At 45.1% G+C, this 288,358-nt stretch overlaps 1 protein-coding gene across 11 annotated transcripts; it reads left to right on the forward strand.

Annotated features, from left to right (window-relative positions):
• The first annotated feature begins 90,080 nt into the window (after window positions 1-90,080).
• On the forward strand, window positions 90,081-234,510 carry qkia (QKI, KH domain containing, RNA binding a). 11 transcript variants are annotated; one of them, XR_011670740.1, is made up of 10 exons: window positions 90,081-90,544; window positions 142,978-143,120; window positions 171,012-171,128; window positions 177,210-177,353; window positions 219,119-219,206; window positions 220,749-221,168; window positions 224,318-224,392; window positions 227,459-231,811; window positions 231,850-231,901; window positions 231,940-234,510. XR_011670740.1 is itself a non-coding variant. In XM_071366614.1 (8 exons), exons 1-8 carry the CDS (start codon window positions 90,400-90,402, stop codon window positions 227,473-227,475), a joined length of 1,149 nt encoding a protein of 382 aa, XP_071222715.1. In that variant the 5' UTR covers window positions 90,081-90,399; the 3' UTR covers window positions 227,476-234,510. The 11 variants fall into 11 exon arrangements, 4 of the variants coding, with proteins under 4 accessions (XP_071222715.1, XP_071222717.1, XP_071222716.1 ...); XR_011670741.1 differs by having other exon boundaries at window positions 231,876-231,901; XR_011670742.1 differs by having other exon boundaries at window positions 227,459-231,721; window positions 231,760-231,811; window positions 231,850-234,510.
• Window positions 234,511-288,358: the final 53,848 nt, after the last annotated feature.

Raw genomic sequence — 288,358 nt, forward strand, 5'->3', positions numbered from 1 at the left:
TTTCCAACAATTGTTTACAAACAGATTATTTAACTAATTCACTGTATCACAATTCCAGTGAGTCAGAAGTTTACATACACGAAATTGACTGTGCCTTTAAACAGCTTGTAACATTCCAGAAAAGGATGTCATGGCTTTAGAAGCTTCTGATAGGCTAATTGACATCATTTGAGTCATTTGGAGGTGTACCTGTGGATGTATTTCAAGGCCTACCTTCAAACTCAGTGCCTTTCTGCTTGACATCATGGGAAAATCAAAATAGAACAGCCAAGACCTCAGGAAAGAAATGTAGACCTCCACAAGTCTGGTTCATCCTTGGCAGCAATTTCCAAATGCCTGAAGGTACCACGTTCATCTATACAAACAATAGTACGCAAGTATAAACACCATGGGACCATGCAGCCGTCATACCGCTCAGGAAGGAGACGCATTCTGTCTCCTAGAGATGAACGTACTTTGGTGTGAAAAGTGCAAATCAATCCCAGAACAACAGCAACGGACCTTGTGAAGATGCTGGAGGAAACAGGTACAAAAGTATCTATAGCCACAGTAAAACGAGTCCTATATCAACATAACATGAAAGGCCGCTCAGCAAGGAAGAAGCCACTGCTACAAAACCGCCATAACAAAGCCAGACTATGGTTTGCAACTGCAAATGGGGACAAAGATTGTACTTCTTGGAGAAATGGCATCTGGTCTGATGAAACAAAAATAGAACTGTTTGGCCATAATGACCATTGTTATGTTTGGAGGAAAAAGGGGGAGGCTTGCAAGCCGAAGAACACCATCCCAACTGTGAAGCACGCTGGTGGCAGCATCATGTTGTTGGGGTGCTTTGCTGCAGGAGGGACTGGTGCACGTCACAAAATAGATGGCATCATGAGGTAGGAAAAATAGTGTATATATTGAAGCAACATCTCAAGACATCAGTCAGGAAGTTAAAGCTTGGTCTTCCAAATGGACAATGACCCCAAGCATACTTCCAAAGTTGTGGCAAAATGGCTTAAGGACAACAAAGTCAAGGTATTGGAGTGGCCATCACAAAGCCCTGACCTCAATCCTATAGAAAATTTGTGGGCAGAACTGAAAAAGCGTGTGCGAGCAAGGAGGCCTATAAACCTGACTCAGTTACACCAGCTCTGTCAGGAGGAATGGGCCGAAATTCACCTAATTTATTGTGGGAAGCTTGTGGAAGGCTACCCGAAAGTTTGACCCAAGATACACAATTTAAAGGCAGTGCTACCAAATACAAATTGACACCCGATCAGTCCCATGCTTTTCTATTGGTGAAGCTACCGGCCGGCAAGTACGACTAGTTCCCTAGCTCCTCCCCCCTCCACCTCCTCTGGTCTTATATACCAGACAGGGTTCAAATACTATTTTAAATATCTCAATTACCTTACTTTCACATACATTATGAAAATAGAAGTGTTTGAATACTGGAATGTGTTTGGAAATCCACTTGGAAAGTATTGGCATGGATTTGAAAATACTCAAATACACTCCCATACATTTCACCCAGGTATTTGAAAATTGTATTTGAAATAAGTATTTGAAGATACTTTCAAATAATAAGCTAAGTAGTTAATTCAGGCCACATTATTTGAAAAAACTGAAATACACTGAAAATAAGTTTTGGTTTGCACAACTAATAATTATACATTTCATGGAAAATCCTCTGATTGTCTGCTCTTATTTATTTTTCATCCTTTTATGTTTATATTTTTAAGTCTCCCCTGAAAATGCTGAATCGCCCCAAGGAACTTTGTTTGGAATTAACAAGGGTCCACGGCGAGAAGTGATCTGTTAAATAGCCATCGCCGAATACGTACCAAAATCATTAAGGGCCCCGGGATTGCGAGGAGTGCCATGCACTCCTAACCAGACAGTTATGGAAGGGCCCAATTACAGTGCAGGAGGTTTCATCCTCAATTATATGGAAAATATATACAATGCATTCGGAAAGTATTCAATTTTTCCACATTTTGTATATTTTTGCAAATTTATAAGAAATAAAAACAGAAATACCTTATTTACATAAGTATTCAGACCCTTTGCTATGAGACTCGAAATTGATCTCCAGGGCATCCTTAGGATGTTTCTAGAACTTAATTGGACTCCACCTGTGGTAAATTCAATTGATTGGACATGATTTGGAAAGGCACACATCTGTCTATATAAGGTCCCACAGTTGATAGTGCATGTCAGAACAAAAATCAAGCCATGAGGTCGAAGGAATTGTCCGTAGAGCTCCTCGACAGGATTGTGTCGAGGCACAGATCTTGGGAAGGGTAAGGAACTCTGGAGCTCTGTCAGATTGACCATCGGGTTCTTGGTCACCTCCCTGACCAGGGCCCTTCTCCCCTGATTACTGAATTTGGCCTGGCGGCCAGCTCTAGAAGGAGTCTTGGTGGTTCCAAACTTCTTCCATTTAAGAATGATGGAGGCCACTGTGTTCTTGGGGACCTTCAATGCTGCAGAAATGTGTTGGTACCCTTCCCCAGATCTGTGCCTCGACACAATCCTGTCCAAGGACCGCCCTCAAATGCATGTCTCTCCAGAGGCTGGTGCGGTCTGACCAACGCGTCACTGGGGGCACACATCTACAGCACCTAGTTTCACAGGAAGGCCAAGAAGATCATCAAGGACCTCAGCCACCCAAGCCATGGCCTGTTCAACCCCACTGTCATCCAGAAGGAGAGGTCAGTATAGGTGCATCAAAGCTGCAGTCTTAGAAAAAAGGGTTCCAAAAGGGTTATTCGGCTGTCCCCATAGGAGAACCCTTTTTAGTTCCAGGTGGAACCCTCTGTGGAAAGGGTTCTACATTGAAGAACATTCTACCCATTGAATAACTTTTTTGTTCCAGTTAGAACCCTTTTGGTTCCAGGCAGAACCCTTTTGGGTTCACTGTAGAACCTTTTCCACAGGGGGTTCTACCTGGAACCAAAAAAATACGTTTTGGTTCTTGATAGCAGTGTGGGGCCGAGAGACTGAAAAACAGCTTCAAATCTCAAGGCCATCAGACTGTTGAATAGTCATCACTAGCCGGCCTCCACCCAGTACCCTGCCCTGAACTTATTTACTGTCACCAGCCAGCTACCACCCGGTTCCTCAACCCTGCACCTTAGAGGCTGCTGCCCTGCGTACATAGACATGGAATCACTGGTCTCTTAAATAATGTTTACATACTGGTTTACCCACTTCATCTGTTTATACTGTATTCTAGTCAAGGCCATCCTGTTTAATTATTGCTGTACATATACTATTCTATCCTATGTATTCTACAGATATACTATAAATTCTATCTATATATCCCATCACGTATACAGATACATTAATAATCCGGACTCTGACATTGCTTGCTCTAATATTTCAACTTTTTTTTTTAGATTTGTGTGTTTTGTTGTGTATTGTTAGATTTTACTGTATTGTTGGAGCTAGGATCGCAAGCATTTGTCTACACCTGCAATAACATCTGCTAAATATGTGTATGGGACCAATCAGATTTGATTTGATTTTAACACACACACACACACACACAGGAAGGACCCGCTGGGCTGTTTTTGAACTTTAATTATCCACATCTCAGCGGCCGCCTCAACCTCAGAACATCGATTCCTCTCCTCTCCCTTAGGGCCAGGCCAGGCAGAAGACACACACACACACACACCTGTGGGGGGTTCACCGCTCTGCTCTCTCTCCCCAAAAGTCAGACAGATCCTTTCCACATGGATTGGCTTTACACACGATTGACTAAAAACTGAATGGACTGTCAAAACAATCCTTCCAGCTTCCCTTGAACAGAGTGGTGTAGGCAATATGTGACCCACCACCTGGATTTTGTCCTAGGTAGCAATGTTATTAATAGTTTTTTTTATTTATACATTGGCTAAAAGTAGAGACTCAGAGCTAGAAAACTGTATATCATAAACTGCAGTTGAGGAACAATGGGAAAGTAATTCTGCTTTGAAAGTTGATAAACTTTTAACACCACTTTTGAGAAAATGGCCCTTGAATGTGTTGGTACACCTACTGGAGAGCTCCTCTTTGAGTTTGAGTTTATTTTCTTTTTACAGGGACAGTGCACATTAATCAACGTTTAAGTAAAAGTGCCGGTTTTAGCGAGCCGGCTAATTTTCAACCGCAGTCCCTGGGCAGGTTATTAAAAACAATTCCAATATAGACAATCATTGAGCAGTGAGCACACGCAGAGCAACATAGGACAAGCAAGACATAGCATACAGACAGAGCAACATAGGACAAGCACCCATTCAAGCACCCATTGTCTACCCCCATTCAACATCGTTCACACACTTTTAAGCCTTAGCCCCACCCATCTCTTTAAGGATTCACATGTGAGTCCATGTGATAAACAGAGTGAGTATTGTAGTACACAACCAAAGATTTCAAGACTAAAATGGTATAAGTAGTAGGCTATAATAAGGAAAAACTGGCCTACGGTACATCCTAATCTGATTTTTGTGCAGGTCATGTTGTTCTTCACATTATCGTCTCTGGTAAACACACACTATATCAAATAAAATCAAAGTTTATTTGTCACATGCACAGGATACAGAAGGTGTAAACGGTACAGTGAAGTGGTTACTTTCATAGTAGCAATATCAAAAACAGGAAGTGTACAGATAAATATTTCATAATTATTAGATGACGCTTACTCAGACAGACTTGTAAATTGATGGGTCATGTGAAAGAAATGCTGTTATAATGGCACATGAAAGTTCACATGTTCCAGAAGGCACATGAAAGTTCACATGTTCCAGAAGGCACATGAAAGTTCACATGTTCCAGAAGGCACATGAAAGTTCACATGTTCTAGGTGCGACATACACCTAGCTTTCTGAAACGGGTCACATATGGAACTACTGTAGGCAGTATGGTGTCTGTACATGAGGATAAACTGGATGTTTGATGATTGTGTTTATTATACTGACCAGTCTGAAAATGCAATGAATAGGCCTATCTGGACTAGCTGGTTGGTGATGGTGCACGGGAATAAAAACAGAGGGCGAATCGAAAAGATGCGAGGAAAGCCAGTGAACAAACAACAGTCTGTAGCGTCTCCTCCCCGGATATCTCTCCACATCTGAACTTTTCAAGGGGGCCAGTCAAAAGCTATCGGACACTCTTTAAATGTCAGTGGCTCAGAGCGCCCAAAGTCTACAGTCTTCCTCCTGCCACGTAAACCCTCCCTGACTCTTTGCTGTTTCTATTATTTTTCCCTCCCACTCGCTCTATCTTTTTCCCCTCCCCCTCCTTTTTTATTTGTATTTTGTGTTGCCTTGGCCCTGTGCCGTAGCCTGCAGGGTAATAGCAAAAGGGAGAGCCTATTATAGAGCTTGGCTGGGCCAAGCACCACCAAGGCATTGCCTACCTCTCCACTGATTGTCCTTGATATATCCAATCCGAGCACAATAACACTTACCCTCCCCTGGTCATATTACTTAGCTTCATAAGCCGTTACTGCTTGGGCTAACTAGCATCACCTTTTAATTGATTCTTTTGGGCCGCACAGGTACACTCTTAGAAAAAAGAACAAAAATATACTCTTAGAAAAGAAAAGTGCTTTCTAGAACCTGAAAGGGTTCTTCGGCTGTCCCCATAGGAGAACCCTTATGTCCCCATAGGGGTTCTCTGTTCCCATGAGGGTTCTCCTATGATGTCAGCCGAAGAACCCTTTTAGGTTCTAGATAGCACCTTTTTTTTCTAAGAGTGTAATTTCAACTTTTTGTTATTTTTTTCCTTCTTTCTTCGCAACAGTCTTTCCATTCCCCAAGGAATGATCATCAAGGGAGGAATGATTTATTTTACTTGACATGATGAAATGAATTCAAAAGACGAGTGGGATATGAAAGCAAGAATAAAATGCAGCTAATCTGAATGATGTTTTTTGTTGGCTTTTTTTTTGAGAGAGAGACGGACAAACAGACATGAATGCAGGCAGACCTGATAGACATAAACGGCAGAGAGAAGGAGAGTGGCAGCTGTTATAGAGCTGTAGAGAGAGGAGTGAGAGTATTAAAAAACAAACTGCCCAGAGGTGAGGTCATAAAATGTCCGCTTTATTGAACAGGGCACAACAGGCCACTTCTCACAGCAGGCAAGCCTTCCCTTCCTTCCAATAAGACTCTGGCTTTATCGCTTTTTATTTTTTCCTGCCTTGTTTTCCAGTCCACACACAGGAATGTTGAGAAATGGACTCTGTCACTCACCACCCCTCCAACACATTCCTACCTCTCCTCTCCTACTCCCTCCTTCGCTTGTTGAACAAATTGATTTGGCTGTTGATTATTCACAGGGCATATTTCACACACTTCATCCACCCCTTCCTCCCCCTGTTCTCTCTGTCCTCAGTCCACCCTCATCTACTCTGATCAAGGGGCATATTTTAGCTCATTGACTTCCCCAGCTCCGCCTTGCGGAGTGGAATGTGATTTATGGCAGGCACCACTGTCTCACCGTCTCACACAGATCCTGTACAATTTGACTGAAAGGTGAGAAATGGGAGGGGAGGGAGGGAGGGAGGGAGGGAGGGAGGGAGGGGGAGGGAGGGAGGGAGGGAGGGAGGGACAGAGAATATAGACAAGAGGAGAGACAGAGAAAGATGTAACGTTTTGTTAATTATCTACTTCACTTGCTTTGGCAATGTTAACATATGTTTCCCATGCCAATAAAGCCCTTAAATTGAAATTGAATTGACAGACGGAGAAACAAGGGGAGAGAAATTAAAGCAATAGTGGGAGAGATGGAGAGAGAAAGCATGAATTAAAGAGTAGTCTGGGCCCTGTGAGTTGAGTGTGTAGGGTTCTGTGAGTGTGTAGGGTTCTGTGAGTGTGTAGGGTTCTGTGAGTGTATAGGGCCCTGTGAGTGTGTAGGGTTCTGTGCGTGTGTAGGGTTCTGTGCGTGTATAGGGCCCTGTGAGTGTGTAGGGCCCTGTGAGTGTGTAGGGTTCTGTGCGTGTTTAGGGTTCTGTGCGTGTATAGGGCCCTGTGAGTGTGTCGGGCTCTGTGAGTGTGTAGGGCCCTGTGAGGGTGTAGGGTCCTGTGAGGGTGTCTCTCCTCTCCTTGTCACAAGGCCACAGTAGTAGGATGGCTCATTCTGCATATCCCTCTGTCCTGCCTGGACCTCTGACAGACACCTGTCAGAAAATATAGATGTGGGAGGCAATGTTTATCACAGGGACTTTAATTCTGCCAGGCTGGATTGAGACCAGAACGGGCGTGGGACAAATTGTTTTAATGAACACTATTATAGAGTGCATCCCTTGTCACACACAAATGAGAACACAGACGTGCACTCGCACGTGCACACACACACAGGCATGTATATATATGCACTTCCGCGCACTTTCTCCACAACACAGAACCACGCCAACTAAAGTCAAGGGGGAGTTAGCCTGGCTAGTGAGAGTGTGTTTTGTTCATTACGCCCAAGCATGTAAATCACACCCAGTACAACAGGCTGTAGTGTAGCGCTGTAGCTTCCATCAAGCCCTGAGGGTGTGGAAGCAGGAGAGCTAGCTCTGTGCGCTAATCAGGTTAGCACTGCAGCAGTGGAATTCACTGTCGTATCACTTTCACGGAGCATCAGTGCTAACATTGCTACTTCCAGGCTCTAATTGCTGCTCCCAGGTTTCCCCCCACTCTCTTGTCCTCCATCAGGGCTACTTGTTGATTGGGTTTGGGTGGAACCGGAGATCACCCGTGTGTAAGTCTCTCTCTCGCACGCACGCACGCACGCACGCACGCACGCACACACACACACACACACACTCTCTTTCTCTCTCTCCCTTTCTTTCTTTCTCTCTCTCTCCCACACAGACACACTCTCTCATTGCCAGCGAGCAGATTGAATGTGCTGCAGGTTAGAGTAGAACTGAATAGAGAGAGAGAGAGAGAGGTGTGGTGAGTCAGTCAGTCTGTCCGCCCTCAGGGCAATACAGAGGTACTTCTTCCACCAGTAAGACCGCCACTGATCTCATTCCTCCACAGATGGAGTCCCTAACGCACTGGGATGAAGAGCCAAATTCACCCTCTGTCTCATCTGATGAGAACATCTGGGGGAATCAGGCTTCTTTTAGCTCTCCCTCTCCCCCCCCTCCCTCCCTCCCTCTCCCTCGCTCCCTCCCTCCCTCATTCTCTCTCTTTCCCTCTCTCCTTCTCTCTCTCCCTCTTTCCCTCCCTCTCTCCCTCCCTCCCTCGCTCTCTCTCTCTCTCCCTCCCTCTCCCTTTCCTTCTCTCTCTCTCCTCCTTCTCTGTCTGTCTAGTCGCATCTCGCTTTGCCAATGTCTCATTTTCAATTTCAATTCAAGGGGCTTTATTTGCATGGTAAACATATGTTTACATTGCCAAAGCAAGTGAAATAGATAATAAACAAAAGTAAAATAAAATAAACAATAAATAATGAACAGTTCCTCTCTCGCTCTCTCTCTCTCTCCGTATCACGCGCTCCATCTTTCTCTCTCTCTGTATCTCTTGTATTAATCCCAATCCCCTCCTCCCTTCCATCCCTCTATCCAGTCAGTGTTAGACCACACAGTATTACCCCTCTCCTTTTCCTTTGATAAATCACATCCAACAGGTGCTGTAAATTGTGTCCTCTGGCGATGGTCGCATCTTCAACACCTCCCTCCATCCCTCCAGCTCTTAACCCAGTTTGTCAGCCAAGCAAAACCGTCCCTGTCTCCAGCCCCATCACTCATCTTCATTCCCCCCATCCCCAACCCACCGCGGGTACAGACAAATAGAATCACGGCTGATAATACACAGCACGAGCTAAACATATCACAATAAATAGCCCTACCTGAGCCAAGGGCTGATAGCCGCAATGTATATGGTCCCTCCGGGGGAGGGGAGAGGAGAGCAGAGTAGAGAGAGAGGGGAGGGGGGTAGAGAGGGGGAGGGGAATAGAGAGGAGGGGAGTAGAGAGAGAGTGGTTGAGAGGGGAGCAGAGAGAGGGGAGGGGAGCAGAGAGAGGGGAGGGGAGAAATGGGAGAGGAGAGAGAGAGGGGTGGGAAAGAGAGAGAGAGAGAGAGAGGAGAATAGAGAGAGAGGTGGGGAGGGGAGGGTAGAGGAGAGAGGAGGGGCGAGGGTAGAAGAGAGTAGAGGGGAGGGAAGAAGAGAATGAGGGGAAGGGAGGAGGGAGGGACAGTGAGTATAGGGAGGGGAGAGTAGGGTAGAGAGAGGGGATGGAAGAGGAGAGGAGTGAGAGGGGAGGGGAGAGAAAGGGGAAAGGAGAGGAGAGAAAGGAGGGACAGGGACGTGTTTGGACAGATCCCAAGGACGCCATGTGTAGAGAGGGCCACTAATGAGGAAAGCATAGGCAACGCTGACAGCCACCAGCCACATCCTCAGCACCCACACTAAGCAGTGTGTGTGTGTGTGTGTGTGTGTGTGTGTGTGTGTGTGTGTGTGTGTGTGTGTGTGTGTGTGTGTGTGTGTGTGTGTGTGTGTGCGCAGGGAGCTATCTTTACTGATGTGACTCATTGTCCCTGTTGCTCTTCTCGTTTACCTCACTTTCTTCCCTCTAGTTTTAGTGTTTCTTTTAGAGTCGTCTGTCGTTGTTTTCCTTTGATCAAAGACACCGTTATGCTGTATTTTACTTTAAAGAGTCAGTATTAGTTATTATTATTATTAGCTGCCGCCCCCCCCCCCCCCACACACACACACACACACACACACACACACACACACACACACACACACACACACACACACACACACACACACACAAACACACACAAACACACACAAACACATACACACGCACCATCAGTATTATCCCTACCGTCCCTGGTGGATAAGGGCATCTACTTAGAATAATGAAATATTAAATGAACAACTAAATAAGAACTAGACATATGTGAGTGGCATCAAGGTGGGCACACAGACACAGGCGTGCAGGCTGGGCAGGAGGGAGTCTACTGTTTGTTTTCTACACACCGTTTGGTGTGTTCGCCCATCGCTCATCCTCGGCTCTCTGTGGAGTAGAGAGATGAGAGAGAGGGGTAGAAAAGGGAGGAAGAGAGAGATACTGGAAGCAGAAAATAGTTCCTGGCTGAGGTACAGCGGACAGGAACCGTTAATGAGTCAAGAAAGAGCGTGTGGGTGTGTGCATGAGTGAATTTGTGTGAGAGAGATTGTAGGGGTCGTAATAGCACCGTCGTTGTCTGCTACCACCTACCTGCAGTGACATTTCATGTATTAATTACATTTACACTTACCTGGCAAGAAAAGACCCCTTAAAACCGCAGCCTGCGGACACAGTTCTCCATGCTCTTACATGTAACCGATGTATAATGTACTCTCCATGCGTTGTGTTTTCACAAAATAAATCACTTCGGCCAGTGGTCCCAGTTGAGCATAATTTATTTCTGTTGTTAAATGTGAAACAGCATGTTAGTTGTGCAGGGCTTAACGGTATTGATGGCTGTCGATGGCAAAATCCCTTGCATCACATTTTCATACTGGGCCAACAAAATACAAAAATACAATACAAAATATAACATGTGTAAATACCTGTTGTTAAATGGGAAACAGCACGTTAGTTGTGCAGGGCTCAACAGTGTTGATGGCTGTCGATGGCAAAATCTGTAGCATGAAGACAACTGTGTTAGCCGTGGCTTATGTGACCATGACATCGGTGTATGCTAGCTAACACAATTATTTACAGCAATCATATGCCAAAGCACATCCCAGAAAGCCCCTCAATCCCTAACAGGTACCATATACCCACACATGTATAAATCAGTAACGTACAGCAAACTTGTACACATTGTAAAATAGAAAATAGAAAACAGTATTCAGAACGTGACCTACCCCTTGCATCACATTTTCATACTGGGAAGACCTGACGTTCGCGATCTCCCCCTATCTGCAAGCGGGGCCAATCACAACACCCCTTATTGTCATCAGAGTTGAACTAACCAATAAGAATGCTTGAACATCAAATACACATTTCTTTAGAGGGAAGTGGAAACATAACCAACCCTGTTACACACAACCAGGCGCACAAATCACAAATAACCACATTTTCAAAAATACAATTATCTCATGGAAAAATAAACAAAACATTGCCACTTTAATCATCAACAACAGAGTGGCCGTGGCACAGAGAAAGGACGATTGTCTCTTTGTGCTGCTAATCCATAATTAACGGACAACATGCTGGGCTACACACACACCTTTTAATTTAACCTTTAACTACGCAAGTCAGTTAAGAACAAATTCTTATTTACAATGATGGCTTTCCCCGGCCAAACCCGGTCGACACTGGGCCAATTTTACACTGCTTTATTGGACTCCCAATCATGGCTGGATGTGATACAGCCTGGATTTGAACAAGGGACTGTAGTGACACCTCTAGCACTGAGATGCAGTGCCTTAGACTGCTGCGCCACTCGGGAGCCCAGTCACACACGTAACCAGCTCCAAGGTGCCACTCTCAGCCAATGACAATGCTTGGCTAATTAACCCAAGGGAGATATTAACAAAGACTAGTCTCCCTCCTCCCTGCCTCCGGCCTTTATGTAAATACCACACTTAAACACTTGCCATTTAAAAATCTCCCGAGCTCATAAATCTGTCTGGAGAGAGTGAGCCGCTCCCTGTTAAACTGGCCTGTTAAGAGCTCCTCCGTCCTCCTAAGAGCCCTTCACTGACTAGTGGTACAAAATAATCGTAACCGTCCACTTGTTGTGGCCCATTTTAGCTCCTCAAAATAGGTGTTTAGTGTTTGACCACCTAATAGTTATGGTTCGGGTCCGGGAGAAGAGCTGACCCTAGATCTGTGCCTTCAGGCAACTTCAGAACGATTCTGGACATTTTTAGTTTGAACCTCCACCCTCCAGAGTGCTATTGCTAGGGAGTGGGCTAGCTACTGTTAGCCTAGCTACTGTTAGCCTAGCTACTGTTAGCCTAGCTACTGTTAGCCTAGCTACTGTTAGCCTAGCCACGCTGCCGGGAGCTGTTCAGAATGCGGGATGCGGCACAATGGTCCAGCTGCCATTGTTAGGCCAATGTTATTTTAACGACGGGCTGAACTTCCTGATTTGGCCTTGTTTTTCATATTGCTCTTTAAGAAAGGTTAGCGACCGATTAAAAACAAATTGGTACAATTTAAGGCCATGTGGCAAACAGTAATGCAGGCACTAGGGATGGAGGGGTGAGCATGTTGGTAGGGCTGGGCGATATGTCCTAAAAACCTACTTATGGGCGATTCAAGATATACAGTACCCGTCAGAAGTTTGGACACACCTACTCATTCAAGGGTTTTTCTTTATTTTTACTATTTTCTACATTGTAGAACAATAGTGAAGACATCAAAACTATGAAATAACACATATATGGAATCATGTAGTAACCAAAAAAGTGCTAAACAAATCAAAATCTATTTATATTTGAGTTTCTTCAAGGTAGCCCCTGCCTTGATGACAGCTTTGCACACTCTTGACATTCTATCAACCAGCTTCATGAGGTAGTCACCTGGAATGTATTTCAGTTAACTTTTACAGCCTCAGAAACCCGGATCCGGGAGCACCCCCCACCCCCCACACACTGATTAGCATAGATAGCATAGCTTCAGAAGTAGATAGTAGCATCTAAATATCATTAAATCACAAGTCCAAGACACCAGATGAAAGATACAGATCTTGTGAATAAAGCCACCATTTCAGATTTTTAAAATGTTTTACAGGGAAGACAAAATATGTAAATCTATTAGCTAAACACGTTAGCAAAATACACCACTATTCTAACTCCATCAGTTTCTTACTCCTTCAGGTGCTATCACCAATTCGGCTCAACTAAGATATTGATAGCCAATAACCTATAAAAAAAACCATCAGATGACAGTCTGATAACATATTCATGGTATAGGATAGTTTTTGTTAGAAAAAAGTGCATATTTCAGGTAGAAATCACAGTTTACAATTGCACCGACCATCACAAATCCACTAGAATTACTAGATAGAGCAACGTGTATGACCAATTTACTCATCATAAAACATTTCATAAGAATAGACAAAGCATAGCAATGGAAAGACCCAGATCTTGTGATTCCAGACAATATTTCAGATTTTCTAAGCGTTTTACAGCGAAAACACAATAAATCGATAAGTTAGCATACCACATGTGAAAACGTTACCAGAGCATCGATTCCAGGCAAAGAGCGCTATAACGTAATCACCGCCAAAAGATATTAATTTTTTCACTAACCTTCTCAGAATTCTTCCGATGACACTCCTGTAACATCATTTTACAACATACATATACAGTTTGTTCGAAAAGGTGCATATTTAGCCATACAAAACCGTGGTTACACAATGAAAATACTAGGAAATCAAGCCTCAATATGTCTGACGTCATCTATCAGAGTGATCTAGTTTAATTAAAAGCTAATCATATACTTGACTAAAAAATACAGGGTTGACAGGAATCGAAAGACAAATTAGTTCTTAATGCAACCGCTGATTTACATTTTTAAAATTATCCTTACTTTTCAATACAGGGTTGGCCAAGTGAAGCTATACCAAACAAAATGGCGATGTATGCGTTTAAAATATTTCGACAGAAACACGGTTTATCATATTAAATATTGCTTACTTTGAGCTGATCTTCCATCATATTCTTGGGCAATGTATCCTTTCTATGTTATAAACGTCTTTTGGTCGATAGATGTCCTCTGTCCTTCGAAATGTCCATCACCAACGACCGACACCCTAAAGCGTGTCCAAACTTTCAGAGTGCACGACAAAGAAATTCCTCAAAATCGCACTAAACGGATATAAATTGATATAAAACGGTTAAAATTCACTACATTATGATGTTTTTAACAACTATAACGACTGAAAACATGACCGGAGAAATACTGCTGGTTAGAAAACGATTTGGAACGAGGCAGGTCCGATGGCCTTCACGCTTGAGGCGCACGTTGAGAAAGAGGGGTCTCTGTACATTTTTGTCATTTATAATGGCTGTGAACGTCCCATAGACTTCATTGAAAACGTGATGACGTACAGACACCCAGAGGAAGACGTAGGTAGTGTCGGTTTCTTCATAGCATTCACTGTGGCCTTATAAACAGACCCCAGATCAGAGGTAAAAATTTCTGAAATCTGAACCCTGTCATGAAAAGTGCTGTAGAAATTGTTCTGTACCACTCAGAGACAAAATTTCAACTCCTATAGAAACTATAGACTGTTTTCTATCCAATAATAACAATAATATGCATATTGTACGATCAAGAATTGAGTACGAGGCAGTTTAATTTGGAAATGTAAAAAAAAAAATAATGCTAACAGCTCCCCCTATTGACAAAAGGTTAACAGGTGTGCCTTGTTAACTTCTCTAGGGTATGTGGGATGGTAGCGTCACACCTCGTCAACAGCCAATGAAACTGCAGGGCGCCAAATTCAAAACAACAGAAATCCCATAATTTAAATTCCTCAAACATACAAGTATTTTACACCATTTTAAAGCTACACTTGTTGTAAATCCAGCCAAAGTGTCCCATTTCAAAAAGGTTTTACGACGAAAGCACACCAAACGATTATGTTAGTTATGAGCCAAGTCACAGAAAAAGACAGCCATTTTTCCAGCCAAAGAGAGCAGTAACAAAAAGCAGAAATAGAGATAAAATTAATCACTAACCTTTGATGATCTTCATCAGATGACACTCATAGGACTTCATGTTACACAATACATGTATGTTTTGTTCGGTAAAGTTCATATTTATATCTACAAATCTGAGTTTAGGCGGGACACTACTGTCTCACTTGGCAAAAAGCCTGAGAAAATGCAGAGCGCCATATTCAAATTAATTACTATGAAAATTACTATAAAATCAAACCTTCATTAAATCACACATGAAAGATACCAAATTAAAGCTACACTGGTTGTGAATCCAGCCAACATGTCAGAATTCAAACAGAATTCAAATAGGCTTTTCGGCAAAAGCATACGATGCAATTATCTGAGTATAGCAACATTGTAAACAAAGAGAGATACGCATATTTCAACCCTGCAGGCGCGACACAAAACGCAGAAATAAAAATATAATTCATGCCTTACCTTTGACGAGCTTCTGTTTTTGGCACTCCAATATGTCCCATAAACATCACAAATGTTCCTTTTGTTCGATTAATTCCGTCGATATATATCCAAAATGTCCATTTATTTGGCGCGTTTGATCCAGAAAAACACAGGTTCCAACTTGCTCAAACGTGACGACAAAATATCTCAAAGGTTACCTGTAAACTTTGCCAAAAAATTTCAAACTACTTTTGTAATACAACCTTAGGGATTTTTTTACATTAATAATCGATAAACTTGAAGACGGGATGATCTGTGTTCAATACAGGATTAAAACCAAATGTAGCATGCCTTCTGGTCATGAGCTTCAATCTAACAGGACACCTAGAGTGACTCGACTTCAAGATGGCCATATTTCTTCATTACACAAAGGAATAACCTCAACCAATTTCTCAGGACTGTTGACATCTAGTGGAAGCCGTAGGAACTGCAAGCAAGTCGCTTAGAAATCTGGTTTCCCAATGAAAATTTCATTGAAAAGAGTGTGACCTCAAAAAAAAAAAATCTGAATGGTTTGTCCTCGGGGTTTCGCCTGCTAAATAAGTTCTGTTATACTCACAGACATGATTCAAACAGTTTTAGAAATTCCAGAGTGTTTTCTATCCAAATCTACTAATAATATGCATATCTTATCTTCTGGGGATGAGTACCTGGTAGTTGAATTTGGGTATGCTTTTCATCCAAACGTGAAAATGCTGAAATGTTAATTTGTGGAATTGATTTCCTTCTTAATGCGTTTGAGCCAATCAGTTGTGTTGTGACAAGGTAGGGTTGGCATACAGAATATAGCACTATTTGGTAAAAGACCAAGTCCATATTATGGCAAGAACAGATCAAATAAGAAAAGAGAAATGACAGTCCATCATTATTTTAAGAGATGAAGGTCAGTCAATCCAGTTTCTTCAAGTGCAGTCGCAAAAACCATCAAGCACTTTGATGAAACTAGATTTCATGAGGACCGCCACAGGAAAGGAAGACGCAGAGTTATAAGTTCATTGGAGTTACCAGCCTCAGGAATTGCAGCCCAAATAAAAGTAACAGACACCATCTCAACATCAACTGTTCAGAGGAGACTGCGTGAATCAGACCGTCATGGCCGAATTACTGCACAGAAACCACTACTAAACGACACCAATAATAAGAAGAGACTTGCTTGGGCCAAGAAACACGAGCAATGGACATTAGACCGGTGGAAATCTGTCCTTTGGTCTGATGAGTCCAACTTTGAGATTTTTGGTTATAACCGTTGTGTCTTTGTGAGACGCAGAGTAGGTGAACGGATGATCTCTGCATGTGTGGTTCCCACCGTGAAGCATGGAGGAGGAGGTATGGGGATGCTTTGCTGATGATTTATTTAGAATTAAAGGCACAATTAACCAGCATGGCTACCACAAAATCCTGCAGCGATAAGCCGTCCCATCTGGTTTGCACTTAGTGGGACTATGATTTGTTACAGGACAATGACCCAACACACCTCCAGGCTGTGCAAGGGCTATTTGAATAAGAAGGAGAGTAATGGAATAACATGCATAATGCACATTCACGAATAATGACTAACTTCTTGTTACAGGCATTAGGCTATAGAAAATGAACACAGGTCTCATCAACAATCTCTCAAGCCCACATGCTAGTAATTAGCCAGCTAATCTTTATATTTCAAGTTTAGCCACGTTTTGGATCTATTTGCTAGCTTAAAAGGTTGAACAGTTGAATTGTTATGAACACACCTTTCTGTCTGTCTCCATCTATTTGAAAATCATGTTAGCCTGTTCACTTTGTTACGATGTTGAAATCAAGTGGCCTACCTTATCTCTCAGAATGAGAACGAGTTGCCAATTCCTTATATAATTGTGTTTCATGCTTATTGAACATTTATAAAACACAGACTAGACTGCTGGTATAACAGCCTTTGGCTAAAATGCTGCTAGCGGTATGTGGTACCCCAATGTCTCGCCCGATAAACTGAGCATTCACTTTGCATAATCAATGTTATTTGATACTTCCATTTCAGAAGTGTCTGTAATCTGAGTAGTTGAGACATAAACAGGGTTGTTGGACTTCTCCTCTATTACAGTAAAATAATGTCTCCATTTTAGAAAAAGCAACTCACTGCCTTCCTGAACACAAACAATGTATACGAAATGCTTCAGTCTGGTTTTAGACCCCATCATAACACTGAGACTGCACTTGTGAAGGTGGTAAATTACCTTTTAATGGCGTCTAACCGAGGCTCTGCATCTGTCCTCGTGCTCCTAGACCTTAGTGCTGCTTTTGATACCATCGATCACCACATTCTTTTGGAGAGATTAGAAACCCAAATTGGTCTACACGGACAAGTTCTGGCCTGGTTTAAAGATCTTATCTGTCGGAAAGATATCAGTTTGTCTCCGTGAATGGTTTGTCCTCTGACCAATCAACTGTAAATTTCGGTGTTCCTCAAGGTTCCGTTTTAGGACCGCTATTGTTTTCACTATATATTTTAACTCTTGGGGATGTCCTTCGAAAACATAATGTTAACTTTCACTGCTATGCGGATGACACACAGCTGTACATTTCAATGAAACATGGTGAAGCCCCAAAATTGCCCTCGCTAGAAGCCTGTGTTTCAGACATAAGGAAGTGGATGGCTGCAAACTTTCTACTTTTAAACTCGTACAAAACAGAGATGCTTGTTCTAGGTCCCAAGAAACAAAGAGATCTTCTGTTGAATCTGACAATTAATCTTGATGGTTGTACAGTCGTCTCAAATAAAACTCTGAAGGACCTCGGCGTTACTCTGGACCCTGATCTCTCTTTTGACGAACATATCAAGACTGTTTCAAAGACAGCTTTTTTCCATCTACGTAACATTGCAAAAATCAGAAACTTTCTGTCCAAAAATGATGCAGAAAAATTAATCCATGCTTTTGTTACTTCTAGGTTAGACTACTGCAATGCTCTACTTTCTGGCTACCTGGATAAAGCACTATATAAAGAACAAAAATATTGATGTGCTTATAAAGACAGTATGCCTACACTTACTGTACCTAGCAAATTGTGTTTAGAGGTCAACTTCTGCTGTTTACCCAGAACTATAATGGTAGTCTATTTGTCTATTTGTCAAAATCTAAGGATTTGATCATTGACCAGATCAAATGTGACCAACCTGATTCAAGTGTCTTCCATTACTCTGAAGCGGGCCTGGTGTCTGGCCACTGGCTCAGCCTTCTGTAACAGCTCCTGATATGGTAAGGAGGGTTCCGACGGGCCATAACGCTTCTGAACAACAAAAACAGCGGGTCGGAAACAAATACACAGGTAGCCTATGAATGAAATAAACATAGCTATATTTGAAGTAGACAAGTACAATCCTTCATTTATTTTTGCACAAGAAAATACACTATGAACTTTTATGAGAACATGAATATTGTTTTGGGTTAGCAGACAAAGCCCCCTAACACTAGCTAGCTAGCAAACTAGCTACCTAACTCACAAATCTGGGTTGAATTTCAATATCTTTGTCCGAGTTTAAATGAGTTTGCTGGCTAGCTAGCTAACGTTAGCTAGCCAGTTTGAGTTGAAATCATACTGAAAGCAAGCTGGCTGCTAGCTAGCAAGCTAGTATCCAAATGCATGCCTTGTAGTTTTAAGCTACAAGTATTATTTGTCACAAGAACAGTGAAATGCTTAACTTGCAAGCCTTGCCCGGCAGTGCAGTATTCAATATCAAAATAGTATAACTAATAAATAAATAAATAAAAAACACAAGAAATAAGAGAAGAAGCTATTTACACAGTCAGTGCCAGTAGCAAATGTACAATGTGAAGGGATACTGGAGTATTGAGGTAGATATGTACTGTACATGTAGGCAGGGAGTAGGAGAAAGTGACTGATTGGTAGCAGGATAAATAATAATAATAGTAAACAGTATGGCAGCAGTGTAAATGATGGGTGTGTGTGGTGAGTGTGTATCTACGTGTACATGTGTTAGTGTGAGTGTAAGAGTGTCAGTGTAGGAGTGATAGGTGAATATACATGTAAACAGGGCTGACAAGTGACTGGTAGTAGGAATATATAAATACTGATGGTAATATACTAGTAGTAAAATATACAATACACATGTAAACAAGGCTGACAAGTGACTGGTAGTAGGAATATATAAATACTGATGGTAATATACTAGTAGTAAAATATACAGTACACATGTAAACAGGGCAGACAAGTGACTGGTAGCAGGAATATATAAATACTGATGGTAATATACTAGTTGTAAAATATACAGTACACATGTAAACAGGGCAGACAAGTGACTGGTAGCAGGAATATATAAATACTGATGGTAATATACTAGTAGTAAAATATACACTATATACACAAACCCACAAATGCTGATGCTCCAGATACTCAACTAGTCTAAAGGCCAGTTTTATTTCTCCTTTAATCAAAACAGTTTTCAGCTGTGCTAACATAATTGCAAAAGGGTTTTCTAAAGGATCAATTAGCCTTTTAAAATGATAAACTTGGATTAGCTAACACAACGTGCCATTGGAACACAGGAGTGATGGTTGCTGATAATGGGCCTCTGTTCGACTATGTAAATATTCTATAAAAAGACAGCTGTTTCCAGCTACAATAGTCATTTACAACATACCCCGGGTCCGGGATCACCCCCCACCCCCCCCACACACTGATTAGCATAGCTAGCATAGCTTCACAAGTAGATAGTAGCATCTAAATATCATTAAATCACAAGTCCAAGACACCAGATGAAAGATACAGATCTTGTGAATAAAGCCACCATTTCAGATTTTTAAAATGTTTTACAGGGAAGACAAAATATGTAAATCTATTAGCTAAACACGTTAGCAAAATACACCACTATTCTAACTCCATCAGTTTCTTACTCCTTCAGGTGCTATCACCAATTCGGCTCAACTAAGATATTGATAGCCAATAACCTATAAAAAAAACCATCAGATGACAGTCTGATAACATATTCATGGTATAGGATAGTTTTTGTTAGAAAAAAGTGCATATTTCAGGTAGAAATCACAGTTTACAATTGCACCGACCATCACAAATCGACTAGAATTACTAGATAGAGCAACGTGTATGACCAATTTACTCATCATAAAACATTTCATAAAAATAGACAAAGCATAGCAATGGAAAGACCCAGTTCTTGTGATTTCAGACCATATTTCAGATTTTCTAAGCGTTTTTCAGCGAAAACACAATAAATCGATAAGTTAGCATACCACATGTGCAAACGTTACCAGAGCATCGATTCCAGCCAAAGAGCGCTATAACGTAATCACCGCCAAAATATATTAATTTTTTCACTAACCTTCTCAGAATTCTTCCGATGACACTCCTGTAACATCATTTTACAACATACATATACAGTTTGTTCGAAAAGGTGCATATTTAGCCATACAAAACCGTGGTTATACAATGGAAATAGTCACAACTCAAGCCTCAAAATGAGGAACGTCAGCTTTCAGAGTGATCTAGTTTAATCGAAAGCTAATCATATACTTGACTAAAAAATACAGGGTTGACAGGAATCGAAAGACAAATTAGTTCTTAATGCAACCGCTGATTTACATTTTTAAAATTATCCTTACTTTTCAATACAGGGTTCGCCAAGTGAAGCTATACCAAACAAAATGGCGAAATATGCGTTTAAAATATTTCGACAGAACAACGATTTATCATATTAAATATTGCTTACTTTGAGCTGTTCTTCCATCATATTCTTGGGCAATGTATCCTTTCTATGTTATAAACGTCTTTTGGTCGATAGATGTCCTCTGTCCTTCGAAATATCCACTAACGATCGAACGGGACCCCAAAACGTGTCCAAAGTTTCAGAGTGCACAACAAAGAAATTCCTCAAAATCGCACTAAACGGATATAAATTGCTATAAAACGGTTCAAATTAACTACATTATGATGTTTTTAACAACTATAACGACTGAAAACATGACCGGAGAAATATTGCTGGTTAGACAAGGATTTGGAATGAGGCAAGTCCGATGTCCTTCACGCTTCAGGCGCGCGACGAGAAAGGGCGGTCCCTATACATTTTGTGGTTTTATAATGGCTGGGATTGTGCAATAGACTCCATTCAAAACGTGATGACGTACAGACACCCAGAGGAAGACGTAGGCAGTGTCGGTTTCTTCATAGCATTCACTGTCGCCTTAAAAACAGACTCCAGATCAGGGGTAAAAATTTCTGAAATCTGACCCCTGTCATGAAAAGTGCTGTAGATATTGTTCTGTACCACTCAGAGACAAAATTCCAACTTCTATAGAAACTAGAAGGTGTTTTCTATCCAATAATAACAATAATATGCATATTGTACGATCAAGAATTTAGCACGAGGCAGTTTAATTTGGAGACCCAAATATGCTAATGCGGAACAGCACCCCCTATAGTTGCAAGAAGTTAACAATGTCTACACTGTATTTCCGATCCATTTCATGTTATTTTAATTGACCAAAAATGAGCTTTTCTTTCAAAAACAAGGACATTTCTAAGTGACCCCAAACTTTTCAACGGTAGTGTATCTGTTAACAGGAGTAATAGTGACCAGTAGGAGAATCAATATATATATACTTATGGTAATGGCAATCAATAAATCTAATCAATAATAATTTTAGCTGCAGCGTAGGTGTGAGAGTTGTGTGCATGTGGGTGTAAGTGTGGGTCGTCAGTAATGAGTGTGTGAGTGAAGGTGTGTTAGCTATTTAGTTAGCTACAGTAACATTCCCCGTTCAGCTGTGGTATCATAGCTAGCTAGCCTGACTTGCTAGCATTATCAAATAATGTTGTATAACCAAAATTATAAACTGGGTGGTTCGAGCCCTGAATGCTGATTGGCTGACAGCCGTGGTATACCAGACCGTATACCACGGGTATGACAAAACATTTATTTTTACTGTTCTAATTATGTTGGTAACCAGTTTATAATAGCAATAAGGCACCTCAGGGGTTTGTGATATATGGCCAATATACCACAGCTAAGGGCTGTATCCATGCACTCGTGCCTCGTATATAAGAACAGCCCTTAGCCGTGGTATATTGGCCATATACCACACCAGCTTTCTTTTTAGCTTTCTCACCAACACCAGTCACGGAAGCGAACGTGTCAGATGTAATATATTCCTGGTCATCTGGCAATGTTGTTGAAATGCATTGGCAGTTTGCAGCAACTTTATGGAAGCCCATTTTTCACTCTTATTTGCCGATGCATCCTGTTTTCAGGGGAAATGGAAAGAGAGACTGACTTCCGCTTGGTATTTATTCTAGTATCGTCTCACAAATCTCAGTTTGGACGAGACTGACTTTATTAACCAAGTTATCCTGTTTACACTTTGTAGTCAATTTTGACACTAGAATCAATGTTTCTGACTCATATTGATGACACATAGGCTGTTTTCAAAAGGAGAAGTTGGTTTTTAGGGGCAAATGCTCTTTAATCACACTGATGACCAGCTAGTGATTTACAACTCTCCGCCTCCCCAGGTCCAATTCAGCCAATCATATTAAAGAGATAAAAAGCCAGACCAATAAAAGTGCTTGGGGGAATGGGCTGGAATGCTAATGACAGGGGGCAGGGGATGGGTAGGTGGAACTTGGAGCTTTTAGAGGGGGTTCTGCTAGAGTGATGTTATTGGCGGCGTAGATGCCACCTTGTTCATCTCCGGGCACTTCATTACGCTAATGGAATGGCTGGAGCGCGTGTGTCTCTATGTATGGATGGGAGCCGAGCACCTTTATGAAGGCTGAAGTGGTTTCATTCTGGAATTCATTAGCTGGGCACGCCGCCCCCCACTTCTGTACAGCCACCACACCGCAGTGCACCAAGCCACCAGCTTGTTGTGGTGAAACAGTCTGGACTCGCTAACTCAGGCCAATAGCACCAACAATGACACAGCAACAACCAGCCCCCTTTCAACCAAATAGGCTAGGCGGTCTAAAGTTGGTAAAGCTTCTGAGGTTTAGTGTGGCAGACATAATGAAACCTTTATTTAATTAGGCAAGTCAAGAACAAACTCTTATTTTCAATGACGGCCTACACCGGCCAAACCGGACGACGCTGGGCCAATTGTGCGCCGCCCTATGGGACTCTACGGCCGGTTGTGGTACAGCCTGGATTCGAACCAGGGTGTCTGTAGTGACACCTCTAGCCACTCGGGAGTCCCACAGTGTAGCTTACTACTCTTTGCCTCTCTAATCCTTTTTAGTTTTAAAATTGTAAGTGTGCTGTAGATTGTTAATGGGTTTTTGTTATCTCAGAATAGAATTTTGGTTAGAATGACTGGTGTTTTTCTATGCAGCCATTGCATTGTCTGTCTCTGTCTGTCTGTCTGTCTGTCTGTCTGTCTGTCTGTCTGTCTGTCTGTCTGTCTGTCTGTCTGTCTGTCTGTCTGTCTGTCTGTCTGTCTGTCTGTCTGTCTGTCTGTCTGTCTGTCTGCCTGCCTGCCTGCCTGCCTGCCTGTCTGTCTGTCTGTCTGTCTGTCTGTCTGTCTGTCTCTTTCTCTCTCTTCCCCTCTCTTTCTTTCTCTCTACCTGGAGCCCACATTTTGTCTCAACATGTGTTGCTTTACGAGAGCAATTCCACTGATTCCATTCCTACTTTTATTGTCCAACTCTCTCTCTCTCTCTGACTGCCTTCTTCCTTTCTACGCCCCTCCTCAGCCCCATCTTTCCTTCCACTTGTCCCACTATTGTCAATGGTGCTTGACCTGCAAGTCTGTGAGGCTGCCATTCATGACCGCCCTACTAATAGGCATAGTCCTAGAAATATATCCTAGGCTAGGTTAGCTAAAATGCCCACCTATATGTTCGGAGAGGAAAGATTCACTGGCACTAAAGTGAAGATACTTCCTCCTGCATGGACAATTATACCTCTAAATCCCTGCTCCCTAATGTATTATTCAACGGATTCCGTGGCTCAACGTGCACTATAAACAAATAACAAACATTATGATTTTCTTGTACCAACTTCAACATATGCTCGCTATCCCATTAAGAAGTGTACATTTGGTTTTCCGCGAGCAAGGCGCCACGGTCTTCACATACAAGACACCTGGTCGGAGTGCAAAGGTACATTCGCCCAAGCTGTTCGCCATGCATATTAATTCCTTCACCATTAGCAGTCCCTATCAAGGTTTCCGTCCGGGAGGGGTGTTCAGTGTGAATTAAAGTTGTTTTTGTTTATTATTTATGACAGCTGGTAATTTGATGTCTTTATAGCAGGGCAACCATTATGTCAGATGAATAGTGATTTCTCTTACGGAGTAGGATTGAAACGAACATACACACACACACACACACACACTCTTGTGATGTCTTTATGGTATTGTGTAGAGGGGGTGTCAATGAGTCAGGGTGACGCTGCAGTCAAATGTACACTGAGTGGACAAAACATTAGGAACATTCTTTCCATGACAGACTGACCAGGTGAATCCCTTGTTGATGTCACTTGTTAAACCCACTTCAATCAGTGTAGATAAAGGGGAGGGGTTAAAGAAGGATTTTAGTGCCTTTGAACGGGGTATGGTAGTAGGTGCCAGGCGCATCAGTTGGTGTCAAGAACTACAACGCTACTGGGTTTTTCACGTTCAACAGTTTCCCATGTGTATCAAGAATGGACCACCCCCCAAAGTACATCCAGCCAACTTGACATAACTGTGGTAAGCATTGTAGTCAACATGGGCCAGCATCCATGCGGAACGCTTTCGACACTTTGTAGAGTCCATGCCCCGACGAACTGAGGCTGTTCTGAGTGCAAAAGTGGGCTGCAACTCAATTTTAGGAAGGTCAAATCAAAGCAAATTTTATTAGTCACATGCGCCGAAAACAACAGTGAAATATTTACTTACAAGCCCCTTACAAGGTGTCCCTAATGTTTAGTATACTCATCAAACACTGGCTAAAACTGTTGTCACCCCTGGGCTCTTATAGTACATATCTCTTCTATATAATAGCGATGACTGATGATGAATATAGTGATTGACTGTGGTATTGTGGTGATGAACATGGGTTATATATATATATATTTTTTTTTTTGGGGGGGGTGGATCAGCTTAATATTGCGGAAAGAATGTTGTTTCCAATGTAATTGTCTGCATCATTTCCAATCCCCCATATTTTTTGGGGTAAATATATATATCCATTCACGTATGCATACATATACACATATATACATACACATACCTACATAGACATACATACTTTTTTTTAAAGAGTATACCTTTATTATTATTCCCTGCAAACCCTACCACCGATCCCCCAATTGGAGTAAACTGATAAACATTTCTGTTTTTATCTTCAATTTATACATCTTATACACATTTACAGACACAGTCTACTTTATAATAGTTCTCTCTTGTTTGTTCTTAGTCCTTCCTCTATTTCTGTTGTCCATCCAGTTTGATTTCCACTTGTAACTGTGCTATTTCACAATAGCTCCGCACCTATACACATTTCACAGATCCCGTATGCCCTACATTGTTTATCTTGTTATTAGTCCCACCCTTCAGCTCCACTCAACCTTTCCCATCTATCTTCCAACATCATCCATTTCGGATTTTTATTTGCCATATATTTTTCAGCTGTGCTGTGATGCTTCACAAAAGATTTGAATCTTCCTATTCTCATAGCTTCCACGGATTGTAAATTAAAAATAAACATTTTTGCTAAAATAATTATTATATTATTGATTGATTGACTATGGCTTTTCAAATCCCCCAGTATTGCTATCTGTAGCGTTAGTTCTACGCAAATGTTGCAATTCTTCAACCATTCCTGGACCTGTGACCAAAAACGAGCTACATGCGGACAATACCAAAATAAATGGTCTAATGACTCTGCCTCCTCACAGCAGAATCTACAGAGCTGAGAAGATTGTATCCCCCATATATATAACATTCTATTAGTTGCAAGAATTTTGTACAATAATTTAAATTGAAAAATTTGAAGTTTTGAATCCGGCGTTGTTTTGCGTATCAATTCATAAACCATGTGCCATGGAATGGGTACATCGAAAATCTCTTCCCAACTATTTTGCAATTTATATGGCACAGCTGTAAGTTTTTTGGTCCTTAAATGAAATTGGTATATGTTTTTATTTATCACACTTTTCTTTAACCATTTATGTTCTTTAATATAAGGCCGACATACAAGTTCCTTACTTTTATCCCCTTCCACCTGCCTCTTCCATTTTTGTGGTAATGCTGCAATTAATTGGTTGTAATTTTGGGTAGAGCAGACATTTCCATATGTCTGTGTTAGCTGCATGTGTGACATTACTCCACCAGTCCTATTTATGATATCATTCACAAAAATTATACCTTTTTTAAACATTTCTTCGATAAATACAGTTTTTTTATCAATTACTATATTTGAATTTAACCACAAGATTTGTTGTACTATTTGTTCCGTCCTTTCAGGTGGATTAAACTGAAATTGCAACCAACTTTCTAAGGCTTGTTTAAAAAATAAAGATATTTTGGAGATTATTTCCTTTTCAAGCAACCGAAAGTGAGCAGGTGTAATCTGAATAAAGGGAAAAAGGCCCTTCTTGAACATAGGATGAGACATTCGTACCAATCTACTAGAGAACCAGTTTGGATTTAAGTAGAACTTTTGTATGACTGATGCCTTTAGTGAGAGGTCTAATGCTTTAATATTTAATAATTTCTGCCCTCCGAATTCATATTCGTTATATAAATAGGCCCTTTTAATTTTATCTGGCTTGCCGTTCCAAATAAAATTGAATATTTTTTGTTCATATAATTTAAAAAGCAGGTCACTAGGTGTAGGCAAAACCATAAGCAAATAGGTAAACTGTGATATGATTAAAGAGTTAATCAGGGTGATTTTCCCACAAATAGACAGGTATTTTCCTTTCCATGGTAGCAAGATCTTATCTATTTTTGCTAACTTTCTATAAAAATGTATTGGAGTGAGATCATTTCTTTCTTTTGGGATTTGTATACCGAGTATGTCCACATCACCGTCAGACCATTTAATTGGTAAACTACATGGCAATGTAAAATGTGTATTTTTTAGTGATCCAATACGTAATATGGTACATTTATCATAATTTGGTTTTAATCCAGAGAGGATAGCAAATGTATCTAGATCCTCTAAGAGGCCATGGAGAGATTCTAGTTGTGGTTTTAAAAGAAAACATGAATCATCAGCGTACACCTTAGTTTTTAGGCCCTGGATTTCTAATCCCTTAATATTAATGTTTGATCTAATTTTAACAGCTAACATTTCGATGGCAATAATAAATAGATATGCCGATAGTGGACAACCTTGTTTTACTCCTCTAGATAGTTTAAAACTTTCTGAGATGTAGCCATTATTTACTATTTTACACCTAGGGTTACTATACATAATTTTTACCCATTTTATAAGAGATTCCCCAAAATTGAAATATTCTAGGCATTTATATATAAACTCCAGTCGTACTTTATCAAAAGCCTTTTCAAAATCAGCTATGAAAACCAGGCCTGGTGTCCCCGATATTTCATAGTGTTCTATTGTTTCCAGTACTTGCCTTATATTATCTCCAATGTATCGTCCATGTAAAAAACCTGTCTGATTAGGATGAATAATATCTGACAAGACTTTTTTTATTCTATGCGCCAAGCATTTTGCTAGGATTTTTGCATCACAACACTGAAGTGTAAGAGGTCTCCAATTTTTTAAATGGACTGGATCTTTATATATACCACTTGGGTCCTGTTTCAGTAATAATGATATCACACCTTCTTGTTGCGTGTCTGATAATCTATCATTTATATAGGAGTGGTTAAAACAAGCTAATAGTGGTCCTTTGAGTATATACATTTTTTTTTGTATACTTCCACTGGTATGCCATCCAGTCCTGGAGTTTTCCCATCCTTAAAGGCCCCAATTGCATCAAGTAGTTCCTCCTCTGTAATTAGGCCTTCACATGAGTCTTTCTGTACAGATGTTAATTTTACATTATTATTAGGGAAAAAATCCATACAATTAGTTTCAGTTAGTGGAGATGGAGGAGCCTGAAACGAAAATATATTCTTAAAGTACTTTACTTCCTCTTTCAAAATATAATTTGGTGAATCATGCGTGACTCCATCATTTGTAACAAGTTTTAATAAGTTTTTTTTGGTAGCATTTCTATATTGAAGATTGAAAAAGAATTTGGTGCATTTTTCCCCATATTCCATCCAGTTAGCTTTATTTTTGTAATATATTACACTGGATCTTTCTTGAATAAGTTCCTCCATTTCTTTTTGTTTTTCCTCTAACTTATTCTGTGCCTCTATGGTACCGTTTTTATTGTTATCTAACTGTACTGTTAGTCCTTCAATTTCCTTTGTTAATATGGACTCTTTTGATCGAAATTGCTTTTGTTTTATAGATGAGTACTGAATTGCATGGCCTCTAAAGGCACACTTAAAAGTGTCCCATACAATATGGGGATCTGCTGTACCTATGTTATGTCTAAAAAAGTCAGTTATAAATTCTTCTGTCCTAGTTCTAAACAATTTATCATCTAGTAGGCTTTGATTAAATTTCCAATATCCTCGCCCACGTGGAAATTCTGTAAGAGTAATATATATGCCAATTATGTGATGGTCCGACCGCATTCTGTCCCCTATCAAACACTTTTTAACTTTTGGTGCCAGAGAGAATGATATAAGAAAGTAGTCAAGGCGACTAGCTTGATTAAGCCTCCGCCATGTATATCTCACTAGGTCAGGGTATTTAAGTCTCCATATATCCACTAATTCCAATATATCCATGACATTCCTGATTTCCTTAAGTGCCTGAGGGTGATAGTTTGTAGTGTGATTTCCTTTCCGGTCCATAGAGGTATTTAAGACCGTATTAAAATCTCCCACTATAATAATAGAGTCTAGTGTTGCTTGTAGAGTTGATACATTCTTATATATATTGTCAAAGAAGCTTGGATCATCATTATTCGGACCGTATAGGTTAATAAGCCATATATGTTTATTGTCCAATAACATATTTAAAATAATCCATCTACCTTGAGGATCTGTTTGGACAAGTTGCACATTTGGATCAAAGTTATTATTATTTAAAACCATCACCCCTTTTGAATTTCTTTGCCCATGGGAGAAATATATTTCGCCCCCCCAGTTCTTTTTCCACAAAACTTCATCTAAAACTGTTGAATGGGTTTCCTGTAAACAGTAGATATTATAATCCTTCTCTTTTAGCCAGGTAAATACTGATCGTCTTTTCTTATTATCTACTAAGCCATTACAATTGTAACTGGCTATACTTATTTCACCACTTACCATAATGAGACACACCTTTCAATTATTTTTATCAAAATATATGTTTGTAAACGTCCTATTAAAAAGTAACATAATGATTGAGTGTCTATATAGTTGTACCATGACATTTGCATCTCCACTAAGCAAACCTCCAATTGGTCCCCACTATTCCACCCGCCAAAAGCCCCCATCTCGAGTTGGGTTGTCATCCCAATGCCCGGCAGACCACCCCCGACCCCCCGCATCGCACAGCCCCGGACCGACTGGGATCCATCCTTCGAAAAGTGCACACAGCACCATCCACCGAACCGAAGCAGATCCATTGCCAAATGCATTTCCATCGCCCTCACCTCGATTTTTATTCCATATTGCTGTGAATCATCCTCTATAGTCCCTAACATCTTTTACTTCCTTCGCAACAGTTGTGGGATACACACATACACCCACACACATTCAGCCCTTACCCCCACACAACCATAAGCTCACCCTCTCAACAATTGCACCATCCCAGAGCCCAACTCAAGATGGGTCATGATTTACAAATGTACTTGCAGTTGCAGCTGCATGAGAAGGCCTGCAAGACCGCGCAAAAAATGAGCATAAATGTAGAGATTTATTTACCATTGTCACATCCTAGATGATGGAGGTCAAATGTACACCTTCTTCCTGAAACACCCACAATACGGTCATCCATTTTGACCATGTTCCCAAGCCTCTCCATGCAGTCCGATTGGTTTCGTGCCACCAGGGCCACAATAATATACCCCCTCTCTGAATGTCCGAGTGTGACCCCCTCCCCATGGGTTACTGCAGCTAGTGTTGCCAGCACTGCCACTGCCTGGGTGGGGGCACCCCACCGGAATCCCCACCGGCTAGGTACAAGGTCATCAAGGTTCTCATTAGCAGCTTTGAGAATTTCCTTGTTTATTATGCTCTCCCTTTAGGGGGCTTTGGCTTTGCAGGACCAACCCTGCCAAGCAGGCTCAGAATCTTGAGGGGGCAGTGCTGCTCTTGGTCCCTGACCTCATTTTGGCTGCATACAGACCGCATACAGCATGCACATAAAACAGTTAGGGACTTCTCCTTAGTATCTGGGCTATTCATGTGGGAGTCTAGGGTATAGGGCCATGGACCGTACCATTAAAATAGGATAATAAATAATTAGATATAATTTATTTTAAAAATGTAGTTCCCCATGATAGGACAATAAATAAATAAGACGTGTAATTCATTATAAAAGTATATCCATCATCTGAACAACATTGAAAGCCCTCTCATACCCGGCCCACAGCAATACACTGGCTCTGGGATATGCAACTTCATTACAATTTCATTACTCACTCACTCAACTTTTCAAACATAACAAATAAAAATAAACACACACCACACCATCCACACATACTGTGCCTTCTGTTTACTTAGTTTTTATCTTCACTATATAGAAATAGTGCTTGTGTTCAATTAGTTATATGTGAAGATTTATAGAAAAGCTATATTTTGTATTGTATTGTTACAATCAGTAACCAGGCTTGAACTGTGTTTATTTTCCTCATCTATGAGAACTTTGTAATTTTTAAAATAACCATGGAGTAATCTTTGTGTCTCTGAACAACTGGTTATCAATATATAGTTTATCAACGACGAGAGCTACTCGTTTCACTTTTAATCTATTTTCTTTGAAAATTGGATACAGAACTTTGCGCCGTTCTGCAATTTCTTTCGGAAACTGATCATTCATGCCAATTTTGGTCCCAGCAAGTCTTTTACCCAGGCTTTTAACCATTATTTTATCTTTAAATGAAGCAAATTTGGCAACGATTGGGCGTTCGTACCTCTGCCCTCTCTGTCCGAGGCGGTGTACACGTTCAAGTTGGATCTTATCGATAACTTCGCGCGGTATCTGAAGCGCTGCAAAAAGGAACTCTCTAACTACAGATTCAGGAACCTCTCCTTCTTTCTCTTGGATACCTGTAAGTACCAAATTCTCTCTCATGGATCTAGTTTGTATGTCCAGTAAGCATTCCTTCAGAACGTTGTTCTCCTTTTTAAATTCATTCATTTCGGTTTCAATCTTATTGACCGTCCCTTTTAGCGCGTGTGTTTCCTTCTCCAAAGCCGCAGCTTTTTCATCACTCATCTCTAGGCTTGCCTTCAACTCTTTTATATCTTTACTAACTAATTCAAGTATACCCAGTTTGTCATTTATTGATTTTAACAGATCGGTTTCGACCTTTACCATTGCCGGTGTTGAGAATATTAGATCATCCGTGTCGGTTGAGGAGTCACGTTTTCGTTTTTGATTCGGTTCCCCTGTCTTATTCTCCGTCATGTTTGGGTGTTGCTTGTTTTCGTAATATTTGTCGATAAATGTCTCTAGTCTTAGGATTTGTTTTGTGTTATTATCCAGGTTGAAGGTTATCACCCACCAGATTATTTAGTGCTAATATTTTAGTCTAATTTAGCAGATATTTCGAATATTATGTTTTATCTTGAGGTGCTCTACATAACTTCGTTCAGTCCGCCATTACCTTTACGTTACCTTTACGTCCGCCGTCTACGTCCTACGTCCTACCTCCTTGGGTGAACATGGGTTTACTTTAGCCACCGTTGTAGAAATAATAGCCAAAAGCCTAGACTCCCACACGATTTTACCGTTTCGATACCTTTTTTTCATAGCATCACCCATCCACCACCTTATAGCAAGGCAGTGGTTTCTGGTTGAAGAATAGTTGGGCTACTGACAACGTCTGAAAGATGGTTGTAACATTCTGCCCCCCCCCCTAGCTCTGACTCCACTGATAGCTACTTTGAGGAAAAATGTACTTTCTATGCCTCTGATTTGTGGTTGTCCCACCTAGCTATCTTAAGATGAATGCACTAGCTGTAAGTCGCTCTGGATAAGAGTGTATGCTAAATGACTAAAATGTCAAATGCATTGAGTTTGGAAATGGCTCCCATTCTCACAGTCATTTAGACAATGCACATGGACTCGCTCATGAATCTCACACTCAAAAACGATTTTGTCTGCTTCTCTTTTTGCCTCTGTGCACTTCCATGGTGTCCTGGCATCTGCAGTGTTCATGGTGTTCATTGTTGTATTCTGTAGAGAAGACGACTTTTAAAACGTCAGGGCTTTTGAATCGTATTTAACATAGGTCTATAGGCCTACACTGGATCAGTCAAGTGTCATTTCAGTTTTGTCCTAGCAGCAGTGATAATAGTACAGGCTTACCTAAAATTACATATACATTTAACAATCATGTTTCGAGTCACAACCAAGGGAGACAATTATTCTCCTGCTCATGCGAACAATTGGAAAAACAGAGTATTTCATCTTTCAATAGAACAACAGTGAGTGATTAAGATGCCGTCACACTCACAGCAGCAACATGCATATCAGTTCCTGGCTGCTGTGAATGTCTGCTTCCCAAATGGCACCCTATGTAGTGCACTACTTATAGGGAATAAGGTGTATATAGGGTACTATATAGGGAATGCGATGCCATTCAGGATGCAGACGTAAATGTCTCAGTCCATTAGTCACGTAGGGTGTAAACAATGCAACGTGATACACTCCTTCTAGATTGGATTTCTCCTACTGCAATACAGAAACATTCTCACTTCTGCTTGGTGTGAAATTGCAATTTACCTTTTTCCCATTTTCAATCTACACCGTTGTTGTATGAAGGGCTCAGCCATTTGAGGATGGTGGAATCGAAGAAATATATTTTTTTCTGATTTGTGTTGCATTAATGCAAAAAGAGTTCCACTTTGAAAACTACCTTTGTTATCGCATTGTTGTAAAGATTCTAGATAAAGACAGATAGTATGTATGAATGCAACAATGCCGATTAGCTTTGCATTACGACTACCAACTTAACATGGAATGTACCCCGGTTCCTGTCACTCACTCACTCACTCACTCACTCACTCACTCACTCACTCACTCACTCACTCACTCACTCACTCACTCACTCACTCACTCACTCACTCACTCACTCACGACACACACACACACACACACACACACACACACACACACACACACACACACACACACACACACACACACACACACACACACACACACACACACACACACACACATACACACACTGTGTTCTCCCGCCTCTCCCCTGGATCTCTCGCCTCTCCCCTGATTCTCTCGCCTCTCCCCTGGATCTCTCGCCTCTCCCCTGGATCTCCCGCCTCTCCCCTGGATCTCCCGCCCCTCCCCTGGTTCTCCCGCCTCTCCCCTGGATCTCCTGCCTCTCCCCTGGATCTCCTGCCTCTCCCCTGGATCTCTCGCCTCTCCCCTGGTTCTCTCGCCTCTCCCCTGGATCTCCCGCCCCTCCCCTGGTTCTCCCGCCTCTCCCCTGGATCTTGCCTCTCCCCATGATCTCTCAGCTCTATCCCCACTCTCTTGCTTCACTAGTGCCATTTCTTCATTAATATCTTTCACAGCCAGCAAGCCTTCCTCATCTATCCAGTGTATGTGACAATAACACATCTAAAGACTGATTATACGAAACATTAAGAATCCAGGTGTAAGCTATGACCCCTTATTGATGTCACCTGTTAAATCCACTTCAATCAGTGGAGATGAAGTGGAGGAGACAGGTAAAAAAAAATATTTTTAAGCCATGAGACAATTGAGACATGGATTGTGTATGTGTGTCATTCAGAGGGTGAATGGGAAAGACAAAAGATTAAAGGGCTTTTGAACGGGGTATGGTAGTAGGTGCCAAGTGCACCGGTTTGAGTGTGTCAAGAACCGCAACGCTGCTGGGTTTTTCACGCACAACAGTTTCCCGTATGTATCAAGAATGGTCCACCACCCAAAGGACATCAAGCCAACTTAACACAACTGTGGGAAACATTGGAGTCAACATGGGCCAACATCCCTGTGGAACGCTTTCGACACCTTGCAGAGTCCATGCCCCGACAAATTGAGGCTGTTCTGAGTTTCGAATACTGTGTATATATGTGTGTATATATATATATATACAGTGGGGAGAACAAGTATTTGATACACTGCCGATTTTGCAGGTTTTCCTACTTACAAAGCATGTAGAGGTCTGTCATTTTTATCATAGGTACACTTCAACTGTGAGAGACGGAATCTAAAACAAAAATCCAGAAAATCACATTGTATGATTTTTAAGTAATTAATTTGCATTTTATTGCATGACATAAGTATTTGATCACCTACCAACCAGTAAGAATTCCGGCTCTCACAGACCTGTTAGTTTTTCTTTAAGAAGCCCTCCTGTTCTCCACTCATTACCTGTATTAACTGCACCTGTTTGAACTCGTTACCTGTATAAAAGACACCTGTCCACACACTCAATCAAACAGACTCCAACCTCTCCACAATGGCCAAGACCAGAGAGCTGTGTAAGGACATCAGGGATAAATTGTAGACCTGTACAAGGCTGGGATGGGCTACAGGACAATAGCCAAGCAGCTTGGTGAGAAGGCAACAACTGTTGGCACAATTATTAGAAAATGGAAGAAGTTCAAGATGACGGTCAATCACCCTCGGTCTGGGGCTCCATGCAAGATCTCACCTCGTGGGGCATCAATGATCATGAGGAATGTGAGGGATCAGCCCAGAACTACACGGCAGGACCTGGTCAATGACCTGAAGAGAGCTGGGACCACAGTCTCAAAGAAAACCATTAGTAACACACTACGCCGTCATGGATTAAAATCCTGCAGCGCACGCAAGGTCCCCCTGCTCAAGCCAGCGCATGTCCAGGCCCGTCTGAAGTTTGCCAATGACCATCTGGATGATCCAGAGGAGGAATGGGAGAAGGTCATGTGGTCTGATGAGACAAAAATAGAGCTTTTTGCTCTAAACTCCACTCGCCGTGTTTGGAGGAATAGAAGGATGAGTACAACCCCAAGAACACCATCCCAACCGTGAAGCATGGAGGTGGAAACATCATTCTTTGGGGATGCTTTTCTGCAAAGGGGACAGGACGACTGCACCGTATTGAGGGGAGGATGGATGGGGCCATGTATCGCGAGATCTTGACCAACAACCTCCTTCCCTCAGTAAGAGCATTGAAGATGGGTCGTGGCTGGGTCTTCCAGCATGACAACGACCCGAAACACACAGCCAGGGCAACTAAGGAGTGGCTCCGTAAGAAGCATCTCAAGGTCCTGGAGTGGCCTAGCCAGTCTCCAGACCTGAACCCAATAGAAAATCTTTGGAGGGAGCCGAAAGTCCGTATTGCCCAGCGACAGCCCCGAAACCTGAAGGATCTGGAGAAGGTCTGTATGGAGGAGTGGGCCAAAATCCCTGCTGCAGTGTGTGCAAACCTGGTCAAGAACTACAGGAAACGTATGATCTCTGGAATTGCAAACTAAGGTTTCTGTACCAAATATTCAGTTCTGCTTTTCTGATGTATCAAATACTTATGTCATGCAATAAAATGCAAATTAATTACTTAAAAATCATACAATGTGATTTTCCGGATTTTTTTCTCACAGTTGAAGTTTTTCTCACAGTTGAAGTGTACCTATGATAAAAATTACAGACCTCTACATGCTTTGTAAGTAGGAAAACCTGCAAAATTGTCAGTGTATCAAATACTTGTTCTCCCCACTGTATATATACAGTTGTGGCCAAAAGTTTTGAGAATGACACAAATATACATTTTCACAAAGTCTGCTGCCTCAGTTTGTATGATAGCAATTTGCATATACTCCAGAATATTATGAAGAGTGATTGCAAAGTCACTCTTTGCCATGCAAATGAACTGAATCCCCCAAAAACATTTCCACTGCATTTCAGCCTGCCACAAAAGGACCAGCTGACATTATGTCAGTGATTCTCTCGTTAACACAGGTGTGATTGTTGACGAGGACAAGGCTGGAGATCACTCTGTCATGCTGATTGAGTTTGAATAACATACTGGAAGCTTCAAAAGGAGGGTGGTGCTTGGAATCATTGTTCTTCCTCTGTCAACCATGGTTACCTGCAAGGAAACATGTGCCGTCATCATTGCTTTGCACAAAAAGGGCTTCACAGGCAAGGATATTGCTGCCAGTAAGATTGCACCTAAATCAATCATTTATCGGATCATCAAGAACTTCAAGGAGAGCGGTTCAATTATTGTGAAGAAGGCTTCAGGGCGCCCAAGAAAGTCCAGCAAGTGCCAGGACTGTCTCCTAAAGTCGATTCAGCTGTGGGATCGGGGCACCACCAGTACAGAGCTTGCTCAGGAATGGCAGCAGGCAGGTGTGAGTGCATCTGCACGCACAGGGAGGCGAAGACTTTTGGAGGATGGCCTGGTGTCAAGAAAGGCAGCAAAGAAGCCACTTCTCTTCAGGAAAAACATCAGGGTTGACTGATATTCTGCAAAATGTACAGGGACTGGACTGTTGAGGACTGGGGTAAAGTCATTTTCTCTGATGAATCCCCTTTCCGATTGTTTGGGTCATCCGGAAAAAAGTTTGTCCGGAGAAGACAAGGTGAGCGTTACCATCAGTCCTGTGTCATGCCAACAGTAAAGCATCCTGAGACCATTCATGTGTGGGGTTGCTTCTCAGCCAAGGGAGTGGGCTCACTCACAATTTTGCCTAAGAACACAGCCATGAATAAAGAATGGTACCAACACATCCTCCGAGAGCAACTTCTCCCAACCATCCAGGAACAGTTTGGTGACGAACAATGCCTTTTCCAGCATGATGGAGCACCTTGCCATAAGGCAAAAGTGATAACTAAGTGGCTTGGGGAACAAAACATTGATATTTTGGCCAGGAAATTCACCAGACCTTAATCCCATTGAGAACTTGTGGTCAATCCTCAAGAGGCGGGTGGACAAACAAAAACCCACAAATTCTGACAAACTCCAAGCATTGATTATGCAAGAATGGGCTGCCATCAGTCAGGATGTGGCCCAGAAGTTAATTGACAGCATGCCAAGGCGGATTGCAGAAGTCTTGAAAAAGAAGGGTCAACACTGCAAATATTGACACTTTGCATGAACTTCATGTAATTGTCAATAAAATCCTTTGACACTTATGAAAGGCTTGTAATTATACTTCAGTATTCCATAGTAACATCTGACAAAAATATCTGAAGACACTTTGTGGAATTAATAGTAATATTAATATTACTATATTAATATTACTATATTAATATTACTATCAAAACTTTTGTGTTTTGAGACTGTATATATATATATATATATGTGTGTGTGTGTGTATATATGTCTGTATATACACTACCGGTCAAAATATTTAGAACACCTACTCATTCAAGGGTTTTTCTTAATTTGTACTATTTTCTACATTGTAGAATAATAGTGAAGACATCAAAACTATGAAATAACACATACGGAATCATGTAGTGACCAAAAAAGTGTTCAACAAATCAAAATATGTTTTATATTTGAGGTTCTTCAAAGTAGGAACCCTTTGCCTTTGTGACAGCTTTGCACACTCTTGGCATTTTCTCAACCAGCTTCATGAGGTAGTCACCTGGAATGCATTTCAATTAACAGGTGTGCCTTCTTAAAGTTAATTTGTGGAATGTATTTCCTTCTGTCAGGCCAAAACCAATGGAAAATGAAAAGTGGATCGGCGATGGCTAGTAGACCGGCGGCGTTGACCGCCGAGCGCCGCCCGAACAAGGAGAGGAACCGACTTCGGCGGAAGTCGTGACAGTACCCTCCTCCCTGACGTGCGGCTCCAGCAGCGCGCAGACGCCGGACTCGGGGACGAACCGGAGGGCGAGAAGCAGGGCGATCCGGACGGAGACGGTGGAACTCCCGCAGCATTGAAGGGTCCAACACGTCCTCCACCGGAACCCAGCATCTCTCCTCCGGACCGTACCCCTCCCACTCCACGAGGTACTGAAGGCCCCTTGCCTGATGCCTCGAGTCCAGTATAACTCGAACTGAATACGCCGGGGCCCCCTCGATGTCCAGAGGGGGCGGAGGAACCTCCCGGACCTCACACTCCTGGAGCGGACCAGCCACCACCGGCCTGAGGAGAGACACATGGAACAAGGGGTTACTACGGTAATCAGGGGGAAGCTGAAACCTGTAACATACCTCGTTCCGTCTCCTCAGGACTTTAAATGGCCCCACAAACCACGGACCCAGCTTCCGGCAGGGCAGGCGGAAGGGCAGGTTTCTGGTCGAGAGCCAGACCCGGTCCTCACTGCGGTGACGGTCTGCGCTGGATTTCTGGTGCAGCACGGCCAGAAAGCACTGAAGGTGAACATGAGTGGCGTGCCATCAATCAATCAATTTTATTTTATATAGCCCTTCGTACATCAGCTAATATCTCGAAGTGCTGTACAGACACCCAGCCTAAAACCCCAAACAGCTAGTAATGCAGGTGTAGAAGCACCATGTGTGCCATGTCTCCTCCGCGTGCCTGAACCAGTCGTCCACCGCAGGAGCCTCGATCTGGCTCTGATGCCAAGGCGCCAGAACCGGCTGGTACCCCAGTACGCACTGGAAGGGGGAGAGGTTAGCGGAGGAGTGGCGGAGTGGCGGAGCGAGTTCTGGGCCATCTCTGCCCAGGGCTCGAACGCCGCCCACTAACCCCGGCCGGTCCTGGCAATAAGACCTCAGAAACCTACCCACATCCTGGTTCACTCTCTCCCCCTGCCCGTTACTCTCGAGGTGAAAAGGTAAGGCTGACCGAGACCCTCAGACGTTCCATGAACGCCCTCCAGACCCTCGACGTGAACTGGAGACCCCGATCAGACACTATATCCTCAGGCACCCCGTAGTGCCGGAAGACGTGTGTAAACAAGGCCTCCGCAGTCTGTAGGGTCGTAGGGAGGAGACAACAGGACTTAGAAAAACAATCCACAACAACCAGGATCGTGGTGTTACCCTGTGAGGGAGGAAGATCGGTCAGGAAATCTACCGACAGGTGCGACCACGGCCGTTGTAAGGGTTGTAACTGTGCCTAGGAGCCTTGCACTGGGCGCACACCGAGCAGGAGGAAACATAAACCCTCACGTCCTTAGCCAAAGTGGGCCACCAGTACTTCCCACTAAGACAGCGCACTGTCCGACCTATACCAGGATGACCAGAGGAGGGTGACGTGTGGGCCCAATAGATCAGCCGGTCGCGGACAGCAGACGGAACGTACAGACGCCCAGCTGGACACTGGAGGGGAGCGGGCTCTGTACATAACGCCTGTTCAATGTCCGCCTCCGGCTCCAACACGACCGGCGCTACCAGGCAGGAGGACGGGAGTATGGGAGTATGATCCATGAGCCGCTCCTCTGTGTCATACAGCCGGGACAGTGCGTCTGCCTTCACATTTTGAGAACCTGGTCTGTAGGACAGGGTAAACACAAAACGGGTAAAAAACATGACCCACCTTGCCTGACGGGGAGCACAGGGGCGGAGCTTCGGTGGCGTGCCCGAGCGCTGAAAGAGCACGGCTCCTATCCCAGCCTCGGACGCGTCCACCTCCACTATGAACGCCAAAGAAGGATCCGGATGGGCCAGCACGGGAGCCGAGGTAAACAGAGCCCTTAGGTGACCAAAAGCCCTGTCCGCCTCAGCCGACCACTGCAAACGTACAGGACACCCCTTCAGCAGTGAGGTAATGGGAGCCGCCACCTGGCCAAAACCTCGGCAAACCCTAAAAACCTCCTTTACCGTGGTGGGAGTCGGCCAATTACGCACGGCTGAAATGCAGTCACTCTCCATCTCCACCCCTGAGGTGGAAAAGCGGTACCCTAGGAAGGAGACGGTCTGCTGGAAGAACAGGCATTTCTCAGCCTTGACGTACAGGTCATGCTCCAACAATCGTCCAAGCACCCTGCGCACCAGGGACACATGCTCGGCACGTGTAGCGGAGTATATCAGAATGTCATCAATATACACCACTACACCCTGCCCGTGCAGATCCCTGAAAATCTTGTCTACAAAGGCTTGGAAAACTGATGGAGCATTCATCAACCCGTACGGCATGACATGGTACTCATAATGTCCTGAGGTGGTACTGAACTCCGTCTTCCACTCGTCTCTATCCCGGATAGGCACCAGGTTGTACGCGCTCCTGAGATCTAGTTTCGTGAAGAAGCGCGCCCCGTGCATTGACTCAATCGCCGGGGCGATGAGAGGTAGCGGGTAACTGTACCTCACCGTGATTTGATTTAGACCTCGATAGTCAATACATGGGCGCAGACCATGATGAAACTGGCTCTCTGGAGGACCACCACACGAATGGAAGACCCAGAGTTACCTCCGCTGCAGAAGATAAGTTCATTAGAGTAAAAATAAAGAAAAACCCTTGGACTGATACTGTATGTATGATCTGCACACCCCAAACTGTAGGACTATTTCATTACTACACTGTTATTTTCTCAAGCTACTCCCTCTGTATTTTGCCGGTGTGTGTGTGTGTGTGTGCCTTGCATGCATGTGTCTGTGTGTGTGTGAACGTTTGTCCCCCATGTACACGTGTGTGTGTGCTACGCATCTGTGTTTGTGCATGTGTGCTCGCACATGCGTGCGTGCGTGCTTGCATGTACCTATGTGTGTGTTTAAAAGTGCAGCTAGGCCTGATTTGTTTTCAGTCGTCCTGTGCTGTGCGGGGCGGTGGTTTGCCTGTGTGTCCCTGGTAGGGATCGATCCCCTCCCAGCTCAGTTCTAACCTTGAGGTAAGCTGGCGTAATGAGTCCACATCTGAGGGCATTGACAGCACTGCCACTCTCCCGCCAGCTACCAGAGAGAGAGAGGGAGAGGGGGGGGGGGGGGTCAGAGAGAGAGAGACACGGACAGAGAGAGAGAGAGAGCTGGAGAGAGACATGGAGCTCAGAGAGCTAGTGCACATAATCCAGACAGAACAAACCCACAAAACAGACCAGCACAACAACCCCCCCCCCCCCCCCCACTATCAGGACCCGGAGGGAAGAGGGTGGAGATGGACGGCTGTCTGAGAGAATTGGCTGCTCTACGGACTGAGGTGAGAGAACTTAAAGAGGCACACACGGCACTGAAGGACGAGGTCAGACAGCTGAGGTGTGACAGAGAGCAGGACACTCCCCCAGACAAGCCAGCAGAACAGCCCAGCTCAGATCCAGACCACAACCTCAACACCACAATGGGACAGACAACACAGGACCCACCAACCCAACAGACCCGACCATCTCTTAACAGCCCCCCTGTCAGCTCCCCTGATAGCCCTCCTGACAACCCCCCCACATCTGCTAAGTACACACAAAAGCCAGAGATTGTGCTCCTCATTGACTCAAATGGCAAATACATTCAAGAGGATCAACTTTTTCCTAAACACAAAGCGGTTAAACTCTGGTGCCCAAACACTAGGCATGTCCTGGAGCTGTTGTCAGAGGACAGACAGTACCCCAGCCACATCATAATTCACACGGGCACAAATGACCTGAGGGCCCAGCAGGAAAGGGTGGCAACAGTACTCAAGGGAGTGATTGAAAAAGCTTCTTCCACTTTCCCCCAACGCACAAGTGGTTCCACCCTGCTACCACGAGAAGACTTTCCTTCATCCACCATACAGCGGGTGAAAACCCAATGTATACCTTGCCCCGCCACTCCACCCTGGACCTGAACAGCCTTCACAACCTGGTCCACCACTCCACCCTGGACCTGAACAGCCTTCACAGCCTGGTCCACCACTCCACCCTGGACCTGAACAGCCTTCACAGCTTGGTCCACCACTCCACCCTGGACCTGAACAGCCTTCACAGCCTGGCCCACCACTCCACCCTGGACCTGAACAGCCTTCACAGCCTGGTCCACCACTCCACCCTGGACCTGAACAGCCTTCACAGCCTGGTCCACCACTCCACCCTGGACCTGAACAGCCTTCACAGCCTGGCCCACCACTCCACCCTGGACCTGAACAGCCTTCACAGCCTGGTCCACCACTCCACCCTGGACCTGAACAGCCTTCACAGCCTGGCCCACCACTCCACCCGGGACCTGAACAGCCTTCACAGCCTGGTCCACCACTCCACCCTGGACCTGAACAGCCTTCACAGCCTGGCCCACCACTCCACCCTGGACCTGAACAGCCTTCACAGCCTGGTCCACCACTCCACCCTGGACCTGAACAGCCTTCACAGCCTGGTCCACCACTCCACCCTGGACCTGAACAGCCTTCACAGCCTGGCCCACCACTCCACCCTGGACCTGAACAGCCTTCACAGCCTGGCCAACCACTCCACCCTGGACCTGAACAGCCTTCACAGCCTGGTCCACCACTCCACCCTGGACCTGAACAGCCTTCACAGCCTGGCCCACCACTCCACCCTGGACCTGAACAGCCTTCACAGCCTGGCCCACCACTCCACCCTGGACCTGAACAGCCTTCACAGCCTGGCCCACCACTCCACCCTGGACCTGAACAGCCTTCACAGCCTGGCCCACAACTCCACCCTGGACCTGAACAGCCTTCACAGCCTGGTCCACCACTCCACCCTGGACCTGAACAGCCTTCACAGCCTGGTCCACCACTCCACCCTGGACCTGAACAGCCTTCACAGCCTGGCCCACCACTCCACCCTGGACCTGAACAGCCTTCACAGCCTGGCCAACCACTCCACCCTGGACCTGAACAGCCTTCACAGCCTGGTCCACCACTCCACCCTGGACCTGAACAGCCTTCACAGCCTGGCCCACCACTCCACCCTGGACCTGAACAGCCTTCACAGCCTGGCCCACCACTCCACCCTGGACCTGAACAGCCTTCACAGCCTGGCCCACCACTCCACCCTGGACCTGAACAGCCTTCACAGCCTGGCCCACAACTCCACCCTGGACCTGAACAGCCTTCACAGCCTGGCCCACCACTCCACCCTGGACCTGAACAGCCTTCACAACCTGGTCCACCACTCCACCCTGGACCTGAACAGCCTTCACAGCCTGGCCCACCACTCCACCCTGGACCTGAACAGCCTTCACAACCTGGTCCACCACTCCACCCTGGACCTGAACAGCCTTCACAGCCTGGCCCACCACTCCACCCTGGACCTGAACAGCCTTCACAGCCTGGCCCACCACTCCACCCTGGACCTGAACAGCCTTCACAGCCTGGTCCACCACTCCACCCTGGACCTGAACAGCCTTCACAGCCTGGCCCACCACTCCACCCTGGACCTGAACAGCCTTCACAGCCTGGCCCACCACTCCACCCTGGACCTGAACAGCCTTCACAGCCTGGCCCACCACTCCACCCTGGACCTGAACAGCCTTCACAGCCTGGTCCACCTCTACATGGCAGCAATCCCAACTTTTGCCAGGACCCTGAAGGACGTCACCGTCAACCGTAGCCCCAGCACCTCACTGACACAGGAGCAACAGAGCAACGAACACCCCGCCCAGACCAGCAAGACACCCTACCAGACCTGCAAGACTCCCTCCAAAAGGACCTGCACAGAGAAAACCCACGCCAAGAGTACCTACACCCAGACCACAGCATCACCAGCCACACCCCAACCAGCTAAGACCACCCCAAGCAAACCCTGGCCACACCCTATATAGACCCCCCCATATCAGACCTATGCCCCTTCTGCCCACCCCATGCCCCCCGCCCCTACGGCAAGGACCTCAACATGACAGCAGGACATACAGTTGAAGTTGGAAGTTTACATAAACTTAGGTTGGAGTCATTAAAACTCCACCCTGGACCTGAACAGCCTTCACAGCTTGGCCCACCACTCCACCGTGGACCTGAACAGCCTTCACAGCCTGGCCCACCACTCCACCCTGGACCTGAACAGCCTTCACAGCCTGGCCCACCACTCCACCCTGGACCTGAACAGCCTTCACAACCTGGTCCACCACTCCACCCTGGACCTGAACAGCCTTCACAGCCTGGTCCACCACTCCACCCTGGACCTGAACAGCCTTCACAACCTGGTCCACCACTCCACCCTGGACCTGAACAGCCTTCACAGCCTGGCCCACCACTCCACCCTGGACCTGAACAGCAATCCCAACTTTTGCCAGGACCCTGAAGGACGTCACCGTCAACCGTAGCCCCAGCACCTCACTGACACAGGAGCAACAGAGCAACGAACACCCCGCCCAGACCAGCAAGACACCCTCCCAGACCTGCAAGACTCCCTCCAGAAGGACCTGCACAGAGAAAACCCACGCCAAGAGTACCTACACCCAGACCACAGCATCACCAGCCACACCCCAACCAGCTAAGACCACCCCAAGCAAACCCTGGCCACACCCTATATAGACCCCCCCATATCAGACCTATGCCCCTTCTGCCCACCCCATGCCCCCCGCCCCTACGGCAAGGACCTCAACATGACAGCAGGACATACAGTTGAAGTTGGAAGTTTACATAAACTTAGGTTGGAGTCATTAAAACTTTTTTTCAACCACTCCACAAATTTCTTGTTAACAAACTATAGTTTTGGCAAGCTGGTTAGGACATCTACTTTGTGCATGACACAAGTAAGTTGTACAACAATTGTTTACAGACAGATTATTTCACTTATAATTCACTGTATCACAATTCCAGTGAGTCAGAAGTTTACATACACTAAGTTGACTGTGCCTTTAATAATCTTGACACTACAGGGGGTGCTGTTTCAACTTCGACATTTAGCGTTCCCAAATTAAACTGCCTCGTACTCAATTCTTGCTCGTACAATATGCATATTATTATTACTAATGGATAGAAAACAATCTCTAGTTTCTAAAACCGTTTGAATTATGTCTGTGGGTGAACCAGAACTCTTTCTGCAGCGAAATCCATGACAGGAACTGCGAAGGTCTGAAAACGAGGCTCTGTTCTCAGATCAGTTTAAAGCTCTGTATGTGTCCTATGGGTCGACATGAACTGCACCCGCCTTCCCCTGGATGTCAGTAACCAATGAGAAGTGGAATGGAGTGTCTACGTAGCTCTCAGAGCTTATAAAAGGCCATAACATGCAGTGTCCGCTCTTTTCGACGCTCGTCAAGACGCAGAAGAGGACATCAGGATGGCATGCTCAAACGCTCTCGTTTTAGGCCTTATATATGTCCGTCTGTAATTTAATTCGATATAGGTGTTAGACACATCATAACGAAGTTATTTTAAACCGAGTTATATCAGTTTATGCGAGTATATTGCTATTTTCGGTATTTCCTTAGTATTGCGCTTTGACGTTTGGGCATGTCTGTGCGACATAGCTATTGTTAGCTGCTAATTCCAAAGGTGAAGAGGACGTTTTAGGACCGTGCAACGATTCTTTTGGACAAAGGACATCTTGCCCAAGATTCTGATGGAAGCTCGTCCAAAAGTAAGAGCTATTTATGATGTTATTCCGTATTTATGTGGAAAAATGTAAAAGTGTTTGGTCGCCATTTTTGCAGGCACTGGTCTGGCTGTAACGCACACTGTATGTCTAGTAACGTTAATTTTAAAAATCTAACACAGCGATTGCATTAAGAACTAATTTATCTTTCATTTGTTGTCCAACTTGTATTTTTTAGTCAAGTTTATGAATAGTTTTCGATTAGAATAGGTTTTTCTCCACGATGGCGCCGGACAGATTGCTCTAAGTTTTGGCCACTATTCTCATTGTATAACCACGATTTGTGCCGCTAAATATGCAACTTTTCGAACAAACTCTATATGCATTGTGTAATATGATGTTATAGGACTGTCATCTGAAGAATTCTGAGAAGGTTAGTGAAAAAATTAATATCTTTTGGTGACTTATACTAATCGCTATGTTTTTGCTTGAATCAATGCTGTTGTGATGTTTGCTATTGTGGTAAGCTAATATAACGTTATATTGTGTTTTCGCTGTAAAACACTTAGAAAATCTGAAATATTGTCTGGATTCACAAGATCTGTGTCTTTCAATTGCTGTACGCTGTGTATTTTTAAGAAATGTTTTATGATGAGTAATTAGGTAATACACGTTGCTCTCTGTAGTTATTCTAGTCGCTTTGGTGAGTTTTGTGATAGTGGCTGCAATGGTAAACTATGATTTATACCTGAAATATGCACATTTTTCTAACAAAACATATGCTATACAATAAATATGTTATCAGACTGTCATCTGATGAAGTTTTTTCTTGGTTAGTGGCTATTTATATCTTTATTTGGTCGAATTTGTGATAGCTACTGATGGAGTAAAAAACTGGTGGAGTAAAAAAATTGTGTCTTTTGCTAACGTGGTTAGCTAATAGATTTACATATTGTGTCTTCCCTGTAAAACATTTTAAAAATCAGAAATGATGGCTGGATTCACAAGATGTGTATCTTTCATCTGGTGTCTTGGACTTGTGATTTAATGATATTTAGATGCTAGTATTTACTTGTGACGCTATGCTAGGCTATGCTAGTCAGCTTTTTTACTGTGGGGGGTGCTCCCGGATCCGGGTTTGGGAGGAATTAGAGGTTAAACAGCTTGGAAAATTCCAGAAAATGATGTCATGGCTTTAGAAGCTTCTGATAGGCAAATTGACATCATTTGAGTCAATTGGAGGTGTACCTGTGGATGTATTTCAAGGCCTACCTTCAAACTCAGTGCCTCTTTGCTTGAAATCATGGGAAAATCAAAACAAATCAGACAACACATCCGAAAAAAAATTGTAGACCTCCACAAGTCTGGTTCATCCTTGGGAGTCATTTCCAAACGCCTGAGGATACCACGTTCATCTGTACAAACAATAGTACGCAAGTATAAACACCATGGGACCACGCAGCCATCGTACCGCTCAGGAAGGAGACGCTTTCTGTCTCCTAGAGATGGACGTACTTTGGTGTGAAAAGTGCAAATCAATCCCAGAACTGTCATGTTTTGTCTTTGATCTTCATGTCTTGTCCCTGTGCTTCCCTCTGCTGGTCTTATTAGGTTCTTTCCCTCTTTCTCTCTCTCTCTCTCCTCCTCCCTCTCTCCCTCTCCCGCTCTCTCTCTCTATCGTTCCGTTCCTGCTCCCAGCTGTTTCTCATTCTCCTAACGACCTCATTTACTCTTTCACACCTGTCCCCTATTTTGCCCTCTGATTAGAGTCCCTATTTCTCCCTCTGTTTTCCGCTTCTGTCCTGGTCGGATTCTTGTTTGATGTTTGCTGTTCCTGTGTCCTTGTTCCGCCCTGTCGTGTTCTTTGCCTTCTTCAGATGCTGCGTGTGAGCAGGTGTCTATGTCAGCTACGGCCAGTGCCTTCCTGAAGCGACCTGCAGTCTGTGGTCGCGTCTCCAGTCGTTCCTCTCTATTGACGAGAGGATTTCAGTTCCTGTTTTGGATTGACCATTGATAATATCCAGGAGAATCATTATTTGTTTAATACTGGAATAAAGACTCTGTTACTATTACGTCGCTTTTGGGTCCTCATTCATCAGCATAACAAGAACAACAGCAAAGGACCTTGTAAAGATGCTGGAGGAAACAGGTACAAAAGTATTTATATCCACAGTAAAATGAGTCCTATATCGGCATAACCTGAAAGGCCGCTCAGCAAGGAAGAAGCCACTGCTCCAAAACCGCCATAAAAAAGCCAGACTATGGTTTGCAACTGCACATGGGGACAAAGATCATACTTTTTGGAGAAATGTCCTGTGGTCTGATGAAACAAAAATAGAACTGTTTGGCATAATGACCATCTACTTTGAGCATGACAAGTCATTTTTCCAACAATTGTTTACAGACAGATTATTTCACTTATAATTCACTGTATCACAATTCCAGTGGGTCAGCAAAGGACCTTGTGAAGATGCTGGAGGAAACAGGTACAAAAGTATCTATATCCACAGTAAAATGAGTCCTATATCGACATAACCTGAAAGGCCGTTCAGCAAGGAAGAAGCTACTGCTCCAAAACTGACATAAAAAAGCCAGACTACGGTTTGCAACTGCACATGGGGACAAAGATCGTACTTTTTGGAGAAATGTCCTCTGGTCTGAGAACTGTTTGGCCATAATGACCATCGTTATGTTTGGAGGAAAAAGGGGGAGGCTTGCAAGCTGAAGAACACCATCCCAACCGTGAAGCACAGGAGTGGCAGCATTATGTTGTGGGGATGATTTGCTGCAGGAGGGACTGGTGCACTTCACAAAATAGATGGCATCATGAGAAAATAAAATTATGTGGATATATTGAAGCAACATTTCGAGATATCAGTCAGGAAGTTAAAGCTTGGTCACAAGTGGGTCTTCCAAATGGACAATGACCCCAAGCATACTTCCAAAGTTGTGGCAAAATGGCTTAAAACTTCTTTGGGGTAGGGCCAGTATTTTCACGTCCAGATGAATAGCATGCCCAGAGTAAACGGCCTGCTACAAAGCCATAAAAGCTAGAATATGCATAGTATTAGTAGATGTGGATAGAAAACACTCTGAAGTTTCTAAAACTGTTTGAATGATGTCAGAACTCATATGGCAGGCACAAACCTGAGAAGAAATCCAACCAGGAAGTGGGAAATCTGAGGTTGATCGATTTTCAACTCAGCTCCTATTGAAGATACAGTGGGATATTGGTAATGTTGCACTTCCTAAGGCTTCCACTCGATGTCAACAGTCTTTAGAACCTTGTCTGATGCTTCTACTGTGAGGTGGGGCCGAAGGAGAAGGGAATGAGTAAGGTCTGCCATGAGCTGACCATGCTCTGACCATGCGCGTTCACATGAGAGGGAGCTCTGTTCCATCGCACTTCTGAAGACAATGGAATTCTCCGGTAGGAACATTATTGAAGATTTATGTTAAAAACATCCTAAAGATTGATTCAATACATCGTTTGACATGTTTCTACTGACTGTTACGGAACTTTTTGACATTTCGTCTGCTTTTAGTGAACGCGCTTCGTGACTTTGGATTTGTTTACCAAACGCGCTAACAAAAGTAACTATTTGGACATAAATGATGGACATTACCAAACAAAACAAAAATTTCTTGTTGAATTGGGAGTCCTGGGAGTGCATGCCGACGAAGAGGTAAGTGAAGATTTATATTTATTTATGACTTTTGTTGACTGCATAATATGGCGGATATATTTGTGTCTTGATTGGGCTCTGAGCGCCGACTCAGATTATTGCATGGTTTGCTTTTTCAGTAAAGCTTTTTTGAATTCTGACACAGCGGTTACATTAAGGAGAAGTCCATCTAAAATGCCATGCATAACAGTTGTATCTTTTAGCAATGTTTATTATGAGTATTCCTGTAAATTGATGTGGCTCTCTGCAAAATCAAAGGATGTTTTGGAACTTCTGAACGTAAGGCGCCAATGTAAACTCAGATTTTTGGATATAAATATGAACTTTACCGAACAAAACATACATGTATTGTGTAACATGAAGTCCTATGAGTGTCATCTGATGAAGATCATCAAAGGTTAGTGATTCATTTGATCTATATTCCTGCTTTTTGTGAATCCTCTCTTTGGCTGGAAAAATGACTGTGTTATTCTGTGAATAGGCACTCACCTAACATAATCGTTTGGTTTGCTTTTGTCGTAAAGCCTTTTTAAAATCGGACACTGTGGCTGGATTTACAACAAGTGTATCTTTAAAATGGTGTAAAATACATGTATGCTTGAGGAATTTTAATTATGCGATTTCTGTTGTTTTGAATTTGGCGCCCTGCAGTTTCACTGGCTGTTGAAGAGGTGGGACGCTACCGTATCACGTACCCTAGAGAGGTTTTTAAGGACAACAAGGTCAAGGTATTGGAGTGGCCATCACAAAGCCCTGACCTCAATCCTATAGAAAAGTTGTGGGCAGAACTGAAAAAGCGTGTGTGAGCAAGGAGGCCTACAACCCTGACTCAGTTACACCAGCTCTGTCGTGGTGTGGGAAGCTTGTGGAAGGCTACCCGAAACGTTTGACCCAAGTTAAACAATTTAAAGGCAATGCTACCAAATACTAATTGAGTATATGTAAACTTCTGACCCACCGGGAATGTGATGAAAAAAATTCAAGCTGAAATAAATAATTCTCTCTTGTCACGCCCTGACCTTAGAGATCCTTTTTATGTCTCTTTTTGGTTTGGTCAGGGTGTGATTTGGGGTGGGTATTCTTTGTTCTGTTATTTGTATTTCTATGTTTTGGCCGGGTAGGGTTCTCAATCAGGGACAGCTGTCTATCGTTGTCTCTGAGTGCCATACTTTGGTAGCCCTTTTTCCCACCTGTCTTTGTGGGAAGTTGACTTTGTTTGGGGCACATAGCCTTAAGCTTCACGGTTTGTTTTGTAGTGTTTATTGTTTTGTTCGGCGTCTTTTCTAATAAAAAGAAAATGTACGCTCACCACGCTGCGCTTTGGTCCTCTTCTTTCAACGGCCGTGACATCTCTACTATTATTCTGACATTTCACATTCTTACAATAAAGTGGTGAGCCTAACTGACCTAAGACAGGGAATTTAACAACTGGCAGTAATTAATAAGGAAACTGTCTCAGAGAAAAATGTCCTCATGTGTGCTACCTATATCCCACAATAGAATCCTCATACTTTAACGACGACAGCCTCTCCATCCTAGAGGGGGAGATCAACAATTTCCAGGCTCAGGGACATGTACTAACCTGTGGCGAGCTAAATGCCAGAACTGGACAAGAAACCGACACCCAGGGGGACAAACACCTGGAAGTGACAGCATATTTGACCTCTCATTTTCCCTGTCAAATCGAAAATGTCAAGCAGACAACCTAAGAATATTAACAACAATGACAAATGGTTTGATGAAGAATGCAAAAACCTAAGAAATAAATTGAGAAACCTATCCAACCAAAAACATAGACACCCACAAAAACCTAAGCCTTCACTATGGTGAATCACTAAAACAATAGAGAAATACATTACGGAAAAAGAAGGAACAGCACGTCAGAAATCAGTTCAATGTAATTGAAAAATTTAACCACTTCTGAGAAAATTGGAAAACTCTAAACAAACAACAACACGAAGAGTTATCTATCCAAAATGGAGATGTATGGATAAACCACTACTCCAATCTTTTTGGCCCTGTAACAAAGAACAAACAGCAAAAACATATACATGATCAAATACAAATCTTAGTATTAACTATTAACGACTACCAGAACCAATTGGGTTCTCCAATTACACTGAATAACCTACAGGACACAATACAAACCCTCCAACCCAAAAAGGCCTGTGGGGTTGATGGTATCCTAAATGAAATGATAAAATATACAGACCACAAATTCAAATTGGCTATACTTCAACTCTTTAACATCATCTTCAGCACTAGCATCTTCCCCAATATTTTGAACCAAGGACTGATCACCCCAATACACAAAAGTGGAAATAAATTTGACCCCAATAACAACCGGGGGATGTGCATCAACAGCAACCTTGGGAAAATCCTCTGCATTAACAGCAGACTCATACATTTCCTCAGTAAAAACAATGTACTGAGCAAATATCAAATTATTTTTTTGGCCAAATTACCATACAACAGACCATGTATTCACCCTGCACACCATAATTGACAAACAAACAAACCAAAACAAAGGCAGTATTTTCCTGCTTTGTTGATTTCAAAAAAGCTTTTGACTCAATTTTGCATGCGGGTCTGCTATACAAATTGATGGAATGTGGTGTTGGGGGGAAAACATACGACATTATAAAATCCATGTACACAAACAACAAGTGTGCAGTTAAAATTGGCAAAAAAAACACACAATTCTTTCCACAGGATCAGGGGGTGACAACAGGGATGCAGCTTAAGCCCCTACCTCTTCAAAATATATATCAACAAATTGGTGAGGGCACTGGAACAGTCTGCAGCACCCGGCCTCACCCTACTAGAATCTGAAGTAAAATTTATACTGTTGCTGATGATCTGGTGCTTCTGTCACCAACCAAGGAGGGCCTACAGCAGCACCTAGATCTTCTGCACAGATTCAGTCAGACCTGGGCCCTGACAGTGAATCCAAGTAAGACAAAAACAATGGTGTTACAAAAAAGGTCCAGTTGCCAGGACCACGAATACAAATTCCATCTAGACACCGTTGCCCTAGAGCATACAAAAAACTAGACATACCTCTGCCTAAACATCAGCACCACAGGTAACTTCCACAAAGCTGTGAACGATCTGAGAGACAAGGCAAGAAGTGCCTACTATGCCATCAAAAGGAACAAAAAATTAGACATACCAATTAGGATCTGGCTAAAAATACTTGATTCAGTTATAGCACACATTGTCCGTTATGGTTGTGAGGTCTGGGGTCCGCTCACCAACCAAGAATTCACAAAATGGGACAAACACCAAATTGAGACTGCATGCCATGTACAACGTAAAACACCAAACAATTCTACAAGCACCTAAAAGTAAGCGATTCCCAAACCGTCCATAACAAAGTCATCACCTACAGAGAGATGAACCTGGAGAAGAGTCCCTTAAGCAAGCTGGTCCTGGGGCTCTGTTCACAAACACAAACACACCCCACAGAGCCCCAGGACAGCAACACAATTAGACCCAACCAAATCATGAGAAAACAAAAAGATAATTACTTGACACATTGGAAAGAATTGACAAAAAAACTGAGCAAAGTCAAATGCTATTTGGCCTAAACAGAGAGTACACAGTGGCAGAATACCTGACCACTGTGAAAGACGCAAAATTAAGGGAATTTTTGACTATGTGAGCATTTTTTTTATTTTTTTATTTCACCTTTATTTAACCAGGTAGGCTAGTTGAGAACAAGTTCTCATTTGCAACTGCGACCTGGCCAAGATAAAGCATAGCAGTGTGAACAGACAACACAGAGTTACACATGGAGTAAACAATAAACAAGTCAATAACATGGTAGAAAAGAAAAAAAAAGGCATAGCCTTGCTATTGAGAAAGGCCTCCAAAGGCAGACTTGGCTCTCAAGAGAAGACAGGCTATGTGCACACTGACCACAAAATGAGGTGGAAACTGAGTTGCACTTCCTAACCTCCTGCCAAATGTATGACCATATACGAGATACATATTTCCCTCAGATTACACAGAACCACAAAGAATTTGAAAACTAATCCAATTTTTGATAAACTCCCATATCTACTGGGTGAAATACCATAGTGTGCAATCACATCAGCAAGATGTGTGACCTGTTGCAACAAGAAAAGGGCAAGCAGTGAAGAACAAACACCATTGTAAATACAACCCATATGTATGTTTATTTGTTTTCCCTTTTGTAATTTAACTTCTTGAGAATACAGGGGGTGCTATTTTCCCATTAGCATAATTTGCTCTACAGATTAAACTGCCTCTTATTTAATTATTGCTCTTACTATATGCATATAAATAATACCATTGGAAAGAAAACAATCTCTAGTTTCTAAAACCGTTTCAATTTTGTCTCTGAGTGATACACAAGTCATTTGACAGCACTTTCCCTGACCAAGAAGTAGAATGCAAGAAGTCTATGCTCGCTTCAACGCTCTGCCTATATATGGTCATGACCCCTATGACCAGAAACACACTTCATTCGCCTTCCTCTGGGTGTCAAGAGGACGTCAGAGGAGAAATTCTTTGTTTATCTGGTACTGACGTGAAATAAGACCTATTTCTTTGGCGTGACCGACAACTTCCGGTTTTCTGATTCGCACGAGTTGGAGCTGCGATTGTGTACTGTTTTGCTGGCGTTATGGATGAAAACTATCTCCGTGTCGAATTTTGTTTGATACATGTGACCATATCATCGTAATGTATGTTTTTTCAATATAGTTTAATCAGATTATTTGAATTTTTTCGGGAGTTTTGTGGTGTTCCGTTGTCTGATTTTATTTACGTTTGAGAGATCCGTGCCACTCGACCAGTACCTGTGCTAAATGGAGTGGGAAAGGAACAATTCTGAACAGAACCAACGACTCATCTTGACAAAGGACACTTTGATCAACATTCTGATGAAAGATCAGCCATAGTAAGACCCAATTTACGATGTTATATCATATCTGTTGTGCATGTGAACTGGCCGTGGGCGCCTAGCCGAATCTGCCTGGTATAGCTATGCTAATTTAGCGCTACATTTTGTTTTCGTTATAAAACATTTAATAAATCTGAAATATTGTTTGGATTCACCAGATGTTGGGCTTTCAATATCTGTACGCTGTGTATTTTTCTGAAATGTGTTAAGATGAGTAATTAGTTATATGACGTTGGTCTCTGTAATTGTTCTGGCTGGGTAAGCACTATTTCAGATTGCAGCTGCAATGTAGAACTGTGATTTATACCTGAAAAATGCACATTTTTCAAAAAAAAAACTATGCTATACCATAAATATGTTATCAGACTGTCATCTTATGAAGTTGTTTCTTGGTTAGTGGCTATATATATTTTTATTTAGTCGAATTAGTGATAGCTACTGACGCAGGAAAAAACTATTGGGAGTAAAAAAATCGTGTCCTTTGCTAACGTGGTTAGCTAATAGATTTACATATTGTGTCTTCCCTGTAAAACATTTTAAAAATCTGAAATGGTGGCTTTATTCACAAGACCTGTATCTTTCATCTGGTGTCTTGGACTTGTGATTTAATGATATTTAGATGCTACAAGTTACTTGTGACGCTATGCTAGCTATGCTACTCAGTGGGGGGGGGGGTGGGGGGTGCTACCGGATCAGGGTTGGTGACTCGTGAGAAGTTAACTATTTGCACGTCGTTAGCAGAGGCTCCAGGCTGCAGTAAGAGGCTGGGGGGATGTATTTGTATTTGAATTTATTATGGATCCCCATTAGCTGCTGCCAAGGCAGTAGCCACTCTTCCTGGGGTCCGGCAAAATTGCTTAATATATATTTATATATAATAAGTTATGTATATTTTTTAAACATTACAATACATTCATTACAGAATTCACAACATACTAAGTGTGTGCCCTCAGGCCCCTACTCTACTACCACATGTCTACAACTCAAAATCCATGTGTACGTGTGTGTATAGTGCGTATGTTATCATCAGTGGCGTGGCGTGCCGTGGGCCTGGGGCCTGGGCCGTCAGTGAGGTCCTACACAGTCCCACCCGAATTAATCCACCTCTTATTACCATCATTATGATGCCATGGCTCTAGACACTATACATTTAGACAGAAACGCAGTATAACCAGGCGTTGCGTCACCTTGAAATTGACAAAAACATGACACAATCAATGAGTCTTTTCAATATTTCCCTATTTTTCTTCACCTTTTCATTGTGCAGCTCCGTTGCCCTGCGCGCTTGTTCGTTGAGCTGTAGATCCACTCGGATGTCTCGTTGCTGCCTTGGTTAGACAACTCAAGTTTGCAAAGCCAGTGTGGCTCCAAACACCAAATCGATCACTTGCAAATAATACAAGAATAATATATTCTTGTAGGGACCAGAAGTCCCTACAAGAATAGTAAACAAAGTAAAAATTGACCAACTGGGGACATTTTGTTAGTCCCCACAAGGTCAAATGCTATTTCTAGGGGGTTTAGGGTTAAGGTTAGAATTAGTGTTAGGGTTAGAATTAAGTTAAATATTAAGGTTAGGAGCTAGGGTTAGTTGTAGGGTTAGGGTTAGGAGCTCGGGTTAGGTTTAGGGTTAGGATAAAGTTTAGGTTTTTGGGTTAGGGTTAGGGTTAGGGTTAAGGTTAGGGTTAGGGTTAGGGTAAGAGTACGGGTTAGGATTAGGGTTAGGTTTAGGGTTAGGGGTTAGGGAGAATAGGATTTTGAATGGGACTGAAATGTATGTCCCCACAAGGTTAGCTGTACAAGACTGTGTGTGTGTGTGTGTGTGTGCATGTGTGCGTGTGTTTGGCCACTGGTGTGCGAAAGCCCCTCAGCCCTCCAATGAGGCTGTCTGGGTGTGTGTGTGTGTGTGTGTGTGTGTGTGTGTGTGTGTGTGTGTGTGTGTGTGTGTGTGTGTGTGTGTGTGTGTGTGTGTGTGTGTGTGTGTGTGTGTGTGTGTGTGTGTGTGTGTGTGTGTGTGTGTGTGTGTGTGTGTGTGTGTGTGTGTGTGTGTGTGTGTGTGTGTGTGTGTGTGTGTGTATGGCCACTGGTGTGCGAAAGCCCCTCAGCCCTCCAATGAGGCTGTCTGTGTGTGTGTGTGTGTGTGTGTGTGTGTGTGTGTGTGTGTGTGTGTGTGTGTGTGTGTGTGTGTGTGTGTGTGTGTGTGTGTGTGTGTGTGTGTGTGTGTGTGTGTGTGTGTGTGTGTGTGTGTGTGTGTGTGTGGCCACTGGTGTGCGAAAGCCCCTCAGCCCTCCAATGAGGCTGTGTGTGTGTGTGTGTGTGTGTGTGTGTGTGTGTGTGTGTGTGTGTGTGTGTGTGTGTGTGTGTGTGTGTGTGTGTGTGTGTGTGTGTGTGTGTGTGTGTGTGTGGCCACTGGTGTGCGAAAGCCCCTCAGCCCTCCAATGAGGCTGTGTGTGTGTGTGTGTGTGTGTGTGTGTGTGTGTGTGTGTGTGTGTGTGTGTGTGTGTGTGTGTGTGTGTGTGTGTGTGTGTGTGTGTGTGTGTGTGTGTGTGTGTGTGTATGGCCACTGGTGTGCGAAAGCCCCTCAGCCCTCCAATGAGGCTGTGTGTGTGTGTGTGTGTGTGTGTGTGTGTGTGTGTGTGTGTGTGTGTGTGTGTGTGTGTGTGTGTGTGTGTGGCCACTGGTGTGCGAAAGCCCCTCAGCCCTCCTATGAGGCTGTGTGTGTGTGTTTGGCTGGAATGAGTGTGTACTGTTATTGATCGATCATACACAAAGGCTGAGGTGGAGAAGCAACACACCAGGGTGTGAGTTCCTGTGAGAGGGAAAGGAAGGGAGAGAGAGACACACAGCTGTGTCATCAGTCTCTTAGCAAACCACAATGGAGGAATTGGATTCAGCCGCATCAATGGGATGGCCAAATATTTGTTGTTTTAGGAATGTCACAAAGTAAATCTCTCTCTCTCCCTCCCTCTCTCCCTCCCTCCTTTCTCTCTCTCTCTCTCTCTTTCACTCTCTCTCTCTCTCTCAATTCAATTCAAAGGGTATTATTGGCATGGGAAACATGTTTACGTTGCCAAAGCAAGTGAAATACTGAAGTATGGGGACAATGACACATTTGTTTTTGTTTTGGCTCTTTGGCATACAGAGCAAACCAGATGGGATGGCGTATCTCTGCAGAATGCTGTGGTAGCCATGCTGGCCTTGAAGTCTAAATGAATCACAGACAGTAAAGCACCCTTTACACCATCACACCTCCTCCTCCATGCTTCACGGTGTGATCCACACATGCGGAGATCATATGTTCACCTACTCTGTGTCTCACAAAGACAGCGGTTTGAAACAAAAATCTATAATTTGGACTCATCAGACCAAAAGACAGATTTCCACTGGTCTAATTGCTCGTGTTTCTTTGCCCAAGCAAGTCTCTTCTTATTGGTGTCCTTTAGTAGTGGTTTCTTCGCAGCAATTCGACCATGAAGGCCTGATTCACGTAGTCTCCTCTGAACAGTTAATGTTGAGATGTGTCTGTTACTTGAACTCTGTGAAGGATTTATTTGGGCTGCAATTTCTGAGGCTGGTAACTCTAATGAACTTATTCTCTGCAGCAGAGGTAACTCTGGGTCTTCCTTTCCTGTGGCGGTCCTCATGAGAGCTAGTTTCATCATAGCACTTGATGGTTTTTGAGGCTGTAGTTCTTGAAGTTTTCCTGATTGACTGACCTTCATGTCTTTAAGTAATGATGGACTGTCGTTTCTCTTTGCTTATTTGAGCTGTTCTTGCCGTAATATGGACTTGGTCTTTCACCAAATAGGGCTATCTTCTGTATACCACCCCTAACCTTGTCACAACACAACTGATTGGCTCAAACGCATTAAGAAGGAAAGAAATTCCACAAATTAACTTTTAACAAGCTACACCTGTTAATTGAAATGCATTCCAGGTGACTACCTAATGAAGCTGGTTGAGAAAATGTCAAGAGTGTGCAAAACTGTCATCAAGGAAAAGGGTGGCTACTTTGAAGAATCTCAAATATAAAACATATTTTGATTTGTTTAACACTTTGTTATTTCATAGTTTTGACATCTTCTACATTGTTGAAAATAGTAAAAATAAAGAAAAACCCTTGAATGAGTAGGTGTGTCCAAACTTTTGACTGGTGCTGCATATACAAAAGTATGTGGACACACCTTCAAAGTAGTGGATTCGGCTATTTCAGCCACACCTGTTGCTGACAGGTGTATAAAATTGAGCACACACCCATGCAATCTCCATAGACAAACATTGGCAGTAGAATGGCCTTACTGAGGAGCTTAGTGGCTTTCAATGTGGCACCGTCATAGGATGCCACCTTTCCAACAAGTCAGTTTGCTGTTATTGTGAAGTGGAAATGTATAGGAGCAACAGTGGCTTAGTCATGAAGTGGTAGGCCACACAAGCTCATAGAACGGGACCACCGAGTACTGAAATGCATAGCGCGTAAAAATCATCAGTCCTTGGTTGTAACACTCACTATCGAGTTCCAAACTGCCTCTGGAAACAAGGTCATCACAAGAACTGTTCGTGGGGAGCTTGGGTTTCCATGGCTGAGCAGCCGCACACAAGCCTAAGTTCACCATGCGCAATGCCAAACGACGGTTGGAGTGGTGTAAAGCTCGCCGCCATTGGACTCTGGAGCAGTGGAAACGCGTTCTCTGGAGTGATGAATCACGCTTCCCCATCTGGCATTCTGACGGATGAATCTGGGTTTGGCGGATGCCAGGAGAGAGCTACCTGCCCCAATTTATAGTGCCAACTGTAAGTTTGGTGAAAGAGAAATAATGGTCTGGGATTGTTTTTCATGGCTCGGGCCCCTTAGTTCCAGTGAAGGGAAATCTTAACGCTACAGCACACAATGTGGCAACAGTTTTGGGAATGCCCTTTCCTGTTTCTGCATGTCAATGCCCCCATGCACAAAGCAAGGTCCATATAGAAATGGTCTGTTGAGATTGGTGTGGAAGAACTTGACTGGCCTGCACAGAGCTCTGACCTCAACCTCAACGAACACCCTTGGGATGAATTGGATCGCAGACTGTGAGCCAGGCCTAATCGCACAACATCAGTGCCCGACCTCACTAATGCTCTTGTGGCTGAATGGAAGCAAGTCCCTGCAGCAATGTTCCAACATCTAGTGGAAAGCCTTCCCAGAAGAGTGGAGGCTGTTATAGCAGCAAAGGGGGGAGCAACTCCATTTTAATACCCATGATTTTGGAATAAGATATTGGACGAGCTTGTGTCCACATACTTTTGGTCATGTAGTGTATTTTCTCGGAGTGTGTTGAGTGAGTGTTGAGGTTGTAGGAGAAGATGTACTGTAAATTGTTAATAACACGGGCCAAGGCTGTTCGTCTTATCCTGTTTGTAATTTGCACAATTTGTTCTTGCTCTGATCAGTGTCAGAAATGTCTTTACATACACACAAACAAACACAAACACACATTTACTTCCTTTACCACTCTGATGGCCTTTGGGGGCAGATTTAACTACAGTGCTTCACTCCCACTTCTGTAATCCAGTTTTGGATCCTATTAAGGTTTTATGGTCCTCCGGCCCAGCTTGAGCCCTTAGAATGATTTTATAAAGATGGAAAGAGGGGACAGGCTGTTAGCCAAGGTACCAGACATACACATGCATAGAGATTATGGAGGGATCTTTTGGCTCCATACTCTGCCTTTACATCTTCTGTTTGCCTGTAGTATAGCCCTGTCTGGTACTATATGCCGTCAGTCAGTTGCAAAAGCATCTCCGGACTTTGACAAGAGCCAAGATTTCCTCCCTAGAAATGTTGTTCCATCATCTTTAGAAAGCTGAATGGTTGGACTCAGAACGGCAGCCATTTTGTTCCATCATCTTTAGAGAGCTGAATGGTTGGACTCAGAATGGCAGCCATTTTGTTCCATCATCTTTAGAAAGCTGAATGGTTGGACTCAGAACGGCAGCCATTTTGTTCCATCATCTTTAGAGAGCTGAATGGTTGGACTCAGAATGCCAGCCATTTTGTTCCATCATCTTTAGAAAGCTGAATGGTTGGACTCAGAACGGCAGCCATTTTGTTCCATCATCTTTAGAAAGCTGAAAGAGGACAAACCGAAGTGGGAGGTTTTAATCTGTCCATGAAAATTAAGTGAGGAAATGTTTGTATGGAGGTCAATGAGTGTCGAATTTGGTCAACAAAAAATGTAATTGGTCATTTGCTACGTGAGGCTTATTTGATTGAATAGAAGTTTCGTAATGGTTAGGTTTTTACGAATGCACTGATCAAATAAAATCAAATAAAATTGTATTAGTCACATGCGCCGAATACAACAGGTGTAGACCTTACAGTGAAATGCTTACTTACAAGCCTCTAACCAACAATGCAGTTGAACAAATATGAATAAGAAATAAAAGTAACAAGTATTTAAATAGCAGCAGTAAAATAACAATAGCGAGACTATATAAGGGGGTACTGGTACAGAGTCAATGTGCGGGGGCACCGGTTAGTCGAGGTAATTGAGGTAATATGTACATGTAGGTAGAGTTATTAAAGTGACTATGCATAGTGTCGTGTCTTTGGCATCATTAAAGGTGAAGACTGTTATTTTATCAAATCAATTCTCTGTAATTATTATTACGTGATTAAACTAATCATGTAAATGTAATTAACTAGGAAGACGGGGCACCACGGAAAATGTTCAGATTACAAAGTTAGAATTTTCAGAATATAACTCTTCAGATATTTTAATATCTAATCAATTAGTCTTCTATTAATGAATTATTATTATTACCTTTGTCAGAATCTGAACATCTGAACGTTGTAAATTGTTGGTTATCTGCTTCAACCCAGCCTTTACTATAAATAATCCATAGACCAATTGGCTCAATTATTTATTAACTAACTAATTAAACAATTAGTTGTAAAACTGCCCTCCCTCCCCCTTCCCCTCCTAACAGGAGAGGGGGTTGTTCACATCTCTGCCAGCCAATTCACTGAAAGGGCTAGCGTCATGACAATAGAATAGATAATAACAGAGAGTAGCAGCGGCGTAAAATAGGGGGGGTGGGACAATGCAAATAGTCTTGGTAGTCATTTGATTAGATGTTCAGGAGTCTTAAGGCTTGGGGGTAGAAGCTGTTTAGAAGCTTCTTGGACCTAGACTTGGTGCTCTGGTACCGCTTGCCGTGCGGTAGCAGAGAGAACAGTCTATGACTAGGGTGGCTGGAGTCTTTGACAATTTTTTAGGGCCTTCCTCTGATACCGCATGGTATAGAGGTCCTGGATGGCAGTTAGCTTGGCCCCATTGATGTACTGGGCCGTACGCACTACCCTCTGTAGTGCCTTGCGGTCGGAGGCCGAGCAGTTGCCATACCAGGTAGTGATGCAACCAGTCAGGATGCTCTCGATGGTGCAGCTGTACAACCTTTTGAAGATCTGAGTGGACGCACGTGGCATTTTGGCAACTATATCAGAGTTTCGCCTGATGTCATAGAGATAGATAGAGGACTTCTTAGGGCTATAACCCGTTTTAGCAAGGACGTTGCCAGTGAGGGCTTCCACAAATTTAACTTGGATGGAATTCCTATGAGTTGGGAGCAATCAGCCAACAAAGAAAATATACCACTTTAAAATGGAGATAGCCTCAATGGTGCTGCCCATGCTGTCACATACGTTATAATGGCAGAGATACAAAGATGAGTCCTCTATCTATCTCTGTGGCCTGTTTTTCATTAACATGTATATTTTTGTCATTTAGTGGACGCTCTTATCCACAGAGACTTGCAGTAGTGAGTGCATAATTGTTCATATTTTGTTTGTACTCGTTCACGCGCGTATCTGCCCTCTCATTGGCTAGAATGGTCCCACCTGATCTCACCTCCTCCCGTCTATCTTCCATCTTTGAGGACGTGTCACCTTTTTTTTGTGGATTTGAAATTATACAATGACTATGAAGTTAATGTGCAGAATGTCAGCATTCATTTTAATGTATTTTCATCCATATTGGGTGAACCGTTTAAAAATTACAGAACTTTTTATGCATAGACACTCCATTTTAGGGGACCAAAGGCATTGGGACAAATTCACTTATGTGTATTAAAGTAGTCAAAAGTTCACTATTTTGTCCCGTATTCATACCACGCAATGACTACATCAAGCTTGTGACTCTACAAACATGTTGGATGCATTTGCTGTTTGTTTTGGCTGTGTTTCAGGTTATTTTGTGCCCAGTATAAATTAATGGTAAATAACGTATTGTGTCATTTTGGAGTCACTTTTATTGTAACTCTGAATATAATATGTGTTTAAACACTTATACATTAATGTGGATGCTACCATGATTATGGATAATCCTAAATGAATCGTGAATAGTGATGAGTGAGAAAGTTACAGATGCACAAATATCATACCCCCAAGACATGCTAACCTCTCACCTTTACAAGTTTGCATTTTTTAGGGGGCGTATGATATTTGTGGGTCTAACTTTCTCACCCATTATTATTAAAGAATTAAAGTGCTTGAGTACAGAGCCCAAATAAATGAAGAATTGTCACTGTCCCAATACTTTTGAAGCTCACTGTATTTCCATTGTTAGAGCGGTCACTTGACTATCTTGTCAATATAATAGACACAGTTTGACGGATATAATGGCCGCCATTTTGTTCCATCATCTTTGTAAAGCTGCATGGGTGGACTCGGATAGAACGACAGCCATTTTTCATAGCTAGACTGGGAAACCTTCTCTACTCAAACCTCTGAAGCAAGAGACCACAGTGGCTTGTGAAAGTATTCACTCCCTTAGCATTTATCCTATTTTGTTGCCCTACAACCTGGAATTCAACTGGATTTTTGGGCGGTTTGTATCATTTGTTTTACACAACATGCCTACCACTTTGAAGATGCAAAATGTTTTTTATTGTGAAACAAACAAGAAATATGACAAAAAAACTGAAAACTTGAGCGTGCATAACTATTCACCCCCCCAAGGTCAATACTTTGTAGAGCCACCTTTTGCAGCAATTACAGCTGCAAGTCTCTTGGGCTGTCTCTATAACCTCAGCACATCTAGCCACTAGGATTTTTGTCCATTCTTCAAGGCAAAACTGCTCCAGCTCCTTCAAGTTGGATGGGTTCCGCTGGTATACAGCAATCTTTAAGTCAAACCACAGATTTTCAATTGGATTGATGTCTGGGCTTTGACTAGGCCATTCCAAGACATTGAAATGTTTCCCCTTAATCAACTCATGTGTTGCTTTAGCAGTATGCTTAGGGTCATTGGCCTGCTGGCAGGTGAACCTCCATCCCAGTCTCAAATCTCTGGAAGACTGAAACAGGTTTCCCTCAAGAATTTCCCTGCATTTAGCTCCATCCATCATTCCCTCAATTCTGACAAGTTTCCCAGTCCCTGCAGATGAAGAAAATCCCCACAGCATGATGCTGCCACCACCATGCTTCACTGTGGGGATGGTATTCTCGGGGTGATGAGAGGTGTTGGGTTTGCACCAGACATAGCATTTTCCTTGATGGTCAAAAAGCTACATTTCTGCTCATCTGACCAGAGTACCTTCTTCCATATGTTTGGGGAGTCTCCCACATACCTTTTGGCAAACATCAAACATGTCTGCTTATTGTTTTCTAGAAGCAATGGCTTTTTTTCTGGCCACTCTTCCGTAAAGCCCAACTCTGTGGAGTGTACGGCTTAAAGTGGTCCTATGGACAGATAATCCAATTAACGTTGTGCAGCTTTGAAGCTCCTTCAGGGTTATCTTTGGTCTCTTTGTTGCCTCTCTGATTAATGCCCTCCTTTCCTGGTCTGTGAGTTTTGGTGGGCGACCCTCTCTTGGCAGGTTTATTGTGGTGCCATATTCTTGCCATTTTTTAATAATGGATTTAATGGTGCTCCGTGGGATGTTCAAAGTTTCGGATCTTTTTTTATGAACCAACCCTGATCTGTACTTCTCCACAACTTTGTCCCTAACCTGTTTGGCGAGCTCCTTGATCTTCATGGTGCCTCTTGCTTAGTGGTGTTGCAGACTCTGGAGCCTTTCAGAACAGGTGTATATATACTGAGATCAGGTGACAGATCATGTGACACTTAGATTGCACACAGGTGGACTTTATTTAACTAATTATGTGACTTCTGAAGGTAATTGGTTGCACCAGATCTTATTGAGTTGCTTCATAGCACGGGGGTGAATACATATGCACGCACCATTTTTCAGCGAAAAAAAATGTAATCTTTTTTTTAACAAGATATTTTTATATTTCACTTTGTAACGAACGTCGTCGGGAGAAGAGGACCAAGGTGCAGCGTGGTAAGTGTTCATACTTTGAAAAAACTGAACACTGAACAAAACAACAAAAGACGACAAACGAACAGTTCTGTAAGGTGACGACACACACTAAACAGAAAACAACTACCCACAAACACAGGTGGGAACAGGCTACCTAAGTATGGTTCTCAATCAGAGACAACGATAGACAGCTGCCTCTGATTGAGAACCATACCAGGCCAAACACATAGAAATACAAAACAAGGACAACATAGAACACCAGACATAGAATGCCCACCCCAACTCACGCCCTGACCAACCAAAATAGAGACATAAAAAGGATCTCTAAGGTCAGGGCGTGACACACTTCACCAATTTGGACTTTTTTGTGTATGTCCATTACATGAAATAAAAATAAAAATCCATTTAAATTACAGGTTGTAATGCAACAAAATAGGAAAAACGCCAAGAGGGATGAATACTTTTGCAAGGCACTGTATATAGGTTATTTTAAAAAGTGTTAGGCTATACTGTAATCGCCCTTTGATAACATCCTAAACTTGTACCGTAGGCAACCTTACAGTATGTAGTATCCAAAATGTCTCAAATCGTGTAAAAAGAGGAGGAGCCTAAACCTTCAGAGAAACACAGAGGAAGCAGACTCCTATAACCCCGCCAGTCTAGGCAGTTCCGAGTGTGCGAGACAGTTATTGCTTAACAGGCTCCTTTTTATGTGACTAGCCCCTTTTGTGTTTTAATGAGCAGCTAGCAGAGAGGGTGAGAAAAGAAAGAGGGAGGTTGGAGGAGGAGGGAGAAAGAAAGAAAACAGGTGAGAGACAGTGAAAGAAGGCTTTTCAGAGTTTCTCTTCAGTCCTAATTGGGCTTGTGAGTGAGGGGCACGAGGGGTCCCCCTTGAAGTGGGAGGAATAACGGGCAGGTAGGATCTCTCTGTCTCACGTAGGATTCCTCCCTCTCTCTCTCTCTCTGTCTGACTCTCATTCTCTCTCTCTCTCTCTTTCTCTTTCTCTTTCTCTTTCTCTTTCTCTCTCTCTCTCTCTCTCTCACACATACACACACACACACACACACACACACACACACACACACACACACACACACACACACACACACACACACACACCTCTCAGGTGGAGTGCCTATCTCTTTCAGTCTCTAGTGTGATTTCAATGTGTTCCCACAATATCTCTATTTGCATGTCCTGAATTAGAAATCACTCCTCACTACAGAAAATACTGAAATGTCTCTCTCTCTCTCTCTCTCTCTCTCACACACACACACACTCCTCTCAGGTGGAGTGCCTATCTCTTTCAGTCTCTAGTGTGAGGTCAATGTGTTGCCACAATATCTCTATTTGCATGTCCTGAATTAGAAATCACTCCTCACTACAGAAAATACTGAAACTGTCTCTTCTGCCAAGACAAAGAGGGATGCCTGCACACTGTTTGTGTGTATGTATTTGTGTGTGCATGCGTGCGGGTGTAATTACATGCCCTTGCATGTGTGCATCTTGTGTGTGTTTTAAAGAACAAGTATCTAAATGTCTATTTATGTAAATCATTAATTTCACCTCAGGGCATTCTACATAATTTGCCTACAACCAGATAGCAAGTTCTCAGAGTCTCTTTCTCTGTGAGTGTCGTGGCGTTCAATCTGTGTTATAGAGCCAGAGAGAGACCTATAAGAGATAGTTCAGCAGGATAAGCTCTCTCTTGAGAAAGACAACCACCACCCCGAGCATGTAAGACCAGACCTCTTCATTATACAACCCCACAGACGAGCAACCCCAAGTGGAAAGTCAACCTCCCAGCACAGAGTACTACTACCTCATTGAGATGAAGGATACATTTACCCAGCTGGAGGTAAGATTGGTGGACCTGGAACAGCAGGTGAACACACTCCAGTCAGCACAAAAATTGTCCAGCTCAACATCACCCCCTCAACCAGACCCGGAGAGCTGGAGGTGGAGAGAGACATATCTGCACTCTGGACTGCGGTGAGACAACTTCAACAGGAGAAAGAGCAGGAGCAGGAGAAGAACAGAGCACTAGAGGAGAGGATCAGACTGCTGGAGGAGAGGTTGAGGGGGATGGCGTGTGACAGAAAACAACCCACTAGAGAGGTGGCCACCCCCGCAGAGAAGCCAGCAGAACAGCCCACCTCAGCACCCGACAAAAGTCTTGACACCACAGCAGAACAGTCCACATCAGACCCTGACCATAGCCTCGACATCAGCCGCAGGACAGACAAATGAAGAACCCCAAGCCCAGGGGCTCTCACCCCCTCTGAGAACCCCTCCTGTCAGCCACCCCGATAGCCCTCCAGACAACCTCCCCACACCCACTGAGGACATACACAAGCCAGAGTGTACTCCTTATGGACTCAAATGGGAAATACATACCAGAAAATAAACTTTTTCCCAAACACACAGTGTCTAAACTCTTGTGTCCAAACAACCAGCGCGCCCTAGACCTTCTGTCTGAGGACCAACTACGGTCACCCAGCCACATAATAATACACATATGCACAAACGAGCTGAGAGCACAGCAGGAAAGGGTGGCCACAGCACTCAAGGGAGTGATTGAAAAAGCTTTCCCTACTTTCCCCAACACACAAGTGGTTATCTCCACCCTGCTAACACGAAAAGACTTCCACCCTGCTACGATTCAGCGGGTAAATGCAAGTATTTCCCGTGACTGTGCCTCAAAACCAAATGTTTATCTGGCCCACCGCTCCACCCTGGACTTGAACAGTCTTTACGACCAGGTCCACCTATACAAGGCAGCAGTGCCCACACAGCCCCAACACCTCACACAGGAGCAACACCTCACACAGCCCCAACACCTCACACAGGAGCAACACCTCACACAGGAGCAACACCTCACACAGGAGTAACACCTCACACAGCCCCAACACCTCACACAGGAACAACACCTCACACAGCCCCAACACCTCACACAGGAGCAACACCTCACACAGCCCCAACACCTCACACAGGAGCAACACCTCACACAGGAGCAACACCTCACACAGGAGCAACACCTCACACAGCCCCAACACCTCACACAGGAGCAACACCTCACACAGCCCCAACACCTCACACAGGAGCAACACCTCACACAAGAGCAACACCTTACACAGGAGCAACACCTCACACAGGAGCACATGAAAGTCACACATACAACCAGGCCGTGAGCAGGCAAATAGGCCCAACCCCCACTCTTACAATAGCCCAAGCCAATGGCAGGTACCAGATGCGCAGCATGCTCTGCATGCTCTGCTCACACTTACTGGTCTGAGGCCAAACCACACGACTAACAACATTGGACACTTTATGGAACACAAAGCCTTCACTATCTCATCATGGAATATCCAAGGCCAGAGGTCATCTGCCTTTGGCCTGAAGAGCAGGAACATGGACTTCACCAAATAAATCAGAAATATAGACATTGTCATCCTACAAGAAACATGGTAGAGAGGAGATGGACCCACTGGTCGCCCTCTAAGTTAGAGAAAGCTGGTAGGCCCATCCACCAAACTACCAGGTGTGAAACAGGGACGGAACTATCTCAGGGGGTATGCTAATTTGATATAGAGTAGACCTAACTCACTCTATTAAATGAATCAAAACAGGAACATTTTACATTTGGCTAGAAATTCAAAAGGAAATTATCTCAACAGAGAAAACTGTCCTCCTGTGTGCTACCTATATCCCCCCACTAGAATCCCCATACTTTAATGAAGACAGCTTCTCCATCCTGAAGGAGGAAATCAATCATTTCCAGGCCCAGGGACACATACTAGTTTTTTGCAACCTAAATGCCAGATCTGGACAAGAACCTGACACCCTCAGAACACAGGGGGACAAACACCTGCCTGGAGGTGACAGCATTCCCTCCCCCATATGCCCCCCTAGGCACAATTACGACAACATAGTCGGACGCTGGGTATGTACATAGTCAATGGCAGGCTTCGTGGGACTCCTATGGTAGCTCATCTCTTGGCAGTAGTACTGTAGACTACTTTATCACTGACATCAACCCAGAGTATTTCAGAGTATTCACACTCAGCCCACTGACAACCCCTATCAGACCACAACAAAATCACAGTATACTTGAACAGAGCAATACTCAATCATGAGGCATCAAAGCCAAAGGAACTGAATAATATTAAGAAATGCTACAGATGGAAGGAATGTAGTGTGGAAACATAACAAAAAACAATTTTGCTACAACAAATTCAATCCCTTTTAGAAAACTTCCTCGAATAAAGTTCCACTGTAATATTGAAGATGTAAACTTGGCAGTAGAAAGCCTAAACAGTATATTTCACCTCTCAGCTTACCTATCAAATCTAAAAATTTCAAACAGAAAACCTAAGAATATTAACAACAATGACAAATGGTTTGATGAAGAATGCAAAAACCTTAAAGAAATTGAGTAACCCATTCAACCAAAAACATAGAGACCCAGAAAATCTGAGTTTATGCCTTCAATATGGTGAATCACTAAAACAATAGAGAAATACACTATGGAAAAGAAGGAACAGCACGTCAGAAATCAGCACAATGTAATTGAAGAATCCATAGACTCTAACCACTTCTAGGAAAATTGGAAAACACTCAACAAACAAAAACACAAAGAGTTATCTGTCCAAAACCGAGATGTCTGGGTAAACCCCTTCTCACAATGTTGGTCCTATAACAAAGAACAAACAGCAAAAACATTTACATGATCAAATGCAAATCTTAGAAGACTACCAGAACCCACTGGATTCTCCAATTACATTGAATGAACTACAGGACAAAATACATACCCTCCAACCCAAAAAGGCATGTGGTGTTGATGGTATCCTCAAAGAAATGACAAAATATACAGACCACAAATTCCAATTGGCTATACTTAAACTGTTTAACATCATTCTTGGCTCTGGCATCTTCCCCAATATTTGGAACCAAGGACTGATTACCCAAATCCACAAAAGTGGAGACAAATATGACCCCAATAACTACCGTGGGAAATGAGTCAACAGCAACCTTGGGAAAATCCTCCACATTATCATTAACAGCAGACTTATACATTTCCTCAGTGAAAACAATGTACTGAGCAAATGGCAAATTGGCTTTTTACCAAATTACAGTACGACAGACCACATATTCACCCTGCACACCCTAATTGACAAACAAACAAACCAAAACAAAGGCAAAGTCTTCTCATGCTTTGTTGATTTCAAAAAAGCTTTTGACTCAATTTGGCATGAGGGTCTGCTATACAAATTGATGGAAAGGGGTGTTGGGGGAAAAACATACGACATTATAAAATCCATGTACACAAACAACAAGTGTGCGGTTAAATGGGCAAAAATAAACCCACATTTCTTTCCACAGGGCCGTGGGGTGAGACAAGGATGCAGCTTAAGCCCCAAACTCTTCAACATATATATCAATGAATTGGTGAGGGCACGAGAACAGTCTGCAGCACCCGGCCTCACCCTACTAGAATCTGAAGTTAAATGTCTACTGTTTAATGATGATCTGGTGCTTTTGTCCCCGACCAAGGAGGGACTAAAGTAGCACCTAGATCTTCTGCACAGATTCTGTCAGATCTGGGCCCTGACAGTGAATCCAAGTAAGACAAAAATAATGGTGTTACAGTCCAGTTGCCAGGACCACAAACACAAATTCCATCTAGACACCGTTGCCCTAGAGCACACAAAAAACTAGACATACCTCAGCGTAACATCAGCGCCACAGGTAACTTCCACAAAGCTGTGAACGAGCTGAGAGACAAGGCAAGAAGGGGACTTCTATGCCATCAAAAGGAACATAAAATCCGACATATCAATTAGGATCTGGCTAAGAATACTTGAGTCAGTTATAGAACCCATTGCCCTTTATGGTTGTGAGGTCTGGGGTCTGCTCACCAACCAAGAATTCACAAAATGGCACCAAATTGAGACTGCATGCAGAATTCTGCAAAAATATCCTCCATGTACAACGTAAGACACCAAATAATGCATGCAGAGCAGAATTAGGCCGATAACCCCTATTTATCAAAATCCAGAAAAGAGACATTAAATTCTACAACCACCTTAAAGGATGCGGTTCCCAAATCTTCCATAACAAAGCTATCACCTACAGAGAGATGAACTTGGAGAAGAGTCCCTTAAGCAAGCTGGTCCTGGGGCTCTGTTCACAAACACAAATAGACCCCACAGAGCCCCAGGACAGCAACACAATTAGACCCAACCAAATCATGAGAAAACAAAAAGATAATTACTTGACAAATTGGAGAAAATGTACAAAAAAAACTGAGCAAACCAGAATGCTGTTTGACCCTAAACAGAGAGTACACAGTGGCAGAATACCTGAACACTGTGACTGACCCAAACTTAAGGAAAGCTTTGACTATGTACAGACTCAGTGAGCATAGCCTTGCTATTGAGAAAGGCCGCCGTAGGCAGACATGGCTCTCAAGAGAAGACAGGCTATGTGCACGCTGCCCACAAAATGAGGTGGAAACTGAGCTGCACTTCCTAACCTCCTGCCAAATGTATGACCATATTAGAGACACATATTTCCCTTAGATTACACAGATACACAAAGAATTCGAAAACAAACCCAATTTTGATAAACTCCCATATCTACTGGGTGAAATACCACAGTGTGCCATCACAGCAGCAAGATTTGTGACCTGTTGCCACAAGAAAAGGGCAACCAGTGAAGAACAAACACCACTGTAAATACAACCCATATTTATGTTTATTTATTTTAACTTGTGTGCTTTAACCATTTGTACATTGTTACAACACTGCATATATATAATATGACATTTGTAATGTCTTTATTGTTTTGAAACTTCTGTATGTGTAATGTTTACTGTTCATTTTTATTGTTTATTTGACTTTTGTATATTACCTACCTCACTTGCTTTGGCAATGTTAACACATGTTTCCCATGCCAATAAAGCCCCTTGAATTGAATTGAATTGAATTGAGAGAGAGAGAGAGAGAGAGAGAGAGAGAGAGAGAGAGAGAGAGAGAGAGAGAGAGAGAGAGAGAGAGAGAGAGAGAGAGAGAGAGAGAGAGAGAGAGAGAGAGAGAGAGAGAGAGAGAGAGAGAGAGAGAGAGAGAGAGAGAGAGAGAGAGAGAGAGAGAGGTGGGGAGAAATATAGAGAGTTATGCAAATTGAATTCAGTGGGCAGCACTGTGTTTGGAATATCAGATACAATTCAATTCAATTCAATTCAAGGGGCTTTATTGGCATGGGAAACATGTGTTAACATTGCCAAAGCAAGTGAGGTAGATATTATACAAAAGTGAAATAAACAATACAAATTAACAGTAAACATTAGACATACAGAAGTTTCAAAACAATAAAGACATTACAAATGTTATATTATATATATACAGTGTTGTAACAATGTACAAATGGTTAAAGCACACAAGTTAAAATAAATAAGCATAAATATGGGTTGTATTTACAATGGTGTTTGTTCTTCACTGGTTGCCCTTTTCTTGTGGCAACAGGTCACAAATCTTGCTGCTGTGATGGCACACTGTGGAATTTCTCCCAGTAGATATGGGAGTTTATCAAAATTGGATTTGTTTTCAAATTCTTTGTGGATCTGTGTAATCTGAGGGAAATATGTCTCTCTAATATGGTCATACATTGGGCAGGAGGTTAGGAAGTGCAGCTCAGTTTCCACCTCATTTTGTGGGCAGTGTGCACATAGCCTGTCTTCTCTTGAGAGCCAGGTCTGCCTACGGCGGCCTTTCTCAATAGCAAGGCTATGCTCACTGAGTCTGTACATAGTCAAAGCTTTCCTTAAGTTTGGGTCAGTCACAGTGGTCAGGTATTCTGCCACTGTGTACTCTCTGTTTAGGGCCAAATAGCATTCTAGTTTGCTCTGTTTTTTTGTTAATTCTTTCCAATGTGTCAAGTAATTATCTTTTTGTTTTCTCATGATTTGGTTGGGTATAATTGTGCTGTTGTCCTGGGGCTCTGTGGGGTGTGTTTGTGTTTGTGAACAGAGCCCTAGGACCAGCTTGCTTAGGGGACTCTTCTCCAGGTTCATCTCTCTGTAGGTGATGGCTTTGTTATGGAAGGTTTGGGAATCGCTTCCTTTTAGGTGGTTGTAGAATTTAACGGCTCTTTTGTGGATTTTGATAATTAGTGGGTATCGGCCTAATTCTGCTCTGCAGATACATCACACTAACCGCAGCATCAGATTTACCGTGGCCTGGTGGAATGATTTAGCATGGCCTGGTGGAATGTATTTCTGTATCACTGTCTCTCAGAGACAGTCCTGCTGCTTGTGAGAACAATTGTACATTTTCAACATCCCCTTCCCCTCAGCCTTAACACCCAGGGGAGGAGAGGAGTGGCTACCTAGCTAGGATAATTTTTTTGTATACTGCAATTCAGCTTCTAGCTGTGTACATGAAATAAACTAAAGTAAATCTCCCTGTCTGGTCCACAGTCAACTCGGGGGACGGCCTTGACTGCAGCCAGCAGAAGAGCTGAGAACATCAGAGATCCAGGAGACCCTGTGGGTGTTTGAGCACTGCGTGGGCGAGGACGCTTTCATCAACATTAAATACTTGGTGCCCACCTACGAGTCCTGCATGCTCAACTGAATGGATGGACACAGTTGCAACCACCCAACATCATTAACTCACTCTCAACCCTTCAACCACCCAACATCATTAACTCACTCTCAACCCTTCAACCACCTAACATCATTAAAATACCCTTCAACCCTTCAACCACCCAACATCATTAACTCACTCTCAACCCTTCAACCACCTAACATCATTAAATTACCCTTCAACCCTTCAACCACCCAACATCATTAACTCACCCTCAACCCTTCAACCACCCAACATCGTTAACTCACCCTCAACCCTTCAACCACCCAACATCGTTAACTCACCCTCAACCCTTCAACCACCCAACATAGTTAACTCACCCTCAACCCTTCAACCACCCAACATCATTAACTCACCCTCAACCCTTCAACCACCGAACATCGTTAACTCACCCTCAACCCGTCAACCACCCAACATCATTAACTCACCCTCAACCCTTCAACCACCGAACATCGTTAACTCACCCTCAACCCGTCAACCACCCAACATCATTAACTCACCCTCAACCCTTCAACCACCCAGCATCATGAACTCACCCTCAACCACCCAGCATCATTAACTCACCCTCAACCACCCAACATCGTTAACTCACCCTCAACCCTTCAACCACCCAGCATCATGAACTCACCCTCAACCACCCAACATCGTTAACTCACCCTCAACCCTTCAACCACCCAACATCGTTAACTCACCCTCAACCACCCAACATCGTTAACTCACCCTCAACCCGTCAACCACCCAACATCATTAACTCACCCTCAACCACCCAACATCGTTAACTCACCCTCAACCCTTCAACCACCCAACATCGTTAACTCACCCTCAACCCTTCATCCACCCAACATCATTAACTCACCCTCAACCACCCAACATCATTAACTCACCCTCAACCCTTCAACCACCCAACATCATTAACTCACCCTCAACCACCCAGCATCATTAACTCACCCTCAACCACCCAACATCATTAACTCACCCTCAACCACCCAACATCATTAACTCACCCTCAACCCTTCAACCACCCAACATCATTAACTCACCCTCAACCACCCAGCATCATTAACTCACCCTCAACCCGTCAACCACCTAACATCGTTAACTCACCCTCAACCCTTCAACCACCCAACATAATTAAATCACCCTTCAACCACCCAACATTGTTAACTCACCCTCAACCACCCAACATCATTAACTCACCCTCAACCACCCAACATCGTTAACTCACCCTCAACCCTTCAATCACCCAACATCACTAACTCACCCTCAACCCTTCAACCACCCAGCATCATTAACTCACCCTCAACCACCCAACATCGTTAACTCACCCTCAACCACCCAGCATCATTAACTCACCCTCAACCACCCAACATCGTTAACTCACCCTCAACCCTTCAATCAGCCAACATCGTTAACTCACCCTCAACCCTTTAACCTCACAACATCGTTAACTCACCCTCAACCACCCAGCATCATTAACTCACCCTCAACCACCCAACATCATTAACTCACCCTCAACCCTTCAACCACCCAACATCGTTAACTCACCCTCTACCACCCAACATAATTAACTCACCCTCAACCCTTTAACCACACAACATCGTTAACTCACCCTCAATCACCCAGCATCATTAACTCACCCTCAACCACCCAACATCATTAACTCACCCTCAACCACCCAACATCGTTAACTCACCCTCAACCACCCAACATCGTTAACTCACCCTCACTCACCCAACATCGTTAACTCACCCTCAAGCCTTCAACCACCCAACATCGTTAACTTCCCCTCAACCCTTCAATCACCCAGCATCATTAACTCACCCTCAACCACCCAACATCGTTAACTCACCCTCAACCCTTCAATCACCCAACATAATTAAATCACCCTTCAACAACCCAGCATCATGAACTCACCCTCAACCACCCAACATTGTTAACTCACCCTCAACCCTTCAACCACCCAACATCATTAACTCACCCTCAACCCTTCAACCACCCAACATTGTTAACTCACCCTCAACCACCCAACATTGTTAACTCACCCTCAACCCTTCAACCACCCAACATCATTAACTCACCCTCAACCCTTCAACCACCCAACATTGTTAACTCACCCTCAACCACCCAACATCCTTATCTCACCCCCTACTGTTTTTTTACCCTCAACTCACCCCAACTTGAGGCAGCCCCTCTCTACACTACCTATGTGACCCATTATATTCCTGACCGCAAGTCATTATTATTAAAATTATTATTATTATTATTATTATTATTATTATTATTAAAATCTACAACTTCCTTTTGTTTACTAGTTCAGGCTAATACTTTTAATTATGTTCCTGTGAATGAGAGTCCCTCCATGTTTATTTGACCCTGTGGCCACTCAAAAACACCTTTTATATACAGTACCAACTGTTGAAAACAGTCATTATGCAGCTGAATCCTATGAGATAATTCTCCACTTAAAATGAGTTTTGATCAAATGATAACCGTACTGTATATCCTTGAAATTCAAATTGAGACCTCGAAGCCAGTTCCACTGCATTTTTTATTCTTCTCCTCTAATCAGGGACTGAGTTAAACCTGGCTCACCAAGTGGGTGCAAATAATTATCAGGTAGAACAAAAAACCATTAGTCCCCCGGACCTCATAGGGTAAGATATAAATATCCCTGCCATATATCATAGCAACAGGTAATGTTCTGGTAACAGTATTATCGTGTAGTAGGCAAGGCAGTCTGCCACTACTGCTGCTCCTGGGCTGGAGCGTGCCCGAGCATGCTGGGAAATGCCCGGTGGAATGAGGGCCAGCAGCATTCCTGCGTGCTGCTTACTCGTTGCCACAGAGCTCCCGGTAACCTGCTCTCTTACCTTTGAACCGTATCCCAAACCTCTCACACCAACACTCTCACCAACATTATGTCTCTTCAGTCCTCTATGGCTTGCCTTGTTGGAGTCTAGAATACAGTAGTTAATTAGATTCTCACTCAGAGCTTAAATACACAATAAGAGCATCTCCCAGGCAACAATGGCTGAATTAGTCTGCTGCTCACATCACACCACGGCGACCCAGCGGAGAAAGCCACTCTAATTGATTTCTGACACACACAAGGACATTCACAAGGACATTCGCCCAGTTCTCATTGTAACGAACGTCTTCCACAAAAGCATCTTTACAGCTGCACAGAGAAAATAGGTTTTCGTCAATAGGCAACTTCATAACTTTGTTTGACTCATATATGTTTAGATTCTTTGTATGGCTCTGCCAAAGGCTTATATGTTGTTGATGCTTGTACAGTACTGTATGTCTCTATCATTTTATGGTTTAAAATATCCCTCCCCATAACAGAACGTTCTCTCCACTACTCCATGGCTGAGTCAATTCCTGCAGCTCAGTGCTACAACTTGTTATTGCTGGTAGGTTTGGATGTGTTACATTGTATGTCACTCTCTATTATCATAGGCATAGAAATATCCCTTTCCAGATCCATTCCCTCCTCTGCATGACTGGATCAATCCACTGTGTACCCTTCAGCTAAGTGCTATGATCTATTGAAGTCTGTCCATAACTTCCCACTATCCAGTTTCAACCACTGAGAGACCACAGACAGACAGATAAATAACCACTGGGAGACAGACAGGCAGACAACTACTGACAGACAGACAGACAGCCACTGACAGACAGCCACTGACAGACAGACAGACAGACAGACAGACAGACAGACAGACAGACAGACAGACAGACAGACAGCCAGACAGACAGACAGACAGACAGACAGACAGACAGACAGACAGACAGACAGACAGACAACCACTGGGAGACAGACAGGCAGACAACTACTGACAGACAGACAGACAGACAGCCACTGAGGGAGAGACAAGTATGACTCCACTTCTCTTCATCACACCAAGGGTCTGGTTTGAGCTCGATTAGGTAACTTGAAAGGAACTAATCTGCGTAAAATAGAGTCTGTATTCTGTGTCGATTAAACTGGACCAATGCTCATTTAGGTAGGTGAGAGGGCATAAGCGGAAATTGACATTGGCCTCCAGCAGGGCTGATCGGTAAGGGAGACACACACACACACCCACCCTAGCATCAGACCCAGGCAGTGTATTGTCCTTCCACATCCACAAGTTAGAGCAGAGCGAGAGCTGCTCATGCAAGGTAGTGCGAACTGTGAAAAGAGCATGAATAGAAAGCAATCTGGCCTCATCTGAAGCGTTGCACTAGGACTGCGTCTGATTTGGAAGGCCCAGCGTGAAATTAAATGAGTTGAATGTTTTTTGTTGTTGTCTTCCTCTAAATGAAATGGGCCAGAAAACACCTTAAAAGAGAGACGTTCGTTCCAGAGACCACTGCTGCTGGAAATGTAATGAGCTATTTCTCATTTTATCACCCTGTGTGCCACTACGAAAGCACAGAACGCCTTACAGTTTGTTTCCCACAACTTTGAAAATCGTTTAAAACTGCACGGCTTTGTCCTCTACAACTGATAGAATCTGGTTGCTATAAAGTTATTTTTTTAAATGTTTATATTCCAGACGATTTTAGAGGGTTTGTCAGATTCACTGCCTAATGTGAAATATCTGCCCGTCAGGTGTTCTGGAGGATAATATTGATCTACACGTTATTGAAATGTTTTGCAATATCTCTGTATTTGGCCGTTACTTCAGGTTTTCCTGATACCTCAGGTGTGTGTAGAGAAGATGAAGGAGATTCTGTGGATTTGCTAAAATAGCCCAAGCCCCAAATCCAAGGTATGAAGTTTCTGGATCCTATTTGTGCCATTGAATGTTTCCTCTGATGTTAGCGTTGCACAGCTGTCTGTCTGTCTGTCTGTCTGTCTGTCTGTCTGTCTGTCTGTCTGTCTGTCTGTCTGTCTGTCTGTCTGTCTGTCTGTCTGTCTGTCTGTCTGTCTGTCTGTCTGTCTGTCTGTCTGTCTGTCTGTCTGTCTGTCTGTCTGTCTGTCTGTCTGTCTGTCTTGTCTTGTCTTGTCTTGTCTTGTCTTGTCTTGTCTTGTCTTGTCTTGTCTTGTCTTGTCTTGTCGTGTGTGTGTGTGTGTGAAGAAAAACAACACTGAAAATTACAGCACTGATCTGGTTTGACAGACTTCAATATTTCAGATGTGTGTACAAACATTCAGCAGATCCACAGAAAGCAAGGATCTGCCACTTCTCACTTATGCAATACCAGTGAAGCCTTCCTACTGGTTCTAATGTAACCGTCCCTCAAGTCTTACTACAGCCCACCATTGGTATGCCTTTTTCCCAGTGAGTGCGGCATTTCTGCTCTCTGGCACTCTTCCACCTGTGGAAACAGAGTTGTTCCTGGAAGGGGTAAATAGCTCTCCCTAATCCCCAACCTGGCCTAATCCTGGAGTGTCATCCTTGACCCTGGGAGTTCCTGGGGGGATGCAGTGACTCAGCGCTACTGGTTATTATTAGCTTGGACAACTTTGCCCTCGACAGCTGCCCCTGCGGCCTGCCTCATTCCCCCCACAACTGGGCCAGCTAATGCTAACACTACGCTATGCTACGCTAGCTCTTCTGTTAGCTTTTCTTCCGTTTGCTCGCTGGCCTCTCTGCTCCAGAAGGTGACTTTCCCAAAGCCAGCCTCCGTGGAGCTCAAGTGTGTCCTCGCTCCATCATAGTGGTGGCGGGAGAACAAAGGCTTTTGTAACGGTGAGCCTACAAAGAGCACTACACTCGTAGAAAAAAAGATTCCTAAAAGGGTTCTTTGGCTGTCCCCATAGCAGAAACCCTTTTTTGGTTCTACCTGGAACGAAAAGGGTTCTACTATGGGAACAGCCAAAGAACCCTTTAATATCCTAGATAGCACCTTTTTTTTCCTAAGAGTGTACAAAGGCAATGGAAACAGCCCGGTTGTGCGCTGTGAACGAATAGGATTGTCTGAGATAGCAGCCTGGCCTCAAAGACGTAACATAGTAAATCTGTGAACGAATAGGATTGTCTGAGAGAGCAGCCTGGCCTCAAAGACGTAACATAGTAAATCTGTGAACGAATAGGATTGTCTGAGAGAGCAGCCTGGCCTCAAAGACGTAACATAGTAAATCTGTGAACGAATAGGATTGTCTGAGAGAGCAGCCTGGCCTCAAAGACGTAACATAGTAAATCTGTGAACGAATAGGATTGTCTGAGAGAACAGCCTGGCCTCAAAGACGTAACATAGTAAATCTGTGAACGAATAGGATTGTCTGAGAGAACAGCCTGGCCTCAAAGACGTAACATAGTAAATCTGTGAACGAATAGGATTGTCTGAGAGAACAGCCTGGCCTCAAAGACGTAACATAGTAAATCTGTGACAGTCAAATTAGTATGATATGTTACGTTTGGTATGGTTACGTAAGACAGAATGTTAGTTAAGCTAAAAATGAAAGGAGGGAGGTTGGTCGGAGAGGATAGGTGGGTGGGCGTATAACGCAAACGTCTAGCAACCTAAAGGATGTGTATTTGAATCACATCACGGACAAATGTAGCATCTTAGCAACTTCACAACTACTTATCACTTTTGAACTACTTTGTAACTACTAAGCATTTAAGCTAACCCTTACCCTTACCCTAACCTTAACTCCTAACCTTAACTCCTAACATTAACCCTAACCCCCAACAATAAACTTAGCCCCAACCTTAACCCCTAACCCCTAGCCCAGCTCACGTTAGCCACCTAGCTAACGTTAGCCAAAACAAATTAGAATTTGTAACATATCATACGTATTGCAAAGTGTCTACAACAGGATGGATGAGGAGACAGGGGCTGTTGTGTCACCTGGCGGGGAGCGAGATTTAAGAGCAGTCAGCTGCATGATGGGACCGCAGGCTGCGGAGGCCAGCTCCTCTCACTAACTCAACCAGACTGAGAAAATATCAAAAGGAGCCGACAACTGGACCTTTACGACACCACTGTGGCTCACCGTACAAACTAACTCTGTACAAACAAACTCTGTACGAACAAACACCGTACAAACTAACTCTGTACGAACAAACACCGTACAAACTAACTCTGTACACACAAACTCAATGTGATTGGGCTTGTTTCTGTCTTTCCCTCTGTTTCTATTCATCTGAGTTAATTCTACACCATGCCATGTATCATTTTTTGCAATATCCACCTAGACACACATCTTTTGTTGTGGTGTTTCTGCTGTTGTTACGCTTATAAAGGTTCCCCTAAAATGACTACTGGCTGGTATTGCTGAGATCTCAGCCAGTTGTGGCCATCCTACCTGCAACACACTGCAAACCCACTGACCTGGCTCTTAGTGCAGTTCAGTAGAGGAATGCCTCTCAGTGAGCTGCTCTCAGAAGGTAGATTGCCAGAAGCAACAACGAAGGAAGGCGAGGGCAGTGCAACCAACATAAATGGCCCACTGGGATCAATTCATCTTGTTCAAGTCAGTCTGGCAGAGGCCACACTCTACCAGGGAGCCACTCAGCACATGCGTTAATCTCCAGCACCAATGCAGCAGGTGTCAGTTCTGAGGTTTAATTCAATAGTCGGATAATGGGGAACACTTTCAAAGGGAGCTCATATTACGGTTGACTCGCAGTACTTCACGAAATGCCTCCTAAATATTAAATAAACTGTGATGTCACTACGTCCTATTTCCTTTTTGACCTACACGTGTAGCTGTATGGTGTGTTTCTCTCATCTGTTTAGAGCAGTCTGTGTGTAGAGCTCACAGGAGAATTCACTATGGGATCAATCCTTCTCCTTGGAATAACGTAATCAATGAGCAGGAACTTGTTCTCTTCCTCTCCCTCACCAGCGGGTCTTATCACTCACAAACACTCCTCCTCTCCCTCATATACACTCTCTCTCTCGTTCTTTCTTATCTGCTATTGGTCACCTCTTTCCCCCACCCTGTTTACAATACAATAATGGGGACTGTTGTGGCATTTGCAGGATTTTCTTCCTTATCTCTAGCCACGCGTAGATTTTTCAGACGGGTGACTGAAAATTGTAAATGTTTCTAGTAGTTTTGTCCCCAGTCTGTCAGAGTGATCCATGGTTTAGGACACTAGGTCGTTGTGCTGACGTTTGGTGGTTCCTCCCGCTGACTGATGAAGGGCAAGGAGATTTGCCCTATCAATGCTCTCCATCAGAGGTGGCTGCAGCTGTCCCACCAACCTCCCTCCCTCCCTCCTCTCCCTGTGACAACAGCCACGCATGCCATTCCACCGAGTGGACGGACCACTATTAGAACATGGAAAGGCACCGCGCCAAGTCCGTCTAACATCTGAGGGCTTTTGAATATTAACACTTGTATCTGTGGTATCTGTGGTATCTGTGGTATCTGTGGTATCTGTGTATCTGTGTATCTGTGTATCTGTGGGATCTGTGTATCTGTGGTATCTGTGGTATCTGTGGTATCTGTGGTATCTGTGTATCTGTGTATCTGTGGTATCTGTGGTATCTGTGTATCTGTGGTATCTGTGGTATCTGTGGTATCTGTGTATCTGTGTATCTGTGGTATCTGTGGTATCTGTGGTATCTGTGTATCTGTGGTATCTGTGGTATCTGTGGTATCTGTGGTATCTGTGGTATCTGTGTATCTGTGGTATCTGTGGTATCTGTGTATCTGTGGTATCTGTGGTATCTGTGGTATCTGTGTATCTGTGGTATCTGTGGTATCTGTGGTATCTGTGGTATCTGTGTATCTGTGGTATCTGTGGTATCTGTGTATCTGTGGTATCTGTGGTATCTGTGGTATCTGTGGTATCTGTGGTATCTGTGGTATCTGTGGTATCTGTGTATCTGTGTTATCTGTGGTATATGTGGTATCTGTGGTATCTGTGTGATCTGTGGGATCTGTGTATCTGTGGTATCTGTGGTATCTGTGGTATCTGTGGTATCTGTGGTATCTGTGTTATCTGTGGTATCTGTGGTATCTGTGTATCTGTGGTATCTGTGGTATCTGTGTATCTGTGGTATCTGTGGTATCTGTGGTATCTGTGGTATCTGTGGTATCTGTGGTATCTGTGTATCTGTGGTATCTGTGGTATCTGTGGTATCTGTGTATCTGTGGTATCTGTGGTATCTGTGTATCTGTGGTATCTGTGGTATCTGTGTATCTGTGGTATCTGTGGTATCTGTGGTATCTGTGTATCTGTGGTATCTGTGTATCTGTGGTATCTGTGGTATCTGTGTATCTGTGTGATCTGTGTATCTGTGTGATCTGTGGTATCTGTGGTATCTGTGGTATCTGTGGATCTGTGGGATCTGTGGAATCTGTGGTATCTGTGGTATCTGTGGTATCTGTGGTATCTGTGTATCTGTGGTATCTGTGGTATCTGTGGTATCTGTGGTATCTGTGTATCTGTGTATCTGTGGTATCTGTGGTATCTGTGTATCTGTGGTATCTGTGGTATCTGTGGTATCTGTGTATCTGTGTATCTGTGGTATCTGTGGTATCTGTGGTATCTGTGTATCTGTGGTATCTGTGGTATCTGTGGTATCTGTGGTATCTGTGGTATCTGTGTATCTGTGGTATCTGTGGTATCTGTGTATCTGTGGTATCTGTGGTATCTGTGGTATCTGTGTATCTGTGGTATCTGTGGTATCTGTGGTATCTGTGGTATCTGTGTATCTGTGGTATCTGTGGTATCTGTGTATCTGTGGTATCTGTGGTATCTGTGGTATCTGTGGTATCTGTGGTATCTGTGGTATCTGTGGTATCTGTGTATCTGTGTTATCTGTGGTATATGTGGTATCTGTGGTATCTGTGTGATCTGTGGGATCTGTGTATCTGTGGTATCTGTGGTATCTGTGGTATCTGTGGTATCTGTGGTATCTGTGTTATCTGTGGTATCTGTGGTATCTGTGTATCTGTGGTATCTGTGGTATCTGTGTATCTGTGGTATCTGTGGTATCTGTGGTATCTGTGGTATCTGTGGTATCTGTGGTATCTGTGTATCTGTGGTATCTGTGGTATCTGTGGTATCTGTGTATCTGTGGTATCTGTGGTATCTGTGTATCTGTGGTATCTGTGGTATCTGTGTATCTGTGGTATCTGTGGTATCTGTGGTATCTGTGTATCTGTGGTATCTGTGTATCTGTGGTATCTGTGGTATCTGTGTATCTGTGTGATCTGTGTATCTGTGTGATCTGTGGTATCTGTGGTATCTGTGGTATCTGTGGATCTGTGGGATCTGTGGAATCTGTGGTATCTGTGGTATCTGTGGTATCTGTGGTATCTGTGTATCTGTGGTATCTGTGTATCTGTGTGATCTGTGTATCTGTGTGATCTGTGGTATCTGTGGTATCTGTGGTATCTGTGGTATCTGTGTATCTGTGGTATCTGTGGTATCTGTGTATCTGTGGTATCTGTGGTATCTGTGGTATCTGTTGATCTGTGGTATCTGTGTATCTGTGGTATTTGTGGTATCTGTGGTATCTGTGGATCTGTGGCCTTACATATGTGCACAAGCACAATGGAGGTTTGAGTGCATACATCTCATCTGTTTGCCTAGGCTAGCCAAGCACTCTTGATTGGCATTGGTCATGTGCTTGTTTAACAGAACAATGTGCAAAACCATGACTGTATTGTGGGTTAGCTTCAAAGGACAAACCAAGGTTGCCATCTCTCCACCAAATCCATCATCCACCACATCCATCATCCACACGGTGCCATGTGAGGATCAGCCCTGCTTTCCTTTTGCCTTCAGAAGGTACAATAGAAAAAGGTAAATCTTGCCTCCCTAGAAAACCTAACAAAGAGTCCTTGGCTTTACCCCTCTGCTCTCTGCAACCAGCCGTGCTTGCTTTTGGCACGGACGGACGGACAGCGCCTGCCCGGGGGCTTGATTAGAGCGCTGCATTGGTGTCGGGGCTGCCTGGTGTCGGGGCTGCCTGGTGTCGGGGCTGCCTGGGGGCAGGGCTGCCTGGGGGCGGGGCTCCCTGGGGGAAGGGGTCCTAATCCCCCGCCACCCAGACGGATGGAAGGATTGAGCTGTTCCACTTTGAGACTCCTCTGACCCCTCCTCCAGACCAAGAGGAATAGAGAATAGCAGGTGATTTCAACCCCTTCACTGACAGACACTAATTATAACCTGAGTGTACAAAACATTAAGAACACCTGTTCTTTCCATAACACAGACTGACCAGGTTAATCCAGGTGAAAGCTATGATCCCTTATTGATGTCACCTGTTAAATCAACTTCAATCAGTGTAGATGAAGGTGAGGAGACAGGTTAATAAAGAAGGATTTTTAATCCATGAGACAATTGAGACATGGATTATATGTGTGCCATTCAGAGGGTGAATGGGCAAGACAAAACATTGAAGTGCCTTTGGATGGGGTGTGGTAGTAGATGCCAAGAACTGAAACGCTGTTGGGCTTTTTCACGCTTACCAGTTTCCCCTGTATAGAATGGTCCGCCACCCAAAGGACAACCAGCCAATTTGACACAACTGTGGGAACCATTGGAGTCAACATTGGCCAGCATCCCTGTGGAATGCTTTCGACGAAAGCATTCAGTCCATTCCCAGACGAATTGAGGCTGTTCTGAGGGCAAAAGGAGGTGTGGGGGCGGGGGGGGGGTAGGTGTTATATAAAGTATGTGCTTACCTCTCTCTTTTCCATTTGACCATCTCTCTCTCTCTCTTCTCTGCATTTGTCTGTAATTGACCCAGATTCAGACAGCATGTTTCCCTGTAGTTTACACAGTAGCATAGCTATAGAACTCCACACACAGAACACACACCTTTTGTGCTGTGTGTGTGTGTGTGTGTGTGTGTGTGTGTGTGTGTGTGTGTGTGTGTGTGTGTGTGTGTGTGTGTGTGTGTGTGTGTGTGTGTGTGTGTGTGTGTGTGTGTGTGTGTGTGTGTGTGTGTGTGTGTGTGTGTTAGAAGGGCATTTGGACTCCATCATCATTACTGCTGGGATAGATAACGTTACAACAATGCTATCTCAACCTAGCGGGAATCATTTCCCTGATTAGCCTGTGGCCCGTGAGGCCAGGAACATTTGCCCTTTGTCTCTAGTTTCCTGTTAGGGTCTCAGGGGTCTCTCATAGCACTGCCGTTAAGACGCCATCTTCAAAAGCGGCTAAACGTAAAATAATCTGGAGCACTCTTAATTGGATTAATTGTTGAATGGAGCCTGTGTTATTAAAAAAATTACAAAAAACACAGTGGTAGGGGAGGCAGTGGGGGGGGGGGGGGGGGGCTAAACACTATATCTCAGCTATACACTAGCCCGCTGCCAAGACACACACATTCTTTCAATCTCTCTCTCTCTCTCTCTCACACACACACACACCACAACCACGTGACCCAACTCAGAAACAGAGCCAGGCACAAGGTACAAATTACCATGCGCGCTGATGGAGATAAGAACTAAACCCATTTTCAAAGCTTGAAATAGATGCCAGATCTTTTTGATGCCAGAAATTTGTGACTTCTCTCCATCAGCCTGGTCTCATAGACTGACGTAACACAGTAAATGTAAATATGGAGCACCAAATTAGAATAATATATTACATTTGGTATGGTTACATAAGACAGAAGGTTATTTTATGAAAAAACGATGTTATTAATGTATAACACGAACGTCTAGCAACCCAAAGTTTGTGTGTTTGAATCTCATCATGGACAACTTTAGCATTTCAGCTAATTAGCAACTTTGCGACTACTTACAATTTTTGTTGCTACTTTGCAACTACTTAGCATGTTAGCTAAACATCAGCACGCATGGTAATTTGTACCTTGCGTCTGGCTCTGTTTCTGAGTTGGGTCACGTGTGTGTGTGTGTGTGTGTGTGTGTGTGTGTGTGTGTGTGTGTGTGTGTGTGTGCGTGCGTGCGTGCGTGCGTGCGTGCGTGCGTGCGTGCGTGCGTGCGTACGTGTGTATGTAAGATAGTGAAGGAGATTACCCTAACCCCTTAACCTTACACTTAGCCCAAAGGTTGTGTGTTCGAAACATGGACAAATTTAGCATTTTGCTAATTAGCAACTTTGCAACTACTTACTACTTTTTAGCTACTTGGCAACTACTTAGCATGTTAGCTAACCCTTCCCCTAACCTTAAACCTTTAACCTAATAACTAACCTTAACTCTAACTTGAATCTTAACCCTAACCCCTAGCTTAGCTAACATTAACGACCTAGCTATCGTAAGTGTTATCCACCTTGTCACCTAGCTAACGTTAGCCACAGTAAAGGGAAATTGCAACATATCATATATTTAGAAAATTTGTAACATATTGTACAAATTGCAATTCGTAAAATAAAATTGGAATTGTAATTTGTAACAAATCATACAAAATGGACAGCCACAAATGAATGGACAGCCACAAATGAATACATACCATACGAAACGTAATATCTCATACTAATTGGAGTGTCCCGGATTTACGTTTACTATGTTACTTCTACTTGCAGCACTTACTGTATATTCAAAGAAGTGAAAAGTGAAAATATGAAATATAAAGCAAAAACCATGAACAATTTAGCTATCTCTGACCCACATCAAATAACATTTTACTTTTCCCTCTTCCTCGTTTTTTCATTCTACTCTGCCAAGTGGGTTATCTCTCCTTGAAATAAAAGAAACATGATTCAGTTATCAATCCTTCAAAAAGAAAAATATAGACATTTGTGATGTGTTTTCACTTCCAGTGTTGCGTTACATTCACACCAGTGCTTTAGTAATTGGAAGAGATGAGGCACACATTTCTTACCCCCAGGCATAAAATACATGTTGAAGGCTTTTCTTTCTCTGACAGACGACAACAAAACAATGTGGAGAAATGTCTTGAGACCTGGTAGGTCTGTGTTAATAATATTTCTACTCTGTTGTCTTGTTCGACGTATCGCAGCTCGAGATGGTCAAATGTAGTAGTTTAGTGTGATGGACAGCTATTACAACCGAATAGTGTTTTTCCCGGGTTGGTAAGGCAATGACATAGAAATATAATTATATGAAAAATATAATGCAATTCTATTTCTATGGGTAACCATAGCAACATCTCCCCTCCTGCTTTGAACGATCCATGAGATATGTTGTTCCTTGTTGTTATCTTAAAGAATGTGTGTTCTAGCCTGTCTCCTGTGTGAGACACACTAGTGAAGTCCTGAAGTGCATCACTGAGGGCTGACACATGACGGCTAAGGGAGAGGTCACAGTGCAGCTGGTTAGTATTCTAACGCCGAAGCAGAGGGACTACTTTCACAAAGGCAGAGAGACTAGGGAACCAATTGAATAGGGGCCAAGGTCAAATTCTCAGATTTAGGTGGGCACCACTCCAGTCGACAACAGCTGCCAAATGTAGAACATGACAGGGTTTCGTTTCAATTAAGGAACGACCCAGGTGGGCGGCTCCAATGTGTGGGCTATTGATAATCTGAATTGAGTTAATCCTCAATGAATATGGAATGGTCTGTCCAAAGATGGGGCAGGCTTGTTAAAATAACCTAGGCCAGTACTGAATATTGTCACGTTGATAAATTAATCCAAAGCGGACACTGAGAGTTATTGTAACATGCTGTTTGAGATTTAAACGTCATGATGCGTGTCTATTTTGGTCACATGACTAATAACTCAAAATCAAATCAAATCACATTTTATTGGTCACAGACACATGGTTAGCAGATGTTATTGTGAGTGTAGCAAAATGCTTATGCTTCTAGATCCGACAGTGCAGCAGTATCTAACAGGTAATATCTAACAAATTCCACAACAAAACCTAATACACACAATCTAGTAAAGGAATGGGATAAGAATATATAAGTATAAAATATATGGATGAGCAGTGACAGAGCGGCTAAGATGCAATAGATAGTAAAGAATAGATAGTGAATGATACAGTATACAGTATATACAGTGGGGAGAACAAGTATTTGATACACTGCCGATTTTGAAGGTTTTCCTACTTACAAAGCATGTAGAGGTCTGTAATTTTTATCATAGGTACACTTCAACTGTGAGAGACGGAATCTAAAACAAAAATCCAGAAAATCACATTGTATGATTTTTAAGTAATTAAATTGCATTTTATTGCGTGACATAAGTATTTGATCACCTACCAACCAGTAAGAATTCCGGCTCTCACAGACCTGTTAGTTTTTCTTTTAGAAGCCCTCCTGTTCTCCACTCATTACCTGTATTAACTGCACCTGTTTGAACTTGTTACCTGTATAAAAGACACCTGTACACACACTCAATCAAACAGACTCCAATCTCTCCACAATGGCCAAGACCAGAGAGCTGTGTAAGGACATCAGGGATAAAATTGTAGACCTGCACAAGGCTGGGATGGGCTACAGGACAATAGGCAAGCAGCTTGGTGAGAAGGCAACAACTGTTGGCGCAATTATTAGAAAATGGAAGATGTTCAAGATGACGGTCAATCACCCTCGGTCTGGGGCTCCATGCAAGATCTCACCTCGTGGGGCATCAATGATCATAAGGAAGGTGAGGGATCAGCCCAGAACTACACGGCAGGACCTGGTCAATGACCTGAAGAGAGCTGGGACCACAGTCTCAAAGAAAACCATTAGTAACACACTACGCTGTCATGGATTGAAATCCTGCAGCGCACGCAAGGTCCCCCTGCTCAAGCCAGCGCATGTCCAGGCCCGTCTGAAGTTTGCCAATGACCATCTGGATGATCCAGAGGAGGAATGGGAGAAGGTCATGTGGTCTGATGAGACAAAAATAGAGCTTTTTGGTCTAAACTCCACTCGCCGTGTTTGGAGGAAGAAGAAGGTTGAGTACAACCCCAAGAACACCCTCCCAACCGTGAAGCATGGAGGTGGAAACATAATTCTTTGGGGATGCTTTTCTGCAAAGGGGACAGGACGACTGCACCGTATTGAGGGGAGGATGGATGGGGCCATGTATCGCGAGATCTTGGCCAAAAACCTCCTTCCCTCAGTAAGAGCATTGAAGATGGGTCGTGGCTGGATCTTCCAGCATGACAACGACCCGAAACACACAGCCAGGGCAACTAAGGAGTGGCTCCGTAAGAAGCATCTCAAGGTCCTGGAGTGGCCTAGCCAGTCTCCAGACCTGAACCCAATAGAAAATCTTTGGAGGGAGCTGAACGTCCGTATTGCCCACCGACAGCCCCGAAACCTGAAGGATCTGGAGAAGGTATGTATGGAGGAGTGGGCCAAAATCCCTGCTGCAGTGTGTGCAAACCTGGTCAATAACTACAGGAAACGTATGATCTTTGTAATTGCAAACAAAGGTTTCTGTACCAAATATTAAGTTCTGCTTTTCTGATGTATCAAATACTTATGTCACGCAATAAAATGCAATTTAATTACTTAAAAATCATACAATGTGATTTTCTGGATTTTTGTTTTAGATTCCGTCTCTCACAGTTGAAGTGTACCTATGATAAAAATTACAGACCTCTACATGCTTTGTAAGTAGGAAAACCTTCAAAATCGGCAGTGTATCAAATACTTGTTCTCCCCACTGTAGATGAGAGATGAGTAATGCGAGATATGTAAACATTCTTCAAGTATCATTATTAAAGTGACTTGTGTTCCATTTATTAAAGTATCAAGTCTCCTACTGGTCTTTATACACCATAAACTTGTTAGCCATCTGAAAAAAGCTTTCTGAACCCTCATCTATCGATGTGCCCTTCAGCAAGGCACTTAAACCTAAGTTAAGTCTTTTTAAGTCGCTCTGGATAATAGCTTCTGCTAAATGACCAAAACGTAAATTTAAATGTAACAATGTTTCAATACTTTTTAGAGCGACATACAACCTGTGTATGAAATCTGTAAATTCACTTTCTCTGTACTGTCCACAATTGGTTCTAATCTCTGTAGATCACATATTGGCACTTCACCGCCCTCATGGTGCAGTACCTTGTGCTTATTGGTGATATCACCAGTCCCTTGAAGGCGCTTTTGACCAATAGGCGAAGAGGGGACGTAAGCTTTGGCGAATACTCGCTGCAGTTAACAGTGGTAGTTCGGAACGTCCCTGAGCGCGGAGTAGAGGAGAGTACACGGCGATACAGTCTTTGGGAGGAGATAGTGCTTATTTTTTCCCCTCTCTCAGCTTTAACAACAAATTAAATCCGATTTTGGTTCAGAGGGTCGTCTAACTACAGCAATCGAAACGTGGGAGGAACAAAGGATTTGATCTGCAAGTTTTTCTTTGGCATTTGTTTTCTTTTCATAAAACAGGATTCTGTTGGAGGCTCGCTCGCACTCTAGACGCAAAGATGATGGTTGGAGAGATCGAGGTGAAGGAGAGACCGAGGCCGAGTCCCGACTATTTGATGCAATTGTTAAACGAAAAGAAGCTGATGACCAGTTTGCCAAATCTGTGCGGTATCTTTACACACCTTGACAGGCTTCTCGATGAAGGTAAAACGCCGTCTGGAGAAATGGGGTAGTTGGGAGGGAAGGAGTGACTACGGTGCTGTCCCTAGGGCTCCGTGGGCATGCTTGCTGCATAGGGGAGCGCATGCATGGTAGCTACCTAGCTAACATAGCTAACGAGCTACATTATCGCACTGGGCAACACAACTTCTTCTTTTAACTTTACAAAGTGATGACTAGGAGGAAATGAAACTCTTGCACCATCCAACAAGGATATTTATTCCCTACCACAAAACCTCAAGGATATATTTGTAGTTAACATGTCCTGTTGTCCTCTGACTTGAGGACGAAGTGAAAAGTTATTATTTTTGCCTGCTAACTAGCTAACTTAGCCAGGACCGATAAACTAGTTAAGTTAGTATGTATCCCAGTTGCAGGAAGAAACTGGTTGATAGCCAGACTTTTACATTTCAACTGTAGTCTTGGCTTTATCCTATCACGTATTATGTAAGTGAATGTGATAGTTTGTTCTATAGAGGATGTATTGTTGCCAGGGTGCACGTTCCATCGTATTCAACGGAGTAGGATTGGTAACAAAGTAGTATAACCTTGCTGTAATCAAACATGAAGCTTCATAACAAATACAGCAATATATCTGGCTGTATTCACCCCTGAGCAGCTCGTTACCATAACATACAGTATTAGCTTATCAGAATCTGGTGGAATTGCACAACATCGGAATGTGCCCCGGCTGTTGCCTTTCGGGTTTTGAAACAATGGGCAGTGGAGTTGTTTGTCTTGCAAAGATGTCCAGCTCCAACGTTTTGCAGTTAAATTACGCTCTAAAACATACATTAGGTGCGGAAGAAATATCCCCGATGATTAGGAAGGAATTGTGTATCTTTGTCTTAATTTGACATAGTCGTGTTTTCCTATGCCGTCTTTTTGTCGGGGCCATATTCTCAGCGTCGTTGTTGTCGCATGATATTGTTCTAGTATGCCACTCAGGATGTATAGTTAATATAAGTCTATACTACTATTTCGGTCCTTTTCTATTATACACAATGTACAATTCATGACAGGAGTGTGGTTTATGTAATTGAGTAGGTAACGCTAGAGAGCGCCACTTCCCCCTCACCGTCCTTATCTCTGAGGGCAGCTGACATCCAATCACTTTCCTGGAATTAAAAACTTTTAGCTGTATATTTCGTGTATTCTAATTTAATGCAAAAGGACAGGAAAAATATTGCATCAGTAAAACTGAGTTTCATGCCAAATATAGAACCAGATGCGTCATCAAGTCAAATGTGCGCACATTTTTTCTAACCAGTTAAAACAAAGGAGTACTGTCACATGTTGTAAAACAAGTTTTGTTTGCTCCAGTCTCCCATACAGGCCAGTTTAGATAAACTCTCAACCTCTACTTCTCCAGTTAAACATTCCTAAAATGATTACCCTGCAACAAGCTCTACTCAACCCTTTTCTTCCGTCCCTGCTGTTTTAGTCAAAGCTGTTTTTCCTTCTGGGGAGACACAGGAAACTAGGGGCCTTTTTTCTCTCCCCTGTCTTCTATCCTGCCTACCTGTCTCCCCCTCGGACAAACAAAAGAATTGACCAGGCTCCACAGTGAGCCTCTCTCTCTCACACTGAATCTATTTACCCAGGCAGCTTTGTAAGGCTGGCCACGGTGCACACTCAGCTGGCAGCCCGATGTGGCTGCACCATCCCGGGCTTGTTACTTAGAGTGTGGGGGTGTTTTTAAGACACCATGTCTGGCCAGATCCTGGGCCCCTCTTCCCTGGCTGCGCAAAAGGTTTCACAATTCACATACTGCCTTCTGCTCTCTCCAGCCACACAGCTCAACCGTTTCCCGGGGTTACTACAGCAGCCGTCCAAACTTCACCCCTCTGCCAAATGTTTAGTAGCTGGGTAAGGAAAATAGTGCAGAGTGCAGAGGAGGCTCTTGGCTAAAGCCGTCTGCGTAGTCTTTTGGACTTGAGCTTGGCGACATGAGCCCACCCCCATCAAAGCGCACCCTGTAAATGTGGATTCCTGAAATTGAGTGAAGCCCTCATCTAGGTGCAGTGAGAAGCATTCCCGTGACATAGCAGGATGATGTTTAGAAAGCAGACCTAGTTGTGTGAGGTACATTTGCGCGCCATTCATGTTATGCAAATGTCGACTGCGGTTTCAGTCGGCAGGGAGGGTAAACGTTGCAGCTCATTGTGACTTCTGTTGGGGACAAAAGCTTGCAGACGGCAGTGATTTTGTTTATTTAACCTCTCGTATTGTTGTTTGATTCATTTCGAGTTCCATTGAGGCATTTATCCAGGAAGTAGCTTACAACTCAGGATTCTATTTTGGTTGCATAGTAAGTGACACTATAGGAATCCAACCTGTCTATCATTAGTCAAGGTGACCCTGGTGACTGAATGACAACCAGACATGGTGAAGGAAGAGTGAAGGAAATACTCTTAAACAAAGACGAGGATACTTTTTATTGTCAATATTTCAGCAGCATTGTTTCACTCAAGACTCTTTGGGGAGAAATACTCGGTGTGTAGACAGAAGCACATATTAAGGTGTTCGTTGTGAGAATCCTCATTGACTCACAGGTGGTGTTAGAACACGCATATCTCCACGTCTCACACACAGAGCGAAATGTCCCATGATGCCCTCTCCTCTGTCTAAACGGGCAGCTAGAGTAAACAAGGGAAAGAAAGTAAAGATTCTCTCCCGGTTGTGTCTCCTTCAGAGCCCTGCCGACAGCTGCACATGCACGTATATAACACATTCCCCTGCACACATATAACACATTTTCCCACCCGCAATTTCTAAAATTGCTCATAACCCAGCCGAAACCGCTAGACTGTGATAAAGTGAAAGTCTGAGGCCCGTACCCGACCCGCTAATATAGAAAATGAGCACAGGTTTATTTAGTCTTCTCGGCCACATGTGACAGATGTAGAGCTGCATGCATGTACTGAATTATAGACAAGTTGACTAACAAATAACTTATTAAAATGTCTGAAATTATAAGCAGAGAACTAATATAAATTAGACCAAAAAAATAACTTTCTGACAGCTCACCAGAATGTCATAAATGGATAGAATGAATGCTATCTAGTTGACATCAGTAACGTTTTGTCATCTCTGCTTCTTTCGCGCAGCAAAGGCATTTAGGGACTGGGGGGAATACAATAACAAAAACAGGGAAATATTTTCTGTGCAAAATGTCCAAATGACCTCCGTTTGACCGGTTGTAGGAAATAGAAAGTTGTGAAAATGACCCAGCATGTTTCTGATAAGATTTCAGTTTGCCTTGGATGCATATTTTATGTGGTTGAATTACTCCGCTTTTATGATGCTGATTAAGATAGGGACTGTCTCTAGAGGTGCTAACTGCGCGTTCACATTCTCTCAAGATGCTGAAATAAAGAAATCATATTTCTCCTCTTCCTAGGTCAAAGTTTGGCATATATTTTGTGTCATTTTACTGCAAGAAATGCTTAATTCTGCGTGAGTTAATATTAAGGCTATGTGAGAGGTTATAGACCTTATCCTGCCTGTTACCAAAAGCATTTGGCAATTGACTGTGTAGGCTATTTGGCGCGTACAGTTGGGCCCTAAAGCTTACACAATAATGCCAGATAACGTCAATGTGGCCTATAGATATAAATTGCACAAGAATGCTGGATTTTCAAAGTTACTGTTTTCTCTTTATTCAACTCACCCGCCCTTTATCCACACAATGTTTCACGACCCTTAACCCGCCCGCCCCACCCTGTCGGTACTGCGGGTAATGGGTCAACCCGCACATCACTGACACACACGTGTGTGTGTGTGTGTATAACACACACGTATATAACACATTCCCCCGCCTACAACTTGGTGCGTGTGTGTGCAGCTGTTTAAATGGTGAGGGGAAAGCCAACACCATTGAGCCTTAACCCCTGTGTGAAACAACGGCTCCCAGTTCCCTGGCTTAGTTTGGCACTGAGATGTGTGTCTACCCTAGGTCCTTGTATTGCTGGTGTGTATTGAGCCACTCAAGGTCACTTTGGTGGAGTTGACAGGCGCTTTTGAAAATCCCATGCGCAGCAGTTGTGAGGTGACAGCCGCCGTGTATTAAAGAAATAAAAATAGATGTTTAACCATTTGCCGTTGACATGCCAACAAGCAAACTGCAATATTTTCTGTTGGCAAGAGATGCTATGACATTTTGGAAGGCTGTTGAACTACAGGCTATTGGTTTAGAGATGGAGTCAGGGCTGTAAATCAGTATAGACTAGTATCAGACTGTATATAGAGACCTCTGTGGATGTCAACCCCCTGACTTTTTATACTGTTAAATCCTAATCAGTTTTTTTCAAAGGTCCTCTCGTTACAATTTCCATTTTAACCCTGTTTTGTACCACAAACGAGCTGCAGGTTGTGCGTGGCACCGGTTCCTCGTGATGGATAGGTCTTTTGTGTCCTGTTTGTTGCCGGTGTTCGGTGTAACTGTTTAGAAAAGGGAATCTGTACCAAGCCCCTGGGACAGCATCAAGGTTTACAGTTGGTCTTGAAAGATTACAGAAGAGAAAAGTTCTCCATCGGTCTCAACTCTGCCGGTTACTACTTCATTTCTTGCCGTAGGGTGACCTTCTGCGAGCGCGGCCGTAGGCTGACCCTTTGCCAGCGGTGCAGAGACCTGCGCTAACCTTTGACACACAATCAATTTGCCATCTAACAAGATTGAGTGCTGCTCGCAAAGCAAGATGGCGCCTGGGGCTTTGAAAGACCTGAGCTATCGAATGGAGAGACTATAGGAGGGGGCTCAAGGCACGGTTGTTGTGCAGGCTGAAAGCTGATATGCATCTCTGTCCCCCTCCACACCCCTGCCTCTGCTTCCCTCCCCTGGCACTACTTATAAGCTGGAATTTAATTAACAATTCCCATTCTGTGAGCAGCTTTACTGAGCTGCCTGTTGTACAGCTTAGTTGTGGCTCTGACTCCTCAGTCCCTCCCTCCCCTGGCATGACTCTCTCCCTCCCCTGGCATGACTCTCTCCCTCCCCTGGCATGACTCTCTCAATTCAATTCAATTCAATTCAAGGGGCTTTATTGGCATGGGAAACATGTGTTAACATTGCCAAAGCAAGTGAGGTAGATAATATACAAAAGTGAAATAAACAATAAAAATTAACAGTAAACATTACACATACAGAAGTTTCAAAACAATAAAGACATGACAAATGTCATATTATATATATACAGTGTTGTAACAATGTACAAATGGTTAAAGCACACAAGTTAAAATAAATAAACATAAATATGGGTTGTATTTACAATGGTGTTTGTTCTTCACTGGTTGCCCTTTTCTTGTGGCAACAGGTCACAAATCTTGCTGCTGTGATGGCACACTGTGGAATTTCACCCAGTAGATATGGGAGTTTATCAAAATTGGATTTGTTTTCGAATTCCTTGTGGATCTGTGTAATCTGAGGGAAATATGTCTCTCTAATATGGTCATACATTGGGCAGGAGGTTAGGAAGTGCAGCTCAGTTTCCACCTCATTTTGTGGGCAGTGAGCACATAGCCTGTCTTCTCTTGAGAGCCATGTCTGCCTACGGCGGCCTCTCTCTCTCTCTCTCTCTCTCTCTCTCTCTCTCTCTCTCTCTCTCTCTCTCTCTCTCTCTCTCTCTCTCTCTCTCTCTCTCTCTCTCTCTCTCTCTCTCTCTCTCTCTCTCTCTCTCTCTCTCTCTCTCTCTCTCTCTCTCTCTCTCTCTCTCTCTCTCTCTCTCTCTCTCTCTCTCTCTCTCTCTCTCTCTCTCTCTCTCTCTCTCTCTCTCTCTCTCTCTCTCTCTCTCTCTCTCTCTCTCTCTCTCTCTCTCTCTCTCTCTCTCTCTCTCTCTCTCTCTCTCTCTCTCTCTCTCTCTCTCTCTCTCTCTCTCTCTCTCTCTCTCTCTCTCTCTCTCTCTCTCTCTCTCTCTCTCTCTCTCTCTCTCTCTCTCTCTCTCTCTCTCTCTCTCTCTCTCTCTCTCTCTCTCTCTCTCTCTCTCTCTCTCTCTCTCTCTCTCTCTCTCTCTCTCTCTCTCTCTCTCTCTCTCTCTCTCTCTCTCTCTCTCTCTCTCTCTCTCTCTCTCTCTCTCTCTCTCTGTCCACTCTCTCTCTCTCTCTCTCCGTCCACCTCTCTCTCTCTCTCTCTCTCTCTAATCTCTCTCTCTCTCTCTCTCTTTCTCTTTCTCTTTCTCCCTCTCCCTCTCTGTCCAACGCTCTCCCTCTCTCTCTCTGTCCAACGCTCTCCCTCTCTCTCTCTCCATCCACCTCTCTCTCTCTTTCTCTTTCTCTTTCTCTTTCTCTTTCTCCCTCTCCCTCTCTGTCCAACGCTCTCCCTCTCTCTCTCTGTCCAACGCTCTCCCTCTCTCTCTCTCCATCCACCTCTCTCTCTCTCTCTCTCTCTCTCTCTCTCTCTCTCTCTCTCTCTCTCTCTCTCTCTCTCTCTCTCTCTCTCTCGCTCTCTCTCTCTCTCTCTCTCTCTCTGTCCAACGCTCTCTCTCTCTCTCTCTCTCTCTCTCTCTGTCCAACGCTCTCTCTCTCTCTCTCTCTCTGTCCAACGCTCTCTCTCTCTCTCTCTCTCTCCAACGCTCTCTCTCTCTCTCTCTCTCAACGCTCTCTCTCTCTCTCTCTCTCTCTAACCTCTCTCTCTCTCTCTCTAACTCTCTCCCTCTCTCTCTCTCCATCCACCTCTCTCTCTCTTTCTCTTTCTCTTTCTCTTTCTCCCTCTCCCTCTCTGTCCAACGCTCTCCCTCTCTCTCTCTGTCCAACGCTCTCCCTCTCTCTCTCTCCATCCACCTCTCTCTCTCTTTCTCTTTCTCTTTCTCTTTCTCTTTCTCCCTCTCCCTCTCTGTCCAACGCTCTCCCTCTCTCTCTCTGTCCAACGCTCTCCCTCTCTCTCTCTCCATCCACCTCTCTCTCTCTCTCTCTCTCTCTCTCTCTCTCTCTCTCTCTCTCTCTCTCTCTCTCTCTCTCTCTCTCTCTCTCTCTCTCTCTCTCTCTCTCTCTCTCTCTCTCTCTCTCTCTCTCTCTCTCTCTCTCTCTCTCTCTCTCTGCTGGGAGTGTTTGGTGCATGCTGGGAATTGAGTGAGTGCGTGTGTTGTGTAGAGTAAGATATTCAGAACTTTCCTTCGGTTTTTTCTTTCTTGGTGGCATTCTTTGGTTTCTTCTGTGCATGATTAAGATTATTATATATTTTTTATTTTTTTGTTGTGTGGTAGAATTAAGTATTTAGGTTTTTTCGTATCGAAATTACCTTGATTTTGGCGGGGATGGCTTCCAGAATTGGAATGCCGTCCCTGTCACTTCGGCACGGCTTTAGGTGTGTCACTGAAGCTACTGTCACGGTGGAGGATTTTCTGGTCGCCGTAGGAGAGAAGGTAGGATACGATAATGTTGCGTATGCGTCACGGATGAATAAAGCGGTGGTGGTATTTCTTAAGGAAGAGCGCCTTGTTGATCGTATGGTTGAGCAGGGCGTACTTCTTAAGGGAATGTTTATTCAAGTTACCCCGCTTTTTTCTCCGTCAACAAGGGTAACGATTTCAAATGTACCACCGTTTATTCCAAATGAGCTATTGGAGCGCGAGTTATTGCGCTTTGGGAAGTTTGCAAGTTCAATTAAGGTTGTCCCGTTGGGTTGCAAACACCCGGCGTTGAAACAGGTTATGTCGTTTCGGCGACAGGTGTTTATGTTTTTGGACTCACCGGAGCAGACTTTAGAGTTATCGTTTAAAGTTAAGTATGACAATAGACTGTATATGGCGTATGCTAGTACGGGTAGTCAACGGTGTTTTGAGTGTGGGGATGTTGGCCATAAGCGACATGCTTGCCCGAAAAGGGAGAAGGCAGAGGGAGGGGCGCAGGTGGTCATCGTAACGCCTGGGCCCACTGATGTAGGGAGAGGTGGGCTGACAGTGGTTGAGCAGCCACAAGCACCTGTTGCCGAGGAACAAGTTATCCGTGTTGAAGAGCCAGTTCCTCAGACTGGTGAGGAGGTGCCCAGTACGAGTACTGGGGCACAGGAGGGGGTTCATATGGAGCTAGACTCCAAGGGAGTGGAGGAGATGCCCACTACGAGTAATGGAGTACAGGAGGGGGTTCATGTGGAGCTAATCTCACAGGTAGTGGAGGAGATGCCCACTACGAGTAATGGAGTACAGGAGGGGGTTCATGTGGAGCTAGACTCCAAGGGAGTGGAGGAGATGCCCACTACGAGTAATGGAGTACAGGAGGGGTTTCATGTGGAGTTAGGCTCCCAGGTAGTAGAGGAAATGCCCACTACGAGTAATGGGGTACAGGAGGGGGTTCATGTGGAGCTGGGCTCTCATGTAGTGGAGGAGATGCCCACCACGGGTAATGGGGTTCAGGTGGGGCTAGTCTCCCAGGTAGTGGAGGAGATGCCTGGTACGAGTGATGGGGTGCAAGTGGGGAGTGTTGAAAGGGATGTGGTAGAGGGGAGTCAGTGGTCTGTGGCCTCAGCTGAGGAGGATCAGGAGAAGGATATGGATATCTCTTCTGATATGACAGCAGCTGGTGAGGACTCAATTTATGATCTAGAGGAGGTAAATGGGTTTCTGGATCAGACTTTTGGGAAATCTGTAAAATTGGCAGAATATTTTGATGTTGATAAGTTTGTGAGGTCAGCTGTGATGTTACAGAAGACGGTGGGGTTAGACCAGTTGAGTGAGAAGAAGCGGTTTCGCTTGAGGAAATTTGTTACTGCTGTTACAGCAGCAAAAGGTGGTGGGAAACGTGGGCAGGTTAATAAGAAAAGATTTAAATAATGATGATGATCATGCTTCATAGGGTGTCTTTTTTCTCTTTGGTTTCTCTGTGGTTTATTCTGCTTTTCTTTTCTCTTTTCTACATGGAGGTACTAAGGGTAGGTTCTCTCAATATTAATGGGGGAAGGGACAGAAATAAGAGGGCTTGGGTTTTAGAAGTAATAAAACAGAAAAGGCTTAATGTAGTTTTCCTACAGGAGACACATAGTGATGAGGCTAATGAGGTTGACTGGGGTATGTGGTGGGAGGGGCAGCATATACTCAGTCATGGTACTAATTTCAGTGCTGGGGTGGCCATCTTGTTTTCCTCAGGTTTAGGGGTGACTGTGATATCTACAACAGAGATTGTCAAGGGTCGGGTTTTATTGGTCAAGGTGGATGTTATGGGGGTTTTGTTTCTTTTTTTGAATGTTTATGCTCCTAATGAGGGTACCGAGCGTCTTGTTGTGTTTGATAAAATAAAATAAACCTTAAGACAGTGTGACCAAGAGGGGTGTATGGTTGTAGGGGGGGACTGGAACTGTACTGTGGATTTTACTGTTGATCGCAACGCTGAAGAACATCACCTGCGGTCAGCCACTTTCCTGTCTGGCTTACTAACTGAGTTAGAGCTTTGTGATGTGTGGAGAGTAAAGAATGCAAAAGTTAGGCAATACACATGGTTGAAAGTGAATGAAGGTCGTGTCAGTGCAGCAAGGTTAGATAGGTTGTACGTATCTGATCAATACTGTAGTAGGGTTGGAAGGTGTGCCATTACTCCTGTGGGTTTCTCTGATCATCACATTATAACTGTTGATATTCACTTGTCCTGTCCACGAAGGTCATCACCTTACTGGTATTTTAATGTTAAATTGTTACATGATGTCAAGTTTTGTGAAAGGTTTTTGTTGTTTTGGGAAAAATGGAGGGTTACAAAAGGGAATTTTGAGTCCTTGAGACAATGGTGGGATGTTGGGAAGGCCCAAATACGAGTATTTTGTCAACAGTATACTGCTTTGTCTCAAATTGAAGTTAAAGAGACTATCAATGCCCTTGAACAGGACATCAAATCAATTGAATTGAAGCTGCTCACTCAGAATGACCCTGGACTAGTCATGAACTTACAGGACAAGAGACATGAACTGAGGTCGTTTCTGCATGAAAGAGTGAAAGGTGCCTTGATTAGGTCTCGTTTCGCTTCCCTCAAGGATATGGATGCTCCTAGTGCCTTTTTTTTTAACCTTGGACAGTCGAAATTACAACGTAAACAGATGGTCTGCCTTCGTCTCCCTGATGGGAAGGTGACCACGGATGACAGTGAAATGCGTCAACATGCCGTGGATTTCTACTCTGCCCTCTATAAGGCGGAGGATTGTGACTCTCTGTGTACTGAACAGTTGTTACATGGTCTTCCTAAATTGGGACCTGAACAGAGAGTCGCATTGGACTCTGACATTACACTGCAAGAGCTGTCCACAGCAGTTATGCAGCTCTCAACAGGCCGAGCCCCTGGCATTGATGGTTTACCATCTGAGTTCTATAAGCACTTTTGGGGGTCTATTGGGGAGGATTTTTATGAAGTGGTGTGTGAATCTTTTCATGAGGGTTCTCTTCCTGTATCCTGTCAACGTGCGGTGCTTTCACTGTTGCCAAAAAAGGGGGATTTGGCTCTCATAAAAAATTGGAGACCTGTTGCTTTGCTGTGTGCAGAATATAAAATAGTTTCAAAATGTCTCTCAAACAGGTTGAAAGAGTATCTGGGATTGTTGGTCCACAAGGACCAGTCCTACTGTGTACCTGATCGCTCAATTGTTGACAACTTGTTTCTGATAAGAGATGTTCTAGACATTTGTAAACTGTCTGATGTAAATGTGGGTTTACTTTCTTTGGATCAGGAGAAGGCTTTTGACCGCGTGGACCACCAGTATTTGTTCAAAACGATGAAAGCCTTTGGGTTTGGGGATGTTTTTTTGTCTTGGATGAATTTACTGTATGCTGGGGCCTCGTGTATGGTGAAGGTGGGGGGTGGTTTGAGTTGCCCCATCCCTGTCCAAAGGGGTATCAGGCAGGGATGCCCAATTTCAGGGCAGTTATATAGTCTGGCGATTGAACCAATGCTTTGTTTTTTAAGAGCGAAGCTTACTGGTTTCTCTGTGCCAGGTGTAATGAAGGGTCCCACGATAGCACTGTCTGCGTATGCAGATGATGTGACAGTTTTTATTACAGGGGCTGAGGATGTTAAGGTTCTCTCAGACGCTTTAATGGTGTATGAGGGTGCCTCCTCAGCTAGAGTCAATTGGGGAAAGAGTGAAGCGCTGTGGGCAGGTCAGCTTCAGATAGGGTCCGCTCCACGGTTACCAGGGGGGCTTCAGTGGGGCAGAGATGGGATGAAGACATTGGGTGTTTTTCTAGGCTCTGATGTCTTTCAGAAAAAGAACTGGGAGGGTGTAGTGGAGAAAGTGTGTGCCAGACTGTCAAGATGGAAATGGGTGCTACCCCAGTTGTCTTATAGGGGAAGGGTACTGGTAATTAATAATCTTGCTGCCTCTACCCTGTGGCACAGACTAATGATTTTGCAGCCACCAAAGGGTCTGATACAAGAGCTTCAGAGGACCCTTGTCAATTTCTTCTGGTCTGGACAACACTGGATCAAAGCTGCAGCTTTGTACCTGCCACTGCACGAGGGGGGGCAAGGCCTGGTGGACATTTCCTCTAGGATCATGGCTTTCCGGCTTCAAGCAGCCCAGAGACTGTTGTACAGTGACGGTTCTAGCTGGGTCGACACAGCCTACGCACTGATGAGGAGAGCAGGCTGTTTGGGCTTAGACAAGCACCTTTTCCTCTTAAAGCTGGAGGGGGGTGAGTTGAATGGCCTGACTCCATTCTATGAGTCTGTTATGCAGGCTTGGAGGATTCTGGTCAAGTCCCGTAAGGCCGGCACGCTACCAGGGATGTGGCTTTTTGAAGAGCCTCTTTTTTATAACACTGCCATCCAGTCCAGTGCTCTGGGTTCAGCCAGCCTGCGTTCATGCCTGTTAGGTGTCGGGTGCACCAAGCTGGGTCATCTGATGCAGAGCAGGAGCAGATCGTTGGAGGAGCTGGGAGAAAGAGCGGGGATCCGATCATCTCGCCTACTGAGGAAGGTCGTCGCTGAGGTCTGTGACTCCTTGCCAGTGCTTCATCGTCAGTATGTGACTGACATTTCCAATTCTGATCGGTGGAAGGAGGGTCTGGATTATGTGTTCCCTGCACTGATTGTTAGTGCTGCGGTGGGGGCATTTGACGAGGACGTGGGGATGCTGCTTTCCTTCGATACCCCGGAGCTGGGGGAGTTCAAGGAGGTGGGAAAGAAGGCCATGTACAGAATATGTGTAAAGGTGTCCCATGCCTCTTCCCTGGAAGGGGTAAAATCGACGAGGTGGGCGGGTGTGCTTGGTCCAGGTGCTTCCCCAAAAGGCTGTTGGCGATCATTATACAAACTGCCGATTGATAAGAGGACAGCTGACCTCCAATGGAGGATCATACATGGAGCTATAGCCACCAACATGCATCTGGTACACCTGGACCCTACTGTTGGGGAGGGGTGTCCATTCTGTGCAGAGTCTGAAACTCTGGCACACCTGTTTTTACTGTGTCCCAGGTTGGTCGGGATGATTGACCTGATCACTGACTGGTTCTCAACGTTGGGAGAGGTTTTCTCTTCCCAACTGTATATATTTGGGCCAAAGTACAGGTTCAGTCAAAAGGGTGTCGTTGTGTTGCTTAATTTTGTGTTAGGGGCAGCAAAATTAGCGATATGGAAGACCCGAAAGAACAGTATTCGGGGACAAGGGTCTGTGGATGTGGTGGGAATGCTGGAGGGAATGGTGGCAGCGAGACTAAGGGTTGAGTTTGCCTATTATAAACTTGTCAACAATATTGATCTGTTTTTGAGTATATGGGGTATTCAGAGGCTGTTGTGTTTAGTTACTGTGGAGGAGGAGTTGGAGTTGTGTTTCTAATTGATGTGTAACTGTGGTTTTGTATGAGTATTTATTGTGTGGTGGGCTCCCAGACCCAATAAAGATTATTTCATACTCAAAACTCTCTCTCTCTCTCTCTCTCTCGCTCTCGCTCTCGCTCTCGCTCTCGCTCTCGCTCTCGCTCTCGCTCTCGCTCTCGCTCTCGCTCTCGCGCTCTCGCGCTCTCGCGCTCTCTCTCGTCGGAGGCTCTCTCTCTATCTGATGCCTGCACGCTGGTGTCTGAGATCACCCAGGCTTCTGGCCCACAGCCTGGTGCAGCTGATATAAAGGCATCCTCCGACAGGCCCTGCCTGCACCGTTATCTCAGGCCACAACCTCTGCCCCCGTTGTCTGCTTTTCCCTGCCACCCTTTCTGCGTTTAACTGCCTGTTTTTTCTTTTCTTTCTCTCTACTTTTTTAATTCGATAAGCTACAAAATGGCTGCTGCACAAAGGTTTTGTGGACTGTTGTTCAGTTTAGTCGTTCTCTGAGAATCTGGAGAAGAAATTATGCGTGACGGGATATGACAAAGTTTGGCGATGTTGTAATAGTTATGTCACAACAGTTCTCTTGCCACTTTTGTTTATCTTTGTGATTTTTTGGGGGGCTTGGGAACCTCATCCTCCCTGACTTTGACCTACCCTGCTTCTCCCCCTCCATTTTTGGGATGTGCAAAACATGCCTAACCAAAGGAAGTAACACCCATTTCAGGCAGGAAAGGGCCGCTGAAGTTTGGCTTAGACTCTGGGAAAGACGAGAAGACCAGCCTGTTTCATGAGCTTTATAAAATGGCTGAAAACAAAGCCCTTAAACTCTACTCCTTTGTGTCCCTTTTGCTGTGTACTTTGTTGTTTCTCAGCGAGGTGCGTCTGTCTCTTCTCCCCGTCTCCTGTGTCTAATTTGAATGTGAGTTGTAAGAGGCCACTTGAGACTAGCTGCTGTTTATTTCAATCGCCCCTCCCTCCACACACACATTCCTCAGCCACAAGGAGTAGGGCCTCACCCCCTTGCAGTCGACTGTTTCGAATAGCGCCACGTCCCACCCCTCTTCTTCCAACAGTTTCTCTTCTCTCTCTGTCTAATTTGTTTCTGCTCTCTGTAGTGAGCCATTTGATTCTCAGGGCTGGCTGTTGCTGCAGATGGGGGCTAACATTAGGCTCCATGGAAGTCACTGCATTATTTGTCAGCGTTTCCCATGTTCGTCTTTGTTTTGGACACACCGGGCAGGGGGTGGGGAGCACTGAGCTGAATGCTCGTCCCCTGCGTCTGCATTCTCTCCTGAGAGGAATGGCAAAGCATTAGACTAGCGGCTAGCTGAGGAATTTAGGCTAGCTTGGCGTGCACTTACCCTCAGTGCCCCCACCAACATACATACTCTTTTTTTAAACATTTGAATTCAATCTGTTCTGTTAACTGGAGACGAGTCAGATCTGGCTTGTGACTATCATGCAGGAGGAGCTTGATGTTTTTGAAACATTTAGTACTACAATACCCACCACCAATGGTTTCAAAACCCCCGCACCAACACCACCACAAATGGTTTCAATCCCCCACCACAACCACCTCTGAAATGGTTTCAATTCCACCCCACCACCACTGAAATGGTTTCAATTCCACCCCACCACCACCACTGAAATGGTTTCAATTCCACCCCACCACCACCACCACTGAAATGGTTTCAATTCCACCCCACCACCACCACTGAAATGGTTTCAATTCCACCCCACCACCACCACCCCTGAAATGGTTTCAATTCCACCCCACCACCACCACCCCTGAAATGGTTTCAATTCCACCCCACCACTGAAATGGTTTCAATTCCACCCCACCACCACTGAAATGGTTTCAATTCCACCCCACCACCACCACCACTGAAATGGTTTCAATTCCACCCCACCACCACCACTGAAATGGTTTCAATTCCACCCCACCACCACCACCCCTGAAATGGTTTCAATTCCACCCCACCACCACCACTGAAATGGTTTCAATACCCCCCCACCACTGAAATGGTTTCAATACCACCCCACCACCACCACTGAAATGGTTTCAATACCCCCCCACCACTGAAATGGTTTCAATACCCCCCCACCACTGAAATGGTTTCAATACCCCCCCACCACTGAAATGGTTTCAATACCACCCCACCACCACCACTGAAATGGTTTCAATACCACCCCACCACCACCACTGAAATGGTTTCAATACCCCCCCACCACTGAAATGGTTTCAATACCCCCCCACCACTGAAATGGTTTCAATACCCCCCCACCACTGAAATGGTTTCAATACCACCCCACCACCACCACTGAAATGGTTTCAATACCCCCCCACCACTGAAATGGTTTCAATACCCCCCCACCACTGAAATGGTTTCAATACCACCCCACCCCACCACTGAAATGGTTTCAATACCACCCCACCACTGAAATGGTTTCAATACCCCCCCACCACTGAAATGGTTTCAATACCCCCCCACCACTGAAATGGTTTCAATACCCCCCCACCACTGAAATGGTTTCAATACCACCCCACCACTGAAATGGTTTCAATACCACCCCACCACTGAAATGGTTTCAATACCCCCCCCCCACCACTGAAATGGTTTTAATACCCCCCCCCACCACTGAAATGGTTTTAATACCCCCCCACCACTGAAATGGTTTTAATACCCCCCCACCACTGAAATGGTTTTAATACCACCCCACCACCACTGAAATGGTTTTAATACCCCCCCACCACTGAAATGGTTTTAATACCACCCCACCACCACTGAAATGGTTTCAATTCCACCCCACCACCACTGAAATGGTTTCAATTCCACCCACCACCACTGAAATGGTTTCAATACCACCCCACCACCACTGAAATGGTTTCAATACCCCCCCACCACTGAAATGGTTTCAATACCCCCCCACCACTGAAATGGTTTCAATACCACCCCACCACTGAAATGGTTTCAATACCCCCCCACCACTGAAATGGTTTCAATACCCCCCCACCACTGAAATGGTTTTAATACCCCCCCACCACTGAAATGGTTTCAATACCCCCCCACCACTGAAATGGTTTCAATACCCCCCCACCACTGAAATGGTTTCATTACCACCCCACCACCACCACTGAAATGGTTTTAATACCCCCCCACCACTGAAATGGTTTCAATACCCCCCCCCACCACTGAAATGGTTTCAATACCCCCCCCACCACTGAAATGGTTTCAATACCCCCCCACCACTGAAATGGTTTCAATACCACCCCACCACTGAAATGGTTTCAATACCACCCCACCACTGAAATGGTTTCAATACCCCCCCACCACTGAAATGGTTTCAATACCCCCCCACCACTGAAATGGTTTCAATACCCCCCCCACCACTGAAATGGTTTCATTACCACCCCACCACCACCACTGAAATGGTTTTAATACCCCCCCACCACTGAAATGGTTTCAATACCACCCCACCACCACCACTGAAATGGTTTTAATACCCCCCCACCACTGAAATGGTTTTAATACCCCCCCACCACTGAAATGGTTTTAATACCCCCCCCACCACTGAAATGGTTTTAATACCCCCCCACCACTGAAATGGTTTCAATACCCCCCCACCACTGAAATGGTTTCAATACCCCCCCACCACTGAAATGGTTTCAATACCACCCCACCACCACCACTGAAATGGTTTTAATACCACCCCACCACTGAAATGGTTTTAATACCCCCCCCACCACTGAAATGGTTTTAATACCCCCCCCACCACTGAAATGGTTTTAATACCCCCCCCCACCACTGAAATGGTTTTAATACCCCCCCACCACTGAAATGGTTTTAATACCCCCCACCACTGAAATGGTTTTAATACCCCCCCACCACTGAAATGGTTTCAATACCACCCCCCCACCACTGAAATGGTTTCAATACCACCACCCCACCACTGAAATGGTTTCAATACCACCCCACCACCACTGAAATGGTTTCAATACCACCCCACCACCACTGAAATGGTTTCAATACCACCCCACCACCACTGAAATGGTTTCAATACCACCCCCCCACCACTGAAATGGTTTCAATACCACCACCCCACCACTGAAATGGTTTCAATACCACCCCACCACCACTGAAATGGTTTCAATACCACCCCACCACCACTGAAATGGTTTCAATACCACCCCCCCACCACTGAAATGGTTTCAATACCACCACCCCACCACTGAAATGGTTTCAATACCACCCCACCACCACTGAAATGGTTTCAATACCACCCCACCACCACTGAAATGGTTTTAATACCCCCCTTCCGTCCTCCATAAATGCTATAATAGATCAATGTGTGCCGCTTGCAACCTTCAACTTCTCCCGACAAGACACAAGTGGCGATGAATCAACGATGAATCATTTACCTGTCTCGGCAGCTTGTGGTGTTTCTGTAACGCTTCTATGATGCGTTTCACAAAGGCAACCGAGACCACTGTCCCTTAGCACCACACCATCAAATATGTAGAGAGGAATGCCATTCAGACCCCAAGGCTCAGCCTGTTTCGTCCGTTTCCCCCCGTGCAAAAGGATGCTCCTTGCCACACGGCTACATGTTAACTTCCTCTGTTCTATTGGTCTGAGGAAGTGTCGCCTCGTAATTGATGACTCTGACTTCACCTTGGCGTTGGAGTGCGACTGCCCTTTCAATCTGTAAGCCTCGGCTTAGTTGTTTCACCCTGACAGAGAGCGGACCTGCGTTCAGCTCAGAAAGGGGTTTTAGTGGACCTGCGCTCAGCTCAGAAAGGGGTTTTAGTGGACCTGCGTTCAGCTCAGAAAGGGGTTTTAGTGGACCTGCGCTCAGCTCAGAAAGGGGTTTTAGTGGACCTGGTCTGTGTGGGGCGGGGCTAGGTCTGTGTGTGTGGGGCGGGGCTAGGTCTGTGTGTGTGGGGCGGGGCTTGGTCTGTGTGTGTGGGGCGGGGCTAGGTCTGTGTGTGTGGGGCGGGGCTAGGTCTGTGTGTGTGGGGCGGGGCTAGGTCTGTGTGTGTGGGGCGGGGCTAGGTCTGTGTGTGTGGGGCGGGGCTAGGTCTGTGTGTGTGGGGCGGGGCTAGGTCTGTGTGTGTGGGGCGGGGCTAGGTCTGTGTGTGTGGGGCGGGGCTTGGTCTGTGTGTGTGGGGCGGGGATAGGTCTGTGTGTGGGGCGGGGCTAGGTCTGTGTGTGGGGCGGGGCTAGGTCTGTGTGGGGCGGGGCTAGGTCTGTGTGTGGGGCGGGGCTAGGTCTGTGTGTGGGGCGGGGCTAGGTCTGTGTGTGGGGCGGGGCTAGGTCTGTGTGTGGGGCGGGGCTAGGTCTGTGTGTGGGGCGGGGCTAGGTCTGTGTGTGGGGCGGGGCTAGGTCTGTGTGGGGCGGGGCTAGGTCTGTGTGGGGCGGGGCTAGGTCTGTGTGGGGCGGGGCTAGGTCTGTGTGGGGCGGGGCTAGGTCTGTGTGTGTGGGGCGGGGCTAGGTCTGTGTGTGTGGGGCGGGGCTAGGTCTGTGTGTGTGGGGCGGGGCTAGGTCTGTGTGTGTGGGGCGGGGCTAGGTCTGTGTGTGGGGCGGGGCTAGGTCTGTGTGTGTGGGGCGGGGCTAGGTCTGTGTGTGGGGCGGGGCTAGGTATGTGTGGGGCGGGGCTAGGTCTGTGTGTGTGGGGCGGGGCTAGGTCTGTGTGTGTGGGGCGGGGCTAGGTCTGTGTGTGTGGGGCGGGGCTTGGTCTGTGTGTGTGGGGCGGGGCTTGGTCTGTGTGTGTGGGGCGGGGCTAGGTCTGTGTGTGTGGGGCGGGGCTAGGTCTGTGTGTGTGGGGCGGGGATAGGTCTGTGTGTGTGGGGCGGGGCTAGGTCTGTGTGAAAGCAACATAGAGGGGGAGCTGAGAGAGAAGTCATCTGTAAAAATGGACATTGTTTGAATGAATGACTATATTTGTTCAGCTATTTTGCTACTGGTCTGTTTGCCTCAAGGATTAGCCCGGCTGTGTTATCAGTTTGCGATTTATGACTAGATTACAAGCAAACACAATGACTGTTTTGTGAGATTTTAGTTTTTAATTGAGGAAAAAGCGCCTTCAACACCATTACAAAAAATGGCAAAACAACCTTTAGGGCTGGGAGATATGGCCAAAATATCATATCACAATATTTTTCACATTTGTGATGGTATTTGATGGTGTTTTATGTTTTTGAATAATAAAGTTTGTAGGGCAGGGTGGCAACACATAAATAGCACATGATTTCAATGAGCCTTTTTCCATTCTGGTTGTTTAATACTGTTCAATCCATCTGAATTTAAAAAAATCTTAATTTCCTTCACTTATCTCTTCCACGCTGCCATACAGTGCATCATGATAAGGTCCAAACAATTGGCCTAGTTAATTGGAGAACTGTTGGAATCATGGAAATAGAATGATTATTCTAATTCTATAACTAGCGATTAGCGGCTAACAAGATTATTTTTTCCCCCCACAACTTGCTAAGAAAAGACAAACTAGCAGACAGTACTTTGCAGAGGGCAAGATGCAGAAACGAATAATTAATATAGAATGCTTGTGGAAAGCAGCATGTCACCAACATCGTACTGCAGCTATCTGACCATGCAGACTGCAGCAGAGTGAATGACAGGAAAGTGTTTGTGACTCCGTGGTCGAGCAACAGCTCTCTCCTTGAGTGACAGGCGACAGGGCTTGGTGTGGGAAGTGGCATGCAGGAGGAGGGAGGAAGACACGCTCTAGTAGCAAACAGAGGAAACTATAGAAACGGACATTACACGTGCCGGAGTTGAGTATCACATTTTTAAATAACCAAACACTGAAATATCGTTAGTGATGGTAAAGTAAAAAGCGAAATTGTTCCATGCATCAATAGCGGTTTATAGTGAGATGCGGTATACCGCCCTAGGCTCTGAGTGTTAGTGTGTTTGTAGGTATAGAGAATTGGTTGTTTGTGCTGAATGGAAATGGGAGCAAGGCCCAGAAAGGTGGCGATAAAGAGCATATGTTCTCTGAATGAGGTCATCTCCCAGAAGCTCAGCGGCCGGGCCTCCCCCCCCCCCCCCCAGTCCCACACAATGACCTCTTGTGTTGCAGAGCTAACAACCCATCCCACTGCTGACACCAATATCACTACCATCGGCATCCACTCTAAGTCGAGACTGGTTGAAGCAGTAGCCCTCTGTAAAGATTACGTAGTGTCGTTTTGTTGTTGGATAAGATTACAGCGGAACGGCCTATACGATGCGCTCGCTGTGTGTGGCAGGCAGGCGTCCGTGTCCTCTGTGTGAGAGCGGTCTGGGCATCTGGCTAGGTGCGGAGGCACCAGCTGTTCTGTCATATTCAGGTGAGGTATCTACCCGTGCCCCTAATCTGCAGCGGTGGACAGCTCCCTGTGCTGCGCCAGGTCTCCTGGCAGCCTCTGGATGCTCTGTCTGTCCTTTTATCCATCCAGTTTTTCTCCCTCCACCTTCGTTTTCTCCTCTCGGGGAAATTCATTGATTGTGCTTGACACTGTGTCAAGCCGTCGGCCGCGCAAACTTTTCCTCAAACCTTATTTTTATTGAGAGTCTCTGAAACACTCAATGAGGCTCCTCCCCCTCCCTCACCGCGCGTCTCTGCTAGGAGGCTCCTCCCTCACCGCGCGTCTCTGCTAGGAGGCTCCTCCCTCACCGCGCGTCTCTGCTAGGAGGCTCCTCCCTCACCGCGCATCTCTGCTAGGAGGCTCCTCCCCCGCGCGCCTCTCCTAGGTTCTGGTAAACGATGCAGCAAATGTTTTGCTCTCGCAAAATAAGCGTAGCGTCAATGTTTTGCTAAAGTGATTTATTCCTGTGCTAAACACACTAAGAACACTGTCTAGTTTCCCATGGGAATTGTGAATGACTCCATGTCCTTGGCTCTGTCTTAACTCATTTAGGTTGGCTTGGGGGAGTCCATAACACCAGAACACGCCTGCCTTCTCCGGTCTGCCCATGTGGAGCACGCTTAATGGCTAGCTCGCTCTTCTCTCTCTCCTATCACGCTTTGTCTTCTCCCCTCTACTGCTCTCTCCCGCTCTGTTTTCTCTCCCCTCTACTGCTCTCTCTCTCTCGCTCTGTTTTCTCTCCCCTCTACTGCTCTCTCTCTCGCTCTGTTTTCTCTCCCCTCTACTGCTCTCTCTCTCGCTCTGTTTTCTCTCCCCTCTACTGCTCTCTCTCTCTCGCTCTGTTTTCTCTCCCCTCTACTGCTCTCTCTCTCTCGCTCTGTTTTCTCTCCCCTCTACTGCTCTCTCTCTCTCGCTCTGTTTTCTCTCCCCTCTACTGCTCTCTCTCTCGCTCTGTTTTCTCTCCCCTCTACTGCTCTCTCTCTCGCTCTGTTTTCTCTCCCCTCTACTGCTCTCTCTCTCGCTCTGTTTTCTCTCCCCTCTACTGCTCTCTCTCTCGCTCTGTTTTCTCTCCCCTCTACTGCTCTCTCTCTCTCGCTCGGTTTTCTCTCCCCTCTACTGCTCTCTCTCTCTCGCTCGGTTTTCTCTCCCCTCTACTGCTCTCTCTCTCTCGCTCTGTTTTCTCTCCCCTCTACTGCTCTCTCTCTCTCGCTCTGTTTTCTCTCCCCTCTACTGCTCTCTCTCTCTCTCGCTCTGTTTTCTCTCCCCTCTACTGCTCTCTCTCTCTCGCTCTGTTTTCTCTCCCCTCTACTGCTCTCTCTCTCTCGCTCTGTTTTCTCTCCCCTCTACTGCTCTCTCTCTCTCGCTCTGTTTTCTCTCCCCTCTACTGCTCTCTCTCTCTCGCTCTGTTTTCTCTCCCCTCTACTGCTCTCTCTCTCTCGCTCTGTTTTCTCTCCCCTCTACTGCTCTCTCTCTCTCGCTCTGTTTTCTCTCCCCTCTACTGCTCTCTCTCTCTCGCTCTGTTTTCTCTCCCCTCTACTGCTCTCTCTCTCTCGCTCTGTTTTCTCTCCCCTCTACTGCTCTCTCTCTCTCGCTCTGTTTTCTCTCCCCTCTACTGCTCTCTCTCTCTCGCTCTGTTTTCTCTCCCCTCTACTGCTCTCTCTCTCTCGCTCTGTTTTCTCTCCCCTCTACTGCTCTCTCTCTCTCGCTCTGTTTTCTCTCCCCTCTACTGCTCTCTCTCTCTCGCTCTGTTTTCTCTCCCCTCTACTGCTCTCTCTCTCTCGCTCTGTTTTCTCTCCCCTCTACAGCTCTCTCTCTCTCGCTCTGTTTTCTCTCCCCTCTACTGCTCTCTCTCTCTCGCTCTGTTTTCTCTCCCCTCTACTGCTCTCTCTCTCTCGCTCTGTTTTCTCTCCCCTCTACTGCTCTCTCTCTCTCGCTCTGTTTTCTCTCCCCTCTACTGCTCTCTCTCTCTCGCTCTGTTTTCTCTCCCCTCTACTGCTCTCTCTCTCTCGCTCTGTTTTCTCTCCCCTCTACTGCTCTCGCTCTCTCGCTCTGTTTTCTCTCCCCTCTACTGCTCTCTCTCTCTCGCTCGGTTTTCTCTCCCCTCTACTGCTCTCTCTCTCTCGCTCGGTTTTCTCTCCCCTCTACTGCTCTCTCTCTCTCGCTCGGTTTTCTCTCCCCTCTACTGCTCTCTCTCTCTCGCTCGGTTTTCTCTCCCCTCTACTGCTCTCTCTCTCTCGCTCGGTCTTCTCTCCCCTCTACTGCTCTCTCTCTCTCGCTCGGTCTTCTCTCCCCTCTACTGCTCTCTCTCTCTCGCTCGGTCTTCTCTCCCCTCTACTGCTCTCTCTCTCTCGCTCGGTCTTCTCTCCCCTCTACTGCTCTCTCGCTCGGTCTTCTCTCCCCTCTACTGCTCTCTCGCTCGGTCTTCTCTCCCCTCTACTGCTCTCTCGCTCGGTCTTCTCTCCCCTCTACTGCTCTCTCGCTCGGTCTTCTCTCCCCTCTACTGCTCTCTCGCTCGGTCTTCTCTCCCCTCTACTGCTCTCTCGCTCGGTCTTCTCTCCCCTCTACTGCTCTCTCGCTCGGTCTTCTCTCCCCTCTACTGCTCTCTCGCTCGGTCTTCTCTCCCCTCTACTGCTCTCTCGCTCGGTCTTCTCTCCCCTCTACTGCTCTCTCGCTCGGTCTTCTCTCCCCTCTACTGCTCTCTCTCTCTCTCTCGCTCGGTCTTCTCTCCCCTCTCCTCTCGCATGGCAGTAATTCAGCCAGAGGGGTACGTCTCCTCTTTCATCTGAAGACCAGTGCTGACATTAAAGGCCTGTAACGGGCTCTGTCTGTTTGCATTAACCCTGGGTCACCCATTCTACAGACCAGCCTCTGCAGCTCTGCGTCTCTCCACCACCGACACACCAGATGGCCCTGCCCTCCTCTCCTTCCTCCCTTTCTCATCAGACACCAGCACTCAAGACGATCAATGCCTAAACACTTAAGTAGTCTCAGGAACTCCGTGATGGCTATCCTGACTCACTGCTGTCGGATCATGGTGGACATTTTGTTTGACTGTTGCTATGACATCCTGACCCACTTCTGCCATCCCTGTTCCCGAAACATGTGTTTCTGCCCGTACGAGTTCAGCTCTGTGCCTTTCGGACCAGCCCAGCAAACAAACAGACCGGAACGGTGTCGGTCTGTTCTCAGCAGACACAGACTGGTGGTTTGGCGTACTAGGCTGACTGGGGAAGACCAGACAAAGATCTGAGGCTGGCGTTCTCTCTTCCAGCCACTGTTGAGCAACAAGTTCTGGCATGTTTTGGTTATGACCGGTTCTACTAGAGTTGCACAGTTATGTCAGCTCCTAGTACGCAGCATGTTATTATGTTTGTGAAGTGAACATTAAATTGCATGTGACTTCATGTGTTGAATATTCTCGTTACGAACATAGTCCTAGGTTGTTGTCTAGGCACTCCATGCCCGTGGCATCATCACACGTGAATGACACAAGGGCAGTTTGTCGCTCTCCGGCTGCCCCCCTGGCCCGGGTGTAAAAGCTCCCTGTCTTGGCCTGACCTGATTTCCTGCTAATTAAAGCCAAAGGAACGCTTTCGTTCTTCGTCGTCTCTCACGCTTCCCACCAATTGAGGATGAAATAATAAACAGACAAAGGAGCTAACCCTCTGCTCCTCTCGCCCCCTCAACCCCACAGTCACAAGGCCTGCTTTCTACCTGCTGGACAAATGACAGCCTATTGCAAAGGCACAGATAAGAACGCCTCTGTCCGGCTCAATGGAAAAAAGCCCAATCGACACTGACAATACTTGCCCTGCTCCGCCCTTTAGAGTGATATTTCCCCATTTAGCTGCCTTTGTGGAGTCCGTTTGTAAGACTGCAGGTTGCAAGCGTCCTTCGATCGAGGGGAGAATGAAGGACCGGTTAAGGGGAAGTCTCATTTTTTGGGGGGGGCTGGGAATAGTTAGCTGTCTATGACAGGCTGTTGGTGGTGGAGATCGTAGGATGACGTGAGTTCGGTTCATGCTTGGGGAGGAAGCAGGGTATTGGTTATCTGTTCTTGGCACATTAAGAGAGATGTTTCTTCCTTCCTCTTCTGACAGCTGGACCTTTCCTGTCATTGTTGTGTGGCTGAGGGGGTTATGCTGGCTTCCTGGTTCTGTATGAGAGAGACTGTTTCCCAAGTTTGTTTTCAGCCTGACACAAGCAATGAACGCAAAGCAACAGAGGCACAAAAAGCCTGCAGTCCACCTGGCTTTCAAGTTGATGCCATTGTCATAACATTGACTCTTCTCTGAAGTCTTGAGGAGTCTTGTTTGTACTAGTTGACAGGAAGTGTCGCCCCTCCCCCACAGCCTTGCTGCTCTGCCCCGGCCAGCACTGAGAGGAAAGGCTTCCCCTGACTATGAGGCGATTGCTTACAAGCCTTCCAGTGAAAACAACTGGGCCAAGGCTTCTGTCTGCCTCTGTCGATTCACCTCAACAGACACACAATCAGACCAACATTCTGTTCCTTTTCTCACTATCTCATCTTAGCATACTTACAGCAGATATCCTGTATTCTCCTCTGAAGCAGTCACACTGATGTTTTAGTGGGGGTGTGTGCGCCTGAGGCCAGACTGAATTAGGTGAGGGGGCGATGATGTGTTTGTGTCGTGCTGGATCAGCTGACACTGAACGTGGTGAAGTGGGTTAACATCAACCAAGGGAGTGAGACTGCATAGTGGAGCACACAGTGCAGGTCACACAGTGTAGGTCTCACGTTTGTTTGTGTGCACAAATTCAGTGGTAGGTGGAATGAGTTCCCTTGATAATAAACAGTGAGTGTGTTTCGTGAGATTAATACCCCAGTTTGAGTCAGTCTGTGTCGCGTCTCTGCACCTTTTTACAAGTTTGTCTCGACAGTGGCTGCCTGTGTTGGTTATTTTGTTATGCTGCTTAAAGGGTTTCCCCCCCAAAAAGTATCCCAACAGATGATTGGAAACAGTTTGACACCTCTCCCCTGAAAGCTACTCTGTTAAATTTTTATTTATTTATTTATTTTTATTTTACCGTTATTTTACCAGGTAAGTTGACTGAGAACACGTTCTCATTTGCAGCAACGACCTGGGGAATAGTTACAGGGGAGAGGAGGGGGATGAATGAGCCAATTGTAAACTGGGGATTATTAGGTGACCGTGATGGTTGAGGGCCAGATTGGGAATTTAGCCAGGACACCGGGGTTAACACCCCTACTCTTACGATAAGTGCCATGGGATCTTTAATGACCTCAGAGAGTCAGGACACCCGTTTAACGTCCCATCCGAAAGACGGCACCCTACACAGAGCAGTGTCCCCAATCACTGCCCTGGGGCATTGGGATCTTTGTTTAGACCAGAGGAAAGAGTGCCTCCTACTGGCCCTCCAACACCACTTCCAGCAGCACCTGGTCTCCCATCCAGGGACTGACCAGGACCAACCCTGCTGACTACTGCCGCGCGTTCCAATCTAACGCTACATATCCTACCCTTTCCAATCTAACGCTACATATCCTACCCTTTCTAATCTAACGCTACATATCCTACCCTTTCCAATCTAACGCTACATATCCTACCCTTTCCAATCTAACGCTACATATCCTACCCTTTCCAATCTAACGCTACATATCCTACCCTTTTTCCATGGAAGCAAATCAGCAGTAGAAGTTCTGTCTTAAGAAGTGTTTGCATTTGGGTGCATCAGAATGACTGACTAGTTCCGCTGAGCTGGCCAATTGCGTCATTTGCAGAACTTGCTGAGTGGACCGTTAGCATTGGCATCAAGCTCTACCTCCCTTGTATTACTGTTGTTTTATATGAATGTTGCCTATGGGAGGGACCCAATAGTGATGTCAAGGGCAGCGTGTATGTGTTTTGTGCGTGTCTGAGGCCTATTTTCCTTTACCCAGTAATGGCGGCTTGTAGCGCGGAGGGTGATTGGGCTTCATAGCAAGTGATCACCCCAGGGTGTCTTCCTAAATGACTTCCACGCAGAGAGTAATGAACACCTGCCCCCATGGCGGCCATTAAGAACGAGCCCCCATTATGCACTGAGCCGGCCCTCATGAGTACAAGGCGCTGGCGCCGTAGACCCCTCTCCGTGTGGGAAACGGGCACTCCCATGCCTCATTGAGCTGATACCGTGCCCCCCACTGGCACCCAGCCCCATAAAGCAGTTCCACATCACATGTGGTCCCCTGTTCTGATTTTAGCTGCAGGGCGTAATGGCTCTGCAGAGATCCGGAGACTGACTGTTCCCTCTTTAGCTTTCAGATGTGGTAATGGGCTTGATACTGGGAGGAGAGCTCGTCTTTAGGACCGCTCACACAAATGTCCAGGTTTGGGTCTTTTTGTTTTCCAAGAATTGGAGATCTGGCCAAAGCTCCTCCCCTGCGATGGATTTAGGCTGAAAATGAGACTAAATTGCTAAATTTGCTAAGTTCTCCTTTAGTCAATTGTCTCAGGCCTCTCCTACTCTCTGGCTGTCCAGTCAGACTTCCCCAGACACGCCAGGGTTAATCTCACTGCTCATTGTTTTTTTGCCAACAGGATGTAGGAAATAAAGACAGCAGTAGGCTGATTTCAGTCTGTGGAACTTCACACGGGCCCGGAGATTCACCAACGCTGTGGGATCCAAATGTGTGGCAGTCTATTTCTCCAGTCCTCCTGTGTCTGTCTGTTTTCATTGTCTAATCGACACGCTAACTGGCTATGACACATCCTATTGAATTCGTCATGCTGCCGCAACCCATCGCCAATGCCAAGAGTCACGTTAAGCCACATCATGTTTGGCAGATTTTCTGCTGCTAGGCAACCTCAAAGCACTGAGATGTTAATAAAGAATGGCTCTGTCTTCCATCACAACACCAACACAACGCATCTACCCAATCACAGCCACCACAAACCACTGGCTTACTGTCGGAATGCTTCCACTGGAAGGGGAGGAAGAAAGAGAAATGGAGATTTAAACAGTTCCCCCCCCCCCCCAACGGGAAAGGCTACCATCTCCAAAACAGTCAAGTTTGTTTAAATGGCTAGATACTATTTCCTGGTGTTATTTGTACAGTTTCTGCTCCTAGGCGATTTACCCCTCCGGTGTTATTTCTGTGTGTTGTGTTCTGCCTCTCTGGAGAGCCGTGGCTACAAACACCGAAGACTCATTTAGTACATTTTCCCCCCACCAGTTCTGTTTATTTTCTGTATATGCATGTGGTTTGGGGAGTCAGTAGAAATGATCCACATTGGACCTGCACAGTACACCGAACAGTCCAGTTTTCAGTGTGCATTCTCTGCCGTTACATAAGCGTCTCAGCACCCACTCATTATTGCTGACCATAGAGCGGAACGTGCTGCTTGGACGTGATGTGTGTGTTCTCTACTCCAGGTGGGCTTTGTCCCTGCCCAATTTTTGCAGCCGCATGTGTGTGTTGGGAACCAGTGGAAATCGTAGAACAATCAAACCCAATTTGTGTGGTTGTGTATGTCGTCCTCCTTGGCTCACTCGGGGCCCAGGAGAGAAGCAGAGGGAGGAGGAGGATTGAGAGGCCTTGTTACTCCAGTCATTTATTGAGTAGCCTATCTGCTCAAAGACCTGACGCCGGAGGTTTTTACTCTGACTGCTTAGGAGAATCCTGCAAACGTAAATCTCTCCCTGCTGGCCCAGGAAACTGCAGTGTCATGCATTTCACTGGCCGTTTAGTGCTTTCATTTAGTTTTCGGCCAGCAATTACATCGGACCCTGACTCAGGGATTGGGATAGGCTGGTCTGTGTGTAATAAAGTGGGTCTGAGAAGGTTGAGGCCTGCCTATCATTTGCCATCATCCGTCTCACACATCTTGCGCTATTTTTTGCAAACGCCCTGATTTGAACAAAACGGTGCTATCTATGCATCCTCATAAACGCCCTGATTTGAACAAAACGGTGCTATCTATGCATCCTCATAAACGCCCTGATTTGAACAAAACGGTGCTATCTATGCATCCTCATAAACGCCCTGATTTGAACAAAACGGTGCTATCTATGCATCCTCATAAACGTCCTGATTTGAACAAAACGGTGCTATCTATGCATCCTCATAAACGTCCTGATTTGAACAAAACGGTGCTATCTATGCATCCTCATAAACGTCCTGATTTGAACAAAACGGTGCTATCTATGCATCCTCATAAACGTCCTGATTTGAACAAAACGGTGCTATCTATGCATCCTCATAAACGTCCTGATTTGAACAAAACGGTGCTATCTATGCATCCTCATAAACGTCCTGATTTGAACAAAACGGTGCTATCTATGCATCCTCATAAACGTCCTGATTTGAACAAAACGGTGCTATCTATGCATCCTCATAAACGTCCTGATTTGAACAAAACGGTGCTATCTATGCATCCTCATAAACGTCCTGATTTGAACAAAACGGTGCTATCTATGCATCCTCATAAACGTCCTGATTTGAACAAAACGGTGCTATCTATGCATCCTCATAAACGTCCTGATTTGAACAAAACGGTGCTATCTATGCATCCTCATAAACGTCCTGATTTGAACAAAACGGTGCTATCTATGCATCCTCATAAACGTCCTGATTTGAACAAAACGGTGCTATCTATGCATCCTCATAAACGTCCTGATTTGAACAAAACGGTGCTATCTATGCATCCTCATAAACGTCCTGATTTGAACAAAACGGTGCTATCTATGCATCCTCATAAACGCCCTGATTTGAACAAAACGGTGCTATCTATGCATCCTCATAAACGCCCTGATTTGAACAAAACGGTGCTATCTATGCATCCTCATAAACGCCCTGATTTGAACAAAACGGTGCTATCTATGCATCCTCATAAACGTCCTGATTTGAACAAAACGGTGCTATCTATGCATCCTCATAAACGTCCTGATTTGAACAAAACGGTGCTATCTATGCATCCTCATAAACGTCCTGATTTGAACAAAACGGTGCTATCTATGCATCCTCATAAACGCCCTGATTTGAACAAAACGGTGCTATCTATGCATCCTCATAAACGCCCTGATTTGAACAAAACGGTGCTATCTATGCATCCTCATAAACGCCCTGATTTGAACAAAACGGTGCTATCTATGCATCCTCATAAACGTCCTGATTTGAACAAAACGGTGCTATCTATGCATCCTCATAAACGTCCTGATTTGAACAAAACGGTGCTATCTATGCATCCTCATAAACGTCCTGATTTGAACAAAACGGTGCTATCTATGCATCCTCATAAACGTCCTGATTTGAACAAAACGGTGCTATCTATGCATCCTCATAAACGTCCTGATTTGAACAAAACGGTGCTATCTATGCATCCTCATAAACGTCCTGATTTGAACAAAACGGTGCTATCTATGCATCCTCATAAACGTCCTGATTTGAACAAAACGGTGCTATCTATGCATCCTCATAAACGTCCTGATTTGAACAAAACGGTGCTATCTATGCATCCTCATAAACGTCCTGATTTGAACAAAACGGTGCTATCTATGCATCCTCATAAACGTCCTGATTTGAACAAAACGGTGCTATCTATGCATCCTCATAAACGTCCTGATTTGAACAAAACGGTGCTATCTATGCATCCTCATAAACGTCCTGATTTGAACAAAACGGTGCTATCTATGCATCCTCATAAACGTCCTGATTTGAACAAAACGGTGCTATCTATGCATCCTCATAAACGTCCTGATTTGAACAAAACGGTGCTATCTATGCATCCTCATAAACGTCCTGATTTGAACAAAACGGTGCTATCTATGCATCCTCATAAACGTCCTGATTTGAACAAAACGGTGCTATCTATGCATCCTCATAAACGTCCTGATTTGAACAAAACGGTGCTATCTATGCATCCTCATAAACGTCCTGATTTGAACAAAACGGTGCTATCTATGCATCCTCATAAACGTCCTGATTTGAACAAAACGGTGCTATCTATGCATCCTCATAAACGTCCTGATTTGAACAAAACGGTGCTATCTATGCATCCTCATAAACGTCCTGATTTGAACAAAACGGTGCTATCTATGCATCCTCATAAACGTCCTGATTTGAACAAAACGGTGCTATCTATGCATCCTCATAAACGTCCTGATTTGAACAAAACGGTGCTATCTATGCATCCTCATAAACGTCCTGATTTGAACAAAACGGTGCTATCTATGCATCCTCATAAACGCCCTGATTTGAACAAAACGGTGCTATCTATGCATCCTCATAAACGTCCTGATTTGAACAAAACGGTGCTATCTATGCATCCTCATAAACGTCCTGATTTGAACAAAACGGTGCTATCTATGCATCCTCATAGCTGGTATCAATTGTTCCGAAGATGTTTTCTCCCTGTTGATGTTGAAAATGTGACGACTTGTACAGTTTTGGGCGTTTCGAACATTCCGTATGGAACGCTCACGCATGAACGGACCCATCTGCCTATAGGCCGTTAAGTGGGATCATAGAGGGACAATAGCACTAAAGGTTTTAATCGACGAGACAGCTGTGGCTCCTTGATAAGAGCAGAAATGCATACGTTTTCATGGCTCTATCGCCCACATACTATATTTTTGTTCACCTTCTTTAAGAACCCTTTCTCATGCCTTCCGCCGCAAAGCCTTAACTGTTGAAGTGGAGTGTCGCTTTGGACCAAGTAGTCTGTGGACTGAATAAAAGGAAGGGATTGCATTAAAGGCCAAATCCCTTCACTGCTGTGCTTTGTGATAGCTAAAGTGCGCCACTTCAAAGTGGAAAAACTTGTACCTCAGCGAAGGCTCGTCTCAGCCACCACCACCGCTGTGTATTTTAGTAGCGGTCATGTGCCATCCTTGCCTCTCTCCCTCATCTGCTGTCGTTGCTCCTGTGTGCAGCGGGAGACATGATCTATCTCTGTCTCCCTGGAACCTATCTCAGTTTTATTATTTTTTATTTCAGAGTAGATTAGGTGAAGCCAGTTTGAGTGAGAGGGGCTGCCCGGGTGAGAGGGGCTGCCCGGGTGAGAGGGGCTGCCCGGGTGAGAGGGGCTGCCCGGGTGAGAGGGCTCAGGTTTAATTGGTGTTGGGATCCTTCGTTCTCAGGTGCTGGGTATTAGATGCTTAATGCCCAGTAAATCAGAGTTTAAAGCTGTTTTAGCCAGAGAAGCTGATCGTACTGCCTGGAAATACCACACACAATCAACCATTATGGTTGGGACGTTTTTATATCATCTAAATCGAATAGCGTGATGTTTGACATTGAAATATTGTGATGTGCAAGACTATTAATCTATTTGAACTTTACAAATCAACACTGCAGTTTTATCACTGTATCAATATGTTGAAATTAAGTGACACAGATTATTTAATGAGAATGTGACTATAAAATTGTCTATAATTACAATTGCATAGTCTTTCATTAGCCTCAAAGTCTAAGCGGTGTGTCGGGGGGTCTACTAAGCGAACATATTTACATGTTTTAAGATGGTCATACAATGGATCTTTTAGTGATTTTTAGGACCCCGTTAGGTATATAGTATTGAATTTGGCCATTTACTATATCCCATAGAAATGCATTGAAAAACGCATTCATAAATGTCAAAGACAGTAAATCATAAGGTTTTGAAGTGTCCTATATCAAGGAGATAGACAGCTCAGGAAATATTCTGTAGAAACACATTTAACCCCTTTTTATTTTTGTTGGCACAAAACTACCTCCTTACTTCCATTCATTTGTAGGAGTTATCTTCAGACGAGTCCTGTGACACTTGTAGGAGTTATCTTCAGACGAGTCCTGTGACACTTGTAGGAGTTATCTTCAGACGAGTCCTGTGACACTTGTGGGGGTCGTAGAGAAAAACGGAGAACATCGTCTCGTCTTTTCCGAGCTGTCGTATTAGTTTGTTGGCCAAACCGTTCGGGTGCTTCAGATGATTTTCATGAGAAGACAGATTTGCAGGATGTCTCAGATACTTAGTCATGTAGTGTATGTAGACACCTGCTCGTCGGACATCTCATTCCAAAATCATGGGCATTAATATGGAGTCCCCCCTTGCTGTTATAACAGCCTCCACTCTTCTGAGAAGGCTTTCCACTAGATGTTGGAACATTGCTGCAGGGACTTGCTTCCATTCAGCCACAAGAGCATTATTGAGGTTGGGCACTGATGTTGGGTGATTAGACCAGGCTCACAGTTGGTGTTCCAATCCATCTCCAAAGGTCAGTGCTCTGTGCAGGCCAGTCAAGTTCTTCCACACTGATCTAGACAAACCATGGACTTCGCTTTGTGCATGGGGACATTGTCATGCTGAAACAGGACAGGGCCTTCCCCAAACTGTTGCCACAACTTTGGAAGCACAGAATCATATAGAATGTCATTGTATGCTGTCCTTCACTGGAACTAAGGGGCCTAGCCCGAACCATGGAAAACATCCCCAGACCATTATTCCTCCTCCACCAAACTTTACAGTTGGCACTATGCATTGGGGCAGGTAGCCGTTCTCCTGGCATCCGCTGAACCCAGATTCGGACTGCCAGATGGTGACGCGTGATTCATCATTCCGGAGAACTTGTTTCCACTGCTCCAGACTAACAGTTTTGTGCTGACGTTGCTTCCAGAGGCAGTTTGGAACTTGGTAGTGAGTGTTGCAACAGAGGACAGATGTATTTTATGTGCAACACGCTTCAGTACTCGGCAGTTCTGTTCTGTGAGCATTTGTGGCCTACCAATTTGCGGCAGAGCCGTTGTTGCTCCTAGATGTTTCCACTTCAGAATAACGTCACTTACATTTGATCGGGGAAGCTCTTGCAGGGCAGAAATTTGACGAACTGACTTGTTGGAAAGGATGACAGTGCCACGTTGAAAGTCACTGAGCTCTTCAGTAAGGCCATTCTACTGCCAATTTGTCTATGGAGATTGCATGGCTGGGTGCTCAATCTTATACACCTGTCAGCAACAGATGTGGCTGAAATATCAGAGTCCACATACTTTTTGTGTATTTTTAAAATGTATTTAACATTTATTTAACCTGTCTGGGAATGGAACCCCTCGCCAACAGCCAGTGAAATTGCAGGGCGCCAAATTCAAACATGTATTATACACCATTTTAAAGATACACTTCTCGTTAATCCAATCACAGTGTCCGATTTCAAAAAGGCTTTTCGGCGAAAGCACAACATATCAGTATGTTAGGTCAGCACCTAGTCACAGAAAAACACAGCCATTTTCCAACCAAAGAGAGGAGTCACAAAAAGCAGAAATAGAGATAAAATGAATCACTAACCTTTGATATTCTTCATCAGATGACACTCCCGGGACAACATGTTACACAATACATGTATGTTTTGTTCGATCAAGTTCATATTTATATCCAAAAACCTCAGTTTACATTTGGCTTTGCCTCCAAAACATCCTGTGAATTTGCACAGAGCCACATCAATTTACAGAAATACTCATCATATACTTTGATGAAAGATACAAGTGTTTTACACAGAATTAAAGATACACTTCTTTCTATTGCAAAAGCTTTGTCAGATTTCAAAGTAGCTTTCCGGCAAAAGCACATTATTCAATATTCTGAGTACAGTGCTCAGCCATCAAAGCAAGCTGTACAGTTACCCGCCAAGATGTGGAGTCAACAAAAGCCATAAATTGCGTTATAAATCTTCTTACCTTTGCTGATCTTCGTCAGAATGCACTCGCAAGACTCCCAGTTCTACAATAAATGTTTGTTTTTGTTCGATAAAGTCCATCTTTATGTCCAAATAACTCAGTTTTGTTTGCGCGTTTAGTACACTAATCCAAAAGCACAGAACGCGTTACCATTATCTAGACAAAGTCAAAAAGCTCCATTACAGTTCGTAAAAACATGTCAAACGATGTTTTCAATCAATCGTTAGGGTCTTTTTATCATAAATATGCAGTAATAATACAACTGGACAAGAGCGTTTCCATTACAGAGGAAAAGGAACGACCGGCGCGCCCGAGAGGTCAACAGCCCATTGTCCTCGAGCGAGCCACCTAACCAAACTGGTCTTAATCGACTCCCTTTCTCAATAGAAGTCTGGAAACAACTTCTAAAGACTGACATCTGCTGGAAGCCTTGGGAAGTGCAATTTGACCCAACAGACACTTGATATTAGATAGAGGCTGAATTGAAAACTACAATTTCCCACTTTCTGGTTGTTTTTTTTCTCAGGTTTTCGCCTGCTATATGAGTTCTGTTATACTCACAGACATTTTTTTAACAGTTTTGGAAACTTTAGTGTTTTCTATCCAAATCTACACACTATATGCATATCATTAGCTTCTGGGCCTGAGTAACAGGCAGTTTACTCTGGGCACACTTGCTGCCCCCTATCCCAAACAGGTTTTAACTAGGCAAGTCAGTTAATAAGAACAAATTCATATCTACAATGACGTCTTACACCAGCCAAATGCGGACGACGCTGGGCCAATTGTGATACAGTTGTGACGCCTCTAGCACTGAGACAGTGCCTTAGACCACTGCGCTACTCGGGAGCCCGAATTTTATATAGTGTTTCTCATCGTGTGTATGTATATCTTAAACTGACAGATTTTTGATGGGGATTTATTTGATTATATTACTTCAATTGATACACGGGTGCGTCAATTTCTTAAAGTTTCGGCGCAAAATGTATTTCTATAAGAGGTCTCCTCAAATATCACCCATTTCTCCTGCTGTCTACTGTGAGGGACACGCATGCACACCTGATGTGAGAGCTCAGGGAGGTCAGGAGGACAGCAGCTTCCAGAATGCTGCTGCAGGATGAGGACAAAGCAATTAAAACGTCCCAATGGAACTCTATTTTTAGATGTACTAATGATTGCCATGGGGTGGGTTCAATTTATATATTTTTTTACTATTTTAAAGGTCATTTTCTGCAATTCAACACATTTTGCCATGCCTTACGTGTTTTCATGTGATATTTGAGTGACTCGAACACTACAACAAAATCAACCGAGCTAATAAAAAACATTAGCTGACATGAGCTAGTTGATCTGGACATTGGACCGTATTCCAGGGTATTTGGGAAATGATGGTTTTTCATAAAATGTGTAGATACTTTTTAAGTTATTACACAAGTTGCCTGCAGGTATTGTGTTAGGAGATTAAGCAGGTTGCGTTATTAATTTCACCTGTCATATTATTTAACATTATTAAGATTATCATAGTTCCCCAGTTGGGGAACCAGACACGTGTTTGTTTGTAAACAGCACAGCGGGAGACGGCGGGAGCTGATGAGGTCATAGGTTTCTGTGTCTATCGGTGAGTCTCTGCTGTGCACATGAGGTGATGTTACAATTTTATGCATTTCACTACTAAATGTTTGCCATCAGGTATCTTACAATGGCTTTCTGCCAGAAGTCAGAGCTCTGGGTGAGTTGTCTCTACAGCTGCCATTTTCTTTTTATCTGTGCTTCCTACTAGCGGGTTACATTACTCCTCTGTTCCGTGTACACATGCTGCTCTTCCTCCTCTGTTCTTCTCTCCTCTGTTCCGTGTACACATGCTGCTCTTCCTCCTCTGTTCTTCTTCTCTGTTCCGTGTACACATGCTGCTCTTCCTCCTCTGTTCTTCTCTCCTCTGTTCCGTGTACACATGCTGCTCTTCCTCCTCTGTTCTTCTTCTCTGTTCCGTGTACACATGCTGCTCTTCCTCCTCTGTTCTTCTCTCCTCTGTTCCGTGTACACATGCTGCTCTTCCTCCTCTGTTCTTCTCTCCTCTGTTCCGTGTACACATGCTGCTCTTCCTCTGTTCTTCTCCTCTGTTCCGTGTACACATGCTGCTCTTCCTTCAGAAAAGCATGCATCACAACTTGTTTATTTGCACAATTTCTCTCGTTCACTTTTGCTTGTAAATGTCCACATCCGGTAGCACCTAGTTATGCTTTTGTAACTTTATGAGGTGAATTTGCCTGTCTTTGCAATTTTAGTTTGTTAGTTTTTTCTCGTTAGCATTTAGCTGACAGCATCTGTGATTTCGCTGTAAGTTTGTGCTAATCTTCTTAGTTTTCTGGTAATAGATACACCATGGGCTTTCCTTGCGTTTTTTTTTTTGCGGCTCCTTGTCCTATGCCGGTAATACCGTAAAACACGGATTAAGAGAAGGACGGTAGGGAAATCTGGATACCGCCCAAGATAACTGATAACTAGTTCTCTAAAGTCTGCGATGACGGCGAGGAAACTGATGCACTACCCAATTTTGAAATGACACCTTGTGCAATCTGATATTAACATTGTCAAGAGTACGTTGAAAGCCTGACTGAGTTCCTGAAATGTTTATTTATTTTTGGGGCGGGGACTCTGTCCCCTGCGCCCCATAGTTTGGGAACACTGAATTAGAGACCTATGACGCTCTGCAGTGTTTTTAATTGCTGCCCTATGTCATCATCTTTGCACCTCTGACAAATAATGTTCTCCCTCCCTCCTGTATACGCTTTCCATGACTGAATCCTCCCTCTCCTGTCTCTACCCTTTTACTCTACGACTAGACTTGATTGTGTTTTCACTGGGTCAACAGAGAGAGCCCCCACTAGATGCGGTCTGCTCAGTGCTCACATGTACATGTAAAGCACGTTCTATTTTTATTTCCTTGTCTTTTGCCTTTAGTCGGAGCCTCCTTCTCCTGGCTCTGCAAACCCCTGGGGGAGGGGTTAGGTTCATGTGTGGGTGAGAATGTGATCTCTTACTGCTGAGTGACGTGAGGAATTGGCCTACTGGGAAGGAACGACAGCAGGGGGAGAAAAGCATTAGCGCTCGCCGTGCTCAATGAGCGGGGGAGGGATGGAGAAAGAGGGGATTTTAGGACAGGAGGACTAAAGCAGACTGACAGTGTGACACGCTAGCCGTCAGCGATCAAGCTTTTCCCCCTTCAGTTGTGTGCCTGTCGTGTTGTCACTCTCTCCATAGTACATGGGTTAGCAGTATAGCACTACCCCTGCCCCCTTCTCTATAGGCCTATGTGGTCCATGCTGCCCCCTTCTCTATAGGCCTATGTGGTCCATGCTTCCCCCTTCTCTATAGGCCTATGTGGTCCATGCTGCCCCCTTCTCTATAGGCCTATGTGGTCCATGCTGCCCCCTTTCTCTATAGGCCTATGTGGTCCATGCTGCCCCCTTTCTCTATAGGCCTATGTGGTCCATGCTGTCCCCTTTCTCTATAGGCCTGTGTGGTCCATGCTGCCCCCTTTCTCTATAGGCCTATGTGGTCCATGCTGCCCCCTTTCTCTATAGGCCTATGTGGTCCATGCTGCCCCCTTTCTCTATAGGCCTATGTGGTCCATGCTGTCCCCTTTCTCTATAGGCCTGTGGTCCATGCTGCCCCCTTTCTCTATAGGCCTGTGGTCCATGCTGCCCCCTTTCTCTATAGGCCTGTGGTCCATGCTGCCCCCTTCTCTATAGGCCTGTGGTCCATGCTGCCCCCTTTCTCTATAGGCCTATGTGGTCCATGCTGCCCCCTTCTCTATAGGCCTGTGGTCCATGCTGCCCCCTTTCTCTATAGCCCTATGTGGTCCATGCTGCCCCCTTTCTCTATAGGCCTGTGGTCCATGCTGCCCCCTTTCTCTATAGGCCTATGTGGTCCATGCTGCCCCCTTCTCTATAGGCCTATGTGGTCCATGCTGTCCCCTTTCTCTATAGGCCTGTGGTCCATGCTGCCCCCTTTCTCTATAGGCCTATGTGGTCCATGCTGCCCCCTTTCTCTATAGGCCTGTGGTCCATGCTGCCCCCTTTCTCTATAGGCCTATGTGGTCCATGCTGCCCCCTTTCTCTATAGGCCTATGTGGTCCATGCTGCCCCCTTTCTCTTTAGGCCTGTGGTCCATGCTGCCCCCTTTCTCTATAGGCCTATGTGGTCCATGCTGTCCCCTTTCTCTATAGGCCTGTGGTCCATGCTGCCCCCTTTCTCTATAGGCCTATGTGGTCCATGCTGCCCCCTTTCTCTATAGGCCTATGTGGTCCATGCTGCCCCCTTTCTCTATAGGCCTATGTGGTCCATGCTGCCCCCTTTCTCTATAGGCCTATGTGGTCCATGCTGCCCTCTTTCTCTATAGGCCTATGTGGTCCATGCTGCCCCCTTTCTCTATAGGCCTATGTGGTCCATGCTGCCCCCTTCTCTATAGGCCTATGTGGTCCATGCTGCCCCCTTTCTCTATAGGCCTATGTGGTCCATGCTGCCCCCTTCTCTATAGGCCTGTGGTCCATGCTGCCCCCTTTCTCTATAGGCCTGTGGTCCATGCTGCCCCCTTTCTCTATAGGCCTGTGGTCCATGCTGCCCCCTTTCTCTATAGGCCTATGTGGTCCATGCTGCCCCCTTTCTCTATAGGCCTGTGGTCCATGCTGCCCCCTTCTCTATAGGCCTATGTGGTCCATGCTGCCCCCTTTCTCTATAGGCCTGTGGTCCATGCTGCCCCCTTTCTCTATAGGCCTATGTGGTCCATGCTGCCCCCTTTCTCTATAGGCCTGTGGTCCATGCTGCCCCCTTTCTCTATAGGCCTATGTGGTCCATGCTGCCCCCTTTCTCTATAGGCCTGTGGTCCATGCTGCCCCCTTCTCTATAGGCCTATGTGGTCCATGCTGCCCCCTTCTCTATAGGCCTGTGGTCCATGCTGCCCCCTTTCTCTATAGGCCTGTGGTCCATGCTGCCCCCTTCTCTATAGGCCTGTGGTCCATGCTGCCCCCTTTCTCTATAGGCCTATGTGGTCCATGCTGCCCCCTTTCTCTATAGGCCTATGTGGTCCATGCTGCCCCCTTTCTCTATAGGCCTATGTGGTCCATGCTGCCCCCTTTCTCTATAGGCCTATGTGGTCCATGCTGCCCCCTTTCTCTATAGGCCTGTGGTCCATGCTGCCCCCTTCTCTATAGGCCTATGTGGTCCATGCTGCCCCCTTCTCTATAGGCCTATGTGGTCCATGCTTCCCCCTTCTCTATAGGCCTATGTGGTCCATGCTGCCCCCTTCTCTATAGGCCTATGTGGTCCATGCTGCCCCCTTTCTCTATAGGCCTATGTGGTCCATGCTGCCCCCTTTCTCTATAGGCCTATGTGGTCCATGCTGCCCCCTTTCTCTTTAGGCCTGTGGTCCATGCTGCCCCCTTTCTCTATAGGCCTATGTGGTCCATGCTGTCCCCTTTCTCTATAGGCCTGTGGTCCATGCTGCCCCCTTTCTCTATAGGCCTATGTGGTCCATGCTGCCCCCTTTCTCTATAGGCCTATGTGGTCCATGCTGCCCCCTTTCTCTATAGGCCTATGTGGTCCATGCTGCCCCCTTTCTCTATAGGCCTATGTGGTCCATGCTGCCCTCTTTCTCTATAGGCCTATGTGGTCCATGCTGCCCCCTTTCTCTATAGGCCTATGTGGTCCATGCTGCCCCCTTCTCTATAGGCCTATGTGGTCCATGCTGCCCCCTTTCTCTATAGGCCTATGTGGTCCATGCTGCCCCCTTCTCTATAGGCCTGTGGTCCATGCTGCCCCCTTTCTCTATAGGCCTGTGGTCCATGCTGCCCCCTTTCTCTATAGGCCTGTGGTCCATGCTGCCCCCTTTCTCTATAGGCCTATGTGGTCCATGCTGCCCCCTTTCTCTATAGGCCTGTGGTCCATGCTGCCCCCTTCTCTATAGGCCTATGTGGTCCATGCTGCCCCCTTTCTCTATAGGCCTGTGGTCCATGCTGCCCCCTTTCTCTATAGGCCTATGTGGTCCATGCTGCCCCCTTTCTCTATAGGCCTGTGGTCCATGCTGCCCCCTTTCTCTATAGGCCTATGTGGTCCATGCTGCCCCCTTTCTCTATAGGCCTGTGGTCCATGCTGCCCCCTTCTCTATAGGCCTATGTGGTCCATGCTGCCCCCTTCTCTATAGGCCTGTGGTCCATGCTGCCCCCTTTCTCTATAGGCCTGTGGTCCATGCTGCCCCCTTCTCTATAGGCCTGTGGTCCATGCTGCCCCCTTTCTCTATAGGCCTATGTGGTCCATGCTGCCCCCTTTCTCTATAGGCCTATGTGGTCCATGCTGCCCCCTTTCTCTATAGGCCTATGTGGTCCATGCTGCCCCCTTTCTCTATAGGCCTATGTGGTCCATGCTGCCCCCTTTCTCTATAGGCCTGTGGTCCATGCTGCCCCCTTCTCTATAGGCCTATGTGGTCCATGCTGCCCCCTTCTCTATAGGCCTATGTGGTCCATGCTGCCCCCTTTCTCTATAGGCCTGTGGTCCATGCTGCCCCCTTCTCTATAGGCCTATGTGGTCCATGCTGCCCCCTTTCTCTATAGGCCTATGTGGTCCATGCTTCCCCCTTTCTCTATAGGCCTATGTGGTCCATGCTGCCCCCTTTCTCTATAGGCCTGTGGTCCATGCTGCCCCCTTTCTCTATAGGCCTATGTGGTCCATGCTGCCCCCTTTCTCTATAGGCCTATGTGGTCCATGCTGCCCCCTTTCTCTATAGGCCTATGTGGTCCATGCTGCCCCCTTTCTCTATAGGCCTATGTGGTCCATGCTGCCCCCTTTCTCTATAGGCCTATGTGGTCCATGCTGCCCCCTTTCTCTATAGGCCTATGGTCCATGCTGCCCCCCTTCTCTATAGGCCTGTGGTCCATGCTGCCCCCTTTCTCTATAGGCCTATGTGGTCCATGCTGCCCCCTTTCTCTATAGGCCTATGTGGTCCATGCTGCCCCCTTTCTCTATAGGCCTGTGGTCCATCCTGCCCCCTTTCTCTATAGGCCTATGTGGTCCATGCTGCCCCCTTTCTCTATAGGCCTATGTGGTCCATGCTGCCCCCCTTCTCTATAGGCCTGTGGTCCATGCTGCCCCCTTTCTCTATAGGCCTATGTGGTCCATGCTTCCCCCTTTCTCTATAGGCCTATGTGGTCCATGCTTCCCCCTTTCTCTATAGGCCTGTGGTCCATGCTGCCCCCTTTCTCTATAGGCCTGTGGTCCATGCTGCCCCCCTTCTCTATAGGCCTATGTGGTCCATGCTGTCCCCTTTCTCTATAGGCCTATGTGGTCCATGCTGTCCCCTTTCTCTATAGGCCTATGTGGTCCATGCTGCCCCCTTTCTCTATAGGCCTATGTGTTCCATGCTGCCCCCTCCAGCTCCTCCTAAAAAGAGATTAGTTTCTTCACCCTCCTTTCAGGCTCAATGTACCATCTGAAAGGAGGGCAGCCAGGCGTAGACTGACAGTCCTTGTCTGAACCTGGGATCCTTACACACTGTCATTGTTGTGCGCCGACAAAATACTGCCAAGGACTTGATTTAGGACTGCTTCTAGTCTGTCTCAACTTTAGCTTTCGGTTGACCAGTTCTGTGTTGTCCTGCTCAGGGGAAGTGTTGAAAACAGAGTCAGGAGGTTATGTAGGCCTAGTTATTGATGTCCTGGTCAAGCAGGATATTAGGTTGTATGCTGTCATTCTAAACTAGCCCTCCCTTATCCTAATGCCGTTAAACCTCTTTCTCACTTGTTTGTTCTTAGACCTTTTAACATTAGTTTCCTCTTAACAGTGGAAATGTATCTAGCCTTCACCGTAGCTGAAGAAGGCCAGTCTGCTCTGAGACCTGAGAGTGTGACATTTTCTTGGAACTGTGAACGAGAGAAGAAAAGTGCAGAAACCCGAAGGCGGAGTGAGAGATGAGGCCTAGGGTGTTTTGGAAGCAGTGAAGAGTCTCACGTCACACGCTGTCAGGAGTCTCCTGTGTGTCTGTGTGTTCTCTCCATCACTGTGACTGTCTTCCTCCCACCACTCAAGGCGACAGTGTTATTTAGTTCCCGTCATATCAGGAGTCGAGAGCAGATATCCCCTACTGTGTGTTAGGCACTAGACAGACAGGGGGGGTAGGCAGACCGTGGGGGGGGTATAGGTTAGGCAGAATCTGAGTGGGGAGACCGTGTGGGTGAAGGAGGGAGAGAGACCGTGTGGGTGAAGGAGGGAGAGAGACCGTGTGGGCGAAGGAGGGAGAGAGACCTTGTGGGCAAAGGAGGGAGAAGGAGGGAGAGAGACCGTGTGGGCGAAGGAGGGAGAGAGACCGTGTGGGCGAAGGAGGGAGAGAGACCGTGTGGGCGAAGGAGGGAGAGAGACCGTGTGGGCGAAGGAGGGAGAGAGACCGTGTGGGCGAAGGAGGGAGAGAGACCGTGTGGGCGAAGGAGGGAGAGAGACCGTGTGGGCGAAGGAGGGAGAGAGACCGTGTGGGCGAAGGAGGGAGAGAGACTTATTACTACCTGATATAACCTTACACACGCAGTCAGTAGTTTCTGATAGCACTGTTCTAGCTAGTGTGGGTGTGCCTCTGTGTGTGGGTGTGCCTCTGTGTGTGGGTGTGCCTCTGTGTGTGGGTGTGCCTCTGTGTGTGGGTGTGCCTCTGTGTGTGGGTGTGCCTCTGTGTGTGGGTGTGCCTCTGTGTGTGGGTGTGCCTCTGTGTGTGGGTGTGCCTCTGTGTGTGGGTGTGCCTCTGTGTGTGGGTGTTAAACAGTGCTGGAGAAACGTGTAACATCACAGTTCTTCGAGTAATACCCTCTGTTACTGCCAGCTCTTTCTTTTCTCTTCCATCCGACTGAATGTTCCTCTCACAATCTCCTCTGCCGTTTGACTAGACACACGTCTCCAGGTTGGACAAAGACAAATAATTTAATCGACATCGCCCAGGCAGGGGATCATTTTAGATGAACCCTGCGTTTGAGAAAAGTCTTGGCGTGAGGATTTTGGCGACGACTAAATGGGATGTTGTCAAATGGCGCACATCTTGGGCTGGAGGCCCGACCTCTTATTTTAATGTGACATTTTTTCAGGAAATTAAAAGAGAACGTACTTGCCAGAGTAGAGGGAGGAATGTTACAATTTGTGTTGGGTGGGTTGCCTGGCCCTCCTACAAATCCCTTACCTTTTTAACCACTTCACCACCACCCTGGTCCCCAGCCACTGACCGTCCCCCCTGGTCCCCAGCCACGGACCGTCCCCCCCTGGTCCCCAGCCACGGACCGTCCCCCCTGGTCCCCAGCCACGGACCGTCCCCCACTGGTCCCCAGCCACGGACCGTCCCCCCTGGTCCTCAGCCACGGACCGTCCCCCCCTGGTCCCCAGCCACGGACCGTCCCCCCCTGGTCCCAGCCACGGACCGTCCCCCCTGGTCCCAGCCACGGACCGACCCCCCCTGGTCCCCAGCCACGGACCGTCCCCCCTGGTCCCCAGCCACGGACCGTCCCCCCCTGGTCCCCAGCCACGGACCGTCCCCCCCTGGTCCCCAGCCACGGACCGTCCCCCCCTGGTCCCCAGCCACGGACCGTCCCCCCCTGGTCCCCAGCCACGGACCGTCCCCCCCTGGTCCCCAGCCACGGACCGTCCCCCCCTGGTCCCCAGCCACGGACCGTCCCCCCCTGGTCCCCAGCCACGGACCGTCCCCCCCTGGTCCCCAGCCACGGACCGCCCCCCCCTGGTCCCCAGCCACGGACCGCCCCCCCCCTGGTCCCCAGCCACGGACCGCCCCCCCCCTGGTCCCCAGCCACGGACCGTCCCCCCCTGGTCCCCAGCCACGGACCGTCCCCCCCTGGTCCCCAGCCACGGACCGTCCCCCCCCTGGTCCCCAGCCACGGACCGTCCCCCCCTGGTCCCAACCCAATGCCATGTTGAATAGGTCACAATGTAGCAAAATAGTTTGCAACAGAAAATATACAATTTAGGGTTTCTTATTGGATAGATTCAGATAGGCCCCTCCTTGATTGTCAGGTTTGTTCCATTTGGTTCCAAATGAACACGACCCAGATGTTCTGATCTATCGGGGCCCAATACATTACACCATATATACAGTACCAGTCAAAAGTTTAGACACCTACTCACTCAAGGGTTTTTCTTTGTTACTATTTTCAACGTTGTAGAATAATAGTGGAGATATCAAAACTATGAAATAACACATATGGAATCATGTAGTAACCAAAAAAGTGTTAAACAAATCTAAATATATATTTAGATTCTTCAAAGTAGCCACCATTTGCCTTGATGACAGCTTTGCACTTACTTGACATTCTCTCAACCAGCTTCACCTGGAATACTTTTCCAACTGTCTTGAAGGAGGTTCCACATATGCTGAGCACTTCTAAATAAAGCACAGTGTCACCAGGAAAGCACCTCCACACATCACACCATCTCCTCCATGCTTCACGGTGGGAACTACACATGTGGAGATCATCCGTTTACCTACTCTGCGTCTTCCAAAAACACTGCGGTTGGAACCAAAAATCTCAAATTTGGACTCATCAGACCAAAGGACAGATTTCCACTGGTCTGTTAATTGTTCTTGTTTCTTGGCCCAAGCAAGTCTCTTCTTATTGGTGTCCTTTAGTAGTGGTTTCTTTGCAGCAATTTGACCATGAAGGCCTGATTCACAGTCTCCTCTGATCTGTTGATGTGTCTGTTACTTGAACTCAATGAAGTATTTATTTGGGCTGCAATCTGAGGTGCAGTTAACTCTAATGAAATCCTCTGCAGCAGAGGTAACTCTGGGTCTTCCTTTCCTGTGGTGGTCCTCATGAGAGACAGTTTCATCATAGCGCTTGATGGTTTTTGCAACTGCACTTGAAGAAACTTTCAAAGCTCTTAAAATGTTCCACATTGACTAGGGGGCGATATGGCCAAAATATATCACATGGTGTTTCTCAAATTGTTGTCGGTATTTTGTTTTTGATTTAATTAAAGTTCTACATTTGCTTTGAGTAATGCGTGACCATAGTGTGGCAACACATACATATTCTGAATTATTTCAATGGGTCTTTCTCCATTTTGATTGTTTTATACTGTTCAATTCAACTTCGACCTACAATCATTTCCTGCATTTCTGTCAATTACTGCATTTCCTGCACTCATTTGAGATCATTTCCACACTGCCACAATATGGGCAAAAATACTAGGCCTTATTTTTAACCAAATGTTGTGATTCAGATCAGATCAGGGTGAACTTTTGGAATCATGGAAATAGAATGTTTATTCTAATTCTATAGTTAGAATATAAATAATGGTGGGCACTTTGAATACAGTGTTTGACATGACAACGAATGAAAATGCCATGGACCAGTTATCGTGACAGGGTAGGAACCCAAGTGATGTTTAGTGTTTCCTAGGGGACCTCATAATCTTTGTCTACATTAAATCTTTATTCATATAGCCAACATATTCCTGCTTCGCCTATTCCTCTTTGATTTAGAAGATACCGTTGCACAAACAACATGCTGATTTAGGCCTCCACCAGTACTGGTATCAGGCTGTATTAGCTAGCTACGTTTGCTCTGACTCAGTACTTTTATTAGCTAGCCAGCTAACTCGTGATTAGCATTAGTGGCTAACACGATTTAGCTCAACTTGCTAAGAAAATACAAACTAAATTTCTGCAGATGTAAGAAACACTAACTAATATTGTAATTATAGAATGCTTGTGGATTGATATTAAGATCAAAGTGGAAACAACATCGTCATCAACATTGTTGCATGTGCTGCATTGATCATGCAGACTGAACACAAGTGTCTCGTGGTCAAGCAATAACAAATGTGCTCCTTGAGTGACGGGCTAGGTCTGTGCGGAGAGGGATGACTCAAGAGTAAACTATAAAAACGGACGTTACACAAGGCGTATCACATTTAACAAACAAAACATTCAAATACCGTTAGAAGGTAACGTAAAAACCCGAACCGGTCCATGCATAAATACTGGTGTGTGTGTGTGTGTATAGTAAATTACGGTATTCCGCCCAGCGCTAACATTGACTGACCTTCATGTCTTACAGCAATGATGGACTTTCGTTTCTCTTTGCTTATTTGAGCTGTTCTTGCCATAATATGGACTTGGTCTTTTACCAAATAGGGCTGTCTTTTGTAAATCACCCATACATACCATGTCACAACACAACTGATTGACTTAAGAAGGAAATAAATTCCACAAATTAACCTTAACAAGGCGTACTTGTTAATTGAAATGCATTCCAGGTGACTACCTCATGAAGCTGGTTGAGAGAATGCCAAGTGTGCAAAGCTGGCAAGGCAAAGTGTGGCTACTTTGAAGAATCTCAAATATAAAATATATTTTTGTTACTACATGATTCCATATACTGTATGTTATTTCATAGTTTTGATGTCTTCACTATTATTCTACAATGTAGAAAATAGTAAAATAAAGAAACTCTTGAATGAGTAGGTGTCCAGACTTGACTGGTACTGTGTGTATTATATGTATACTGAATCCCTTCCTCAATCCAACAAATCGGGGAGACAATTGGACAGTTCAACTAAGGCCAGGCCAACGATGAATTGTTCAACATTGAACTGCTGATTTCATTTGTCCTGACCTAAGTAGCTGTGTCCTCCTCCCAGGGAGGGACCTAGCCACTTAGCAGTCCCGCAACCCCCCCATTAATATATTGACAGATTAATAGATTTTTCACAGTCATGCTAATGGGGAGGAGTGATGTGATCTCAGCGGTCTGACCTGGGCCGGCACACTCTGTGACCCATGGAGGAAGGACGTTTATGTTGTAATGGAAGGTTGGGTTAGGTGTGTGTGTGTGTGTGTGTGTGTGTACCCAGCCCCACACTGTGCATCCCCCATATGCTTCCCACTGTAGAGATTCTACCCAGCTGCATGCCAGATGTACCTAACCACATTTGATTGTGTAAGTGTGTGTGTTAAACCTCATCGATTTAAAACCTGTCAATCCCTTGTCGGGGTTAAAATTCAAACATAAAAAAATAGAAGTTGGTGCACTCGTCTGTGGTTTTTGGTGTTGGAGGTTAGTTATGCTGTAGAGGTGATTTCCCTCCCCTGTCATTCGGGGTCAGGTATTGACATGGATTATTCTCATGCGGAGGCTTAAATAGAAGCCCTGCCTTTTTGAGGCCCACCCCAGATAGGTTACCTTCCACCCCTCTCCTTCAGATGACCTCTGTTCCCTCAGCCTTCAGGGGATGAGACAGAGCACGGACCGGCTCTGAAGGATTTTACTGTCTGGTGTGAGTCATCCCATCTAATATTAAATACATCAAAAAACTAAGGACATGGAACACTACCATGCACACACCATCACTGATAAAAGGTCAGCTCATTGCAATAGTGGAGAAGTACAAATACCTTGGGCTAGTCATTGACAAGCTGTCCTGGGATCAGTGTACTGTTGCTATTTTTTAAGAAAAAACTTAAAACTCTACGGAAACTGCACTTTTTAATGTTGATTTAACCATCATGGTTCTCTATTATAAATCATTCATTGAGAGCATTCTGTCCTACTGCTTGACCTGCTGGTTTGGGAATATCAAGGTTGCACAGAAAAATAGGTTGGACAAGATAGTCAGGACATCATGGAGCAGCAACAGCAAGAACTATCATCTCTCTACCTGGGCAGATCCCTCCATCTCTCTACCTGGGCAGAGCCCTCCATCTCTCTACCTGGGCAGAGCCCTCCATCTCTCTACCTGGGCAGAGCCCTCCATCTCTCTACCTGGGCAGAGCCCTCCATCTCTCCACCTGGGCAGAGCCCTCCATCTCTCCACCTGGGCAGAGCCCTCCATCTCTCTACCTGGGCAGAGCCCTCCATCTCTCTACCTGGGCAGAGCCCTCCATCTCTCTACCTGGGCAGAGCCCTCCATCTCTCTACCTGGGCAGAGCCCTCCATCTCTCTACCTGGGCAGAGCCCTCCATCTCTCTACCTGGGCAGAGCCCTCCATCTCTCTACCTGGGCAGAGCCCTCCATCTCTCTACCTGGTCAGAGCCCTCCATCTCTCTACCTGGGCAGAGCCCTCCATCTCTCTACCTGGGCAGAGCCCTCCATCTCTCTACCTGGGCAGAGCCCTCCATCTCTCTACCTGGGCAGAGCCCTCCATCTCTCTACCTGGGCAGAGCCCTCCATCTCTCTACCTGGGCAGAGCCCTCCATCTCTCTACCTGGGCAGAGCCCTCCATCTCTCTACCTGGGCAGAGCCCTCCATCTCTCTCTACCTGGGCAGAGCCCTCCATCTCTCTCTACCTGGGCAGAGCCCTCCATCTCTCTCTACCTGGGCAGAGCCCTCCATCTCTCTCTACCTGGGCAGAGCCCTCCATCTCTCTCTACCTGGGCAGAGCCCTCCAGAAGGCTAATAAAATAGTGGATTACTCTTCCCATCCACTCCACCCTGAATTCCAGCTCCTTCCCTCTGGACGCAGGTACAGACCCCCCAAAATAGGGCCATGTTCTCTTTTATTCTGAATGCAATTCTGCAACTTAACAATATGTTGCACTAATTGCACTTAGCGCTTACACTATGAAACTGCACGTACCCTGCCTATTTGTTTCCTTTGCTATTTATTGTACATTTTTAGATGTTATGTTTTATGACTGCTGCAAGATGAATTGCCTCTGAGGATGTTAAAGTTTTCTGAATCAGCCTCAGCAGTGGTTGTGACGGTTCTCCCTCACCTCCATTGGTCTGAAATGAACTCTCCTCTGTTCTGCTAAACCGCCTACCAAGGTGCTGTTTTGGATTTTACCTCAACATTTTATTGGGGCAATAAGGAAGGGTGGTTGGGGCCCAATGGAGAGGTGTGTGTGTGTGTGTGTGTGTGTCAGTCAGGGCCGGACATAGGAAGAGTGGTCATGCGGCTTTCCAATGGTTGTCCATAGAGCCGACCGATATGGGATCTGATTTTAGAAGGGAAATATTCACAAACTGATATCTGCCTATTTTTTTTTTTTTAATGGATAAACTGTTACTCTAGTGAAAGGAGGATAAACTGTTACTCTAGTGAAAGGAGGATAAACTGTTACTCTAGTGAAAGGAGGATAAACTGTTACTCTAGTGAAAGGAGGATAAACTGTTACTCTAGTGAAAGGAGGATAAACTGTTACTCTAGTGAAAGGAGAATAAACTGTTACTCTAGTGAAAGGAGAATAAACTGTTACTCTAGTGAAAGGAGGATAAACTGTTACTCTAGTGAAAGGAGGATAAACTGTTACTCTAGTGAAAGGAGGATAAACTGTTACTCTAGTGAAAAGAGGATAAACTGTTACTCTAGTGAAAGGAGGATAAACTGTTACTCTAGTGAAAGGAGGATAAACTGTTACTCTAGTGAAAGGAGGATAAACTGTTACTCTAGTGAAAAGAGGATAAACTGTTACTCTAGTGAAAAGAGGATAAACTGTTACTCTAGTGAAAAGAGGATAAACTGTTACTCTAGTGAAAAGAGGATAAACTGTTACTCTAGTGAAAAGAGGATAAACTGTTACTCTAGTGAAAAGAGGATAAACTGTTACTCTAGTGAAAGGAGGATAAACTGTTACTCTAGTGAAAGGAGGATAAACTGTTACTCTAGTGAAAGGAGGATAAACTGTTACTCTAGTGAAAGGAGGATAAACTGTTACTCTAGTGAAAGGAGAATAAACTGTTACTCTAGTGAAAGGAGGATAAACTGTTACTCTAGTGAAAGGAGGATAAACTGTTACTCTAGTGAAAGGAGGATAAACTGTTACTCTAGTGAAAGGAGGATAAACTGTTACTCTAGTGAAAGGAGGATAAACTGTTACTCTAGTGAAAGGAGAATAAACTGTTACTCTAGTGAAAGGAGGATAAACTGTTACTCTAGTGAAAGGAGAATAAACTGTTACTCTAGTGAAAGGAGGATAAACTGTTACTCTAGTGAAAGGAGGATAAACTGTTACTCTAGTGAAAAGAGGATAAACTGTTACTCTAGTGAAAGGAGGATAAACTGTTACTCTAGTGAAAGGAGGATAAACTGTTACTCTAGTGAAAGGAGGATAAACTGTTACTCTAGTGAAAGGAGGATAAACTGTTACTCTAGTGAAAGGAGGATAAACTGTTACTCTAGTGAAAGGAGGATAAACTGTTACTCTAGTGAAAGGAGAATAAACTGTTACTCTAGTGAAAGGAGAATAAACTGTTACTCTAGTGAAAGGAGAATAAACTGTTACTCTAGTGAAAGGAGGATAAACTGTTACTCTAGTGAAAGGAGGATAAACTGTTACTCTAGTGAAAGGAGGATAAACTGTTACTCTAGTGAAAGGAGGATAAACTGTTTTGATTCCAGAAAACATGTGCCTAGGCTCTGAAGACAGCTGCCTCATGCTAGCCAGCTGGAAAACGACAGGACACATTTTCAATGAATTGGTTTTTAGCTGTGTTTTCATCCATTTGTAAGGGCTTTAGCCACTGAATTCTGCTAGTTGTCACTTGAAAGTAAAAACATCAATCACAAAATTTGCTGCTGGCACAGCTCTGCCTCTCGCCCCAAGCGTTGCCCCAGTGAACTGTCTTTGTGTCCCTATCTCATTCAAGTTGACACTTAATGGTTACCGTAAACGTTTAGCGTAGGGACATTCCAAGGATCCTGGATTAGCACTGATTCTCAGTGGTGTCAAGTACGCTCACCCAGCTAGCACAGTGGTTCTGGGCCCATTCCGGCTGAGAGTTGGGGCACTCGGGCTGATTAGGCCGTATTACTTATGGCTAGAATGCGGGGATTGAGCTCGTGCCGATTCCGTGAGAGTTATCTCTTGGGCTGCTTTATGTAATTAACATTTCATTATTTATTTTTCCATATGTTATCATTGTTTCCATGATCCAAAAATACAATTAACATTTACATAATTCTTTAAGAGTCCTGTTTTTAAGTAGTATTTTTATACTTTGTGCAAGGCAATTGATAAGCATTAACTTTGGATGGAGCCTCCCGAGTGGGAAAGCGGTCTAAGACACTGAATCGCAGTGCAAACTGCATTGCTACAGATGCTTGTTCGATACTCGTACCGACCGCGACCGGGAGACCCATGAGGCGCCGCACCATTAGTCCAGTGTCGTCCGAGTTAGGGGAGGGTTTGGCTGGCCCGGGATTCCCCTGTCCCATTGCGCTGTAGCGACTCCTGTGGCGGGCGTGAATGCAGTCACCAGGTGTGCGGTGTTTCCTTTGGTGGATGAGTATAATTTCTATGCCTAAAATGTATAATTGTAATATTTCAAATTACTAAATCATTTTGTATACATTTATTTAAATTTGCACCGGTCCCCTTCTGGGAGGATTCTGGTAAGATTCCGGCAAAGTTGGCTGAATTCCGGTAGTCGTTAACGACCCGATGTATGAATACCCTTCACAGAGAGCAAATACAACACACCAGATTTCGCTGGCTTCACTAAAGGGCGGTAACGTTAAAGTTACTACAGAATTGTATGTTCTTAGCATGATGCTTGCTTTAAATTTAGGCATAGCGTCCATTGTTTGTCACGACACTTGACACCCTACCATGGCAGGGTACCTTAGTGGTTAGAGCATTGGACTAGTAACCGAAAGGTTGCAAGTTCGAATCCCTGAGCTGACAAGGTACACATTTGTCGTTCATCCCCTGAACAAGGCAGTTAACCCATTGTTCCTAGGCCGTCATTGAAAATAAGAATTTCTTCGTAACTGACTTTCCTAGTTAAATAAAGATAAAATAAACACGTGACACTTCACGTAAACAGTATGTGGCCAGTCTGCATTTTTGCCACTATTGAGCTGGCAAGCTTCTATCTACTCGGCGCTCACCGTAGAAGTAGTAACGATTAGTAGTAGTTCTCTCCTCCGACTGGTGCAGTTGCGTTGGGAGACAGTGTCCAGTCTTGCTGTAGCGCCAAGGCAAGATAGACTTATAGCCATGTAAAGAGCGCCCTCTTCAGGACAAATAATTATATTGGATCTTATATCTGTCCTTTTTGGTGGATTAAACGCCGGTACGAATGCATCTGTAAAAGGCTATCGGTCTATTTTTAAAATATATTTTGTTATATTTGAACGTCTTGTCTCAACATGCCCCTGGAGATCACCTTGACTACATGGCCTCGTCTGTTTTATCTGACAGGCTGATCTGAGCTGAAGGCATATCTCCCCCTGAACGATTAGCTCGCTCCCTCTGTCCTATGCGCCCTCTGTCTGCTGCTTCCCCCAACACACTATTTAACTAGACCAGCCACCATTGACCACCTCAACGCACGGCTGTGGCCAGAATGAATCAGTTGGACGGGCATTTTTATTATATAAAAAAAAAAAAATCCCACATGACCTGTTTGCACACTTAAAAATTCTGTTAATGGGTGTTATGATAAAGACAATAGGCAGTTCATGAGTTTCAAGTTTGGGGAAGCTTACAGTTGATCCTACCATTTCTACCCATCTGTGTGCCATGTCACTCCGATTCGTACCCATTTGCTTAGTTTTGTGTCCAGTGCCGTTTTCCATAGCCTTTCAAGTGTGTTTTTTGTTGTTGTGGGTAATTCTGCATCCACTCCTCTAACCGTGTGTTGTCTGTGCTTGTGTGTTTCAGAGATCAACAGAGTGAGGAAAGACATGTACAACGACACAGCCAACGGACCTGTAGACAAACACCCTATGGAATTACCTGAGGCCCTGGGGCCAATCATTCATCTGCAGGAGAAGCTCTTTGTGCCTCTAAAAGAGTATCCTGACGTAAGCCATGTCTCACACACACACACACACACACACACACACACACACACACACACACACACACTACATATCTGCGTAGATGTTTATACACACACACATCACACGCACACAGGCTCCTTGTTACATTCAGATTTAACCCTGTCAGGTGTCTCTACCACCAAGTTCACCTTGTCCTTGCCTGTGATGACAAGGCGTCAGCGCTTTGATGGCCCTGCTCAAACAAATAGCCCATAATGTACCTAGTCAATCAGGAGCTATAGAGAGCTATCCTTGAACTCCTTTTCTCTGGTGGCTCACCCTCTCTCTCTTCCCCTCTCTGTATCCCACATGCAGAGGGGGGAGGACAGGAGGGGGGGGGGTAATGGTATTTTATAGCCTTACATTGTCACTGAAGGCCAAAGGAGTCCTCCCGCCCTCTCCCTCGGTCCCTATTTTCTCCCTACTATCCATTGTTATCACACAGAATAACATTGAAACCTACTGCACTGCACAGCATTGAAACCACTGCACAGCATTGAAACCTGCTTCACTGCACAGCATTGAAACCTGCTTCACTGCACAGCATTGAAACCTGCTTCACTGCACAGCATTGAAACCTGCTTCACTGCACAGCATTGAAACATGCTTCACTGCACTGCATTGAAACCTGCTTCACTGCACTGCATTGAAACCTGCTTCACTGCACTGCATTGAAACCTGCTTCACTGCACTGCACATCATTGAAACCTGCTTCGCTGCACAGCATTGAAACCTGCTTCGCTGCACTGCACAGCATTGAAACCCTCTTCGCTGCACATCATTGAAACCTGCTTCGCTGCACTGCACAGCATTGAAACCCTCTTCGCTGCACAGCATTGAAACCTGCTGCACTGCACAGCATTGAAACCTGCTTCGCTGCACAGCATTGAAACCTGCTTCGCTGCACAGCATTGAAACCTGCTGCGCTGCACAGCATTGAAACCTGCTGCGCTGCACAGCATTGAAACCTGCTTCGCTGCACTGCACAGCATTGAAACCTGCTTCGCTGCACAGCATTGAAACCTGCTTCACTGCACAGCATTGAAACCTGCTTTGCTGCACAGAAATCAAATCAAACTTTGTCACGTGCTGAATACAACAAGTGTAGTAGACCTTACCGTAAAATGCATTGAAACCTGTTTTACTACACAGAATAGCATTGAATTGAATGCTACAAATTTGCTCCACCAGTGGTGGTATCATTGAAGGTGAATTCTACTCTGTGGCCACCCGGCTAAATGAGTTGCCTCCACAAGGAAAACAGGACGCTACCAGCTGTTTACGATTTAGTTACCCCAAATGGGCGGAGGAGCAGGTGGAGAGGGAAGGGAGAGGGGGTTAGGAGAGGGACGGTGTTGAAAACAACCTTTCCAAAAATACACGGAGGTAGAAAATAGAAGACTCACAACTCGACTCTCTGAATGGCCCGTGAAAGCATCCAGAGTTGAGACTGGACTAGACTGGACGGAGAGGGTTGTAGCTGTATAGAATAAGTACACGGACACAGAGGCCTGGGTAGGAGCACAGACGGACGCTGTCAATTCTATCTGTAGAGGTCAGGGGGGTTATAGGATGGAGTGTTTGCTTTGGGGGTTGGGGCCATGGTATTGATGAAGGAGAATGTGTGTGTACACAGTGTGAGGAGTTTGGGGAGTTTTGCCGGGTGGGTGGGAAGGGCACCAGTTCCCACCAGCCCAGTCCAACTCAACCTCAGCCATGATCCCCAAGCCAGAAGACTGCTGAACAATTAATCAAATGGCCACCGGACTATTTACATTGACCCCCTCCATTTGTTTTGTACACTGCTGCTACTCGCTGTTTATTATCTATGCATAGTCACTTCACCCCTACCTACATGTACAAATTACCTCTAACTTGTACCCCCGCACACTGACTCGGTACCGGTACCCCCTGTATATAGCCTTGTCATTATGTTACTGTGTTACTTTTTGTTATTTTTACTTTAGTTTATTTGGTAAATATTTTCTTAACCAACAGTGCAGATCAAGAAGAGTTAAGGGCTTGTAAGTAAGCGCATGTGACAAATTAAGTTTAATTTGATCCTGAGTTAAATTCACCAGATATATATCCACATGTATATCTGGTGAGGGAGGGGAGGGGCATCCCCTAAGCTAGTTGACGTGGGGAGGCTGAATGACAGCTTTCCCGTTGGCACCGGAGAGCCGTCTGGAATGGTGGGACGTGCTTTAAAAACACGGCCAGACATCCTCAGCTGACCTCTAAAGTCCAATGTTTTCCCTCTCTTTCCCCCTCTTTCTCTTTCTTTCTCGTGCTCTCTCTTGCACTCTTTCTCTCTCTCATATGCAACAGCGGTCAGGTCATTAAGGCAGTAACGTAATAGAAATGTAAAAAAAAAGGTTAAATCGTTGAGGCTGTTTATAGAAAACCTGATTGAAACCAGAGGAAGACTAGACCAACATGAGATTTGTCTCTGCTGTAATGGAGTTGCTGCGTTAGGTTAGAGTCACTCTCTTATTAGGCAGCCTTGTATGTCTGGAAAACTATGCCAATGGTAGTCAACAGAGGAGCACAGCCTGAGTCACTCTGACCTCAAACGGCAGCATAAATATTGTGTAAGCCTAATGAGTATAGCTGTCATGGCAACCCCTTAGCTTTCCTGTTGTGAGATATTCATTGTTTTGCTAATGTTTCATAGAGATTTCATAGCTGCATATGTTAGCATTTTTATTTAGTTAACCTAGCATTAGCCTAGCTGTTAGCTTAGAGAGAAGTGGGATGAAGCTGGGTTGTGTTCTGTGATGCAAGGGCCTAGCAAAAGGGGTCTAATGTTCTCTTTTAGGCCAGATGAGCTCTCCCTTCTCTGACTAAATATTTTCTTGTACCCGAGAAAGCGAGATAAAATAATCCGTTTCTCATTGAGAAATCCCAGCTGTTTCCGTGCCGTTCCGAGGACACTGTAAAGATAATTATTAGCAGAGGGAATTTTCTCCTCCCGTTCACCTTTCCGGGTGATTTCTCACATTCTACCCCGTGTCGGACTCGAGGCCGGATACGTACTCTGCATCTACGTCTCAAATTACACTCTTTTTCCTTTTATAGTAGTGCACTGTATAGGGAATAGGATGCCATTTGGGATGCACGGTCTAGCCTAGCGTTTCTAGACTGCTCCAAACTCCCAAGATGAGGGTTCTGCTTTCCATGTCAACCTATTGAGTTTTTGGCACCGGACACAGCTGCTGCCACTGAAGATGTCTTTATGAGGCCCCTACCCCCCTCCCCTTCTCACGTTCCCCATTTTCACATCTCCCCCAGTTCCCACACCTGTCCGCTTTTGTCCAAGGAGTGGCAGACTCCTTCTCACCATTTTCCTTCCACTCTTTCATATTCCTCCTCTCTTTCTCAGTTTCCTCCTCCCAGTACTAAGTAATTAGATTGTCTTGGTCCTCTGCTGCAGTGCAGCATGTCAATTACACCAAAATAACTTGTCCTGCCAAGACGCCCGTGTTCTAATTCTCTTACCGTAGGACATGCACGCTGAGGTGAGAGAGCTCGGTCGTGTGTGTGTGTGTGTGTGTGTGTGTGTGTGTGTGTGTGTGTGTGTGTGTGTGTGTGTGTGTGTGTGTGTGTGTGTGTGTGTGTGTGTGTGTGTGTGTGTGTGTGTGTGTGTGTGTGTGTGTGTGTGTGTGTGTGTGTGTGTGTGTGTGTGTGGCGAGGTAGTCGTTTGATGATGTCATCGGTGTGGAAACTTCGGAAGTGCGGCATCATGTCACTCAGAGGCGACTGCAGGTGAGGACAGGGTGGGTGACGGTCCATCTGATACACCTCACTCTGGAGACACCTCGCCCTGGAAACGCTTCAATCTGGACACACCTCGCCCTGGAAACGCTTCAATCTGGACACACCTCGCCCTGGAAACGCTTCAATCTGGACACACCTCGCCCTGGAAACGCTTCAATCTGGACACACCTCGCCTTGGAAACGCTTCACTCTGGAGACACCTCGCCCTGGATACGCCTCACTCTGGACACACCTCCCCCTGGAAACGCTTCAATCTGGACACACCTCGTCCTGGAAACGCTTCAATCTGGACACACCTCCCCCTTGGAAACGCTTCAATCTGGAGACACCTCGCCCTGGATACGCTTCAATCTGGACACACCTCGCCCTGGAAACGCTTCACTCTGGAGACACCTCGCCCTGGAAACGCTTCAATCTGGACACACCTCGCCTTGGAAACGCTTCAATCTGGACACACCTCGTCCTGGAAACGCTTCAATCTGGACACACCTCGCCCTGGATACGCTTCAATCTGGACACACCTCGCCCTGGAAACGCTTCACTCTGGAGACACCTCGCCCTGGAAACGCTTCAATCTGGAGACACCTCGCCCTGGAAACGCTTCAATCTGGACACACCTCGCCCTGGAAACGCTTCACTCTGGAGACACCTCGCCCTGGAAACGCTTCACTCTGGACACACCTCGCCCTGGAAACGCTTCACTCTGGAGACACCTCGCCCTGGAAACGCTTCACTCTGGACACACCTCGCCCTGGAAACGCTTCACTCTGGAGACACCTCGCCCTGGAAACGCTTCAATCTGGAGACACCTCCCCCTGGAAACGCTTCAATCTGGACACACCTCGCCTTGGAAACGCTTCACTCTGGAGACACCTCGCCCTGGAAACGCTTCACTCTGGAGACACCTCGTCCTGGAAACGCTTCAATCTGGACACACCTCGCCTTGGAAACGCTTCAATCTGGACACACCTCGCCCTGGAAACGCTTCAATCTGGACACACCTCGCCCTGAAACGCTTCAATCTGGACACACCTCGCCTTGGAAACGCTTCAATCTGGAGACACCTCGCCCTGGAAACGCTTCGCTCTGGAGACGCCTCGCTCTGGAGACGCCTCGCCCTGGAGACGCCTCGCCCTGGAGACGCCTCGCCCTGGAGACGCCTCGCCCTGGAGCTGCTTCACTCTGGAGACACCTCGCCCTGGAAACGCTTCGCCCTGGAAACGCTTCGCCCTGGAAACGCTTCGCCCTGGAAACGCTTCGCCCTGATGACACCTCGTCCTGGAAACACCTCGCCCTGGAAACGCTTCACTCTGGAGACACCTCACCCTGGAGACACCTCGCCCTGGAAACGCCTCGCCCTGTCATCTCTTTCTATGACCTTCAAACACAGTTACTTCCTTCCTTGTTTACTAACACCATGTGATGCCCCCAACACCCCTGGACAGCCCAATAGGACAACCTGTTGGATGTAGGCGGTGGAGCAACTGGTCTGGAAAACAAGGCCAACTGGGAAGGGCTCTTTTTGAAGGAGATGTTTGTCTCCCCTATATGTCCTCTGGCTGCCATGATGTCCAGCACGGTGTGTGTGTGTGTTGCCTAAGTGTGCTTTGTATGTGTGTTCATTGATGCATAGAAGTGTCTTGATTGTTGGTATTAATGAGTTGAATGACTAATTCTTGATTCCATCCAGCATCAGTTGTTGTTGTGATTGAATGATTCAAAACAAGACTGTTGTCGTACACCTGCCACCACAATGTGATTCTAGGATGTCTGATGTTTATTATTGTCTTCAAATAAGCCTATCGGTCCCGTCTCCTACCCCACTAGAACGTGCTGTCTGGTGTGTCCATCCCTAACTTTACTGTTGTCTACCAGGGGTGCTGCTGTTGTCATGGTGTTGATGTTTACATTTTATTAGGTCTCTGCGGTGGCAGCAACCGGAGCCGGTCGGCAAGGAAACAGCTGTTTGATCGGCGTGCTGAGCGAGTGTTCTCTCCCAGTCTTAATTTGCAGGTTATTACTGTGGCTTTTGAAGCAAAATGTCTCCAATTGAGCGTCTCAAATGACTTCCCAGCGTCCCCCCCCCACCCCCCCCCCATCCTTCAGAAGCGCAATGATACATCAGCAATCGGCATGGGCTCTTGTTTATGCGTTTGGAAGCAGAAGACACCTACTATTTACTCCCTATTGAGCCCCACAGTGGACTCGTCGTAATAACCTTAAAACCTAGTGGTCAAATAAGCTCCACTTGAGTTGGACGCTTGCTTGAATGTCTTCGGGTCTGCATCTATGAAGGTCAAGTACAAAATGTAGGAAGTTAACAACCTGGTTTAGATTTAATTTAATGTTGACACAATAAGATGCAACAAACTACTACACGTATGACTGTACCTTACAGGGCAGTACAATAGACTACAGATGGAGAGAAACCTAACGCCTCATACAGTACCAACCAATACTACTCACCCGACATACAGGCCAGTACAATAGACTACAGATGGAGAGAAACCTAACGCCTCATACAGTACCAACCAATACTACTCACCCGACATACAGGCCAGTACAATAGACTACAGATGGAGAGAAACCTAACGCCTCATACAGTACCAACCAATACTACTCACCTGACATACAGGCCAGTACAATAGACTACAGATGGAGAGAAACCTAACGCCTCATACAGTACCAACCAATACTACTCACCTGACATACAGGCCAGTACAATAGACTACAGATGGAGAGAAACCTAACGCCTCATACAGTACCAACCAATACTACTCACCTGACATACAGGCCAGTACAATAGACTACAGATGGAGAGAAACCTAACGCCTCATACAGTACCAACCAATACTACTCACCTGACATACAGGCCAGTACAATAGACTACAGATGGAGAGAAACCTAACGCCTCATACAGTACCAACCAATACTACTCACCTGACATACAGGCCAGTACAATAGACTACAGATGGAGAGATACCTAACGCCTCATACAGTACCAACCAATACTACTCACCTGACATACAGGCCAGTACAATAGACTACAGATGGAGAGACACCTAACGCCTCATACAGTACCAACCAATACTACTCACCTGACATACAGGCCAGTACAATAGACTACAGATGGAGAGACACCTAACGCCTCATACAGTACCAACCAATACTACTCACCCAACATACAGGCCAGTACAATAGACTACAGATGGAGAGAAACCTAACGCCTCATACAGTACCAACCAATACTACTCACCTGACATACAGGCCAGTACAATAGACTACAGATGGAGAGACACCTAACGCCTCATCCAGTACCAACCAATACTACTCACCTGACATACAGGCCAGTACAATAGACTGCAGATGGAGAGAAACCTAACGCCTCATACAGTACCAACCAATACTACTCACCTGACATACAGGCCAGTACAATAGACTGCAGATGGAGAGAAACCTAACGCCTCATACAGTACCAACCAATACTACTCACCTGACATACAGGCCAGTACAATAGACTACAGATGGAGAGAAACCTAACGCCTCATCCAGTACCAACCAATACTACTAACCCGACATACAGGGTAGGTGTGGACCAGTGATGCCATGGCTGCAGTCTTCTGGTTTGCAGCTGCTCCCGCCATGGCATCAGTCAACAGGTTCAACTTGAGAGTGGAGCATGCGTTAGATAACAACCCCCCCCCTTCAATTGTTCAGAATAATGACTTAAACGGCTGAGCAGCTGTTTGGCAGGAATGTGTGTGTGTGTATAAGCTTTTGTTACAGCCCATACCTGATTACAAATCGTAGCCTATCGCTGTTATTCGCTATGTTGATTATTTCAGTCAGGTGTTAGAGCTGGGCTTGGACAAAACCCTTCACACACTCCTGCCCTTCAGGACTTTCTGCAATGACTGAAACAGACCAGAGCAGGAGAATAGTGTTCCAGGTTGAAACGGCTGACCTAGTTGAGAGGTGACAAGACTCAGGCACACCCATTTGGTTCTGGAATAGAAAAGGTGCAAATCTGTTTTTTTTTGGGGGGGGGGCATCAATAACATGACAGTAGTTCTACCTCAAAGATGGTTCCGACAGACATGGCAGCTCTGCTTCTATATCCTAAGCAACTTTGCAGTATTTCGTTTTTGTGTGTGTGTTATTTCGGACATTATTAGCCCAACATTTTTTGGGGGTGTTATTACATACAGCCAGAAATAACTTTTGGATATCAGAGCGGCGGTAACTCACCAGCATTATGATGACCAGCAATACGACTTTCCTGAATTGGATCCTTTGTTCTTACCCCCCCGGGGCAACTGAACATATTCCAGAGGCTGCTCCAAGATGCCACCGGCGGAGAAGAGGCCTTCGGAGCGGACTTCTATGGCGTGCACACCATCCACCGCTTTCGAGTATATTACTCGCTAATGTTCAGTCTCAGGACAATAAAGTAGACAAGCTCAGGGAGAGAATCTCCTTCCAGAGAGACATCAGGGACTGTAACATACTCTGTCTCACGCAATCATGGCTCTCTTGAGATATACTGTCCCCGTTCCATACGGCCAGCTGGGTTCTCAGTACATCGCAGAGACAGGAATAAAGAACTTTCTGGGAAGAAGGGCGGTGGTCTATTTTTCATAAGGGAAAGGGGGATTCCTAGTCAGTTGTCCAACTGAGGGGTGCGGGGGGCTGCCTTAATCAACATCCACGGCGACCAGGGAACAGCTCAGGGGCTGAAAGACAGAGTTTTATCTTGTCAGCTTTGGGATTCAATCCAGCAACCTTCCGGTTACTGGCCCAATGCTCTTAACCACTAAGCTACCTGCCGCCCATTAACTACTCATGGTGTGATTGTGATAACATGGTGAAACTCAAGTCATTTTGTTCACCCGACCTAGATTACCTCACAATCAAATGCCGACCGTATTACCTCCCAGGAGAATTGTCTTTTGGTTAATGTCACAGCCGTGTATATTCCCCCTTAAGGCGATATTACGGTGGCCCTTAAGGAACTACACTTGACTTTATGAAAACTGGAAACTACATATCCTGAGGCCGCATTTATTGCAGCTGGGGATTTTAACAAAGCAAATTTGAGGAAAACGCTACCGAAGTTATAGCAACACATTGACTGTAGTACTCGCTCTGGTAAAACACTTGATCACCGCTATGCTTACACGGCTCTCCCCCACCCTCCCTTCGGCAAATCAGAGTGGCATTGACTAAAATACAGTAGAATAGAATACAGTGTATACATATGAGATTTTATTAGATACTACTGCTCTGTTGGTGCTAGGCACACTAGCCTTTCGCTACTCCCGCAATAACATCTGCTAAATTTAAAACTTGCCCAAGACAGTTAACAGAATTGTCCATTTTAAAGAACTTTAGCCAATTTATGAATTACTCAATTTAGCTAACATTAGATAGATTCTTAATTTTGCCTTGATTCGGCAGTCTCGTCCAGATCGGCACGACTCTGGTGAGTGACGTGAAGCATTTTATAGGCATTTGTAGTTCTGCTATAATAGCCACATTAGCAGCTAATTACATTTCATTTTGGGGGGGGTAAATACAGGCAAAAATATTGATAAATGTTACCCTTGTCCGACAGAGATGTACACTTATCAAAATGTCACGCCAGGTTAAGCTTACACGAAACACAGCCCCCTAAAATTCACAATGGATAAAGTGGTGGAAAACCGATTGGAACCATTTCCGTGTTTTGACTGCTCGGTTTTATGGATAGTATGACTCCTACTGTGGTAGACCATTTGCTCTGATTATTTTGGGGATGTCGCTTTCGCTTTAGTCAGTTTTTGTAGATGTTTCTTATGATTTATGCCCCATGCGGTGTCGTTGAACATGTTTGTACTGCGGCCACCAAATGTCAGATTCAGCATCATTTAAAAAATAAAAAAAACACTGTTAAATAGCGTTGACGATGGTTTGTGTCTGTTTTGATTTTCCATAGATCGTCTATTTGTGGAGATGACACATTCTCACAACCCCCCCTGCCCCGGCCCCCCTGAGCCCCCTCCTTGTAACAACAGTTTACACTAAACACGTCTTGAAATCTAGTCTGAGATGGCTTTTTACAAATCAAACGTGTCGCAATTCATTTACATCAATGGAAACCCCACCGTTCAGCATAAATCAACTGGGGGCTGCAGGGAAAAGCTCTGAGGGAAATAATGCAGAATAGAGTGCCAGTGTCCTATCCAGTTAAAATGGGGATTTGTCTGGGCGTGTCCATGTCCGTCAGTCCATGTGTCGGGAGGGTGTGTTTGCACGGAGGTGATTTACCTCTGTGAGCGCTGCTGCTAGGGACATTTAATTAGAGGCCACGGAGGACACTCGTTTGGCAGGTGGACAAGAAGCCTGCCGCAACACACCTCAGTGGTCTGAGTGTGTGTCTGAGAGAACGCTGCGACAAGTGGGTGTCCTTTATCCATGGTGACCAGGGCGAAGAGAATGAGGGGAAAAGGGGAGGGGGAGACAGAAGGAGAGGTGAGGTGAAAGTTGAGGTAAGTGACTTATGGCAGCCTTGGCCCATCCTTCCTCCATTGTTATGTTTCCATCTCATCCTCGGAAAGAGGAGATGAGAGGGAGGGGGGAGACGGTGATAACGGTGGCGTTCACAACACTGCACACCTCTCTGGTGTGCCACTCTCCCCATCACCCGTAATGAACAGTCAAGGTCATGCTGCAACTGTCACCGCTGCCTTTCTGCTCCATGGTCTTCACTACACCCTACACTACACACTCCACATTTCACTACACCCTACACTACACACTCCACATTTCACTACACCCTACACTACACACTCCACATTTCACTACACCCTACACTACACACTCCACATTTCACTACACCCTACACTACACACTCCACATTTCACTACACCCTACACTACACACTCCACATTTCACTACACCCTACACTACACACTCCACATTTCACTACACCCTACACTACACACTCCACATTTCACTACACCCTACACTACACACTCCACATTTCACTACACCCTACACTACACACTCCACATTTCACTACACCCTACACTACACACTCCACATTTCACTACACCCTACACTACACACTCCACATTTCACTACACCCTACACTACACACTCCACATTTCACTACACCCTACACTACACACTCCACATTTCACTACACCCTACACTACACACTCCACATTTCACTACACCCTACACTACACACTCCACATTTCACTACACCCTACACTACACACTCCACATTTCACTACACCCTACACTACACACTCCACATTTCACTACACCCTACACACTCCACATTTCACTACACCCTACACACTCCACATTTCACTACACCCTACACACTCCACATTTCACTACACCCTACACTACACACTCCACATTTCACTACACCCTACACTACACATTTCACATTTCACTACACCCTACACTACACATTTAACTCCACATTTCACTACATACTTCACTACACATTTCACTACATACTTCACTACACATTTAACTCCACATTTCACTACACCCTACACTACACATTTCACATTTCACTACATACTTCACTACACATTTCACTACATACTTCACTACACATTTAACTCCACATTTCACTACACACTACACATTTCACTACATACTTCACTACACATTTCACTACACACTTCATTACACTTCACATTTCACTACATACTTCACTACACATTTCACTACACACTTCACGACCCACCTCACACTTCACAACACACTTCACTACACATTTCAGTACACATTACACAGTTCACTAGACATTTCACACTTCACTTCACTACACACACTACACACTTCACTACACACTTTACTACATACTTCACTACACATTTCACATTTCACTACATACTTCACACTTCATTTCACATTTCACACTACATATTTCACATTTCACACTACACATTTCACACCACACATTACACAGTTCACTACATACTTCACTAGACATTTCACACTTCATTTCACATTTCACACCACACATTACACAGTTCACTAGACATTTCACACTTCACTACACACTTTACTACACACTTTACTACACACTTTACTACACACGTTACTACACACTTTACTACACACTTTACTACACACTTTACTACACACTTTACTACACACTTTACTACACTACACATTTCACACTTCACTACACTACACACTTCACTACACTACACACTTCACGACACACTTCACGACACACTTCACGACACACTTCACAACACAGTTTACTACACACTTCACACTTCACTACACATTTCACACTTCACTACATACTTCACACTTCACTACACATTTCACATTTCACTACCCATTTCACACTTCACTACACACTAAACAGTTCACTACAACCTACAGGGGCTAGCTAGTGTGGTGTTTGTCACACTCACCCCCTGTATTCCCCACGTCCCCACCCCCTGTATTCCCCAAGCCAGTACAAATGTTGACTCCCTCTCGTATTTTCTGGACAGTTTTTGTCCCTCCATCTTTCTGTCTGTCAGATGCAGGGCTGAAGAGCACCAATCCAGCCTCACCTTTTTACTTGGAAGTTTACTTGAAGTGTGACCTTTTCAGTGCCCATCCGTGACTAGTGCTCGTCAAGGGTCAGTGGTAGAAGTGAGAAATGGGACCCAGGGGGGGGGAGTGAGCGAGTGGGTGGTAGGCTGTCTGGTGCGCTGGCCTCGGGCCGGGCCAGGCCCTCTACAGAGAAAGTAATTAAGTGAACCCCCGTGGGGGGGACATGTCATTATTCAACAGATTGGAACGGATCTCCAAGCCCCCAGAAGTCATTAGGCATGGCTACGCACCACACTAATGGAACTGGAGATGATATGGGCTGGTAGGGACAGATTGAATAGGTCATTTTATTAAATGGAGCTACAGTTGATAGACATTTCTCATGATGAGGATGGTGATGGAGATTGTAGAGGAGGATGTGTGTACTGTACGGAAAGATTCTGATCAATCACTGCCCAAAACACGATCCAAGTCTAGGTAGAGTGGGTTAGGTTTTGGTGATCAGAGAAGGCCTGATGAAAAGAGATCATGGGGAATTTACATCCTGATTCGCCCTCTTGTCCTCAGTATGTATGGTTCCTGTGGTGTAGACTAGAGAATATGTATGGTTCCTGTGGTGTAGACTAGAGAATATTAATATGGTTCCTGTGGTGTAGACTAGAGAATATGTATGGTTCCTGTGGTGTAGACTAGAGAATATGTATGGTTCCTGTGGTGTAGACTAGAGAATATGTATGGTTCCTGTGGTGTAGACTAGATAGAGAGAATGAATCATAAAAGAAGCAGGTTCTTCCTGAGGCAACAGAGACACAGTGATGGACCTATGGAGAGAGAGAGAGGGACTGGGACAACAGAGACAGTGATGGACCTATGGAGAGAGAGAGAGGGACTGGGACAACAGAGACAGTGATGGACCTATGGAGAGAGAGAGAGAGGGACTGGGACAACAGAGACAGTGATGGACCTATGGAGAGAGAGAGAGGGACTGGGACAACAGAGACAGTGATGGACCTATGAAGAGAGAGAGAGGGACTGGGACAACAGAGACAGTGATGGACCTATGAAGAGAGAGAGGGACTGGGACAACAGAGACAGTGATGGACCTATGGAGAGAGAGAGAGGGACTGGGACAACAGAGACAGTGATGGACCTATGAAGAGAGAGAGAGGGACTGGGACAACAGAGACAGTGATGGACCTATGGAGAGAGAGAGAGGGACTGGGACAACAGAGACAGTGATGGACCTATGAAGAGAGAGAGAGGGACTGGGACAACAGAGACAGTGATGGACCTATGAGAGAGAGAGAGGGACTGGGACAACAGAGACAGTGATGGACCTATGAAGAGAGAGAGAGGGACTGGGACAACAGAGACAGTGATGGACCTATGGAGAGAGAGAGAGGGACTGGGACAACAGAGACAGTGATGGACCTATGAAGAGAGAGAGAGGGACTGGGACAACAGAGACAGTGATGGACCTATGGAGAGAGAGGGACTGGGACAACAGAGACAGTGATGGACCTATGGAGAGAGAGAGAGGGACTGGGACAACAGAGACAGTGATGGACCTATGGAGAGAGAGGGACTGGGACAACAGAGACACAGTGATGGACCTATGGAGAGAGAGAGAGGGACTGGGGCAACAGAGACACAGTGATGGACCTATGGAGAGAGAGAGAGGGACTGGGACAACAGAGACACAGTGATGGACCTATGGAGAGAGAGAGAGGGACTGGGACAACAGAGACACAGTGATGGACCTATGGAGAGAGAGAGAGGGGGACTGGGACAACAGAGACAGTGATGGACCTATGGAGAGAGAGAGAGGGACTGGGACAACAGAGACAGTGATGGACCTATGGAGAGAGAGGGACTGGGGCAACAGAGACAGTGATGGACCTATGGAGAGAGAGAGAGGGACTGGGACAACAGAGACAGTGATGGACCTATGGAGAGAGAGAGAGAGAGGGACTGGGACAACAGAGACAGTGATGGACCTATGGAGAGAGAGGGACTGGGGCAACATAGACAGTGATGGACCTATGGAGAGAGAGGGACTGGGACAACAGAGACAGTGATGGACCTATGGAGAGAGAGAGAGGGACTGGGGCGGCAGAGACACAGTGATGGACCTATGGAGAGAGAGAGAGGGACTGGGGCAACAGAGACACAGTGATGGACCTATGGAGAGAGAGAGAGGGACTGGGGCAACAGAGACAGTGATGGACCTATGGAGAGAGAGGGACTGGGACAACAGAGACAGTGATGGACCTATGGAGAGAGGGACTGGGGCGGCAGAGACACAGTGATGGACCTATGGAGAGAGAGAGAGGGACTGGGACAACAGAGACAGTGATGGACCTATGGAGAGAGAGAGAGAGGGACTGGGACAACAGAGACAGTGATGGACCTATGGAGAGAGAGAGAGTGACTGGGGCGCCAGAGACACAGTGATGGACCTATGAAGAGAGAGAGAGTGACTGGGGCGGCAGAGACTCAGGGGCGACAGAGACATGACTCAGGAGTCACTCCTCATCCCAACCACCATCCTGATTGCTATCAGCACAATCATTCACTTACCCTCCCTCGGCCTACACACACACACACACACCTGATAAGCCCTCTCTCACTCCCAATCTACTTGCCCTTCACCCATGCGCTCGCACCCTTCACCCATGCGCTCGCACCCTTCACCCATGCGCACGCACCCTTCACCCATGCGCTCGCACCCTTCACCCATGAGCTCGCACCCTTCACCCATGCGCTCGCACCCTTCACCCATGCGCACGCACCCTTCACCCATGCGCACGCACCCTTCACCCATGCGCACGCTTCCTTCACCCATGCGCTCGCACCCTTCACCCATGCGCACGCACCCTTCACCCATGCGCTCGCACCCTTCACCCATGCGCACGCACCCTTCACCCATGCACACGCACCCTTCACCCATGCGCTCGTACCCTTCACTCACAAATACACCCTTGACTGCCTGTAACAATCTACACACTAAAGTCCTACCAGTCCCACATACTTCTACAGTGTAATATTCCATTGACTGTGAAAATTGTGTACTGAAAACCGTTTTAAATGCAATGCCTTTTTGTACAGACAGTGTTTTGATTTGTTCCTGTTTAGCTCTGCAAGCATAGTTTGTCAATGTAGTATTATATTATATTACCCCAACTGACAAGTCTTATTGTGAATCCTCCTCTCTGAGATGTGATTGGGCTGTAATGTCTACACGCTCTGCTCTGTGGCATATTGGGATTTCTCCCCCACTTGTGCATATTAGAGTCCATGAACTCTGACCTCTGCACCAAGCTAATCCTCTATTTTCCTCCACCCACCAACACCTTTGCATGTCAGCCCACTTCCTCCGCTGCAACCCCAAATAAACCCCCCAAGCAAAATTATCAAAGGCAACCAGATTAGGCGCTAAATGCCGGGATGTGCTTAGAAGCAAGCATTGAAGTCTTCCCTTGAGCTTTGATGTGAAAATGTCAAGTCTAGAATTAAGTCTCAATTCCCCCCTCCCCTCTCATCCCACCACCCCTCTACTTTCCATCCCACCACCCCCCTCCATCCCACCACCCCTCTCATCCCAACACCCCCCTCCATCCCACCACCCCCCTCCATCCCACCACCCCCCTCCATCCCACCACCCCCCTCCATCCCACCACCCCTCTCCATCCCACCACCCCTCTCCATCCCACCACCCCTCTCTATCCCACCACCCCTCTCCATCCCACCACCCCTCTCCATCCCACCACCCCTCTCCATCCCACCACCCCCCTTTTTCTTATTTTAAAAGTATTCTACTCCTATCCTACCTCCTATCCCTACTCCTATCCCTACTCCCATCCCTAACTCCCATCCCTAACTCCCATCCCTAACTCCTATCCTACCTCCTATCCTACCTCCTATCCCTACCTCCTATCCCTACCTCCTATCCCTACCTCCTATCCCTACTCCTATCCCTACCTCCTGTTCCTACCTCCTGTCCCTACCTCCTATCCCTACCTCCTATCCCTACTCCTATCCCTACTCCTATCCCTACTCCTATCCTACCTCCTATCCTACCTCTTATCTCTACCTCCTATCTCTACCTCCTATCCCTACCTCCTATCCCTACCTCCTATCTCTACCTCCTATCCTACCTCCTATCCCTACTCCTATCCTACCTCCTATCCTACCTCCTATCCTACCTCCTATCCCTACCTCCTATCCCTACCTCCTGTCCCTACCTCCTGTCCCTACCTCCTATCCTACCTCCTATCCTTACTCCTATTCCTACCTCCTGTCCCTACTCCTATCCCTACTCCTATCCCTACTCCTATCCCCACCTCCTATCCCTACCTCCTATCCCTACCTCCTATCCCTACCTCCTGTCCCTACCTCCTGTCCCTACCTCCTGTCCCTACCTCCTGTCCCTACCTCCTATCCCTACCTCCTATCCCTACTCCTGTCCCTACTCCTATCCCTACTCCTATCCTACATCCTATCCCTACTCCTGTCCCTACTCCTATCCCTACTCCTATCCTACATCCTATCCCTACCTCCTGTCTCTACCTCCTATCCCTACTCCTATCCTACATCCTATCCCTACCTCCTGTCCCTACATCCTGTCCCTACCTCCTGTCCCTACCTCCTATCCCTACCTCCTGTCCCTACCTCCTATCCCTACCTCCTGTCCCTACCTCCTATCCCTACCTCCTACTCCTGTCCCTACTCCTATCCCTACTCCTATCCTACATCCTATCCCTACTCCTGTCCCTACTCCTATCCCTACTCCTATCCTACATCCTATCCCTACCTCCTGTCTCTACCTCCTATCCCTACTCCTATCCTACATCCTATCCCTACCTCCTGTCTCTACCTCCTATCCCTACTCCTATCCTACATCCTATCCCTACCTCCTGTCCCTACCTCCTGTCCCTACCTCCTGTTCCTACCTCCTATCCCTACCTCCTATCCCTACCTCCTATCCCTACCTCCTATCCTACATCCTATCCCTACCTCCTGTCTCTACCTCCTATCCCTACTCCTATCCTACATCCTATCCCTACATCCTATCCCTACCTCCTGTCCCTACATCCTATCCCTACTCCTGTCCCTACCTCCTATCCCTACCTCCTGTCCCTACCTCCTGTCCCTACATCCTATCCCTACTCCTATCCTACATCCTGTCCCTACCTCCTGTCTCTACCTCCTATCCCTACCTCCTATCCTACATCCTATCCCTACCTCCTGTCCCTACATCCTGTTCCTACCTCCTGTTCCTACCTCCTATCCCTACCTCCTATCCCTACCTCCTATCCTACATCCTATCCCTACCTCCTGTCTCTACCTCCTATCCCTACTCCTATCCTACATCCTATCCCTACCTCCTGTCCCTACATCCTATCCCTACCTCCTGTCCCTACCTCCTGTCCCTACCTCCTGTCCCTACCTCCTGTCCCTACATCCTATCCCTACCTCCTGTCCCTACCTCCTGTCCCTACCTCCTATCCCTACCTCCTATCCCTACATCCTATCCCTACCTCCTGTCCCTACATCCTATCCCTACCTCCTGTCCCTACCTCCTGTCCCTACCTCCTGTCCCTACATCCTATCCCTACCTCCTGTCCCTACCTCCTGTCCCTACCTCCTATCCCTACCTCCTGTCCCTACCTCCTATCCCACCTTAGTCCCCCTAGCGTAGGGTTGTGTTAATTACCATGGAAAACTAAAGAGTTGTTTATTGGATAGTACTTCACTGTTTTTAGAGATCCAGTCCCTGCGTCCTGTGTCTAGCCTGGTGTCAAGATGTGCCCAGGTTCAGAGAACGAGATCCAGGCCTGGTTGTGTCTAGCCTGGTGTAAGATGTGCCTCAGGTTCAGAGAACGAGATCAGGCCTGCGTTGTGTCAGCCTGGTGTAAGATGTGCCCTAGGTTAGAGAACGAGATCCAGGCCTGGTTCCTGTCAGCCTGGTGTAAGATGTGCCCTAGGGCTCAGGTTACGAGAACGAGATCAGGCCTGGTTCGTGTCAGCCTGGTGTAAGATGTGCCCTAGGTCCTAGAGAACGAGATCATGTCCCTGCGTTGTGTCAGCCTGGTGTAAGATGTGCCCAGGTTAGAGAACGAGATCAGGCCTGGTTGTGTCAGCCTGGTGTAAGATGTGCCCAGGTTAGAGAACGAGATCAGGCCTGGTTGTGTCAGCCTGGTGTAAGATGTGCCCAGGTTAGAGAACGAGATCAGGCCTGGTTGTGTCAGCCTGGTGTAAGATGTGCCCAGGTTATAGAACGAGATCAGCCCTGGTTGTGTCAGCCTGGTGTAAGATGTGCCCATGGTTAGAGAACGAGATCAGAGCCTGGTTCTGTCAGCCTGGTGTAAGTACTGTGCCCAGGTTATAGAACGAGATCAGCCCTGGTTGTGTCAGCCTGGTGTAAGATGTGCCCAGGTTAGAGAACGAGATCAGGCCTGGTTGTGTCAGCCTGGTGTAAGATGTGCCCAGGTTAGAGAACGAGATCAGGCCTGGTTGTGTCAGCCTGGTGTAAGATGTGCCCAGGTTAGAGAACGAGATCAGGCCTGGTTGTGTCAGCCTGGTGTAAGATGTGCCCAGGTTAGAGAACGAGATCAGGCCTGGTTCTGTCAGCCTGGTGTAAGATGTGCCCAGGGCTCAGGTTAGAGAACGAGATCAGGCCTGGTTGTGTCAGCCTGGTGTAAGATGTGCCCAGGTTAGAGAACGAGATCAGCCCTGGTTGTGTCAGCCTGGTGTAAGATGTGCCCAGGTTAGAGAACGAGATCAGGCCTGGTTCTGTCAGCCTGGTGTAAGATGTGCCCAGGGCCCAGGTTATAGAACGAGATCAGCCCTGGTTGTGTCAGCCTGGTGTAAGATGTGCCCAGGTTAGAGAACGAGATCAGGCCTGGTTCTGTCAGCCTGGTGTAAGATGTGCCCAGGTTATAGAACGAGATCAGCCCTGGTTGTGTCAGCCTGGTGTAAGATGTGCCCAGGTTAGAGAACGAGATCAGGCCTGGTTCTGTCAGCCTGGTGTAAGATGTGCCCAGGTTATAGAACGAGATCAGCCCTGGTTGTGTCAGCCTGGTGTAAGATGTGCCCAGGTTAGAGAACGAGATCAGGCCTGGTTGTGTCAGCCTGGTGTAAGATGTGCCCAGGTTAGAGAACGAGATCAGGCCTGGTTGTGTCAGCCTGGTGTAAGATGTGCCCAGGTTAGAGAACGAGATCAGGCCTGGTTCTGTCAGCCTGGTGTAAGATGTGCCCAGGGCCCAGGTTAGAGAACAAGATCAGCCCTGGTTGTGTCAGCCTGGTGTAAGATGTGCCCAGGTTAGAGAACGAGATCAGGCCTGGTTCTGTCAGCCTGGTGTAAGATGTGCCCAGGTTAGAGAACGAGATCAGGCCTGGTTCTGACGGGCCCAGACACTGCATTACTTGGACGTTAATTAGTGATGGGCAGGGGCATCGCCCTTCTCCAATATCTCACTCTCTGTCTGTCTGTCTCTCTCCGACTGTCTCTCTCTGTGTCTGTCTGTGGGGGAGCTTTATTGGCATGGGAAACAAGTGTTTGGGAAAAAGGGAAAGGGAAGAAAATAAACTGCAACAAAAACAAAGCGAATTAAACGAAGACCAAAACACAGACATTAACAGTAAACATGACCAAAACACAGACATTAACAGTAAATATGACCAAAACACAGACATTAACAGTAAACATGATCAAAACACAGACATTAACAGTAAACATGATCAAAACACAGACATTAACAGTAAACATGATCAAAACACAGACATTAACAGTAAACATGATCAAAACACACACATTAACAGTAAACATGATCAAAACACAGACATTAACAGTAAATATGACCAAAACACAGACATTAACAGTAAACATGATCAAAACACAGACATTAACAGTAAACATGACCAAAACACAGACATTAACAGTAAACATGATCAAAACACAGACATTAACAGTAAATATGACCAAAACACAGACATTAACAGTAAATATGACCAAAACACAGACATTAACAGTAAATATGACCAAAACACAGACATTAACAGTAAACATGACCAAAACACAGACATTAACAGTAAACATGACCAAAACACAGACATTAACAGTAAACATGACCAAAACACAGACATTAACAGTAAACATGATCAAAACACAGACATTAACAGTAAATATGATCAAAACACAGACATTAACAGTAAACATGACCAAAACACAGACATTAACAGTAAACATGACCAAAACACAGACATTAACAGTAAATATGACCAAAACACAGACATTAACAGTAAATATGACCAAAACACAGACATTAACAGTAAATATGACCAAAACACAGACATTAACAGTAAATATGACCAAAACACAGACATTAACAGTAAACATTACACACATATTCTTTGTGGATCAGTGTAATCTGAGAGAAATATGTGTCTCTAATATGGTCATACATTGGGCAGGAGGTTAGGAATTGCAGCTCAGTTTCCACCTCATTTTGTGGGCAGTCTGCACATAGCTTGTCTTCTCTCTCTGCTTACGCCTGCCTCTCTCAATAGCAAGGCTATGCTCACTGAGTCTCTACATACAGTAGTCAAGGATTTTCTTCATTTTGGGTCAGTCACAGTGGTCAGGTATTCTGCTGCTGTGTACTCTCTGTTTGGGGAAAGGTAGCAGTCCAGTTAGCTGATTTTGGGTTGATTCTTTCTAGTGTGTCCAATGGTTCTTAGTTTGTTCTCATCATTTGGGTCGAATTGTGTTGCTGTCCTGAGGCTCTATGGGGTCTGTGTGTTGTGAACAGAGCGCAGAACCAGCTGGCTGAGGGGACTCTTCTCCAGGTTTATCTCTCTGTAGGTGATGGATTTGTTATGGAAGGTTTGGGCATCACTTTCCTTTAGGTGGTTGTAGGATCTAACCGGTCTTTTCTGGATTCTGCTCAGCATATTATTATGTGTTGTACACTGACTGTATGTTTTCCAGAATTCTGCATACTGTCTCAATTGGGTGTTTGTCCCATTTTGGTTATTATTGGTTGGTGAGTGGAACCCAGACCTCACAACCAGGAATGGGTTCTAGAACAGATTGGTGTATTTTTTCTGTTGCAAGTTCCTAATTGTGGGATGTCAATTTGTTTTATTTAATTGACGGCATAGAAGGCCCTTCTTGCCTTGTCCTCTCCGCTCCGGTCTGTTGGGGAATAAGGTGGTTGTGGGGGGGGACTGTGCATAGCAAAGATGAGGAAAACGGTCATAATGACTGAATGCTAAAAACCAAACTGTCACCTGGGAGACGGTGTGTAGTAAGGGAGAAGCTTTGTGATATTATGGTGAACCATAATGCAAAATATGCTGCTTTCAAAGCTGATTGCCACCAAAACTTTATTCATTCACGGAATCTCTCTCACGTCTCTCCCAAAGATGCTCGGTTACCTCTCCGAACTGACTCCTGGCTGCACCCCTTTTGCCTCGTAATGACATCATTACTAGTTAGAGACAGCACACACTTTTATAAAAGCTACTTCTATGCAAATGTTGTTGATCAATACAAAAAAAGAATTCCCCCCCAAAAATACTAATCTGTAGCCCTGTGAAATCTGCCAAAACAAGCTGCATAACTCGATGCATGAACACACTCGTATTGAATATGCATCCATCTCCCCTGGCCCAGGCTACATCCTGATTTACCCGGTTTGTTAATAGAGATTGTCCTTTCAAATAAATCATTACCATTATGTAGTTTGATTGGTAAAAAGTGTAATTGATTGTTTAATGCATACATGGCTATCTCTGAAAACTGAACGTGTAATGTAATGCTGTTGAACTCTAAAGACACACAACGATTGAACAGACCAGTAGCTGTGTTTGTCTGGATCTGGTGTGCTTTGGAGGTCACTTCTGCTGGGTGGAGTTTTCCAGTCAGCCAATCATGTCTCAGAGAGATGTCTACAGCGCATGGGCATACGTTGTAATCATGTTCTGCATATGTAAATATGTTACAATAGACCACATACTCTCGTCTCCCCTGGTAAGAGGATCGAGCCGATATGTGAGCTGTGGCATAATAGCCCAGGGTGCCTGAACGATTGGTGGGAAATATGTCACCACTCAGTGCGGTGCCTGAGGTAGACACATTTCCTGTTGCACTCACGTCTTACTGTATGAAAAAGGAAGTGTTGCTCATTTACAATCCTCTAGTGACAACTCGATTTTCATATTCTTTGTGCTTATCCCTGCTAAGCCCCCCCAATACACTCGGAGACCCTTTAACATGATCTAATTTCCGCTTCCTTTCCCATCCAGAGCTGCGGTTGAGGCAGACAAACATGTGCACATTGTATACTTCCTTAAAGCCTTGGTAACCCACCTGCTCCCTGCCTCGGAGCCAAACTTCAGAGTGAAGAGCGGGGCGTCGACAAGGAGTTTCTCTCAGTGCCCCCGGGCTGCCCCCCTCCGCCTGCCGAGTGCCGATAACAGGGTGTAAACAAAGCCCCTTTAATGTCACTAAGCCTCCTTCCTGGGAGGCCCTCTGAAGTGGGGGCCGGGGCAGGGCGGATGGAGGTGGAGGGGGCGGCTGTGTGCGTGTCGATTCGCAAGGGTTTGAGGAAACTGAGATAAAAGTTGGGGAGAGAAAACTGGCCGCGAAAAGGTCCCAGTGTCTCTAATCTCCTAATGCCTTAAATGAGGAAAGGGTATTGGTTGCTCAGAGAACGCGCCTCCGCCGAGAGAGAGAGCCGGCGGAGAGTTCTTGTCGAGTTTGCAAAATAAATAAATCGGTTATGCATGCATTTCATTCAACAGATAAAGAACGAGACGGATGAGTTTGGGTCAGAACAGAGGTGGCGGAATGGGGATTCATATCCTGAATTTGTAATTTGTACAGTTAGTGCTGGTTATGTTAAAGCACTTTCTCTCCGGTGAATCAGAATGGATGCTGATTATATGGTTGGTTAGCCAGCCTGGCTGTTGAAGCTGCTCATATTCACCATGCTGTAACTAGATGGGCATAGTCTATTTCTAGTACTGCCCTGTGGCCATAGCTACCCGTTATCAGCCATGTTTGATTGATGAAATGGCAGAATTGTGACAGACATGCACACACACTCAAAAACAAGCTGTCTTTTATAGCGATTCCTTGCACGTCACTAGACTTACTCCAGTTAAGTGACTCTTTCTACCGAGGTCTTCATGTGTCGGGAGTTCCTGGCAAGTCTACCTGTCCTCTGAAAGCTGCAACATGTTTGGCTTTGTATTGTTTTATACATGCCAATGGTTTACGATTGGTGGTTCTCCTTTTAACTGGCATCAGCACCTTCACTGCAGGATAAAGACCTGATTTAGTGTTTGCTGCAGGTTAGAGATGATCTGGGACACGGAGAACAATAAGGGGTGATGAGAAAGAGGGTTCTGTTGCAGGTTAGAGATGACCTGGGACACGGAGAACAATAAGGGGTGATGAGAAAGAGGGTTCTGTTGCAGGTTAGAGATGATCTGGGACACGGAGAACAATAAGGGGTGATGAGAAAGAGGGTTCTGTTGCAGGTTAGAGATGATCTGGGACACGGAGAACAATAAGGGGTGATGAGAGAGTGTTCTGTTGCAGGTTAGAGATGATCTGGGACACGGAGAACAATAAGGGGTGATGAGAAAGAGGGTTCTGTTGCAACTTCTCATGGGGACAGTTCTTACTTCTGTTGAATTGGCAGTTTGAAATCAAATCCCCCGTTCATCAAAGCGTTGCTTTTTCCTCTCTTCTGTTGAATGCTTTGATGGGGCTGGTGTTATTGTCCCGGATGTTTAATGTGGCCCTGCGTTGGCTGACATTTTGAGCCGCGTGGATTTCTCCTGGAGTAGAGAGCGTGTTGACGGCTCAGCCAGACATCGCCAAACATGGCTGCCGCCCACTCCCCTCTTAAAAATAGATATATCCCCCCAGTCCCTTCACGACCCTATGTCCTTGAACCACTCCTATCACCACCCATATCATGCATGTCAAAGGCAGAGTATTTAAAGCCATTGGAAAAACTGTCTCAACTTTGGGAGAAGGGACATTCCCCCCCGCTATCCTGCCCCTTCTGGCAGTAATTACTGTCTTGTTCCAGTATTCAAATGAGCAATTTCCCTACTTTCCTGCAAGCCCCTGCTCTGTCATGTACAATCAGCATCAACATATTCATGGGGAGGGAGAATTCACTTCTCTTTCTTATCTGCCTGAGAGCAGTTGCACAGAGATATTTTATTATTTATGTCCATATCAGTATAGGAACTCCTTTCATAACCAAGACTCTCCTCAGATGCGGATTACAGATGCTAGTGTAGGTCTTCTCTGGCTGTATCTTGACATCAACATATAGCCGGGTAATTGGCTGGCAATTTCTAGTATTCCACACAAGCATTAATTGTGCCACCTGCTGGGGTTGGATTAACACTGAGTATATCTGACCTTAAATAGCCATATATCCATGCTGACAGATGGTGTGAAGTATTATCTTACCTCAGAGATATTAGTTCTGGCCAGTTGAGCTATTTCTTTATCTTATGACGGTGAGTAAGGTTGCTAGCTAGCTGTAGAGGTTATGCTTCACCCAGACACCTTGCCCCTGTCGCCTTCAAGTGTCTCAGCTCTTGCTTGGGATGTCAGACTGCTGGCTGATGGAGGAATCCCCATGGCTGACCATGGGTAGAGACTGTGTCTGGGAGCTGGGTCCTCTAGTCTCGTCTGCTGCTTCCACTGTGATGGAGACTGACAGTTTGCTCCTCCTCTGCCTAAAATCCTTGCTAGATACGCTACTGTGTGACCAAAGACAGGACAGGAGGACACGTGCCCCCAATGCCTTGCCGTCACACCACCCCCTCACCACTGTAGTGACCAGAGTTCACCAAACAGACGTTGGCCTAGCCTGCCCTCTTGTCTACCCGAACTCCATAGTAACAGTAACGTCATCCACAGGGAAACGGAAGGGCCTGGAACTCTTACACGTCACCTTCTCAGCTCGGCACTCTACATACGGTAAACATGCCCTGTTTATCATTCAACCACCCTTCCCTTCCCTCTTTCAACATTCTTATTTTTTTAGTTTGCCGAACATTTTTGGATTATTTCGACATCCCCCCCACCGTAGTTCCCAGTAGTTTCATTTATATTTTCCCCTCAAGAAAACAAATCATTTTTTCCAGCTTGTATTCTGGTGATCCTGGTCTCAGTCCGGTGCCGTAATATTGGCTTGGCAGCAGGTTGCACTGCTGGGAACACCAGGGACTCGTACAAGTGCACTTGAAATCATTCTGTTTTTTTATTAGGCCAGGAAAAATAATCTTAATCTCACATGTTCACCTGTTGTCTGGAATCTGTTTGATTCCCTTCCCTCTTTCAACATTCTTATTTTTTTAGTTTGCCGAACATTTTTGGATTATTTCGACATCCCCCCCACCGTAGTTCCCAGTAGTTTCATTTATATTTTCCCCTCAAGAAAACAAATCATTTTTTCCAGCTTGTATTCTGGTGATCCTGGTCTCAGTCCGGTGCCGTAATATTGGCTTGGCAGCAGGTTGCACTGCTGGGAACACCAGGGACTCGTACAAGTGCACTTGAAATCATTCTGTTTTTTTATTAGGCCAGGAAAAATAATCTTAATCTCACATGTTCACCTGTTGTCTGGAATCTGCTGTCATGGCAGCAATGAGCCGATATCATGTGTCCCATGGAATGAAAGCTGAGGGATCAACAAAATGAAACAAACCACACCAGGAGACCAGTTTTGATTTCTGGGGTAAAAATATATTGGAGGGTATAGTTGCCCATTAATTTCAATTGCACACCTCAAGAGACTGGTGTCTGGCTAGTGGTGTTTTTGTGCTGCATGCACGATAGTAATCACCAGCGGTTAACCTCTCTGGGATATGTGGGACGCTAGCGTCCCAACTGGCCAACATCCAGTGAAAATGCAGAGCGCCAAATTCAAACAAATTACTATAAAAATTTAATTTTCATGAAATCACACATGCAATACACCAAATTTAAAGCTACACTTGTTGTGAGTCCAGCCAACGTGTCAGATTTCAAAAAGGCTTTACGGCGAAAGCAAACAATGCTATTATCTGAGGACAGCACCCCGGCAAACAAACACAGACAATCATATTTCAACCCTCCAGGCGCGACACAAAACGCAGAAATAAAGATATAATTTATGCCTTACCTTTGACGAGCACTCCACTATGTCCCATAAACATCACAAATGGTCATTTTGTTCGATTAATTCCGTCGCTATATATCCAAAATGTTAATTAATTTGGTGCGTTTGATCCAGAAAAACACCGGTTCCAACTCGCGCAACATAACTACAAAATTTCTCATAAGTTACCTGTAAGCTTTGTCCAAACATTTCAAACTACTTTCCTAATACAACTTTAGGTATTTTTTTAACGTAAATAATCGATCAAATTTAAGACGGGATTAACTGTGTTCAATACCGGAGGAAAACAAAGTGGGGTGTGCTTTTCAGGTCACGCGCCTCTATCAAAGAGTACACATCTCTCTACCCTCGTTCTGAAAAGTGCCACTTCTTCATTTCTCAGAGGAAAAACCTCAACCAATTTCTAAAGACTGTTGTCATCCAGTGGAAGCGATGGGAACTGCAAGAAAGTCCCTTTCTGAATCTGAAAACCGATTGGAAAGAGAGTGACCTCAACAACAAAAAAATCTGAATGGTTTGTCCTCGGGGTTTCGCATGCCAAATAAGTTCTGTTATACTCAGACATGATTCAAACAGTTTTAGAAACTTCAGAGTGTTTTCTATCCAAATCTACTAATAATATGCATATCTTAGATTCTGGGCCTGAGTAGCAGGCAGTTTACTTTCGACACGCTTTTCATCCGGACGTGAAAATGCTGCCCCCTATCCCAAAGAAGTTATTAATACGAACCGTCATGATATCATTCTGCCAGGTAAGCCTACTTTGCAGTTTATATTTTAATTGGGAAGGTTTTATGGGAAAGCCTTTAGAAGTGACTGTTTCGGTATCGCCAACTGGTACACGAAGTGGTAGACAAAGGCATTCCCATGCCGTAACTTCAGAAGGTTTCAAGAAATACCAATGACTGTTGCGTTCTTTACATGTGGGCTCAGGAACTGAAGAAAAAAAAACTGTTCCCAAATGCTCAGTGTGACCAACCGCCAACAGGCTTGTAAAATATTTACATTTTAATTATTTAGCAGACTTGTAGTAGTGAGAGCATACATTTTCGTACCAGTCCCCCGTGGTAATCGAACCCACAACCCAGGCATTGCGAGGGCCATGCTCTACCAACTGAGCCAATGAAAAAATTTATCCGCGGGTGTTCATTTCAGGCCCTGATCATGTGATTAAGATAAGTAGCCTATCACAGGACAATAATTCATCGTGTGCAAGTAGTTGTATATTTCATTTTCATTGTGGCCTGATTATCTACACTGCGGTCTGAATGTGAAATACTCTTTTTACCCTGAATAATAATGTTTGATTCCCTATCTCCCTGTCTCTCTGTAGTATAACTTCGTGGGCAGAATCCTGGGGCCTCGTGGACTCACCGCCAAGCAGCTGGAAGCAGAAACTGGATGTAAAATCATGGTGCGAGGCAAGAGCTCCATGAGGGACAGAAAGAAGGTGAGCTCATTGGTTTATTTTCTCTTTCTACCCCCCACTGCTTTTTCACTCAATTTTTCAAAAAAAAAAAGCCTCTGATTTAAGACCCACTTCTAATTGCCTCGTAGTAAAAAGCCTATTTAGATTTCTTACTCCGCGTGGAGAAGTAAACATTTTTACTATAGCTCAACCAGCTATCAGTGTAACAATTATAACCTACATAAAATGTAAGGAAGCCATGACTCTGTTCTGGAAAGGCTGCTCAGTGGGAAGTGACCTCTGAAGTGACAGTGGTAGGCCTGGGCCAAGGGCTCTTTTCTGGGCTTGGCCGCGGTGATGTGTTGATTTCTGAAAGGCCACCCACGTCACGGTGGTGGCAGTCAAAGATGGCTGCCTGCATCATCTCAGAATCCCTAGATGTACGGCGGCAACCCAACTAGCAGAAGGGTCAAACATAACATTGGACTGATCATTGGTAGCATATAGTTGTTACTTGTATGTAGTTCTGATCTATCCACAGTGGAATCTGTCACTTTTCCTCTGTATAGATATTTCAGAGATTACATTTTTAAAGCAAATGCCAGCCATTTCTATGACGCCTTTCAAAACATATGCAGGTGCTTTGACAATGCGACAACACATTATTTTAAAGACAGACATGCTCATTTACTTTTACGTTTTAGTCATTTAGCAGACGCTCTTTACAGAGAGACTTACAGGAGCAATTAGGGTTAGGTGCCTTGCTCAAGGGCAGATAAACCGATTCTTCCACCTAGTCATATCAGGGATTCAAACCAGCGACCTTTTGGTTACTGGCCCAGCGTTCTTAACCGCTAGGCTACATGCGGTTCGGTTCCTCTCCCCCCTCAGTCTAGTTAATTTGTCAGGCAGCAGATATCCATACCGGTGTATTTGCTCAAGTAAGGTGGGAGTACGTTATCCACTCCACGAGGGACCCCCCCCCCCCCCCGCCTGGACAGAGGCAGCAGCAGAAAGCATCGACGGCAGAATGCCCAAGGATTCTCACCGGAGCCTCAATCCTAGAAGCGCCGCTTTCTAGCTCCAGGGGTGGGTTCTCTTTCTATACCACCACCGTCATTCTTGGCTTATTTTTTTGTATTTCTCTTCATCTCCTTTGGAGTTTGTTCATTATCACAGCACTGGTTATTTTTTATTTTTTTGCTTGTTCCATCTTTTAGAATTAGATTAAGTGGGCGTTAGGTTTCATACACCTCATTTAGAAGCATGGCTCGCCCCGAAGCTCTTCTCGGCTCATTTATTTGATCTCTGATTACTTTTATAATCTGAAGGCTTGATGACCCAGGGTATCTTATTTTCCTTCATGTGTCTCTCTATGGCCCTGAGACCTGTCCAACGCTCTCTGCAATTATAGGCCTATAAACGGACCAGCAGTTTTAACTGCTTCTAATAAATACGAGTCTGAAAAATACGATGCTTTTAAGAGCATGTCATATAAAAAGGGGAATAACAAAAGATAAAAAAATATAGATTGTGCCACCTCGTGTAAGGTTCAAAGGCAAAAATGTACGGGCTCAACCAGGACTGAGAATGGGGTAGGTATGGGAGGCGGTGGGGGCATTACTGCAGATAAGAATGGGTTCTCAATCAACTTACCTGGTAAAATAAGTGTTAAAACGTCTTATGGCTGAAATCCCGTTAACGGGATCGATTTGACAACAGCCAGTGAAAGTGCAGGGTGCCAAATTCAAACAGAAATCTCACAATTAAAATTCCTCAAACATTACAAGTATTATACACCGTTTTAAAGATAAACTTGTTGTTAATCCCACCACAGTGTCCGATTTCAAAAAGGCTTTACGACAAAAGCATACCATGCGATTATGTTAGGTCAACGCCAAGTCACAGAAAAACACAGCCATTTTTCCAGCCAAAGAGAGGAGTCACAAAAAGCAGAAATAGAGATAAAATTAATCACTAACCTTTGATGATCTTCATCAGATGACACTCATAGGACTCATAGAGATACCAGCCATGTTGTGGAGTCAACAGAAGTCAGAAATAGCATTATAAATATTCACTTACCTTTGATGATCTTCATCGTAATGCACTCCCAGGAATCCCAGTTCGATAAAGTCCATAATTTATGTCCAAATACCTCCTTTTTGTTTGCGCGTTTAGTTCACAAATCCAAATTTATGAGGCGCAGGCACTTAGTCCAGACGAAAATTCTAAAAGTTCCATTACAGTTTGTAGAAACATGTCAAACGATGTATAGAATCAATCTTTAGGATGTTTTTATCATAAATCTTCAATAATATTCCAACCGGACAATTCCTTTGTCTTTAGAAATCGAAAATGAACGCAGCTCACTCTCACGGCTGCGCGCATGACTTAGCTCATGGCGTTCTGCCAGACCTCTTAGTCAAACAGCTCTTATTCGCTCCCCCTTCACAGTAGAAGCCTGAAACAAGGTTCTAAAGACTGTTGACATCTAATGGAAGCCTTAGGAAGTGCAATCGGATCTTGGATAGGCAAATACTTAAAAACCTACAAACCTCAGATTTCCCACTTCCTGGTTTGATTTTTTCTCACGTTTTTGCCTGCCATATGAGTTCTGTTATACTCACAGACGTCATTCAAACAGTTTTAGAAACTTCATAGTGTTTTCTATCCACATCTACTAATAATATGCATATCTTAGCTTCTGGGCCTGAGTAGCAGGCAGTTTACTCTGTGCACCTTATTCGTCCAAGCTACTCAATACTGCCCCCCAGCCATAAGAAGTTAAATGGACAAATATGAAGAAATTAAACTTCCACCTATCATTGTCACCCCCAGCACTGAAGCCAACAGTGACCTAACCAGGAACCTCTGTCTCTCTTCCTCACCTCGGTCAGTCAGTCTGTCTGTAGTTTCCCCTCACTGAACCTCCTTGTGTTCTCCCAGACTTCCCTGCAAGAGAGCAGTAGCAGGGGGATAATGCAGTATTTTTATTCAGGAGCCACTGTTTTTCAGCTCTCAATAATTCAGTTTGCACCTCCCTCCAGGGGCTTGCCCAGCCCGCCGGTGGCTGGAGCAGTGGAGCAAGGGGGAGTAGAGGAAGAGGGGGAGGCATGTGATAAATGGACTCCCCAGTATGGAGAACTAGGCAGACGGGGGGGGGTTTGACGTGAGACAAATGGAGGTAGAGTCGTGGCTGCAGGTGACGCCGCTGGGCTGTTGGTGGCAGGTGGTCTCTGTGGCTTATTCAAGGAACTCCGGTTCTGGTGGATGCCTGTGTCACAGGTACTGTGTGTAACCTTGAATGAGAGGTGTCTTGTGGAATACATAGACTCTGGCTATACACATAGGGCAGCATCTATTTAAAGGTGTTCAAGCAACTACTAAGTAAAAGATCACTAAAATACAGTTCAGTCAATTTGAAGTGTGACCCAACTAGACAAAAATTCAGAGTCTGCACATGTTGACCTCGGATGGTCTTAGAAAGAAGACTGATTTAGGTAATTGCTCACTTGATTGCGTTGCCTTTAAAAAAAAGGTCCAGGCTAAGTTTAACGCCCGTTCTCAATAACAAGGCACCTCCTATAGTGTGAACAGTCAGTCATCTTAAGTCACCACTCTGTTCCCTCCACGTCACCATCATTGATGTGGCAGTGCAGATGGAATAGGAACAGACAGGGAAGACAAACACACGATAATAACCTGTCCCTGGGATGATGCTTTGTCCTCTGATCAAATGAGGCCTAAATCAGGGAGGGACTCTTCAGGAAAATACACGCTGGAGACCATGTGTTCACACTACTACGATCACAGCCCAACTCCTAAAGAACTGCTCCTTTGAAGGTGGTTATAAAAATGGCAGCTCTTTCTGTGTAAATAATAAAACAAAAAAATGGATTTCAGGGCTTAGTTTGTAGTTTTTTCTAACCAGGTCTTCACGGCAATGGCCTTTCTGTGTGCAGTTGCCCCCAAGTCCCTTTTTAGCCTGGTGGCATTTGACTTAACATAGGCGATGAGTTGAAAACTTACAACTCAGATTTCCCACTTCCTGGTTGGAATTTTCTCAGGTTTTCACCTGCCATATGAGTTCTGTTATACTCACAGACATCATTCAAACAGTTTTAGAAACTTCAGACTGTTTTCTATCCAAATCTACTAATAATATGCATATATTAGCAACTGGGACTGAGTAGCAGGCAGTTTACTCTGGGCATGCTTTTCATTCAAAAGTGAAAATTCTGCCCCCTATCCATAACAAGTTAAGTGCATCACCCTTTGGCTAAGATGCGCTATTCAGGAACCCTTGGGGACCGGGCGAGCTAGAGGGACAGCTGGCTACAACAGTCGCTTAATGGTGAAATGTGCATTCCGACCCCGTGTTGCTATAAATAGTATTTCTCGATTCGCCCAGGTTCATCCTAGCACCAGCTGACCACACCAGCTACTCCTGTCGAGGGCTATGGAACTTTAGTCTTCCAATAAAACAAACCAGAAGGGATGAGTCAAATTAAACTGGACGTGTGGTGTCTTCCGTGTTAAGAGCATAACCTTGGTCGAGGATTTATTGAGCTCAAGCTTAAACGGGAGGTTCAGTGCGCCACACAAGCAAGTCATTGCCTTTATAGATGTTCTCATAACGTTCATATTTTGGCAAACTCCATTTCTTGGCGGCATGTCTCTCAGACGGTTTCAGATGTCAGTAAACACAATTCGGTCTCTCTTCAAAGGCCTTCCCAGCCCCCTCCTTCCCAGCATGCCCTGCGGTTGCACCAGGCCCCTGCGTCCCACCACTCCTCCCCCTGTTTGTCATGTTGTCACTTTCTCTCTCATAGGACGCTGTGTGACCTTGTTCACTGCCAGCCACGGTGGGTAAGTGGCGCTCCGCCCCACTCCTAGCCTTACCCCTTCTTGAGGCAGGACTGTGAATCCTCAGCCCCCACAGTGCTGGAGATGTCTCTCTGTTTAGTGTTCATTCACTCCCCATCTTCTCTCTCTCTCTCGTCTCTCTCCCGTAGTCACACACACACACACACACCTAAAATTGACAGTTAGCCCCTGTTCATCCCTCCACAAACTGTTGACTCACCATTACCATGCCTCATCAATAGGCCAAAAGCAAACAGCCCATTTGTGAAATAATTTTGTCTTCTGCCAGTTAAAAGCCCTGCTCCCGCTGTGGAAGAGGTAAACACGAGAGAGGAATATCAAACTTAATTCTCTGTGTTGGTGTGAGACGGCGGAGTGTGGCAAAGACCCGTATCATGGCAACAGCCCGCTCTCGGCAGAGGCAGGTTACCGGCGGCATATCGCTCCACTCTGGCTTGGCGCGGTGTATTAGTAAACGCTCATAGTCACAAAGGCTTAGAGGAAATGGTGAGCTGAGACCTCACACCCACACAGCGGTAAGCTGTTATGCCGGTGTGACCCAAAGCTCTTTGTGCGGTGCAGCGCTGTCAGCAAACGTCTCAAAAGAAGCCAGGTAAATTGAGAGAGCAAGTCAGAATTGAGTGAATTTATTTATTTTCTTTAAGTTAGGTATGAGGAGTTTTTCAAAACCTGGGTGTGAAGACTTACATATGAATTTACCTCTTCCATCCATTTCCCCATCGCTGTCTCGTCAGTCCAACACCGGGCCCCATTGTGTTCAGATTGAAATGGCCCTCTTAAGCTTCCACGCGACTTGCTCATCAGTTTGTGAATAAAGCCTGTCCTTCCTTTTCAAGGAGCACCACTCACAATTTAACACCTCGAAGTGCTTCGCGTCCCCCTTTTCAGAGTGAGGTAAATGGCTCTCTCAGGGGCCCATTGTTACCTGGGCACAATTGTCCTGTCACACACCCACCCACCATGTCAATGTGTCGACAGCACTGTAGGTCTCCTCTGAGAAGGTTAGTCAGATTGAAAAGCCTGCAGGCCTCTGATATACATACATATTCTCCTCAGATGTTTAGTTGCTATAGGGATAGCTGTCAACCTTTTGATGTGGGGCTCTAATAAAGGCAGTATGTCCTTTCAAAGTTGAAGCTCCATTTCTAAAGGGTCTTGGCCTGTCACCGCTGCCCCCCCCCATCCACTCTAATCTCTCTCTATTCTCTCCCTCTCGCTTCTCTTCTTTCACAGGAGGAGCAGAACAGAGGCAAGCCCAACTGGGAACATCTGAACGAGGAACTGCACGTCCTGATCACGGTGGAGGACACACAGAAGCGCTCTGAGATCAAGATGAAAAGAGCCTTAGAGGAGGTCAAGAAGCTCCTGGTGCCCGCGGTGAGTAATACTGAGGGTTAGTCAGTTTGGTGCCCGGGGTGAGTAATACTGAGGGTTAGTCAGTTTGGTGCCCGCGGTGAGTAATACTGAGGGTTAGTCAGTTTGGTGCCCGCGGTGAGTAATACTGAGGGTTAGTCAGTTTGGTGCCCGCGGTGAGTAGTACTGCCACGAGGGTTAGTCAGTTTGGTGCCCGCGGTGAGTAGTACTGCCACGAGGGTTAGTCAGTTTGGTGCCCGCGGTGAGTAATACTGCCACGAGGGTTAGTCAGTTTGGTGCCCGCGGTGAGTAGTACTGCCACGAGGGTTAGTCAGTTTGGTGCCCGCGGTGAGTAGTACTGCCACGAGGGTTAGTCAGTTTGGTGCCTGCGGTGAGTAGTACTGCCACGAGGGTTAGTCAGTTTGGTGCCCGCAGTGAGTAGTACTGCCACGAGGGTTAGTCAGTTTGGTGCCCGCGGTGAGTAGTACTGCCACGAGGGTTAGTCAGTTTGGTGCCCGCGGTGAGTAGTACTGAGGGTTAGTCAGTTTGGTGCCCGCGGTGAGTAGTACTGCCACGAGGGTTAGTCAGTTTGGTGCCCGCGGTGAGTAGTACTGCCACGAGGGTTAGTCAGTTTGGTGCCCGCGGTGAGTAATACTGCCACGGGGGTTAGTCAGTTTGGTGCCCGCGGTGAGTAGTACTGAGGGTTAGTCAGTTTGGTGCCCGCGGTGAGTAGTACTGCCACGAGGGTTAGTCAGTTTGGTGCCCGCGGTGAGTAATACTGCCACGAGGGTTAGTCAGTTTGGTGCCCGCGGTGAGTAATACTGCCACGAGGGTTAGTCAGTTTGGTGCCCGCGGTGAGTAGTACTGCCACGAGGGTTAGTCAGTTCTCCACAAGCAGAAAGGGGGGGTGATACAATCTCTTTTCTGTATTAGGGGTGTGCCGAGTAGTCGGACAAAACCGGTATCCTAACGGATATGAGCAGTTGTCCTGATACGATTATGATGAGTATTTTCTGTTAAAATATATTTTTGCGTGCCAGCAGGTATCTTTCAATGAAGTGAGATTTTGCGTAGTCTAAATAAGTAAAATGGCTAGTTCCCCTGTCTGCAAAGAGAATGGCGGTCTGTACATTGATCCTGCTGCTCTGATTGGATAGAGCGAAGCTATGTTTCTCCTTCCACCCGCTTAGCTGCGTAGTTTCACCTGCTCACTTCTCCTCGCATGTTTCAGTCTGATCATTTAGATCGCTCCTGTCTCCTGCTACTACGATAAATCAAATGGTGAGGACGTTTGCTAGCATAGTATCAAACAAGCTGGGTGAGGGTAGTGGGAAACAAGAGATTTCTGACTGAGTGACCGCAAACTTGTCTTCCCGCAGCAAATTGAAGAGACAGACACACACTGCTCCTAATCTGCAGCTTTTCTGGGTATTTTGCCAACATCTATCTAGGGATATTAAAACACTTTTGTGTTTTCCGATCATGAGAATCATCCGATCTATCAACTGTCAATTTACAGATAAGATTATACATACGAGTATGGCCAGGTCAGCAGTCCCCTAGTCTGTTAGTGGGGAGCTTTAAACATGAACACAAGTAGGCTATCACAATAAGGACATTTCAGTTTGTTCTGTTTTCCTGGATAAAGGACTGGGTGTGTCACTTTTAGAAACAGACAGCACTATGCATCCTGTGAGAGTGTTCTCTCCATATTTCACTTCCTCACATGATGCCGGAGAAGGCCATCAGGAGCCCGGTTGCCCGCGGCGAACAGACCGGCCGGACAGCTGTACCTCCGGATCCCCTGTCAGGAAGCGAGTTGGAGTGGGTATCTGACCCACGGAAACGGGGCCAAGGCTCTGCAGGCCAAGCAGCCCCGTTTTGTAATCGGGTTTATTTCAGGGGACATCACGGGTCCATCACGTCACCACACGGGGCCCCCCGGCAATGTTTGGTTACACTCTCTCCCAGAGGCCTGGCGTCACTTGAATCTCTTCAATCCAATGGCTACAGAGAGAATAGCCACAGATCAACTCTTTTCTCCTTTGTTTTGAGATGAATCCTCAACCCTCCAACTCTTCCGCTTTGTTGCCGTTTCTGAGCGAGGGACAATTTCAACCTCTCACGGAGTACGACACCAGAGGCTGAAGCAGTGATGGCGGCGAGTGACTGTGCTGACTGTGTGGGTGACGCAGCGTGAGTCACTGTCAGCCAGGGTGGGGGGAGATGAACAAACATGCATGTACACCCAGCTCATCCCTCACTTCCCCTCTGAAGTCATCAGCTGCAAAGAGCCACGCTTATAGTCAAGCTGAGTGTCCCCAGAAATAGAATTTCTCATAAATATATCTTACATTATGCTCTCATGTGTAAGCTCACTTTGATGTCAAGTGAGGAGAGTAGTACTGACAGTAGCAGGTTTTCCCTCTACCTTTTACCACAGGAAAGTTTAGTTAATGATCCATTCTAGAAATTCCAAAGTAATTTCCCTATTATACAACCCTCACTGGCTTGGTGGCAGTTCGCATCAGCACAGCGACAAGCTCCTTTCATTTCCACGTAGGGCTAAATATACTGTTGAGAAGCTGCCGTGAAGCTGCTGTGCCTAGTTTGTTGGCTGAGTGCAGTATTTCAGTATTTCCGCTATTACTTGTAATAGTCCTGTGTGGCTTCCCAGAATGGCGGCTCATTGGGGTTTATCTCCCCATGAAGTCCTCCAGGGGCTCTTCTCTCTCTCCTCTCTCTAGTGTTGTCATTGTCACCGTGGGTGGGTGGGCAGCCCGGGCTGGCAGTAATGCCCTTTATCATGCTAAACTAAATTGGATTAAAGCTGTGGCTATGTCTACCCGGCAACGCACTTTTTAATGAAGGGCATCTTCTCTGCATTTGGCAGCGTGAAATTGTCTTTATTAAATCGCTCGGGGAAACAAATGAGGTCACCGGTTTCTTCAACTTCCTCTTTCAAGGAAATTCTTTACGGTCCCCATCAGGCTGGGCTGGGGTTGTTGTCTTGGGAGAAGGATGAGACACTGACTAAAGTTGTCTGTTTGGCCTTGAGGCAATAGCTATTTCAGCCTTGTCTTGTAACAAAAACTGACACCCTTGTGCTGAAATAAGTAAGACTGATTTCTGATGGCATTTAGAAATTGAAATGGGAGCCTCTGCTAGTTGATTTATGTGTTGGCTGATATTGAAACAGGCGTTGTGGGTGTGTGACTCTTATGTCCCACCCCTTCTCTAGATCACCCCACGAGCCAGAGAGCTTGACTGACTGCAAGGAGAGGGTGCTGATGGGAAGTGGCAAAGGTTCAGCTATTCCCGCCTCGCGGCAGCTCCCGATCCCGTGAACTTTTCAACTCCCGACAAAGTCGGAGTAGAGGGAGAGGCGAGAAATGACGGGAGGGGGGAGTTTGATTGAGCTGCTCTTTCAAGTGTGGCTTTATACCGCTGATCCAGCCCCTCTTCACACCCCCTCCTCTCTTCCCTCAGCCCCACTGCCACCCGCCTCAGCATGCTGCTGGTGTGTGCCACAGAGCCTTGCTCTCCTGTCATGTCTACTGGGTAATAAGGCCCTGAACACTGCCTCCAGCATAGCCCTGCTGCACTCTGGCTAACCCTGCAGAGCACCTGCACTAACCCCCAGTGGCACTCCTAGTCTATGTGATTGGAACCAGGTAGCCTATGTGATTGGAACCAGGTAGCCTATGTGATTGGAACCAGGTAGCCTATGTGATTGGAACCAGGTAGCCTATGTGATTGGAACCAGGTAGTCTATGTGATTGGAACCAGGTAGTCTATGTGATTGGAACCAGGTAGTCTATGTGATTGGAACCAGGTAGTCTATGTGATTGGAACCAGGTAGTCTATGTGATTGGAACCAGGTAGCCTATGTGATTGGAACCAGGTAGCCTATGTGATTGGAACCAGGTAGCCTATGTGATTGGAACCAGGTAGCCTATGTGATTGGAACCAGGTAGCCTATGTGATTGGAACCAGGTAGCCTATGTGATTGGGACCAGGTAGCCTATGTGATTGGGACCAGGTAGCCTATGTGATTGGGACCAGGTAGCCTATGTGATTGGGACCAGGTAGCCTATGTGATTGGAACCAGGTAGCCTATGTGATTGGAACCAGGTAGCCTATGTGATTGGAACCAGGTAGCCTATGTGATTGGAACCAGGTAGTCTATGTGATTGGAACCAGGTAGTCTATGTGATTGGAACCAGGTAGTCTATGTGATTGGAACCAGGTAGCCTATGTGATTGGAACCAGGTAGCCTATGTGATTGGAACCAGGTAGACTATGTGATTGGAACCAGGTAGCCTATGTGATTGGAACCAGGTAGCCTATGTGATTGGAACCAGGTAGCCTATGTGATTGGGACCAGGTAGCCTATGTGATTGGGACCAGGTAGCCTATGTGATTGGGACCAGGTAGCCTATGTGATTGGGACCAGGTAGCCTATGTGATTGGGACCAGGTAGCCTATGTGATTGGGACCAGGTAGCCTATGTGATTGGAACCAGGTAGCCTATGTGATTGGAACCAGGTAGCCTATGTGATTGGAACCAGGGTATCCTATGTGATTGGAACCAGGTAGCCTATTTGATCCTCCTGTTCCCAGTGACAGAGTAATGGATTCATTAGCACTCGGATGAGGGTTGGTGTGATTACCTCATAGCAGGCAGGAGATCATCATAACATCAGTGTCACCCAAAAGTGATATCAGAGAGGGAAACAGATTTTCAATTCGCTGAGGAGAACACTTATATCGGTCTTAGGCAGGTTGAACACAGGGCCCTCAATCAAATCCAGTCCAGTCTAATTAGGTTGCACTTCCACACAATGTTTTGGTTTGATACAAAAGCATTGTAAAGAATTAATTGGCATTTAAAAAAATATATATTTATATATATTTTTTTAAGCGTTTCTCGCGGATCAGGCTTAGAACATTATGGCCCACTGGCTGCCAGCTTGTCATGTTCAGGCTGATAAAGATGTATAGCGAGACGTCAGTGTGCATTTAATTTAATGGAAGTGTGTCGTTAGAATTCATCTTTTGTCTGGCACAGTTGTAAATGACTTGAATTCTCTGGGCTGGCAGGCTGTAATGAGGTATGTGTTGAGGTTGTAGTTCTCTGGGCTGGCAGGCTGTAATGAGGTATAAAATCTTTTGACGTGTATATGTGTGTGTATATATACAGTGGGGAGAACAAGTATTTGATACACTGCCGATTTTGAAGGTTTTCCTAATTACAAAGCATGTAGAGGTCTGTAATTTTTATCATAGGTACACTTCAACTGTGAGAGACGGAATCTAAAACAAAAATCCAAAAAATCACATTGTATGATTTTTAAGTAATTAATTTGCATTTTATTGCATGACATAAGTATTTGATCACCTACCAACCAGTAAGAATTCCGGCTCTCACAGACCTGTTAGTTTGTCTTTAAGAAGCCCTCCTGTTCTCCACTCATTACCTGTATTAACTGCACCTGTTTGAACTTGTTACCTGTATAAAAGACACCTGTACACACACTCAATCAAACAGACTCCAACCTCTCCACAATGGCCAAGACCAGAGAGCTGTGTAAGGACATCAGGGATAAAATTGTAGACCTGCACAAGGCTGGGATGGGCTACAGGACAATAGGCAAGCAGCTTGGTGAGAAGGCAACAACTGTTGGCGCAATTATTAGAAAATGGAAGAAGTTGAAGATGACGGTCAACCACCCTCGGTCTGGGGCTCCATGCAAGATCTCACCTCGTGGGGCATCAATGATCATGAGGAAGGTGAGGGATCAGCCCAGAACTACACGGCAGGACCTGGTCAATGACCTGAAGAGAGCTGGGACCACAGTCTCAAAGAAAACCATTAGTAACACACTACGCCGTCATGGATTAAAATCCTGCAGCGCACGCAAGGTCCCCCTGCTTAAGCCAGTGCATGTCCAGGCCTGTCTGAAGTTTGCCAATGACCATCTGGATGATCCAGAGGAGGAATGGGAGAAGGTCATGTGGTCTGATGAGACAAAAATAGAGCTTTTTGGTCTAACTCCACTCGCCGTGTTTGGAGGAAGAAGAAGTATGAGTACAACCCCAAGAACACCATCCCAACCGTGAAGCATGGAGGTGGAAACATCATTCTTTGGGGATGCTTTTCTGCAAAGGGGACAGGACGACTGCACCGTATTGAGGGGAGGATGGATGGGGCCATGTATCGCGAGATCTTGGCCAACAACCTCCTTCCCTCAGTAAGAGCATTGAAGATGGGTCGTGGCTGGGTCTTCCAGCATGACAACGACACGAAGCACACAGCCATGGCAACTAAGGAGTGGATCCGTAAGAAGCATCTCAAGGTCCTGGAGTGGCCTAGCCAGTCTCCAGACCTGAACCCAATAGAAAATCTTTGGAGGGAGCTGAAAGTCCGTATTGCCCAGCGACAGCCCCGAAACCTGAAGGATCTGGAGAAGATCTGTAGGGAGGAGTGGGCCAAAATCCCTGCTGCAGTGTGTGCAAACCTAGTCAAGAACTACAGGAAACGTATGATCTCTGTAATTGCAAACAAAGGTTTCTGTACCAAATATTAAGTTCTGCTTTTCTGATGTATCAAATACTTATGTCATGCAATAAAATGCAAATTAATTACTTATAAATCATACAATGTGATTTTCTGGATTTTTGTTTTAGATTCCGTCTCTCATAGTTGAAGTGTACCTATGATAATAATTACAGACCTCTACATGCTTTGTAAGTAGGAAAACCTGCAAAATCGGCAGTGTATCAAATACTTGTTCTCCCCACTGTATATAGATGATGTTGACCGATTTTTATGATTTTCAACACCAATACCGATTAATCTGACAATTTTTTGTGTATGTGTGTGTAATAATGACAATTACAACAATACTGAATGAACACTTTTATTTGAACTTAATATAATACATAAATAAAATCAGTTGAGTTTCAAATAAATAATGAAGCATGTTCAATTTTGGTTTAAATAATGCAAAAACACAGTGTTGGAGACGAAAGTAAAAGTGCAGTATGTGCCATGTAAAAAAAGCTAACGTTTAAGTTCCTTGCTCAGAACATGAGAACATATGAAAGCTGGTGGTTCCTTTTAACATGAGTCTTCAATATTCCCAGTTAAGAAGTTTTAGGTTGTCATTATTATAGAAATGATTACCTTTCAACTGTATTTCATATACCTTTGACTATTGGATGTTCTAATAGGCACTTTAGTATTGCCAGCCTTATCTCATGGGGTTGATAGGCTTGAAGTCATAACAGCGCTGTGCATCAAGCATTGAGAAGAGCTGCTAGCAAACGCAGTAAAGTGCTGTTTGATTGAATGCTTACGAGCCTGCTGCTGCCTACCACCGCTCAGTCAGACTGCTCTATCAAATATCAAATCATGAACTTAATTATAATATAATAAACACACAGAACTACGAGCCTTTGGTCATTAATATGGTAAAATCCGGAAACTATCATTTCGAAAACGAAACGTATATTCTTTCAGTGAAATATGGAACTGTTTCATATTTTATCAAACGGGTGGAAACCCTAAGTCTAAATATTGCTGTTACATTGCACAACCTTCAATGTTATGTCATAATTGTGTAAAATTCTGGCAAATTAATTACGGTCTTTGTTAGGAAGAAATGGTCTTCACAGAGTTTGCAACGAGCCAGGCGGCCCAAACTGCTGCATATACCCTGACTCTGCTTGCACAGAACGCAAGAGAAGTGACAATTTCACTAGTTAATATTGCCTGCTAACATGCATTTCTTTTAACTAAATATACAGGTTTAAAAAAATATATACTTCTGTGTATTGATTTTAAGAAAGGCATTGATGTTTATGGTTAGGTACATTTGTGCAACGATTGTGCTTTTTTCGCGAATGTGCTTTTGTTAAATCATCAGCCGTTTGGCGAAGTTGAAGTAGGCTGTGATTCCATGATAAATTAACAGGCACCGCATTGATTATATGCAACGCAGAACAAGATAGTTAAACTAGTAATATCATCAACCATGTGTATTTAACTAATGATTATGTGAAGAATGATTGTATTTTAAAAGATAAGTTTAATGCTAAGTAGCAACTTAGCTTGGCTCCTTGCAACCACAAGGTCCTTTTGATGCTGCACTTGCGTAACATGTGGTCAGCCTGCCACGGAGGCTCCTCATGGATTGCAATGTAATCGTCCGTAATCGGCGTCCAAAAAGACGATTACCGATTGTTATGAAAACTTGAAATCGGCCCTAATTAATCGGCCATGTCGTAGGTCGACCTCTAATATATATGTGTGTGTGTCTCTCTGTCAGTATTAGCTATTATAGAAACCATTTCATTAACATACAATGCAGCAAGGTTTGTGTAGTGCTGTTATATAGAAATATATCCTATTGAGATACTTGGTCTAATCTTGAAAAGGAGACGCTAGAAGAGATACTTGGTCTCATCTTGAAAAGGAGAAGCTAGATGAGATACTTGGTCTCGTCTTGAAAAGGAGAAGCTAGATGAGATACTTGGTCTAGTCTTGAAAAGGAGAAGCTAGGAAGGATGAATAGACACACATTTGCCACAGTACTTACAAAAGTATGCAGGGATTCACTTTCACACTAAACTGCTGCCAACTGTCACATTGTCCTAATTTGATCCGTTCGCTGTACTTGACCGTTAGATATGTTTGTTTAATTGATGGATGGTGCCTCTGTAACGATATTACTACCCTCTCCTTGCCGTAAGTCGTCAGCTCAGATGCCCAACCGTAACTCTGTCGCCCATCACTCTGGCCATCTGCCAGACTAATACATGTGAAATAAAACTCATACTGTATAAGCACCCACCAAATTCTTATTACTTACAATGGGTTATTTTAGCGTTATCTAGCAGTTTCTGCTGTTATTGTTCTCAGTGGGCCTTCATGTCGATGTTTAATACGGCAGCGGCAGCATGGTGTTATTTTCCTACTTTTGTGTGTTAGGAATTGGCCTACCAGACTGTGAGCATGCCTATCGCCCCTGTCAAGATGCTCCCTAGGCCTTTGAAGATTGTTCGGGTTTAAACTGCGCTATAGGCCAAAACCGGTGTCAAGATTTCTTTGGTGCCGCTGACGACACGCTCTGTTGATCGCCGGTAGTAAAGATGGCCGAGGGAGATGCATCTAAATGACTTCTGGGTAATTGAATCCAGGAGCCGATGTTTGTCTAATATTCCAGAGACCGAATCAGAGGGAGAGAAGGGGCTGTTTCTCAGATTACTTCCACCATGGTAATTAGCTTTTCTAATCTGATAAAAACCTGACCAATTGGTTTTCCTGTGCCATCATACCCATCACCATCATCATACCCACCACCATCATCACCCATCATCATTCACACTCATCACCGCCACCAACATCACCATCACCACACCCATCACCCGCCATCACACCCATCACCACCACCACCACCATCATACCCATCGCTGCCGCAACCACCACACCCATCACAGGGTGATGGTGGTGGGGGCAATGGGTGTGGTGTGTGCCTCTGGTGTTTAGCTGGTTGGGGGACAGCAGGGTGTTTAGCTGATTGGGGGACAGCAGGGTGTTTAGCTGATTGGGGGACATCAGGGTGTTTAGATGGTTGGGGGACAGCAGGGTGTTTAGATGGTTGGGGGACAGCAGGGTGTTTAGATGGTTGGGGGACAGCAGGGTGTTTAGCTGATTGGGGGACAGCAGGGTGTTTAGCTGGTTGGGGGACAGCAGGGTGTTTAGATGGTTGGGGGACAGCAGGGTGTTTAGCTGGTTGGGGGACAGCAGGGTGTTTAGATGGTTGGGGGACAGCAGGGTGTTTAGATGGTTGGGGGACAGCAGGGTGTTTAGCTGCTTGGGGGACAGCAGGGTGTTTAGCTGGTTGGGGGACAGCAGGGTGTTTAGCTGGTTGGGGGACAGCAGGGTGTTTAGCTGGTTGGGGGACAGCAGGGTGTTTAGATGGTTGGGGGACAGCAGGGTGTTTAGATGGTTGGGGGACAGCAGGGTGTTTAGATGGTTGGGGGACAGCAGGGTGTTTAGCTGCTTGGGGGACAGCAGGGTGTTTAGCTGCTTGGGGGACAGCAGGGTGTTTAGATGGTTGGGGGACAGCAGGGTGTTTAGATGGTTGGGGGACAGCAGGGTGTTTAGATGGTTGGGGGACAGCAGGGTGTTTAGCTGGTTGGGGGACACCAGGGTGTTTAGATGGTTGGGGGACACCAGGGTGTTTAGATGGTTGGGGGACAGCAGGGTGTTTAGATGGTTGGGGGACAGCAGGGTGTTTAGCTGGTTGGGGGACAGCAGGGTGTTTAGCTGGTTGGGGGACAGCAGGGTGTTTAGCTGCTTGGGGGACAGCAGGGTGTTTAGCTGGTTGGGGGACAGCAGGGTGTTTAGCTGGTTGGGGGACAGCAGGGTGTTTAGATGGTTGGGGGACAGCAGGGTGTTTAGATGGTTGGGGGACAGCAGGGTGTTTAGCTGCTTGGGGGACAGCAGGGTGTTTAGATGGTTGGGGGACAGCAGGGTGTTTAGATGGTTGGGGGACAGCAGGGTGTTTAGATGGTTGGGGGACAGCAGGGTGTTTAGCTGGTTGGGGGACACCAGGGTGTTTAGATGGTTGGGGGACACCAGGGTGTTTAGATGGTTGGGGGACACCAGGGTGTTTAGCTGCTTGGGGGACAGCAGGGTGTTTAGCTGCTTGGGGGACAGCAGGGTGTTTAGCTGGTTGGGGGACAGCAGGGTGTTTAGATGGTTGGGGGACAGCAGGGTGTTTAGATGGTTGGGGGACAGCAGGGTGTTTAGATGGTTGGGGGACAGCAGGGTGTTTAGATGGTTGGGGGACAGCAGGGTGTTTAGATGCTTGGGGGACAGCAGGGTGTTTAGATGCTTGGGGGACAGCAGGGTGTTTAGATGCTTGGGGGACAGCAGGGTGTTTAGATGCTTGGGGGACAGCAGGGTGTTTAGATGTATGGCTGATATGCATTTACTGGAGAGAGAGGTTAGCAGATGTGATGGAAGTCAAGATGACACTGTTTGTTGTGTGGCAGAAGCGGCTGTGTTAGTGATTGACAGCGCTGACTGCAGAACATTATGGTCTAATTCATCCTGATTGGCTCCCCGGGCCACTGCGGCATCTATTTGAAGTGCTTCTGGTCATGGCTTGGTTGTCCATTTTTCCCAGTCTCCTTATAGACACACTTACCACTCGACAGATACTTTTCCTGGAAATAAATCCATTTGCTAGTGTGTCTGTCTACTATTAATGATACCTAAGCGTCAGTGCTACTGTAGGCTAAACCACTAATGTAAATACTTGTACATTATTTACATAAAAATAAGCTACGCTTGTTAGCACATTACACCATATTGTTCAGTTTCTTTCAGGTTAATAAGAAGCGTCTGGGATCTAGTCATTTGCATCCTTATTTACGTTTTAGTTTATTTGTCTGTTTGTTGTGAGGACCCTTGTCCTCGGGCCGTCGAGATCAAGCACAAGAGGGTTAGGAGTTTTCATTGAAGTTGCGCCTTGGGAGCTCAGGGAAGTTCAAGCCATAGCGTGGGCTCAGTTAGCTGCCGTCGTTGTTATAACATTGTTTTGTAATGTTTTGTTTTAACTCTGTCGCTGCTCTGAGGCACAAAGTTTAAAAGAGATAGGCAGCCGGCTGCTCTCTCTCCTCTGTCCTCCTGAATCTTCCGGAAAACCATGAAATTCCAGGAAAGGAGGGGTAGAGTAGAGGGGGGGGGGGGTTGTGAGCGAGAGAAAGAGAATGCACTGCGCCCCCACAAAGCTTGCGGTGTCTCTCCCTGAATTTACCCGTCCTTGCCGGGAACAAAGTGACTGTATTAGCAGCTTGAGCAGAGCAGCCCCCAGACTGATGCGTCATTTGCTTCACAGCAGGGACACTGTCCTTTTCTCTCTTTTTTTATTTTTATCTCTGTTGGTCTTTCAGCCTTATACAGTATTTCATGCCTTGGACTCAGATTTAACAGATATATTTTAGTCAGACTATCTTGTCTTATTGTCAACTGCTATCATACATCTTCAGACACCATACAAGTTGATGTTTCAAAGGATAACACACTTCTGCAGTTTCTCTCTCAGTACGAGACTTTTGTTCATCTCGCGCTCCAGTCATCTCACTAGCTCCAGACCGCTGTGCCAGCTTTGAGACCTCCTTCTCACTCATCTAGCCTTCACTCTTTCCACCGAGGAAAAATTGGGGGCATCTTGTTCTGGAGACAGATGGTCCATAATGCACGCCAGGCGTTGTGGTCTGCAGGGCGTCGCGTGCCACGTCCGCCAAGTTCTTGCCTCCGGCAGCTGAGCCAGGAACACAAGGCACCGGTCGGCCTGGTGGACTGCTGATCACGGCCCAGTTCTCCGCCATCAATAAACACCTTTTTCTTCCTTCTAGCGCATAATCGTTCGCACCTTCCTATCAGCCGTGGTATGACAAATGAGTACAAAACACCATCTGGCTGTTTCCATCCATGTGTGCCTCTCCAATTAATGATGTTTACTCTCCTTACTTGCAAATAAGACTGCAGTATTGTCTTTTGGAGAGAAGAAAAATAATTATCTTCCTTGCATGGGATTTAGCCCGCAAGGAAATAACTGGCATTCATGCAGAACGCAGGAAGCATTGTCTAGTGGTTGTCTCGTTTTTCTTTTTTGTCTGTTAGGAACTATAATGATATGAAAAGGTAGAGGCCCAGTAATGTACCCACCGAAACAACCGGTCTGCAGCTGCATCTCATTCCAGTTTTACAGAGATGTGTCACTCCGACTCAGGCTCAAACCACTGCCTCAGGACCTGGAGAAAGGGATCATGAGGAAACGGGAGCGTCCTAGGCCCCGAGCCTCTAACCCCCCCCCTCCACTCAGTACTGGCTGATGACACGATATTCGCTTGACCGATGAAAGCAGCCAGATGCATTTCCTCCGTCTGTGCACATAGAAAGGATATAAACATCTTGTATCTAGGGACACACTGTAGCTGGCTCAAGCGGGGCTTAAAGCTCTATCACAGAGTAGATTTTCAAATCCACCTGGCATACTTTCCACCCGGCTCTTAATACCATAATTAAGTGTTTGGATTGGATGAAATTAACCTCTTGACGACTCCTCCTGGGAGGTTAGACACAGAAACCAGTTAAACCTGGTGGGTTACAGATCTCCAAATCCATCCCCCTCTTCCCTTCCACCTGCTTTATTTCTGCATGGATGTTAATATTACTGCTTGCTTTTACTGCTGGCCTCTGCTTTAGAACCCTGGGGGCGCTGCTTTAGAACCCTGGGGCGCTGCTTTAGAACCCTGGGGGAGCTGCTTTAGAACCCTGGAGGCGCTGCTTTAGAACGCTGGGGCGCTGGTTTAGAACCCTGGGGGCGCTGCTTTAGAACGCTGGGGCACTGCTTTAGAACGCTGGGGCACTGGTTTAGAACACTGGGGCACTGGTTTAGAACGCTGGGGCACTGGTTTAGAACCCTGGGGCGCTGGTTTAGAACGCTGGGGCACTGGTTTAGAACCCTGGGGCGCTGGTTTAGAACGCTGGGGCACTGGTTTAGAACGCTGGGGCACTGGTTTAGAACGCTGGGGCACTGGTTTAGAACGCTGGGGCACTGGTTTAGAACCCTGGGGCGCTGGTTTAGAACACTGGGGGCACTGGTTTAGAACGCTGGGGCACTGCTTTAGAACCCTGGGGCGCTGGTTTAGAACACTGGGGCACTGGTTTAGAACGCTGGGGGCACTGGTTTAGAACACTGGGGGCACTGGTTTAGAACGCTGGGGCACTGGTTTAGAACACTGGGGGCACTGGTTTAGAACGCTGGGGCACTGCTTTAGAACCCTGGGGCGCTGGTTTAGAACCCTGGGGCACTGGTTTAGAACCCTGGGGCACTGGTTTAGAACACTGGGGGCACTGGTTTAGAACGCTGGGGCACTGCTTTAGAACCCTGGGGCGCTGGTTTAGAACACTGGGGCACTGGTTTAGAACGCTGGGGCACTGCTTTAGAACGCTGGGGCACTGGTTTAGAACCCTGGGGCACTGGTTTAGAACACTGGGGCACTGCTTTAGAACGCTGGGGCACTGCTTTAGAACGCTGGGGCACTGCTTTAGAACGCTGGGGCACTGCTTTAGAACCCTGGGGCGCTGGTTTAGAACCCTGGGGCGCTGGTTTAGAACACTGGGGGCACTGGTTTAGAACGCTGGGGCACTGCTTTAGAACCCTGGGGCGCTGGTTTAGAACACTGGGGCACTGGTTTAGAACGCTGGGGCACTGCTTTAGAACGCTGGGGCACTGCTTTAGAACACTGGGGGCGCTGGTTTAGAACACTGGGGCGCTGGTTTAGAACACTGGGGCGCTGGTTTAGAACACTGGGGGCGCTGGTTTAGAACACTGGGGCGCTGGTTTAGAACGCTGGGGCACTGCTTTAGAACGCTGAGGCACTGCTTTAGAACACTGGGGGCGCTGGTTTAGAACACTGGGGCGCTGGTTTAGAACACTGGGGCGCTGGTTTAGAACACTGGGGCACTGCTTTAGAACCCTGGGGCACTGCTTTAGAACACTGGGGGCGCTGGTTTAGAACACTGGGGCGCTGGTTTAGAACACTGGGGGCGCTGGTTTAGAACACTGGGGGCGCTGGTTTAGAACACTGGGGGCGCTGGTTTAGAACACTGGGGGCGCTGGTTTAGAACACTGGGGGCGCTGGTTTAGAACACTGGGGGCGCTGGTTTAGAACACTGGGGGCGCTGGTTTAGAACACTGGGGGCGCTGGTTTAGAACACTGGGGGCGCTGGTTTAGAACACTGGGGGCGCCGGTTTAGAACACTGGGGCGCCGGTTTAGAACACTGGGGGCGCCGGTTTAGAACACTGGGGGCGCCGGTTTAGAACACTGGGGCTCTGTCTCTTTGTGTCTGAATGCGGTAGCTTCAAACGTGGCTGTGACTGGACGGGGCTACCCTGGGAAAAGACCCTGTTATCATCCTGCTGGTTCTACCCATGTCCTCACCCTTGTGCCCTGCTCACTAGCCCCGGTTAGCCAAGACTCACCGCACCACACTTGGCATCTTGAGATTAAGCGCATTCCATTAAGTGTCCATTTGAAGTATGAAACGTCCTCATTAATTAACTATAACCAATAGGGTAATAGGAATGGATTGCTTCCCATTTCACCAGAGGCCTACACGGGCCCCTTTCGACAAATCTGCCAATATCGATGACTGCGGATACGGTAGTTGCTCGAGTATGGTGCAAAAGTAACTGTGAACAGTGGTTAATCACATCAGGTGAGACAGTTGTTCCCATGTCAATCCCTCTCTTGCTTCCTCAGTGGGATCTGCCATTTCTCCCCAGCAGCAGATTTGAGATATCTGGAACCCCCATCTCCCACCGCAGCCCTAAAAAACAAACAAGTAACAATAAAAGGCATTTTCTCTGCGCTAGATGCTAATCCACTGCACGTTGGCAGGGACTACAAATGCGTGATTGACGTCGGCTCAAGAAGGGCAGAGCCGAGACAGTGAAATGCATTGCCAGATTTGCCAGGGTTTCTGTCCACACATTTTGCCTGTCCCTCCACTTCCATGCACTGGGTTTGGTAGATGGCAGCGAAGAGGGAGAAACTGGTGTGAGTCAATCATGTCTTGGCTTTAGCGTGAATGTGCAGCGTTTATCGATACAGAAATGGGCACACAACCAGTAAACTCCCTTCTGTAGGCCTAAACCAAGTTACAGGAGTAGCATGTGTTGTGTGCTCGTTTGATTCCTTTCTTAGAATTCCACCCCCCCCCCCCCCCCCAAACCTCAATTAGGATTGTCTCGCTGAGCGTGGATCATAAAGGGGAAACATAGGCATTCCCTCACTGCGCCAGTTTATCATATTCGCTCGGGGGCCAGGATAACATTGTCGATGTATAATTTATAACTCCAGACATCTTTTGTTGTATGTTTACTTTGGTTTCCTAGCACTTAACATGCCTGCTCGCTCAATGTTCCCTCGCTGTCTGTGGGGTTTGGAAAGCCTGCCTTTCACCACTGTATCCTCCATTAAAGTACCTTGTTTCTGTGGCCCCTTCAGCAGTTAATAGCAAGCCTTTGATGCCACACACGAGGCCAGGCATCTTGTATAACTAACTGGTGGTTACCAAACTATAACCCTTTTTTTGTTGGTTATGGTTTAAAACCTTTTTCTACCATGTATAGTGTAACAACACGATATGCAACAGGCATGTTTAATTCTGGTCAAGGACCATGTCAATGACCCTGACATTTGCATGTGGTGCACTGATGATGTCAGCCTTGGCTCTCAGTCCCTTCACCTGCTGGCTCTGCCTGCGCCGGGCCCATATGTACATCCGTCCTGGTTAGCTCTCATACGGGGCACACAGGTGGTAGGGACTCTGAGAAGTGGCCTTCCTGTGGGGCAACAGGCTGGTCTCCCCCTCCCTATGTGGAGGGCCTGTCACTCAGTCGTTAATCTGCCAGCCCTGGCCTCTCACACTGTGAAACCCCCTGGAGAAGGTTCTGGAACCTGGCGCTAACAGCCAAATCCTTCATCTTGAGGTATCCAGAGTGAGCTAGTTCCAGTCAACAGCTGAAAAACATTTTTTTTCTTCTGAAGATTAAGCAGTGTTGTATAGCTTTTTTAAATAGTTCTGATTAGAATCACAGGCAAATTGGAAATGCAGTGTTTTTAATTTTTTTGATGCGATACTGAATTACTCTTTTCTCGTCTTTGATGAAATGGGATCTTATGTGCAAGTTGTTATAAACAGAAAGTTGAGAAAAGTGCCAGTAATGTGAACAGGGTCTCTAGTGGTATCAGTGATGCTCCAGTAATGTGAACACAGTCTCTAGTGGTATCAGTGATGCTCCAGTAATGTGAACACAGTCTCTAGTGGTATCAGTGATGCTCCAGTAATGTGAACACAGTCTCTAGTGGTATCAGTGATGCTCCAGTAATGTGAACAGGGTCTCTAGTGGTATCAGTGATGCTCCAGTGATGTGAACAGGGTCTCTAGTGGTATCAGTGATGCTCCAGTAATGTGAACACAGTCTCTAGTGGTATCAGTGATGCTCCAGTAATGTGAACACAGTCTCTAGTGGTATCAGTGATGCTCCAGTAATGTGAACACAGTCTCTAGTGGTATCAGTGATGCTCCAGTAATGTGAACACAGTCTCTAGTGGTATCAGTGATGCTCCAGTGATGTGAACAGGGTCTCTAGTGGTATCAGTGATGCTCCAGTAATGTGAACACAGTCTCTAGTGGTATCAGTGATGCTCCATTAATGTGAACACAGTCTCTAGTGGTATCAGTGATGCTCCAGTAATGTGAACACAGTCTCTAGTGGTATCAGTGATGCTCCAGTGATGTGAACAGGGTCTCTAGTGGTATCAGTGATGCTCCAGTAATGTGAACACAGTCTCTAGTGGTATCAGTGATGCTCCAGTAATGTGAACACAGTCTCTAGTGGTATCAGTGATGCTCCAGTGATGTGAACAGGGTCTCTAGTGGTATCAGTGATGCTCCAGTAATGTGAACACAGTCTCTAGTGGTATCAGTGATGCTCCAGTAATGTGAACACAGTCTCTAGTGGTATCAGTGATGCTCCAGTAATGTGAACAGGGTCTCTAGTGGTATCAGTGATGCTCCAGTGATGTGAACAGGGTCTCTAGTGGTATCAGTGATGCTCCAGTAATGTGAACACAGTCTCTAGTGGTATCAGTGATGCTCCATTAATGTGAACACAGTCTCTAGTGGTATCAGTGATGCTCCAGTAATGTGAACACAGTCTCTAGTGGTATGTGTGATGCTCCATTAATGTGAACACAGTCTCTAGTGGTATCAGTGATGCTCCAGTAATGTGAACACAGTCTCTAGTGGTATGTGTGATGCTCCATTAATGTGAACACAGTCTCTAGTGGTATCAGTGATGCTCCAGTAATGTGAACACAGTCTCTAGTGGTATCAGTGATGCTCCAGTGATGTGAACACAGTCTCTAGTGGTATCAGTGATGCTCCAGTAATGTGAACAGGGTCTCTAGTGGTATCAGTGATGCTCCAGTGATGTGAACACAGTCTCTAGTGGTATCAGTGATGCTCCAGTGATGTGAACACAGTCTCTAGTGGTATCAGTGATGCTCCAGTAATGTGAACACAGTCTCTAGTGGTATCAGTGATGCTCCAGTAATGTGAACACAGTCTCTAGTGGTATCAGTGATGCTCCAGTAATGTGAACACAGTCTCTAGTGGTATCAGTGATGCTCCAGTAATGTGAACACAGTCTCTAGTGGTATGTGTGATGCTCCATTAATGTGAACACAGTCTCTAGTGGTATCAGTGATGCTCCAGTAATGTGAACACAGTCTCTAGTGGTATCAGTGATGCTCCAGTAATGTGAACACAGTCTCTAGTGGTATCAGTGATGCTCCAGTAATGTGAACACAGTCTCTAGTGGTATCAGTGATGCTCCATTAATGTGAACACAGTCTCTAGTGGTATCAGTGATGCTCCAGTAATGTGAACACAGTCTCTAGTGGTATCAGTGATGCTCCAGTGATGTGAACAGGGTCTCTAGTGGTATCAGTGATGCTCCAGTAATGTGAACACAGTCTCTAGTGGTATGTGTGATGCTCCATTAATGTGAACACAGTCTCTAGTGGTATCAGTGATGCTCCAGTAATGTGAACACAGTCTCTAGTGGTATCAGTGATGCTCCAGTGATGTGAACACAGTCTCTAGTGGTATCAGTGATGCTCCAGTGATGTGAACAGGGTCTCTAGTGGTATCAGTGATGCTCCAGTAATGTGAACACAGTCTCTAGTGGTATCAGTGATGCTCCAGTAATGTGAACAGGGTCTCTAGTGGTATCAGTGATGCTCCAGTGATGTGAACACAGTCTCTAGTGGTATCAGTGATGCTCCAGTGATGTGAACACAGTCTCTAGTGGTATCAGTGATGCTCCAGTAATGTGAACACAGTCTCTAGTGGTATCAGTGATGCTCCAGTGATGTGAACAGGGTCTCTAGTGGTATCAGTGATGCTCCAGTAATGTGAACACAGTCTCTAGTGGTATCAGTGATGCTCCAGTAATGTGAACACAGTCTCTAGTGGTATCAGTGATGCTCCAGTAATGTGAACACAGTCTCTAGTGGTATCAGTGATGCTCCAGTAATGTGAACAGGGTCTCTAGTGGTATCAGTGATGCTCCAGTAATGTGAACACAGTCTCTAGTGGTATCAGTGATGCTCCAGTAATGTGAACACAGTCTCTAGTGGTATCAGTGATGCTCCAGTGATGTGAACACAGTCTCTAGTGGTATCAGTGATGCTCCAGTGATGTGAACAGGGTCTCTAGTGGTATCAGTGATGCTCCAGTAATGTGAACACAGTCTCTAGTGGTATCAGTGATGCTCCAGTAATGTGAACACAGTCTCTAGTGGTATCAGTGATGCTCCATTAATGTGAACACAGTCTCTAGTGGTATCAGTGATGCTCCAGTAATGTGAACACAGTCTCTAGTGGTATCAGTGATGCTCCAGTGATGTGAACAGGGTCTCTAGTGGTATCAGTGATGCTCCAGTAATGTGAACACAGTCTCTAGTGGTATGTGTGATGCAGTTGAAAGGAGGGCTTCTATAACTGCAGCTTTTCGAAACTACAGACAGATGATGTTTGAGGAGATGCTGGTATTTGCATGAATGAGCCAGGAATCAGAGACACTTCTGCAATGGAAGAGACATTAACAGCCTTCATATCCACCCTCCCGCTGTCCCCACATCATTGGGAATCTGGTCACTAACTCGGCTAGAGAGAAAAAAAAATGCAACGTCGGGGAAAGATTCATATCGCAATAATAACGTGGCTGTGTGGCATTATTCAGGTGAGAGCTCCACCAACCTGCTGAAACTGATGGCTGGGGAGTGAAGTGAAAAGGCAACGAGGCACACACAGTCAATTAGACGTGAGGCCATCCCGCCGCCGCACCAACTGGAAGGCTCAGTTTCCCCTGTCAAACTCACTCCCTAGTCTGGTGGAAAATCACCTCCACTGCGACTTTGAAAAGTTAGCACACCCACACAAAACCCGCCTGATTTGTCAACCAGTCACCGACCGTAGCCTTTACGTTTAGGTCTAGTGAAAAGTTTGGTCCCAAATGAACCCCCCTGACTAAACATAAAGTCTTTATTACCAACCTGATTACACCCCACATCCTTGCAGGTTGGTCCTGCACCTCCGTCGCTCTCTCTTTGAAGGTAACCCTAATCCTTTCAGGTGGAGAGACTAACCCCTAATCCTTTCAGGTGGAGAGACTAACCCCTAATCCTTTCAGGTGGAGAGACTAACCCCTAATCCTTATAGCTGGAGAGACTAACCCCTAATCCTTATAGCTGGAGAGACTCTAACCCCTAATCCTTATAGTTGGAGAGACTCTAACCCCTAATCCTTATAGCTGGAGAGACTCTAACCCCTAATCCTTATAGCTGGAGAGACTCTAACCCCTAATCCTTATAGCTGGAGAGACTCTAACCCCTAATCCTTATAGCTGGAGAGACTCTAACCCCTAATCCTTATAGCTGGAGAGACTCTAACCCCTAATCCTTATAGCTGGAGAGACTCTAACCCCTAATCATTATAGCTGGAGAGACTCTAACCCCTAATCCTTATAGCTGGAGAGACTCTAACCCCTAATCCTTATAGCTGGAGAGACTCTAACCCCTAATCCTTATAGCTGGAGAGACTCTAACCCCTAATCCTTATAGTTGGAGAGACTCTAACCCCTAATCCTTATAGCTGGAGAGACTCTAACCCCTAATCCTTATAGTTGGAGAGACTCTAACCCCTAATCCTTATAGCTGGAGAGACTCTAACCCCTAATCCTTATAGCTGGAGAGACTCCAACCTCTAATCCTTATAGCTGGAGAGACTCTAACCCCTAATCCTTATAGCTGGAGAGACTCTAACCCCTAATCCTTATAGCTGGAGAGACTCTAACCCCTAATCCTTATAGCTGGAGAGACTCTAACCCCTAATCCTTATAGCTGGAGAGACTCTAACCCCTAATCCTTATAGCTGGAGAGACTCTAACCCCTAATCCTTATAGCTGGAGAGACTCTAACCCCTAATCCTTATAGCTGGAGAGACTCTAACCCCTAATCCTTATAGCTGGAGAGACTCTAACCCCTAATCCTTATAGTTGGAGAGACTCTAACCCCTAATCCTTATAGCTGGAGAGACTCTAACCCCTAATCCTTATAGCTGGAGAGACTCTAACCCCTAATCCTTATAGCTGGAGAGACTCTAACCCCTAATCCTTATAGCTGGAGAGACTCTAACCCCTAATCCTTATAGCTGGAGAGACTCTAACCCCTAATCCTTATAGCTGGAGAGACCCCAACCTCTAATCCTTATAGCTGGAGAGACTAACCTATAATCCTTATAGCTGGAGAGACTAACCCCTAATCCTTATAGCTGGAGAGACCCCAACCTCTAATCCTTATAGCTGGAGAGACTCTAACCCCTAATCCTTATAGCTGGAGAGACTCTAACCCCTAATCCTTATAGCTGGAGAGACTCTAACCCCTAATCCTTATAGCTGGAGAGACTCTAACCCCTAATCCTTATAGTTGGAGAGACTCTAACCCCTAATCCTTATAGCTGGAGAGACTCTAACCCCTAATCCTTATAGTTGGAGAGACTCTAACCCCTAATCCTTATAGCTGGAGAGACTCTAACCCCTAATCCTTATAGCTGGAGAGACTCTAACCTCTAATCCTTATAGCTGGAGAGACTCTAACCCCTAATCCTTATAGCTGGAGAGACTCTAACCCCTAATCCTTATAGCTGGAGAGACTCTAACCCCTAATCCTTATAGCTGGAGAGACTCTAACCCCTAATCCTTATAGCTGGAGAGACTCTAACCCCTAATCCTTATAGCTGGAGAGACTCTAACCCCTAATCCTTATAGCTGGAGAGACTCTAACCCCTAATCCTTATAGCTGGAGAGACTCTAACCCCTAATCCTTATATTGCTGGAGAGACTCTAACCCCTAATCCTTATAGCTGGAGAGACTCTAACCTCTAATCCTTATAGCTGGAGAGACTCTAACCCCTAATCCTTATAGCTGGAGAGACTCTAACCCCTAATCCTTATAGCTGGAGAGACTCTAACCCCTAATCCTTATAGTTGGAGAGACTCTAACCCCTAATCCTTATAGCTGGAGAGACTCTAACCCCTAATCCTTATAGCTGGAGAGACTAACCCCTAATCCTTATAGCTGGAGAGACTCTAACCCCTAATCCTTATAGCTGGAGAGACTAACCCCTAATCCTTATAGCTGGAGAGACTCTAACCCCTAATCCTTATAGTTGGAGAGACTCTAACCCCTAATCCTTATAGCTGGAGAGACTCTAACCCCTAATCCTTATAGCTGGAGAGACTCTAACCCCTAATCCTTATAGCTGGAGAGACTCTAACCCCTAATCCTTATAGCTGGAGAGACTCTAACCCCTAATCCTTATAGCTGGAGAGACTCTAACCCCTAATCCTTATAGCTGGAGAGACTCTAACCCCTAATCCTTATAGCTGGAGAGACTCTAACCCCTAATCCTTATAGCTGGAGAGACTCTAACCCCTAATCCTTATAGCTGGAGAGACTCTAACCCCTAATCCTTATAGCTGGAGAGACTCTAACCCCTAATCCTTATAGCTGGAGAGACTCTAACCCCTAATCCTTATAGCTGGAGAGACTCTAACCCCTAATCCTTATAGCTGGAGAGACTCTAACCCCTAATCCTTATAGCTGGAGAGACTCTAACCCCTAATCCTTATAGCTGGAGAGACTCTAACCCCTAATCCTTATAGCTGGAGAGACCCTAACCCCTAGTCCTTATAGCTGGAGAGACTCTAACCCCTAGTCCTTATAGCTGGAGAGACTCTAACCCCTAGTCCTTATAGCTGGAGAGACTCTAACCCCTAATCCTTATAGCTGGAGAGACTCTAACCCCTAATCCTTATAGCTGGAGAGACTAACCCCTAATCCTTATAGCTGGAGACTCTAACCCCTAATCCTTATAGCTGGAGAGACTCTAACCCCTAATCCTTATAGCTGGAGAGACTCTAACCCCTAATCCTTATAGCTGGAGAGACTCTAACCCCTAATCCTTATAGCTGGAGAGACTCTAACCCCTAGTCCTTATAGCTGGAGAGACTCTAACCCCTAATCCTTATAGCTGGAGAGACTCTAACCCCTAATCCTTATAGCTGGAGAGACTAACCCCTAATCCTTATAGCTGGAGAGACTTTAACCCCTAATCCTTATAGCTGGAGAGACTCTAACCCCTAATCCTTATAGCTGGAGAGACTAACCCCTAATCCTTATAGCTGGAGAGACTCTAACCCCTAGTCCTTATAGCTGGAGAGACTCTAACCCCTAATCCTTATAGCTGGAGAGACTCTAACCCCTAATCCTTATAGCTGGAGAGACTAACCCCTAATCCTTATAGCTGGAGAGACTCTAACCCCTAATCCTTATAGCTGGAGAGACTCTAACCCCTAATCCTTATAGCTGGAGAGACTAACCCCTAATCCTTATAGCTGGAGAGACTAACCCCTAATCCTTATAGCTGGAGAGACTAACCCCTAATCCTTATAGCTGGAGAGACTCTAACCCCTAATCCTTATAGCTGGAGAGACTCTAACCCCTAATCCTTATAGCTGGAGAGACTAACCCCTAATCCTTATAGCTGGAGAGACTCCAACCCCTAATCCTTATAGCTGGAGAGACTCTAACCCCTAATCCTTATAGCTGGAGAGACTCTATCCCCTAATCCTTATAGTTGGAGAGACTCTAACCCCTAATCCTTATAGTTGGAGAGACTCTAACCCCTAATCCTTATAGTTGGAGAGACTCTAACCCCTAATCCTTATAGCTGGAGAGACTAACCCCTAATCCTTATAGCTGGAGAGACTCTAACCCCTAATCCTTATAGCTGGAGAGACTCTAACCCCTAATCCTTATAGCTGGAGAGACTCTAACCCCTAATCCTTATAGCTGGAGAGACTCTAACCCCTAATCCTTATAGCTGGAGAGACTCTATCCCCTAATCCTTATAGCTGGAGAGACTGTAACCCCTAATCCTTATATTGCTGGAGAGACTCTAACCCCTAATCCTTATAGCTGGAGAAACTCTAACCTCTAATCCTTATAGCTGGAGAGACTCTAACCCCTAATCCTTATAGCTGGAGAGACTCTAACCCCTAATCCTTATAGCTGGAGAGACTCTAACCCCTAATCCTTATAGCTGGAGAGACTCTAACCCCTAATCCTTATAGCTGGAGAGACTCTAACCCCTAATCCTTATAGCTGGAGAGACTCTAACCCCTAATCCTTATAGCTGGAGAGACTCTAACCCCTAATCCTTATAGCTGGAGAGACTCTAACCCCTAATCCTTATAGCTGGAGAGACTCTAACCCCTAATCCTTATAGCTGGAGAGACTCTAACCCCTAATCCTTATAGCTGGAGAGACTCTAACCCCTAATCCTTATAGCTGGAGAGACTCTAACCCCTAATCCTTATAGCTGGAGAGACTCTAACCCCTAATCCTTATAGCTGGAGAGACTCTAACCCCTAATCCTTATAGCTGGAGAGACTCTAACCCCTAATCCTTATAGCTGGAGAGACTCTAACCCCTAATCCTTATAGCTGGAGAGACCCTAACCCCTAATCCTTATAGCTGGAGAGACCCTAACCCCTAGTCCTTATAGCTGGAGAGACTCTAACCCCTAGTCCTTATAGCTGGAGAGACTCTAACCCCTAGTCCTTATAGCTGGAGAGACTCTAACCCCTAATCCTTATAGCTGGAGAGACTCTAACCCCTAATCCTTATAGCTGGAGAGACTAACCCCTAATCCTTATAGCTGGAGAGACTCTAACCCCTAATCCTTATAGCTGGAGACTCTAACCCCTAATCCTTATAGCTGGAGAGACTCTAACCCCTAATCCTTATAGCTGGAGAGACTCTAACCCCTAATCCTTATAGCTGGAGAGACTCTAACCCCTAATCCTTATAGCTGGAGAGACTCTAACCCCTAGTCCTTATAGCTGGAGAGACTCTAACCCCTAATCCTTATAGCTGGAGAGACTCTAACCCCTAATCCTTATAGCTGGAGAGACTAACCCCTAATCCTTATAGCTGGAGAGACTTTAACCCCTAATCCTTATAGCTGGAGAGACTCTAACCCCTAATCCGTATAGCTGGAGAGACTAACCCCTAATCCTTATAGCTGGAGAGACTCTAACCCCTAGTCCTTATAGCTGGAGAGACTCTAACCCCTAATCCTTATAGCTGGAGAGACTCTAACCCCTAATCCTTATAGCTGGAGAGACTAACCCCTAATCCTTATAGCTGGAGAGACTCTAACCCCTAATCCTTATAGCTGGAGAGACTCTAACCCCTAGTCCTTATAGCTGGAGAGACTCTAACCCCTAATCCTTATAGCTGGAGAGACTCTAACCCCTAATCCTTATAGCTGGAGAGACTAACCCCTAATCCTTATAGCTGGAGAGACTCTAACCCCTAATCCTTATAGCTGGAGACTCTAACCCCTAATCCTTATAGCTGGAGAGACTCTAATCCCTAATCCTTATAGCTGGAGAGACTCTAACCCCTAATCCTTATAGCTGGAGAGACTCTAACCCCTAGTCCTTATAGCTGGAGAGACTCTAACCCCTAATCCTTATAGCTGGAGAGACTCTAACCCCTAATCCTTATAGCTGGAGAGACTAACCCCTAATCCTTATAGCTGGAGAGACTTTAACCCCTAATCCTTATAGCTGGAGAGACTCTAACCCCTAATCCGTATAGCTGGAGAGACTAACCCCTAATCCTTATAGCTGGAGAGACTCTAACCCCTAATCCTTATAGCTGGAGAGACTCTAACCCCTAATCCTTATAGCTGGAGAGACTCTAACCCCTAATCCTTATAGCTGGAGAGACTAACCCCTAATCCTTATAGCTGGAGAGACTCTAACCCCTAATCCTTATAGCTGGAGAGACTCTAACCCCTAATCCTTATAGCTGGAGAGACTAACCCCTAATCCTTATAGCTGGAGAGACTAACCCCTAATCCTTATAGCTGGAGAGACTCTAACCCCTAATCCTTATAGCTGGAGAGACTCTAACCCCTAATCCTTATAGCTGGAGAGACTCTAACCCCTAATCCTTATAGCTGGAGAGACTCCAACCCCTAATCCTTATAGCTGGAGAGACTCTAACCCCTAATCCTTATAGCTGGAGAGACTCTAACCCCTAATCCTTATAGCTGGAGAGACTAACCCCTAATCCTTATAGCTGGAGAGACTCTAACCCCTAATCCTTATAGCTGGAGAGACTCTAACCCCTAATCCTTATAGCTGGAGAGACTAACCCCTAATCCTTATAGCTGGAGAGACTAACCCCTAATCCTTATAGCTGGAGAGACTCTAACCCCTAATCCTTATAGCTGGAGAGACTCTAACCCCTAATCCTTATAGCTGGAGAGACTCTAACCCCTAATCCTTATAGCTGGAGAGACTCCAACCCCTAATCCTTATAGCTGGAGAGACTCTAACCCCTAATCCTTATAGCTGGAGAGACTCTAACCCCTAATCCTTATAGCTGGAGAGACTCTAACCCCTAATCCTTATAGCTGGAGAGACTCTAACCCCTAATCCTTATAGCTGGAGAGACTCTAACCCCTAATCCTTATAGTTGGAGAGACTCTAACCCCTAATCCTTATAGCTGGAGAGACTCTAACCCCTAATCCTTATAGTTGGAGAGACTCTAACCCCTAATCCTTATAGTTGGAGAGACTCTAACCCCTAATCCTTATAGCTGGAGAGACTCTAACCCCTAATCCTTATAGCTGGAGAGACTCTAACCTCTAATCCTTATAGCTGGAGAGACTCTAACCCCTAATCCTTATAGCTGGAGAGACTAACCCCTAATCCTTATAGCTGGAGAGACTCTAACCCCTAATCCTTATAGCTGGAGAGACTCTAACCCCTAATCCTTATAGCTGGAGAGACTCTAACCCCTAATCCTTATAGCTGGAGAGACTCTAACCCCTAATCCTTATAGCTGGAGAGACTCTAACCCCTAATCCTTATAGCTGGAGAGACTCTAACCCCTAATCCTTATAGCTGGAGAGACTCTAACCCCTAATCCTTATATTGCTGGAGAGACTCTAACCCCTAATCCTTATAGCTGGAGAGACTCTAACCCCTAATCCTTATAGCTGGAGAGACTCTAACCCCTAATCCTTATAGCTGGAGAGACTCTAACCCCTAATCCTTATAGCTGGAGAGACTCTAACCCCTAATCCTTATAGTTGGAGAGACTCTAACCCCTAATCCTTATAGCTGGAGAGACTCTAACCCCTAATCCTTATAGCTGGAGAGACTAACCCCTAATCCTTATAGCTGGAGAGACTCTAACCCCTAATCCTTATAGCTGGAGAGACCCTAACCCCTAATCCTTATAGCTGGAGAGACTCTAACCCCTAATCCTTATAGCTGGAGAGACTCTAACCCCTAATCCTTATAGCTGGAGAGACTCTAACCCCTAATCCTTATAGCTGGAGAGACTCTAACCCCTAATCCTTATAGCTGGAGAGACTCTAACCCCTAATCCTTATAGCTGGAGAGACTCTAACCCCTAATCCTTATAGCTGGAGAGACTCTAACCCCTAATCCTTATAGCTGGAGAGACTCTAACCCCTAATCCTTATAGTTGGAGAGACTCTAACCCCTAATCCTTATAGCTGGAGAGACTCTAACCCCTGATCCTTATAGCTGGAGAGACTCTAACCCCTAATCCTTATAGCTGGAGAGACTCTAACCCCTAATCCTTATAGCTGGAGAGACCCTAACCCCTAATCCTTATAGCTGGAGAGACCCCAACCTCTAATCCTTATAGCTGGAGAGACTAACCCCTAATCCTTATAGCTGGAGAGACCCCAACCCCTAATCCTTATAGCTGGAGAGACTCTAACCCCTAATCCTTATAGCTGGAGAGACTCTAACCCCTAATCCTTATAGCTGGAGAGACTCTACCCCCTAATCCTTATAGTTGGAGAGACTCTAACCCCTAATCCTTATAGCTGGAGAGACTCTAACCCCTAATCCTTATAGCTGGAGAGACTCTAACCCCTAATCCTTATAGCTGGAGAGACTCTAACCCCTAATCCTTATAGTTGGAGAGACTCTAACCCCTAATCCTTATAGCTGGAGAGACTCTAACCCCTAATCCTTATAGTTGGAGAGACTCTAACCCCTAATCCTTATAGTTGGAGAGACTCTAACCCCTAATCCTTATAGCTGGAGAGACTCTAACCCATAATCCTTATAGCTGGAGAGACTCTAACCTCTAATCCTTATAGCTGGAGAGACTCTAACCCCTAATCCTTATAGCTGGAGAGACTAACCCCTAATCCTTATAGCTGGAGAGACTCTAACCCCTAATCCTTATAGCTGGAGAGACTCTAACCCCTAATCCTTATAGCTGGAGAGACTCTAACCCCTAATCCTTATAGCTGGAGAGACTCTAACCCCTAATCCTTATAGCTGGAGAGACTCTATCCCCTAATCCTTATAGCTGGAGAGACTGTAACCCCTAATCCTTATATTGCTGGAGAGACTCTAACCCCTAATCCTTATAGCTGGAGAGACTCTAACCCCTAATCCTTATAGCTGGAGAGACTCTAACCCCTAATCCTTATATTGCTGGAGAGACTCTAACCCCTAATCCTTTCAGTTGTAGAGAGAGGAGATGCTGCTGTATGTGCTGCTTCTTCCGCCTACAATATGCCCCCTCCCCAGGCCTCGACACACTGTGGTGTGTGTGAGGGGTAATTATCCACCACACAGCTCTGGCCCGTCCCGGGAACTGCTAGGGCTCGGCTCAGGCAACTGAGGATGCCCTCGTACCCGGCTCAACAGCGAGGGGGAGATCGATCTCCATGTCTCGCTCTTCTCTTTCTCTCTCTGTGCCTGTGTGTTTAAGCAGGGAAAATGGGATTGTGTACAGCTCAGTGTTCGGAGGCCCCCGAGACCCCCTTTTAAAAATCAGCCTCCCAAATGTGATGCTTTACTTTGCCAGATAACGCTGCACAATCACTTCAACCCCCAGCAGCTTCCCAGCTCAGTCTCTCTCTCCTTCAGTCGCTCTCTCCGTCAGTCTCTCTCTCCCTCAGTCTCTCTCTCCCTCAGTCTCCCTCTCCTTCAGTCTCTCTCTCCTTCAGTCTCTCTCTCCTTCAGTCGCTCTCTCCTTCAGTCTCTCTCTCCCTCAGTCTCTCTCTCCTTCAGTCTCTCTCTCCTTCAGTCTCTCTCTCCTTCAGTCTCTCTCTCCTTCAGTCGCTCTCTCCCTCAGTCTCTCTCTCCTTCAGTCTCCCTCTCCTTCAGTCTCTCTCTCCTTCAGTCGCTCTCTCCTTCAGTCGCTCTCTCCTTCAGTCTCTCTCTCCCTCAGTCTCTCTCTCCTTCAGTCTCTCTCTCCTTCAGTCTCTCTCTCCTTCAGTCGCTCTCTCCTTCAGTCTCTCTCTCCCTCAGTCTCTCTCTCCCTCAGTCTCTCTCTCCTTCAGTCTCTCTCTCCTTCAGTCTCTCTCTCCTTCAGTCTCTCTCTCCTTCAGTCTCTCTCTCCTTCAGTCTCTCTCTCCTTCAGTCTCTCTCTCCTTCAGTCTCTCTCTCCTTCAGTCTCTCTCTCCCTCAGTCTCTCTCTCCCTCAGTCGCTCTCTCCTTCAGTCTCTCTCTCCCTCAGTCTCTCTCTCCCTCAGTCTCTCTCTCCTTCAGTTTCCCTCTCCTTCAGTCGCTCTCTCATTCAGTCGCTCTCTCCTTCAGTCGCTCTCTCCTTCAGTCGCTCTCTCCTTCAGTCGCTCTCTCCTTCAGTCTCTCTCTCCTTCAGTCTCTCTCTCCTTCAGTCTCTCTCTCCTTCAGTCTCTCTCTCCCTCAGTCTCTCTCTCCTTCAGTCTCTCTCTCCCTCAGTCTCTCTCTCCCTCAGTCTCTCTCTCCCTCAGTCTCTCTCTCCTTCAGTCTCTCTCTCCCTCAGTCTCTCTCTCCCTCAGTCTCTCTCTCCTTCAGTCTCTCTCTCCCTCAGTCTCTCTCTCCCTCAGTCTCTCTCTCCTTCAGTCTCTCTCTCCTTCAGTCTCTCTCTCCTTCAGTCTCTCTCTCCCTCAGTCTCTCTCTCCCTCAGTCTCTCTCTCCCTCAGTCTCTCTCTCCCTCAGTCTCTCTCTCCTTCAGTCTCTCTCTCCCTCAGTCTCTCTCTCCTTCAGTCTCTCTCTCCCTCAGTCTCTCTCTCCTTCAGTCTCTCTCTCCCTCAGTCTCTCTCTCCCTCAGTCTCTCTCTCCTTCAGTCTCCCTCTCCTTCAGTCTCCCTCTCCTTCAGTCTCCCTCTCCTTCAGTCGCTCTCTCCTTCAGTCGTCTCTCTCACCTTCAGTCTCTCTCTCCTTCAGTCTCTCTCTCCCTCAGTCTCTCTCTCCCTCAGTCTCTCTCTCCTTCAGTCTCTCTCCCTCTGTCTCTCTCTCCCTCAGTCTCTCTCTCCCTCAGTCTCTCTCTCCCTCAGTCTCTCTCTCCCTCAGTCTCTCTCTCCTTCAGTCTCTCTCTCCTTCAGTCGCTCTCTCCTTCAGTCTCTCTCTCCCTCAGTCTCTCTCTCCCTCAGTCTCTCTCTCCTTCAGTCTCTCTCTCCCTCAGTCTCTCTCTCCTTCAGTCGCTCTCTCCCCTTCTCTTTCACATCAACACCTGGCAATGCATCATGGAACGCCGCTCATTGAAGTTTGAGCTTGGTATTGTGTGTATGATATTGAGCATGCGCCTCCTCTCAGGGGTAATAAACCAAGCCTCCTGCTTCCCATTGTCTCATCTGCTTGTTTTACACCCTGTATTTTGTCTGAGTGCACCACTGCTTCTCCCATAGGGGAATGCAATGTTGGCATTAGCTTCAGCCAACCATTGAGACAGTGGCCGATCCTCGTAATACTCATCACGATGACTCTCGACCTTCCCCGTGTCCTTGACTACTGAGGGATCGCTGCCTCAGAGTTTAGTCCCTGGGTCAGTCCAATGATTGGGGGGACTTTGCCTGGCAACCAGCCCCGCTGCTGTATTGTAGCTGATCCCCTCGGCTCGTGGTCCAGGCTCAGCCCGACAGTTACTGATTTCTTTTCCATCCTCGTCATGTGATAACTTTGTTCCACCATCAAAATGCCCCCACGCGGGCAGCAGCCTGCCATGGGGGCAGGGCTGAGGGTTAGGTGATGGCTCTCATCAGCTTTGACTCAGAATCTCGGAATCTGATTCAAATCCGGCAGTATTTAAACCTCCCCAAATCAGCCATGGCTAAATCCCTTAAAGATATTCCTGGCTCAATTGGACTGCATTAAAGGATCACAGGAACAGAACAAAGACGAGGGGGATGGGAGGGAGGGAGAGAGGAGCAGGGGGAAGAGCGGGAGGATCTCAAGGGGGGTGTACTGCATGTTTTGGATAACATGGATCTCTTTAATGTTCACTGGTTTTGCTTCAAAATAAAAAAAATTGTCTCACTACGTCCTGTTAGCTGGTAATATCTTGTTTGTCGAGGCTGGCGCTTGCAAATACACATTCATCATCTATACATCCACATTCTCTTCAGTCTGTATATTTATGTAACCTCTTTTTCTTTACTTTTTTTGTGTCCCGTTACATAACTCTTTCTTTCCGAGATTATATACCAGGATGTAGCCAACTTTCCAGTTTCCAATCCAGAACTGCTCTCTCTCGTGTGTGTGTGTGTGGGGGGGGGGGGCAGTAAAGGGAAAAACATCTCTCCTCAAATTCTTCCTTGGTAACGAGCCACTGTCTGCATGTCAGGCAGCCCTGAGCACTGCAGGATATTGATGGGGCTTCTGCTGAGAACCAAGGCTGCCCACTCAGGCCCAATAAAAGCTCCTAATAAGCCCCATACATCCAGCCTGCACAGTGACGGGGCCTGCCAAATTGTTGCACAGCTATGCTAATGCTAATTCCCCCCACAACTTTCCCTCCAAAAAGTTAGTCACTGAAACATGTGACTGGAGTCTGGATCAGAAGCGGAGGGGCGGAACACCTCTGGTTTGTGTTTATAATCTGACTAACTGGTTTGGGTCGATTCTAATGACTGCAAGGGTGTTTAGCATTGCTAATGTAGCTAGGGTGTTTAGCATTGCTAATGTAGCTAGGGGGTTTAGCATTGCTAATGTAGCTAGGGGGTTTAGCATTGCTAATGTAGCTAGGGCGTTTAGCATTGATAATGTAGCTAGGAGTTTAGCATTGCTAATGTAGCTAGGGGGTTTAGCATTGCTAATGTAGCTAGGGGGTTTAGCATTGCTAATGTAGCTAGGGGGTTTAGCATTGCTAATGTAGCTAGGGCGTTTAGCATTGCTAATGTAGCTAGGGGGTTTAGCATTGCTAATGTAGCTAGGGGGTTTAGCATTGCTAATGTAGCTAGGGGGTTTAGCCTTGCTAATGTAGCTAGGGGGTTTAGCCTTGCTAATGTAGCTAGGGCTAGGCTAAGTTACTGACGTGTCTTTTAAAAATGAAGGAGCTGAAGCAGCGTTCTGTGAGTGAACGTAGGGTTTGGTTTAGATGGGCAGTACGGAGTAGTGTTGCAGGCGATTGCGTTGTAAGTCTATTGGGAGATGAACGGTGAGGGTTGGAAAATTGCCTTTGAAATGTGCAGCACGATTTGAAGTGGGGACTAAACTGTAGTTTCTCTCCGCTTTTCACTTAAATGATACTTTTATCACAGGACTTTTTCATGTTTCGTGTCTATGTGTTGTAAGTAGTTGGTTGATTGGAAGTGGAAGCTTTAGTGGGTCTTTCTCTGCTTTGTATTCTTCAGCTCTGTTTTTACACCCTAGGGGTTGCTTTGTATTCTTCAGCTCTGTTTTTACACCCTAGGGGTTGCTTTGTATTCTTCAGCTCTGTTTTTACACCCTAGGGGTTGCTTTGTATTCTTCAGCTCTGTTTTTACACCCTAGGGGTTGCTTTGTATTCTTCAGCTCTGTTTTTACACCCTAGGGGTTGAATGTGTTATGTATTATTCCAGTTTATTTGGTTACTTTTTGGTGTTTTCGACTTTCAACAAATGTCCAATTTTCCTCTTGCTGTCGCCCTCCCTCTTGCCGTCTCTCGGTCTCTTTGTCTCGGTCTCCTCTCTCTTTCTCGGGGTGTGTGTGTCTCTTTCTTTCTCTCTCGTTGTGTGTGTGTGTCTCTCTCTTTCTTTCTCTCTCGCGTGTGTGTGTGTGTCTCTCTCTGTGTGTGTGTGTCGCTCACTCGCTCTGTGTGTGTGTCGCTCACTCGCTCGGTGGGGGTGTCTCTCTCAATTCAATTCAAGGGGCTTTATTGGCATGGGAAACATATGTTAACATTGCCAAAGCAAGTGAGGTAGATAATATACAAAAGTGAAATAAACAATACAAATGAACAGTAAACTTTACACTCTCAGAAGTTTCAAAAGAATAACGTCATTACAAATGTCATATTATATATATATATACAGTGTTGTACAAATGGTTAAAGTACAAAAGGGGAAATAAATAACCATAAATATGGGTTTTATTTACAATGGTGTTTGTTCTTCACTGGTTGACCTTTTCTTGTGGCAACAGGTCACACATCTTGCTGCAGTGATGATGGCACACTGGTATTTCACCCAGTAGATATGGGAGTTTATCAAAATTGGGTTTGTTTTCGAATTCTTTGTGTATCTGTGTAATCTGAGGGAAATATGTGTCTCTAATATGGTCAAACATTTGGTAGGAGGTTAAGAAGTGCAGCTCAGTTTCCACCTCATTTTGTGGGCAGTGTGCACATAGCCTGTCTTCTCTTGAGAGCCATGTCTGCCTACGGCAGCCTTTCTGAATAGCAAGGCTATGCTCACTGAGTCTGTACATAGTCAAAGCTTTCCTTAAATTTGGGTCAGGTATTCTGTCACTGTGTACAGTCGTGGCCAAAAGTTTTGAGAATGACACCTATATACATTTTCACATTCTGCTGCCTCAGTTTGTATGATGGAAATTTGCATATACTCCAGAATGTTATGAAGAGTGATCAGATGAATTGCAATTAATTGCAAAAAGCCTCTTTGCCATGCAAATGAACTGAATCCCAAAACAACATAACCCTAACCCTAACCCTAACCCTTGCCATGCAAATGAACTGAATCCCAAAACAACATTTCCACTGCACTTCAGCCCTGCCACAAAAGGACCAGCTGACATCATGTCAGTGATTCCTTCGTTAACACAGGTGTGAGTGTTGACGAGGACAAGGCTGGAGATCACTCTGTCATGCTGATTGAGTTTGAATAACAGACTGGAAGCTTCAAAAGGAGGGTGGTGCTTGGAATCATTGTTCTTCCTCTGTGGTTCCCCATGGTTACCTGCAAGGAAACACGTGCCTTCATCATTGCTTTGCACAAAAAGGGCTTCACAGGCAAGGATATTGCTGCCAGTAAGATTGCACCTAAATCAACCATTTATCGGATCATCAACAACTTCAAGGACAGCGGTTCAATTGTTGTGAAGAAGGCTTCAGGGTGCCCAAGAAAGTCCAGCAAGTGCCAGGACTGTCTCCTAAAGTCGATTCAGCTGCGGGATCGGGGCACCACCAGTACAGAGCTTGCTCAGGAATGGCAGCAGACAGGTGTGAGTGCATCTGCACGCACAGTGAGGCAAAGACTTTTGGAGGATGCTCTGGTGTCAAGAAGGGCAGCAAAGAAACCACTTCTCTCCAGGAAAAACATCAGGGTTGACTGATATTCTGCAAAAGGTACAGGGATTGGACTGTTGAGGACTGGGGTAAAGTCATTTTCTCTGATGAATCCCCTTTCCGATTGTTTGGGGCATCCGGAAAAAAGCTTGTCCGGAGAAGACAAGGTGAGCGCTACCATCAGTCCTGTGTCATGCCAACAGTAAAGCATCCTGAGACCATTCATGTGTGGGATTGCTTCTCAGCCAAGGTAGTGGGCTCACTCACAATTTTGCCTAAGAACACAGCCATGAATAAAGAATAGTACCAACACATCCTCCGAGAGCAACTTCTCCCAACCATCTAGGAACAGTTTGGTGACGAGCAATGCCTTTTCCAGCATGACGGAGCACCTTGCCATAAGGCAAAAGTGATAACTAAGTGGCTCGGGGAACAAAACATCAATATTTTGGGTCCATGGCCAGGAAACTCATTTACATTTACATTTACATTTAAGTCATTTAGCAGACGCTCTTATCCAGAGCGACTTACAAATTGGTGCATTCACCTTATGATATCCAGTGGAACAACCACTTTACAATAGTGCATCTAACTCTTTTAAGGGGGGGGGGTTAGAAGGATTACTTTATCCTATCCTAGGTATATCCTAGGTAACTCCCCAGACCTTAATCCCATTGAGAACTTGTGTTCAAGAGGCGGGTGGACAAACAAAACCCACAAATTCTGACAAACTCGAAGCATTGATTATGCAAGATTGGGCTGCCATCAGTCAGGATGTGGCCAATAATTTAATTGACAGCATGCCAAGGTGGATTGTAGAGGTCTTGAAAAAGAAGGGTCAACACTGCAAATATTGACTCTTTGCATCAACTTCATGTAATTGTCAATAAAAGCCTTTGACACTTATGAAATGTGTGTGATTATACTTCAGTATTCCATAGTAACATCTGACAAAAATATCTAAAGACACTGAAGCAGCAAACTTTGTGGAAATGAATATTTGTGTCATTCTCAAGACTTTTGGCCACGACTGTAGTCTGTTTAGGGCCAAATAGCATTCTAGTTGGCTCAGTTTTTTTGTTAATTCTTTCCAATGTGTCAAGTAATTATCTTTTTGTTTTCTCATGATTTGGTTGGGTCTATCTGTGTTGCTGTCCTGGGGCTCTGTGGGGTCTGTTTGTGAACAGAGTCCCAGGACCAGCTTGCTTAAGGGACTCTTCTCCAGGTTCAACTCTCTGTAGGTGATGGCTGTGTTATGGAAGGTTTGGGAATCGCTTCTTTTTAGGTGGTTGTAGAATTTAACGTCTCTTTTCTGGATTTTGATAATTAGCGGATGTCGGCCCAATTCTGCTCTGCGTGTATTATTTGGTGTTCTACGTTGTACACAGAGGATATTTTTGCAGAATTCTGCATGCAGAGTCTCAATTTGGTGTTTGTCCCATTTTGTGAAATCTTGGTTGGTGAGCGGACCCCAGACCTCACAACCATAAAGGGCAATGGTTTCTATGACTGATTCAAGTATTTCTAGCCAGATCCTAATTGGTATGTTGAATTTTATGTTCCTTTTGATGGCATAGAATGCCCTTCTTGCCTTGTCTCGCAGATCGTTCACAGCTTTGTGGAAGTTAGCTGTGGTGCTGATGTTTAGGCCAAGGTATGTATAGTTTTTTGTGTGCTCTAGGGCAACGGTGTCTAGATGGAATTTGTATTTGTGGTCCTGGCGACTGGACCTTTTTTGGAACACCATTATTTTGGTTTTACTGAGATTTACTGTCAGGGCCCAGGTCTGGCAGAATCTGTGCAGAATATCTGGGTGCTGCTGTAGGCCCTCCTTGGTTGATGACAGAAGCACCAGATCATCAGCAAACAGTAGACATTTGACTTCAGATTCTAGTAGGGTGAGGCCGGGTGCTCTCTTTCTCTCTGGGTCTCTTTCTCTCTGGGTCTCTTTCTCTCTGGGTCTCTTTCTCTCTGGGTCTCTTTCTCTCTGGGTCTCTTTCTCTCTGGGTCTCTTTCTCTCTGGGTCTCTTTCTCTCTGGGTCTCTTTCTCTCTGGGTCTCTTTCTCTCTGGGTCTCTTTCTCTCTGGGTCTCTCTCTCTCTGGGTCTCTTTCTCTCTCGTATCTCTCTCTCTCTCTCTCGTATCTCTCGTCTCTCTCGTCTCTCTCGCTCTCTCTCTCTCTCTCTCTCTCTCTCTCTCTCTCTCTGTCTCTCTCTCTGTCTCGTCTCTCTGTCTCGTCTCTCTGTCTCGTCTCTCTCTCTCTCTCGTCTCTCTGTCTCGTCTCGTGTCTCGTCTCTCTCGTCTCTCGTCTCTCTCTCTCGTCTCTCTATAGCCTGGTGAGTTCTTGATAAGTTGTCTTGGCGCGGTGACTAGAGTAATCACTATTCTCCAGATGTTAGTTTAGGAGGGAGGGATGGGACGGAGGGAGGGAGGGATTTGGGGAGGCGAAGATGTGAAAAAACAGCTGCCCGTATTCAGGCACCCCACCCCCCTCATGATCAATGTGATGTCATTAGTCCCTCAACGCACTCCCCCCCAGATACGTCCTTTCCCGTTCATCTACTTTTCCCTTACATTCTCTCCCTGCCTCTCTCCCAGCCTCAAGGCCTCCCTGGCCAGTCTCTGTTTACACTTGTGGTAATTGGAGATGTTTGGAAGGCAACCTGACCAGCGCCCAGCTTCTCCCCTCCTCGTTATGACTGGCAGCTTAGACCAGTGAAGGAAAGCATGGAGGAGCCCACTGGGGGGAAAAGGGATTGTTTTCTCCCTACATTCCCTGGCTTTCTCTCTGTTCCTCCACTCTGTCTCCCTCCCTCTGCTGTATGTCACGAAAGCAGGGGCCCTTGCCAGACGTGAGCAAACGCTTTTGAGTCGGCATGGCAGACATGAGCAAACACACCCAACTCAGTCAGGGCACCTTGGTCTGTTTATCTGAGAGGGAGGGAGAGGACAAGGGTGTGGCTTTCCAAACATTATGATACACCCATCTGTTGCTATAGCCAAACTGTCCACACAAATCACCACTAGCGAAAACTGTTTACTTTGAACGTGTTGAAATCTTGTTTCATTTTCGTGGGATTTTCCAGTACTATGATGTTCCAGGAGTCATTTGTCATTGTTTGTGCTTACGGCTCCTCTCTCTCTCTCTTCCTCCCTTTCTCTCGCTCTTCCTCCCTTTCTCTCTCTCTCTCTTCCTCCCTTTCTCTCTCTCTCTCTCTCTCTCGCTCTCTCGCTCTCTGTCAGACTGTGTGTGAGAACATGAGTGTGATTTGTTGGGCTGTCAGGCAGGCAGGGGGACAACTTGTCTGTCATCCCCATCCTCCCCGATAGCTTCTACCGCTCCACAGATTTAACACATAGGCCTCATTGATTGAATCTGATAACTGTGAATAGAGCGGGTGTACTCAGTACCTTTAGCTGCTAGACAGTGTGTCTCTGTCTGTCTGTGACAGTAAAGGGGGAAAGTTTCACTCCTTGTCCTCAGTGTTTGTAATCCATGCAACATTTCTCTCGGGAATCGGACAGCCTATTCCCTCTCAGACAGACACGATTCCCCTTCCGTACACACACACACACACACACACACACACACACACACACACACTGTGTTAATTGTGATGGCTCTATGGTCACATGGACGTCAAACTAGTCTCTAATCCCTTCAGCCTGGCAACATGAAACATAACATTCAGTCTTCAGGAAAGTCTCCAAGTCCTGTCATAGTTCACCCACTCCTAGATAGTAGCAGACAGTAGACGCCCACTGTCTGTAGTCCTAGTGTGACCCAGTTCCATCCAGCTCTCAAATCAATCAATACAACCATTAGTATACTAATAAGTCCTATTTCTAATAGGGTTTCATTCATTTACACAACATAATCACTACCTTGTGTTGTTTCTGAAGGGACTAATGCAGTGGAGTAAGTTGACCTGCTTCCATGTGGCAGTTAGGAAGATTTTCTAACAGACTGCTATGAAGAAAGAGTTATGCTATGAATCGCTGTGTCAGCTGGATTCCTGAGGGGTGTGCCTGCCCAGAGTTGACTTTCTGTTTGCCTCCACACACACACCATACTTTCTGTTTTCGTCTCTGCCGCACACACACCACCTTCCTAGCAGCATCTGTATACCCTCCCCTCTACGTTGCTTTGCACCCCTCACAACAGCACTTCTTCTCTGCAGAGCTGGAGAGATGTTGATACTGACACCCCAGTCCGAGGAGCCTCTTTAACCCTCCCAACCTCCAAATCCATCATCCTCAGCCCCCTTTCCTGTCCTTATCTGCGTGCGACTCTCTCGCACACACACATCCTCCAGCATGCATTGCGCTAATTGAGTCCCGGCCCGATGACCGCCCACTCCCTCTTAGCCACAGCTCTATCTCTGTGTTTGTAAGCACCACCACACACACACACACACACACACACACACACACACACACACACACACACACACACACACACACACACACACACACACACACACACACACACACCTAGGGAAACCAGCCAGGCCTCTCCTCCCTCAAAGGGAAAACAACTAGCAGCCTCTCACCTTTTGTCCAACTCTCATTATTGGGTCTGTATTTAAAAAGGTTAGCAGCATCAGCTGCAAGGTGGAAACACCCAGTGGTTCTTCAATCTCACCCGCCAAACTCTGTCTGCTCTCCAGTTTGTACATTAAACGGTGTGTTGTAACAGCGTTATAAATGTGTTACCGGCAAAACGCACAGTAGGCCTTTATGTTTGGGACGGAGGGTAGAGACTTGGTGACCTCGCAGGCGCTTCAGACAGACTTTTATAAGGGTCTCTCTGTTAATACGGACTCCTTTCTCTAACAACTGAGCCAGAGTCAGATTCTACTCTGCCATGGGATGTCTGGCTCCTCATAAATGCTGTTGTAGGAACTCGTTTTTGTCAGCAAAATGCAACCAAACACTCGGCACAACCTTGCTGTGACTGTCTCCGTTTTTATGTTTTGGCTTAGTCTCTTATTTTGTAAAAATGTTTTGGTCTAATGTCAGCCTTGGCTCAGATCCAAACTGGCTGACACAGATCGGGGCCAAAAAGCATCGAGAAAGACATCCAGCTGTCCCTTTCATGAGAATCATTTGCGAAAATGTTCTCAGACTTGGGAGAAGCTGTCTAGAAGGTGGTCAGGGCCACGATCTGATTTAATTAGTGATGGTAAACGGGGAAGGCAGGCAGACGACGGACGATCTAATAGAATGGGCAGCTAAAGATGTTCACTCTACCGCAACCACCTCTGGCAAGTGTTTAGGAAGCTAAAAAGGCCTAAATGGTTCCTCTGAGTGGGCTCTGTGTGGAGCGTTTAAACAGCTAATTAGCAGTGATTTAAGCCCATTTCCAGGTTGAGGAGACCATGTTAGCGTTAGCCATTCTCTGTGAACATAGCTAATTAGGCATTCTGCTCAGCAGGCCTAGTATCTCACCACCTCTGAGGCTGGGGAGGTTGTTGTAATAGCCACTGAATGGGCCTGGGTCCTACTAGGATCCAGGATTTCCTGTGTGTGTGTGTGTGTGTGTGTGTGTGTGTGTGTGTGTGTGTGTGTGTGTGTGTGTGTGTGTGTGTGTGTGTGTCTAGCTGACTGCTCTTGGTTAGTGGTGGCACTAGCTGAATGCTAGACCTTTAACACTGAATTTAAGCAAAATTCCCCAACTTCCTGGGCTTAACTTCCTAGGGAAAATTTCAGGAAATTTACCGGAAGGTTTCTGACCCTTTGCAACCCTAGTCTGAAACGTAGAGGAGAAGTCTGGGGGGCTGCTGTCGTCTCTGCTCGCACGCGTAAGCACAAGCCCATCAACAGCTGCGCGAAGCGCTCGTCTAGCTCCAGCCTCGTCATCGCTGTTACAGCAGCCTTGTCTGTCTGAAGCCCAAATCAAATCAGCCTCGTTTACGCGTGCGCGCCTTGTCTTGTCTGTCTGAAGCCCAAATCAAATCAGCCTCGTCTATCTGTCTGTTTACAGCAGCTTTGTCTGTCTGAAGCCCAAATCAAATCAGCCTCGTCTATCTGTCTGTTTACAGCAGCCTTGTCTGTCTGAAGCTCAAATCAAATCAGCCTCGTTTATCTGTCTGTTTGCAGCAGCCTTGTCTGTCTGAAGCCCAAATCAAATCAGCCTCGTTTATCTGTCTGTTTGCAGCAGCCTTGTCTGTCTGAAGCCCAAATCAAATCAGCCTCGTCTATCTGTCTGTTTACAGCAGCCTTGTCTGTCTGAAGCCCAAATCAAATCAGCCTCGTCTATCTGTCTGTTTGCAGCAGCCTTGTCTATCTGAAGCCTCGTTTATCTGTCTGTCTGCTGCAGTCACACTGGTCCTTCTTTATTACAATCGACTTGGAAAAGCACCGGGTTTCTTCTTTGTTGTCATGGTTACGGAGTGTTTAGCCGCTTCGGGGGGAAAGGCGGACTCGGGTAGAGAAGGGGACGGGTGCTAACTTAATTGCTTTCCATGAATAATTTAAGTTGCCTAATTTGGGGGATAATGACAGTGACACTGCTTATGTATGTATTTATTTATCCAAACATTAATTGACAGGACTGACATTAGCTGGGCTTTTATTGCACATTTGATTGTGCACAAGGGGGAGAATTTTTTTTCTTCTCAGTAATTATCTCGCTGATAAGTGGTTTATGAATGCGTTTTCCCCTGCCTAATGTCTGTCAGCGATTTAGCAACAAAATGAGATGATGCAACATGACCATGGTGTTGTAGCTCTTCTCGATACCTCCCTCCCTCGTTCAACGTGCTTTTGGAGAACTAGCTGTAGCCAGGGTTTATTCATTAGGAACCAAACAGGAAGAGGCCTACCTGAATTTGTTCAATAGAAACTTGTTTTCGTTTCAAAAGGTGTCCTCTAATGTGTACATCTCTGGACGTCTGTCCCTATGTACCCCCCCCCCACCACTTGCAATAGTGACACAGCACAGTAACATGTCTTAACATGACTGAAGTGTTAACTGACCTGTTGATTTGTTTGTTGTTCCAGGCGGAAGGAGAGGATAACCTGAAGAAGATGCAGCTGATGGAGCTGGCCATTCTCAACGGGACGTACCGAGACACCAACATCAAGACACGTACGCTTTACAGCCACACACACAATACACAAAGGTCCTGTTTGGATCCACATTGACTAATGTTACACGCCAACGCTTATCATTAATCGTCTTAATCCATCTGTTATTGTATTAACCACTTAGAACCTCACAATAACTACTTAGAACCTCACAATAACCACTTAGAACCTCACAATAACCACAGTGAAGAATAGATGCTCATGCTATACAGTTAACTGTGTGCCTCTGCCTCATGTGTTGTATTCATTGCAGTGCTTTTTTTTTATATGATAAACTTATGCACTTTGCTCTGAAGTGTTGTCCAAGATGTCCGACCCATGTATACCTACCTACTAAAACCACCTGTATCCAAGTAGATCAGTTTCCCCTGCCCTCCTCCCGCAGGTCCCTCTCTATGTGCCCTTTCCCCTCCCATATGGATGCAATCACAGTTTGCTGCAATGTCGGGGTGGCTTCTATATGCCTTCAGCGCCCTGCAGAAATCACTCGCTCATCTCTGCATGACGTAGTTCACGCATCTGTTACAAACACTGTTTACTTTTCCCATCTCCAGAGAGTTACTTTCTCTGGAGTTCATCCCACCCAGAGTTCCCGCAGTTCTGCACTTTCATGTCTCTTTGATGGCTGCTTGACATTTGTCACAATTTACTGTTTGCATTATTATTATTATTATTATCATCATGATATTAGTCATGTTTTGAGCATTTTTTCAGTCCAAAAAGTAATGGCTTGTTTTGAAATAAAAATCTAATTTGTAAAATGTGAAATGATTTGACTTGGCAGACATTGGTTTCTAACACCAATGTCTGGACCAGTGTCTGGTTCTCTCGGCTGTGTTGCCAGCCCTGCGATACTCAGCATGAATTAGTCACCGAGTCACATGTAAAACATTGATCCAACCGCCCCCGCTGTCTGTGATGTTCACCATGTCAGAACATTTGCAAATGCAAAACAAGTTTGAAAATCTTTTGTCTTTATTTTGTCAGCCAACCAAAATGGTCTAACGGTCATGTAGCGGAGTGGAGGGCATCAGAACTGTTTTTATAGGCTGGCAGATTTCAACTAGTCTGTCCAAAGCAGAGCCTCACAGTCCAATAGACTGGATTGTCTTTTTGGGAGATTGACGTGATCCTCCTTTTGGTCCTTATCAGAAACGTCCATCTCTCCTCTTCATGACCACCGGCTCCATTTCTGTTGGCTTGTACCGTCAGCAGTACAGGAAGTCGTGGTTGACATGGTGATTGATATGCTTAATGTGGTCTGTGCATTGGTGTTGAATGCAACGTTTTATAGTTTGGTATGGGGTTCTTTTATTATTTTCTTGTTTACTTCATTTCTTGTTTGCTGGTTCACCGTGATCATTGCATGGTCTAATTTTCCTTTTTTTTCACCCCTCCCCCCCTTCTCCCCCCCTTTTCCTACTTTTTGTGTTTTCCAACTCTCGCTTCTCCACCTGTGATTTTGGTCAACCGCACCACCACATCTCTACCCCCTTGTCTTGTATCTCTCTGTCTTTCTGTCTTTCACTCTTGCTTATGGCAGACCCCCTTGCGTTCTCTCTTGCAGCGGCGGCCGCCGCCGCTCAGGGCCCCCGTCTAATGCAGGCCCCCCAGGGGCAGTTGATGGCCCCCCATCAGCAGATGAGGCCCCCCACACCGGCAGGGCCCCCCATCATGAACATCATCCGACAACCCCAAATGCAGGGCATGTTACCCAATGGTACCCCAACCCTGGTGCCTCCCTCGCCGGAAGGCGGCATCCTCTACGCCTCCCCGTACGACTACCCGTACGCCCTGGCACCCACCTCCCTACTGGAGTACCCCATGGACCACAATGGGGTTCTAGGTAAGCGACCCTGGGGCCTGGGCGGCGGTCCCTTTAGCCCCGGACAGGAGGGCAGCTTGTTTTACCCTGGGTTTTTGGACGCGGCTTCGATGAGCCACGGTCAAGACTTGTTGAAAGGTAAATATGTCGTATCCAGCTGAAAAAAAACAGGGTTGTTATGGGTGTGACCTTATGACCTGACAGCTGAACAGGACTAATGCGCTAACAAAGGGCAAGGGGGACAGGGAATTTGTATTTTATATTTTAGCTCATCTCCCCAGCATCCTTTTCCTGGCTCAGGTTTAGTTTAACATTTTAGTCATTTAGCAGACACTCTTATCCAGAGAGACTTACAGGAGCAACTACAATGACGTGCCTTGCTCAAGGGCACATCGACAGATGTTCACCTAGTCTGCTCTGGGATTCGAACCAGCGACCTTTCATTTAATGGCCCAATTCTACCACTAGGCTACCTGTCATTTTCTCTCTGTTCTGCAGCTGCCGTTTTACTCCCATGCAATATGAGTTGCCTTGTCTGAAGACACTCTGGCAGGGACATGCTCGTGTGTGCAGTCCCGCGCTCTAGCTTCTTTATGCTCTCGCTAGCGGCAGATTCAGTCTGGCGGTGGATCCCCCCGGATTTCAGCAGCTTTTGAAATGAGTATTGTTTTTTCCCCAGCTAGCTCTGTGCTCTAGCCTTGATGCCAGTAGAAAGTCCCCTTTGTCCCTGTGGGGATGTTCATTAAATTCACTGTTCTCATTTTTCCCATTGGCTCAGTTTTCACACTCTTGAACTTCAACTTGGTACGAGCCACTGACATTCCCCAGTCAATATGTCAGCCGTGGGAGTTACATTCCATAGGTGCGGGTGTGTATGCACGCCGGCGTGCACGCTCAAAGCAATATTCTGTCGAAGAAACATTTAGACGTGACTGACGATAATATCTCACATTTTATGGAGGCTGTCACCCTCTAATTTGACCAAATAATGACTGTATGCCACTGCATACCTTGTCAAGTTTTGACAGCGGGCCTTTTCCTGTTTGTGTCGCTGCCTTAATGACATGCCTGAGGTGTTGATCCTGACATCATGAGACGGCTGATACACAGGTGCCACGTTAGCTGACCCCGTGTGTCCGTGAAAGAGGTGCCTGGGGGAGCTGTTCTGTAGTACAGAACCTACTGGATGTTCTCTCTAATTTGGAGGGGACAGCAGCTTAGTGTCTTTTATTTACTCGCCGTATTGATCGGCGCCTTCAGCAACAGAGAGCCACCGGAACACAACATGCATCGGGCTCTGTTAGACCTGCTCAGGACTCAGAGGAAACTTCAGGACATCTGGTGCTGCAGAGTGGAATGTGGGCGGACTGGCTTGGTCATCAACCAGCACTGTGAAACGGCACACAGCTTGCCTGCCTTTCCCTGCCAGGATAGATGGATATTAGTGTAAGGGCTGTTTGGCTGTTACAAATGTGATGTAACCGTCACTGGCTTAATCCACCACAACTCTCCATTCCAGCATGGAAACCTACCCAAGACTTCTTATTTTAGGGCCAACATTCTGAGTTGTCTCCTTTTAGAAGTGCTCACTTGATAACTGCAGACGAGAGTTTACTGGTGTACCATTTGACAGGATGCCCAGATGGTTGTCACGGTGACCTGTTCTGTGGGGACGGCCACCATTTAGCCATTGAAGGGCTCTGACACAAATCTCTTTAAATGCTTTCTGGGTAATGAAGAGCAGAGAAATATGACCACCCCAGCATCCCTCTGCCATCTCTCTGTCCCCGAGATCTGGGAGGCTATCCTTCCGCGGCTCACTAAATCAGAAATATTGACATATCCGCATAAAAGCCCAAGAGCTCCGACCCCTGAGTGGTGAAATGGTGTCTCGCTGACTGCACTGAGCTCTAGCTAGGCTTTTAGACAAACTTTTAGATTGTCCAACTCGTTGCATTAAGGATTTACCTTGAACACTTTTCAATCTGGGATTTGTTTTGGGTCATAGACTAATTGTTTATCTCTATGCACAGTCACAGTTCCTATGCAACCAACATAGTATTTTACTCCATTTCCGTGTATGATATCAGGAGAAACCACACCAGGGTAATTGAAATGTCTGTCTTCATTTGTGACAAATATTCAGAGAGAAATGAATGCTACTGCCAGTGAGCAGATTGATACTGAGAGATGTAGAGATGTGAGAGAGCCAGGTGGTGTCTTGCACTATCCAATTAGGATCTGAGCTGCATTGGATTTTCACACCTTTCAAAATCAGCCAATTGTTTTTCTTCCTCAATCCCCCCGTCTCCTATGGAAGATGAGCTGTTTTTTTGCTAGATAGCTTTAGTCCCCTGTCCCCCTGCCCACCGGTTTCCACAAATCCTCTAGATAGCTTTAGTCCCCTGTCCCCCTGCCCACCGGTTTCCACAAATCCTCTAGATAGCTTTAGTCCCCTGTCCCCCTGCCCACCGGTTTCCACAAATCCTCTAGATAGCTTTAGTCCCCTGTCCCCCTGCCCACCGGTTTCCACAAATCCTCTAGATAGCTTTAGTCCCCTGTCCCCCTGCCCACCGGTTTCCACAAATCCTCTAGATAGCTTTAGTCCCCTGTCCCCCTGCCCACCGGTTTCCACAAATCCTCTAGATAGCTTTAGTCCCCTGTCCCCCTGCCCACCGGTTTCCACAAATCCTCTAGATAGCTTTAGTCCCCTGTCCCCCTGCCCACCGGTTTCCACAAATCCTCTAGATAGCTTTAGTCCCCTGTCCCCCTGCCCACCGGTTTCCACAAATCCTCTAGATAGCTTTAGTCCCCTGTCCCCCTGCCCACCGGTTTCCACAAATCCTCTAGATAGCTTTAGTCCCCTGTCCCCCTGCCCACCGGTTTCCACAAATCCTCTAGATAGCTTTAGTCCCCTGTCCCCCTGCCCACCGGTTTCCACAAATCCTCTAGATAGCTTTAGTCCCCTGTCCCCCTGCCCACCGGTTTCCACAAATCCTCTAGATAGCTTTAGTCCCCTGTCCCCCTGCCCACCGGTTTCCACAAATCCTCTATGTAACACTGAGTACTGTCAAATTTTACTACCTAAGTTATACATTTGTAGATATCAAATTAAAGCAAATGTTATTTTTTCTATGCATTTTTCATACATGTCTGTCATGTTTATGTATATTATAATTTAATGTATAAGCAGTATATGTAAATGTCAATATGTATTACTGTGTAAGACTTGTTTTTCCCCTCCTAATGTGAACGGTTTCTAACCTTGTGGACTTGTTGCAATCTAGGTGCAATGGCTACTAAAATGAGACGACATGACTCGCGCGTCCATCCTTACCAAAGGATTGTGACCGCAGACAGAGGTTAGTTTAGTCTCTAGGATGCTTTACTTTGCCTGTTGATTGCATTGCCTTATATTTGCCTCAGTTGGGGATTTCTCGTGTTTTTATATACTGCACATTATGCACATTATGTTTACATACGTAGTACTCAATATAGAACTATATTTTAATGCTCAGGCAAAAGCGATGTTAATTGCTTTGGTTTACATGAACTGTGACCCTTGGTGACAGAACAGGTATCACACGCCGTGTTCAAGCTAAGTTTTCTTAACATTTGTCTGATGTGAAATAAGATCCTAAAATAAGTCAGCCTTGTTTCCATCATTCCATTTGTTTTACTTATGAGGAACAGAGTCGAAAGCGACTGAACACGAAGTAGACAGCAGTACAGTAGCCACGTTGCCACCAGGCATCATTTTTCCACTTGGTTTATGTCTTGATTTTTGTTTTCTGTAAAAAAAAATTGGTAGGACGGACATACCTAATCAGAGCTAGTTAACGTTCTCTCTCCAGTGTGTTTAATTATTGAAATAAAATGTAAAAATACATGGGGAAAATGTTATTTCAGTTGTACATGAGGTACTGTCATTTTATATTTTGACATTTTATAACAAGTGTATTTATGGTTCCTGTATATACTGATAATAAAGACAAATAATTGGGGGAAATTAATCTATTCATTGCGTAATGCTAGTTACTGTTATTCATTGCGTAATGCTAGTTACTGTTATTCCTTGCGTAACGCTAGTTACTGTTATTCATTGCGTAACGCTAGTTACTGTTATTCCTTGCGTAACGCTAGTTACTGTTATTCCTTACGTAACGCTAGTTACTGTTATTCATTGCGTAACGCTAGTTACTGTTACTCATTGCGTAATGCTAGTTACTGTTACTCATTGCGTAACGCTAGTTACTGTTATTCATTGCGTAACGCTAGTTACTGTTACTCATTGCGTAACGCTAGTTACTGTTACTCATTGCGTAACGCTAGCTAGTTACTGTTATTCCTTGCATAACGCTAGCTAGTTACTGTTATTCATTGCGTAACGCTAGCTAGTTACTGTTATTCATTGCGAAACGCACGCTAGTTACTGTTATTCATTGCGAAACGCACGCTAGTTACTGTTATTCATTGCGTAACGCTAGCTAGTTACTGTTATTCATTGCGAAACGCACGCTAGTTACTGTTATTCATTGCGAAACGCACGCTAGTTACTGTTATTCATTGCGTAACGCTAGCTAGTTACTGTTATTCATTGCGTAACGCTAGCTAGTTACTGTTATTCATTGCGTAACGCTAGCTAGTTACTCTTATTCATTGCGTAACGCTAGCTAGTTACTGTTATTCATTGCGTAACGCTAGCTAGTTACTCTTATTCATTGCGTAACGCTAGCTAGTTACTGTTATTCATTGCGTAACGCTAGCTAGTTACTGTTATTCATTGCGTAACGCTAGTTACTGTTACTCATTGCGTAACGCTAGTTACTGTTATCCATTGCGTAACGTTAGTTACTGTTACTCATTGCGTAACGCTAGTTACAGTTACTCATTGCGTAACGCTAGTTACTGTTATTCATTGCGTAACGCTAGTTACAGTTACTCATTGCGTAACGCTAGTTACAGTTACTCATTGCGTAACGCTAGTTACTGTTACTCATTGCGTAACGCTAGTTACTGTTACTCATTGCGTAACGCTAGTTACAGCTACTCATTGCGTAACGCTAGTTACTGTTATTCATTGCGTAACGCTAGTTACAGTTACTCATTGCGTAACGCTAGTTAGTTACTCATTGCGTAACGCTAGTTACTGTTACTCATTGCGTAACGCTAGTTACTGTTACTCATTGCGTAACGCTAGTTACTGTTACTCATTGTGTAACGCTAGTTACAGTTACTCATTGCGTAACGCTAGTTACTGTTATTCATTGCGTAACGCTAGTTACTGTTATTCATTGCGTAACGCTAGCTAGTTACTGTTATTCCTTGCGTAACGCTAGCTAGTTACTGTTACTCATTGCGTAACGCTAGCTAGTTACTGTTACTCATTGCGTAACGCTAGCTAGTTACTGTTATTCATTGCGTAACGCTAGTTACTGTTATTCATTGCGTAACGCTAGTTACTGTTATTCATTGCGTAACGCTAGCTAGTTACTTTTATTCATTGCGTAACGCTAGCTAGTTACTGTTACTCATTGCGTAACGCTAGCTAGTTACTGTTACTCATTGCGTAACGCTAGCTAGTTACTGTTACTCATTGCGTAACGCTAGCTAGTTACTGTTACTCATGGCGTAACGCTAGCTAGTTACTGTTACTCATTGCGTAACGCTAGCTAGTTACTGTTACTCATTGCGTAACGCTAGCTAGTTACTGTTACTCATTGCGTAACGCTAGCTAGTTACTGTTATTCATTGCGTAACGCTAGCTAATTACTGTTATTCATTGCGTAACGCTAGCTAGTTACTTTTATTCATTGCGTAACGCTAGCTAGTTACTGTTACTCATTGCGTAACGCTAGCTAGTTACTGTTACTCATTGCGTAACGCTAGCTAGTTACTGTTACTCATGGCGTAACGCTAGCTAGTTACTGTTACTCATGGCGTAACGCTAGCTAGTTACTGTTACTCATGGCGTAACGCTAGCTAGTTACTGTTACTCATTGCGTAACGCTAGCTAGTTACTGTTACTCATTGCGTAACGCTAGCTAGTTACTTTAAGTCTCCTTACCACTAATCACACTGTTGGTAATTTCCATTCCAACCTCAAAGAAACTAAACCATACTTATTTTTTTGTACTTTGTTCGACCTCTCTTGAGTTCTGGTACTGGGGCCAATGTAGCGCTTTGATTAAAACAACGTTTTAATTCAGGTTGGGGGCTTAGTAGTTGAGATCGTGATGTAACAACCTTATGATTATAACACTATTAGCTAGCTGGGTTTGTCTTTTGGCGGGAATTAGTGGGAATAAGGTATTGCAGTAATTTTATTGTTAAAAATGATGTCATTCCAGTCTCTTCTTGCTGACACTAATATCCTTTCTATTTTTTCTTTCTTTCTTTTTGTTTGTTTTTTGTTTCTAACCACCTAGCCGCCACCGGCAACTAACACATGACCTTCTGACCTCTGAACTCTTCACCCAATGACGAGCCGCCCCAAGCCTGCCTGCTGATCAGTTAACTGGTAATTGCCTTTTGCTAGCCTCTCGGGACGCAGTGAGAAAGAGGCGCCTGCCCTTAGTTACCCTAACATGTTTTTGATTTAAAAAAAACATAAAAAAAAAAAAAAAAGATATACATCATAAACTCATTGAAACACATCAAACCCAAGTTATTATTTGATTGATTTCTGTTCATTGAGTTGAATTCCCATTCTCTCTCTTTCTTTTTCTTCATGAATCACAAACTGGAGGGATGTGTGTGTGTGTTACTAATGAATCTGCACTGAATTTAAAATATATATATATATATATATATAATCTCAATAAAGATCCCATCCTCCCTGTCGACCGCCCCATACCTGCTCTGATTCGGTGACCTCACTAATAATTACTGAACAATGGTAAACGGGAACTGAACCCAAACGGTAGGCCCCCAGTCCCTCTTTCCCTCCCCATTCCACACTTCCTTGTGGGTCATTTGAAAGAAAAGGAAATAGAAGGAAAGAGAAACTACACTCACACCAACTTGTTGATTCTCTGTCATTTTCATATGTAATCGTGCATTATGAACCTCTGAGACGATAATGTGCTGACACATTCTGGGTGTGCCCTCCACGGCTGTCTGTTAAAAGCATGGCTAAATTGACTGCAAATGGAGCTTATAATTCGTTTTTATGTTATGTTTTTCTTTGGTTTTACTTGATTTTTCTGTTTTCTCGTTAATTCATTCTAATGAGCTCTTTTTGTGAAGGACTAGCCAGACAAAGCAGGTTGTAAGAACTTAAAAGGTAGCTTTTGAAGTGGCAGGCCTATCATGGGCAGTTAGCGGAAGCTGGGGCAGGGTGATATCAGGATGAGAAGCGGTGTTTCTATTACTATAATGAAAGTAGGATGAGTTGAGGGCACAGTGGATATATAGTCAACTAGCTACTGAACTATGCTCCTCCACACTGTGTCCAAGTATACCGTGTCTGATGTATTCAGAGAAAAGATGCGAGCTGTGATCTAAAAGACAAAAAAAAGTATTGTGTGCATATTTAGCCAAAGGGTTTCCAGTTGAATTATATCTACATAAATATGTATCTAACCGCAGAGGGCTCTCCGTCATTTTAGCGTTTGAAAGGGTGTGATTTCATGCTTGCGTAAGTAAAGCTCTAGTTTCCCATGAAGAGACAAAGGCGATTAACAATAAAGATGGCTACTGGTGGAGGGGGGGATCCTGATAGTGAAGTTTTGTATATATTTCATTTTCTCTTTTTTTGATATAGCCTTTTTGTTTTTGGTTGTAACTACACCCCTGGCAAAAAAAATGCATTCTCATTTTGCGTTTCAGCATTTGGCCAATTCTCTATGCTCGTGTGTTTTTGTAGTTTTCTTTTAATCTCTTTCCAATTTGATACCAATCAAGTCATCCTGGGGGACGGGATACCCGCCCTCATGCAAATATGCCTGTTTGAATTGAAATGACTTTCAGGGGAAATGTATTTATTTTTAACCCTCACCATACCAGTTTGAAGTCCCCCAATTAGCACATCCACAATGTGTCTCCATGAAGGTATAGTCCAGCTCCTGAGCCCTGACCGTTTCTGTCACTCTTTCTCAAGAACAAAAATAGGATGTGAAAGCCATGCCTGCCTGTTCAAATTGCTTTATACATACCTGTTATATATATACATACACACACACACAGAGAGAGAGAGAGATACATGTAGATACCTGTCATTACATATTAAAGATGGAGAACAAAATGAAATACTCTTACAGGGTGCTGGAGAAGAAAACATATATATTTTTGGCAATTTTAGCTTTTTATACTTGCAGTTACAAAATATGGAAAAAAAAGTTTAAAAAAATAGTATGCAGAAAAAGGACGTGGCGAAAATGCTGTGTTACTTTGGATATTATTGGCTTGGAAAATAAAAAATAAAGACCAAAATAGTCATACCTAGGAACATTGCAAGGATGTAAGTGTTACGAAGAGGGGTTGAGCGAGACACAGAGAATATTTTTTAGTTTAAGTTAGAAGAAGTGCCTTATTGACGGTTGTTTCTTTCTCCAAGTGTTAACATTCTGTTCAGTAATATCCAGCAACAACTAGGAAACTGCAGAGAGGAACGGCTTCTGTATGCGCTCTGAAGAGTTGAGCAGGGTAGCTCCGTCATTATTGCTGAGCTACTGAAGTTATTCTATGCAAAAAGAATAGCAGTCGTATGACCAGCTAAAATATGTGCCATGGTTCGTCTTCCCAAAGTATAAGTTCAGTTTTTTTGTTTTATTTTTTAAAATCTTTGGCCCTTTTCTCTGCCATCGGAACACGTTTCATTTCTTATTTCTCTGCGTTTTGATTTAACGTGTTATCCTTGTCTTGTTTTCTGGTAACTGTGCTTATTCTACAAAGAACAAACTGCCAATAGCAATGCAGAAGTCTGCCAGGACATTAGGAACATTTATGAATAAATTGAATATAAAATGAGATTAAGAGGGGAAAAGCTGTTTGCATGTATACCTCTGTTTCAAAATCTGCAAACTGAAAACATCCACTCTAACAATGCTTTCTCACTACAGTTGGGGAATGTAGCCAACCCGTTTTATAATCGACCTAAAGACCCGAGAGGGTTTTCCCAGATGCAGTTCGGAGCTCTTCAGATTGGGAGGGGGGGGGCTGGATGACATGTATTGATTTCTATGTTAGTCAATATGTAGCCATTCTGAAAGTGATCGACATACAGCTGGACGATATAGCAGAGACTAGAAAAACTCCTTGCCTCCCTACAGCTAAAATGATGAGGCCGTCTGCACTCTTAAGGTCCTTACTACTGAGTAGTGTTGGTTCCAGGTGTGAATACTGGAAGAGGTGAAAACCCGCACATGGTAGAACAAACGATTACATCCAAAACTGAGGCTTGAATGCGAAATATAGATGGTTATTAGAATATCATGCCCCAAAAATCATAGTGCGAGAAAGTGCATAAATTAAAGGTGAAAACAAAAGTTTTGTCCTTAGGTCATCTCACACAACTTCACAGCCAAGCAGTTTGCACTTATTGAAACAAAAGGGGTATATCTAATCAAAGAAAAAAAATACTATAAAAAATCTATTGAGACATGAATTATATAGTATTTTACCTTCCCTGGCAGTCTGATACTATTTATTTTTCTCATACATGCTTTACACAGAAAAGGTCAATTTGTTTTCAGTGTTTATGAATTATTCTTAATTTAAAAAAATAAAATAAAAAATAATACTTTTTTAGAAATGCAATATTAACATGGAGCAAGATATGACAAGCATTTTGACAGTATTAAGAAATATTCCCTCATACAATGGCACAGCGTGTTGTAACATTGCAAAGGTTGGTTTAGTTCATCAGGTATATGGTGAAAGCTACCGTATTCTCTGGCCTGCCTAGTACGATGTATGATAATGTAATTTACAGCCATTGTTAAAGGTTTATAATGTATTTTTCTAATCTCATTTTATATGTATATTATAAAATCCCTTTTCTGACTTTTTTTGTTGTTGTTGATGAAGCCCACTGCAACTTGTTTTTGAACCCCCACCCCTTTCTTGAAATCTGTCCCTCATTAGGAGTGTTTCCTTTCCTAGAGTTAGATTTAGTTTTCTTGCCAACTCCTAGCTTGTTTAACTCATTAGCGACTTTTCGTTTCTTGTCATAAGTATTTTTACATGCTTGCTTTTTAGTTTTCATGGTGTGTGCTGTTATATTTCTTATTAACCCCTTGGCATTTATTTTAATAAAACATTCTTAGTAAGAATTTTACTAACTTGCTGATATTTTTTTTGGTCTTGTTTTTAACAAGTGTAATGGATGTACGACCTTGGTCTGGTTCACGGACTAACACAATTAAAACTGGTGTCTGACCACCAAACACTTACACTGACATGCCTGTACACACACGCATATGTGTGCACTCAGCAACACACACACACACACACACACACACACACACACACACACACACACACACACACACACACACACACAGTCTAACTGGAACCTGTGCACGAGCTGATCCGTCCCTCACTCTCGCTCACACACACTTTCACCTGTGTTGCTGAAAAGATTCTTCTAAACACTCTACAGAATCCCAATTCCAGCACCGCTGCTGTCTCGTCCCTCCTTTCTGTTTATCACCACTCTCTTGTGGTTTTGCTCTTTGTAGGAGAACCAGGTAGCTGCTCGCTGTAACTGGAAGTGTAGGAGAACCAGGGAGCTGCTCTCTGTAGGAGAACCAGGGAGCTGCTCTCTGTAGGAGAACCATGTAGCTGCTCGCTGTAACTGGAAGTGTAGGAGAACCAGGGAGCTGCTCTCTGTAGGAGAACCAGGGAGCTGCTCTCTGTAGGAGAACCATGTAGCTGCTCGCTGTAACTGGAAGTGTAGGAGAACCAGGGAGCTTCTCTCTGTAGGAGAACCAGGGAGCTGCTCTCTGTAGCTGTAACTGTAGGAGAACCAGGGAGCTTCTCTCTGTAGGAGAACCAGGGAGCTGCTCTCTGTAGCTGTAACTGGAAGTGTAGGAGAACCAGGGAGCTGCTCTCTGTAGCTGTAACTGGAAGTGTAGGAGAACCAGGGAGCTTCTCTCTGTAGGAGAACCAGGGAGCTTCTCTCTGTAGGAGAACCAGGGAGCTTCTCTCTGTAGGAGAACCAGGGAGCTTCCCTCTGTAGGAGAACCAGGGAGCTTCTCTGTAGGAGAACCAGGGAGCTGCTCTCTGTAGCTGTAACTGGAAGTGTAGGAGAACCAGGGAGCTTCTCTCTGTAGGAGAACCAGGGAGCTGCTCTCTGTAGCTGTAACAGGAAGTGTAGCGTGGCAGGTGAAACACCAGGGTCCAACACAAATGTACATCTGAAAGCTAATATGCTGCTCATCATACAGTATCTCAAGGCAATCTGCCTCGTGTAGGAGTACGTCATCTGATTCAACACCAATGTGTCCTCCCGGATCTGAGAGAGAGAGATTACTGTAGCGCAGAAGATACTAATGTACATATTGCTATGACTCCATACACCGTTATTACAACACATTCTAAATGAACTGGTCCTGCAATGTGCCGCGTGCTGTTGGGAAGTGGACTGTCTGATGTTAGACACAACTGGAGCCCTTATACCTGAAAAGGCTATCCGTTGCTACAAAGTACTACTATTATTTACTCTTAAGTAATTCTACAGGTTATTGTAATGCTTTCACAGGGCCGTTTCACTAAAGCACCAGCCATTTATCTACAGGGTGAACCAATTGGTCGGTTCTATCAGATCATCTGTGCCTTTTTTAACCATTGTTGGTCAGTTTCATATTCAGGTGTGAAGTGTAGACTTGGAGTAGATCAGACAATGACCTAAAGGCTACACTAGAAGGGAGTACTTGTAGTGCTGACGTAGTATTCTACTGCCTTAACCCGTTTCGCAAGAGTCTAAACGGTAGTGTTGACAATCCAACAAAAACTTTGGGATCAAATTAGAATGAACATATTAGCTTCTATTAGTGGTTTTGTAATCGGACTCGATTCACAGCCAGCGCCTGCTAATGTCTCTGTTCTGTTTCACTTCTTTCCTCTCTGTGCTTCTTTTCTTCACTAATTTGAGGTGTTCAGACTGACACATGAGCCAAGATGAGCTGTTATTAATCTCTCTTTTTTTAATGATTATACTTTAACCCACTGGGTGTTTGCCTCCACAATTTCAAAGTATCTCTGCACAAACAACTTCGGCTTTAACAATCTAATTCCTTAGTTTCCACAAACAAGCGAGTAAAGCGCATAACATTTAGACTTTCTCCGCTGTCTGAAATTAACAAGTCTTCCCGATCTGATGATCATGGGTGCGTTTCTGTAACACTTGACTTTAGACAAGCAATAAAGAAAAAAATAGATATCAATGGGAGTTTGTCAATCCAAACTTTGGCATATTTCCATCTGGAGCTATGTTTAAGCAATACTTGTTGGGTCTTCTAACCTTTCTTATATATTTATGCAGTTAATTGGAAAAACAAATAAAAAACAATCTTCTGCCCCCCAAAAATTGCCATAACTGGAATCCGCCTTTTAGCAATGGGTGTGTTTATGCTGTCTGAAGTGTAAGTGTTGCCTTAGTTTTTCTGTTGGCTCGTTTCCCGAGTTGAGCTGATGACAAGAATATGAGGTGGCATGTTATTTGTGTGGTGTGCAATGCATTACAAACCCTGCCTTGCATCTGGGAAGAATAAGTGCCTTTTTGGGAGAGATTTGAAAAATGTATATATTGTGCCAATTACTAGTATCTCTCACTTGCCTTTTTTGTTGAGCACTAAAAATGAAATTCCTTAGCTATTCCTGCACACTGTAGATTGATCGTTTTCTTTTTGCTGAACTGGAATATTTGTAAAAAAATATATTTTGGTTTAAAAAAAAATATCTCCTCAGGCCTTCCATTTCTCGCATGTAATTGGACCACATATGCATATAATAGCTGTGTAGGGAAGCAGTCCTATGTGGTTTGAATGAATGTCTTGTGGTAGTCCTGGACTGTGTTACACCTACCTTACCCCTGTATTGTCAACGAGTATATTTCTGAAAACATTCCTCAAACGTAAGTCAAATTATGACAGCAGGTTAACCCATTAACGTGGTCTCAATGACGTAGCACTCAGGGTTAAAGGGTAATGATACCAAAAATTGGAATAACGATTGAAGCCCCATTGGATTTTTTTACGTTTATTTTTTGTTTGTCACCGATGTGTGTTGAAAAAATCATTAAAACCGTTTCTCAGTGATCTGCTGTAGAAGTTCCTGATGCATGTAGGGGTGCACTACATCTCAGAATTGTTGTGGAGTTGTAAATGTTTTATGTGATGTAGTTTTGTGTGTTTTGTTTTATAGAGGACTAGAATAGGATTCTGAGGAGGATATAAAACGTTGTATTGTCAATTATGTTGCTCAAACCAAAAAAAGAAAATGTCATGTGTACAATAAAGAACCACATTTACAAGTGGCCTGTTGACTGCTCTACTTGGCTTCATCTGGCGTCTCTCTGCTCTGCTGATGTCACCTATTTGGAAAACCTAGGATGCCAGCGTTTCAAGGTACGTTTAGCACAAAGGAACACAGGAAATTACATCAAAATGCAAGATGGTGTCTGGAAATGGATGTTTACATGTATAAAAGGATCAGAACTTAAGTCTCCTTTCCATAGCTGGCATTTTAAGGTCAAAACAATCTAAAATCCTTCCCGACCGGGGTGCTTTTGTCATTTGAGGTGACTTTTGCCTCTAGGTACTGAATGGTGCGACTGTTGAATGGCTTTTTCCCCCCGGAAGACTTGACAGAAGACATGTACAGCTGAAGTGGGAAGTTTACATACACCTTAGCCAAATACATTTAAACTCAGTTTTTCACAATTCCTGACATTTAATCCTAGTAAAAATGCCCTGCCATAGGTCAGTTAGGATCACCACTTTATTTTAAGAATATGAAATGTCAGAATAATAGTAGAGAGAATGATGTATTTCAGATTTTATTTCATCACATTCCCAGTGGGTCAGAAGTTTACATACACTCAATTTGTATTTGGTAGCATTGCCTTTAAATTGTTCAACTTGGGTCAAATGTTTCGGGTAGCCTTCCACAAGCTTCCCACAATAAGTTGGGTGAATGTTGGCTCATTCTTCCTGACAGAGCTGGTGTAACTGAGTCAGGTTTGTAGGCCTCCTTGCTCACACACACTTTTTCAGTTCTGCCCACAAATTTTCTATAGGATTGAGGTCAGGGCTTTGTGATGACCACTCCAATACATTGACTTTGTTGTCCTTAAGCCATTTTGCCACAACTTTGGAAGTATGCTTGGGGTCATTGTCCATTTGGAAGACCCATTTGCGACCAAGCTTTAACTTCCTGACTGATGTCTTGAGATGTTGCTTCAATATATCCACATAATTTTCCCCCATGATGACATCTATTTTGTGAACCCTCATGATGACATCTATTTTGTGAAGTGCACCAGTCCCTCCTGCAGCAAAGCACCCCCACAACATGAGGCTTGCAAGCCTCCCTCTTTTTCCTCCAAACATAACAATGGTATTCATTGCCAAACTGTTCTATTTTTGTTTCATCAGACCAGAGGACATTTCTCAAAAAAGTACAATCTTTGTCCCCATGTGCAGTTGCAAACCGTAGTCTGTCTTTTTTATGGAGGTTTTGGAGCAGTGGCTTCTCCCTTGCTGAGCGGCCTTTCAGGTTATGTCGATATAGGACTCGTTTTACTGTGGATATAGATACTTTTGTACCTGTTTCCTCCAGCATCTTCACACGGTCCTTTGCTGTTGTTCTGGGATTGATTTGCACTTTTCGCACCAAAGTACGTTCATCTCTAGGAGACAGAACGCGTCTCCTTCCTGAGCGGTATGACGGCTGCGTCCTCCCATGGTGTTTATACTTGCGTACTATTGTTTGTACAGATGAACGTGGTACCTTCAGGCATTTGAAGGTAGGCCTTAATACATCCACAGGTACACCTCCAATTGGCTCAAATGATGTCAATTAGCCTATCAGAAGCTGGGATTTTCTGGGATTTTCCAAGCTGTTTAAAGGCACAGTATGTAAACTTCTGACCCACTGGAATTGTGATACAGTGATCTAGATGTCCTAACCGACTTGCCAAAACTATAGTTTGTTCACAAGAAATTTGTGGAGTGGTTAAAAAAACGTGTTTTAATGACACCAACCTAAGTGTATGTTAACTTCCGACTTCAAATGTATACTTATAATCCTGATCCGATCTTCCAGTAGTAGTAAGCGAGTAGAAATGACTATTATTAATATTACTGCACTGTCGGAACTAGAAGAACAAGCATTTCACTACACTCACATTAACATCAGCTAACCATGTGTATGTGACCAATAAAAATTTGAGATTTGAGTAAGCAAGTACAACACAACGGCATTTCCAATAGTACATATTTTAATAGGTTGTATATTCCATTGACTTCTGTGGCTCAGTGGGTAGAGCATGGCGGTTGCCACACCAGGAGGGGTTCGATCATCAATACATACGTTCATCAGCACAGACATCTGTGGCTCAGTGGGTAGAGCATGGAGGTTGCCACACCAGGAGGAGGGGTTTGATCATCAATACATAAGTTCATCAGCACAGACATCGATGGCTCTTGCCAAGACCACGGGCTAGAAGCGTCGCATCCCATGAATACCACTTGCTACTGATAGACGTTGTGGATCAGAAACGCACCGTAAACCTTTGGAGTTCAGGACGTTCATTTCTAACTCCCTGGTTCTCTACGGCAGAGGAAGCTGCTGGGAGGAGCTATTGGAGGACGGGCTCATTATAATGTCTGGAATGGACTAAAAATGGAACGGTATCAGACATTTGGAAGCCACGTGTTTCCCTCCGTTCCATCTATTCCATTACAACGAGCCCGTCCTCCTACTGCTCCTCCCACCAGCCTCCTCTGCTCTACGGATAATTAACGCATCTTTGTGTGAAGCGCCACTTGATTGAACAGTGAGCCAGTTCAGTTCGTTGACATATTAGAGTTGGTGTATGTCTCAATGGGACTGCTGATTTACTCATTACTATGTGCTAGCAGCGCTCCTGCTTGGCATGTTGTTAGCAGCCTAGTATTATTGCAACGACAAAACAGTTCTTTAGAGGCCACTCAATTGGACAAATGGACGATGGGAAGTTAAGTATGATCTCTCTGCTCTCTCTGTGTGTAGAACTTGATGAAGAAGCAGCTGTTGAATAGGATTGTGGGGGGTTGTCTGAGGGCTTGTGGAAGTGACATTTACATGTATGTGTCTTGCAGGAGGGGGAGATGGAGAGGAGGAGTGGTTGGTTGCAGGTAAGATTCAGCAAAGAAGCAGTTGTTGTGGGGGCCAGCTGTCAATCAGAGGGAAGGGGGTCGAGTGGAAGCTTTGCATTATGAGTGACCGATGTTCCTGGAATGAATGTGGGGCATTCATCAGGAGTGCAGCTGTTTCTGTGTGTGTGTGTGTGTGTGCGTGCGTGCGTGCGTGCGTGCGTGCGCATTTTCAGAATAAACAGTATTGGGTTTTAAGTCCAGTTAGGATTAAGCCCCATGTTACTGAGAAAACAGGCTAAATCCATTTGAGTTTCATATTCACACAGAATCGTGTAGGCTTGTAGCATAACTTTTGTATAATGTGATATCATCTAGCTATGGTAGTCGACCTTTCTTATCAATCCCATGCTTTTGTCCCAAAAAGTACCACAGTGATGGTTAAAGTAGACAAAGGCCATTGTCATTTTTCAGATAAGATCACGATTTTCATCAACTTTAACTGTCCGAACTCACTATTTCTGAATGACACATCATACGTTTGATGCTATTTGTAACATTTCATACATATTTATATTTTACAGTTTTGCAGTTAACAGCACCGACTTACTGGGTTTTGGGTTTGGTGCACATTTTGGTTTTGCCCTTAACACTACACAGCTGATTCAAATAACCAACTCATTAAGCTTTGATTATTTGAATCGACTGTGTAGTGCTTCGGCCCCAAAAAAAATCAAGAAGTGCACCCAGGACCAAGTTGAGGAAACCCTGGTGTAGGTGGTAGTCGCCTGACCTTTATACTGCTTGTCTACCCAGGACCAAGTTGAGGAAACCCTGGTGTAGCTGGTAGTCGCCTGACCTTTATACTGCTTGTCTACACAGGACCAAGTTGAGGAAACCCTGGTGTAGGTGGTAGTCGCCTGACCTTTATACTGCTTGTCTACACAGGACCAAGTTGAGGAAACCCTGGTGTAGGTGGTAGTCGCCTGACCTTTATACTGCTTGTCTACACAGGACCAAGTTGAGGAAACACTGGTGTAGGTGGTAGTCGCCTGACCTTTATACTGCTTGTCTACCCAGGACCAAGTTGAGGAAACCCTGGTGTAGGTGGTAGTCGCCTGACCTTTATACTGCTTGTCTACACAGGACCAAGTTGAGGAAACCCTGGTGTAGCTGGTAGTCGCCTGACCTTTATACTGCTTGTCTACCCAGGACCAAGTTGAGGAAACCCTGGTGTAGCTGGTAGTCGCCTGACCTTTATACTGCTTGTCTACACAGGACCAAGTTGAGGAAACCCTGGTGTAGGTGGTAGTCGCCTGACCTTTATACTGCTTGTCTACACAGGACCAAGTTGAGGAAACCCTGGTGTAGGTGGTAGTCGCCTGACCTTTATACTGCTTGTCTACACAGGACCAAGTTGAGGAAACACTGGTGTAGGTGGTAGTCGCCTGACCTTTATACTGCTTGTCTACCCAGGACCAAGTTGAGGAAACCCTGGTGTAGGTGGTAGTCGCCTGACCTTTATACTGCTTGTCTACACAGGACCAAGTTGAGGAAACCCTGGTGTAGCTGGTAGTCGCCTGACCTTTATACTGCTTGTCTACCCAGGACCAAGTTGAGGAAACCCTGGTGTAGGTGGTAGTCGCCTGACCTTTATACTGCTTGTCTACACAGGACCAAGTTGAGGAAACCCTGGTGTAGGTGGTAGTCGCCTGACCTTTATACTGCTTGTCTACCCAGGACCAAGTTGAGGAAACCCTGGTGTAGGTGGTAGTCGCCTGACCTTTATACTGCTTGTCTACCCAGGACCAAGTTGAGGAAACCCTGGTGTAGGTGGTAGTCGCCTGACCTTTATACTGCTTGTCTACCCAGGACCAAGTTGAGGAAACCCTGGTGTAGGTGGTAGTCGCCTGACCTTTATACTGCTTGTCTACCCAGGACCAAGTTGAGGAAACCCTGGTGTAGCTGGTAGTCGCCTGACCTTTATACTGCTTGTCTACCCAGGACCAAGTTGAGGAAACCCTGGTGTAGCTGGTAGTCGCCTGACCTTTATACTGCTTGTCTACACAGGACCAAGTTGAGGAAACCCTGGTGTAGGTGGTAGTCGCCTGACCTTTATACTGCTTGTCTACCCAGGACCAAGTTGAGGAAACCCTGGTGTAGGTGGTAGTCGCCTGACCTTTATACTGCTTGTCTACACAGGACCAAGTTGAGGAAACCCTGGTGTAGGTGGTAGTCGCCTGACCTTTATACTGCTTGTCTACCCAGGACCAAGTTGAGGAAACCCTGGTGTAGGTGGTAGTCGCCTGACCTTTATACTGCTTGTCTACCCAGGACCAAGTTGAGGAAACCCTGGTGTAGGTGGTAGTCGCCTGACCTTTATACTGCTTGTCTACACAGGACCAAGTTGAGCAAACCCTGGTGTAGCTGGTAGTCGCCTGACCTTTATACTGCTTGTCTACCCAGGACCAAGTTGAGGAAACCCTGGTGTAGGTGGTAGTCGCCTGACCTTTATACTGCTTGTCTACACAGGACCAAGTTGAGCAAACCCTGGTGTAGCTGGTAGTCGCCTGACCTTTATACTGCTTGTCTACCCAGGACCAAGTTGAGGAAACCCTGGTGTAGGTGGTAGTCGCCTGACCTTTATACTGCTTGTCTACACAGGACCAAGTTGAGGAAACCCTGGTGTAGCTGGTAGTCGCCTGACCTTTATACTGCTTGTCTACCTAGTAGCTGAATGGCTGATCTCTGTGTGAGAAAGAGAGGAAATGAAAAAGCTGACCCAATTGAATCCACCTGTATCCGTGTACTCTGTCCTCTCTTCTTTCACCTGCACAGCAGTCCAAAGGTAGTGTGTTCTCACATGGAATATGATCATTACCGTGATCATTCATTGTCATATAGATCAACAAAATCACACATGCAAGTATGTATTTGTTGTGAAGTTGATACCAATTTCACTTCTAAAGTAATATTTACTCACAAAATTTCTCACCAAGATTGAGCAACCCACATTCAGGTGAATGGGGCGGCAGGTAGCCTAGTGGTTAGAGCGTTGAGCCAGTAACTGAAAGGTTGCTAGATCGAATCCCCGAGCTGACAAGGTAAAAATCTGTTGTTCTGCCCCTGAACAAGACAGTTAACCCACTGTTCCTAGGTTGTCATTGTAGGTAAGGATTTGTTTTTAACTGACTTGCCTAGGATGAGGTGGGGTGTAATGGCGAAGAAAGTGTGACGGTAATCTGTTTTTCCCACAATCGAACACTGTCACCCCCCCCCCCCCCCGGGAGAAGACAAACGACTACATTGTCCCTGGATGTGTACTTTCTCTTTGGGTGTAATTAATCTCAGTGCTGCGGGTGTAAACATTAAGAAGGCCACGCTTTTGTCTCGATTCATCTTTTCTGTCAGATTTACATCCCTTGCTAAATCTGGGCGTGGCACGGCGGGGTCCCTCCCCCTGAGTCATGGCTGCAGTCAACAGAGAGACAAATGACGACAACACGGAGGAGAAATCAGACACTAATGTGGCTAACACCCAATAACAGACAGAAACAAACCATCCCATCGCTTTTCAGCTTGACGAGGCCATAAGATAGGCTAGACAAAACAAGTTAGGGCATGTCTCGAATGATACCGGCCATGTCCGAATACCAATATTTTAGCCTGGGCAGCCTCTAGTGGGCGCTATGGATCTCATCTGGGCTTAGTGTACCCACACTTTTTTTTCTGCCTTCTCGCCATTAAATCGAGTTCAGGAGGAAATCGAAGCCTTTCCATCCTGAATGAAGATTGTTTTAAGTACGAACTGATTGCCGGGGGGACACAAGTGTATTAGCGGCTGGGCACATTAAGCCTAGACAATAGTGGAGATGCATATGGCCCACTAGCAGCTTCCCAGGCTACCCATACTTGCGTTCTAAATAATAGGCTGATTATACCATTTTATTGTGTGTGAAATGTTGTATGCTTTAAATGCCAGGATGTCATACTGGTTTCAACTTTTCATGTACTAGAATTAGTAGAATTCGCTGCACTATTGATGAAGAGAGCAGCATACCACCCTGCATGCCACTGCTGGCTTGCCTCTGAAGTTAAGCAGGGTTGGTCTTTGTGGGTCCCTGGATGGGAGACCAGATGCTGCTGGAGGGCCAGTAGGAGGCACTATTTCCTCTGGTCTAAAAAAAAATATCCTAATTCCCCAGGGCAGTGATTGGGGACATTGTCCTGTGTAGGGTGCTGTCTTTTTGGATGGGATGATAAACGGGTGTCCTGACTCTCTGGTCACTAAAGATCCCATTACATTTATTGTAAGAGTTAACCCCAGTGTCCTGGCTAAATCCCCAGTCTGGCCTTCATACCATCATGGCCACATAATCATTCCCAGCTTCATTGATTCCCCTGTAACTATTCCCCAGGTCTTTGCTGTAAATGAGAATGTGTTTTCAGACAAGTTACCTGGTAAAATAAGGGGTAAACAATACCTGATAATTAGAATAAGAAGATGGGCTGTAGCAAATGATGCAATTGTGCATTAGATGATGCATTGTCAGGATGGTAATATATTGATTTACACTGAGTATACAGAACAATAGGAACAACCTTCCTAATATTAATTTGCTCCCTCAGAACAGCCTCAATTTGTCTGTGTATTTGTATTTATTATGGATCCCCATTAGTTCCTGCCAAAGCAGCAGCTACTCTTCCTGGGGTCCAGCAAAATAAAGGCAGTTTATACGATTTTAAAACATTGCAATACATTCACAGATTTCACAACACACTGTGTGCCCTCAGGCCCCTACTACACCACTACCACATATCTACAGTACTAAATCCATGTGTATGTATAGTGTGTATGTTATCTGTCTGTGCCAATGTTTGTGTTGCTTCACAGTCCCAGCTGTTCCATAAAGTGTTTTTTATCTGTTTTTTAAATCAAATTTTACTGCTTGTATCAGTTACTTGATGTGGAATAGAGTTCCATGTAGTCATGGCTCTATGTAGTACTGTGTGCTTCCCATAGTCTGTTCTGGACTTATGGACTCTACAAGGTGTCGAAAGCGTTCCACAGGGATGCTGGCCCATGTTGACTCTAATGCTTCCTGCAGTTGTCATGTTGGCTGGATGACCGTTTGGTGGTGGACCATTCTTGATACACACGGGAAACTGTGAAGCATGAAAAACCCAGCAGCATTGCAGTTCGTGACACAAACCGGTGCGCCTGGCACCTACTACCATACCCTGTTCAAAGTCACTTAAATATTTTGTCTTGCCCATTCACCCTCTGAATGGCACACATACACAATCCATGTCTCAATTTTCTCAAGGATTTAAAATCCTTCTTAAACCTGTCTCCTCCCCTTTACCTACACTGATTGAAGTGGATTTAACGAGTGACATCAATAGGGGTTCATAGCTTTCACCTGGAATCACATGGTCAGTCTAGGTCATGGAAAGAGCAGGTGTTCTTAATGTTTTGTACACTCAGTGTATACTAAACAGTACGTAATATGAAGTATAGTTAGTACACAGTATGTAGTTTAGTAAGTAGTAGGCATGACAGATTTCGGACACAGACACTCTTCAGAATATATCCAAAAATATAAACGCATGTAAAGTGTTGGTCCCATGTTTCATGAGCTGAAAGTAAAGATCCCAGAAATGTTCCATATGCACAAAAAGCTTATTTCTCTCAAAATGTTGTGCACAAATTTGTTTACATCCCTGTTAGTGCACATTTCCCCTTTGCCAAGATAATCCATTCACCTGATAGGTGTGGCACATCAAGTAGCTGATTAAACGGCATGATCATTACACAGGTGCACCTTGTGCTAGAGACAATAACAGGCCACTCTAAAAATGTGCAGTTATATCACAACACAATGTCACAGATGTCTCAAGTTTTACTCACCAGACATGTCAGCCATTGAGCATGTTTGCGATGCTCTGGATCAACGTGTACGACAGCATGTTCCAGTTTCCGCCAATATCCAGCAACAAAGCCATTGAAGAGGAGTAGGACAACATTCAACAGGCCACAATCAACAGGCTGATCAACTCTATACGAAGGAGATGTTTCGCGCTGCATGAGGCAAATGATGGTCACACCAGATACTGACTGGATTTCTGATCCACGCCCCTACCATGTTTTTAAAGGTATATGTGACCAATGGATGCATATCTGTATTCCCAGTCATGTGAAATCCATAGATTGCGGCTTAATGAATTTGTCGATTTACATATTTCCTGATATGAACTGTAACTCAGTAAAATCTTTGAAATTGTTATATGTTACATTTACATTTTTGTGCAGTGTAGCTTAACTTTTGACCATAAAAGTATTGTGCATTTTGGAAGAGGTGGTAGTAAAGTCACATACAGGGAGGTTATGGTGGTAGTATAGTCACATACAGGGAGGTTATGGTGGTAGTATAGTCACATACAGGGAGGTTATGGTGGTAATAGTATAGTCACATACAGGGAGGTTATGGTGGTAGTATAGTCACATACAGGGAGGTTATGGTAGTAGTATAGTCACATACAGGGAGGTTATGGTGGTAGTAGTATAGTCACATACAGGGAGGTTATGGTGGTAGTATAGTCACATACAGGGAGGTTATGGTAGTAGTATAGTCACATACAGGGAGGTTATGGTGGTAGTATAGTCACATACAGGGAGGTTATGGTGGTAGTAGTATAGTCACATACAGGGAGGTTATGGTGGTAGTATAGTCACATACAGGGAGGTTATGGTAGTAGTATAGTCACATACAGGGAGGTTATGGTGGTAGTATAGTCACATACAGGGAGGTTATGGTGGTAGTAGTATAGTCACATACAGGGAGGTTATGGTGGTAGTAAAGTCACATACAGGGAGGTTATGGTAGTAGTATAGTCACATACAGGGAGGTTATGGTGGTAGTATAGTCACATACAGGGAGGTTATGGTGGTAGTAGTATAGTCACATACAGGGAGGTTATGGTGGTAGTATAGTCACATACAGGGAGGTTATGGTGGTAGTAAAGTCACATACAGGGAGGTTATGGTAGTAGTATAGTCACATACAGGGAGGTTATGGTGGTAGTAGTATAGTCACATACAGGGAGGTTATGGTGGTAGTATAGTCACATACAGGGAGGTTATGGTGGTAGTAGTATAGTCACATACAGGGAGGTTATGGTGGTGGTATAGTCACATACAGGGAGGTTATGGTGGTAGTATAGTCACATACAGGGAGGTTATGGTGGTAGTAGTATAGTCACATACAGGGAGGTTATGGTGGTAGTATAGTCACATACAGGGAGGTTATGGTGGTAGTAGTATAGTCACATACAGGGAGGTTATGGTGGTAGTAAAGTCACATACAGGGAGGTTATGGTAGTAGTATAGTCACATACAGGGAGGTTATGGTGGTGGTAGTATAGTCACATACAGGGAGGTTATGGTGGTAGTAGTAAAGTCACATACAGGGAGGTTATGGTGGTGGTAGTATAGTCACATACAGGGAGGTTATGGTGGTAGTAGTATAGTCACATACAGGGAGGTTATGGTGGTAGTATAGTCACATACAGGGAGGTTATAGTGGTGGTAGTATAGTCACATACAGGGAGGTTATGGTAGTAGTATAGTCACATACAGGGAGGTTATGGTGGTGGTAGTATAGTCACATACAGGGAGGTTATGGTGGTAGTATAGTCACATACAGGGAGGTTATGGTAGTAGTATAGTCACATACAGGGAGGTTATGGTGGTGGTAGTATAGTCACATACAGGGAGGTTATGGTGGTAGTAGTATAGTCACATACAGGGAGGTTATGGTGGTAGTATAGTCACATACAGGGAGGTTATGGTGGTGGTAGTATAGTCACATACATGGAGGTTATGGTGGTAGTAGTATAGTCACATACAGGGAGGTTATGGTAGTAGTATAGTCACATACAGGGAGGTTATGGTGGTAGTATAGTCACATTCCCAATCACATTCCCAAAATTCCCAATCTGGCCCTCAACCATCACGGTCACCTAATAATCCCCAGTTTACAATTGGCTCATTCATCCCCCTCCTCTCCCCTGTAACTATACCCCAGGTCGTTGCTGCAAATGAGAATGTGTTCTCAGTCAACTTACCTGGTAAAATAACGGATAAATAAATAAATAAATAAAAACATACAGGGAGGTTATGGTGGTAGTATAGTCACATACAGGGAGGTTATGGTGGTAGTAGTATAGTCACATACAGGGAGGTTATGGTGGTAGTAGTATAGTCACATACAGGGAGGTTATGGTGGTAGTATAGTCACATACAGGGAGGTTATGGTGGTAGTAGTATAGTCACATACAGGGAGGTTATGGTGGTGGTAGTATAGTCACATACAGGGAGGTTATGGTGGTAGTAGTATAGTCACATACAGAGAGGTTATGGTGGTGGTAGTATAGTCACATACAGGGAGGTTATGGTGGTAGTAGTATAGTCACATACAGGGAGGTTATGGTAGTAGTATAGTCACATACAGGGAGGTTATGGTGGTAGTAGTATAGTCACATACAGGGAGGTTATGGTGGTAGTATAGTCACATACAGGGAGGTTATGGTGGTAGTAGTATAGTCACATACAGGGAGGTTATGGTGGTAGTATAGTCACATACAGGGAGGTTATGGTGGTAGTAGTATAGTCACATACAGGGAGGTTATGGTGGTAGTATAGTCACATACAGGGAGGTTATGGTGGTAGTAGTATAGTCACATACAGGGAGGTTATGGTGGTGGTAGTATAGTCACATACAGGGAGGTTATGGTAGTAGTAGTATAGTCACATACAGGGAGGTTATGGTGGTAGTATAGTCACATACAGGGAGGTTATGGTAGTAGTATAGTCACATACAGGGAGGTTATGGTGGTAGTAGTATAGTCACATACAGGGAGGTTATGGTGGTAGTATAGTCACATACAGGGAGGTTATGGTGGTAGTAGTATAGTCACATACAGGGAGGTTATGGTGGAGGTATAGTCACATACAGGGAGGTTATGGTGGTAGTATAGTCACATACAGGGAGGTTATGGTAGTAGTAGTATAGTCACATACAGGGAGGTTATGGTGGTAGTAGTATAGTCACATACAGGGAGGTTATGGTGGTGGTAGTATAGTCACATACAGGGAGGTTATGGTGGTGGTAGTATAGTCACATACAGGGAGGTTATGGTGGTGGTATAGTCACATACAGGGAGGTTATGGTAGTAGTAGTATAGTCACATACAGGGAGGTTATGGTGGTAGTATAGTCACATACAGGGAGGTTATGGTGGTAGTAGTATAGTCACATACAGGGAGGTTATGGTGGTAGTAGTATAGTCACATACAGGGAGGTTATGGTGGTGGTATAGTCACATACAGGGAGGTTATGGTGGTAGTAGTATAGTCACATACAGGGAGGTTATGGTGGTGGTAGTATAGTCACATACAGGGAGGTTATGGTGGTAGTATAGTCACATACAGGGAGGTTATGGTGGTGGTAGTATAGTCACATACAGGGAGGTTATGGTGGTAGTAGTAAAGTCACATACAGGGAGGTTATGGTGGTAGTAGTAAAGTCACATACAGGGAGGTTATGGTGGTGGTAGTATAGTCACATACAGGGAGGTTATGGTGGTAGTAGTATAGTCACATACAGGGAGGTTATGGTAGTAGTATAGTCACATACAGGGAGGTTATGGTGGTAGTATAGTCACATTCCCAATCACATTCCCAAAATTCCCAATCTGGCCCTCAACCATCACGGTCACCTAATAATCCCCAGTTTACAATTGGCTCATTCATCCCCCTCCTCTCCCCTGTAACTATACCCCAGGTCGTTGCTGCAAATGAGAATGTGTTCTCAGTCAACTTACCTGGTAAAATAACGGATAAATAAATAAATAAATAAAAACATACAGGGAGGTTATGGTGGTAGTATAGTCACATACAGGGAGGTTATGGTGGTAGTAGTATAGTCACATACAGGGAGGTTATGGTGGTAGTAGTATAGTCACATACAGGGAGGTTATGGTGGTGGTAGTATAGTCACATACAGGGAGGTTATGGTGGTAGTAGTATAGTCACATACAGGGAGGTTATGGTGGTAGTATAGTCACATACAGGGAGGTTATGGTGGTAGTAGTATAGTCACATACAGGGAGGTTATGGTGGTGGTAGTATAGTCACATACAGGGAGGTTATGGTGGTAGTAGTATAGTCACATACAGGGAGGTTATGGTGGTAGTATAGTCACATACAGGGAGGTTATGGTGGTGGTAGTATAGTCACATACAGGGAGGTTATGGTGGTAGTAGTAAAGTCACATACAGGGAGGTTATGGTGGTGGTAGTATAGTCACATACAGGGAGGTTATGGTGGTGGTAGTATAGTCACATACAGGGAGGTTATGGTGGTAGTATAGTCACATACAGGGAGGTTATAGTGGTGGTAGTATAGTCACATACAGGGAGGTTATGGTAGTAGTATAGTCACATACAGGGAGGTTATGGAGGTGGTAGTATAGTCACATACAGGGAGGTTATGGTGGTAGTATAGTCACATACAGGGAGGTTATGGTAGTAGTATAGTCACATACAGGGAGGTTATGGTGGTAGTATAGTCACATTCCCAATCACATTCCCAAAATTCCCAATCTGGCCCTCAACCATCACGGTCACCTAATAATCCCCAGTTTACAATTGGCTCATTCATCCCCCTCCTCTCCCCTGTAACTATACCCCAGGTCGTTGCTGCAAATGAGAATGTGTTCTCAGTCAACTTACCTGGTAAAATAACGGATAAATAAATAAATAAAAACATACAGGGAGGTTATGGTGGTAGTATAGTCACATACAGGGAGGTTATGGTGGTAGTAGTATAGTCACATACAGGGAGGTTATGGTGGTAGTAGTATAGTCACATACAGGTAGGTTATGGTGGTAGTATAGTCACATACAGGGAGGTTATGGTGGTAGTAGTATAGTCACATACAGGGAGGTTATGGTGGTAGTATAGTCACATACAGGGAGGTTATGGTGGTAGTATAGTCACATACAGGGAGGTTATGGTGGTAGTATAGTCACATACAGGGAGGTTATGGTGGTAGTAGTATAGTCACATACAGGGAGGTTATGGTGGTAGTATAGTCACATACAGGGAGGTTATGGTAGTAGTATAGTCACATACAGGGAGGTTATGGTGGTGGTAGTATAGTCACATACAGGGAGGTTATGGTGGTAGTATAGTCACATACAGGGAGGTTATGGTGGTAGTATAGTCACATACAGGGATGTTATGGTAGTAGTATAGTCACATACAGGGAGGTTATGGTGGTAGTATAGTCACATACAGGGAGGTTATGGTGGTAGTATAGTCACATACAGGGAGGTTATGGTGGTAGTATAGTCACATACAGGGAGGTTATGGTGGTAGTATAGTCACATACAGGGAGGTTATGGTAGTAGTATAGTCACATACAGGGAGGTTATGGTGGTAGTAGTATAGTCACATACAGGGAGGTTATGGTGGTGGTAGTATAGTCACATACAGGGAGGTTATGGTGGTGGTAGTATAGTCACATACAGGGAGGTTATGGTGGTAGTAGTATAGTCACATACAGGGAGGTTATGGTGGTAGTATAGTCACATACAGGGAGGTTATGGTAGTAGTATAGTCACATACAGATAAGAGCGTCTGCTAAATGACTTAAATGTAAATGTAAATACAGGGAGGTTATGGTGGTAGTAGTATAGTCACATACAGGGAGGTTATGGTGGTAGTAGTATTGTCACATACAGGGAGGTTATGGTGGTAGTAGTATAGTCACATACAGGGAGGTTATGGTGGTAGTAGTATAGTCACATACAGGGAGGTTATGGTGGTGGTAGTATAGTCACATACAGGGAGGTTATGGTGGTAGTAGTATAGTCACATACAGGGAGGTTATGGTGGTGGTAGTATAGTCACATACAGGGAGGTTATGGTGGTAGTAGTATAGTCACATACAGGGAGGTTATGGTGGTGGTAGTATAGTCACATACAGGGAGGTTATGGTGGTAGTAGTATAGTCACATACAGGGAGGTTATGGTAGTAGTATAGTCACATACAGGGAGGTTATGGTGGTGGTAGTATAGTCACATACAGGGAGGTTATGGTGGTGGTAGTATAGTCACATACAGGGAGGTTATGGTGGTGGTAGTATAGTCACATACAGGGAGGTTATGGTGGTAGTATAGTCACATACAGGGAGGTTATGGTGGTAGTAGTATAGTCACATACAGGGAGGTTATGGTGGTGGTAGTATAGTCACATACAGGGAGGTTATGGTGGTAGTAGTATAGTCACATACAGGGAGGTTATGGTGGTGGTAGTATAGTCACATACAGGGAGGTTATGGTGGTAGTAGTATAGTCACATACAGGGAGGTTATGGTAGTAGTATAGTCACATACAGGGAGGTTATGGTGGTAGTAGTATAGTCACATACAGGGAGGTTATGGTGGTAGTATAGTCACATACAGGGAGGTTATGGTGGTAGTAGTATAGTCACATACAGGGAGGTTATGGTGGTAGTAGTATAGTCACATACAGGGAGGTTATGGTGGTAGTATAGTCACATACAGGGAGGTTATGGTGGTAGTAGTATAGTCACATACAGGGAGGTTATGGTGGTAGTATAGTCACATACAGGGAGGTTATGGTGGTAGTAGTATAGTCACATACAGGGAGGTTATGGTAGTAGTAGTATAGTCACATACAGGGAGGTTATGGTGGTAGTATAGTCACATACAGGGAGGTTATGGTAGTAGTATAGTCACATACAGGGAGGTTATGGTGGTAGTAGTATAGTCACATACAGGGAGGTTATGGTGGTAGTATAGTCACATACAGGGAGGTTATGGTGGTAGTAGTATAGTCACATACAGGGAGGTTATGGTGGAGGTATAGTCACATACAGGGAGGTTATGGTGGTAGTATAGTCACATACAGGGAGGTTATGGTAGTAGTAGTATAGTCACATACAGGGAGGTTATGGTGGTAGTAGTATAGTCACATACAGGGAGGTTATGGTGGTGGTAGTATAGTCACATACAGGGAGGTTATGGTGGTGGTAGTATAGTCACATACAGGGAGGTTATGGTGGTGGTATAGTCACATACAGGGAGGTTATGGTAGTAGTAGTATAGTCACATACAGGGAGGTTATGGTGGTAGTATAGTCACATACAGGGAGGTTATGGTGGTAGTAGTATAGTCACATACAGGGAGGTTATGGTGGTAGTAGTATAGTCACATACAGGGAGGTTATGGTGGTGGTATAGTCACATACAGGGAGGTTATGGTGGTAGTAGTATAGTCACATACAGGGAGGTTATGGTGGTGGTAGTATAGTCACATACAGGGAGGTTATGGTGGTAGTATAGTCACATACAGGGAGGTTATGGTGGTGGTAGTATAGTCACATACAGGGAGGTTATGGTGGTAGTAGTAAAGTCACATACAGGGAGGTTATGGTGGTAGTAGTAAAGTCACATACAGGGAGGTTATGGTGGTGGTAGTATAGTCACATACAGGGAGGTTATGGTGGTAGTAGTATAGTCACATACAGGGAGGTTATGGTAGTAGTATAGTCACATACAGGGAGGTTATGGTGGTAGTATAGTCACATTCCCAATCACATTCCCAAAATTCCCAATCTGGCCCTCAACCATCACGGTCACCTAATAATCCCCAGTTTACAATTGGCTCATTCATCCCCCTCCTCTCCCCTGTAACTATACCCCAGGTCGTTGCTGCAAATGAGAATGTGTTCTCAGTCAACTTACCTGGTAAAATAACGGATAAATAAATAAAAACATACAGGGAGGTTATGGTGGTAGTATAGTCACATACAGGGAGGTTATGGTGGTAGTAGTATAGTCACATACAGGGAGGTTATGGTGGTAGTAGTAAAGTCACATACAGGGAGGTTATGGTGGTGGTAGTATAGTCACATACAGGGAGGTTATAGTGGTGGTAGTATAGTCACATACAGGGAGGTTATGGTAGTAGTATAGTCACATACAGGGAGGTTATGGAGGTGGTAGTATAGTCACATACAGGGAGGTTATGGTGGTAGTATAGTCACATACAGGGAGGTTATGGTAGTAGTATAGTCACATACAGGGAGGTTATGGTGGTAGTATAGTCACATTCCCAATCACATTCCCAAAATTCCCAATCTGGCCCTCAACCATCACGGTCACCTAATAATCCCCAGTTTACAATTGGCTCATTCATCCCCCTCCTCTCCCCTGTAACTATACCCCAGGTCGTTGCTGCAAATGAGAATGTGTTCTCAGTCAACTTACCTGGTAAAATAACGGATAAATAAATAAATAAATAAAAACATACAGGGAGGTTATGGTGGTAGTATAGTCACATACAGGGAGGTTATGGTGGTAGTAGTATAGTCACATACAGGGAGGTTATGGTGGTAGTAGTATAGTCACATACAGGTAGGTTATGGTGGTAGTATAGTCACATACAGGGAGGTTATGGTGGTAGTAGTATAGTCACATACAGGGAGGTTATGGTGGTAGTAGTATAGTCACATACAGGGAGGTTATGGTGGTAGTATAGTCACATACAGGGGGGTTATGGTGGTAGTATAGTCACATACAGGGAGGTTATGGTGGTAGTAGTATAGTCACATACAGGGAGGTTATGGTGGTAGTATAGTCACATACAGGGAGGTTATGGTGGTAGTATAGTCACATACAGGGAGGTTATGGTGGTAGTATAGTCACATACAGGGAGGTTATGGTGGTAGTAGTATAGTCACATACAGGGAGGTTATGGTGGTAGTATAGTCACATACAGGGAGGTTATGGTAGTAGTATAGTCACATACAGGGAGGTTATGGTGGTGGTAGTATAGTCACATACAGGGAGGTTATGGTGGTAGTATAGTCACATACAGGGAGGTTATGGTGGTAGTATAGTCACATACAGGGAGGTTATGGTAGTAGTATAGTCACATACAGGGAGGTTATGGTGGTAGTATAGTCACATACAGGGAGGTTATGGTGGTAGTATAGTCACATACAGGGAGGTTATGGTGGTAGTATAGTCACATACAGGGAGGTTATGGTGGTAGTATAGTCACATACAGGGAGGTTATGGTGGTAGTATAGTCACATACAGGGAGGTTATGGTGGTAGTAGTATAGTCACATACAGGGAGGTTATGGTGGTGGTAGTATAGTCACATACAGGGAGGTTATGGTGGTGGTAGTATAGTCACATACAGGGAGGTTATGGTGGTGGTAGTATAGTCACATACAGGGAGGTTATGGTGGTAGTATAGTCACATACAGGGAGGTTATGGTAGTAGTATAGTCACATACAGATAAGAGCGTCTGCTAAATGACTTAAATGTAAATGTAAATACAGGGAGGTTATGGTGGTAGTAGTATAGTCACATACAGGGAGGTTATGGTGGTAGTAGTATAGTCACATACAGGGAGGTTATGGTGGTGGTAGTATAGTCACATACAGGGAGGTTATGGTGGTAGTAGTATAGTCACATACAGGGAGGTTATGGTGGTAGTATAGTCACATACAGGGAGGTTATGGTGGTGGTAGTATAGTCACATACAGGGAGGTTATGGTAGTAGTATAGTCACATACAGGGAGGTTATGGTGGTAGTAGTAAAGTCACATACAGGGAGGTTATGGGGGTGGTAGTATAGTCACATACAGGGAGGTTATGGTGGTAGTAGTATAGTCACATACAGGGAGGTTATGGTGGTAGTATAGTCACATACAGGGAGGTTATAGTGGTGGTAGTATAGTCACATACAGGGAGGTTATGGTAGTAGTATAGTCACATACAGGGAGGTTATGGAGGTGGTAGTATAGTCACATACAGGGAGGTTATGGTGGTAGTATAGTCACATACAGGGAGGTTATGGTAGTAGTATAGTCACATACAGGGAGGTTATGGTGGTAGTATAGTCACATTCCCAATCACATTCCCAAAATTCCCAATCTGGCCCTCAACCATCACGGTCACCTAATAATCCCCAGTTTACAATTGGCTCATTCATCCCCCTCCTCTCCCCTGTAACTATACCCCAGGTCGTTGCTGCAAATGAGAATGTGTTCTCAGTCAACTTACCTGGTAAAATAACGGATAAATAAATAAATAAATAAAAACATACAGGGAGGTTATGGTGGTAGTATAGTCACATACAGGGAGGTTATGGTGGTAGTAGTATAGTCACATACAGGGAGGTTATGGTGGTAGTAGTATAGTCACATACAGGTAGGTTATGGTGGTAGTATAGTCACATACAGGGAGGTTATGGTGGTAGTAGTATAGTCACATACAGGGAGGTTATGGTGGTAGTAGTATAGTCACATACAGGGAGGTTATGGTGGTAGTATAGTCACATACAGGGGGGTTATGGTGGTAGTATAGTCACATACAGGGAGGTTATGGTGGTAGTAGTATAGTCACATACAGGGAGGTTATGGTGGTAGTATAGTCACATACAGGGAGGTTATGGTGGTAGTATAGTCACATACAGGGAGGTTATGGTGGTAGTATAGTCACATACAGGGAGGTTATGGTGGTAGTAGTATAGTCACATACAGGGAGGTTATGGTGGTAGTATAGTCACATACAGGGAGGTTATGGTAGTAGTATAGTCACATACAGGGAGGTTATGGTGGTGGTAGTATAGTCACATACAGGGAGGTTATGGTGGTAGTATAGTCACATACAGGGAGGTTATGGTGGTAGTATAGTCACATACAGGGAGGTTATGGTAGTAGTATAGTCACATACAGGGAGGTTATGGTGGTAGTATAGTCACATACAGGGAGGTTATGGTGGTAGTATAGTCACATACAGGGAGGTTATGGTGGTAGTATAGTCACATACAGGGAGGTTATGGTGGTAGTATAGTCACATACAGGGAGGTTATGGTAGTAGTATAGTCACATACAGGGAGGTTATGGTGGTAGTAGTATAGTCACATACAGGGAGGTTATGGTGGTGGTAGTATAGTCACATACAGGGAGGTTATGGTGGTGGTAGTATAGTCACATACAGGGAGGTTATGGTGGTAGTAGTATAGTCACATACAGGGAGGTTATGGTGGTAGTATAGTCACATACAGGGAGGTTATGGTAGTAGTATAGTCACATACAGATAAGAGCGTCTGCTAAATGACTTAAATGTAAATGTAAATACAGGGAGGTTATGGTGGTAGTAGTATAGTCACATACAGGGAGGTTATGGTGGTAGTAGTATTGTCACATACAGGGAGGTTATGGTGGTAGTAGTATAGTCACATACAGGGAGGTTATGGTGGTAGTAGTATAGTCACATACAGGGAGGTTATGGTGGTGGTAGTATAGTCACATACAGGGAGGTTATGGTGGTAGTAGTATAGTCACATACAGGGAGGTTATGGTGGTGGTAGTATAGTCACATACAGGGAGGTTATGGTGGTAGTAGTATAGTCACATACAGGGAGGTTATGGTGGTGGTAGTATAGTCACATACAGGGAGGTTATGGTGGTAGTAGTATAGTCACATACAGGGAGGTTATGGTAGTAGTATAGTCACATACAGGGAGGTTATGGTGGTGGTAGTATAGTCACATACAGGGAGGTTATGGTGGTGGTAGTATAGTCACATACAGGGAGGTTATGGTGGTGGTAGTATAGTCACATACAGGGAGGTTATGGTGGTGGTAGTATAGTCACATACAGGGAGGTTATGGTGGTGGTAGTATAGTCACATACAGGGAGGTTATGGTGGTAGTATAGTCACATACAGGTAGGTTATGGTGGTAGTAGTATAGTCACATACAGGGAGGTTATGGTGGTAGTAGTATAGTCACATACAGGGAGGTTATGGTGGTAGTATAGTCACATACAGGGAGGTTATGGTGGTAGTATAGTCACATACAGGGAGGTTATGGTGGTGGTAGTATAGCCACATACAGGGAGGTTATGGTGGTGGTAGTATAGTCACATACAGGGAGGTTATGGTGGTAGTAGTATAGTCACATACAGGGAGGTTATGGTGGTAGTATAGTCACATACAGGGAGGTTATGGTGGTAGTATAGTCACATACAGGGAGGTTATGGTGGTAGTATAGTCACATACAGGGAGGTTATGGTGGTAGTATAGTCACATACAGGGAGGTTATGGTGGTAGTAGTATAGTCACATACAGGGAGGTTATGGTGGTAGTAGTATAGTCACATACAGGGAGGTTATGGTGGTAGTATAGTCACATACATGGAGGTTATGGTGGTAGTAGTATAGTCACATACAGGGAGGTTATGGTGGTAGTATAGTCACATACAGGGAGGTTATGGTAGTAGTATAGTCACATACAGGGAGGTTATGGTGGTAGTAGTATAGTCACATACAGGGAGGTTATGGTGGTAGTATAGTCACATACAGGGAGGTTATGGTAGTAGTATAGTCACATACAGGGAGGTTATGGTGGTGGTAGTATAGTCACATACAGGGAGGTTATGGTGGTGGTAGTATAGTCACATACAGGGAGGTTATGGTGTGTGGTAGTATAGTCACATACAGGGAGGTTATGGTAGTAGTATAGTCACATACAGGGAGGTTATGGTGGTAGTATAGTCACATACAGGGAGGTTATGGTAGTAGTATAGTCACATACAGGGAGGTTATGGTGGTAGTATAGTCACATACAGGGAGGTTATGGTGGTAGTATAGTCACATACAGGGAGGTTATGGTGGTAGTAGTATAGTCACATACAGGGAGGTTATGGTGGTAGTAGTATAGTCACATACAGGGAGGTTATGGTGGTAGTATAGTCACATACAGGGAGGTTATGGTGGTAGTAGTATAGTCACATACAGGGAGGTTATGGTAGTAGTATAGTCACATACAGGTAGGTTATGGTGGTAGTATAGTCACATACAGGGAGGTTATGGTGGTAGTATAGTCACATACAGGGAGGTTATGGTGGTAGTATAGTCACATACAGGGAGGTTATGGTAGTAGTAGTATAGTCACATACATTGAGGTTATGGTGGTAGTATAGTCACATACAGGTAGGTTATGGTGGTAGTATAGTCACATACAGGGAGGTTATGGTGGTAGTATAGTCACATACAGGGAGGTTATGGTAGTAGTATAGTCACATACAGGGAGGTTATGGTGGTAGTAGTATTGTCACATACAGGGAGGTTATGGTGGTAGTAGTATAGTCACATACAGGGAGGTTATGGTGGTAGTAGTATAGTCACATACAGGGAGGTTATGGTGGTGGTAGTATAGTCACATACAGGGAGGTTATGGTGGTAGTAGTATAGTCACATACAGGGAGGTTATGGTGGTGGTAGTATAGTCACATACAGGGAGGTTATGGTGGTAGTAGTATAGTCACATACAGGGAGGTTATGGTGGTGGTAGTATAGTCACATACAGGGAGGTTATGGTGGTAGTAGTATAGTCACATACAGGGAGGTTATGGTGGTGGTAGTATAGTCACATACAGGGAGGTTATGGTGGTAGTAGTATAGTCACATACAGGGAGGTTATGGTAGTAGTATAGTCACATACAGGGAGGTTATGGTGGTGGTAGTATAGTCACATACAGGGAGGTTATGGTGGTGGTAGTATAGTCACATACAGGGAGGTTATGGTGGTGGTAGTATAGTCACATACAGGGAGGTTATGGTGGTGGTAGTATAGTCACATACAGGGAGGTTATGGTGGTGGTAGTATAGTCACATACAGGGAGGTTATGGTGGTAGTATAGTCACATACAGGTAGGTTATGGTGGTAGTAGTATAGTCACATACAGGGAGGTTATGGTGGTAGTAGTATAGTCACATACAGGGAGGTTATGGTGGTAGTATAGTCACATACAGGGAGGTTATGGTGGTAGTATAGTCACATACAGGGAGGTTATGGTGGTGGTAGTATAGCCACATACAGGGAGGTTATGGTGGTGGTAGTATAGTCACATACAGGGAGGTTATGGTGGTAGTAGTATAGTCACATACAGGGAGGTTATGGTGGTAGTATAGTCACCTACAGGGAGGTTATGGTGGTAGTATAGTCACATACAGGGAGGTTATGGTGGTAGTATAGTCACATACAGGGAGGTTATGGTGGTAGTATAGTCACATACAGGGAGGTTATGGTGGTAGTAGTATAGTCACATACAGGGAGGTTATGGTGGTGGTAGTATAGTCACATACAGGGAGGTTATGGTGGTGGTAGTATAGTCACATACAGGGAGGTTATGGTGGTGGTAGTATAGTCACATACAGGGAGGTTATGGTGGTGGTAGTATAGTCACATACAGGGAGGTTATGGTGGTGGTAGTATAGTCACATACAGGGAGGTTATGGTGGTAGTATAGTCACATACAGGTAGGTTATGGTGGTAGTAGTATAGTCACATACAGGGAGGTTATGGTGGTAGTAGTATAGTCACATACAGGGAGGTTATGGTGGTAGTATAGTCACATACAGGGAGGTTATGGTGGTAGTATAGTCACATACAGGGAGGTTATGGTGGTGGTAGTATAGCCACATACAGGGAGGTTATGGTGGTGGTAGTATAGTCACATACAGGGAGGTTATGGTGGTAGTAGTATAGTCACATACAGGGAGGTTATGGTGGTAGTATAGTCACATACAGGGAGGTTATGGTGGTAGTATAGTCACATACAGGGAGGTTATGGTGGTAGTATAGTCACATACAGGGAGGTTATGGTGGTAGTATAGTCACATACAGGGAGGTTATGGTGGTAGTAGTATAGTCACATACAGGGAGGTTATGGTGGTAGTAGTATAGTCACATACAGGGAGGTTATGGTGGTAGTATAGTCACATACATGGAGGTTATGGTGGTAGTAGTATAGTCACATACAGGGAGGTTATGGTGGTAGTATAGTCACATACAGGGAGGTTATGGTAGTAGTATAGTCACATACAGGGAGGTTATGGTGGTAGTAGTATAGTCACATACAGGGAGGTTATGGTGGTAGTATAGTCACATACAGGGAGGTTATGGTAGTAGTATAGTCACATACAGGGAGGTTATGGTGGTGGTAGTATAGTCACATACAGGGAGGTTATGGTGGTGGTAGTATAGTCACATACAGGGAGGTTATGGTGTGTGGTAGTATAGTCACATACAGGGAGGTTATGGTAGTAGTATAGTCACATACAGGGAGGTTATGGTGGTAGTATAGTCACATACAGGGAGGTTATGGTAGTAGTATAGTCACATACAGGGAGGTTATGGTGGTAGTAAAGTCACATACAGGGAGGTTATGGTGGTAGTATAGTCACATACAGGGAGGTTATGGTGGTAGTAGTATAGTCACATACAGGGAGGTTATGGTGGTAGTAGTATAGTCACATACAGGGAGGTTATGGTGGTAGTATAGTCACATACAGGGAGGTTATGGTGGTAGTAGTATAGTCACATACAGGGAGGTTATGGTAGTAGTATAGTCACATACAGGTAGGTTATGGTGGTAGTATAGTCACATACAGGGAGGTTATGGTGGTAGTATAGTCACATACAGGGAGGTTATGGTGGTAGTATAGTCACATACAGGGAGGTTATGGTAGTAGTAGTATAGTCACATACATTGAGGTTATGGTGGTAGTATAGTCACATACAGGTAGGTTATGGTGGTAGTATAGTCACATACAGGGAGGTTATGGTGGTAGTATAGTCACATACAGGGAGGTTATGGTAGTAGTATAGTCACATACAGGGAGGTTATGGTGGTAGTAGTATTGTCACATACAGGGAGGTTATGGTGGTAGTAGTATAGTCACATACAGGGAGGTTATGGTGGTAGTAGTATAGTCACATACAGGGAGGTTATGGTGGTGGTAGTATAGTCACATACAGGGAGGTTATGGTGGTAGTAGTATAGTCACATACAGGGAGGTTATGGTGGTGGTAGTATAGTCACATACAGGGAGGTTATGGTGGTAGTAGTATAGTCACATACAGGGAGGTTATGGTGGTGGTAGTATAGTCACATACAGGGAGGTTATGGTGGTAGTAGTATAGTCACATACAGGGAGGTTATGGTAGTAGTATAGTCACATACAGGGAGGTTATGGTGGTGGTAGTATAGTCACATACAGGGAGGTTATGGTGGTGGTAGTATAGTCACATACAGGGAGGTTATGGTGGTGGTAGTATAGTCACATACAGGGAGGTTATGGTGGTGGTAGTATAGTCACATACAGGGAGGTTATGGTGGTGGTAGTATAGTCACATACAGGGAGGTTATGGTGGTAGTATAGTCACATACAGGTAGGTTATGGTGGTAGTAGTATAGTCACATACAGGGAGGTTATGGTGGTAGTAGTATAGTCACATACAGGGAGGTTATGGTGGTAGTATAGTCACATACAGGGAGGTTATGGTGGTAGTATAGTCACATACAGGGAGGTTATGGTGGTGGTAGTATAGCCACATACAGGGAGGTTATGGTGGTGGTAGTATAGTCACATACAGGGAGGTTATGGTGGTAGTAGTATAGTCACATACAGGGAGGTTATGGTGGTAGTATAGTCACATACAGGGAGGTTATGGTGGTAGTATAGTCACATACAGGGAGGTTATGGTGGTAGTATAGTCACATACAGGGAGGTTATGGTGGTAGTATAGTCACATACAGGGAGGTTATGGTGGTAGTAGTATAGTCACATACAGGGAGGTTATGGTGGTAGTAGTATAGTCACATACAGGGAGGTTATGGTGGTAGTATAGTCACATACATGGAGGTTATGGTGGTAGTAGTATAGTCACATACAGGGAGGTTATGGTGGTAGTATAGTCACATACAGGGAGGTTATGGTAGTAGTATAGTCACATACAGGGAGGTTATGGTGGTAGTAGTATAGTCACATACAGGGAGGTTATGGTGGTAGCATAGTCACATACAGGGAGGTTATGGTAGTAGTATAGTCACATACAGGGAGGTTATGGTGGTGGTAGTATAGTCACATACAGGGAGGTTATGGTGGTGGTAGTATAGTCACATACAGGGAGGTTATGGTGTGTGGTAGTATAGTCACATACAGGGAGGTTATGGTAGTAGTATAGTCACATACAGGGAGGTTATGGTGGTAGTATAGTCACATACAGGGAGGTTATGGTAGTAGTATAGTCACATACAGGGAGGTTATGGTGGTAGTATAGTCACATACAGGGAGGTTATGGTGGTAGTATAGTCACATACAGGGAGGTTATGGTGGTAGTAGTATAGTCACATACAGGGAGGTTATGGTGGTAGTAGTATAGTCACATACAGGGAGGTTATGGTGGTAGTATAGTCACATACAGGGAGGTTATGGTGGTAGTAGTATAGTCACATACAGGGAGGTTATGGTAGTAGTATAGTCACATACAGGTAGGTTATGGTGGTAGTATAGTCACATACAGGGAGGTTATGGTGGTAGTATAGTCACATACAGGGAGGTTATGGTGGTAGTATAGTCACATACAGGGAGGTTATGGTAGTAGTAGTATAGTCACATACATTGAGGTTATGGTGGTAGTATAGTCACATACAGGTAGGTTATGGTGGTAGTATAGTCACATACAGGGAGGTTATGGTGGTAGTATAGTCACATACAGGGAGGTTATGGTAGTAGTAGTATAGTCACATACAGGGAGGTTATGGTGGTAGTAGTATAGTCACATACAGGGAGGTTATGGTAGTAGTATAGTCACATACAGGGAGGTTATGGTGGTAGTATAGTCACATACAGGGAGGTTATGGTGGTAGTATAGTCACATACAGGGAGGTTATGGTAGTAGTAGTATAGTCACATACATTGAGGTTATGGTGGTAGTATAGTCACATACAGGTAGGTTATGGTGGTAGTATAGTCACATACAGGGAGGTTATGGTGGTAGTATAGTCACATACAGGGAGGTTATGGAGGTAGTATAGTCACATACAGGGAGGTTATGGTAGTAGTATAGTCACATACAGGGAGGTTATGGTGGTAGTAGTATAGTCACATACAGGGAGGTTATGGTGGTAGTAGTATAGTCACATACAGGTAGGTTATGGTGGTAGTATAGTCACATACAGGTAGGTTATGGTGTATTGCTGCTTCATAGTGATGTGTTCTTGTTGTAAAGTGCACTATTGAGAATAGGGTGTCATCTATGATGTAGCCTGAGTGCTGTGCTGATTATGAATGATAGTAGTGTGTTTGCTGTGATTTTGTATAGGGGTCATGGGATGATGTAAGGGCCCCTAAGACTGAAACCCCTCATAACGTCTGCTACCTTGTTTGCCAGATTTTCCTCACTCCAGTTTCAATATTCAGATACCAACTTCACGCCAAGCAGGGTATTTGTGCCTGACTAAACCTGAGGCTGGACCTGGGTGATGACCTTCACGTTGTCTTGTCTGCCGGTCCGTCCGTCTGTCCGTCTCTGTCTGTATCTAACATCCCGATTGTCTGTCTGTATCCAACCTGCTCTTTGGCGCAGGCCGAGGTGCTACTCTGCTAGCGACTGACTGTCCATGAAGGTCCATTCCCTCTCCCAGCAGCTCCGGTCTAATGTGATGTGACAGGCACACCCATTTGTTTTGCCCTGAATTACTGTTGCACTGGAATCCCCATTACACGCCATCTTTCACAGGTGAATTAGGAAGCCTGCAAAACATAAATGTGATAAAATTACCCAGTTAATGGTCAAAATTGCACAGCTGTGGTGCGGCGCTTTCATCAATATGGAAATAATTGGTGTGGAATGCGTTAATAATTGTACATCAATTAGGCAAATTAGCGAATGAAGAGACTCCTACCTCTGGTTTTAATGCGGCAGCATTGTACATCATCGCAGTGTGAAACAATACAACTCTCAAGGTCTGGATAATTGACACATATTTTACTGGTGGCCCGGCTGATTGCCAGAAGGCAGTGTTCGATCTCCCAAATACCATTTATATTGTTCAGGGGAGTGATAATGAGGGGGCGGCAGGTAGCCTAGTGTTTAGAGCGTTGAGCCAGTAACCAAAAGGTTGCTAGATCGAATCCCTGAGCTGACAAGGTAAAAGTCTGTCATTCTCCCCCTGAACAAGGCATTTAACCCACTGTTCCTAGGCCGTCATTGGAAATAAGAATGTTCTTAACTCACTTGCCTAGTTAAATAAAAATATAGATATATTTTTAAATACTCCAGTATGGCCAAGGAGCAGTATTGACAGTGCAGAGGTTAAGAGTGAGGGGAGGAAAGAAAAATTTGAGTGAGAGAATGCTGTATCAATTTACCTGGTAAAAAAGAACATCTGTGAGTGGGATGACAGGGTTATCTCATCTGAAGTCACTGAGGGGCTTGTACAGGTCTGTTGATTTCAAACTCTGCTTCTCTCTCAGGTAGCCTCAACGTATAACATTCACTTCACACCAACACCTTCAAACAATTCCCTCTGCATTGTTACTTTCCTTGTTTGTTCCATCATCAGGGGAGATTCTATTTTTTCCCTCCATCTTATTCAGAGCTCCACTTGGATCTCCACATAAAATGCCTGCTTTGTCATGGCATTATCTTTTCATGGGCTAACAGCAATTTGTCTTCTTCTTCTCCCGAGCAACAAAGAATACACCGTTATTAATATGATACAAGTTAAATGGAATAGTTTTTAGTTTTTATTTAACCTTTATTTTAACCAGGTAGGCAAGTTGAGAACAAGTTCTCATTTACAACTGCGACCTGGTCAAGATAAAGCAAAGCAGTTTGACACATACAACAACACAGAGTTACACATGGAATAAACAAACATATAGTAGAAAAAGTCTATATACAGCATGTGCAAATGAGGTAAGATAAGGGAGGTAAGGCAATAAATAGACCATGGTGGCGAAGTAATTACAATATACCAATTAAACACTGGAGTGATAGATGTGCAGAAGATGAATGTGCAAGTAGAGATACTGGGGTACAAAGGAGCAAGATAAATAAATAAATACAGTATGGGGATGAGGTAGTTGGATGGGCTATTTACAGATGGGCTATGTACAGGTGCAGTGATCTGTGAGCTGCTCTGACAGCTGGTGCTTAAAGCTAGTGAGGGAGATAAGAGTCTCCAGCTTCAGTGATTTTTGCAGTTGGTTCCAGTCATTGGCAGCAGAGAACTGGAAGGAGAGGCGGCCAAAGGAGGAATTGGCTTTGGGGGTGACCAGTGAGATATACCTGCTGGAGCGCGTGCTACGGGTGGGTGCTGCTATGGTGACCAGTGAGCTGAGATAAGGCGGAGCTTTACCTAGCAGAGACTTGTAGATGACCTGGAGCCGTGGGTTTAGCGACGGGTATGAAGCGAGGGCCAGCCAACGAGAGCGTACAGCTTGCAGTGGTGGGTAGTATATGGGGCTTTGGTGACAAACGGAGGGCACTGTGATAGACTGCATCCAATTTGTTGAGTAGAGTGTTGGAGGCTATTTTGTAAATGACATCCCCGAAGTCGAGGATCGGTAGGATGGTCAGTTTTACGAGGGTAAGTTTTGCGGCGTGAGTGAAGGATGCTTTGTTGCGAGATAGGAAGCCGATTCTAGATTTAATTTTGGATTGGAGATGCTTAATGTGAGTCTGGAAGGAGAGTTTACAGTCTAACCAGACACCTAGGTATTTGTTGTTGTCCACATATTCTAAGTCAGAACCGTCCGGAGTAGTGATGCTGGACGGGCGGGCAGGTGCGGGCAGCGATCAGTTGAAGAGCATGCATTTAGTTTTACTTGAATTTAAGAGCAATTGGAGGCCACGACCTTGGTTGTGTTCAGACAACCAAGGTCTTTGGTTTTGTTTGCAGAGAAAAGTCTGGATCACCTTGTACACAGAATCTCAATTAAAATTCAATGACCCCCAGTCATTTTATGTATTCACCTATTCCAGAGCTAGCAGACCCGATTCACCTGATTTGTCAATCGTCAAGCCCTTGAATATTTAAATTAAATTTGCTGGTTCAAGGGTTCAAGGGTTGGACAAAAGTGAGAAACGTCTGGCAGTGCAGAATGAGAGGTTTGAGGAACAGAGCTCTAAAGGAAAGCAAACCTTGAAGACGAGAGAACAGATGTGATGAGTACAGTATACTTGAATAATACTTGTTCTCACGTGTGATGGACCACAGTGGATATATGGTTGGTTCATACTACAGAGCTGCTCTGCCCTGCTCCGCTCTGCCCTGCTCCGCTCTGCCCTGCTCCGCTCTGCCCTGCTCCGCTCTGCCCTGCTCCGCTCTGCCCTGCTCCGCTCTGCCCTGCTCCGCTCTGCCCTGCTCCGCTCTGCCCTCGTTAATCATCCATCATAGATGCAGGGAAAGACTATGTGAAAATAATAGGGGTGCTGGTCCAGGTTATTAAATGTTTTCTGTAACCAGTCTTATCTATTATGCTGTATGCCATATATACTCATGTATTCCCTCGTATAGGGTTGACCGTTACAGGTACGGTACCTGATATGTACTTTAGAAGTGAACATGCAGGAAGATGATAGTAAGTGTTTTGCGGAGAAAGATGAAAAGCATGCAGACATTCCCAAGGTTATCAAATACTGAGTGCTTTCCAATACATAAAACAATGTACTTTAATGTTTCATCTGGAGACACACCTGTTTAGGCGAGGTGCTGGCTAGCGGAGTAGAACGCTTGAAAAGGAGAGCCGCACACTCTAGGAGCTCAGATGCAATAATTGATTAACCCAATGAGCAACGTTTGGACAGACAAGCTGTCTTCATCAGGATATAATGTTCATGTTTCATGACAAACTTTTGTTACAGATACAAGTTTCAAAGTACAAACTGAAAATGTTAATAATTAATGAATGAATGCATGGATACATAAATATATTTGAATAAAAACTGTGAATTGTGCATACACTAAAACCAACCCACTGCAACACACACACACACACACACACACACACACACACACACACACACACACACACACACACACACACACACACACACACACACACACAAATCTCTCTCTCTCTCAGCAGTAGACCGTTGTTGCATCAGCAAGGTAACATGTGGCCAACATGGGTCGGCCTTCTCTCCCTCCCTCTCTCTCTGGTGTCCACCGAGGTGACTTTTCATTAATGGTATTACTCCAAACCCATTAAGAAATGTTCCTCCTCCTCCTCCTCTCCTAATCTAAATCCAATAACACATCTCCCCTCCCCCGATCGGCATCATGCTTTTCTTAATCTAACCCCTTCGCCAAAAGAGAAGATTCATTATTTATTGTTTGGACGAGGATTATGCTGATCATGGCAGCTTAAGGCGGAGGATATAAAGAGTCTTAGTAAAATTCTTGAGCCGTGCCACGATGTGCCTTCTAATTTAAAGCTGCCAAGCCGCCCCCCCCCTCCCCAAACTCACGCCTCCCATCCGGTCCCCTTTCAGATTTTTCATTATTCCAGTTTGTTGTTACTTCTTCTCCCGAGTTGAAAATAAGCTGTTTTAGCTTTTCATCCTGCTCAGAATTAGGGTCAATGATTCCAATTCCAATATCTTCTCTATAGGGTGACTTTCCATTCCTGTTTGGAAGCCACCAGAGGTCTGTGCAAAACAAACACCAAGTAATCATCGAGACGCCATTTTGTCCCTTTTGTCCCCAGCTCATCTATTTCCGCTATGGGACGCAACGATTGGTTCCATTTACCATTCATAGCAGCTATTAGCCTTCTCACATGTAGTGTGTCTGGGTGTGTGTGTGTGGGCGTGGCCTTGATGACCAATAGAAGCGTGTAAAGGATGAGAAGGTATACTGACAGAGTGATTTCTCATCTGAATAAAGTGATGATAGGGGGAGTGTCTTTCCCTCTGATGATCCCTCCCCTCTTTTCAGGAGTTCAAGGTGACTTCCTTAACTCAGGCCATGAGGGGATTATTGCATTCAGATGTCATGTCCATGGATAAGAGATGAGGATTGGTAGATGAGGGAGAGACGTTAAGATACGCCACCACTAGAGCACCTAGACGATTCTGGCCTGCAAATGTCTTCCTCATCCTCCCTATTGATCCAATATACATGCAAAAATGCCTCCAAAGGAAATGCGTAATGCATATAACTATATTCTGCCAGTCCAGAATAGTGTGTGGGTAGAAAACCACACAATTATCTATCTCCTCAATCAGTTAATGATATAGGCTGATGTTGCCATCCAAGTTCATTCCCATTCAAATCTCACTTCATTTCCACAACCGCACTGTTTTTAATTCAGTCATTGTGACATCAGTGTGTGTGTGTGTGTGTGTGTGTGTGTGTGTGTGTGTGTGTGTGTGTGTGTGTGTGTGTGTGTGTGTGTGTGTGTGTGTGTGTGTGTGTGTGTGTGTGTGTGTGTGTGTGTGTGTGTGTGTGTGTGTGTTATTTCACCCCTGTAAAATAGGGATTGTGAAAGGCAATTGTCAACTGAATTCTATCAAATAATGCCCCACAGTTAGTAATGGTGCTTGCAGAAATGTTGTTAATATATTTCCCCTCGTTTACACTCAAAAACACAAAGTCTCTCAGAGCACTGTTGCCCATGGTCATTTTAGTTTAAATGTTAAAGACTGCAGGTATCATGCTCTTACAGACTTTCATGAGAAATATAGATTCAACAACCATGCATTATTTGGCTTAGAAAACCTATGCACAGATATTTTCCTGGATAATGCTAAATGAAAAGTAGTGAAGAAAGATCAGATTGAAGTAAATAAAAAACTTTGTTTGGCCAGAGAAGTGTGCAGTGATGCCTAGAAATCAGGCTATGGGGAAATATGTATAGAGCAGGGATGAGAGGCTTGTGATCGCTGGACAAACACACAGCAATTATTCTGAGGTAGCTGATAGTGTATGTACACACACACACACACACACACACACACACACACACACACACACACACACACACACACACACACACACACACACACACACACACACACACACACACACACACACAATCAAATCAAATGTTATTGGTCACATACACATATTTAGCAGATGTTATTGCGGGTGTAGCGAAATGCTTGTGTTCCTAGCTCCAACTGTGTAGTAATATCTAACAATACACACATTTAAAAGTAAAATAATGGAATTTAAGAAATATATAAATATTAGGACGAGAAATGTCGGAGTGGCATTGACTAAAGTACAGTAGAATAGAATACAGTATATGCATATAAAATTAGTAAAGCAGTATGTAAAAATTATTAAAGTGACCAGTGATTCCATGTCTATGTATATAGGGCAGCAGCCTCTAAGGTGCAGGGTTGAGTAACAGGGTGGTAACCGGCTAGTGATGGCTATTTAACAGTCTGATGGCCTTGAGATAGAAGCTGTTTTTCAGTCTCTCGATCCAAGCTTGATGCACCTGTACTGACCTCGCCTTCTGGATGATAGCGGAGTGAACAGGCCATGGCTCAGGTGGTTGATGTCGTTGATGATCTTTTTGGCCTTCCTGTGACAACGGGTGCTGTAGGTGTACTGGAGGGCAGGTAGTTTGCCCCCGGTGATGCGTTGGGCAGACCGCACCACCCTTTGGAGAGCCCTGCGGTTGCGAGCGGTGCAGTTGCCGTACCAGGCGATGATACTTCCCAACAGGATGCTCTCAATTGTGCATCTGTAAAAGTTTGAGGGTCTTTAGGGGCCAAGCCAAATTTCTTCAGCCTCCTGAGGTTGAAGAGGCGCTGTTGTGCTGCCTTCACCACACTGTCTATGTGGGTGGACCATTTCAGTTTGTCAGAGATGTGCACGCAGAGGAACTTAAAACTTTCCACCATTTCCACTGCTCTCCCGTCGATGTGGATAGGGGGGTGCTCCCTCTGCTGTTTCCTGAAGTCCACGATCAGCTCCTTCGTTTAATTGACACTACTAATGACCATCAGCAGCATCAGAGCTTGGAGAAGCCTAATTACCGTGACTAAACGGTCACGTGGAATTTGACTTCCTTCATGACTCGTGACCGCCGGTGTGGCGGTAATACGGTCACCGTAACAGCCCTAGGTATTCCTAATGTTTTGTACTCTGTGCACACACACACAGACAAACAGACACAGACGAACAGACACAGTTGTCATTATCACTATACAGTATTATTAAACATTAGGGGTTTTGTCTGAGAAACAAGTACACACACACACACACGCAAGACACCTTCCGGTAAAACACAACACATTGTCTTGCTTTAGAAGCTAATTAATATCAGCAGCAAATACATTAAATATCCTGAACCTTTAAACCCTTAAGGAACAGAATCCATAGTGTGTCTGCGTGAACATTATTTTCCCAGGAACTACCTGTACAATTAAGCCAAGCTTCTTTCTCTTAGCTCTAATTCATTTAAATATTTAAACAGCCACAATGAGACTTCTGAGCAGACTAACGGGAGATTAGAATAAATCTAATTAAATATTGATGCCTTTTAAATAAACACTCTAATTTGGTATGCAGCCATAGTTTGCAAGTAAGAAGAAAAAAAAGAGTTTCAGCTGAAATGTTTTGCTCATTAGTTGTGCAAATGTTGAACTTGGGATGGGGATGGGGGAAAGGAGGGAGGGGAGGGAGGAGGGAGGGGAGGGAGAGAGGGAGGAGTGAGGAGTGAGGGGAGGAGAGAGGGGAGGAAGGGAGGAGTGAGGGGAGGAGAGAGGAGAGGGAGGGAGAGAGGGAGGAGAGAGGGAGAGAGGGAGGAGGGAGGGGAGGGAGGGGAGGGAGGGAGATATGGGAGAGCGAAAGTAGAACATGGTAATACCAACTCCTTATAAATTCCCATTTAATAAAATGTTGTAACTCTTTGCAATGCAGGTCACCAGTTCCAAGTGAAATATTTTTTTTTTAACATGCTTTGCATACTCTAGTATAATGCACACGGTCATGGCAGTATTATTATTGCATATATCAGGAGTAGACTGCATAAGTAATTATTACTCATCAAATTAGGCATTCTTAATATTGACACTGTATTACTGTTTAATTAATGTTAGTCAAACAAGGGAGTATGAAGCTGTGGTGATACATAAACAACATGGCTTACTTGTATCCTCCTGGGTATTTCAGAGGACTGCACACTTAAATATGTGACCAAAACCCCAGACATCCTCCCAGATTCAAAGTGGAAAACAAATACTTTACAGCCATGCCACGCACAGAACTTGACTGACAGTAAAATCATTCATAACCCAGAGAAGAAATTAAGTGCAGTTGATTAAAGACAAGGAGGGGAATACCTTCCATGTTAAATCATTCAGACTGATTTCTCAACCCGTTTACATCTTAGAATGAATTAACTTAATTTAATTTAAATCCAATAAAGAATAGTATATTTTGTCATATATTTGAAACGTGATTTTGGCTGCCCTGACTATCGTCATAGAATAATCCAGGATCTTACAAGGAGGGGGGGGGGGGGGTACAGGGGTACAAAAATGGTCGGATCAATACTACCATTGAGAAAATCCAAAAACAAATCGAGACATGATCTCTTTCAAAGTCTCTCAAGGAATACAGAATGATATACACAGTAAGAAGATCCTCTAATCACTGGCTCCCCAAAACGTATTTCCTCATATTTCTCATTTAAAAATAAAATCAGGTATCTCTTTCATTGTGATACCATACAGAGAGATTTCACTTCAAGTTCATTTATTCATAAGACACCGTGTATGCCAAGCTAGGCGGCGTAACATGACAGCCGCTTTGACAGCTCCCGTACACAGGCGTCATTTTCTATATATTTGAAACTTATGAAAAAAAGGGTACATGAATAAATAAGATCAAACATTCTCCGGCGGTGGGTTTGGCACTTTGAGCAGAGATGTGGGGAGGATGTCAGCCACATGGTTACAGAGTTTGACAATGCTGTCAGCCTGCCAGGTGATGATGCGTGAATCGGGGTCTAGCGAGGAGCCGCCGCTCGCCACCCAAATCCACAGCTGCCGCCGGGGCCAGTGATTGGCAAAACATTCGCGAGGGGGGCGATTCTCACTCTCACATATACTGTCCACCTGTCAGAGCTTTGGCCAAGCTTCGGACATGCACACCTGACCTGACTGCTAGGAGCCAGGTCAGCTAACGATATCAAGGGGGATGTTGAAATTCAGGCCAGCAATAGCAAAATAGCAAAAGTCGTGTGAATGGTGTAGGAATTACAGCACGTTTTATATGCGGTCCCCACTTTTTAAGGGACCACAAGTAATTGGACATTTGCTGCTCAGCTGTTCAATGGCCAGGTGTGTGTCATTCCCTCATTAGTTCATTTACAAGTAAGCAGAGAAGTAAGTCCAGAGTTCAAGTGTGTCATCTGGAATCTGTTGCTGTTAACCCTCAATATGAAGTTCAAAGAGCCTCAGAAACAGGAAGACCAGATTCAAGTTAGAAACATCTAAAAAGCCTGTACAGTTCTGGAGTAACCTCCTATGGACAGATGAGACAAAGATCAACTTGTACCAGAATGATGGGAAGAGAAGAGTATGGAGAATGGAAGGAACTGCTCATGATCTGAAGCATACCACCTCATCTGTGAAGCATGGAGGAGGTGGTGTTATGGTGTGGCCATGTATGGCTGCCAATGGAACTGGTTCCCTTGTATTTATTGATGACTGCTGACAAAAGCAGCAGGATGAATTCTGAAGTGTTTAGGACTATATTATCTGCTCAGATTCAGCCAAATGCTTCAAAACTTATTGGACGGCGCTTCACAGTGCAGATGGACAATGACCCGAAACATACCGCGAAAACAACCCAATACTTTTATAAGGCAAAGAATGGGAATGTTCTGCAATGGCCAAGTCAATCCCCTGACCTGAATCCAATTGAGCATTTCACTTGCTGAAGGCAAAACGCCCCAAGAACAAGCAGGAGGTGAAGACAGCTACAGTGGAGGGCTGGCAGAGCATCACCAGGGAAGAAACACAGCATCTGGTGATGTCCATTGGTTCCAGACTTCAGGCAGTCATTGACTGCAAAGGATTTGCAACCAAGTATTAAAACTCACAATTTAATGTATGATTATGTTAGTTTGTCCAATTACTTTTGAGCCCTTACAATTGGGGTGGGGGGGTGGGCTATGTATAAAAATGGTTGTAGTTCCGACACGATTCATACTATAATTTTGACAGAACTCTTAAATGAAAGATGCAAGTCGACACTTAAAGCACAACTCGATTGTTTCCTTTCAAATCCATTGTGGCAGCGTACAGAGACAAAATGATGCAAATTGTATCACTGTCCAAATACTTCTGGACCTGGCGTTTCATATCCGTCCCTCTTCTGGATATTCCTTCATGTTCATGCCGGGTGAATAAAAAGCAGTGCTCTAAGACTTGTGAGTCTGTGTATGGGGCCTGCCAACCGCAGTCTACTTATCTCTCCCCCTGTAAATACCTAGACATACCTATTAAATACCTATTATGTCCATTTCCTGTTCTTTATGACCACTTGTATGCAGGTCCAGGTTGGGTTGAGATCTTATCTCCCCCCCGTCTGTCTGTGGGGGAGGGTTTAGAAAGGGTAGGGGAATGTGGCAGGCGAAGAAAAGCACCATTCAAAGCCACCATAATACCCTATTCATAACGTCCGTGTGCTTTTATCATTTAAACATTCTCCAAGAGCACCATTTACTGGGAAGTCATTTTCTGAAGGAGCCAATTCTTCAGAAGCAGAAAATAGCCCTATTCATAAATTCTGATTATCTGCAATGGGACCCCTGGGCCAGTCAATGGAGTTCGATGTGTCGTGTGCACTTCTTCATATCCCATTGGTGGAAGAAGAGTATTTTTGCTTTACTTACTCCTCCTTCATTGTAGTCCTGAAGCACTACCTAAACACTGTATGGGAGCCTTTGCTATTACACAGAAGAAGACAGGATGTGTGTTCCACTGTCATCTCACAGAAATAATTATAATAGTTAATAGTCATGAAGGCCAAACAGAGGTAATGTGTCTTATGTGAACGGTAATCTTGTCATGTATTCAGTGGTACTTAAAAGAACTTTCTAGAGTTGCTTGAAAATCACTGTGTCGATGCACAAACATGAAAGGCAGCCCGTTAAAAGGGGAATGTAAACACTAGGATTTAGAACGACAGCCAACTGTAAATCGCCATATTGGCATTGTTGTGTCACCTAAAGTGTTTTCCATTCCCCTTTAATTCTCATTTTCGTTCATGATAGATTTTGTATAAAAATGTTTTTCCTCCATTTGTTTGTTTCGCTAATGTTTTCCTCGTTCGCTAGTTTGCCACCCGGCTCTATTGTTGCGAAATGAATTGAACATGCGATGATGCCGCGTTCGCCACGCCAAGCTCTGATGTTCTCTCTTAGCAACCCCGGAGCTACCGGCGTTTGCCATCAACCCAGACGACTGTAGCACCTTTTATGTTAGAAATAGAGTAGGAACGCTCTTTCCAGGCACCGCACAGTGAGCAATCAGTTTACAGAGAGAAAGAGAGAGGGATGAGGGATCATTTAAACAACACAAAATACATGTCATGTGCTGGGCTGATCAAGGCGAAGGCAGTAAATACTGACAATTAAGGCAAATTCATCAGAGATTTTTCTTCCTGGCTGGGAGTAGAAGGGAAGGTAGAAGCGCCGTAATTAGGGAGATATCAGACTCAGAGACAGGCACCCATGCCGTAATTTTACCCAATTTAGGTAGAAGGAATCAAGAGGCCTATAATTTGAATCCTTTAAGCTTTATGTTAAGCATGACATCGATTGGGGGGTGGAAGATGGGAGTTTTTTTCCATCATATCGCTACCCAAGTCTTTCCTCCACCTAGTTCTATAGAGTGTAGTCCTGTTTGTAGTGGTCAGGTTGTTTAAGGTATTCTTCCACCTAGTTCTATAGAGTGTAGTCCTGTTTGTAGTGGTCAGGTTGTTTAAGTTAATAGGCAGTTACTGAAAGGTGTTCTGAGAAACACAAATGAAGTATAGAAGTATGTATAAGCATTCTGTACATGACTGTTGGGAGTGTGGTACCATACCTTTATCTCCCAGCTGACACACTAAAGATGAAGTCGCAGCATATGTCTTGAACACGCTCTGGTTGTTCTCCAGACAGTGGTAGTGCTGGAAGGTGTCCCAGGCACTGTTTGTGGCCACATCACCTCCCTCAAAACCATAGAAGATCTCCAGGTTCTTACAGTGGGGTATCAGCATAATCTATAGAGTTTTTATTTAACTAGGCAAGTCAGTTAAGAACAAATTCTTATTTATAACAGCCTACCAGGGAACAGTGGGTTAACTGCCTTGTTCAGGGGCAGAACAACACATTTTTACCTTGTCAGCTCGGGGATTCGATCCAGCAACCTTTGGGTTACTGGCCCAACGCACTAACCACTAGGCTGCCTGCCACCCCATAGAGAGGACAGAACAACAAAGGAGTTGGAATTAGATTAGTATGGAGTCCAAGTCCCAATTTAAAATCAATGTGCAATCCATGGTAAAAAGGTTAACAAAAGTATGACACTGGAGTTTGAGGAAGGTGCCCCCGAACCCCCCCCCCCCCCCCCCCCACCTGCACTTTCAGTTTTTTGCCCTAGCACTACACAGCTTATTGAATTAATCCAAGCTTGATTATTAGTTGATTATTTGAATCATATCTTTAGTGCTAGGGCAAAAAACGAAATGTGCACCCAGGGGCAGAACCGAGTTTGGGAAACCCTGGTGTAAGGCATAAGATGAGTTGGTGACTTACTGGTTCTAACATAGCGTCCTCTACCTCGTTGGTGTAGTGGTCAAGAAGATGAAGTAGAAGCCTGACTCCACCTGGTCAAATGTGTTCTCTCGACACACACTGACCTGTCTCCTGAGTAGAAACCTGACTCCACCTGGTCAAATGTGTTCTCTCTACACACACTGACCTGTCTCCTGAGTAGAAACCTGACTCCACCTGGTCAAATGTGTTCTCTCTACACACACTGACCTGTCTCCTGAGTAGAAACCTGACTCCACCTGGTCAAACGTGTTCTCTCGACACACACTGACCTGTCTCCTGAGTAGAAACCTGACTCCACCTGGTCAAACGTGTTCTCTCGACACACACTGACCTGTCTCCTGAGTAGAAACCTGACTCCACCTGGTCAAATGTGTTCTCTCGACACACACTGACCTGTCTCCTGAGTAGAAACCTGACTCCACCTGGTCAAATGTGTTCTCTCGACACACACTGACCTGTCTCCTGAGTAGAAACCTGACTCCACCTGGTCAAACGTGTTCTCTCGACACACACTGACCTGTCTCCTGAGTAGAAACCTGACTCCACCTGGTCAAACGTGTTCTCTCGACACACACTGACCTGTCTCCTGAGTAGAAACCTGACTCCACCTGGTCAAACGTGTTCTCTCGACACACACTGACCTGTCTCCTGAGTAGAAACCTGACTCCACCTGGTCAAATGTGTTCTCTCGACACACACTGACCTGTCTCCTGAGTAGAAACCTGACTCCACCTGGTCAAACGTGTTCTCTCGACACACACTGACCTGTCTCCTGAGTAGAAACCTGACTCCACCTGGTCAAACGTGTTCTCTCGACACACACTGACCTGTCTCCTGAGTAGAAACCTGACTCCACCTGGTCAAACGTGTTCTCTCTACACACACTGACCTGTCTCCTGAGTAGAAACCTGACTCCACCTGGTCAAACGTGTTCTCTCGACACACACTGACCTATCTCCTGAGAACAACTGGAGGGAGAGAGAGAGGGAAATAAGATGTCAGGAAATGATGTCACAGACAAAGTTCAATTCAATTTTAAATGTTTGAACATCTAAATGTTGCCTTCAAGTTAACAATCCATTTTAGACTGCTGTGGCTGTATCAAGAGGTAACTATGGATAATCATTAGACAAATATGTGACAATCTGAGTCTTAGCAATTCTCTGTTATCGTGGAATTGTCCTGTACCAATCCACACCACGTGTCAGTCAGCATGGCTCAGTATTGAACAAGTTTTCACTTCATCCCTTACCTACAATACTCATATTGTTTAGCAATGACCATCACATACATTCAGTATAGAACCATCTTTCTAACCAATAGACAGCAGCTGGTCATCATCCTCTCTACTTGACAAATGTCCTATGTACAATGCCTTCATGATTAAGTTACAGGAGTGATTGGTGGATGTCATGGTTACCTGCAGGAAGTCTCCAGAGTGTTGTGCCTAGAGGAGAGACAAGGTAACCTACTTGGAACAGAATGGACTCCTGTCTCTGTCAGCTGAGCAGAGACACAACTTCACCACCACATATTAGTGACAGTGGACCTGCATAGAAAGAGGGATTGAGAGAGAGAAATGGTTTTCTCATTTAGAAAAGAAAAATGGTCATTTTAATTAATTAATTATTCTATTTAAATCAGATTGTATCTCAAAATATGTGGTTAGCGGTTTACAATATTGGCTATTGTTTAGTTCAGAACCTGACCTCTCTTGGCCTCTTTCCCAGTGAGGGTCTTCCCTGTCTCTTCTCACGCTGCCTCTCCCCCCTCTTCTGCCACCCAGTCATGCTGGTCTTCCAAGTCCTCCTCCTCTACAAAACCCTCCTTGACTTAGGTACAATGCTCTTAGTTAAACCATAGACGGTATAGAACACATAACCACTTTGGATTTGGTTAAACCATATCGTTAAATGTTGGCTAGCTAGCTAGATAAAATTCGCAAGTTAGCTTAAGTTAGCTAGTTAGCTTCCTAGCTAGCTGATGTTCACCTAGCTTGTCTCATCAATATACTGCTTTACTAAAAGAAGACCAAATAACTACTTGCTTCAGTTTCAATATTAAAATCATAGTTGATTAGCTAGCTAGTTGGTTAACTATTTTCCCTACTGAAAAACAAACTTACCATCATTCACCTTCCAACGTCCCCTATCATTTCTATGGTAGAAAATTCAGTCAAAGTGCAGTCAAGCCGTGATTGGTCCAAAAATCAGACCAATTGCGTTTCAGTAGAAACTGGAAAACTGATATGAGGGAGTGGGGACGCAGCGTATTTCTGAGTCTTGACATGTAGTAAGTATTTATTCTGGCAAACAAAAATCTCTCAAAGTCGCACTCGCGCACCATCTTGCGCCCGTACAACTTTTGAATGGGATTTGACACCATGCTTTCTCAATTTCCCACTACAATAGAATGCATACAGCCAGTACAATTGTCACGCCCTGAACATAGAGAGCTGTTTATTCTCTATGTTGGTTGGGGCGTGACAGTGACTAGGGTGGGTTATCTAGGTGATTAATGATCTATGTTGGCCTGGTATGGTTCCCAATCAGAGGCAGCTGTTTATCGTTGTCTCTGATTGGGGATCATATTTAGGCAGCCATTTCCCCATTGTGCTTTGTGGGATCTTGTCTAGGTATAGTTGCCTGTGAGCACTACTCTGAGCTTCACGTTTAGTTTTTTCGCTTTATTGTTTTTTCTTTGAGTTTCTCTTCCAAAATATAAGGATGGAAACATACCACGCTGCATCTTGGTCCACTCCTTATAACGATCGTGACAACAATACAGTCCAGTACAGTCACTACTTTAGCTGTAGAACGATCCATCCTGAGACATTTTTAGAAATGTACTGCACAAAATCATTAATTTGTATTGTTTTTCAACAGAACATTATACAAGTGGCAGCAACAAGTTGAATTATCAGTACAACTTACATTTGGATATTAACATTTCTAATTTACTCATTAAAACAGAATATAACAAAAAATCATGTTCATCCCCAACTGTTAAGGCTTTGTACGTGGGTTGTAGTAAGGTCCTGTTGTTGTCAACATGGCTGCCTGTCCATGGTGTCTTTACCAAGTGTTACTTACTAATGACAACAACATCAAAGCTGTCCCTCTAGTTTCAGGTCAGAGGTCAAGAAGGTGCAGGTCAACGACCTTAAAGAACCCTTTGAAATCGACACAATAGCTTACATTCACCGCCAAAGCAGGGAAGAAAGCAGCCAATTGGTGCGACCAGGAAAACATGCCATACCAGGTCAAGGGTCAAAAAGGTCAGACAGCCCCACAATGGAACTGATGTGACATGGCCGGAGATTAATGAGCCTAGAGCCTCTCTCTCTCTCTCTCTCTCTCTCTCTCTCTCTCTCTCTCTCTCTCTCTCTCTCTCTCTCTCTCTCTCTCTCTCTCTCTCTCTCTCTCTCTCTCTCTCTCTCTCTCTCTCTCTCTCTCTCTCTCTCTCTCTCTCTCTCTCTCTCAATGACTAAAGCATAATAAATAAGCGTCGCCCCTAATAAATAAGCGTCGCCCCCCCAGTCGTCTTAATCGTTGGCTGCAGATACGTATGAGGTTCCAAGAGTGCAAATGGGGGGGGGGGGGTGACATGAGAAAAAGCTAACCGAAGCGGTATCACATTTCTCCATTTTAGGCCCATCAAGCCATCTCTTTTCACCCTGGCTTCTGCTCATTAAGACATCTCCATTCATCTCTGTACAATGTTAAATAAATGAAGCAGCTGGAGACTATTGATCCCTGGAGCCTCGAAGCCTACGTCTTGTCTTCAGGAAACTTAATACCCCTCGCCGGGTTACCGTGCAAGGATCAACCGCTGCCAGACGAAAGGAGAGGGCGACAATGGAATGCCGAGGAGACGCGCCACGAGACGAGGCCGAGACGAGATCGATAGGAAAACGCAACTCGGCTGAACCACTTCAGCAAGCATGAGCATACTGCACATTAACCGTTAAGTAAATCCGCCAGGCTCCCTCCTCTCCCTCCGCTGCCTTCAGCTAATGTTACATATGTCACAGTTATAGAAAACAACATTCCCTTTTCAACGGAATTAGTGTTATTTCAGGTTCTGTTGAAATCAAACACAGAGCTTACAGTGTATTAAGAGGCGATTGATGCCAGGGATTTGGTTGGTCCTCTTTGAGAAGCGTTGCTCAGATATTTTCTGGGGCTGAGGTTAGATTAGATGTTGATTCGAAAAGGCACATTTTATGCTACATTACAGCTGTGAAATTGCAGTACACATTGCGTTTGGAGAACATGTTTTATCCCACCACCCCCAATCCTCCTTACAACTGTGAAAAACTCCCCCTACAGGGTTAGCATAAGGTCTAGCAACAACACAGCTAATGACTTGTTCTGTGTGAGAGTGACTGTGAGAGTGACTGTGATTTGCTACAGAGTGCTACCACAATATGCAGTGTATTACTGTGTACATACTCAATTTGTTCGTGACATTTTATTGTGTTTCCGCCAACAGGGAAATCTAAGGAAACCAAACATGCAAATTGTTTTTAACAATAGCTATTATGTTGATCTAGTTTGAACAGTCTTGCATTGTCACAACTGTACATGATACAAGCTTGTATACTGTGATGTAACGCTGGTCCCACTGATACAATGTAATACGCATTTAACAACGTTATAACCAGTCTGGGTATCTAGATCCGCTATGGACAGTTATTAACAGGAATTTCTAAATGCAGTATTATATGTGGTGGTTTTGTGGGTATTGTATTCAAATAATCCTGTAGCTTTAGCTTTGAGGCGTTTCCTCGGGTTACTACGTTCCACACTGAGAGAGATGCCGGCACAGTTATTTCCTTTTTCACATTTACATTTGAGTCATTTAGCAGACGCTCTTATAAGACACTTCCAGTCTCTCTGATCCGTGAACACAGAACACAGAATAGAGTGATCGAGTGAAATCTCTCCCCAATCCACACACACACCACAGGCGGCTGGTAGCAGCTTAATTGGAAGGGCTCATGGTGATGGCTGGAACGGAATCAATGGAATGGTATTGAACACATGAAACACATCGTTTTAATATGTGTGATGGCATTTCGTTCACTCCATCCTATTACTATGAGACATCCTCTTGTGACACACACACACACATCCATGCTCTCTGACTCTCTCTTTCTCTCTCCCTCTCTTCTCCTCTTTCTGCTTGTGATTTATTCTCCAGGATTGTGTGTGTGTGTGTGTGTGTGTGTGGGGGGGGGGGGGGGGGTGCAGGGCTCTGCCTGCATGGTTGGCTGTATTAAAGATAAGCAGCTTTTCTTGATAGGGCTCTATCCAGCTTTAATTACCACAACTCTGAGTCTGTGGACAGCGCTAGTACAAACAGGGGGAAAAGCTACTCTGCTGTAATCCCGGGACTAGCGGCGAGAGGAAGGGAGAGAGAAAGAGGAAGAGGGCAATTGAGGCCTGTTTCCAACTGTAGGGAAAGAGCTGTCACTCCGAGTAAAGCCTATGCTTACTGCTCGGGCTCTTCTAGAGAGTGTTTACTTGTAATCATGAAACATTGTGTGCGTTGTATGTACTTGGCCAAGACTATGTTAACATGCTTTGTTGTGATGATAATTGCCTATTATTATGCAGTAGGCAAATTAAGGCTGAAGCTATGAGTGCGATTGGAGGTGTGTCCAAACCACAGACGCCATCTTGAATTAGACTGCGGGGCCCATGTTTGAGAGAGCTAACATTGTTTGCTGTTTACTAAAAGGGTATTTAGTGCTGCGTTCATAACCAAGTGGGAAGGTGGTTATTACTAGTTGTGAAGTCGGAAATAATAGTTGGATGCGTTCACATGATTTGAACTCGTTGAGTAACGCCGATTGGATAATCGCCAACAGGCTGCGTCATCCATAAACTTAAAGTACTGTTACCATGTAAACAAATTATAGTGTTCGAAACCCATATGAAAAGATAGCTTTTAATAAACAATGTTTTGTCGTTGCATTTAACTGCAGAAAATGCTTTTATCGAGTTCATTTCCTTAGTAGGTCAGAGGTCAGCATGTGGGAGAAGTCCTGGGATGACAGACGAGTTTGCCACTACTAATACCCGTTGGATGTGGATCTTTCCTAGTCAGATGTGATAAATACCACCTTCCCACTTGGTTATTAACGCAGCATGATGCCTCCTTTATCTCATTCAACTGTGTTGGTGTAAAAATAGACATGGAATAGTTACAATCACCTTCCTTGGTACCTTTACATTCTGTTGGATTATTGACTTTATTTCTGGGAATCCATTGGGATAATTGTATTTATTATTATCATTATTATTATTATTATTGTTATTATTATTATTATTGTTATTATTATTATTAATAGTATTATTAATATTGTTATTATTATTGTTATTATTAATATTATTATTATGGTTATTATTATTATTATTGTTGTTATTGTTATTATTGTTATTATTATTATTGGATTAAAAATATACTGTATAGGTGTACTTGGACTTCCATCCAGACTCAACCGGAGTTCTGTTAGGACTAAAGTTTTCAGTTACTTTATGAATTTGCTCATTGGACTTATAGCTCTGACGGGACTATAAAATACACCTTCTATTGTCCATATGTTACAGCCAACAACGGAGTGTGTCTTCAGCTCCATTCTCAACCCCCTCCCAGAAAGCACATATCACCACACGTACAGTTGAGATGAGAACAGGTTCCAGCTGCAGTGTATCGTCTCTGGATGGAGAACATGTTGTTGAGGTTAAGGGCCTTGTTCAAGGGCCCAACATCATTTACATTTACATTTAAGTCATTTAGCAGACGCTCTTATCCAGAGCGACTTACAAATTGGAAAGTTCATACATATTCATCCTGGTCCCCCCGTGGGGAATGAACCCACAACCCTGGCGTTGCAAGCGCCATGCTCTACCAACTGAGCTACACGGGACCACAACAGTAGGGGAATGTCTTGAGGATGTGAAACCAGCAGCCCTCCAGTCGCCAGAACAATTCATTCACCATTGTTGACTTGCATGTTTTTAATTTGTATCTAGATCAAATCTACTATTGTATATGAGAAGAGTGTTATGTCGTCCACTGCTGCCAAGTTCCCGTTTGGTGCTCCTAACCATCATTCTCTCTACCTTCCCCTGTCTACATAATGCCTCAAGGACAACACACCATCTCAAACCATCCTTCTCTCTACCTTCCCCTGTCTACATAATGCCTCAAGGACAACACACCATCTCAAACCATCATTCTCTCTACCTTCCCCTGTCTACATAATGCCTCAGAACAAACACACCATCTCTAACCATCCTTCTCTCTACCTTCCCCTGTCTACATAATGCCTCAAGGACAACACACCATCTCTAACCATCCTTCTCTCTACCTTCCCCTGTCTACATAATGCCTCAAGGACAACACACCATCTCTAACCATCATTCTCTCTACCTTCCCCTGTCTACATAATGCCTCAAGGACAACACACCATCTCTAACCATCCTTCTCTCTACCTTCCCCTGTCTACATAATGCCTCAGAACAAACACACCATCTCTAACCATCCTTCTCTCTACCTTCCCCTGTCTACATAATGCCTCAAGGACAACACACCATCTCTAACCATCCTTCTCTCTACCTTCCCCTGTCTACATAATGCCTCAGAACAAACACACCATCTAAAACCATCCTTCTCTCTACCTTCCCCTGTCTACATAATGCCTCAAGGACAACACACCATCTCTAACCATCCTTCTCTCTACCTTCCCCTGTCTACATAATGCCTCAAGGACAACACACCATCTCTAACCATCCTTCTCTCTACCTTCCCCTGTCTACATAATGCCTCAAGGACAACACACCATCTCTAACCATCCTTCTCTCTACCTTCCCCTGTCTACATAATGCCTCAAGGACAACACACCATCTCTAACCATCCTTCTCTCTACCTTCCCCTGTCTACATAATGCCTCAAGGACAACACACCATCTCTAACCATCATTCTCTCTACCTTCCCCTGTCTACATAATGCCTCAAGGACAACACACCATCTCTAACCATCCTTCTCTCTACCTTCCCCTGTCTACATAATGCCTCAAGGACAACACACCATCTCTAACCATCCTTCTCTCTACCTTCCCCTGTCTACATAATGCCTCAAGGACAACACACCATCTCTAACCATCCTTCTCTCTACCTTCCCCTGTCTACATAATGCCTCAAGGACAACACACCATCTCTAACCATCATTCTCTCTACCTTCCCCTGTCTACATAATGCCTCAAGGACAACACACCATCTCTAACCATCATTCTCTCTACCTTCCCCTGTCTACATAATGCCTCAAACCTGACATTATCCTCCCTGAAGAACTTCCTCACATCAGACCGTACAACCGACTGGGCACTTTACCTCAAACAGTCTTCTGAATAATCACACCCAGACCACTACGAGGGCATTTCTATTCATACATTCCCATTGACTCCTCTACAGCAGGTAAAAATACCTTCCTGTGGAACACTGACGACAGGGAATTCCGTCCTTTATTCATGACGTATCATGTAGCACACAGCATGTAGTATAGTGGCACATACTGTCTATATAAACTCAGCAAAAAAAGAAACGTCCCTTTTTCAGGACCGTGTCTTTCAAAGTTAATTCGTAAAAATACAAAATAACTTCACAGATCTTCATTGTAAAGGGTTTAAACACTGTTTCCCATGCTTGTTCAATGAACCATAAACAATTAATGAACATGCACCTGTGGAAAAGTCGTTAAGACACTATCAGCTTACAGACGGTAGGCAATTAAGGTCACAGTTATGAAAACGTAGGACACTAAAGAGGCCTTTCTACTGACTCTGAAAAACACCACAAGAAAGATGACCAGGGTCCCTGCTCATCTGCGTGAATGTGCCTTAGGCATGCTGCAAGGAGGCATGAGGACTGCAGATGTGGCCAGGGCAATAAATTGCAATGTTCGTACTGTGAGACGCCTAAGACAGCGCTACAGGGAGACAGGACCGACAGCTGATTGTCCTCGCGGTGGCAGACCACGTTGTCATGAATACCACCGAAGGTGGCTCTCCTTCCTGTTTCTTGCGGCGCTCGGCGGTCGTCGTCGCCGGTCTACTAGCTGCCACCGATCCCTTTTTCCTTTTCGTTTGTTTTTGTCTAATTGTTTTCACCTGTTCCTTGTTGGGGTTTTGGGATGGGTGTTATTTAAGTTTGTTTAGCCCGCTGGTGTTTGTGCGGGTTTGTTGTTATTTTACGTTAGTGGTGTTTGTGTTCTTTTGGGTTTTCGCTGTCCGGTATTTTGGTAACTATGGTTTTGGGTTTGTTGCGCCTGTGTTTTGGGCTTCACCCATGTTTGTAACTGGTTAAGCGTTTTTCCCGTCAACCTTCTGCCCTCTGCGTCTGACTCCACACCCATCACTCTCCAGACGTTACACACGTGTAACAACACCTGCACAGGATCGGTACATCCAAACATCACACCTGTGGGACAGGTACAGGATGGCAACAACAACTGCCCGAGTTACACCAGGAATGCAAAATCCCTCCATCAGTGCTCAGACTGTCAGCAATAGCCTGAGAGAGGCTGGACTGAGGGCTTGTAAGCCTGTTGTAAGGCAGGTCCTCATCAGACATCACCGGCAACAACGTCGCCTATGGGCACAAACCCAATGTCGCTGGACCAGACAGAACTGGCAAAAAGTGCTCTTCACTGATGAGTCACGGTTTTGTCTCACCAAGAGTGAGGGTCAGATTCGCGTTTATCATCGAAGGAATGAGCGTTACACCGAGGCCTGTACTCTGGAGCGGGATCGATTTGGAGGTGGAGGGTCCGTCATGGTCTGGGGCGGTGTGTCACACCATCATCGGATTGAGCATGTTGTCATTGCAGGCAATCTCAACGCTGTGCATTACAGGGAAGACATCCTCCTCCCTCATGTGGTACTCTTCCCGCATGCTCATCCTGACATGACCCTCCAGCATGACAATGCCACCAGCCATACTGCTCGTTCTGTGCGTGATTTCCTGTAAGTCAAGAATGTCAGTGTTCTGCCCATTCCCCCCAGAAATGTCCGGGAACCTGCAGGTGCCTTGGTGGAAGAGTGGGGTAACATCTCACAGCAAGAACTGTCAAATCTGTCAAATCTGGTGCAGTCCATGAGGAGGACTGCACTGCAGTACTTAATGCAGCTGGTGGCCACACCAGATACCGACTGTTACTTTTGATTTTGACCCCCCTTTGTTCAGGGACAGATTATTCCATTTCTGTTAGTCACATGTCTGGGGAACTTGTTCAGTTTATGTCTCAGTTGTTGAATCGTTATGTTCATAAAAGTATTTACACATGTTAAGTTTGCTGAAAATAAACGCAGTTGACAGTGAGAGGACGCTTATTGTTTTGCTGAGATTTGTATAGTGGCTCATACTGTGTATATAGTATAGTGGCTCATACTGTGTATATAGTATAGTGGCTCATAGTGTTTATATAGTATAGTGGCTCATACTCTTTATCTAGTATAGTGGCTCATACTGGTTATATAGTATAGTGGCTCATACTGTGTATATAGTATAGTGGCTCATACTGTTTATATAGTATAGTGGCTCATACTGGTTATATAGTATAGTGGCTCATACTGTGTATATAGTATAGTGGCTCATTGTGGTTATATAGTATAGTGGCTCATACTGTGTATATAGTATAGTGGCTCATTGTGGTTATATAGTATAGTGGCTCATACTGTGTATATAGTATAGTGGCTCATTGTGTTTATATAGTATAGTGGCTCATAGTGTTTATATTCTGTATACTTCTGGCCCTTCTTTGGACACTGTGTTATCAACCCTCCAGGCGAGCTTCAATGCCATACAACTCTCCTTCTGTGGCCTCCAATTGCTCTTAAATACAAGTAAAACTAAATGCATGCTCTTCAACCGATCGCTGCCTGCACCTGCCCGCCTGTCCAACATCACTACTCTGGACGGTTCTGACTTAGAATATGTGGACAACTACAAATACCTAGGTGTCTGGTTAGACTGTAAACTCTCCTTCCAGACTCACATCAAACATCTCCAATCCAAAGTTAAATCTAGAATTGGCTTCCTATTCCGCAACAAAGCATCCTTCACGCATGCTGCCAAACATATTCTTGTAAAACTGACCATCCTACCAATCCTCGACTTCGGTGATGTCATTTACAAAATAGCCTCCAATACCCTACTCAATAAATTGGATGCAGTCTATCACAGTGCCATCCGTTTTGTCACCAAAGCCCCATATACTACCCACCACCGCGACCTGTACACTCTCGTTGGCTGGCCCTCACTTCATACTCGTCGCCAAACCCACTGGCTCCAGGTCGTCTATAAGACCCTGCTAGGTAAAGTCCCCCCTTATCTCAGCTCGCTGGTCACCATAGCAGCACGCACCTGTAGCACGCGCTCCAGCAGGTATATCTCTCTGGTCACCACCAAAACCAATTCTTCCTTTGGCCGCCCGCCTCTCCTTCCAGTTCTCTGCTGCCAATGAATGGAACGAACTACAAAAATCTCTGAAACTGGAATTAATCTAATCTGAGATTAGTATAGCGGCTCATAGTGTTTATATAGTATAGTGGCTCATACTGGTTATATAGTATAGTGGATCATACTGTTTATATAGTATAGTGGCTCATACTGTTTATATAGTATAGTGGATCATACTGTGTATATAGTATAGTGTCTCATAGTGTTTATATAGTATAGTGGCGCATAGTGTTTATATAGTATAGAGGCTCATAGTGTTTATATAGTATAGTGGCTCATAGTGTTTATATAGTATAGTGGATCATAGTGTTTATATAGTATAGTGGATCATACTGTTTATATAGTATATGTAACGGTGTTACTCCTCCTCTTCATACGAAGAGGAGGAGTAGTGATTCGACCAAGGCGCAGCGGGTTGTGAATACATAATGATTTATTTACAAGACGAACTAAACACACGAAGAACACTTGATATATTACAAAACAACAAAACGATGTAGACAGACCTGGACGACGAACTTACATGAAACACGAAGAAAACACGAACAGGAAAATGACTACACAAAATGACGAACGCACGAAACAGTCCCGTATGGTGTAACATAGACACAGACACAGGAGACAACCACCCACAAACAAACAGTGTGAAAACACCTACCTTAATATGACTCTCAATCAGAGGAAATGAAAAACACCTGCCTCTAATTGAGAGCCATATTAGGTCACCCTTTAAACCAACATAGAAACAGAAAACATAGACTGCCCACCCAAACTCACGTCCTGACCAACTAACACATACAAAACTAACAGAAAACAGGTCAGGAACGTGACATAACCCCCCCCTTAAGGTGCGAACTCCGGGCGCACCAGCACAAAGTTTAGGGGAGGGTCTGGGTGGGCATCTGACCACGGTGGTGGCTCAGGCTCTGGGCGAGGTCCCCACCCCACCATAGTCAATCCCAGCTTCCGTTTCCCCCTACGACTGACCACCCTCCTATTCCACCCACTTAATTTCCTGGGTAACATCGAGACAAGGGGCAGCACCGGGATAAGGTAGTTCAGGACAGAGATATAGCACAGGACAGAGAGGTAGGTCAGGATAGAGAGGTAGCTCAGGATAGAGGGGCAACTCCGGACTGAAAGGCAGCTCCGGACAGAGAGACAGCTCTGGACTGAGGGGCAGTTCTGGATTAATGGCCGCTCTGGGCTGAGCGGCAGCTCATGACTGGCTGACGGCTCTGGACGCTCATGGCTGGCTGACGGCTCTGGACGCTCATGGCTCGCTGGCGGCTCTAGCAGATCCTGTCTGGTTGGCGGCTCTGGCAGATCCTGTCTGGTTGGCGGCTCTGGCAGATCCTGTCTGGTTGGCGGCTCTGGCAGATCCTGTCTGGTTGGCGGCTCTGGCACATCCTGTCTGGTTGCCGGCTCTGGCAGATCCTGTCTGGCGAATGGCTCTAGCGGCTCCTGACTGACTAACGGCTCTGACGGCTCGGGACAGACGGGCGGCTCCAATGGCTCGGGACAGACGGATGGCTCAGACGGCGCTGGGGAGACGGATGGCTCAGACGGCGCTGGGGAGACGGATGGCTCAGACGGCGCTGGGGAGACGGATGGCTCAGACGGCGCTGGGGAGACGGATGGCTCAGATGGCGCTGCGGAGACGGATGGCTCAGACTGATCCTGTCTAGCGGAAGGCTTTGGCTGCTCCTGTCTGGCGGAAAGCTCTAGCGGCTCCTGTCTGGCGGAAGGCTCTAGCGGCTCCTGTCTGGCGGAAGGCTTTGCAGGCTCATGGCAGACGGGCGGCTTTGAAGGCTCAATACAGACGGGCAGTTCATGCGGCGCTTGGCAGACGGACAGTTCAGGCGCCGTTGGGCAGACGGCAGACTCTGGCCGGCTGAGACGCACTGTAGGCCTGGTATGTGGTGCCGGAACTGGAGGCACCGGACTGGAGACACGCACTTCAAGCCTAGTGCGGGGAGCAGGGACAGGGCACACTGACCTCTCGAAGCGCACTATAGGCCTGGTGCGTGGTACCGGCACTGGTGGCACCGGGCTGAGTGCACGCACATCAGGACGAGTACGGGGAGAAGGAACAGTGTGTACAGGGCTCTGGAGACGCACAGGTGGCTTAGTGCGTGGTGCCGGAACTGGAGGCACCGGGCTAAGGACACGCACTTTCAGGCTAGTGCGGGGAGCAGGGACAGGGCACACTGACCTCTCAAAGCGCACTATAGGCCTGGTGCGTGGTACCGGAACTGGAGGCACCAAACTGGATACACGCACCATAGGAAGAGTGCGTGGAGGAGGAACAGGGCTCTGGAAACGCACTGGAAGCCTGGTGCGTGGTGTAGGCACTGGTGGTACTGGGCTGGGGCGGGGAGGTAGCACCGGAAATACCGGACCGTGCAGGCATACTGGCTCCCTTGAGCACCGAGCCTGCCCAACCTTACCTGGTTGAATACTCCCCTTCGCCCGACCAGTGCTGGGAGGTGGAATAACCCGCACCGGGCTATGTAGGCGAACCGGGGACACCATGCGTAAGGCTGGTGCCATGTAAGCCGGCCCGAGGAGACGCACTGGAGACCAGACGCGTTGAGCCGGCCTCATGACACCTGGCTCAATGCCCAATCTAGCCCTACCAGTGCGGGGAGGTGGAATAACCCGCACCGGGCTATGCACACGTACAGGAGACACCGTGCGCTCTACTGCGTAACACGATGTCTGCCCGTACTCCCGCTCT

This window comes from Salvelinus alpinus, chromosome 25 (assembly GCF_045679555.1).
Source record: "Salvelinus alpinus chromosome 25, SLU_Salpinus.1, whole genome shotgun sequence".
Classification (NCBI taxonomy): domain Eukaryota; kingdom Metazoa; phylum Chordata; class Actinopteri; order Salmoniformes; family Salmonidae; genus Salvelinus; species Salvelinus alpinus.

What these genes read in the sequence shown, in the direction of transcription:
- qkia (XM_071366614.1), top strand. Translation starts at nt 90,400, where the DNA reads ATGATGGTTGGAGAGATCGAGGTGAAGGAGAGACCGAGGCCGAGTCCC. An exon ending in CCATGAGGGACAGAAAGAAG is followed by an intron (nt 171,129 to 177,209) that starts GTGAGCTCATTG and finishes CTTCTTTCACAG; the next exon opens with GAGGAGCAGAACAGAGGCAA. An exon ending in CGGTCAAGACTTGTTGAAAG is followed by an intron (nt 221,169 to 224,317) that starts GTAAATATGTCG and finishes GTTGCAATCTAG; the next exon opens with GTGCAATGGCTACTAAAATG.